Consider the following 288,358-nt stretch of genomic DNA (forward strand, 5'->3'; position numbering starts at 1 on the left):
TTTTAACAATCAGCATAAAAGTGCTATATAAAGCTCTCCTCTCCTCTTTATTATAGTCCTTGTAAGATTTATGGAGCACCAACTACAGGGAGAACATTGTATTAGCAGCTGTCAAAGAGAACAAGAGCTTATCATGTACTAGAAGTTGGACAAAATAAATCTGTAGTTTATATTTAAGAGTGACTACAAAGCAACATCCAAATAAGTGCAAATTCATTCATTTAACAAAAACTCATTGTGTCCATTATGTGCAGACACTTTCCTTGACTCCACAGGGTGTGGTTTATCAGAAGGTGACCTGGGTGAGTTTAAAGGCAGATTTTGAAAGAAAGTAAAAACAGATTACTGAGAGGTTAAGGCACTCTAAGCAAGGATTTAGAGTCACAGAGTTCAGAGAGAGGGTACATAACTTCATTCAACATTCCATAAATATTTATTAAGTGCTTATTGTGTTGTAGACACTGGAAACATAGCAGTAATAGACAAAAATCCCTGCCCTCCTGGAGCTTAATATTCTGGTGGGAGAAAGACAAGAAAGCACAATAAATTAAGTTATATAGCATATTAGAAAATGGTGTTTTGGAAAAAATAAAACAGGAAGAGAGGATTTGGTGGGGGCAGGGGGAGGGATAGATACAGTATCAAAGATGATCCTTTGGGAATAACTCCTTGGAAGGAGAGGTTTCTAAGTCTCCTATAAGATTTGTAAGTGTCAGGAAGATTTATGACTATGTAGTGGACATATGTTCTGTTAGAGGCAGCAAGTGCAAATTCCCCCACAAGAAGCCTGCCTGGCATTTTCAAGAACAGCCAGGAACCTGTGTGTGTGTGTGTGTGTGTTTAAGTGAGGAAAGAGGTAATAGGATAGAGTTCAGAGACAAAAGGGGTGAGGGGTGTTACATAATCTAAGGCCATAGGTCTTGGAGATTTTTGCTTTTTCACTAAGTGGGATGGGAGCCACAGGCAGGATGGGAACCTCTAGAGCTGGGAGCAGAGGAGTGAACATGATCTGACATGGATCCTTCAATTCAGCAGGGTGAACTTGGGCCCAACTTTTCACCTCTCTAAATTTGTTTCCTCATCTGTAAAGTATTGAAAAGTATTCGTCCTAAGGTTGTTGTGATGATTAAATAAGATGATATGTTCAAAAGATTTAGCAACTACTTGACACAGAGTAGGGACATTCTTTTCCCTTCCCTGTCTTCCACTTCCTCTTTTCTGTCTCTTCCACTTGGTACCAGGTGCTAGCAGAGAAAGACCAGAATAAGTCTTGCAGGTGACAGCCCACCTAAGGGGTAGGAAGAAAAGGGTGACCATTGTTTTAGGGACTGTGTTAAGTGACATAGTTCGGATTTAATATAATCGTTTGGGATTTAAATAATAGTTGGGATTATTAGTTGGGATTTAAAATAATCGTTTTATTGTATTTTACCATGTGGACTAGAGACACAGAACCGGAAACACTCAGGTAGCTCTATTAGATGCAGATGCTGGTCTCCCAGGCCTCAACCTTGAAAACACCCAAACAATTTACTTCTCTAGGTAGTTTATCAGACTCTGGGTTATGCTAGCAGTTTTAATTGTTCTGTTGTTAGACGTGTTAACTCCCTGAACGTTAACTGATTAATCTCAGTCTTCTAATTAATGTTTGAGTGATTCTCCTCAGGTCTAAACTATCAAGGGCACTTCTACTTAAACACAGTTTATCTTCCGTTTGTGCCCTCATGGGCAATAGGTACATTTGAGGTCGCTCTTTAGAATGACCTGCGATGACTTCAAAACATCCATAAACACAACAACAAAAAACAACAAGACAGAACTCCTCCCCGTTGAGATTAATGATGAAAGCCTGTGTCGCGGCTGTTTGGGCTTGGGGCTACGTTCCCAGCCCCCAGAGCGTTAAGGCTGGTAATCACCAAGCCGTGGTCAGAAAGCCCCTGGGTGGGGAACTCTCTGCCCGACGTCTCCCTAAGTCACCGAAGTCGCCTCCCACATTTGGTGACTGCTGTTTATTTACTTGCAGTAAATGACAGTAAATGAGCGTGCACGAGTGCAGCGGACCCCGAAGGGCGGCGGATTTCCCGCGGCTTCTCTCAGGAGAGCGGGAGGGGGTGCGGCAGGGTCGCTCCCGGAGTCCCTGGCGTGCGCGCAGCCCAGCGCCCCGCGGCCGGGGTGCGAGTCTGCGGCCGCGGGCTGGGCTCTGCGGCGAGAGTCCGGAGGCGGGCCGCCGCGTGGGTCCCGCGGTCCCTCCTCCCCGCCCCGCCGAGGCGCCGCCCAGACCCTCCCCCCACCGCTCCGCCGGCCCGGCTCCCCCACTCTTCGCCGCCCGCCACCCGGTTCCCCAGCCAGCCCGGCCCCCGCGCCTCCTCCGCTGGCCCAGCCCGGCCCCCTCCTTCTCCCCGGCGGCGCTCGCAGGCTTGCTCTCGTCCCTCTTCCCACACCGCCCTCAGCCGCTCCCTCCCCGCACGCCGGTCTGGAGAATAATCGAGCGCCGCGCGCATCGATAACTCTGCCCTCTGCGGCCGCCCGGCCCCGAACTCATCAGTGTGCTCGGAGCTCGATTTCCCTAGGCGGCGGCCGCGGCGGCGGAGGCACAGCGGCGGCGGCGGTGGCGGCGGCGGCGGTGGCGGCTGCCCGGCCAGTACTCCCGGCCCCCGCCATTTCGGACTGGGAGCGAGCGCGGCGCAGGCACTGAAGGCGGAGGCGGGGGCCAGAGGCTCGGCGGCTCCCAGGTGCGGGAGAGAGGTACGGAGCGGACCACCCCTCCTGGGCCCCTGCCCCGGTCCCGACCCTCCTCGCCGGCGCCGGGCGGGGCCGGCGGCGACTGAATGAATTAGGGGTCCCCGGAGGGGCGGGGAGGGGGTGCGGGCGCTGAGCCCCTGCGGGCGAGCGGACCGGGTGGGGGTGTCTGCAGGGGGAGGCGCGGGGACGCGGCGACGAGGGGAATGAGGAATGGGCGGTGCGGGGCTGAGGAGGGTGAGGCTAGAGGCGGCCGCCGCTTGTGCTGCTTCCTGGACGGGGAACCCCTTCCTTCCTCCTCCCCGAGAGCCTCGGCTGGAGGCGGCCGGGGAGAAACTCGCGGGCTGGGCGGGCTGCCCCTCTGGGCGGTGGGGTGCGGTGGAGGTTACTCCCGATGCGCTCCAATCTCCCCTCCCCCTCGTCGTTCTCTCTCTCTCTCTCTCTCTTTTCTCTCTCTCCCTTCGCTCCCGCACCTCTTCCTCCCTTCCCAGCCCTCGGCTGCCTCGGTTACTGCCTTCTCTGCTGCATCTAGCATCCCTAGGACGAAGGTATAAACTTCTCCCTCGAGCGCGACTGGACGGGTAGTGGTCCTTTTCAGTGTGTAGGGGGGGTATACGAGTAATAGGAGAGGTCACGCTTTGGAAGAGGCTAGGAAAGTGCTTAGAGACCACTGTTTGTGGTTATTGTGTTTGGAAAAAATGCATCTGCAGCCGAGTTCCTGACTGCTCCCCTCCCCCATGTATGGGCTGTGACATTGCTGTGGCCACAAAGGAGGAGGTGGAGGTAGAGATGGTGGTGGAAGAACAGGTGGCCAACACCCTACAACGTAAAGCCTATGACTTAGTGAAAAGGAAAAAGTTAATCCCAGAAGGTCTGTTTTGCTTTGTCAAGTTAAAACACACACGGAAAACCCGCAGAGCCGAAGCAGGGCTTTTTCCTTGCTAGTTGAGTGTAGACAGCAATAGCTAAAATTGTGCTTAAAGTTTAATTTGCCTGTTCCTGTCCTTTCCCCTGTCTCTTGTCTGTTACCTTTATCCTTACAAATTTGACCCTCCTATCCCAAGAGTTATTACAGTACTCCTAAATAGCATTTAAACATTTTTTCAAACTGACTAGCAAGAGGAGTTCATTGTAGCAGTCTTCCAGCCAACTGCTTGAAATACTCCTAAGCATGTGCATGCTTTAGCTGAAGTCCTAAGCTAGCCTTCTTAAATTTTGACATTTATCAAAATAAGGGTTAAAACAGAAAAGCATTTTCTTAAAATATTCATGTTATGTTTGTAATGGAAAAAAATTACAAAGAAATTACAAAGGGAAAAATTCTGTTCACAATCATCATCTCAGAATCAACCATATGAGTGATGTCACTCTTAGGTGACTAAGGTCCAAGATGCTGACTGGACCATGAGATAGACTGTAGACATCAAATATGGTTGATACCATTATTATTTACTTTGATACTGTAGCCATGGACAGGCATACCTGATTTCAAGAGACCATAGATGAGAGGATAATTCAGTTTTACGACAAAAGTGGCTTTCATTTTCCCTTAACGGTATGTTGGGTTCTAGTCCCACTTTACCCCTCCATAGCTATTTTAGCTTTGGGTGAGGGAGCTCTTTCTGGTCTATGATCTTCAGTAAGACTCCTTGGGAACCCAGTTCTCTTCAGTGGATTTAAATATTAGTTGGTTTATAAAATCCAATTCAGGGATTTTTTTTTTTTTCCCCAGAAACAACAGCTGCATAAACAGGTAGACCAGAAGGTGTGTGTGTCTCAGAACTCACACAGTTAAGCTGTAATCTCATATCTGTCCACAGTATCTCTTGGGCTAGCAAACTTTATAGTTGCAAGGACACCTTATACTCTTGAAAATTATTGAAGATCCCTATATGGGATATGTCAGTATGTACCATAATACAAATTAAAACTGAGAATTTAAAAAATTGATTAATTCATTTAAAAATAGAAATAAGCCTATTACTTGATAACATAATAGCGTTTTAATGAAAACTTGTTTTTCAAAACAAAAATTAGTGAGAATAGTGGCTTTGTTTCACATTTTTGCTAATCTCTTTAACTATATTGCTTAATAGAAGACATCTGCATATCTGCTTCTGTGTTCACTCTATTGTGATCACATCTGGAAAACTCTACACTTGTTAACCAATAAGAGTGGAAAGGGTAAATAACATTGCTGTAGTAATGGTATTATTAGTATTATTGATTTTGGCCTCTTGGATCCCCCAAAAGTTTTAGGAATGCTGCTGGATTCCTGGACCATAGTTTGATAACTACTGTTCTAGGCTCCCCAAATTGTTTTAGGGGATGGGATAGGCAGGGAGCCAGAGTACATTTTGGTGTGATTCTCCTCATTGTTCCCCATTTCCTGTGGCCTCTATTTGGAATAAAAGGTGGGAGCAATCAGGATAAGGTACATGCTTGGAGAGACTCCCAAGGTGGCCTGGCAAATAAGGCTAGGTGGCACAGAATAGGCCAGGGGGCTGTAATGTAATAGTCTTTGATAGGACAGTTGTCTAGCCTGTTCTTTGTGAGAAGACTCAGGAATAGTGTAAGGAGATAATGGTTAGTATATTATCGTTTGGAAAACCATATTACCTTTCTTTGGGTCGGGGGGGGATGCTATTTGGATAATTCTTGGTCTTCAGTTAATAGGAAACTGCATGCACTGTAGTGTTTATATTTGCACATTCATTAATTTAGAATAACTTATCCTGTAATTATCATGCACTTACTGCCATTCTTTGTGCAGTTCAGTTCTTATGTTTAGTAATGTGGTTATTGGGGGAAAGAAGGTAAAATTTAAAAAATCACTTTCTTTCAAAACATTTGAAACAGCTGATTAAAAAATATTTTGTCTTGAGCAGTCAACCTTACAAGTTGCCAGTATTTATTGCAGTTGTTGAGAGACTACAAGAAGCAGAGAGTAAGTCACTAAGAAGTATTCAGTTACTGCTTTTCAAAATCCCTCTCATTAAAAGCAGTGCATATCTTTAAATTTTATATAATTATATTTTTTTGGTGCAAAGTGTTTTTTTCAGCACTAACATAGGATTACATAGTGTGACAGATGATGAAATCATCCATACTGAATAGTTCAAAATTCTTAAAATTCTCTTAGTTTTTATACACCTTTATTTTCCCCAGCAGATATTTTACAGATTGAAATGTTATCAAATCTGCTTTGGTGTCTCAATTTTTATTTCCCCACTACATAGTCCAGCTTTATTTGACAGTCTTCTCTTCACCCCCATCTAACTCTTGTTAACTGCAGGAGAACTACTGTGATGATGCTTTTAAAAAGTTTTCTATAGCTTTTGGTTCTGACAAAGGCACTCAGCATATCCACTTGTAACTCTTAGGGGCCAGAGTCAACTAGGAATACTGTAGAGGTAGCTGTCAACAAGTTTTGTGTGGGTGTGTCCACAGGGTATAGACACTTGTACTGAGTGAAGTCATGGCATGTTCCTCTGAGAGCCATTAACTGCTACAGAGCAGCAGACTGGCTGTTTAGATAGAACAACCTGAATATACGATAAAAGAACTTTGTACTCTGAATGCATTTTTCTCAAACGTTGATGGGGGAGTTTGTAAACGAAATGCAGTTCATTACAATACTCATCTGTAGTCAACTGAAGTTTTCATCACTGAATTTTGTGAAGCATTTTGGAGTAATTTTTTTGTGTAAAGGTGAATTTGTGTTAAAAGGTTTTGATAGAGTGGGTTATATTAATTTCATGTTCTAATTTATATTAACCACATGTTCTAATTTAGTCACATTTTCATTATTTTTATTATAAGGCCTGCTGAAAATGACTGAATATAAACTTGTGGTAGTTGGAGCTGGTGGCGTAGGCAAGAGTGCCTTGACGATACAGCTAATTCAGAATCACTTTGTGGATGAGTATGATCCTACAATAGAGGTAAATTTTATTTTAATATTATGCATATTGATTTGTGCAGGCCCATTCTCTGGGTACAAAAAGGTTTCTCTGATCATTTTTTACGACTACTTGTTACAAGCAATTATACTGAAGATGATTTTACTAAGTTCTCTGAAATGTACTTGGGTCCCTTGGCTTTATTCTGAAGTTATATATGCAACTAGAGATACAGATAGCCCTTATTCTCACTAGAGTATTAAGATGTATAACTTCGTTCTGTTAGTATATGTGTTTTTTTATTGTATTTCAGAGTTTTGTGAGAGGGTAAAAATGTAAATTCACATCTTACCTAGACAGTCATTTTAAAAAATGGTCTTATAGTTGTTGCTTGTTTGTTTGTTTGCTATTTTAATGTCACATTCATAAGTTATAGTTGAATTGTACCAGTAAAATGTAACCATTTGGTGGTTGGTTTTTTTTTGTTTGTTTTTTTTTAACATTTAATTAGTTGCATTTTCCTGTTTTCTCTTCACATTGAAGTAGGGGAGAACCTACAGCTACTTGATACATTTTAAAATCTCATTCTTTGTGTATTTTTATCTCTATCTATGTCAGGTGGTATATAACAGTACCACTATCAGTCCTTACCTTTGCTTTGCAGCCCTCTTTTAATTTACTCAAATGTTAGAATTTCTTTTATTACAGATTGATTAATGAATAATTTTTAAACTTTTTTAATTTCATAAAAAATTGCCAAAGTAAAGGCCAGCAGCAAAATGATAGAATAAAGGCCTGCAAGAGACCTTGAGTGGTCACATAATATTTTCTGCTGCCTTCTGGCAGCACTATACTTAAATTATCTCAAGCAGATAAGGATTTATTTAATCCTAAAGACCTGCAGGAGGGGATGGCACATCACTGTCCTTGTTAACTCACTTCTAGAATGTAATTATGAACGTATTTTATACATAATCTGAATATCCATAATAACTGTAACATCAGTGGAGATAGAAATAAATACAGCACCTGTCTTTGAAATAGACTTATGTTGTTAGATTATTTCTTAGACTTCGTTACCCCAGGTTAAGCAGTCCTAATCCCTTAGTTTTTATTTTGGATCTGCAGATCATATCATTTTTTTTAATCAGCTCTGAAAAATTTCCGAGAACTTTCTCTGAGTCTCTCTTTGTGGAATCTAAAACAAGTTAAGATGCCTTGTTAAGGGACAATGCTGTATGATGTTTTCAAGAATACTTTGACTGCATTGAAGTAGATTCTGAGGGCACTGGTGGCCATGGCAAGATATTTATGCAATTAGAACTTTGAGGATTGAGTAAACAGCTTCATAAGGAAATATCAAATATTTTGGTACTGCAGGAAAAAGAAGAAATAACACTTATTTGCAAAGATTTGATTTAAACCTAGCCAGCTTTTATTTGGCATGAGTAAAGGGGAAGAGTCTAACTGAAGTGGACCACCTGTACAATAGTCTTCTATATTTTCTCTTGGCCAGTCAGTTCAGTGCTGTATGATGTTTTTTTTTCCCCTTTGAGGAGGATTAAATAGTTCACCCAATTCAAAAACCAAGGTTACTTGGCATAATCCATTTAAATCAGAAGTAAAAGGAAGTTTTAATAGAATTCAGGTTAAACGCGGAAGTTTTCTTGGGATTTTGGAAGGTGCTTTTAGCAGAAGTGCTCTCCATTTCTTTGAAAGTCCGAGGGATTCCATTACACTCGGTTTCCTGTGTGCTATAGGAGATAATGTGATCAAACATGTTAGGAAGTCTTTCTGTCCAACTTGCTAAAGTACAATGTGGGTCTAAAATAAAGCCAAAAAGTTAATCCTTTATTTTGAGTGAAGGTAGAAAAAGTATAAATTCAAACCCCTAGCTCTGATTATGATTTCTGCCAGACCTGAAGACTTGACTCTGGGGGGAAGCATCGGTTACCTGTGAACTTTGAAACTTTGACATTCCCTCACTAGTGCAGCCATCTGGGAAAAGCTGTCAGAGATCATCTCTTGTCTTCCAAATTATAGTGAGTCTCAGGGAACTGACACATTAAATTCATGGTATAGTTCAACTACAAGAAAGACAAGATAATTTAGTAGCTTATTTTAAATAAACAGTGGTTAAGCAAAAATGTTGACTTGATGTTTTTATAAAGAGTTTAAAAAGGAGATGTGGGGATATCACTACTGCTATTAGGTTTTGATTGGTGAATAATGTAGGTCAGAGAGAAAATGAGGGAGCACATAGGCTGCACATTTGGAATTCTCATCAGTTTTCCTGCACTAAAACAAATGGGAAGGAATTTTTAAAAAAAAATTAAAGAATATCATTTCTAGTGGTTTAGAATTTATAAAGATTTACCCTAGGATATAGATAAGGAAGGTGGTCATTTTTTCTTTCATTTTATGGATAAAAATGGTCTCTGAGAGGTTGTAACTTGCCTGAGGATACTTAGCTAGTAAATAGTGGACTTTTAAGTTTTCTGAGACCAAGTTAAGGGGAATTTCCACCTTGTATATACAACTTTAGAAATGGGAAATTAATCTTTAAGCTAGGAAGATATTTAATAATGGAGGCTGATTCAGATTTATCGATATACCAAAATTTGAACTTATCTTCTTCTGCAGTAGCATCTTAATAGCAGAGATATGATATAAAATTAAACAGTTGTGATGCATAGATGGAGCATGCTTATATTTGAGGCTGTGCACATGATAATCAACTTCTGTTTTGAAACATTTTACTTTTATCTTTTGTGAAGTTCACCAAAGAGTTCCAGAGATAGTGAAGTACGTTGTTCATGGTGCAAGAATATTAAAAAGTCAAAGTAATCTCCAAGCACAATACCAGGCTAGAAATAATATATGCTTTTATAGTTTAGAGATCACTTGTTATTAAAACACATTCTCTGAAATGTGTTTTCCAAGATAAAATTTGGCAGAAGGAGAAAAATCTTGTTTTAAAAAAATACAAATAGTTACAGACATGGAGATCAGAATGGTCATCTGATCGATTAGGAAATAGATATTGTGTATCTACTAGATTTAATATGCTAGTAAAAAGAGATACAGAAAGATGTATTTTTTTTCAGGCTCCAATCCATTGACATTTGCATGCTTCTGTTAATGTGACACTTATAATTCAGTCTAAGTATTATGCCCTTCTTCAGTGAGTTTCCTACTCAGTAAGGATGATGGATTCTTGATTGGATTGATTTGCTCCATCTTTATTGCTCTGAGCTGTGGAGTATTTATTCAAGATTTATCAGTTTCTCTATCTTTTTACTTTTTCATGTTAATTATGGAATTTATTTTACTTCCTGAATAAGGTGTAATAGCTAGAACATTTGTAATATTAAGTCTTAAAGAATGGTGTGAGAAAAGCATTGTATAATGTTGAAAGCCGTTATTTTTCTGGTTTTATGCTTATGTACCAGTAGTTATCAATGAGGGGTCGGTCGCTTTGCTTCCCAGGGGACATTTAGCAATATCTAGAGATATTTTTGGTTGTTACAGCTTGTAAAGGGGGCCTGCTACTGGCATCTGTGGAGGCAGAGATGCTGTTAAACTGCCCGTAGTACACAAGACCGCTTCCACAACCAATGAGATGGCCTCAGATGGCAGTAGTGCTGAGGCTGAGACCCTCCTCTGTGTTATATAAAGCTTTAAACATCTGTCAACTTCAAGTCTCTGAATAAGGCTTATGCCAGATACTCTTAACACAGCACAGATTTAAACTTTACCTTTTCTAAATTAATAGTATGTTGTATGAGCTTATTCTAGCCTTCTGTTAAAACATCGTTTTTAAAATAAGGTACACAGTAATATTGTAAATGCATTTCTCAAGGCTTTGGCCAGCTCCCCCCCCCCTCCTTCAAGTGAGTGCCCTCTACTGGTCACTTTATTTGCTTTTATAATAAATAATGAAATACCAGGTTTGGGTGTTTTCCTATTTAAACTGTGGGTATAATCAATTTATAAATGTGTAAGTTTTATTTAAGTCTGACTTAAATTATATAAATTTTAAAAAATCTAAAGTGTCAGTTTTATTCTCTGCTTATATTAAGATTCCTGTGTGGACTAGTTAGGACTAACTAATTAAATAGGTAGGTGAATATTTTTAACTAAGAAAGGAAATGTGGCAGTGAAGGAGAAAATAGGGTGGTTCGGTTGTTAACCCTGATTGAGATTACTTTGAGGAATAAAAAGTGACACTTTGACTCTGAATTTCTTTACATGTACATAGGAGCTATGCTATAGAGCTCAAAGCCTGATGTGCTACATGGGGTGTTAGGAAAGGGCCTATGGGAAAGTGGCAAATTGTGACAGTTAACATTGTGTAGATTTTTTTATATAGTACTGTAGAAGAGTCGTGAACACCTGATTTTTAGAATAAAGTAACACAAAATTCAGGCCCTGTATTTAGGTCAATCTAAAAGTAAGTATGTACTTAATAATAATAAGTGCTTATTTAGACCTGAATGTTAAAAATTATCCAACATGTTTTAGTCTTACTTGGATTTTTATAAATACAAAGCTTTACAAACATAGAAATGAAAGTTGGTAGCGGAAATAAGTGAAAGGAAAAAATGTTTTTATGATTTAGCATCTCTAAGGATTCTGGGTTTTTTTTTAATACTTTTTTTTTTAAAGATTTTATTTATTTATTTGACAGAGAGAGATCACAAGTAGGCAGAGAGGCAGGCAGAGAGAGAGAGAGAGAGAGAGGAAAGCAGGCTCCCTGCTGAGCAGAAAGCCCGATGCGGGGCTCAATCCCAGGACCCTGAGATCATGACCTGAGCCAAAGGCAGCAGCTTAACCCACTGAGCCACCCAGGCACCCCAAAATTCTGGTTTTAACAACACGACTAATTCCTTAATTCTCTAATAATTAATCGGTGTCCACTCTGTACCATACAGGCTTCCTAGGGGCTGGAGATACATTGAGGAGCAAAAGGGACCAGATTGCACTGCCTTCATGAAGCTTACTGCCCTTAGATGGTTTTTGAAGAGCAGTGCTTTTAGACAATGACCCTAATTCTATTTAATGTAATTTGGAGGCTTTGTGCTTTGGAGGGGGCATTCAATTTCTTGCATCTCCTTTAACTGTCTTGTCACAGAGTGAGTCAGTTTTTTGGAATAGTTACATTATTGTAATCTTAATAAAATTAGAAATGGGTCGTAAAAATAAAATATTTGAGAGAATTAAGTAGGGACACAGTGCTTATCTTAGGTAGTTTTTTAGCTTCTTATTTTGAAAATTTGCAGTCTATGGAAAAGTAGTGAAAAGTAGTACTGTGAATACCTGTTACCCTAAAACAGGTTACATTGATTATTTGGCTAAGGTGATATCTATCACCTTTCTCTTGACGTAAAGATACCTTCTTTTTCTTTAGTACGTACCCGGTGGGGAGATGTTTTGAGACTCTAACTATTCTCTTCTCCCACGTACTTGCACTCAGTGGGATGTAGCATCCACTGATAATTCTTACCAGAATAAATTACTACAATAGTAGTTGCAGAATGGTAGGTCATCTTATAGCCCTGTCATTACTTCCACATGTATTAGTTGATATCTACCATAAATAAGGGCTCTCTTTTCTCTTCTCTCTCCTTATTTGTTTTTTTCTTATTTGTATTAGTGTGGACACATGGATTCTTTTTTTTTTTTTTTTTAACATATCCAAGTCTATTACTGTGGTTTTTTTACTTTTTGATCTCAGATTTTTTTTTTTTTTAAGATTTTATTTGTTTATTTGACAGACAGAGATCACAAGTAGTCAGAGAGGCAGGCAGAGAGAGAGGAGGAAGCAGGCTCCCCACGGAGCAGAGAGCCCGATGCGGGGGTTGATCCCAGGACCCTGGGATCATGACCTGAGCCAAAGGCAGAGGCTTTAACCCACTGAGCCACCCAGGCGCCCCTCAGATTTTTTTTTAAAAGATTTTATGTATTTATTTGACAGAGAGATCACAAGTAGGCAGAGAGGCAGGCAGAGAGGGAGGGGGAAGCAGGCTCCCTGCTAAGCAGAGATTCCCGATGCAGGGCTCGATCCCAGGACCCTGAGATCATGACCTGAGCTGAAGGCAGAGACAACCCACTGAGCCACCCAGGCGCCCCTCAGATTTGTTTTTGATATGGCCAGTGAATCCCTTTCAAACTAGCCTCTGTATCCTTTTGACCTGTCTCCATCAGATTCTGAGCTCTTTCTTATTTTCTGGCACAGTGTGTTCCAGGTTCATATTGTACTTTCCCTATCTTCACCTGGGATTCAGCCATTTGTCCAAGGAGTCTCAGTTCCTTTTAGTGGGGAATGGTATTTAGAAATTAAGACCCAGATATTAGAGGGGTACCTGGCTGCCTCTGTGGGTGTGATTACTTAAAAGAAAAAAAAAGAGACCTAGATGTTAGATATGCTTATTGCTGCTGGGGTGTCCCTGCTTTTAGACCCTTTTCAATGGACAGAACTGAGAAATGTATTTTATTTAAAATTTGTGAGTTTCTTCTTCCTCACCGTCCCCCATTATCTTTTTCTCCCATGGTGGGAACCCTAGTTCTACCTTATATACATTTCATTGTTAAAAATCAGACAGCTGTTGAAATAAAATGATGTCAGTCTTCAGTCCTGGTTCTTGAAGTATTATCTTAAGTAATACAGATTAAGTGAATTAACATTAGGTTAGCTTCCATATTTGTGGAATTGGGATTAAACATTTTTCTCCACTGACAAAAGTGGAGATCCTTTCCATTTTCAAAATATTCGTAAACCACTTAGGAAAACACCTAGGAAAAGATTGAGCTCCTTGGGTACATGACAATTAAGACATTATTAACAAAAATACAGGGAAACTTGGGGAAAGTATTTGTATCATATATCCATCAGGAAGCTCTCATATATAAGTTAGAAAAAAGCAAACATCCAAATGAAATAAAAAAGAGGCTAAGGATATAAATAGACAACCTGTCCATCAAAAATAAATAAAACAAATGACGTACAAACATATAAAAGATACTTCATTAGTACAGAAATGCAAGTTCAAAACAGTAAAGATTTGCACTTAGATACTGGCTAAGATTATAATGATAGGGGTGCTGGCTGGGAAGGGTATGTAGGCAAGTATACTCTTTATGAGGTAGTGGAAGTGTACCTTCTTAGAGAATTTCTGGAGTTCAGTTTGGCAATATGTATCAGAATGTAAACTGCATGTTCTTTGACCAAGTAGTTTTACTTCTAGGAATTTATCCCAAGGATTCCATTGGACAAATGTTTAAGATATGTAATACATAGGAATGTTTCTTGCAGTGTTGTTTATGATTTTTGAAAATGGAAATAATCCACATGGCTACCAGTGGGTAAAGTAAATTATAGTATATCTATACAAATTATATACTTGTCAAAAAGATTAGGTAGATCTATCTGTACTAACATTGAAAAATACCCATTGTGAAGTGAAGCTGCATCATAGTACATTGTGTAGAGTGTGATTCTGTTTATATAAAAACTGTGAATATGTACATAAAATATGTTAGTTTAGTCAGACTCATTCTCTGTAGTTTTTGGTTTTTAAAAATGAGTTTTTTGGTTTAAAAAAAAACAAAAATGAGTTTTTGGTTTTTAAAAAAGTATACGTTTTGGGAGGGAAAAGTAAGTACTCATTTTTGAGGGAGAAAAGTCCCTAACATATTATCTACCATTAGATTGCTTCATATTTACTTTCTTCCTCCTTTTTAAAGCCTCAACAGATTGAACAATGCAGAGGTATCTTGGATAAAGAATTTGGTATTTGGCCAATTAAAGAAGAGCTGAGAGAAATATAATGCAAAACATGAAGATTCTATTGGCATCTGTAATTATTAAGATTGGATCCATACTCGATCCTGCCTCACATTCTGACCTTGGCATCAAGTGATAATTTATGGCAGAATGCCACATGACTTCAGTGGTTACAGATGCATGCTTAGTATATCTTTATTTTCAAAATCTGTTATGCAAATTTTCCTTGAGTTTATTCAGATTTTTGAACCAGTTTTATCTCTTCCAAGTAGTCTTTTTTTTTTTTTTTTTAAGATTTTATTTATTTATTTGACAGAGAGAGAGCGAGCGCGTGCGCGCACAAGCAGGGGGAGCAACAGGCAGAGGGAGAGGGAGAAGCAGGCCCCCTACCGTGCAAGGAGCCAGATGCAGGGCTGATTCCAGGACCATGACCTGAGCTGAAAGCAGATGCTTAACCAACTGAGCCACCCAGGTGCCCCACTTGCAAGTAGTCTTAGGCAGAGATTCAACATTCTCGTAATTTAAAGTATTCTTCATTTAGTAAAGAAATTTAAAAAAATTTTTTTCTTTATTTTTATTATTAATGAATATCTTAATCAAAACTTCTGTCATGAGAACAAGCTCTTTTAACACCCTTGCTGCCTAATTAAAACAGAGATCCTTTGTAATCTTCAGAGCTTTAGCTCTCCTTCCCTGGAGCTTGTCCAGCGCCATTATGTTTATTTTGAAATATGGTGACTGATTTTGCAAAAAGTAGTCCAAGTGTAGTTGTTCAATAATCTTACGAAGACAGGATACTACTGTTGCCATAGAGTTCATAGTAGCCCGTGGCCTGGCTCCTAAACTTTTTGGCCTGTAATGGCATGTGCAATGTAATATATAAAATCATACAGTTAACTTGTTATAGGACTTTTATAAAGGATTTTCATAGTCTTTAATACTAACCTGTAGACAGAATCCTGTCTGGTATTTTTTACCAGCTTTTATCACTGAAGGAACAATGCCTTAGAGTACATGACACATTAAGTAGTTTGCCTGCACTTATACCACAAGTAAGAGGAGTTCTGTGGCTGCCCATAGATTGAAGATTCAGGAGTATATCTTTAGCCTAGATTTCGGTCCTGAGCATGAGATCTGTATAGCAAGCTGCTTCCAGGTCATGGCCACCGGAACAATCCTAAACGTGGAATTCGACATACCCCAAATTGAACTCATCTTTTCCTCTACTCTTCCCCTTCTGTCCCTATGCCCAATCAGTAAACTACCATTAAAAAAACTGAGATATAATTCATATAGCATCAAATTCATCCTTTAAAAATAGACAGTTAATGATTTTTAATATACCCATGAAGTTATACAATCGTAACGTTTTTGTCACCTCGAAAAGAAGCCCCATACCCATAAGCAGTCACTCCCTAGTCCCTTTTGCCAGCTCTTGGTAATGACTGTGTAATGTCTCTGTGGATTTGCCTATTCTGCAAATTTCATATAACTGGAATCCTATAGTCTGTGTCTGGCTTCTTCCATGTAGGATAATGTTTTCAAGGTTCATCCTCGCTATCGCATAGTTCAATGCTTCATTCCTTTTTATGGTTGAATAATATTCTGTCATATGGATAATACCTTACTGAGTTTATCAGTCAGTTCACGGGCATTTAGATTGTCTCGTCTTTTGGGCTATTCTGAATAATGTTGCTGTAAACATTTGTGTATACTTTTTTGTGTGAACATATATTTTCAATTCTCTTGGGTATATACCTAGAAATAGAATTGCTAAGTCATGTGGTATCTTTATGTTTAACTTCTTGAGCAGCTCTCAGACTCTTTCACAGTGTTTGCAATATTTACATTCCCACCAGCAATATATGAGGTAGTTCTGCCAATTTTACCCAATAAGTATTTCTCTAAGCTAATGTTCTCTCCCTGTGTACTGCTGTTGCTGCCTTCAGGATCTGTCATTTCTTGTAATAGCTTCCTAACTCATCTTGCAGCCTCCAGCCTGCTCCCTTTCTGTAATTTTTCATAATACTAACAGTGAATCTGGTAAATCTGATGTTTCCTTCCTACTTAAAAATGTAATTTAGTATAAGATGAAGTTCCAAATTCCTTAATGTGGCATACAAGACCCTCCGTAAGCTGACTTCTGCTTGATTGTCCGGTTTCACTTCTACTTACCTAAAATCCCTCTAAGTTAAAGTTTTACCGAACTTCTTGGTTCCATGTACTCAACATATGCTTCATGTTTTTATGCATTCTTTTTGCTCCTTATTGCCTGGAGTGGCCCTCTCCTTGCTGTGTTTCTGAACTCTTATAAGCAAAGTTGATCTCTCCTTCCTGTTAGCTACCATTGTATTTTGTCCTGCATGTGGTGTTGCATTTATTTCATTATATTTTAATTATTTGTATATGATATCTCTTCTTCCAGACCTAGTTCTTTGAGGTCAAAAACTTTATAACTCTTGGCATAGTATATAACAGCTAGTAGAGGTATAGTAAGTATCCCTAAGATGCAAGGAAGAATGGACTGAGTACGTGGGAATGAACTAATAATAAGCTTGGGTTTAGATCTCCCAAAGTCCGTGTTTCTTTCCTCCTATAATTCTAACATACCTGGCTGTTATACATGATTCTAGCTGTCTTTGAAAACTAGCTGTCTACAATATCCTTTGATGGCTTACAACCAGTAGTGTGGAAGGAACATACCATTCTATGATGGATTCAAATAATTTTTTGGAAGAGTAACAAGATACTTGAGCATTAAGAGAGTAAAAGTTTCTCATTTTTCCCTATAGGTGTTATTTATATTTAGCAGTACAATGAAAAGTACTTTTGGCACTTAATGCGTTAAGAAAACCTAACAAACATCTCAAAAGTAAATCCTCAAATAATACATTAGCGGACATTTTCAGCAGTCCTATTCATATTTACAAGAGTATCTGATGGAATCAGCAGCATGAAGATGGAGATTAAATGGGATGATGCTTGTAATATGCCTATTACAGCATCTGACAAACTATTTTTGTTGTTTACTGTAGTATCTTCCCACATCAGGGTTTCACTGCCTGAGTTGAAAAACTAAATTGAGTGTTAAAAGATGAACATTCTTAAGTAACTTGGTTACTATAAATTGTAATAGAAAATTGACAAAGTGATGTCCTGGTCAACAAGTTTATCTCATCTTGAATGATTTAGTCTTCATTTTCAAATTCTTTAATGCGTCTAGTTAAGTTTCTTCATATAAAACAATACTTAAAGGTGTGGGTTTTTTTTTTTTTTTCAGTTAATTTACTTTTTTAGTAATCTCCAACCTAATGTGAGGCTTGAACTCATGACCCCAAGATCAAGAGTCACATGCTCTTCTGACTGAGCCAACAGGTGCCCCCCCTTAAAGGTGTTTTAATAAAGTGGAAAACACTTTAAAAAGTTATATAGGTCAGTGAAAAGAAGACAAAAATTCCAGGTGGTGGGAATAAATGTGGAAATACAGAAAAAAAAGTAACATTACTAGTCCTCAAAGAAATGGATATTAAAATAATAAGAATTCTTAGCTTAATAAGTTGACAAAATTTAAAGAAAAATAAAAATATAAAATTATTGTTAGTGAGTGGTGACGAAATTGGTACATTAATGTCGTATAGGAAATTAGTATAATGAACATCATGTATGCACCAAACAGCTTTTTCGTATCTTCACATTCTGCCATATTTGGTGTAGATCCTTTTTCTTTTTCCAGATAAAAATTTAATACAGTTGAAAGCCCCTGTGTTCTCTGTAGTCTTACTCTCTTTCTTCCCAAAAATGTTTTTAAAATTTTCTTGTTTTTATATTTCTACATTAAAGGCTTCATATTCTATAAAACTTGCTTGAATACGTTTGTTTAAATACTCAATATATTATCATTTTAAAATTTACATCTTCATTGTTTTAATATCATTTATAATATCTTAAACTTGTGCTTATTTTTGTAAGTCTGTGTTGTACTGTATGCATATATTTATGTTGAATAGGTTCATTCATTTATTCATCAGACAGTACCGGTTGCCTATGGTATTCAGGACTTTACACATAGGGTGTACAGTGAGCAGAGCAGATGTGAGCCCAGCTATCAGGGAGTTCACAGCATAGTAGGGGGTATACGCTTAAACCGTAGGTACAGATTATAATACATTTTGTGAAGGAAATACAGAGGTGCTGAAGAAGACTGGTAAGTTCTTTGGATTTTATTTTTAGAAAGGAAGGGATGTTATTAGAAGACTTAAAGCAAGCAAGTGACATGGTCTAACCAGCGTTTAAAAACAGTCACTAGCTGCTCTGTGGAGAACATATCATAAGAGTAATAATGGGGATCTCTGTTGTAAGCACTTATAAGAAATTGCATGAGACAAAACAGTTGTCATGGATGAGGGTGATGGTGGTGGTGGATGCTTGGATGTGAAGTGTATTTTGAAAACAGATAAATAGCACAAGATTGTGGGTCACTATTAAATGCCTATGTAATTTTTTCTTTGTAAGACATTTTAGGATGCCATGTTTAGTATATCTCTGTTATAACTATCCTTTTAAAAAAAGATAAACCATGTTTCCTCAGCATCGGTTACCAGAAGTAGCATTACAGTGTCTAAGGCTATGAACATTTGTATGGTTCTTGATAAATACTGTGATTGCTTTTCAGAAGGATTATGCCTGTTCATTATATCACCAGAAATGTTTGTGCTCTATCATGATTAAGTTTTGCCAGCATGGTATATTTCTTTTAGAAAAGTTGTTGGGTTTTGTTGTTGTTGTTGTTTTTAACCACTTCAGCAAATTAGAAAACAGCACTTTAGCCAGGAGTAAAGGAAAATACATGGAATAACTTCCCTTCTAATAATGTTATACTGAATTAATTTAAGTGGCTTTAGCCTTTTTTGCAAAGGATGTTAAATAACCTCTGTACCCGATCTAAAAGTTCATTCTGTTTGAAAGGCTGGAGATAATACTAATTAGAAATGAAATGTGTTGGGACTCCTGGCTGGCTCAGTTTGGTAGAACATGGGACTGTTGATCTCAGGGTCCTGAGTTGGAGCCCTACACTGGGCATAGAGCTTACTTTAAGAAAAATAATAATAATGTCTTGACCTTTTCTTGATTCATTCTTACCTAGTTTCATTATAGAATCTATGTGTATTTGAATTGGCTGGGTTTTGATAATCTGTACTTTCTCAAAGTGGTGATTTTTTTTTTAAGTATAAAAAGAATAACGTATTGAGATTACTTCAGATTTGTGAAAAGTTATTAGCTTAGAGCAGGGGCTGCCAAGCTTTTCTGCAGAGGACCACATTTTCTGTAAAGGTCTTCATCACATAATCTTTGCCTTATTTATTTTTTTTTTAATGTTGATTTAAAAGCCCCAAAACTATTTTTAGTTTGTGGGCCATGTAAAAACAGGTGGGCAGGATTTGGCCTGTGGCCAGTAGTTTGCTAAACCTTTATTTAGACTCTAATCCTGGGAAGGAGTCTACATTGTTCTAAATTTTTTCTACTTCCATTTAATTCTTTTTTTTTTTTTTTTAAGATTTTTATTTACTTATTTCACAGAGACAGAGAGAGATCACAAGTAGGCAGAGAGGCAGGCAGAGAGAAAGGGGGAAGCAGGCTCCCTGCTGAGCAGAGAGTCCTATGCGCTACTCGATCCCAGAACCCTGAGATCATGACCTGAGCCGAAGGCAGAGGCTTAACCCACTGAGCCACCTAGGCTCCCCAACTTCATTTACTTCTTTTCTTTCTTTCTTTTTTTTCTATCTACTTCTTTCTTATGGCTAACCAGAAGTTAGAACAAAATCTTTGTATGTCATTTTTGTTGTGCTTGCTTTCTGTTTTGTCACCACACCTGTCCTTTTCAAATTATACTGTGCCATTTAATACATTGTTCTTAAGCTTTTACCAAGTTGCACTGCCTTTTTATGTGGCTCGGTGATTGTACTTCTAAGGATGACTCTAGTTAGAATTCACTTTGGAAATACTGAATTTTTAACCCAAATCTGTTATTTCTAATCAGGATATTCTACTTATTGCTCTTAGGTTTAGATTGCTTTTTTTCAGTAACTGAGTGTGTTACTCAGAACTTTGCTGGCAATTTTTTTTTAGAGTTTAGAAGGGAAAAGATAATGGGAATGTAATGTACTGGTCAATAGGGACTGTTTTCCCAGTTTCTCAGTTCCTTCATGGAAACATGTTATGAAATACACACAAAAAATACTAATATTCCACATTATATACTTTTGAAACACAACGTGGGGATTCATTGAGGTACATCTTGGAGGTATTATATGTGGGTAGATGGTAAGTAATCCCTGGGCTCCAGAAAGAATGGTCTTTAATTTCATTGATGGAAGAAAATCTTAGATGTAAAAACTAAGAAAACTAACAACTATAAGGTTAACTTAAGTTAGCATTGGTAAGTGAAGAATGTGAGGCAACAGCAATAGGTAAAGAAAATCTTTGGTCCATAGCCACACCTGGGTAATGAATGGATTGACTCTAAGACACTGTACTTTGCTCTCAATTCCTGCTCTTTCATCATACTTCAAAAACACTGGTTTTCTTTTCTTTTCTTTTTTTAAGATTTTTATTTATTTGACAGAGATAGACAGCAAGAGAGGGAACATAAGCAGTGGGAGTGGGAGAGGGAGAAGCAGGCCTCCCGTGGAGCAGGGAGCCCAAAGCGTGGCTTTATCCCAGGACCCTGGGATAATGACCTCAGCCGAAGGCAGACACCTAACAACTGACCCTCCCAGGCACCCCTGGTTTTCAATTTATAATATATAGGAGTTCTTTCAAGTAGTTAAGGGAATAGGTTAAAATAATAAAATGCCAATCAAGAACCTAGATGTCCATCAACAGATGAATGGATAAAGAAGATGTGGTATATATATACAGTGGAATACTATCTTGCCGTTTGGGATGATGTGGATGGAACTAGAGGATATTATGCTGAGCAAAATAAGTCAATCAGAGAAAGACAATTATCATATGATCTCCCTGATATGAGGAAGTTGAGAGGCAAAGCGGGGGTTTTGGGGGGTAGGGAAGGAAAAAATGAAACAAGATGGGATCGGGAGGGAGACAAACCATAAGAGACTCAATCTCACAAAACAAAGTGAGGGTTGCTTGGGGGGAGTGGGGTAGGGAGAGGGTGGTTGGGTTATGGATATTGGGGAAGGTATATGCTATGGTGAGTGCTGTGAAGTGTGTAAACCTGGCTATTCACAGACCTGTACCCTTGCGCTTAATAATACATTATATGTTAATAAACAATTAAAAGATGAAATCTTAAAAAAATAAATAAAATGCCAATCAAATGTTCAAATCTTCAGTAGAAAGCTTCTTTTTAGAAAATAAGTAGATATCCTTCTTTTATAGACAGTTTGGGAAATTTAGTTTACTTTAAAAGGTAAGCATGAGATCATAGTCTAATATGGTAGTTTTTCACACTTTTAAAAATTAAAATTCATAGAAAGGAGTATGTTTAATATAGCATCGAGTACCCAAAAAATAAAAAGATAAGCAAGAGATAAGTTACTTACAATTAACTATCTACCAAAAACTTTCCCTTTTAACATTTTGATGTATATACCACCAGTTCTTAAGTATATGTACTGATACATTTGTATAGATACATGTGTATATTTGGGATCATGCTACATATAAATCTTTGTGTTCTGTTGTAAAGATTTTTCAGATATTTTACCAAAAACATCATTTTTTATTTATTTTTAATTTTTAAAAGATATGTATTTATTTGACACAGAGAGACACAGTGAGGGAGGGAACACGAGCAGGGGGAGGGAAAAGCAGGCTTCCCACTGAGCAGGGAGCCCAATACGGGGCTCAATCCCAGGACCCTGGGACGAGCCTGAACCGAAGGCAGATGCCTAATGACTGAGCCACACAGGCACCCCCAAAAACGTGATTTTTAATGGCCATTCTTTTTTCTTAATGATAGAGTGGTCTATACGGTAATTCATGAACTAAGGGCACTTAATACTACAGCCCACATGTAGAACAATAAGGAAGTGTCCTTGGTTTACACTTTATATCCATTTTCAGCCCTGCCTTTTATTCCATGACTTCACATTACACCATCCCTTTTCCTTATTTTTTGAGTCCTATTTTGGCAGAAAGTACATGAAGACTTCTAGGTGTAAGTATTAATTAAACGTCAGAGGAAAATCAGATTTTCATTTTAAGATTCTATAATGTTACCCACTCCGTTTCCTTTTATTCAGTCTTAGAGTTGCACAGTCTGTTTAAGATATCCATCTCTTTCTCCCTTCTTGCTCCCCCTTTTAGAGAGGCCTCATAGAATTTGCAGTTAAAACAATCATGCCCTCTAGAGTTATCATAGTATCTCCCTGGCTGTTAGATATTGTTCCCAGGATTTCAGAAATGGATAAGGACATTAAAATGCTCAGTATCAACCTTTCTCTTACATACTCTTCTGACTGTAAGTAAAATAGATGCATGACAACTATTTGTAAATTGATTTTTCTTGTCATTCTAAATCATCCTGAATAATAGAGTTGCTAGAGCTATCCCATTTTTGGAGTAATTATTTTCTTTCATAGAGCATTTGGGTCTTTTTGTTAATAATATGAGCACTTGCATCATTTTTTTTTTTTTTTGCATAACACTTTCTTGTAAACCTTTTTTTAAATTGTAAGATATATACATTTATCTTATGTATCTTATATATCATTGCAGCCATTCTTAAGTGTATAATTCAGTGGCATTAAGTAAATTCACAATGTTGAACAACCAGTAGCCCTATTTCCAAAACCTTTCCATCATCCCAAACTGAAACCCTGTGTCCATTAAACAATAGCTCGCAGATCCCCTCTCTCCCAGTCCCAGGTAACCTCTATTCTACATTTTTGTCTCCATGATTTTACCTGTTTGAGGTACCTCACATAAGTGGAATTATAGATATTTGGCTTTTTTGTGTTTCTGGCATAACGTTTGGAATGTTCTTCCATGTTATGACACATATAGAATTTCATTCCTTTTTATGGCTGAATAATATTCCACTGTGTATATGTGTGTGTATATATATTATATATGTATAATATATATACATTCTACATTTTGGCTATTCCAAAAAATGCTGCAGTGAACATTTATATATAAGTATCTGACTTCCTGCTTTCAAATCTTTTGGTTATATATGTAGGAACAGAATTGCTGGATTATATGGGAATTCTATATTTAACTTTTCGAGGAACTGCCAAATGGTTGTTTACAATGGCTGTATCATTTTACATTCCTACCAGCAATGTATAAAGTTTCCAGTCTGTCCACATCCTTGCTAACACTTGTCTTCCTTCTTTTTTAATTTTTTTATTTTTAATAATAACAACCATCCTAATGGGTGTGAAATGGTAGCTTCTTGTGGTTTTGATTTGCATTTCCCTAATGATGTGTTGAGCATCTTTTCATGTGTGTAATAGCCATTTGTGTATCTTCTTTGGAGGAATCTGTTCAGGTCCTTTACCCAGTTTTGAATTGGGTTGTCTTTTTGTTGTTGGTTTGCATGTAACACCTTTTTAAAAATAAAAGGTGCACCATAATAATCCCGACTGTTTCTCCCTTCTCAGGATTCCTACAGGAAACAAGTAGTAATTGATGGAGAAACCTGTCTCTTGGATATTCTCGACACAGCAGGTCAAGAGGAGTACAGTGCAATGAGGGACCAGTACATGAGGACTGGGGAGGGCTTTCTTTGTGTATTTGCCATAAATAATACTAAGTCATTTGAAGATATTCACCATTATAGGTGGGTTTAAATTGAATATAATAAAATGACATTGAGGAGTAATTACATCTTTCATTTATTATGTCTTTGCTGACTACCATGCATAAATGATCTAATCTGAATTTTAAAATAATAATGAGGTAGGTAATATATCCCTGTTTTACAAATAAAGTTCTCGAGGATTAGAGCAGTTGAGTAATTTGTTACAGGTAGCATAGATAGTGGTGCTAGAATTGAAATCTAGGCTTGTTTGACTTCAAAACCTGTGCTCTTAACCACTGTACACTAGGGTCACAATGCTTTAAGCTAGAGCCATCATAAAAATGAAAACCATCAACAAAAATATGAAAAGGTAATGGAGGTAGGTACCACTCAGATATCCTTAAAAATAATCGGGTATAGTGTAGAATTTCTTGGAACTGGATAAACATTGGCTTTAGATAGTTAAGAAGAACAATCTCTGAAGTTGTGAAAAAGACTGAAATATTAGAACAGTTACAGTTTGTGAAGAATCAGGCAAATCTGCATAAAATTGACTTTTAAAATCATTAATAGTATTAAATATAATTTTATATTCTATGTCTTTGATGGTTTACAGTTTTCAAAAAAGTGCTATTAAATATCCCATTCATTAGCTATGTTCTATAACAGTGAGTTAGCCTTGTTAAGAGGTGTAATATTCTAATACATTTCTTATAGCCCATTTTCTTTGTAGTCTAGTAATAGAGAAAAAGAAATTTGAATAGGTGACAGTATTCTTGTAGAATAGTAAATCGGTGTCAGTATGTTAAGCTATGAAGTTTTCTTAGCTATTAAGTAGAGAAACTGGGAATTTGGACCAGTTCTGACTCTATTGCCTACCTTTTATTCCATGCTGTATTTTTGAAATTCACCTAAAATTGTGAAATAATATAATTTTACCCCAAATTTAGAGTTTATGCACTTTTTTTTTTTAAGATTTTTATTTATTTATTTGACAGACAGAGATCACAAGTAGACAGAGAGGCAGGCAGAGAGAGAGGAAGGGAAGCAGGCTTCTTGCTGAGCAGAGAGCCGGATGCGGGGCTCGATCCCAGGACCCCGGGATCATGACCTGAGCTGAAGGCAGAGGCTTTAACCCACTGAGCCACCCAGGTGCCCCAGAGTTTATGCACATCTTATTGAAAAAAATCAACATGTAGAAGGACTTTTAACAGAATAAACTATAATAATGTCAGCGTTACCCACCTAGAAATCAGAATCTTCCCACTTGGTGCTCTTTTTTTTAAGAAACATATGAAAATTATGTCAGTGTTGTAATCCATGTTTTTGTAAAAAACATCTTTAATTCTATACATGTACATTTAATAACATAGTATATGTTTCTAAGATTACAGTTTTAAAAATTAGGCACAGCATATTTTTAGCCTAGAATTTTTTCAATATTTCCTGTTTTATCATTGTGACCTACCTGCAGATGGACCTATTATATTGTAGTTTTACCATATTTTTTGGTATTTTATCTTTTAAGAGACATAATAGAAGGAGAAGCAAGGAAAATTTGGTGTGGTTGGAAACTAGGAATTACATTAAATGTCTTCTTACAGCCATATTTTAGAAGACGGAATTATGGACAATTTTTGAAAGATATATTTTGTTAACTAATATCTCTGCTATAACTTTTTCTTTCTCCCCAGAGAACAAATAAAAAGAGTTAAAGACTCTGAAGATGTTCCTATGGTCCTAGTAGGAAATAAATGTGATTTGCCTTCTAGAACAGTAGACACAAAACAGGCTCAGGACTTAGCAAGAAGTTATGGAATTCCTTTTATTGAAACATCAGCAAAGACAAGACAGGTAAGTAAAATTTTAATAAATATGAATCTATTCCCTGTAAACTATATCAGATAATTTAATTATAATTTGCTGACATATATTCTGTTAACATCATTCTGCGGGTTGGAAGGCAAGAACATTCATAAATGTACATACCTGATTGTGTAACTGTTACATCATTTAATGTAACTTAATTTTTCTTTCCGTTATGCTAATATAGAAAATAAAACAATGTTTATTTGGTGAATGTTCTCAAGGATATGAAAGGGCAGCATTTTTTAATCCACTGTCCATGGTATTACTTGGTTTCTTTCCACATTGAATATTTCTCTTCAGCTCAGCACATCTTACATTAAGCATTCCAGAAATGTAGGGATTTTTTTTTAACTGTTATATTTATAAGGTCAAAGAACAGGGGAACAAATACTGATTTCCTATTTTAGAAGTGTTTTGAAGAGTATTACGTCATGTGTTTCTAGATTAAGTTTTATTGTATTTGAAGAATTCTATTTTGGTAGAATTTTTAAAAAAAAATTTTTTATTAACATATATTATTTGTTTCAGGGATATAGGTCTGTGATTCATCAGTCTTAAGACAGTTCACAGCTCTCACCACAACACATATCCTCCCCAGTGTCTGTCACCCAGCCACCCCATCCCCCACCCCCTTTTGGTAGAATTTTTTTAAAGAAAGATACATTTAATTTTGGAGAAAGTTTTCATTAAAGCAAAGGATATTTAGAAAGCAAATAGGAATTCTCAGTTATTCATTTACTGTGTTCTGACAAAAATTAATGCCAGATTAACTCTGAATTTTGTTTAAAAAATTATCTTTATTTTTAAAAGCAACTTTTTTTCTAGGTGAAACAATTTCAGTTGACATTATTTAACCTATTTGTATGAAATGAGAGTTTAACATATAGAAAAAATTCTAAAAAGGAATACATAATGGTATGATAGACTGTAATTTTCATACACTAAGAAATTGATCAATTTATATTCCATACAAGATGAACATTTATTTTGGATTTTGCTAGTTACATGTACCTGTGAATCCAGAAAACCGATTTTGTGGAATTTAACTTATGTAATGCTAGGAGGTAAGAAAATTGATGAACGACTCACTACATGTTTAAACTTATAAAAACAGGTATTCTGTAACTTTCACTGAATTTATAAAGGGCTAAAAATTTTAAAGTAAACCATCATTCAGCTAATGCATATGTCTGTTTCCCCAGTGGAAGATCGTATGCACTGCTTCCTGATTGTACAAATTTGACACACACCAAAAACAATGAATTCTATTTTAAGTCCTTTTGGAGGGATTAAAAGCTGAATTTCTGTAGTTTGATTATAGTACAAGTATCTCATTCTAAAACCTGATTTATAGGTTAAAGAAAGAAGTTGGTATACAGTACTTCATTTTACTTTAGAGGAATTAAGATTTCATTCAAATCCATTCCCAGGTCCAAGAGACTGGGGAAAGTTTGGGTTTTGTCTTCTTTTTGCTTGTCTTGTATAACCAGACTTCTTGATTTCCCTTATAGAAGAGGTACTCAGAAAACATGATTACAATATTTATAACTTTAATATAAAATATAAGGAACGTTATCGAAAACATTTGTCAACATACTGCCTACTACTAAATCATACCAGTAACATTTTATTAATTTGCATTATTTGTAACTTTTAAAAAAAATTAAAAAAAAAAAAAGGAAACAAAACTGAGATTTTGCCTAATGTGGTAAAGGGTTGCAAATGGAACAGGGCTTCTTATACTTAATATGCATATGAATGGACTAGGCTTCTTATTCAAATCCAGATTCTAGTCAGAGGGTTCAGGTTGGGACCTGATCCTGCATTTTTAACAGGCTCTCAGGTGATGCTGATTTTGATACATGGACCATGTTGGGGTAGAAAGACAAAAGAAGACAGTAAAAAGGAGTTGTCTGTTATTCTGACAATGTTGCCCTCTATTTAAGAGCCTGAAATAGCTGTTTCTTCTTTCTTGTATAGTTACTATCTAAGAAGTACTAGTTTATTCAGTGTTTGACATTAATGCTTTAATATACCACAGCATTCATAATAATCAGAAGATTACCTGGATTCCTTTTAAAGTAGATTTTGTAGGTTTTATACAGTTTTGGGGGAGATAGGGAAAGTAAATGTAGTATGTATGATATGGAAGTGGATTAATTTAAAATTGCTTTGTAGACATTTATGTAAATCATCTAATTAAAATATAGAGTAATGTAAAGGAATACTTGTACTTTATTTATTCTAATGCTCAGCTTTTCTTAAAACCTATTTATATCTTTATATAATTTATGTTGCTAAACTATAATTTAGATATTTTAGTTTCTGATCTTTGATTTCTTTTTATTTTATGAACTTGTTGATTTGCCTTTCAAAAGTTTATTCATCTTCTTCTGTTGAAATTAATTTGATATTTGCATGCTTTTGGAAGACTTTAAAGAGCTGTTCCAAGTAATTGTGGAGATTGTGATAAATATAAATTTTCATAATTTTTTTTTTAAAGATTTTGTTTATTTATTTGACAGAGAGAGAGAGATCACAAGTAGACAGAGAAGCAGGCAGAGAGAGAGGGGGAAGCAGGCTCCCCGCTGAGCAGAGAGCCCGATGCGGGGCTCCATCCCAGGACCCTGAGACCTTGAGCTGAAGGCAGAGGCTTAACCCACTGAGCCACCCAGGCACCCCAAATTTTCATAAATTTTACATTTCCAGTTTTTGTGAAAATTTGAAGCCCTCTTTTCTGTAGAGTATTTTGTTACTTATCTGCTATTATTTATTTGGTTTTTGAGCAAAACTAAATATGCATACTCCTGTTGAATTTTATCAGCAGTTACTTGTTTCATACCCTAAGTTTTAGTCTTGAGCATGAACTTAAAAAAACACCAAAAAGAATTATTTTTATATATATTATATTAATTATTTATATTAAGGTTGGTAGGAAAGAAACATTCATTTAGAAGGACCAGACAATAAGTGGTTTATTTTTTTTATTAAGATTTTATTTATTTATTTGATAGCACACAAGTAGGGGGAGCAGAAGGCAGAGGGAGAGGGAGAAGCAGGCTTCCCGCTGAGCAGGGAACTGGATGCGGGACTCAGTCCCATAATGACCTGAGCCTAAGGCAGATGCTTAACTGACTGAGCCCAAACTGGGGACCACAAGTGGTATCTGTTGCAGTTGTTTGTTTGTTTGTTTGTTTTTCTTATAACCCTTTAAAAATGCAAAAATCAGTCTTAGCTTTTGGCCAGTACAAAAAAAAAAGGCTGTGGCTACATTTGGCCTGTGGGCTGTAGTGTGCTGATCCCTGATTCTCTGGGGAACTGTACTGTTTGATTAGATGCTAGAAGTTAGGTCAGACTTTAGACTTAAATTTTACTGGCTAACAGTAGTAATTTTAAAATAAAAGTTACATATTCTATGAAAGGGAAATAGTAGTTTTACTCTAGTACTTTTTAAGATAGGTTTGCAGAATATGTATTTTATGAAATTACTTTGTAATTTTAAAAAGCCCATTATATGGGCTAGAATATAGTGAATTACATATTTTTTACAATATTTTAGTCCACATCTGAAAAGCCAGAGTAATTTTATTTTCTGCTAGTATGCTTTATGTGACCCCTCTGTTCCAAGTATATAAAGACCTTACCTACTTCACATTTATCTGGGTAGTTTAGTAATTGCCAGATTTTTCTGGCCTCATTGGGCAGTGCATGCAGTGTTGACAAAGACTATTGAAACCAAAACATTGACACCATGGTAATCAGCTGTGTGTTTTCCAGTCTGCTAAAATCAGATTGGGGAGGGTTCAGGAAAGTGGATGACAAAAGCAGAATTCTAAGCATATCTGCTACTCCTAATTCAGCTTTTTTATTTTCTGGAGGTCTCAGTTTGAGCATTATGTGAAAATTAGTTTTTACAAATGTAAAAACGTTGAGTGATTAATTTCCTGGTTTTTGTTAATTTCTAGATACTTAAATTAGGTGTTAGAAGACCTCTATTACATTGTTTTGAAGCAAACCAAATAAAAAACCTCCTTATGTGCCATATTTCTGTTGGTTAGTAGTTGAGTTTATGTACAGGAGATAAACATTTTGAACTTTAGCTTTTTTATGAATTAAAAATAAAACAGTAACTGAGCACCTGCTCTGTGCATCAGGCATGACCTCCCAAGTTAGCGGTAGTGCTGCAGTTCAGTGTACCTGACGTGAGCTGTGGTTTAGCAAGGTTTCTTGAGAAATTCATCAATACAGAATTCTTTTAAAGAATGCATTTAGTATCTCCCATTCCTGTCTCCCAAGAAAAGGCTAGTAGTCTTGTATCTGCCTATATTGAGGGTATTCGAAGTGTTACTTCCTTGAAAGTGTTTTCAAGAATTTTTTTTGTAATAAGCTTCTCAGTAGGAACTCGTTTAGAGTGAAATTGTTTAGTGAAAGCATTATAGGTACCAGAATGTAGTATGGTGCTATTTGTTGACCATTTCTTTTCTGGTATGGAATGCCCTATTTCCTTAGTCTCATAAGTGTGTTTTCAGATAATAGCTGAGCTGAAATTATTGTCAGATCTCTTGATTTAAAAACAATTTACACATATGAACTTGTACACTTTTGTTCCTACATATTTTCAGTTCTGAAAATTTAGTAAGTGATGTTTGCAAATGAATATATGTGGCAATAAGCCATATTCTCAAGAATAAATCATTGAGTGCCAGTTAAGAGCTCAGCAGCTGGCTAAGAGGGTATTGAAAATCTGTTTCAGCTATACCTTGTCTTCAAAAATTACCTATACATTTTAGAGTATGAAACCAGTGTTCTTCGGTAGTGCCAGTGGCTTAAGGTGCAAACAAGGATGAATAATGTTCTCTTAATGTCATATGACCTTTAAAGCATATTATCAAGAAATGAGAAGTAATATAAGTCTGAGAAAATATAGTAAATAACCGACTTTTTAAAATCTAATATAATTTCCTCTTAGGAAAAATAAGAAATGACCAGAGTCACTCTGGAAGAACTGTTTCTCGGTGTTAATTATCTTAGCTACTCAGGTCCTAATGCTAAATTCTTGGTGGTGGGTAATAATCGCTTCTTTTTGATTATTGGCCTCCAGTTCTCTCTCTGCATTGCTGGAAACAAAAATCATATATTCTGTACTGGTGATGGGGATGCGCACAACACTTGAAAAGTAGACACATTCAAACTGATTTTAGAAACAAATTACAATCAAAATTTGCTTCTCCTAAATTGGTGGAGGACCAAAACCCTGTCCTCTGCCCCTAGCATGTTTTACTACTTCTCTTAGTGACCTTGTAACTTTTTTAAAAATAGGAATAAGAGTTTACATTCTTAAAAAATATGAGCTTTTACCTGGTTTGTTTTATTTGTGTGTGTGTGTGTGTGTGTGTGTGTGTGTATATATATATTTTTAAATTTCTTGCATTGATTTTTTTTAATTGAAAGAGAGTCATTTATGAAAATATCTTAATATCTTAAATGCCATCTCATACTTTACATCTTACATGTTTCACAGGAGTCATTTAATGCGTTAAATTATTTATCTTATATAATGAGAATTTGTAATATATAATTTTTTAAGGACTTAAAAATAAACCCTTTCCTCTTGAGAATGATAAATACAAAATACTAAAAATTTGTATACAGGCACAAGTGGGTATCTAACTTGAAGTACCAATGTATTTAATAATTTCAGAAAATGGTTAGAAATCCTTATTTTGTAGTTGACTTAGCTAGCTGGCTAGCTAGTTGAGTAAAATGATTCCATTAAAAAAGAGATGTAGATTTTTTGGGGCTATTACGATTTTTTATTAGATAGCCAAATAGAAATATATCACTGGATGGTTATAAATAACTTGAGATGTACATTTTAACATGTAAACAACATACTTAAATGCCTATTAACTGAAACTTAATTTTATGAATTTTAAAGTTTTACTTCAAAGGTAAGCTACTGAACTCTACTGAAGCAGTACTTAGTATATTCTTGAGATTTATAAAAATTAATATGCCCTAAAGAATTGATGTGCTTTTTTTTCCCCTTAACTATTATTAAACACAATGAATATGTGATGAAATTCGACATGCAAAAATTGAACCTTAATAATTGGTTTACTTCAGTTAATACTTAAATGGCCAATTCTCTGTGCCTGATTAAATTTAAAACTACAAATCATATTTTTTATATATATTAGCTTTCCTAGGTACTGGGCCCATTTTGTCACATTTGGTTCATAAAAGGACTGATGTTACCAATCCCAGAGAGTTAAAATATGCCAATTCCCATATTAAGTAATACATTTAAAAAATTAAAAACAGATTAGGCTTAGAATTAAATGTATAATAAAATACACCAGCCTTTCTAAATACTTATATTTTCTTTTAGAAGAATAAACACAATTATTAATCTTTGAAGTTAATCAGTACATGTAGATTAATATTTGTGTGTATTTATCTTTAGATGTAAGCTTCTACTTTTGGTGGTATGTTTTCTTAGACAAACTAGGAGCACAGTTAACTGACTACTACGTCCCCTTTGGCTACTGCTTACTTTTCTGGAATGGAAAAGACATTAAAAACTTCATCTCCATATGGCCATATATGATCGTGTTTGTCATCATAGCTTTCTTACTATGGCATTAAGCAAATGTCCCTTTTCTCCCTTTAGAGTATTTAAATTAGAATAGAAAGTATAAAGCCATTGTAATTGGATCCTGTTCTAAAAATTATTTTTAAGACTTCTTTCAAATAAGAAAACAAAATGCATTACAACTATTTTGTGTGTGCACTTTAAACAATTCATGGTGTTTTCATATTATGATAAATAGCCCTCATGTAGCATTTTTATTTAAATAATATAGCTGTCTACCCACAAAAATCCCTTCCAGTCTCAGCTCCATTTGTGGGCTCTAAAAATTGGCTGGATTGTGTTTTAATTGAATATAGAACTCAAGATTCCAGTCTCTTGACCCAACTTTATTTTGAGGTATTGTGTGTGTGTGTGTGTGTGTGTGAACTTTAAACATCCCTTTTATACCATTTTTCTCCTCATTCCCCAGGTAGGGCAGGGTGGGAGAGGTAGGGCTGCTTATTTTTCCTAAATCAAATAATTTAAATCTAACTTCAGGTTAAGCTTTGATTAATTCCATGATTAACAAACTAAAATGTTTGCATTAATTGATCCACAGATGCTAATATATGTGCTTAGGTTTTTCACGATCTCCCCTAATTGCTAATTAAAATTTTTAAAAAATTCTAATTCCATTATAAGAAATGATTTTAAAGAACAAACCAGGATTCAAGCCCATATTTTAAAGCTTCATCCCCAGTTTTATTCAAACAATCTGATGTCTGTTTTAAAAAGAAATTCTCAAGTAAAGGTCACAATTTCAAACTTCTTACACAAGGCTGTCCCAATAAATTACCATTACCAATGAAACAGACTTTAAAGAAGTTGTGTTTTACAATGCAGAGAGTGGAGGATGCTTTTTATACATTGGTGAGAGAGATCCGACAATACAGATTGAAAAAAATCAACAAAGAAGAAAAGACTCCTGGCTGTGTGAAAATTAAAAAATGCATTGTAATGTAATCTGGTAAGTTCAGCATATTAATTTTGGCAGAAAGCAGATGTCTTTCAAAGGTAACAAAGTAGCAACCACTTTAGAACTACCTAGGTGTGGGTTTCTATATTAAAAGATAAGAAATTGGTAGTTTGTTTCTATAATTAGTTCATTTTTTTTAATCTAATGTGTATTAATTATAATTGATGCAGTTTTGATAGCTGTAGACTACATTTGTCATTGGGTGTAGAAAAAAAAGAAAGGAAACTGCGTAGAGTAGTAAGGTTGAACGGTCCAGAAGGTGGGGAAGGGCCCACTCTTACAATGTATTCTTTCTTTTGGACATTCTGCAAGCAAGTACTCGTTCTGCCTGTGTTCTCTAACTCAGTGGCATCAGCATCATTTTTTTTACCCAAGAAACCTGGAAGTCTTGGGATGACTCTGACTTCCCTCTTTTGCACTCCCATTTGGAAGCAACCACAAATTCCTTTGATGTTATATTTTGACTTTTATCCCATTGTTAGTTCAGGTTCCTATCATCTCTTGCCCGGACTGTTATATCCTCTTATTTGGTTTACCTGTTGCTGCCTTTATTCACAGTGCAGCTGGAGAGATACAATTAAAAGAAATGTCATTCCCTTTTCTTTACGTCCAGTCACTAACTTTCTGTTACCTATGGAATAAAATCTCAAACTTCATAGTATGTTATATATGTCTTTTTTTTAACATCTTCCTACCCTTCTAGACTTTGGTCTTATCCCTAAAAAGTCCTTGAAGTTTTCTTTTGTTGGTGGGTTTGGGTTTTGTTTGGTTTGGTTTGGTTTGGTTCTTACATAAATAAACACCATGTTATTTCTTGCCTTCCCTTGAGTTTTGGCTGTTGCTCTTGGTTGGGATGCCAGTGCCTTTATCCATAGTCTTAATAATTAGCTAACATTTTTTTCATGATTCTTTATTCTCCAAGAACCTTTCTTTATAGCCTTAGACTAGGCATAGTGCCCTTCCTGTGTATTCTCAATATACTGTTCTTAACTGTTATATGCTTGCCTTGTTAAATTGAAATAATCTTTTATGTTTGATTCCTATATAGTAGAATCGTAGCCAGAATCATGTATTTTCAATCTTTGCATGACGATGGCCTAACATGTGCTACCTGGCATATGGTAGCTGCCCATTTGAATTTATTGAGTGGAATTCTCAGTTTCCTTTTTAAGATTTATTTATTTATTTTTTATTTATTTATTTTTTTAAAGGATTTTTATTTTGTTTATTTGACAGACACAGATCACAAGTAGGCAGGGAGGCAGGCAGAGAGAAGGGGGGAAGCAGGCTCCCTGCTAAGCAGAGAGCCCGATGCAGGGCTCAATCCCAGGACCCTGAGATCATGACCTGAGCTGAAGGCAGAGGCTTTAACCCACTGAGCCACCCAGGCGCCCCTAAGATTTATTTATTTTAGAGAGTGTGTGCATTGTACTTTGGTGGGAGAGAGAGACTTTATGCTGAGCATGGAAGCCTGACATGGGGCTCTGTCTCATGACCCTGAGATCATGACCTGAGCTCAAATCAAGAGTTGGACTCTTAACTGACTCTTAACTCTTAACTGACTGAGCCACCCAGGTGCCCCAGTATTCCTTTCTCAACCAACTCATATTAAATTTGGTCTTGCTCAGAAAAGATTTCACTTAGTAGTTTTTATTATGTGGATTTAAGGTCTAAAGTAATCAGTGTATCTCCCAAAAGCATAAAATGTACGGAATAATAGGTTCAGTCCCAAAAGACAGATGCTATACTAATCAGCTAACCTCAGAAGAATAAATAAAGCATGACTGGCATTAATTTTTATTGAGATTTATGAACTCTTAATATTTTTTGTGTATCATTGTATAGAGCAATATCTTAACTTAGAAGTTCTGGTAAAATTTAATATTGCAATACAATTTGAAAAGTTAAACTTTTTTTAATAGTAGCCATGACCAGATTTAGGTGGTGGATTTTTTTTAGTTTTCTCCTCCTATTGTCTTACTAGTAGGTGATTTTAAAAGTACAATATTTAGAATAAAGTAAGTTTTACACTTTAACTTTTTTTAAAAACAAAGGTAGAAGCACATAGTCTTCCAAGATTTCTTATTTGTGACTATGTAGTGTGAATGTCAAATAATTGGTGGGTATGATGAATTGAATCCTTGTTTCTTCACTGGGCATGGATAGCATTTAAATTAAAAAGTGCACTTGGTAATACTTAAAACTTTAAATAAAAGTAGTTTTTCAAAATTATTTTCACAGTAATAAATATATACAAATTAGTTTTTCTTAGTTCTAAAATGGCTGGGTTTCAGCAAAATTACTGGGATAATGTTTTTGTCTTTCATGTGTATATGAAAATGACTATTTCCCATATGGAAAAAGGAATTCAGTGCCCTGTTTTTACTAATTATAACCTATCCCTAATCATTGAAATTGTTTAATTTTTTTTTAAAGATTTTATTTATTTATTTGACAGAGATGACAGGTAGGCAGAGAGGCAGGCAGAGGGAGAGGGGGAAGCAGGCTCCCTGCTGAGCAGAGAGTCTGATGCAGGGCTAGATCCCAGGACCCTGAGATCATGACCTGAACTAAAAAGGCAGAGGCTTAACCCACTGAGCCACCTAGGCTCCCCTGAAATTGTTTAATTTTAATAAGTTACATAAAAAAGAGTTCAGTATTGAGAAAGAATGCAATATTAACCTAAAGTATTTGTCAAAATCTCAGTGAAAGAAGGTAATGTTAACAATTCTGTTTTCATTGTCTCCTAAACACTTTTATCTTGTTTTCACCTTAGAATGTGTCTTCTCTATATCCGTATCATGGTTTTCATTTTATCTGCTTCACTATTTTAATTTTATCTGCTTCACTATTTTAGTGAAGCAGATCAAATGAATTTTATAATAAAGAAAAATGTATAATAAAGAAAAATTTCTTTATTATAAAAACAGTTGAAGTGGAGTAGACTACATAAGCTTGTGTGTGGGATCAAAGGAGATTTGTGAAGGGTGGGGGAGTTGGACTAGATCATCTTTTAAAATTCCATTACCACTCTAAGGATTTTTGATTATAAATTAGTTGGGTTGCTGAACTATAAAATAAGTATTCTTAATTATATCAGTGGAAGTTTCTCCTTTTTATATATTAAAAGGGCTAGCATGAAGGTTTTTCTATATTAAGTCTTGATTGTATTGCTGATAAATTACATTTTATCACTTTTCCTCTCTCCTTCCGGTAAAGGAAAGGCAGGTGTGTGTCAGTAATGAATATCAGAAAGTGGAGAACATCAGTGAGTGCAGGTTGGGTGTTTTATTGGGGACTTTTTTCACTAGACTTCACACAAAAATTCTGGTTTTCATCCTAGAACTATTTATCTACTTATTAAAAGCTTTTATTTTTTTCCAAGATCTATTTTGGTGGGGAGGGGCAGTGGGAGGGAGAGAAATCCTCAGGTGGACTCCCTGCTGAGAGGAGAGCTCAATGTGGGACTCATTTCCGGGACCCCAAGAGATGATGGCCTGAGCTGAAATCAAGAGTAGGATGCTTAACCGACTGAGCCATCCAGGCACCCCTTAGTGAGAGAGAGAGCACATGGGAGCGCAGGGATGTGCTGGGGAAGGGTAGAGGGAGACAATCTCAAGCATACTCTGCTCTCAGCACGGAGCTGGTAATGGGGCTTGATCTTGTGAGCAGAGATCATGACTTGAGCCAGAATCAAGAATTGATTGCTTAACCGACTTAGCCACCTAGCACCCCTACAACTGTTTATTTAAACCTAAGCTAGCATGTCATTCCTACTGTGTGTTTCTTTAGAAATATTGATAATGTTGTTCTGATTTTTAGATCTGTTGTGAAAATTAGTTAAATGTAACTTGAATGAAAATGCCCTGAATTAATTTTATTATATTGAAATATTGTAAATTATCTTAGTAGCACAGTAAAGGAGAAATCCTTTATCACTGTTAAATTTTTAAATTATGTTCAACATAATATAACTTAATGTATTTATATGAATATTTAACAGAAGTGGTTGAAATGTGAAAAAACCCAATTTTCATTGTTCTTTAAGTGGCTTAATCTAGACAGCCTTATTTACTGGGTGTTTGTTCTTAGGACTCCCTCTAGTGTCTCTGTTTGAAAACATCATTAGGTTAACAGGCTTAAGAATAATTACTATTCTGTAGAACAGATTTTAAGATACATAGAGGATCATACTTTTTAAATTTTTTCTTGTTTTCTCCTTTTTTTAAATTTTGCTTTTATATTTAATCTGCTTTTTAATGGGGTCATGACAGGAATTGACTTTTATAATCCTGTATAATTTCAGCATTGCAGGGTTAAAATCTCCTGTTCTGTTACCACTTTCAGAGTGCCATTTTCCACCTGAAAATTTTTAGGTCAAAAATTATTCTGACTTGAAATCACTTTCAGCCATTACTTATTTATATACCTTGCTTTGATCATGAATAGATGTACCAAAATAACCAAATGGAAATTTCTTTGAAGAAATAGCATTTGGCTTTACATGGCAAACTCCTGGATACATACATAATATATTAAACAGAAACTAAAACAATAATAAGTAAAAGAGAATCTACTCCAAATTGGTGACTATACCATCATTTAAATGATTTAGCTCATTTCTCTACAAATCCAAGGTATTATATTTTTCAAACTATGTTGTCTTATCTTGGAGCCACTTGAAGTTTCAGTATGTTAAGTATATGAGTTGAAACTAATGCCTTACTATATATTATTTGAAAACTGAAAGGATATTTGAATACTGTTTACTTCCTGGGGATTATTTACATCTAATGGATTTAAGTAAGTATTGAACCCAGAGCTCAAATATTGTTACTGAATATTTATGAAAGTAATATATACTTGCATGGCTTATATCTAATATCTAGGAACTCTGGGATAATTAAGTGTAAATATATATTTACACATAGAAAAACACACAAATGCATTTGGATTTTGGTGACCAAGTGTGCCAATATGGACAGATGAGTAGCAAAGTAAGTTCTGGGAAAAAGTTATTTGTTCAGCTTATGTAAGATTGTGTACATTGATTGTCCTTGCCTTTTGTGAGAATTAATGTTCCTATTTATGATATTGATGAAATAGGAAGAAGACATTATAAGAATCCTAAAAGTCTGATACATATTCAGTTGCCTAAGGAGAGATGTAAAGTGTCCTTATTCTTTATCAGTATTAGAGTTTCCAGTAGTCATAGTCCTTTCTGTTATCTATATACCTCAACCCATCATATATACCCACATTTTAATACTTGTTATGTGTTTCAGGGTGTTGATGATGCCTTCTATACATTAGTTCGAGAAATTCGAAAACATAAAGAAAAGATGAGCAAAGATGGTAAAAAGAAGAAAAAGAAGTCAAAGACAAAGTGTATAATTATGTAAATACAATTTGTACTTTTTTCTTAAGGCATACTTAAGTAAAAGTGGTAATTTTTGTACATTACACTAAATTATTAGCATTTGTTTTAGCATTACCTAATTTTCTGCTCCATCCAAACTGTTAGCTTTTATCTTGAATGCTTATTTTAAAATGACAGTGGAAACTTTTTTTTCCTCTAAGTGCCAGTATTCCCTGAGTTTTGGTTTTTGAACTAGCAATGCCTGTGAAAAAGAAACTGAATACCTGAGATTTCTGTCTTGGGGTTTTTGGTGCATGCAGTTGATTACTTCCTGTTTTTCTTACCAATTGTGAACTTTGGTGTGAAACAAATTAATGAAGCTTTTGAATCATCCCTATTCTGTGTTTTATCTAGTCACATACATGGATTAGTTACTAATTATAACTTCAGTTGAGATTTCATGATGGGTTTTACTGAAACATTGAGGGAACATGAATTTATGGACTTCTTATAGATTCATCTTACAGGTATAATGTCCTATAGTTTCAGTCACCCTTAATGAATGTAAAGTTACACTGTTCACAAAGGTTTTCTCCATCTTTTCACTGCTATTTGTCATAGTCACACTCCCAAAAATATTATATTTTTTCTATAAAAAGGGAAAAAATGGAAAAAAAATACAAGGCAATGGAAAATATTAAAAGGCATTTACTTTCCATATTAGATAAATTCCTCTAATACTCTGAATAGCTTTTCCTATTAAGGCAGACCCAGTATGTAATGAGGATTATAGCAACCATTTTGGGGCTATATTTACATGCTACTAAATTTTTGTATTAATTGAAAAAATTTTAACATGTATAAAAAATTCTCATAGGAATTAAATATAGTCTCCCTGTGTCAGATTGCTCTTTCTTAGCATAACTTTAAATCTTTTCTTGGTCTTCGGTCTTAGAAAATAGTTTTAATTCTGGTAGTGACATTAAAGATTATTTGGGCCAATTAGCTTTGGTAGATGTTAAAGAGACCAAGGTTGCAAGGCCAGGCCTTGTGTGAACCTTTGAGCTTCATTAAGAGTTTCATGGTATGGACTGCATCCCTGTGGTCCCCAGTGTTGCCGTGCGTTGGGTAGTGAAGAGTGGGGATGAGGAGAGTTTGGATAAGATGCATCCTCACTATGTGGTGGTCCTGCAGACATATTAGGAACATCACTTTTGTTTAAAAAAAAACACAAAAACCCACAATAGAATTTTTTTTAAAGCATTATTTCAAATAAGATTTTGGGGTAGGGGGTGGCAAGACTTTAATTTTTTTAAACAATGATATGAAAAAGTTTCCAAATCTTTAGTATTGGTTAGTTCTCAACACTGGCTAAAGTAATATTTCATACACATTTTACAAGTATGGTCCATATTTAAGAATAACTAATGCTTAAATAATAAATTAATAACAGTGATTCTTTCAGTGCATTTAAAATGTATTTTTAAATATCTGAAGTGAGATGGTGTGTTGAGGTGAAAATATCACTGGACTAGGAGGAAGGTGACAGATTCTAGTTACATGTCTTTACACCTTCAGTTTTGGGCACATCACTTGCTATCCATTTCTTCATGTTAAAATAAGTCATCTCAAAGGCTATAGCTAGCATTACAACTATGTGATTTACATTCAGTTTACATAAGGACATACCTATTTGTCAGTGTCAGCACAATCTATAACTTTTTACCTGTGTTTTACCTGTGTTTCAGCGCCAGTCTTAGACAAAGTTGTGCAAGAGGTGAAGTTTATTTTTGAGTATCTGTTCTCCAGTAGCAGTACTCCTCTCCCATATTAGTGTCATCTTGCCTGCCTACTCTTCTATATGCCCCGTGACTTGATGCTTTTTCTTTTACTTCTAATTCCCCTAACCTCAAGATTTATTGCTGCTTTAGATATCTCCACGAAGGCTTCCCATCAAGTCACATTAGTCAGGCTCAACATAATCTGACAGATACTGTAGTAGGGTTTGACCTAATAGCTAATTTTCAGGTAATTAATTTTCAGCTAATTAAATTGCTATAGCAATTTAATTTTGATCCTTTGAACATCATCTCTTTGCTACCTGGTCCACTAGTGACTAAATAGGAAAAGTAGGAATTTTCATACCTGCTATGAATAGACAGACCTTATCCAGTAGAATTTAATAAATCCATAAATACTGAAGGATTTCCTTAGATAATCTAAAACTAGGACTAGCCCTGGAAACAGTGATACATTCCATTATTTTAGTAAGTAAAATCTTCTTAACAATGAAAAATACTTTAAAACTTAATTCATAAAGCTTACTTTTTAGTGGAATTCATTTGCCCACCCAATATTTGAGTGCCTATTGGATGCCAGGTACTACACAAGGCATTGGGGATATTACGGTATTCCCAATGAGGGACATAATCCCTATCCTTAAGTAGTGCTGATATTTTAGAGAGCAGTCTGTAATATCTTAGTGAGGCATTTAGCACATGACCCAGAGATAATATAATGCGTATATTAGTTTTGCAAAGAAGTGATATGGTCTCTAAGGTTTCTTCCAGTTCTAAAATAATTGTTTTGCTCTGATTCCAATAAAGCTGTTTAATCAAGCTACTTTACATAAATCACTTTACTTCATTATTTTAAAGGAGTAAACTTAACTATAATGTTTTTTATTTGGGATAATTATGTGATTTTCTTGGGACAGTTGCAGTACACATTAAATCATATGTCAGATGATAACGTTAAAATTCGCAAGTGTATAATATTCTAGTTGGTCTCGTTGTATCATAATTAAAATAAACTTAAATATTGAATTCAAAAATAGTTTTATTTATCTGGGTATGAATAAACAGATGCCTGAACTAATTCACAGAAAAGGAAATTTCTGTGTAAAAATCAGTCCAGTTTCTGAAATGCTATGCTAAACTACAGGTTTATGGAACATTATCTAGATAGGGTGTTAAGACTTTATATAGTACTTACTCTTGTCTACACAAGAGAAAGAAATGGCCATACTTCAGGAATTGCAGTGCATAACTGAGGGATTTTTAGGACTCTTCAATTTTTTGATGTAGCTGGGCAGCTTTTTTAGGCAGTGGTAATTATCCTTTATTATGTGAATTTTGAATGGTTTGACAAAAGGTTTGTTTTTGTAGAGATTTTAAAAGGGGAGTGATAATCCTAGAAAGAAATATTATGTAATTATTACGGCCTTAAAGATAAAAACCCTTGGAGTTGAAAAAATTGCTAAATTTTACATAGTCTTAGACATTAACATGTTTGTGGAAGAATGTAGCAGAAGTATGTAGTATAATTTGAGTGAATATTCCCAATTAGGAATTCTAGGCTCTATTTTAACTGAGTCACACTGCATAGGAATTTAGAACCTAACATATAGGTTATCAAAATCTTTGCCACCATTGCACAATTTTGTCCTAATATATATAGATACTTCGTGAGGCATGTTCAGTTGCAGTTTGCACAAGTTCATCTCATTTGTGTTCAGTGACTTTTTTCTTCTAACCATATTTTCCCAAACAATACACATTGTTTTTTGGTAGGCAATAAAAAACTGTCATTTCCATTGTTAAAAAGTAATTTCTTGATAACTGTATTAATGGTTTTTTAAAAAACATCAGTTACTTTAAAACTGAATTTATATTTAATAACTTCTGTGTTAGTATTGGGTAGCATGAAATCTGCATTGAAAAATTGAACAGCATACAACTGGTAGCTGTAAATTCCTTCAGAAAATGAAAATTATTTCTTCCTAAAGATATATTTACATCAATTCTTGAACAATAGTCATAACAAGATTAATAATTGTTTTAGTTTAATAGTTTTAAGTGCCTGTTTGGGATGATGATAGGCAATTTAGATGAATTTAGGAACAAAGTTCCTACTTGCAGAAATGTCCATTACAAAGGGTCCCCCTCCCCATAGTGCTAAATGGGTTATATAATGTTTTATCCAAAAGTTTCCAATTCCACTGTCTTGTGTTTTCATGTTGAAAATACTTTTGCATTTTTCCTTTGAGTGCCAATTTCTTAATAGTACTATTTCTTAATGTAACATGTTTACCTGGAATGTATTTTAACTATTTTTGTATAGTGTAAACTGAAACATGCACATTTTGTACATTGTGCTTTTTTTTGTGGGACATATGCAGTGTGATCCAGTTGTTTTCCATCATTTGGTTGCGCTGACCTAGGAATGTTGGTCATAATCAAACATTAAATTTAAAAATGACCACTCTTTTAATTAAAATTAACTTTTAAATGTTTATAGGAGTATGTGCTGTGAAGTGATCTGAAATTTGTAATATTTTTGTCATGAACTGTACTGCTCCTAATTATTGTAATGTAATAAAAATAGTTATGGTGATTATGATCGTGTGTACTTTTTTTTTTTAAGATTTTATTTATTTATTTGATAGACAGAGATCACAAGTAGGCAGAGAGGCAGGCAGAGAGAGAGGAGGAAGCAGGCTCTCCGCTGAGCAGAGAGCCCGATACGGGGCTCGATCCCAGGACCCTGAGATCATGACCTGAGCCGAAGGCAAAGGCTTTAACCCACTGAGCCACCCAGTTGCCCCTCGTGTGTACTTCTTGACAGAAATTTGAAACATTGCCCCACAGTTGATACGGAAGTTTATAAGCCACACTATATTAGTGAATCTTTTGCAGCTTATGTGTTAGATATATTCTTTATTATTTGTGAAAGATGCTGTGAACATTATTTTACAGGTTTAAGTGTTTGCTTAAAACCATGTTAGATTTAGGTCCGTTACTGTGTTAACTTATTTAGAAGTAGATGTAAAACAGATACAGATCTGCCTTTATGATGAAAGAACAGAATAACATTATTTATTATTTCTTATCAGTAAGGGTAATTGATACACAGGAGGTGATTTGTTTCAAGACTGAAAGGGAGCCAGCAGCAAAATTAGTAATGGAAGTTTTTTTTTTTTTTAAGATTATTTATTTATTTATTTATTTGAGAGAGAGATCACAAGTAGGCAGAGAGAGAGGGGAAAGCAGGCTCCCCGCTGAGCAGAGAGTCTGACATGGGCCTTGATCTCAGGACCCAGAGATCACGACCTGTGCCGAAGGCAGAGGCTTAACCCACTGACCCACCCAGGCGCCACAATAACGGAAGTTATTAAATAGGTATGTATATAATGCCAGTTACTGGCAGCCCACTTCAAGATCAGAAATAATCTTACTCCATACAATTATTTCTATAACTGCACTTAAATCATTACCAGGTGCTATTTGTTTTGCAGTGAACCTTGAATGTGTGCTGTTAATGTACCAAATATGTTCAAAAATAAGGTGGTACTCCTTCAAAAGTTACAGGACATTAATGGGCAAGAAATTATTTTGCTTAGTTAAATGCATTAAATGGCATTCTCTTGTCAGTAAAATGGAGAGAGGGGGCTAAGAGTAATAGGTAAAAAAACTTAGTAAGTTGAAATTAAGTACATTCAAAATTGGGTACTCATTACTTTTTAATTGGTAGTTGGCTATCTTGCTGATTTTGTATAAAAATTAACAAAGGGTTGCTGATATAGCTCTGTGAAAAAGTTGCTTATTTTAGTTCATTAAGGCAGCTCAGGTATTTTTTACATAACGTGTATATCTTGCCATTTTAAGTTGCAGTTACTGTTATCATATCTGGTGTACACAAAGAGCTGGCACTGAATTCCAGTCAAATTATAGTAATATAGATCAGTTAGTTTTGTTGGTATCTGAATAATAGCGTTGTTTCATCGCTCTGTATTTCCTAAGGAAGTATAAGGCTTCTAGCTCTTTCATTACAAATTCACCCCGTCCAATAAGTTCTTTGATCTTCTCTGGGTCCTTCACATCTTTGTTTTTTAGGAAAACATTCTTCAGACGCCTTTTAAAATAGTCTGCTCCTTTTGGATAGTCTCGTCCAAGATACAGCAGCTTAAAAAAGAAAGGTTAATATATTTCTAAACGATCTGTATCTCAGTAACATATGTATAAAACTGGCAACATAATTACTTACATTTTTATACAGATTCAGTACTTCTCCTCTTAAAGAATTGGCCATTTTCATTTATTTTGGAAAGTAGCCACTTTTATACATAACATACCTAAAGAAAAAGAAAAACCTTTGTAAATAACTGCACTGTAGCCCCCAAAAAGAATCAAAGATTTTACACATTGGGAAAAAATAGTAACTTTTTTTTCATTCAATAAATACTTATTGAGCACTTAGGTTCCAAGTACTGGAACATAGCTACTAAATGTCCGATAAAACACCTGCTCTCACAGTACTGACATCTCCTATGGGCGACATAATAAGCAAACAAGAGAATTATGAATTGTGTAAGTCCTATGAAGGAAAAGGGGTAATGAGAGAGAAAATGAATTGACAAAGATAGTTATGTAGGTGTACCTTCTTATACAGAGTGGAGTGAATTAGATTTGAATCCCAGCTGCATAATGTTATACAGGTTACTTAACCTTTATGAGCTTCAGTTTCCTTACTGTTGAAAGGAAGACTGTCCGTGTTGCTCTCAAGGCAAGACCAGACTCATTTGGAGTAAACTGTGAAGAGGCCTAGTCATATCTAGACAGGTGCTATCCTAAGAAAGGCTGAAGAGTAGAAGCTGAGTGTGGGAGTCAGGTCAGTTCACAGCTAATGGTAGATGGGCAATAGGAGTGGTAAAGAGACCAGTGAACAACCCCTAAGCGGGTACATGTGTGACAAGCAGGCAACATCCAGTGGAGTAAATTATGCTTTATGTGTAATTTGTTAGTGCTACTAGGGAAAGGTGGCTCCTTAAAGGCACCATGACAGTCTAAACATAGAAAATAATTCCCATTACTTGTTACGGTTGTGGAGATTAAATCATAAAATTCCTAATACCATAAGGATTTAGTTCATGATAGGCCCAGAGTAAATGTCTCTGTCTTGTATAACCTTCCTTAAAATTCTGTTATTCCCATTTTCCCAATGACCTAAGAAAACTTACACTTTGTCCTTTATTGACAATTATTTTTGAAATTGTTTTGAATTTATTGAAATGTTTTGAAATTATTTTGAAATAATTTCAATCTTGTAGAAAAGTTGCAACATATTTCCTGAACAAGAATTTAAGGAATATACTTAAGAATTTGAGAATTGAGAGTAAGTTGCTAAAATGATAGACAATTAGTGTGAATACTTTGCAGTGCCATCCAACAGAAATATAATACAAGACACCTATGTAATATTACATTTTCTAGTAGCCCATATTAAAAAATAAAACAAAAAAATTTTAATATATTTTGTTCATATCCAAAATATTATTTCAATGTGTCATGTTAGCTACATTTCAAGTGCTTATAGGTATCAGTGGCTTAGGTGCCACCATACTGGGGAGCATAGCTTCAGAGTATAGTTTCTGTGAACAATGACATTTTCCTACAAACAGTACAACCATCAGAATCAGGAAGCTAACACTGCTACATTACTACATCAAATCCACAACCCCTTCATGTTTTGGCAATCATCCCAAAGATGCCCTTTATAGCAGAAAGTTCAATCCAAGATTACACGTTGCATTTAGTTTTTGTGTCTCTTTAGCCTTCGGTCTGAAACAATGCCTCGAGTTTCCTTGACTTTCATGAACTTCATACTTGTGATGATCACAGGCCATTTATTTTGTAGAATAGCTGGAGACTACCACAGATGTTTAAAGTGCTCAGAAATAACAGAGTAGCCTGGGAAGGGAAGCAAGGGACTGGAGAACAGGAAGGGATCAAAAGGCAGGAGGAAATCCTTGGGGATAATGGAGATGTTTATTATTGTGATTGTGATGATAGTTTTATAACTGTAAACACATCTCAAATTTATCAGATCGATTTACACTTTAACCTACTGTGTCAATTATACCTCAGTAAAACTTTTTAAAACTGGTGTAAATGTGCTGGCAAAATGTTAAGAGGAGGGCTGGTAGACCGTGAGGTACGCATGGAAATAGAGATCTAAACCACAGGTTGCTAGTTAGTGATCAGGGTAGGTGGTTCAACCAGCCACCAGTCAAGTTGCATAAAACCGGTATGCCTCTCTGGGGTGGGAACCCTGGTTGTAAACGCTTATTTTAAATTTTTTAAAAATATACTTGGAAGACTCCTGCTTCCAGTATGGCAGCTAAATGAAGTCCTTTTCATTTCTTGCTGAAGTTCGGTAAGTCTGATTCTCTGGCTTCTCTTTCTTAAGGGGGAAAAAATCACATGTGAACAAATATTATTTCCATTTTATTCCTACATAATTCCCCACTTTATAGTAGTTTTAAAGCTAATTCACATAGCAAACATACAATGGAGCAGCACAATTCTTTCTTTTTGAACTTTCTTGCAATTTTGTTTTTCTCCAAATTGCTTTTTCTGCTTTTGTCTGGATTGCTTCGGAGCTTTCTTCCCAGATCTTTTTTTTTTCCATTTTTACAAGTGGAACAGTAAAAAAACAAAAAAAAAAACTTTTTAGAAGATTTGTATACATGGTTGCAACTTAATGGACTCTGAGCTTCAGTTAGGATGATCAGAGTGTACCCTTTGTTGGGGAACATCTGAGGACAAAGTCATTCCTCCTGGGCTGATCAGACTCACCAGAGAATAAACTTCCAGTCTGCTGAGGATTTGCCTATTCAATCTTAAGAAATGGAAGAAAAATGGGGGCCTTACATTCAGCATTACGTACACCAAATTTAATTTCTGTTTTCAGTATGGCTCCCATGTACTTAGTATACCTGAGGACACCCCAGTGCAGAGAACAGTATTATTTGGTCAGAAATATATCTCCATGCTTCTCTGGAGTGAGAGGTACAGTTCCTCTAGAGGTGTTTTTCAAATAGCTTTTACTTAATCTCTTTGATTTACTTCATTCTTCATTTCCAATTCCATTGGCCCTGTTCCAGTGCCTTTTGAGAATTATGCAGTATAAATTGGGCTTTTCTGGTGTGTTGAGTCATACTCATTCATCTGGTTTGCAGCTTCCAAAATTTTACTGTTGTCATCTCTCTTCTCTCACATTTAAAAATTTATTTTTATATTCCTTCACTGACGATCAGTGGAGTTTTGAAAGGGAATGAAATTAGTAGGGTACATTTAATTTATTTTCTATTAATCTAATTTCCATTTTAAAACTTTGTTCTTCTTTGCTGAGAGCCAATTTCCAGCATGGTTTAATCTTATTGAAGAATGGCTCTTAAGAATCACATGCTTTAAAAATGATTCTAAATCTACGCAGACATACTTTCAAATTGCAAGTTATAGCCTGTTTAATCTTATGGCAAACTACACAGCTTTAACTCAAAATTTATAATATGTAAAAGCTTAAATTGTCCTTTTAAGCTATTACTTGTTTTTACAAACCATACGTAATAAAGGATTTGCCCAGCAAAAAATGTAGCTGGTTTGACTAGGGTAAAATTGTCCTGATCTTTGATATGTTAACGTATAGAAATTAAGGCAGTTTATTTTATGTTGACCTTCAGGCATTTAAGTTTTTTTTTTTTTAAGACTTTATTTATTTTTTTGACAGAGAGATAGAGAGGGAACACAAGCAGGGGGAGTGGGAGAGGGAGAAGCAGGCTTCCCACCGAACAGGGAGCCCAATGCAGGGCTCCATCCCGGGACTCTGGGATCATGACCTGAGCAGAAGGTAGATGCTTAACGACCAGCCACCCGGACGCTCCCACGCATTTAAGTTTATTAGCCCTTGGGAGAAAGAGGTCTCCTTGGGCTCACCTGGTGAAATTAAAAGTGCAGAAGGGAGGGGTGCCTGGGTGGCTCAGTGGGTTAAGCCTCTGTCTTTGGCTCAGGTCATGATCTTCAGAGTCCTGGGACAGAGCCTCACATTGGGCTCTCTGCTCAGTGGGGAGCCTGCTCTCCCTGCCCCCGCCTGCCTCTTTGCCTACTTGTTATCTCTGTCAAATAAATAAATAAAATCTTAAAAAAAAAAAAAGTGCAGCAGGGATCTGGGGCTTCTCCTTAACCCTACATGAAGTCATGGAGGTTACTGCTCTTTGTACAGAGCCAAGCTATTATGAACTGAGAGGAGCCCTCTATCATTCTGAAAATGTGTGTGGTGAGCAAGGGGAAGGAGGTAAAATCCCCACTGACACTTTTTTCCAAGGACTATGGGTTGAGGAGTTTAGACTTAACCAACTCCAGTCCTGGGTTAACAAAGAATTGTCATTTTACTGGTGACCAAAGCTGCTGTTACTCAAGTCTTCCTCATGAAGTTCAGATGGCAATAAAAGCTGAAGGAAAATGGTCAAAGAAAGGCAGTGTAATGTTACTATTTATTGGTTTCTGGTAGATTTTTACTTCAAACAGCTGATACACATTTCCCCAAACCAGTTAAGCCTAAAAAGCTTCCCATAAAAAACTCTTAACACCAGTTCCAAAGGATATGTCATCAGAGAGGTAGGTGGCAAAAGACTTTTGCCCCCTGACTGGCATTTGGCTTGATGGAGGCATACCTAGGAGCCAGATTATAGAAGGGAGTTGAAAGGCGCTGGCTATGTCTATGTTCAGAATGCTTGGATACTATGCCTGTCGGAAGGCAAAGAGAGAACAGGAAATCACCCTTACGCTTAGGCAGCTTGCAAGAGAAGTACTAGAGGAGAGCCAAACTCACTGTGTATTTTTACAGCACAGTCTAGTGTGTTCTCACACATCCCTAGCACTTCTCCTCCCTAAGAGGGAGGTGGCATAGAATGAGAACTTCAGCAAGTCTTCTCCCCTAGAGGCCTACCATTTTAAGGTAATTTGGGATTCCCATTAACACCACTGTATGCCCATCAATCCTAACTGGGCTGACTGAGGTCTTACACCATAAACATTATTAGTTTGAAACACTAAAACAAAAAATTTCCATACCAGATGGGTTCAGAACTCTGTATGAAGTCGACATTAAGATTTTTTTTTTCTTGCTACCCAGGATCTGGGGATGGATTACAATCTGGATTTCTATCACAAGACTAACTCCGTAATCCTTACTCACTACTATTTAATACATTTAGTCGGTACAGCTGGGAGAGAGCCTTATAAAATTAGAATTCAGAGATAAGAAATGGTGCCAGTGATTTTAAAGTATTCGATGTTTTGTCAAGCTAAAACAGGAACATTAAATCACAGAATTGAGAATGTGGAAGGAGCTTAATTTCTCAATTGCTTAATTTCTTCTAGTTTTCCTGCTGGTCTAAGTTGCCAGCCTTTCTTCACGTGGGGAGGAGACAAATTCTGAAGGTTGCGCTACCCGGCTAGCCTGTGACCTTGGTCTTAATGAGTCTTCTGGGCCCCAGCGACCTTCAGCTGCAGGAAATCCTGTATCCAGGAATCGTTTCAAGTAAATTCCAGTCCTTGTTTAGAGCTGCTCTTAGGAAAAACGGCACACACATAACTTGCACAGAAAGTAAACCGAACCATGTGCAGAGAGAAGAATCCAGAGCTCATTAATTTCAAAATAACTAACCCTCTTGGAACCACCGCTTTCTCTAAATTGCCCATTGAGCCCCATCCCCAAGCGGGCCTACGCTGTGGCGGCCCAGGCAGCCCCCCCTGGTGTCAGTCACGTCTCCCAATCCCGTAACCGGAGTCTCCCTTCCCTCTGGAAACCCCTCACACACAGATTCGCCCCAACACGCTCCTAGGGAAGACAAACTGTCAACGTCAGAAGACGTTCCGAAACCCTACGACACACCCAGTGGTCCCTGCCCAGACCGTACTTCATCGCCTCCAGACCCCCGGATCTGGAAAAACAGAATAAAACGTCCCAGCGGCTGCACTCACGCACTTTTCGGCATTCCACAGCCGTAAAGGCCTCCGACAGCCTCCACTCCGGGGTCTGTCAACAGCGACGCGGGGCGGGTGTTGGTGCTAGGCAGCCAGTCAGAGGAGGGGGCGGGGCGCCTCACGGAAGAACCCCAGCGCGACTGCGCGGACCGAATGCGAGGATGTACGCTCCTTCGTTAGGCGCAAGTGGGCGGGGCTTGTCGTCCCGACAACCCGGGAGCGTTAGTCCACACACTCCGAGCTCCGATTTGGTGCACCACAGCGGCACTGAGGCTGTGCTGGCTGCAGAATGGTGAGCAGGGCAAGTGGGGGCCCCAGGTGAAGGAGCCAGCAGCGATTCACTCGTGTAAAAATGATGTGTAGGAGCCTGACATATTTTAGAGGGGAGCGGGTGGGTTTACGAAAGAACCCTTACTGCTGTGGGAAATAGGCCGTGGCCTTGCGGTCCGGGATCTCCGGGACAGACGGGAGTCACAAACCGCTTTCTGCAAACGGGGGCTGGCCAGTGCGGTCAAATGGTGTCCTAATCGCGCACTGTTGATAGGTTTAAGAATTGGCCTCAACCTGGTAATTTCCAAGAACGATAGACCTTTCCATTAAATGCCTTTTTTCATTGGCAGGTTGGCGAAAATGTGGTTTTGTGCCTCCTCGGTAGTTAATTAAAAGCTGTTGTAATTTATTCTGCTTTGAAAAGTCATTTTATGTGGTCTTTTCTGGAAATATGAATTGTTTTGTGAGTCAAATTACTCAGCTTGCCTCGAATTTTTTTTAAATATAATAAAGCTGCTTGTTTTGTTTTAATGCACTCTTCAACCCTTTTGTCTTTTTCCGTAACACAGACCAACCTGCCCCATGAGATGATCTCTGTTCCCATTTTCTTTTCTTTTTTTTTTTAAGATTTTATTTATTTAACAGACAGAGATCACAAGTAGGAGAGAGGCAGGCAGGGGTGGGGGGGGTGGTAAGCAGGTTCCCTGCTGAGCAGAGAGCCCGATGCGGGGCTCGAATCCAGGACCCTGGAATTATGACCTGAGCTGAAGGCAGAGGCTTAACCCACTGAGCCACCCAGGCGCCCCTCTGTTCCCATTTTCTTAAATGTGACTTCCATCTTTTGTGGTTAAAACCAAAGGAAGTAGAAAATGTATTTAATTATTTAATTCATTAAGGGGAAATACAGAGTGCATTCTTTGTGTCTGACACTAGGCTAGAAGTCAAGGATCTAAGTGAATATTACACCCTCTCCCTGCTATGGGAGACAGGCTAAACTAATAAGAATACAGATTTTTAACTGTAACAGTTGAAATGTCTACAATGGAGTAAGATTAAGTTGGAAATGATAAAATTGGGGTGGGAAAGGGCACAGAAAGGGAAGAGCAATGCTTTTCAAACTGTATTTTAAAGTATGACTATGAGTTTACCAGAATTGATGGAGAATGTTCATGTCAGGAAGAATAGGAAGTAAATGGACTTTAAGCCAAAAAACTGCTGATAAATTGAGGGAACAATAAGCCTCTATTTATCTTCCACTAAAACATAAATTTCATCTTACGCTTCTAGCAATGTTTCTCAAAATGTCCCTGAACATTTGCTTCTACTACATCTGGAATGCTTGCTAGGTTGCAAATTCTAGGAACAGACTGGACACCAAACAAACCTATGGTATTAGTTTCCTAGGGCTGCCAAGTAACAAAGTAAACTAAGTGGCTTAAACGGTAGAAACTTACTGTTTCACCATTCTAGTGGCTGATAAATCCAAGATCAAGAAGGTGTTTCCAGGGCTCTGCTCCCTCTGCAGGTGCTAGGGAGGGATCTGTTCAGACCTCTTTCCTAGCTTCTGGTAGTTCCTTGGCTTATGGCAACATTCCCCCCTTCTTTATGTGGTGGTCTTTCTGTGTGCATGTCTGTGTCCAAATTTCTCCTTTTTATCAGGACACCAGTTGTATTGGAGTTAGAGGTCATTCTATTCCATTATTATCTCATCTTAATTTAACTAATTACATAAGTAACAACTCTAGTTCCAAATAAGGTAAAATTTGGAGGTACTGGGGGATGGGATGGGGATACAGTTCAATGCTTATATCTACTGAATTGTGGTGGAGGGGAGAAGTGCCACAGGAATATGCATTTTTTTAAACAAGCCCTCTGAACTTTGAGAACTACAGTTGACTCTTGAATAATACTGGTCCACTTTGAACTGTAGGAATCCACTTATAGGCAGTTTTTTGGATAAATACAGTACAGTACTGTTAATGTATTCTTTTTCTTATTTTTCTTAGTATTTCTTTGCTCAAGCTTATTTTATTTCAAGAATACAGTACATAATACATATACAAAAATATGCATTAACTGTTTATGTTATCAGTAAGTCTTCTAGTCAACAATAGGCTATTAATAGTTAAGTTTTGGGGGGAGTCAGAAGTTATGTGGATTTTTGCCTGCATGGGAGTCAGGACCCCAACCCCCACATCGTACAAGGGTCAACTGTACTGTACTACATGATGCTCTTTTTATGTTTTGCAGGAGGGGTTAGGATATGTACTAATCCCAGACCTACTTCACATAAGAAGCACTAGTGAGATAATAATTTGCCTATCTTAAAATATGACTACTTGAGAACAGGAACAATACTGTTTGCATATTCTGTTTTATAGTACTTTTTTCAAGATAGGAGTGTATTAACTATTAATTGATAGTAAATATGATAATAAAAATAGAACCCAACTGTAAAAATTATATGAGAGTGAGGTCTCTACTATTCCTCTTTATATCATCTCCATTGTCCCAGAGCATCCTGTGTGCAAATCGTTAATAAATATTTGCTGAATGAATTAATGAAATATATGTACTTTCAAGAAGATTAAATCTGCTTCATGTCACTTTCAACATTTATACTTAATACAGTGATAATCTTGTAGTTTGAACCAGTAATTTTTCCTGAGAAAGTCTTCAGAGGTGGAATGTGTATAATCTTACATTCACTTGATCTCCTACAGATTCCTTATCAGATATCTAATGGACACATGAGCCTAATCAAGAAATTACTAGTAGTGTTAACTGAAAAACACATGTAATGATAAAGCTAATGGTAAATACTTATTGCAATATTGTGCTTTCCAAATTAATTTCCAAAGAATAGATCTGCTTTAAGATTCATTGCTGAACAAATCTTTTTATCATAGCTTTGCCTGCTTTAAATTAGCTGATTCTTTTTTCTATAAAATCAGCAGTCTAATTTTACAGAAAGATTATTTATTTATGAGCTCATTTCCATACTTTCAAACTTGACATCATTGCCTGTATTTAGTCAATCACTTACTGTTCCTTGGAACGCTTTAAACCAGTATCTCCCTGACTGCTGCTCTGCATAGTGGTAGGTCATTTCATTACACATGGATCACTGAGTGACTGTCATAAGAAAGAGTGTAGGATTTAAAAAATATATAATTTTAAAAAGATGCTTCAGTGGGTGAACTATTTTTTTTCCCTAGATCTGCTTGTAGTTTTGTCTAAATTCCTTTTTAAAAGACTTTATTTTGAGATCATTTTAGATTTACATGAAAGTTGCAAAGATGATACAGAGAGTTTCCTATGGTTTTTACCTGGATACTCCTAATTTTCATATTTTATATAATATTGGTGCTTTTGTTAAAAATATCTGAGTTTTTAAAATTTATCAATCCTCTTGTTTTTCCAACTTTCAGGGTCCCAAAGCAAAAAAGGTAGGTAGAAATTATTTTCTCAAAATAGATAGTTTTATAAGCGCTGACATTGTATGAATAGAACTTCTAAATATTTTTCTAGTTAATTTTATTATAGGTTATAATAGGATTTACTAAGCTTACTTTTTAGATATTAATGCTATTTAAATCATGGGTAATCCTTTACAATACAGGACATACTTCAAATTTGACATAAAAAGATACTTCTGGTTTCACAGTCTTTAATTTTTACTTGTACCTAGATTCAAGGTTTTTTATTGGTGGTTCTCTAGAAAACGTTAGATTAGGAACCCTTTTCTTTATTCTAGACAAACACAAAAATTTAATTACAAAACCTTAAGAGTGGACCCTAAAGTAATACATCTTTAAATAGATTGCATAGTAATGCATACTTGATTTTCTTTTATACTTTGTAGAAATTTGAATTGATTAAAGGCTGTCTAGAATGCCTTCTTCTCTTTTTCACTTAGTAGATTTATACCTTAAAGCAGAGATTATAATCTCTTGACTGGCAAGCCAGGTTTAGTCCTTAACAATATTTTGTTTGACTTGAAAAGTTTTTTCATTAGTTGAGAAATTATTTTCATACAAAAATGTGATTTCCATCTATTCTTAAAAAACGGGAAACCTATGATAATGTTGGGCCTATAGTCCTGTAAGGCAGCAGTTGGCTAGACTGAGTAGCAGCCCCTCCCTTTAGAAATGCATAAACTCTTTTTTCAAATTTGCCATGGTCTTGACTATGACCAGACTCCCTACTTTATTTACCTTCCTAATCCCAATAGGGATTTGGGTTTGGAATGCTGGATTTAAGGCATATTTCATAAGGTCACTTCTCTGTAAAATTTTCTACTACTCTTTCTTCCATAATAAGTTATGCTGTGTTCTCATAGCACATTCATTTGTTCATATCTCAGTTATAACCCTTATATCATTTTAATGTAATAATTTATAAATGTGAGCTGTCTGAGGTCAGGAACATGTCACATTAATTTTTATGTTCATAGCATTTAGCGCAGTGCCTGGCACATAGTAGAAATTCAGTCAATTATTTGTCTAATGAATATGTGAAATCCATTTACCCTGCCAACATTTAAAAACATCTGGGCTCTTGACCATTTAAAGTAAATGCTTGTTTAAATGTGTATGCAATATTTATACAATTAAACATTTCTTTAAGAGATGCTTTTGAGTGCCTTCTGTGTTTGCTTCTGTCAGCCATTTGCACCCACTACCAACCTGGAACTATTTTAAGGGCTATGGATATAACTGAACAAAATTTATGAAGGCTCTGGACACATTCTCATGGAAATATTGTGGAGGATTACAATTATTTGTATGTGGGTCTGTAATTGTTTATTGGTTTGTGTGGATTTTCATTTTTGGTTTTAGATAGTGAAATCTTAGATACATTGTTTTCAGTGTGAAAACTCACTGTTCTAAATGACTTTGGTGCTTAATTGTGTGTGCATGGGTGCTAAATAAATATTCCTGGATTATTTTGTTCAGAGTGTTGTATCCCTGAGAGAATGGTGATAGGAAGCCTCTGAAATTTGAGATCAAACATAAGGAATAAATGACTCACTTTTAATTTATTCCTTTCTTAAAGATTGCGGCTTGGGGATTGAGTCTGTAAGGGAATTTATAATAGAGTTAGAAAAGCATTGAAACATATATTTTATTCTTTCTGATTTGTCACAGATTTTTTCAAGGGAAAAGTAATAAATGCACATAGTACAAAATTAAAATAGCATAAAAATGGAAAATTTCCTGTTATTCGAGACTGGGAGAACTACTGCATGTCTTTTCATAAATTGTTTAAGCATTAAAGAGCACACACACATCCCTTTCCTCCCCACAGACAGGAGCATTCTACACCTTCTATTTATCATTCAGTGATATTGTATTTCATTAATTCTAGGATACTCAGCTTTTTATACTTTAACGTTACTAAAATTGAGATGTGTCTTATAGTCAATATCATCTTACAGTCATCGTCGTCCTGGATTGACATCTATTTCTTCCAGAGAGGATGTTTGCTTCTGTCAGTCACACGGGTTTACTCATATGTGATGCTACTGTAAAGTCTCTGCTTGAGAGTTTTTGACCAGGCTAATGGTATCAGTCAGACTGCAAATCCACATGAGCTGGCTTGTGGATTAAATTTTCAAGACTTTTTTTCTTCTTTCTATTCCTTTTCAGGATTAAGATCTGCAAGTTTTCTTGCTGTATTTTTCTGTGTTATGGGTTCACTTCTCATTAGTCATATATCCAGCTTTATGCAGGCATCTCCTTTAAGACTCCCATCTTGGGCATTCCCTTTCTTGGTAGTAGTAATTTAAAGGTACTTCTTACATCTGATGGCATCATGGATTGAATAGAAGTAGTATGTCTTTGGACCTTTTTGTTTCAGCATGATGAGATCATGTCACTTCTTTTCACAGCTGCATCATGTTTCATTGAAAGTATGTACTATGATTTTTTATGTTGTCCCTCTTTTTTGCTACCACAAACAAGGTAAGAATGAAGATCTTTGTACATAAGTCCTTGCAGATTAAGGGAAGAATACTTATTTCATTGATTTAGCAGTGTTTTAGACATTAAGAGAACAGGAGCAAGATAGAGTCTTGATCTCCTGAAACTTACATTATTTCTTTGTTTATACATATTTCTTTTTTTTTAAAGCATTTTATTTACTTATTTGACAGAGAGAGATCACAAGTAGGCAGAGAGGCAGGCAGAGAGAGAGGAAGGGAAGCAGGCTCCCTGCTGAGCAGAGAGCCCAATGCGGGGCTCCATCCCAGGACCCTGGGATCATGACCTGAGCTGAATGCAGAGGCTTTAACCCACTGAGCCACCCAGGTGCCCCATATACATATTTCTTTATCTTACATTATTTCTTCATTTTTATATTCATTTATATTCATTTTATTTATACATATTTCTTTATCTTACATTATTTTTTCTCCTGAAACCTACATTATTTCTTTATCCACTTTATTGCGATATAATTGACATATAACATTGTATAAGTTTAAGGTATACAGTGTAACAATTTGATGTACTTATATATTATGAAGTGATTACCAAACAAAATGTTAATTACACATCTGTCATCTCACATAATTACCATTGTGTGTGTGTGTGTGTGTGTGTGTGTGGTAAAAACATTGAAGATGAACTAACTTAGTAATTTTCAAGTATACAATACAGTATTGTTAACTGTAGTCAGCATTCTGTACAGTAGATCTTCAGAACTTACTCATCTTGTAAGTGGAAGTTTATGCTCTTTAACAAATATTTGCCCATTTCCCCCTTGCCCTCGCCACTGACAATCATCAGTTTATTCTGTTTCTGTGAGTTTAGCTTTTTTATAGTGTTTGTCTCTGGTTTATTTCACTTAGCATAATGCCCTTAAAGTTCGTCTGTGTTGTCACAAATAGTAAGATTTTCTTCTTTTTTATGGCTGAATAATATTCCATTTATATATATTTATCCATTCATCTATGGATGGACACTTCATTTGTTTCCATGTTTTAACAGTGCACATGAGGGTGCAAATACCTTTTCAGGATTGTGGTTTCATTTTATAAAGCTTACATTCTCTTTGGGGAGGTGAGGTGGGGTATATAATTTCAGAAAGCATTCAAAATACAGAGAACCAAGGAAGGGGTCAGTGAGAAATGTGGGGTTGGAAATGGTGGTGATGCTATGTCATATGGGGTAATTAAGGAAGTAAAGTTTGAGAAGAGACTTAGATGAAGATTTTCTAAAAACACAAAGATTTTCTAAGGATGCCAGGACACAGTTTTGTGGAAATAAATTTCTAGATCATCTACTTCCATATTTCCCCTTTCCTGGGAAAAATCTGTCATGAAGTCCTCCCTTTTCACAATTACTCTCTTGCTTTCCAAAACCAAAGTGGATTTAAATCTTAGTGTTTCATTGCTGCAGGGCCTAGACTATGAAACTAAGGGACAATTCAAATACTATTGTTGGCTAAGCTTTCTCTAATCAAGGTACCAAGGGACTTTTTGTTTTTTGCTCTTTGTAGTGAGATGTGGCATTACAGGTATTAAGATAGTCTGAATTTCTTACATATTGTAGTCTGGAGTTGTGGAACTAGTAATAATTTTTAGTGATGGTACCTCTGAGATTATTGTGCAATGATGTTGCAAAAAACCCTCTCACAGTGTAATTTATTGATAAAACTTTGACTCCAAAAAAATACTAATTTTTTAATGAAGAAAGATTAAGGGTATCACCAAAAATGTAAATAAGCTTAATGTTTTCACTAAAGATGCCTGTGAAACTTTATATAGCTAATTAGTACTCATTGCAAAACCTAGGAAAATTGTACAAGACTACAGAAAAGGTACACTGTTAGATCTGTCACTGTTGGGACACCTGGGTGACTCAGTTAAGCATCTCCCTTTTAGCTCAGGTCATGATCCTGGGGTCTTGGGGTCGAGTTCTGCATTGGCTCCTTATTTAGCAGGGAGCCTGCTACTCCCTCCATCTGCCACGCCCCCTGCTTGTGCTCTTGTGCATGTGCTCGCTCGCTCTCTGTTGTCACTGAGAGAATAAATAAATAAATTTTTTTAAATTTCTATCACTACATTTACAGCAGTATTCTTTTTCAGAAACCATTGTGCTTAATAGAATACATGGAATAGCAGAAGACATTAATTAGATTGTAGGGGAAAAATACCTTATATGTTGATGAATACATAAATGATTCCAGTTGTTCCCAGCTAGTAACTATCACAGTCCTTCCAGTAAAGAAAATGGGATTATTAATGAAATTTTGATATTTGAATTCCTTTAGTAATAACTGTGAAGAGATTTTATAGAACTTAGAATACTTTTCTTTGAATTGACTTTGTTTGAATAGATTAAGAATGGTGCCCAAGTACCTCCCAGCATAGAACTATAAAGAATGGGCAAAGGGGAGAGGGGCCTTATTGTTCATATCTGTACTCTAAATCCTATTTTAATTGTAGAATACTATACATGCTGTCCCCAAATTACAATGGTTCTACTTGTGATTTTTCAAGTTTATGATATGATACATACTCAGTAGAAACCATTCTTTGAATTTGGATTTTTTTTTTTTTAAGATTTTATTTATCTGTTTGACAGACAGATAAAGTAGGCAGAGAGGCAGGCAGAGAGAGGAGAGGAAGCAGGCTCCCTGCTGAGCAGAGAGCCCGATGCGGGGCTCGATCCCAGGACCCTGGGACCATGACCTGAGCTGAAAGCAGAGGCACCCCTGAATTTGGAATTTTGGTCTTTTCCTGCACAGGTAATATGTAGTACAATACTCTGTCATGATACTGGGTGGCAGCAGTGAGCCACAGCTCCCAGCCAGCCCCCTCATCACAAGCTTAAGCCGCCAAAACACTTAGAACCCTTCTGCACCCATACAACCATTCTGTTTTCACTTTCAGACAATATTCATTGCATTACTTGAGATAGTCAATACTTGATTATAAAATAGGCTTTGTGTTAGATGACTTTGTCCAATTGTAGGCCAACGTAAGTATTCTAAGCACTTTTAAGGTAGGGTAGGCTAAACCATGATGTTTGGTAGGCTAGGTGTATTAAATGCATTTTTGACTTACTATAGTTTCAACTTAAAATCGGTTGACTGAGATGTAACCCCCATTACAAGGAAGATCTGTATTCACAGACAAGCTTCGGTTGCCTAAAATTTGAGTCTTGATTTCTATGGAACGTTAAATGTTTACTCTAAATTGTAAATGGTGTTAAGATCAGAACATTAAAATTGCATCTTTTTAAAACAATGTGAAGAAATGGAATCAATTCATACCTGGCTCATTGTAAAATGTAAGGTAGCTCATCATGAGGATGTGTATTAACACATTTAACACATTTAAAATGAAGTCAGGGGCACCTGGGTGGCTCAGATGTTAAGCTTCTGTCTTAGGCTCAGGTCATGATCCCAGAGAACTGGGATTGAGCCCCACCTGGGGGTCCCTTTTCAGAGGGAAGCCTGCTTCTCCCTTTGCCCCTCCCCCTGCTTGTGTTCCCTCTCATTCTCTCTCTCTCGCTCTCTCTCGCTCTCTCTCTCTGTCAAATAAATAAATTAAATCTTTAAAAAAAAATGAAAGCCTGTTTGGCCATCTTAAGATTCCTTGACAGGAGAGGTTTTAATGGAGTAATAGAAATGAAATGAACGCCCGATTAGAGTGGGCCATGCAGAAATTGGGAAAGTAGAAGCAGTAGGTAAGTCTTTTAGGAGATCTGATATAAAGGGTAACAGAATTAGAGCAAAAGATGGAAAGGGATGTGAAATCTAGGGAGGGAGAAATTTATGAATAACTAGAGGTATTAATTACAGGAGCCAGGTCTTATTAAATAGGCGATAAAGGTTAGGATCCAGTATAAAAGTGGTAAGTTCAGCCTTAAATAGCAGAAAGTACATACAGATCATACAGCATAAAAGGGGGGAAGGCAGACAAAGATATGTATATAGGTTCAAAGATTTGGATGTGTAACTGACATTATTCTCAGAGTTTCCAATGGTATGAAAAATAAAGTCAACAGCTGAGAGTAGGAAAGAGGAGAGGATTTTGGAGGTTTGGAAAATGAGGAGCATGAAATACTGGTAGGAATATTGGATGGCACAAAGTCTATTTAAAATTTGTGCTCATAAATTTGAGTTCATGTGTATTTTTCTCTGGCAGGGTTCAGCTGCTCAGAATGCTAGTGCAGAATAAATGGAGAGTTGAGTTGAACTAGAACTGGGAATTTGCCAGCTGAGCTTCTTAGAGGGACAAGAAAATGGGGGAAGTGGAAATATATAAATTAGTGATTATGGTGATGAACTCTGAAACCTAACCTGGGTAAAGAAGTGGAGCAATGAGTGGCTTAATGATCGATGAAGAAATGGTAGGGCTAATGGATTAGAGATTCCAATGGAGCATTCTGCACTGGGTAAGCCAAACAGAGAAGATGGTCATCAGAAGTCTGTATATTCCAAGGATTAACCAATCTACTGATTGCTAAATTGAGATAGTGCTCTTTTCTTTCTATACTTTCCCATAGGGAAAATGGAGAGGAGGTGGTTATCACCAAGATAGTTCTCAAATTTGTATTCCATAGCTCTGATCCTTTGCTAAACCTCCCTCAGTTCTCCAGGTTCGGTGCCTATAAACATTGCCTGGATGCTCTACTCGCACTTCAGATTAATTAGATTTAAACTCCTTTCAGTGGTGTTTCATCCAAATTTACTTGTTCTGGACTACAGTTTTTCTTTTTGACTATTCCCTAACTCATTCTTCTCCTTGCCTCCAATTTTAATCATCAAATTAAATTAGCTTATATAATATGTATTGGATCCATTCTCCTGTGTTTATTACATTGTTATGATTTAGTTTTAGTAAATTCTCTCTTTTTTTAAAAAAATTTTATTTATTTGACAGATCACAAGTAGGCAGAGAGGCAGGCAGAGAAAGGAGGAAGCAGGCTCCCTGCTGAGCAGAGAGCCCAATGTGGGGCTTGATCCCAGGACCCTGGGATCATGACCCGAGCCGAAGGCAGAGGCTTTAACCCACTGAGCCACCCAGGCACCCCTAGTAACTTCTCTTAATAGTCACCCAAATAGTATCCTCCTCATAATCATTTTTTTCCTAATACAAAGTTAGTTTTCAAAATTATATTGTTAATAGCCATAGCCTTTCTTAAAAACTTTTAGGGAGTTTGCACTTTTTAAAAATAATGTCCAACTTCTATAGCATAGGCTCAAGCCTTTTTTTCCATTTTCATTTCTGTTCCTTTTCTTGGAATCTCCCCAGGGCACATGAACTTGTTGGCCTTTCCAGTGCCATCCCATCTTCATATCTTATTGCTTGCATTTCCCTCTTGAGATACCTTCCCCTCATATCTGAATGTTAAAATCTTTTGGGCACAAACTTAAATCCTACCTGCTCTATGAAGTATTTTTAATCATTATAGACATGTAATAATATTAGAACTATTTTTACATATATTTTATATATCTATTTACATCTATTTTACATATATATTATATTTTATTTTAATCCTTAAAAAATAAAAAGAGGTCTTTTTTTAAAAGATTTTACTTATTTATTTGAAAGACAGAGAATATGCATGAGTGAGGGGAGGAAGAGAGAGAGAGAATTTGAAGCAGACCCTGTGCTGAGCACAGAACCCAGTGCAGGGCTCAACTCACAGCCCTGGGATCATGACCTGAGCTGAAATCAAGAGTCAGACATTCAACCGACTGAGCCACCCAGGCACCCCAAAATGAGGTCTTATGTAGCACCATTTTAAAGATGTGGAAACTAGGAATGAGAAAATTATGTAAATTGCATATTAATTGCATAGCATTAATTGTATAGTAATTAAATTGGCACTGTCACTCTTGCCTTTAACAAATTTTATGCTTATTTTCTTACTTGCTTCCATACTTTGTCCTCAGTGCATTGGGTCAAGGCTTTGTACATAATAGAGTCTTACTTGAATGAATGAAAGACTGGATTCATGGAAGCAAAAGTGTTTTTCATAATTACTATTTGAGGGATATGTGTTTAAAAGTAATTTGGATGCATGTTAATAGCTTTTTTTTATGTTGTGACATTTAAGTCTGGCAAGAAGAAGAGGAAAATCACCAAAGCTGAACGATTAAAGCAGCTACAAGAGGAGGAGGAAAGACGGCAAAAAGAGGAAGGTACAAAATACACAGTGTTACTATTTTCATATGCAGGGAATATAACAGTAAGTTGGTATTTCTACATTCCAGTCAATATCTTTTAAAAGAATTTTTAAAATTCTTCAATTTTTCAAATCTCATCAGTTTTTTGGGGTTTTTTTAAAGAATTTATTTATTTATTTGAGAGAGAGAGAGAGAGCATGAGAGGGGAGAAGGTCAGAGGGAGAAGCAGACTCCCCGTGGAGCTGGGAGCCCGATGCAGGCAGGACTCGATCTCGGGACTCCAGGACCATGACCTGAGCCGAAGGCAGTCACTTAACCAACTGAGCCACCTAGGCGCCCAGATCTCATCTGTTTTGTAATAAATTTCTGCTGTTTAAAGGGTACCCAGAAAGTTCTGTTAGTACATACCAGTCACTTTCAGATATATCTTGAAGAGGAGTTGCCAGATAATACAGAATGCCCAGTTAAATTTGAATTTCAGAAAAACAATGGATAATTTGGGATAATTTGCCTCATGCGATATGGAACATGCTTTTTTAAAAAAAAAAGGCAATTCCTTTATCTGAAATTCAAATTCAAATGAGCTTGCTGTATTTTTATTTGCTAACTCTGGCAAACCAATCTTGAAGTCTTTATATTTACTGATGAAATCAGAGGCATTGGTGCTAATTATACAGTAAGAATTCTGATACATTCCTTAAATATGGGAAGTAGACACTAACAAGAGATGTACAGAGCAGCCCAAGTTCTAACAGTTTAATAATGTTTATTTGCGGGGCACCTGGGTGGCTCAGTGGGTTAAAGCCTCTGCCTTCAGCTCAGGTCATGATCCCAGTGACCTGGGATCGAGTCCGACATCGGGTTCTCTGCTCAGCAGGGAACCTGCTTCCTCCTCTCTCTGCCTGCCTTTCTGCCTACTTGTGATCTCTGTCTGTCAAATAAATAAATAAAATCTTTTAAAAAAAAAAGTTTATTTGCCAAATTTTATGAATTTTCATTTGTAAAAAAGAAAGTCAGTAAAAATTCATAAAAATATCAGTTATTTAAAAAATACCAAAAAGTGATTTTAAAAATCTGAATATTTTAAGTGGCTGTAGCTTTTAGCATTGAGAACATGTGTGGATTCAAATTTAGGTTTTAAAAGTTTGTCCTCAGGGGGCGCCTGGGTGGCTCAGTGGGTTAAAGCCTCTGCCTTCGGCTCGGGTCATGATCTCAAGGTCCTGGGATCGAGCCCCACATCGGGCTCTCTGCTCAGCAGGGAGCCTGCTTCCTACTCTCTCTCTCTGCCTGCCTCTCTGCCTACTTGTGATTTCTCTCTGTCGAATAAATAAATAAAATCTTTAAAAAAAAAAAATAAATAAATAAATAAAAGTTTGTCCTCAGGTTCCATGTTGATTTTTTATGTGTAATCATAATAAATCCTTCTTAGGTGGCTCTTGATAAGAGTACATTATCAGAATCTAGATCTTGGGGAAAGTTTTTAAAAATTGGATTAAACTCATATTCTTCAACATATATTTCATATATTTTTAAAAGATTTTATTTATTTATTTGACAGAACACCAGTAGGTAGAGAGGCAGGCAGAGGGAGAGGGAGAAACAGGCTCTCTGCTGAGCAGAGAGCCCAACGTGGGGCTAGATCCCAGGACCCCTGGATCATGACCTGAGCCGAAGGCAGCCGCTCAACCAACCGAGCCACGCAGGCGCCCCTCATATATTTTTTAATAATGAAAGCAAGAGAAGATTAGGGTAGTTGCTTCTAATGATGTAGATGTCACAAACTTATGGAAATCTGAAGGTTTTACCTCTCCTTAATTACCCATGATCAATCTGTCACTTTTTCTTGGTTAAAATTATTATTGGATTTCTGTAAACTTTGGGGGAAAAGAGAAATATAGTTGTATTTTCTTGGCCAGAAAGTTTGAGTCATGTTGTTGTTTTTTTTTAAATCTAGCATTCATCTTATTTCTACCACATGATGTGGTTGTGACTTCTATAAAATATTCCACCACCCTTACATCTTGAAAATATTTTAAGTAATTTTAACGGCTTAAAAATAGAGTGGTTTAATCACTGAGAAAAGATTTTTTTTTTTTTTTTGGTTCTTTAGAGGAAGCCCGTGTGAAATATGAAAAAGAAGAAATGGAAAGGCTTGAAATACAACGGATTGAGAAAGAAAAATGGCATCAACTTGAAGCAAAAGTATATAAACATTAGTAATGTTATTTTTTTAAAGATTTTATTTATTTGTCGGAGAGAGAGAGAGTGCATGAGCAGGGGGAGTGGCAGGCAGAGGGAGAAGCAGGCTCTCCGCTGAGCAAGGAGATGGACGCGGGGCTCAATCCCAAGGCCCTGGGATCATGACCTGAGAGGAAGGCAGATGCTTAAGCAACTGAACCACCCAGGCATCCCTAATAATGTTATGAATGAAGACAAACTATGTGGCTATCAGATGTGTTTGGCCATGTAAAGTCGCTCTCCCCCATACCTACCCCTAATGGTAGTGGTATAGGTTTTAGGCCTATATAAACTCATTTAACTCATTAAATTCTACCAGAAAGTTAGTGAAATTATTACCCACATTTCACAGATAAGGAAATTGAGGAATAAGGAAAGCAAACAGCGGCACCAGGACTTACACATAAATAACCTTGCTTCAGAGCCCTTGCTTGTAAGCCTTAAGTATTTTTCTCAGTCTGTTTTATAGATGATTAAACAGGGACACCCCCCTCCCCCACCCCCCAAACTCAAATTCTACCTCTCCTGTTTTAGTTTTACTTCTCTTTTTCATCAGAATTTTTCAGATCAATAGTTCTGAAATATTTTGATCTGAGGAGAAACCTTATAAGTTAAAAACTGAAGAGTCCCAAGGAGATTTATGTGGGTTTTATCTATCAATATTTACCGTATTAGAAATTTAAACTGAGAAATTGTAAGGCACATTAACAGATTAAATATTGTTAGAAATAAACATTAGTAAAAATAAACATATTAACATTTTTTTAAAAATGCCTATAATTATATATATATTATTGATTTATAATTGATATACAAAATTGTATTAGATTTAAGTGTACAACATAGTGACCCAGTATTTGTATACATTGTGAAAAGATTATTACAAGACTCTAACATCCATCACCACACATTATATATATTTTTTAAATTAGGGAAATAAGTGACATTATTTATATTTTTAATATCTCTTTGATGTCAGACTTAACAAAAGACAGCTGGATTCTCATATCAACTTCAGTTTTCTGTTTCAGTGTGTTGTTTTGAAGAAACATCTGGCCTCACACAGATTCATAGTTGGAAAAAGGAAGAATATTGTTAAAACTTTTCAGTTAATTGTGAATATTCTTTTTGATACTATGCCAAAACTCAGTGTCATAGTTTCTCAATATGGAATCTGAAATCCTATTAATGGAGTTTTCATGCTCTATTACACTAAAACACTGATTTCTCTTATCCTTTAAATAGCTCTTATATCCATGTATGATTTTGCAATATCATGATTGATTGCTTAGAAGAATTTCATTTACTGAATTATTTCCTTCCAAATATTGACACATTTTTATTATTCATTATCAAAAAATCACATGCACTAGTGTCATCTCCAATCAAATCAGGAAGGTTTTTAGGGAGAAAATGTCAAACAGTGGTAGGTACAAGTTTTCTTAAAATTCGAATTTTTTTCCTTAAAGATTCATTTATTTGAGAGAGAGAGCAGGGAGGAAGGGCCAAGAGGGAAGGAAAGAGAGAATCTCAAGCAGACTCTCCACTGAGCACAGAGCCCCACAATGTAGGACCTGATCCCACGACCCGAGATCATGACCTGAGCAGAAACCAAGAGTCAGACGCTCACCTGACTGAGCCACCCTGACACCCCTTTAAATTTTGAATTTTTATTTTTATTTTATTTTATTTTTTTATTTTTAAATTTATTTTTATTTGAAAACTTGAATTTTATCACTGGTAACAAATACTTACAGTTGTTTCCTGGAATTAACATGCTCAATTCATTCATTTTTGAGTGTCTGCCAAAATACTCTAATAATTGCACAAGTATTTATTTCTCAAGACAGTCTTGTCCTTTGATATGTAGCAGAATTGTTTTATGCATACTTCCCATTTTATCACACAGAATAATCAAAAGACATATACTGATGAGTTCAAATGTAATAAAATTAAAAATTTTCACTTTATCACATCATTCTTATGTGAAACTGGCTGTTTCCCACCCCTCTCCCCCAAAGAATGTGACCCCTAGTACAGCTTCTGACTTGATTTGTGCTGAGGCACCAGCAATTTTATACCATTTTGTGCCATTAGTGCGAATGTATACACTACAAAAAAGGCAGTTACTGTTTTAGTAGTATTATGAGGGCAGATTTGACTTCACAGATCCCCAGAGTCTTAGGGACCCACAGAGTCTGCAGATCATTCACAAACCACTGTTTCAGATGAAACCTTTTGGAAATGCCAGTTACACTCAAACTAACTTTAGTGTTCATTTTGAAACTAAATATTTTGTCAGTAAAGTTTAGATGCTACTTATGAAACACAAAGCTAAAATTTAAGAGCTGGCCAATGTATTTATCCCCATGTAATAGGATCTAGAAAGGAGAAATGAAGAACTTGAAGAACTTTGTTTATTAGAAGGGTGTTTTCCTGAAGCAGAGAAATTAAAACGAGATACTAGATTGCTTTCTCAGGTAAGACCAATTTATGTGTGTGAACTAATACTTTTGTACCACAAGAGGGAGTTATAGTCTGATACCCTTTTTAATCTTAGATTAAGATTTAGGGTTTGTCTGTAATACATTCTAATCTGACAAATCTCTCATATCGCATGTGGCAAAGTAAATTCACATAGCTTTGTAGAAAACTATTTGTCAGTAGTAAGACCCTTGAAATTTTTAGATCTTTTGACTCTGGTTTAATTTGGGGGAATCTATACGAGGAAATTATCCTAAATTAAAATAGAAAATTTTGAATTTAAAGGAATCTAGTGTTGCTCAAAAGAGCATAACTTTGGAAGCAGTAAAAATTATTATCCGGAGAAAAAGGAACAACTAATAATATGGTAAAAGATAATGGCGGTATAAATTTAAGCAAAAAACTGTTAAGGATAATATGATTACAAATGCAGAATTTGCATAGACTACAGAATAAATGGAAGAACTCATACTAAAATGCCAATGATTATTAACTAGTAACAATCTGAAAAGTAGAAATTAGCCCGTGTTGGCTTTTCTAAGTATAGAAGTTATATGATTAGAGAGGAAAGCAAAACAAAATCAACTCATAAATACTGTTTTAAAAATGTGATAAATACTAGAATTGCTATTTATTTGAATTATGGAAACTTTTAAATCATTTTGATGAAAAGAATTTTGTTATTTTAGAGATATCTCAAATAAGCAGTTGAAGTCATAATGTTTTTTGCCTAAATTGGAAAAACTAGGTTATGAGAACTGATACTTTGAAAATAGTTATTTAATCTTTGAATTTTCATCATTGTGAACCTTCAGACATTTTTATTTCACAGTGGAAACACTACATTCAATGTGATGGGAGTCCTGATCCTTCAATATCCCCAGAAATTAATACTTTCATTAGCCTGTGGAAAGAAGAAACAAATGAGACTCTTGAGGAAGTGATTGCAAAAAGTAAACTAGTGCTAAATGTAGGTACTGAAATATTATTCTATAACTTTGAATTATTTAAATTACAAATTGTCTGATATTGACTCCAAAATAGGAATAAATTGAATAACCATAGTACCTGCCAATTAATAACACTACTGCTTGCTTGGTTATGGAGAAAATTATTTGCTAATCTTTTCATTTTTTTAAATTTCTACAATTCCTATTTTTACTTTTATTTTGCCACCTTAGATAAGATCATCATGACATAAATGTGAAACATAATGTATGTCTAATCCAAGCAGGAAAAAAAAAAATCAGGTTGCATCCATTTATGTAGGTAACTTGGAGGAAAAGTATATGATTTTATCCTAAGTTGAAATTTTCCACTATTCTATGTTCACTACAGATGTTTTTCAATGTTAACTATGTGCCAGGCACTTACTCTTGAAGGCATGAAAGTATAAAGACGAGTAAGAATATTGTACTTTCTACTTTGGCAAATAGGATGGACAGGCTACCCTGAGGAACTATCACTTTATGGTGCACTTAAAAATGCTAAAAAAAAAATTTTTTTAAGATTTTTTTTTTTAATTTTTTTATTTACTTGACAGAAAGAGATCACAAGTAGGCAGAGAGGGAGGCAGAGAGAGAGGGAAGCAGGCTCCCCGCTGAGCAGAGAGCCCAATGTGGGGCTCGATCCCAGGACCCTGGGATCATGACCTGAGCCGAAGGCAGAGGCCTTAACCCACTGAGCCACCCAAGCGCCCCTAAAAAAATTTTTTTAATGATATTTAAATTAATTGCCTACAAGTGCCTGGGTAGGTTAGTCAGTTAAGTGTCTGACTTGGTTTTGGCTCAGGTCATGATCTTAGGGATCCTAAGATTGAGTCCCATGTCCTCTGCTCTGTGCCCAGTAGGGAGTCTACTTGAAGATTCTCTCCCTCTGTCCCTTTCCCCACTCTAGTGCTCTCTTTCACATGCCGTCTCTCTCTCTCTCTCTCTCTCTCTCTCTCTCTCAAATAAATAAATAAATACTTTTTTTAAGATTTTATTTATTCATTTGAGAGAGAGAGAGAACACAAGCAGGGGGAAAGACAGAGGAAGAGGAAGAAGCAGACTCCCGGCTGAGTTGGGAGCCTGACCTAGGGCTTGATCCCAGGACCTGGAGATCGTGACCTGAGTCGAAGGCAAATCCTTCACCATCTGAGCCACCCAGGCACTCCAATAAATAAATATTTTAAAAAATTCATTGCCAAGTTCAAAACAAAGTAAGGGAAAATCTTGGAGGCCATAAAACAATTCAGAGAAGTAGGCAAGTGTCAAAATTGTTGGCTTCGCAGAGAAGCCACTTCTCCAGAGGCTTTCCTCTCTGTTAAGTCTTGGATTAGCCTTGGTTTAAAGCACGTCAGGAGGCAATGCCTAGAGTATGTGAAAGGTGGCAAGTTGAATCGATGCCTTGTATGACTGGGAGTCTCCAAAAGTTATTGTGGGTAAAAGAGAAAATATCTACTTTGCAAAAGGAAATGATAGGAATTTGTTTGGCTCATCTTTAGCTTACAGAAGGGGAACAAGAAAATGATTCTTAATCACAAATGAATCAGAAGTCGATTGGGAGAATTTACCAGAATATAACAGAGAGATAAAGAGATGGAAAATATGAATGAGCAATTAATAGACATGTATGATAGAGGAAAAGAGGCTAAAATACATTGAAAAGGAGTACCAGAAGTAGATGCAGAAGAATGAGGGAATGACAATAGTCAAAGAGAAAACGGCTGACATTTTTCCAGAGTTGAGAGAAGATACAAACCCTCAGATTCAAGAAACCAACGAATCCCAACTTAGGATGAATAGAAAAATCCACACTAGACACACCTACAAAATAGTTGAAACTGGAAGGAATTCACTGCTCTTGGTCCTTTTATCCTCTAATGCTTTTTGTTACAGTTCCTCACCACCTTTTGTGTTTTTTTTCTCAGTGTGGTTTCCTTCCTACATGTTATTAAAGATGGAGTAACTCCAGATTCTGTTAAGTTCATAACATGCATTGCCTAATTTGATCTGGACACACTTATGAGACCCATTTTACGTAGAAAGAGAGAGAGACTGTGACATGCTTAGAGTCTCCTATGAATCTTCAGATGGGTCTTACTCTGACTTTCCATGGAGCCTCCCTTGCCATTGCACACCCTCTCTGCCATGTTGCCGTGGCATGATGCTGGTCTAGGAACCTGGTGCTCTGCAAGAGCCGGGAGAGAGTGGGAAGTAGCAGAAGTAATAGAGTTCATCAGCGATGAGCTGGAAGTGAAATCTTCCTAATGTGAGAGTGGGTTATAGAAGTGGAAATAACAAATAGTAGGGAAAATGAGAAAAAGATAAGTAACAAAACAGGAGATAGAAGGGGATGCCTGTGTGGCTGTCGGGTAAGTGTCTACCTTCTGCTCAGGTCATGATCCCGGGGTTCTGGGATCGAGTCCTGCATCGGGCTTCTTGTGCAGTGAGGAGCCTGCTTCTCCCTCTGCCAGCTGCTTCCCCTGCTGCACTCTCTCTGTCTCTCTCCCTCTCTCTGATAAATAAATAAATTCTTAAAAAAAAAAAAACCACTTAAAAAAAGCAGGAGACAGAAGAGCATGATCATAGCACTAGGAAACTTAAGCAGGCAGCACATGAAGAACAGAAAAGAATTGGATAGCATTGATGCCACGGTAAACAGCAAATTCCAAATGATCAAATTTATTTATTTGGCAAGCTCTTAAATAATACTATGCCAGGCTTTAGAAATAGTAACTTGCTGAATTCTTATAATAACCCTATGAGGTAGGCACTATTATTCCCATTTCACAAATGAAGAAGGCACAGTGATGCACAGAGGCACGAAGATGTTCTATAATTTCCCCAAGATCACACTGTTAATGAGAAGTGGCTAGGATTGAAGTCCTGCATTCTGGCTTGAGTCCATACTGCCTGAGTATGGGCTCCCTCCCTTAATTTGGAGGGAGCCTGTGCTGCCTCCCTTAATTTGGAATGTATGAGGTGTTTATGATGTGTCAGTGTTCAAAACTAAATCCTGCCACTTACTAGTTGTTCCTTGATCTTGCTGTGCCAAAGTTTCTCCCAACACTATAAATATCTCCGCTCTCTTCTTGCTTGCTTGATTTTTATAAAAGATTTTATTTGACAGAGAGGGAGAGCACAAGCAGGGGGTGTGGCAGGCAGAGGGAAAGGGAGAAGCAGGAAGCTGGATGTGAGGCTTGATCCCAGGTCGTTGAGATCATGATCTGAGCCAAAGGCAAATTTTTACCTGCCTGAGCTACCCAGGCTCCCTACTTGCATGGTTTCTGAGATGTTAAATGCAGTTCTTGATTTTTGTTCCTCTAAAGGTAAGGATTTTCCCCTCTGACTTCTGTGGGGATTTTTTCTTTATCTTTGCTTTTTCTGTAGTTTGGAAATGATATGCCTAAGTGTTGTTTTTTAGGGCATTTATCCTGCTTGGTGTTCTCTGAGCTTCCTGAACCTGTGGTTTAGCATCAGACATTAATTTAGGGAAATTCTCAATTATTATTATGTCAATTATTTCTTCTGTTCCTTTCTCTCTTTTTTTATCCTTCCAGTATCCCCATTATGTGTATGTGACACCCTTTGTAGTTGTCCCACGGTCCCACGATATTTTGTTCTATTTTTTACATTGTTTTTTTAGGTTTTTGTTGTCTTTGCCATTTGGTTTTCAAAGATTCTATTGCTATATCCTCTGGCTCAGAGATTCTTCCCTCAGCTGAGTCCAGTCTACTAATAAGCCCACCAAAGGCATTCTCCATTCCTGTTACAGTATCCTTTGATCTAGCATTTCTTTCTGGTTCTTTCTTACCATTTCCATCTCTCTCCTTTACATTGCCCATCTATTCATGGATGCTGTCTGTTTTATCCAATAGAGCCCTTAGCATATTAATCATTGTTGTTTGAAATTCCTGGTCTGATAATTCCAACTTCCCTGCCATGTGTGGTTCTGATGCTTGCTTTGTCTTTTCAAATTATGGGTTTTGCCTTTTGGTATGACCTGTAATTTTCTCCTGATGGCTCAACATGATGTACTGGGTAAAAGGAGCTACTGTAAACAGGCCTTTAGTAATGTGACTACGAGATAAGGTAGGGAGAGGGGAAGAATCCTACAGTCCTGAAATTAGGTCTCAGTCTTTTTTTTTTTTTTTTAAGATTTTATTTATTTATTTCGCAGACAGAGATCACAAGCAGGCAGAGAGGCAGGCAGAGAGAGGAGGAAGCAGGCTCCCTGCTGAGGAGAGAGCCTGATGTGGGGCTCGATCCCAAGACTCTGGGATCATGACCTGAGCCGAAGGCCGAGGCTCCAACCCACTGAGCCACCCAGGTGCCCCAGGTCTCAGTCTTTCAGTAAAGCCTGTGTCTCTCCATCTCTGCATGGTGAACTTCACAATTGTCTTTAATTTTTTTTATTCCCTTTTAGGTGGGAGGGAATGGCTAGAGCCAGCTGGAGTTGTATATTTTCTTTCCCCCAGGTGAGTTAGGCTCTGATAGAATTCCTGCATATTAGGCTCTAATTAATTTCCCTTGAGATCAGGCCTTGTTAAGAACCGAGTACTCTGGTGTAGTTCAAAAGCATTCCTATTCCCCTCCTCCTGCTAGAAGTAGGAGGGGATTTTGCTCCCATAGTTGTTATGAGAACCTGGTGGAGCCTTTGGAGGTAAGTCTAACAATATTATGGGCCCTCTCCCTTTCATGACTGTGGAGTTTTTGTTGTTGTTGTTGTTTTTAAGATTTTTTATTTATTTATGACAGAGAGAAAGAGTGAGAGAGGGACCACAAGCACCAGGGAGCTGGAGAGGGAGAAACAGGCTCCTCGCTGAGCAGGGAGCCAGATATGGGGAGGGATCCCAGGACTCTGGGATCACGATCTGGGCCAGCCAAAGGCAGACACTTAACGACTGAGCCACCAGGCACCCCTCTTCTGGAGTTTTTAACTTTCAAGAGTTGTCTACACTGAGCTTCCAATAATTTGGCATTTGCAGTTCAGATGTTCTTACTTGGCACTGGTTTCTGCAGTGGCTTTTGCTCCTGAATCTAGGTCTCTTCAGTCTTGAGGGCTGGTGTTTGCCCTGTTTCTTCCCCTCTTGTGGATCAAAGAAGGGTTTTTTTGATTTTTCAGACTGTTGAGCTTTTTAGTTGTTAGGATGGGGTCAGATCCTCCAAACTCCTTACAGGTGAAACTTCGGTTTCCTTATCTATAAAAATAGGCACAATAACAGTATCTAGCTCATAGAGTTATGGTGAAGATAGAATGAATACGTATAAAGACTTAGAACAGTTCCTGGCTCATAGTAAGTGTAGGAGAGGGAAAATTCTTCTACCCTTCAAGGTCTTTCAGCTGGACGAAAATTCAATTCATATGAGACAGGTTAATGGGAGAAAAAAGACAGTTTTATTATGTGCACATGGAGACCCAATAATGAAATTGAGACCCAAAGAAATGACCAAGGCAGGGTGCCTGGTTGGCTCAGTGGGTTAAAGTCTCTGCCTTTGGCTCAGGTCATGATCCCAGGGTCCTGGGATCCAGCCCTGCATCGGCTCTCTGCTCAGCAGGGAGCCTGCTTCCCCCTCTCTCTCTGCCTGCCTCTCTGCCTACTTGTGATCTCTGTCAAATAAATAAATAAATAAAATCTTAAAAAAAAAAAAAAAGAAATGACCAAGGCAGGCACATTTTAGACAAAGAAACAATAGATTTGCGAGGCATTTACAGGATAAGGAAAACAGGTGTTGTGAGCTTGAATTAGTAAGGAATTCTAGGCAGAATTTGGGCTGAGGTAGTAGATTAGTAAAAAAGTAACAAGGTTTATTTCTACAGTTTTCTCTACTTGATAGCCCTTGCCTCTGGTAATAAAGATGCCTTTTCTTAGTACAGGGACGGTATTTTTCATATGGGAGATTTGTTTCCTGCTTTCAGGAGGACAGAAGAGGTCTAAGTGTCTTTGTACCAGTTGACTCTCAAGTAGCTTCAGTTCAAAATGATCAGTGTTGGGCCTTTGTGGTTCATTTGGGGGTAGCCTGCCCTGGACTCCTACATAAACATTCAGCATATATTAGTAACTCTCTTCTTGTCAGCCTCCTCTTCATTGTTGTTATATCATTATTTCTACTGTTCCATAGTCTTAGGTATCCAAGCTGCCTCTGTTCTATTAACTTGCTAATGAAAGCTCTGTTTCGTGTATTTGGGAATTCTTATAATGGAGTTTCTGGAGAAAATATTTTATTTTTCCATGATCTTAAATAACACAATGAATATAAGAAAAGATTTTTATATGTTTTACTGATGATATATGATGTATGCCTCAATTCAAAAGTGATAGAACATTCCCTTTTTACTTTTTCTTTGACCATTTGTCAGAAGATTATTTTTATAGTTAAGTTCTTACTTTGTTTTTATTTTATAGTTAATTGAGAAATTGAAATTAATTTTACTGGAAACACCACCATGTGATTTGGAAGATAAAAATATAAAACAGTACCAAGGATCAATTCTAGAACTCCAGGAGCTCCTTCATCTTAAGTTTAACATAGCCACAGAAATACTTCTCAGAGTAAGTGTGATTTTTTTTTTCTTTTTGCTTATAAATTTCGATTAACTTTTTAGGAGTTAAAATTTTATACTATATGATAAAAAAAATCCAGCATCTTTTTAATTAAAAGGCTATGGAAAAGCCAGTTTAAAAAAATCAATATAGCTAAAGTCCTGTTTTTCTTTAAGATTTATTTATTTGAGAGAGAGAGCACACACAAAGGGAGAGTGAGAGGGAGAAGCAGACTTCTCGCTGAGCAGAGTCCCCAGTGTGGGGCTCAATCCCAGGACCCTGAGATCATGACATGAGCCAAAGGCAGTTGCTTAACCGACTGAGCCACCCAGGTGCCCCATTTTTTCTTATACTTGCTAAGGTTTAGTAGGATCACTATGAAAATAAATTCACAAAACTATATGCTAAATATTCACTACTTTAGATAAATTGACTAAGATCATAATTATTGGTAGTCACTCTGTTTTTCCCAAATATCTTATCATTAGTGATAATATCCATATAACTGCAAAATCATTATTATACCTTGAGAAGTAATAATTCCATAATCTAATGTCCAGTCCCTATTTAAATTTTGGCTTATATCCTATCCCATGAATGTCTTCTATGGCTATTTTTGTTTTATTTTGCTCTTTAAAACAGAAAACAACCTAAAGTCACACATTTTTTGTGTGTGTCTATTTTATCTTTTGGTTTATGTTGGTCTCTGTATAGCCTTGGTAGAATATGTTCTAGTTATGAAAAGAATTGCAAAATTGGCTTAAACTTTACTAAATTTATTATTAGTGGTAATATTTATAATGCAATTTTAGAACTGTTTTATTTATAAGAAAAGCAAAGAAATGTATTATAATTTTTAGTAATCAAGATTATTTTAAGAGAAAAAAGATAAAATATGTAAACTAAGAGATTAGAAAAAATACTGTAATGGGCTTTTTTTAAAGATTTTATTTATTTATTTGACAGACAGAGATCACAAGTAGGCAGAGAGGCAGGCAGAGAGAGAGGGGGAAGCAGGCTTCCTGCTGAGCAGAGAGCCAAATGTGGGGCTCAATCCCAGGACCCTGAGATCATGACCTGAGCCTAAAGGCAGAGGCTTAACCCACTGAGCCACCCAGGCGCCCCAAATATTGTAATGTTTAATTTGAAATGGAAATACTACTATGAACCAGATTTCTTTTTAATCCGTAAAATGGAACCAGGTCTAACTGTGGTGAACAGCTGATTCCAGAACTGGAGCAGGGTAAGTGAAAGATGAGAATGAGCTGTCTTGTGCTAGAAAACAAATAAATGCTCAGAGACTAATGGAATTGTATCCAAAGGGACAGAACTAGCTTAAAGGGGCTCCCTCTGGTCAAATTTGAAATTATTTGAATATCAAAAAGAATAATTACAATTGATTATAGACCATTGAATAAATAAAAATCTGTGAGTCTAAAGTGATACTCCAGAAAAGCAAGTGAGAAAGTGGGATGGAGGGAAAGAACAGTTCTTTGTAGAAGAATGCCATCTGATAAATGGTGAAGGAATTGTCAGTTAGAAAATCACCACTTTTTAAATCCTCAATGTAATAAGTGATAAGGGGCATTTTTTTTTTAAGGGGCATTTTCACTCAAATAATTGGTGAAAAGTAGTTGAGGAGCGCATGATTCTCATGGTGCCAAAGTATTAGACCACAGATTACTTACAGATTGGGGAAAAGTGTACTTCACAACTGGGAGACACTTACATGTTAACCAAGCGATCAGTCCACGTTGTTAACAGTGGGACATCATATGCCTCCCGACAGGATGCAACGTGAAGAGTACAGCGTAACCCACAATGCCTTCTCGCCGAAAATAATTAAACCTACCTAGACCTAACTTTCAAAGAAGTTACAAAAAATAAAGGGGACAGAAGAGTAAGTTAAGCAATACCATGAAGAATCAGATAAATTCACAATGTGGAATAGTTCTCTAAGACTATCCTGAACACTTCAAAAGTTAATGTCACGGGGTCCGGGGAAGCATTCAGGATCAATTACTTTTTAAAAATTAGCAATAAATTCAATCTCCAGTACCTCAAAGTTTTTATATTGTGACAACTAAATACAGAAAATATTGACTTTGTTAAGCCATTTAAAAGAGTTAATATGCATCAAGCTGTATTAGTCCTTATTAAAACATACTTAAGAACTTCCTTAAATTGTGTGTTTCATGTTGGATATCAAGTATTGTACTAGTAAAACTTGACTCATTTGAATTTCATAAACTGGATAGTTTGTTTCCTAAACTTGATAATACTCAGACTAACTTTTGCAGCAGCATGATCTACATTTTAATGTACAAATAAAGAGGCATGTGTATAGTTAAAGTCATGATAAAATTGAAAAGGGTAATATAATAGTAATCCTGGGAATATAGGAGCAACTTTAATCCTTAGACACAGTAAGAGAAACTGAGTGGAAAGGTGAAGCACATTTAATTAAGTAAATACATTTGTATCATTAAGAGAACAGAGTTTTTTTAAAACAATTTTTTGTTATTTGATACTTTTACCTAAATTACTCTTTTAAGTAATGAATCTAATACATAAGTGATGAAATAACTCATCTAAGTTGCATAGTTTATGAGGACTCTCATCTTTTATAATGTTTTCTTTTTTCTCTTATAGCAGGCTAGTACATTAGCAGATCTGGACAGTGGAAATATGGAAAAAGTCATTCAAGATGAAAATGTTACTCTGTATGTGTGGGCAAACCTCAAGAAGAATCCAAGGTATTCCCATGGGTGATACTATAGGTCAGAAGACATTGGGAGTCGCCTCAATATGACCAGGGACATGCCTGTTGCATACTAGCATGGTACACTTGGGAAAAACCTATGTTAGGAGGTCAGCCAGCTGGGGTTTGAATCACAAACCTGCTATTTGTTTACCTTAGGCAAGTTATTTTCAGCTAATCACATCTTTCTGAGAAATGATAGTGATAGTGATAAATCATGATCCCTTCTTCTGTTTAATCTTTAATGTGTCAAAATTAATTGAGTTAGTACGGCAGTGAGTTTTAGGAAAAAATTACCAAAGTAAAAGGAGGCCTAGGTGTTCTGGTCCCAGCTCTAAAAAGACTGGTCATATGACAATGGAAAGATTTGGGGTTTAATTTTGATATTAAGTAACAGGAAGGAACAAAATATTTTCCAAATTATATTTGCTATAAAGTACCCTGTCATTTAAATCTAATGAGACAATATAATAATATAACCTTTTTCATTGTAAAATGTGTTATATATAGAAGAGTAAAAACAATTTGTATACTTTTAAAAGGAAAAAAATGAATAGCCCTGTATTAGCTACCCAGATTTAAGAAGAGAATTAGTTGGTGTCTTTTTACTCAGATAGTGAATAATAGAGGCTGACACAAGTTTTGTTTTATTTGAGAGTGATGGTGAGGGGGGTTGCAGGGATGATGAGTTCAACGTTGGACCTGTTGAATTTGAAGTACTTACGAAATATGAAATACAACTATCTGAAAGGATTGAAAAAAATCCGAGTTGGAGATCTATTTTGAGGAGACATCATATAGATCACTAGTTCTTAACTTTGGGGAATCCTAGACTCTTATGAACTTTATTACATATACTTACCATAGGTAAGGGCATTTTTGGACCTCTTAAAACCTATTTAAGGATGCCTCTTCTCCCCCTAACCCACCCCAGGAAACAGAACTCATGTTGAAAACTCCTGATAACATAAGTTATGATTCACACCATCAAAATAATAATATCCAAGAAGACTATGTAGAGGGAAGAAGAAAGAGGGCCTGGATAGAGAGCAGAGTAATGTTAACATTTAAGGGATGGTTAGGAAGAAGGCCATACAGAGGAAATAGAGAAGGACCTGCCAGAGATGGAAGACAAGAGTATGGGGTCATAGATCCCAAGAGAGTGTTTTGAGAAGGATAACATTAGCAACTGGGTCCAAATGCTGCAGAGCAAGCAGGTATGCATCGGGACTCCAAATTTTGGCAAAATTCAAGTGGAGAGAAATACTGCTTAGGTATAAATTCTCAACAGACTTAGTTTCCTATGGTCTCATCCTTTTTGTTAAAATTATTTACAGGTACAAAAGTGTCAGATTCTCTGAAACACAAATTGGATTTGAAATTCCAAGGATTTTAGCAACAAGTGACATTGCTCTACACCTCCTACATACTCACTATGACCATGTCACACCACTGCGCCCTGTTCCAACATCATTACAAGAATATACTGCCACAGTCAATCACTTTGTCAAGGATGAAGTTAAGTATGAAGAAACAGCAATTGACAAAGAGCTCCAAGAAGAGGGTAAACAACAAGAAAATGAGTCTAACTCTGTTCATGAAGAAGAAACAAAATTTGAGGAACAAAGTGGTAGTGAAGTACAAACGGTAGGACACATTTTTGAAACATATACATATTTTCTTCATGTAATAGGTGTTATTAGATTCCCTTGGAGCATTCTTAAGATTTTTTTCTAAACAACTAGAAGTTGTCTGAAAGCCACTTTCTTGTCAGTAGCTCAATTTTGAATGTGTATATTTTCTTCTTGCCTTCTATTAATAGTCGCTATTCATAGTTGAGCCTGTTGCTTCAGCATCCTAAAGTTCAGCACAGGAGTTGCTCAGTTATATTTTAGGGACATGCCTGAACAACTCAGAAGCAAATTTAATTTTTATATATTGTATTTCAAATTCACTTAAGGGAATTTGCCATTATATGGAAACTTGAGGTAAATACTTTCACAAACTAAAGGACTATCTTACATTACTTTCTTAGGTTTTGTAAGAAATAATTTTATAAAGTAAAACTGATTTTCTTAAAGTACTGTACTACTCTCTGAAGAAGTTGACATCTTTAGAGATAACGTATTTGGGTAATTTAATAATCATATTCCTTTAGTCGTTTTGTGTTCTTTCCTATTTCTGGAATTTCCAAGCTACTTAGTTACTATCTTAGAATTGTCTCTTTAGAATTTTTCAGAACTAAGAAGCCTTTTTGTTTGGCCATAAACAATCTGCATTTGGGGGTGGTTAGGAAGAGAGTGGTTTGGCTATGGACATTGGGGAAGGTATGTGCTGTGGTGAGTGCTGTGAAGTGTGTAAACCTGTCGATTCACAGACCTGAACCCCTGGGGCTAGTAATACATTATATGTTAATAAAAAAATAAAAAATTATTTTAAAAAAACACTAAAATTTTATACCCAGGGCATTCAAAGGAATAAAAGTACAGAAAAATTTAAACATACATACACACACACACACACACACACACACACACAAAGAACAATCCCTGGCAAAGAGTAGATGCCTAATCAATATTTATTAAACACATGAATAAATAAACAAATGCATAAATTAAAAATTTAAAAAAATCTGCATTTTAGGAAGGACCAGAAATAGCAGGTTTCCCTACAAGTGCCTAAGACATGATGTGTGTTGTTTTATTGGTTTATTTTCTTTAAACACAGGGAAGGGTTAAGAATTAGATTGAATGTAAATATGAAATCAGAATAGGAATTACTAAAAATTCTAAGAATATGTGTGGTTGAAAAATTCCATTTTAAATATCACACCAGAATAAAAAATTATAGAGATTCTTTAGCAATATAGAAAATAGATATGACATAATGATCAAGACAAAGAATAGTAATTTAGAATATGATTACGACCATGTAAAAATGAAAAGGAATAGAGGAGGAGAACCCAGAAACCTGTATACAGCTGAAATATTAGAGAGGTGGGAAATAATTTGCTCTTCAAAAATTTGTACTTAGAATATTCTTTGAGCAATCCAATAGCTTTTAAAATTAAAAAAAAAATTTTACCTCTCAGGTAGCATGCTAGCTTCACTAGATAGAGTTAACAATATTTATAGTTCTCCTGCCTTTTCTGAACATATTGGATGATTACTCTCCTCATCCCCCTGAAGTTAGGCATGACTAGGACTTGCTTTAGCTGATAAGATGTGCATGGAAGGGGCATACTGATTTCTAAGGGAGGAGGATAAAGAATGAGTTAATGGGCCCTGAACTTCACAATAATTAAATATGCAGTAAAAAACAAAATGAAAACCCATTAACTTAAAATTTGACAGGATTTATGGTTGAATATTCATGAAAACAGAACAAATTAAAAACAAGGTAACAAAATTATTGTATGAAAAAAGTGTCTATAAATGTTTGGCCTTGATCTGATTCAAAATATTGGATAATTTCTCCCCCTCAAGTTCCTTGATTATAATTAATATTTAATTGAAAACCCATCAACATTTTATTCAAGAATTTCACATTACTTGAAAATTGTGAAATAAAAATTAGAAAACATAATTTGATTACGTGAATTTACATGGCTAACAATTCTTTCATACACGCGTATGTCTGTTAAAATGGCCTTATGCAGTGATGATTTATTATAATTCTGTTAATGTTGGAAATAATTTTATATTAAAAATATAAGCATATGAATTCACTGTAATACCAAATAGCACAATTATAGATTTTCCTCAAGGTCTGTCCTTTGGTACAGTTAAGTTGTTTTCTTTCCTCTCAACTAGGGAGCTCAAAGCTACCAAATTAAGCTTTCCTCAATTCAAATGACTCTTACCAATGTGTGTACATTTGGTTTTTCTATTTTTATTTAATGCTTTATTGAACAGTTTTAACTTATAGTGATAACTAAAGGTATACCAATGGCTAACGTTGATAATGCCACAAAAGTATGCCCAGGAAAATTTTTCTACCCAGTGGTAAAATGCATGTTTCATGGAATATTGAAGCTGTCCTCAAGTAGGTAATCTAGGAAACCCAGAATAAAGATGAGCCGGCAATGAGTGATATGGCAGAAGTTACTTTATTTTATGAAACTTCTCCACAGCCTGGGAAGCTTGACCTACAATTGTGTGGAGGGTAGACAGGGAAACCTGGCTGGAGGGAACTCTATTATCAGGGGATTTCAAAAGAGAAAATGGCCCCCAAATGAGTAACATTAATTCACTTAGCGCCTGTTTTCAGGAACCCAAACTCTTATCACACTGAACAGGCGTGTGTGTATAGATGCTTATGCACGTGTGATCTGTCATCCTTCCAAAACGCCCACAGCATTCTGAGAAAGTTTATATGAATGATGCTAAAGCATGTATGAGTTCCACAGAAGCAGAAGAATCCCACAGTAATGGTTAAGTGTGTGAGGCAGGAGGAAAAGCCATCTGCTGTGCTGAGGGAGGATTGGTGGGGCTGCATCAAGCCTGGGGAACAGTAACCGCTCCGTGTGAAGAATCCCCCAGGCACTTGCTGTGCTATGCTGGGTAGGAAAGGAGAGCGAACAGATTTGAACAGTGGTCACTCTTGCTACGAATTTTGAACAGTGTAAGCCACCTTTTGTAAGTGTGGGTAGCCTGCGGAAGGCAAAAGTCACTGGATATATAAAGAGAATCAGCAGCTCAAAAGGGGAGGTTGAAGATAATTTGGAATTTGGAGGGGGGACATAAAAGAAAGGGTGGAAAGGAGTAAGAGATTGAAAATCTGTATAAAAGAAGTTCCAGAAATTGAGAAGGGAAAGATGGGTTTAATATAATAATTGGCTTGAGATTTAAAATTAGTTTTTATTTGTATTTCATGCTACAGATTAAAAAAATAACATTGAATTTTTAAATATAAAAACAAACTAATCAAAACTCAAAATGATAGAAATATATGAGGAGAACATAGGAAAGTTATTTTATTGTCTTTATAAGAAGATCTTATCAGTGCATCAAAATCAAGACCGTAAAAGGAGATTCACTGGATTCAAACATTTGTATAGCCAAATAAAACTCTCTATGAAGAGAGTTGAAAGATAATGAAATGAGAAACTATTTAAACATACAAAACAAGGGGTTAATATTTTAATATAAAAGAGCTTTTACATATTGGTAAGATAATTTCCTAATGTAAAATTAGACAAAGGACTTGAATAAGCAGATGAGAGGAGAAATGCAACTAGCCAATGAAGGAATGAAAAGATACCAAATCAAGTAAATGATCAAATTAGAAGCAGCATTATATACCCTGTCTTCTCAGGTTGAGCATGAGGGGGAGAAGGCATTTTCAAATACTGTTGTTAGATCTGTAAATTTGTACAAATCTTTCTGAAGGGCAGTTTGGTAATGTGCCCAATAGTGATTTTAATTTTAGTAATTTATTATGAAATAATATGACAAGTAAATAAAAATGTGCTACAATGTTTATTGAGATTTTTATAGTAGCAAATATAGTTCACAGAGTAATTATCAAATAGTCAACAGTCAAATATTAGTAACCATTCAAAATGATGATATAGATTTTATGTACTTCTTTTAAATTCTAAATTTTTATTGAGATAAAATTGACATACCTATTTTCAGGTGTACAACATATCATTTGATATCTTTACTATGAAATAATTACCACAATAAGTCTAGTTAATATCCATCATCACACATAGTTACAAATATTTTCTTCTTGTGATGAGAACTTTTAAGATATCTCTTAGGAACTTTCAAATATATAATATGATATGAATTACAGTCACCGTGCTGTACATTACATTCCCAGGATGCATTTTATACCTAGACTTTTTTTTTTACCTTTTAGCCATCTTTATCCATTTTACTCACCTCCCAATCTCTGGTAAATCTCTGTGTTTGAGTTTGTTTTTGTTTTGTTTAGCTTCCACATATAAGTGAGATCATCCAATATTTGTCTTTCTCTGACTTATTTTACATAATGCCTTCAAGGTTCATCCATGTTGTCACAAATGGCAAGATTTCCTTTTTTATGGCTTAATAACATTCCACTGTGTATATATACCATGTTTTCTTTTTTAAGATTTTATTTATTTATTTGACAGATCACAAGTAGGCAGAGAGACAGGCGGTGGGGTGGGAAGCAGGCTCCCCGCCGAGCAGAGAGCCCAATGCGGGGCTTGATCCCAGGACCCTGGGATCACAACCGGAGCCGAAGGCAGAGGCCCCAACCCACTGAGCCACCCAGGCGCCCCTATACCATGTTTCCTTTATCCATTCATCCATCAGTAGACATTTACATTGCATCTGCGTCTTGACTACGATAAATAATGCTATAGTGAACATGGTGGTGCATGTATCTTTCCAAGTTAGTGTTTTTATTTCCTTTGGATAAATACCCAAGAGTGGAATTACTGGATCATATGGTAGCTCTATTTTTTAATTATTTTGAGGAAGCTCCAGACTATTCTCCATAGTGGCTGCACCAATTTACATTCCCAACAACAGTGCACAAGGGTTCCTTTCTCTGTTTCCTTGCCAACCCTTGTTACTATCTTTTTGAAAATAGTTATCCTAACAGGTAAAATCTCATTGTGGTTTTGATTTGCACAGCCCTGATGATTGGTGATGTTGAGTACCTTTTCATGTACCCACTGGCCTCTTTTATGTACTTAAATGTCTTCTTTGGAAAAATGTCTACTCATTTTTATATTGCATTGTTTTTTACTATTGAGTTATGTAGATTCTATATATTTTGGATATTAACCCCTTATCAAATATATGATTTGCAAATATTTTCTTTCATTTGGTAAGTTGCCTTCTCATGTTGTTGATTCTTTCGTCCCTTCTATAGAAGCTTTTTAGTTTGATATAATCCCACTTATTCATATTTGCTTTTGTTGCTTTTGTTTTTTGGTCACCAAGACTAATGTTAAGGAGTTTACCACCTATGTTTTCTTAAAGGAGTTTTATGGTTTTAGATCTTATGTTCAAGTCTTTAATCCATTTTGAGATAATTTCTGTGTATGATATAAGGTGTTCCAGTTTCATTCTTTTGAATATGTCCATCCAGTTTTCCCAGCACCATTTCCTGAAGAAACTGGTCTTCTCTCATAGCATATTCCCAGGTACTTTTTGTAAATTAATTGACCAGGCATGCATGGGTTTATTTCTGGGCTCTGTATTCTGTTCCATTGATGCATGTGTTTGTTTTATGCCAATATAATACTGTTTTAATTACTATAGGTTTGTAATATAATTTCAGATCAGAATGTGTGATGCCTCAGTTTTGTTTTTCTTTCTCAGTATTGCCTTGGCTATGCAGGGTCTTTTGCGATTCCATACAAATTTTAGGATCATTTGTTCTACTTCTGTAAAAAAATGTCATTGGAACTTTGATAGCCATCACACTGAATCTGCAGAGTGCTTTGGCTAGTATGGATTTGTTAATAATATTAATTCTTTCTCTCCATGAACATAGAATATCTTTCCATTTATTTGTGTTTTTAAATTCTTTTATCAGTGTTTTATAGTTTTCGATATATGGGTCTTTTGTTTCCTTTGTTTAATTTATTCCTGGTATTTTATTCTTTTTGATAAAATTGTAATTGGATTATTTTCTTGACTTCTCTGATAGTTTGTTTTTAGTGTATAGAAACACTGATATACTGATATTTGTATAGAAATATTAAATATTTTAGTGTATAGAAACACTGATATACTGATATTTGTATGTTGAGTTTGTATCCTGCAACTTTACTGAATTTGTTGATAAGTTCTAACAGGTTTTTGGTGTTGTCCTTAGTGTTTTCTGTGTATAATATCATGTCATCTGCAAATAGTGGCATTTTCACTTGTTCTTTTGCTTGACTAATTGCCCTGGCTAGGGCTTCCAATATTATGTTGAATAAAAGTGGTAAGAGTGGGCATCCTTGTCTTGTTCTTGGTCTCATACGAAAAGCTTTTCAGCTTTTCAGTGTTGGGTATGATGGTTGTGAGCTTGTCATATATGGCTTTCATTATGTTAAAGTACATTCCCTCTATACCTACTTTGTTGAAAATTCTTTTCAAAATGGCTGTTGAATTTTATCAAATGATTTTTCAGCATCTACTGAGATAATCATATGATTCTTATCCTTCATTTTGTTAGTGTGCTATATCACATTGACTGACTTATGGATGTGAACCATTCTTGTATCCCTGTAATATCCTACTTAATCATAGTGTATGACCCTTTTAATGTATTATTGAATTCCCTTTGCTAATATTTTGTTGAGGATTTTGCAGCTATGTTTATCAGGAATATTGACGTGTAATTTTCTTGTGGTGTTCTTGTTTGGTTTTGGTATCAGGATAATAGTGACCTTGTAAAATGAGTTTGGAAATATTCCATTTTATTACATTGTTTGAAAGACTTTGAGAAGGATTAGTATTAATTATTCTTTAAATGTTTGGTAGAATTCATCAGCAAAGCCATCTGGTCCTGGATTTTTGTTTGCTAGGAGATTTTTGATTGCTTATTTGAATTCCTTAATATAAATTGATTTGTTCATATTTTCTATTTCTTTAAGATTCAGTCTTGGCAGGTTGTATGTTTCTAGGAACATCCATTTCTTCTGGGTTGTATATTTTGTTAGTGTATAATTATTCAGAGTAGTCTCTTATCCTTTGTATTTCTGTGGTATCAATTATAATGTCTCCTCTTTCATTTCTGATTTTATTTATTTGTTTCTTGGTGAATCCAGCCAAAGTTTTGTTAATTTTGTTTATCTTCTTTAAAAAATAGCTCTTTGAAAAATGCCATTGATATTTTGATCGGGATGGCATTGAAAAGTATAGATTGCTCTGGGCAGCACAGACATGTTAACAATGTTTATTCTAATCCATGAGCATGGAATGCTTTTCCATCTTTTTGTGTCTTCTTCAATTTCTTTCCTAGGTGTTCTGTAGTTTCTAGACTATAGATCTTTTACCTCTTTGATTAGGTTTACTCCTAGGTATCTTATGGTATTTGGTGCTATTGTAAATGGAGTCGATTCCCTGATTTCTCTTTCTACACTTACATTGTTAGTGTATAGAAAAGCAACTGATTTCTGTGCATTGATTTTGTATCCTGCCACATTACTGAATTGCTGTATTAGTTCTAGTAATTTGGTGGTGGAGTCTTTTGGGTTTTTCACGGAAAGTATCATGTCATCTGGGAAGAGAGAGAGTTTGACTTCTTCTTTGCCAATTTGAATACCTTTTATTTCTTTTGTTCTCTGATTGCTGGTGCTAGGACTTCTAGTTCTATGTTGAACAATAGTGGGGAGAGTGGACATCCTTGTGTTCCTGATCTTCTTTTCCCCATTGAGGATCATATTTGCTGTGAATACTGGGTGTTATATGCAAATAATGAAACATGGAACACTACATCAAAAACCAGTGAAGTACTGTATGGTGACTAACATAACATAATAATGATAAAAAAATAAACTAATACATAAATAAATACAGCCAAATAAAATAAATCTAAAAATAAAAAATAACTCTTTCATTGATCTTTTCTAATGTTTTCTTAGTCTCTACTTCATTTATTTCTCTCCTGATCTTCATTATTTACTTCTAATTTTAGGCTTCATTTGTTCCTTTTCTAGTTCTTAGAGGTATAAAGTTAGGTGGTTTATTTGGAATCTTTCTTATTTCTCGGTATAGGCATTTATTGCTATGAACTTTTCTTTTACAACTCTTCTTGTTACATCCCATAGGTTTTGATATGTTGTGTTTCTATTTTTATTTGTCTCCAGGTGTTTTTTAAAAATTTCTCTATGATTTCTTCTTTGACCCATTGGTTGTTTGGTAGCATGTTGTTTAAGCACCACATATTTGTGAATTTTCTAGTTTTCTTCTTGTAATTGATTTCTAGTTTCATACCACTGTGGTTGGAGAAGATGCTTGATATAAAATCAGTTTTCTTATATTTATTAAGACTTATTTTCTGGCCTAATATATGATCCTTGGAGAATAGAGTGTTCCATGTGCTCTTGAGAAGAATGTGTGTTCTGTTGCATTTGGTTAGAATGGCCTGTAAATGTCTGTTAAGTCCACCTGATCTAACATATTATTTAAGGGCAATGTTTCCTTATTGGTTTCTGTCTGAGTGATCTAATAATAGATGAAAGTGGGGTATTAAAGCCTCCTACTATTATGGTATTGCTCTCTATTTCTCCCTTAGATCTGTTAATAATTGCTTTCCATATTTAGGTGTTCCTATGTGGGGACATAAGTATTTATGTCATGTATTCTTGTTAGATTGGCCCCTTTATCATTATGTAATGACCTTTGTCTCTTGTTAGTCTTTATCTTAAAGTCTTTGATGAAATTGCAGCTACCTTGTCTTTCTTTTGGTTTCCCTTTGCATGGAGTATTTCTTTCCATCCCTTCACACAGTGTGTGTGTCCTTCCATGTGAAGTGAATCTCTTTTAGGCAGCCAATACATAGGTCTTCCTTTTTTATGATTTAGTCACTCTATGTCTTTTGACTGGAGAGTTTAGCTGGTTCACATTTGAAGTAGTTATTAATAGGTATTTACTTACTGACGTTCTGTTCATTGTTTTTTAGGTATTTTGTAATTCCTCTGTTCTTTCTTCTTTTCTTGCTCTCTTCCTTTTGATTGATTCCTTGATTTGTAGTGGTATGCTTCGATTCTTTTCTATCTTTTGTGTGTCTCTAATAAGTTCTGTGCTTTGTGGATACTGTGGGGCTTATATAAGACAACATATTTATAACAATCTATTTTAAGTTGATAACAATTTAAGTTTGAACACATTCTAAAACTCTATTTTTACTCCCACCATGTTTGATGGGTTTGATGTCACCATTTACATCTTTTTACTTATGTATTCCTTAGGAAATTATTGTAGTTACAGTTATTTTTACTACTTTTTTATTTTGACCTTTATAGTAGCTTTATGAGAAGTTGACTCACCATCTTTACACCATTAATTATTCTGAATTTTACTATATATTTACCTTTACCAGTGAGACTTATACTTTCATGTGTTTTCCTGTTACTAATTAGTACCCTTTTGTTTCAATCTGAAGAAGTCACTTTAACACTTCTTATGCTGTTCTGGTGGTGATGAACTCTTACCTTTTGCTTGTCTGGAAAGCTCTTTATCTCTCCTCCAGTTCTGAATGATAACTTTGCCAGGTATTCTTAGTTGTCAGGGCTTTTTGGTTTTGGTTTTGGTTTTTTCTTTTAGCCCAATAAATTGGGGCACTCCCGTCTGGACTGCAACCTTTCTGCTGAAAAAAATCTGCTCACTGTTTATGGGGGCTAACTTGTATGTCATGAAATATTTTTTGTTTGCTGCTTTTTAGATTCTTTCCTTGTCTTTTACTTTTGACACTTATAATGTGTCTTGGTGTGGATCTTTTTGCGTTCATCTTTTTTGGAAATTTCTGGGCTTTCTGAATCTAGATGTCTGTTTTCTTCCCCAGGGTAGGGAAGTTTCCAGTCATTATTTCTTCAAATAAGTTTTCTACCCCGTTTTCTTTTCTCCTTCTGGGACCCCTATAATGTGAGTGTTGGTCTATATAATGTCTGTGAGTCTCTAAAGCTATCTCTATACTTTCTCACTCTCTCTTTCTCTACTCTGATTGGGTGAATTCTACTGCCCTGTCTTTGAGTTTATTAATTGTATTTTTCAGTCCATTTATTGTATTCTTTAGCTCTGTGATTTCTATTCCACAGTCTTGTATTTTCTTTGTTGAAAATCTCACTTTGTTCATCCCTTTTTCTTTTGATGCTGGTGAGCATCTTTATGACCTTTGTTTTGAACCTTTATCAGATAAGCCACTTATCTCCAGTTCAGTAAGGTCTTCTCTGAGGTTTTATCTTGTTTTTTCCTTTAGAATGTATCCTTTGTTTCTTCATTTTGCTTGACTCTCTGTGTTGGTTTCTGTGCATTAAACAGCCACCTCTCCTAGTCTTGGAGTAGCTTCATGTAGCAGATAAAATGTATCTTTCAACCCTGCCCTAGCTCTTCATTGTCTTTTAATCTTTTGCGATTGTACAAAGCAGCCTACTTTATTTTTAATGGCTCTCAGTACCTGAGAATGCACCAAGATCTATCAGTTTCCCGAAGCTGAGGGTCTCAATCAGCACCTAGGTTCAGGCTAATTGGAATCCAGGCCTTCAGGCAGAGTTTGCAAATATACATCTTTCTGGGGAGTACTGGAAGAAGAATATTTTTGACTGCTCCCTCTCTGAGCTAAGCCCTGGGCTGATAGTCAATTAAGACTTTCTTTCTTTGCAACTGTTTTTTGTTGAACTCATGAATACAAGCCCATTGGCCACCATCCCCAAGCAATCAAGAGGTGTCCCCTGGGCAGCAGCCACAAAAACCAGGGAACTAGATGCAAAACCCAGGGCACCAAGCATGTGTACTAACTCAGCTCTGCTGGATACTGGTGCTCTGGAGCGAGCAGAGAGACCACCCATTGCAGTCTCTGGACAGGATTACAGTGGGCCCTTAGACGTGTTTTTAATTAGAAGCCTGCCCCTCAGGCTACAGCTGTTTAGATAAGCTTAGTAGGCCTCTTTCACAAAAAGACTAAGCTCCTGGGTCTGTTTCCTCTCTGCTGTGCCCTGGGGACGGTGGCCAGTTAAGAACTCTTTCTCTATTTGTTATAGCCTTATGGGACTCGTGTGTGAGCCCTATTGGTCACCAGAGCCAGGCAATCTAAAGGTGTCCCCTTGGGTGGCAGCTGCAAAAATCAGACACAGAAAAAGGTTACAAGCTCCTTTCTGGGAGATACTGGCATCTGGAGCTAGACAGAGGGAGAATGCCGAGATAGTGCCCAGTGGTGTCTGTTTTTGAAGAGTAATTCAGTAGGCCCCTAGATGTGTGTTAAATTAGATGCCTGGCCCTCAGGCCTGTACTTTAAGATAAGCTAATAAGCCTCTTTCACAGAAAGTCAAGGTGATTTTCAGTCGGCTGCTTCTGCACTAGGCCCTGAGGCTGGTAAGTCTTGGACCGCAACCTTTTAGCTCTTTCTCAGCTTGCTATAGCCTTGTGGGTTTTGTGGACACAAGCCCCATCTGCTGTCAAAGTTAGGTATTTTAGGAGCAGGTCTCTCAATTGCAGGTTTTAAAAGTTAGGGTGCTAGATATGGGGTTCAAATGCTTCAGTCCTCAGAGAAAAGATGATGTTTATGTATTCCCTCCCAATTGCGGGTCACTGCAGGGAGGTGGGATTCATGGCAAGATTGTGTCTCAGCCTTTCCTACCCACTTTGATGTGGGTTTTTTCTCATCCACCCAATGTGTGGGAGTCACTCAGCTAGTTTTGGGCTCCCCCAGCCCTCAGCCCCAGAGGAAACTGTTCCATATGTAGCTGTAGTTTTGATGTGTCTGTGGGAGGAGGTGGTTTCAAGATCCTCCTACATCACCATCTTGAATGGGAACCTATATACTTTTATATGGAAAGATACGGAAAATGTATTGTTAAGATGCTTATTCAAGTTACAAAACCATATTAGCCATAGGATTCTGTTTTGTGAGGGGATTTCTGTTACTTGTTAATGCATAGAGAAAAGTCTGGAAGCCTAGTCACCAAACAGTGGCTGTTTTGGTGGTCAGGTGTGGGGAGTGTGAAAAAAGTGAGATGATTCTATACTATCAGTGATTTTAAAATTTTCTTTACACTTCTGTATTGTTTGAATTTACAATAAGCAAGTACTGAACCCACACACATTTCTTTTTTTTTTCACACATTACTTTTCTAATAGAAAATGAAACAATGTATTTCATTTTTTTATTTTAAAGGGAGAAAGTTCATAAGACTCAGTGATAACCCCGTTTGCTATTTTGTCATTGGGAAATTCTCTTCCACCCATTATCCTCGTCCACTGCACCTAACTTCTCTTTGTCTTTTTTTTTTTTTTTTAAGATTTTGTTTATTTATTTGACAGAGATCACAAGTAAGCAGAGGCAGGTGGGTGGGAGGGGCGGCGGAGGTGGAGGTGGGGGGGAACCAGGCTCCCTGCTGAGCAGAGAGCCTGATGCGGGGCTCCATCCCAGGACCCCGAGACCATGACCGTAGCTGAAGACAGAGGCTTAACCCACTGAGCCACCCAGGCGCCCCTCTCTTTGTCTTTAAAGACTTCCCTTAAATTTTACCTCATAAAGTTTTCTCCTTCAGGCTAAATTAGATGTCTCTACTCCATTCTTATTCTGCTTAATTATCAGAATTCTTAACCTTAAACAATAATTATGATCTTGAGGACAGGCATAGTCTTGACAGAGTTCGTATTTACCATAAGCACAAGGCCTGGTACATGGTAGGGGTTCAGTGGACGTTTATTGAATGGGTGATGAAATAAGTGAATGAATGTATGGTTAAGTGATTAAAAGTAGGCCCTGACTTGAGTCTGATTTGTTGTGAACAACCTACATAAAAAACAGCCACCCATATCAAGGAATCAACTAATAGGGCGCCTGGGTGGCTCAGTGGGTTAAAGCCGCTGCCTTCGGCTCAGGTCATGATCCTGGCGTCCTGGGATCGAGCCCCACATCGGGCTCTCTGCTCAGCAGGGAGCCTGCTTCCTCCCTTCTCTCTCTGCCTGCCTCTCTGCCTACTTGTGATCTGTCAAATAAATAAATAAAATCTTAAAAAAAAAAAAGGAATCAACTAATATCCACATTTAAGTTATTCTGCATTAGAAATGCTTAAGACCCTTTAAATTACAGTTGAGTGGGTGGGAACCACTTAGCTGTGTTTAGGCAATCTTCAGGCTTGTCAGGAGAGATTCTCTGGGACCCTGTCCTCAGCAGTTCTGATCCCTAGTGCTCTGACATAATACAAGTGGTGATAAGGAGGCTCCACTTCCACCACCACGCCTCAGAAAGTGTGCTCCTTGTAGTCCTTTTGGAACTTAGAATGAATTTGAAGCAAAATATATGAAGGACAGTTAGGTTTGTATTCCTTTATAATCACAGCAGTATAGGGACTATCATAACCCTAAGTGTCATTCTCAACACTTTTGTTTGGCAAATGTATTCTTAATTTTTTTAATTGGCATGTAAATTCATGAAATTTAACTTTTATGTATCTGTGTACATGTGTTTAAGTGTGTGTATAAATTAGGAACTACCTGTAACATCAGTAGGAAAACTTAGAATATTTTGGCTTTAGAGGAAGAGATTTCTTTATTTTTACAGCTTTATTTTTTCACTTAGGGTAAACTGCTTACCTTTAAAATTTTAGTTTGGCATATTTTTATATAGATATATCTCCCCTTTTTAATGAATTTGGAGGCTGGTTACAAGACGAATTGTTGGTATAATAATGCAGAAATTAGGGATGCCTGGGTGGCTCAGACGTTTAGGCGTCTGCCTTTGGCTAAGGTCGTGATTCCAGGTCCTGTGATCCAGTGCCATGTTGGGCTCCTTGCTCAGCAGGGAGCCTGCTTCTCCCTCTGCCTGACTCTCCCGTTGCTTGTGCTTGCATGCTCTCTCTCTCTGACAAATAAAATCTTTTTTAAAAATGAAGGAATTACCCAAATACCTGAGTTGTATGTGATACGTGATATGATCACAAATAAAAAGCATTTAGCACCTGTTAAAAAAGTTAATTCTCTTAGAGGATGAGCCAATTCTTTTTTCCCATAGGTCTATTAAGAACTTCACCACTAGAGGGCTCTTAGTACCATATTTTAGTTAATTTAAATTTAATAATAATACAATAAAATTTATAGGTATTGGGTAATATCATCTTCCCAATTTATATATCTTACAAAATTTTTAGAAAGGCCTAATTTAAATATCACACATTTATGAGAAGTTTTTTTAAAAAGATAATAATCACCTTCAGAAATATTGTAGTGATCTAAGGGGCATGCATGATATATGGGCCTTTGAACTTTTCAAAGTTCAAGTTAAAAATAGTCTTGTCTTTAAGATACTCGAAAAAGATACAAGATTTAACATAAATATGAGTAGATATATATAAAACATTACTAAGTACCTTCTATAAGAAACTCAACATGATCTTTATTTTCAATGAACTGACAATCTTATGGAGAACAGTAACAGTTACCGTATATTCTGATATGTGCAACGAGAGAGATTATGGATGCGAGTTAAGAGATCACATTTAATCCAAAAGAAAAACAGAGTGAAGTCTTCTCTGATGAGGTAATATTTGAACTAAATCTTTTGATAGGCATGGAGAAGTTTAGATGAGAAGGAAAGGAAATTTTTCTGGTTATGGGGAAAAGTGTAAAGATGTGAAATATCCTTAGAGATTCAGGTACTTCTTGGCATCATTATGGATAAATTAAAAATCCGTGAGAATGACCCATGTAAAAAATATAGCATTAACATTCAAAGACCTTCAGCTTTCCACAGGTCTGCTTCAGTGACCCATTTCCATGGCCATACCCTGAAACTTGTGCTTATTTCTTTACTCAACAAATTTTTTTTAAAGATTTTATTTATTTATATGACAGAGAGAGAGATCACAAATAGGCAGAGGCAGGCAGAGAGAGAGGAAGGGAAGCAGGCCCCCCGCCAAGCAGAGAGCCCGACGCAGGACTTGATCCCAGGACCCTGAGATCATGACCTGAGCCGAAGGCAGAGGCTTAACCCACTGAGCCACCCAGGTGCCCCTCAACAAATATTTTTTGAACGTCTACCTGTGTATGCGGGTACTGTTCTTCCCTCAAAGGACAGTGATGAAAGGACAAATGAGATTCTTGCTCTCATGATTTATATACAAGTCATAGGAAACCAACAATAAATAAGAAAAACTGGAAAACAGGTAGTAATAAATGTCAAGTACAGAATTAAACAGAATTATGGGAGTGACTGATGGTAACTGGATCGGGTGGTTGGGGAGGGCTTGTATGACAAATTATTATTTAAGCTGAGAATGACTAGGAGGAATCAGCTATGTAATAGGGAAAAATATTCTAGTCCGAGAGTACAATTACTACAAAGATCATGAGACAGAAATGAGTGCCAGGTAAGATGGCCAGTAGCCTGACATATGGTGGAAGAAGGAAAGTGGTGTATGATGACATCAGAGAGGAAAGCAGAAGCCAGAAGAAGCAGGGCTTTGCAGGCCAGAGTAAGAAGTTAAGTTTTTATTGTAAATGCAGTGGGAAGCCATTAGGGGTTTGTAAGTGGGAGGGTGGCATGATGTGATTTATAGCTTTGCAAGGTTATTCTGGCTGCTATGTAGAGAATGGATTGTGCAGGGCTAGAATAGAAGCCCCCAGCATCTGGTTAAATAGCAGTGGGGAGGCATTAGAAGCAGTGGTGCTTGGTCAAAGGTGGTAGTAAGAGACATGGAAAGGTGGATATTTTGGGGACATGTTTTGCAGGTAAAATGAACAATCTTGTGGAGTTTTTATTTTGGGAAACTAAGCAGATGGTGGTACAGTTTACTGAGATGCACAGGAACGGGCTGACCTGGTTGAGAGTGACAGTGAAACAAAACTTTTATTTTGGCATGGTACTTTGGGGACACAAATGGAAATGTCAGGTAAGTTGATGTGAGCCTGGAGCTCTGAGCAGTCAGGCCCAGCTCCATGTCCCTGTGCACATTATGCCCTGCACTTCTAGACTTGAGCGGTACTGAGGGTGGGCGTCCCTAGCGTCGCTAGCATTCATCTGGAAACCACTGGCCTGCTGATGGTATTAAAGCCACAGGAATAGGGGTGCCTGGGTGGCTCAGTAGGTTAAAGCCTCTGCCTTTGGCTCAGGTCATGATCTCAGGGTCCTGGGATCAAGCCCCGCATCAGGCTCTCTGCTCCACAGGGAGCCTGCTTCCTCCTCTCTCTCTGCCTGCCTCTCTGCCTAGTTGTGATTTCTCTCTGTCAAATAAAATATTTAAAAAAAAAAAAAAAGCCACAGGAATAAATAAGACTTCAGCAAACTCAGGATACTCATTCTTAGCTTTTAGATAAAATAAAGCAAATGACACTGGTTTCAAAATTCATTTTAATTCCTTATGAAGAGCCAATTCCAACAATTTGTTCTGAAGCTCTAAATGTAAATCACCTTTTGATGAAAAAAATTGGACTTCAGATCAATGAACTTCCTTTATATAGATGTTCTTTTGATGGACAATAGGATTCTAGACCAATTTGTATTCAGCACTGATGATTTGCAGCTGTGTAATATCAAGATCACCAACTGCACTGGTAATTGTTGATGTCAACATATACTTTCTCATCAACTACTTGCATGAGTTTTGTGACTTTTGGTTGGCTTAGCTATGTTTTTACATTGAAATCTTTTATCCGTCTGGAATTTATTTTAGTGTAAAGTAGGAAGAATCTAAGTTTATTTCAAATCTTAACCAACTGTCTGAAAACACTTATCACATGAATGTAGGTTTTTCTTATTGGTCTAAAATGCCAAATGCTAAACTCCCAAGTGGACCATGAGATCTATTTCTGGAAACTTTATTCTGGTTCCACTGATCTTATTCATGATCCAGGTTGTTTTATATCAAATTCAAATTCTATATATATTAAAATTTTTCCATTTTACAACACCTGCACATTAAGTTACAATGAAAAATACTTTGCTAGTGTACTGTGAAGTTCTTCCCATATTATAAGCCAATTCCTGTATCTACTGAGCCCAGGTCTCATTGAAAAGTTTTAGTTCAGCTCCCTTCTGTTTCATATTCTGTCAATGTTTCCAGGCAGTTTTTAGAACGTATTGTTTTTATAGATTTATTATACATGTTTAAATTTAGCGCAATTCAAGTAAAAATTCCAGTTGGTAATTTTTGAGACTTGATAGAACAGTGCTGAAGTTTATTTGGAGAAGGAAAAAAATCTATGGAAAATAGCCAGTTTTGTAAAAATGGTTATGATGAAACAGGACAAACATGATCATATGAAGAAAAAGCTTTTTTTTTTTTTTTCAGCTTCATAGCCAACTGACACAAGGAACTTCATAATGTATGAAACCAGGAAGGATTATATGGTCGGCAGATGCGGTTTGGAGCTGAAGGCTTTTGCAGGAGTGTGTTCTCCTGGTGCAGCTGCCAGGACAGCCAAGACATTGGGGAGCAGTTAGCAAGATTAAGGAGCTTGCACTACCATGTAAAGTGACACATTGCTTCCGGCATCAAGTGGTCTAGCTTCAGAAAAAAGTCAGTTGAGCTGAACAGTAACATAAAATAGTAAAAATTCTGAATTAGGTGAAGTCAGTGTATTCCATACAAGATTATCCTATCATGTGATAAATTCAAGGCTAATAAATCCTTGTTGTTGCATGCTGTGGTACTGTGGCTACCAAGGGGAGAGTTCCTTGGAGAAATCTAAATTTTTAGATTTCCTGCAAGGCAAGAAACCAGTTTGGTCTAAACTCTAAAGAATTCTCAACTTTTTGAAGATGTGAATTTTGGCCTGATACCTTTGGTATTTTTTTTTTTTAAGATTTTATTTATTTGACAGAGAGATCACAAGTAGGCAGAGAGGCAGGCAGAGAGAGAGGAGGAAGCAGGCTCCCTGCTGAGCAGAGAGCCCGATGCGGGGCTCGATCCCAGGACCCTGGGATCATGACCTGAGCCGCAGGCAGAGGCTTAACCCACTGAGCCCCACCTTTGGTATTTTTAATGATCATAATCCTTCCTGCAAGAAAGAAATGCAACTGGCTTTTTGATGATAATGTCAAAGGCCACCTGGATGTCCATGGGCACCTCAAATTCAGCACATCCACAATTAAATTCATTACTCTTCCCCAAACCTGTCCTTCCTCCTTGTCTTTCCCTGATAACTATCAGCATGCACTTTATCACCTAAACAGACACCTGAAAATCAGCCTTCACCTGTCCCTTATCTTCTGTATCAAGTTACCATCCAAGTTATGTTGATTCTACCTCTGTGTCATCTCCCATATATGCTCCTTCTAATGAACCTGATCGCTTCTACCTTGAGTTAGACCTTGATCCTCTTTGGACTTCTTACTCTCCACTAAGGAATCCATTCGTCAGCTGGCCACCAGAATACTCTTTCCAAATGCAAACTTCTTCACGCCACTTTCCTATTAAGTCCTTTCTAGGCTCCCTTTTACCCATAGGAGAAATTCTAGTCTTTAGAGTGTCATCTAAACTTTACACTATGGCCCCTCTCTCCAGCTTCAGATTTTTACACCTTCTTAGTGTGTCTCACCCCAACCATACCTGAGTACTTCAGGTGCTTGAAACTCTGTTTTGCTTCATGCCTTTCTGCCCTCACTCACACTTGGAATTCTGTCCCATTTTTTTCAGGAAGACTAATTACCTTTCAAGATTTAGTTCAAACTTTACCACTTTTGGGTAGCATTTCCTATTTTTACCCACTCATGCAATATTTTTACCCACAGAATTAACTGTTCTTTATATTCCTGTTATGGACCTCCTGACTTTTTACTACAGTAGCCACAAAACTGTAGTGTAACTATTCCTTTACCTGCTCTCCTTAATAGACTGGGAGCACCTTGAGTCAGGGACCTTGTCGTTTTTTTGTTGTTTATTTCTAGTATCTGGCAATACCTGTACAATTTAGGCACTCTGTGAAAATTCTTTGAATGAATGAGTCAGTAAATGAGAAGTTTCAGAGGTGCCATGGAAGGGGTTGGCAGAGAAGGCAGTAGTGTTAAAAGTGCTCAAGAAGACGACACAGGGCAATACAGTGACAAGAATGATGGAAAAGATAATTTATTATTTTATAAAGATTTTATTTATTTATTTGACAGAGATAACAAGTAGACAGAGAGGCAGGCAGAAGAGACCGGAAAGCAGGCTCCCCGCCGAGCAGGGCGCCCAATGTGGGGCTCGATCCCAGGACCCTGAGATCATGACCCAAGCCAAAGGCAGAGGCTTAACCCACTGAGCCACCCAGGCACTGACTATTGTGATAAATTATTAAGGGAGACTGGGCACTGCATGGTGGTTGAAGATGAGAGACATGATGGGATTAACTAGCTTCTGACTAAAATTCTGGTACAAGACTTTTCTATTGCTCTAGAAGTACAGATAGTATATGGGGTCAAATGAAGTTTGCTGGATATTATCCAGTTTGCAAATATAAGCACACACAAACCAAAGTTTTACAGTGTACACAGCCTTACTATATATAAGATTATTTACTTCTATTATTTTGATTCTTAAAATAGTAATTTCCCTAAGCTTCAGTTTCCTTTTTTTGTAAAATGAAGATATAGCCATCTCTTAGGATTGTTTACAAGATGTGTTATTATGTCTGGCACACAGTTCAGTACCAAATATGTTGTTAGAGCAGAGATTTGAGGCCCAAAATGGTTCGAGGAATTCCTCAAGCTTACAAAAGTAAGTTAGTGGCAGATTTAGATATACATTCTGGATCTTGTGTCCTCCTATTGAAATACTCATTTTACTACTCTACAGTATAGTATCTTGTACCTTATTTGATGCATGGCATCTTTAATTTACTTGAGAGGCTCACCCAAAAGCAGACTTTGGAATTAGTCTATCAGAGAGCTGATTGCCAAAATCGAGGAAAATCTAAGACTTGGCTAAAATCAAAATGCAAACATAAATAACATTTTTATAGCTTGCATTGCTTCCTAGTCGATTTTATACTTGAGGATTGTCATCAGAGAATCTGAGCAGTCTAGCTCCCGCCCTCGTGAGGTTCTGTGGAGATATGCTCTCATTTTCACTGAAATTTAAAATACTGTTTTTGAGTCCACTTTTTCTGCCAGAACAAGTGTCAGTTTGGGGCCCAGAAACTGAGGTCGCAGGCATCTGAAGTGGGAACTGGAGTGGGGAGAGCGTGGAGAGTGAATCTGGGCTGCAGCAGACACTGACAGTCACCCTTCCGTCCTTGTGTTTTCTGTAGAGTTTTGTCCAGGAAGAATCTGAAGCCACCAAATGTGAACTGGAGATGAAATTATTAAGTGAAACAGTCTTATCAGGTATTCTTCTAAATTATGTTATTAGAATTTATTGGGATTTTTCCGGCTTACAACAGAAATGCTGATGTTGCATAAAAAAGTTCAGATGTTGCAGAAATATATGTAAAGTGAGAATTCTTCATAATCCCTCTTCTGAAATAACCAGTATTAGCAAAAATTTCTCCTGTTTGTATTTCTTCTCTCTGTAGCTCTCTTTTGATTTTTAATGAAACCATGAAATAGCATACAAATGTTTGAAAATTCCTTTTTTATCAATAATAATTTGTTATTTTATGTAGCATAGTCTATAGACATACATAGAACATAATGCATATTTTAGTTAAATGAATAATGTTCAACACTGTCCTAAGTCAGAATATATTAATAATCTTTTTAGTTGCTGTATAATTTCATTCCAATAATGGAACATTATTTAAATCTTTATTGATAGTAAGGTTATTTCTAACTTTTTATTATTACAAACAGTGTTGTAATGAATATTCACAAACACATACATAATCGTAAATTTCTCAACCCTTTTGTATTCAATCTTATCTTGGAAAATAACAATTGAAGAGAGTTTAAAAATGTCAAAGTGATAGTGATGTCTAATTTGCATATCTTTTAGTTTGAGATTTATGTACATCACTTCCCAGGAACTTCTAAGGAATCAATTTCTGTAGATTTTTTAGCATATTTTTCATAACATACTTCTTGTCTACTTCTTCACTTTTCCCAACACACTTTTGTTTCAGCAGCCAACTAGATTTATATCTTCAAAACTTTTCTATAGCCCTGAGGAGGTTAATTTTCCTGTTAGAATTAGGATACTAGAGTCAGTTCATGAACTTCTGCCAATAATACTGAGGTTTATCTATATGCTAATCCCCAAATAATATATATGTTAATCCCCTAATCATAAATGTCTGAATTTGGATACAGTATTCTTTTTCTTTCTTTTTAGGTAAATGGATTATTAACTAGATAAATTTGAAATTAAAGTCTGCATTTTATTGAAGGTATACAAGGGAAAAAGCAATTGCTTAACTGGAATTTTATTTGCATATTGTCATTAATTTTCAGTGTCTGCTGTCCATGGGTTAAATTCAGTGGCTTCTCAGTGTGTTTCCTTTCATGGAAGAGGAAAATTAAAATGATAAATAACAAGACTAACACTTCCTAAGTTTTACTGTGTGTGTGACACCAGTTCTAAGCTTTTTACATGTATTAACTACAACTCCCCAAATTCAGTAGGTAGATATTAGTATCTCTTTTGTAGAGGAAGGAGAGAAAAGACATGTTAATTAGCATATCTTGCATAAGGTTACATAGTAAGTAAGGGGTAGAACCTATAAGCAGTCTGATTTCCCTTATCTGTCTACACTGGAAAGACTTTTGGTGACAGGTGGGAATGGTCTTAGTGACATGTGATTTAAAATATTCCCTTGATTGTACACTGAGAATTAAGGAATTATAGAATTTCCTCATAAAATTTCTATATAGAAGGGATTATCCAGTATAGTTCTTCACTTTAAAGCCTCTGCCCCCATTTTTTTTTTTTTTTTTTTTTTTTTTTTTAATGAGCTGGACCTGTTTTTGTTGGGGGAAAAAAAAAAGGTTAGCTTTAATATATGGACGAAAATTTATGTTTTTCACCATTTTACTTTCTTCTTTAAGATTTTTAGCCCCCTAATGTCCAGTTTAAAAACATTAATTTGTCAGGCACCAAACTTTGTGTTAAGCCACTTTTTCTTATTATATAATGAAGGGTAGCAAAATATGCCACCCCAAAATATGCCACTTTGGCATAAGGATATTTTAAGTTAAGAACAATTGTAAAGATGCAGATGCAAGAAAAGCTGTCTACCCTCCCCCTATTTGCCTAAAAACAAGACATAAATTTCAAAGGGTGTCACTCCTCTCTCTACCAAGAGTGACAATGGTTAATGCCCAGATTCAACTTCAGATCTATCAGCCCAGAGAGGGGACCAGAGGAATCTGCATAACAAACTTTACTAACTAGTCCTTTTCTCTACCCTCAGAAACCTGAAACTGGTTTCCTTTGTTTGTCATTTACCCACAAATTTGTTGTTCTTAGTTGAAGATGCTGTAGAAGCCAGAGTTCTGAGCCACCTCTTAAGTTACTCATTTTTCCCTGGGTAATCTCCCATGTTTACATGAGGTATACATATTAATAAATGAATGGTTTCTTCCCTCTTGTTAACCTGTCTTTTATTTTAAAAGTTCAGCTGAGAACTCAGAAGGTAGAGGGAAAATTACTTTGCCTCCTCTTGCGATACAATGTATTTTTGAAGTTATTTTAATTGTAACATGCTTATTGGATACACATTCTTAAAAGTGTTGGTATATAAACTATAAATGGAGCCCTCCCCTTTAGCCTACTATTATACATGCTTATTACTACTTTGAAGGTTAGCTTTGTGAATAGTTTGAATTAACCACTTTTTGATGTTTTAATAGCTAAATAAAAACTTATTTCCAGTATCAGAATTTTTTCCTTTCCCTCCTAATGCCAAATTGTTACAATCTATTTAGAAACTGAATTAATCTCATTAATTTTAGCACAGTTTTTGCTGATAAAGAATGCTAACGAAAAGCCGTATGTCTTTGAAGACAATGAGGTTGATTTATGCCAATTCACAACCCTCGGTGGAGTGTACCACTTGGATATTTTGGAGCTTCCCCCACAGTGTAAACCAATGAAAGGCTGGATGATTGTGGAAGTAGGTTGATTTTTGAGTCAAATTTATGAGTAAAATAATTTCTCACACTTTTATCTTAAATGATCTAACATCTAATGAAAGTTAACCTATTAAGGAAGCATAAAGGGAAAACTAATTTTAAACAGTCTTGAATTTATAAAATTTGAATCTAATATTAAAGGAAAGAACTCTAAAATAATATGAATTTTAAAACTATCATACATGTTAATTGTAAACCTATAGCACTATATTTAGGTTGTGCCAGTTTGCTCTTAATAATGATAGTCTATTTAAGACGCTGACAAACTTTTTCTGTAAAGGGCCAGATGGGGTATATTTTCAGCTTTGTGGGCGTACCAGCTCTGTTGCAACTCTCAGTACAGTAAGACAGCCATATGTAAATGAGAACTTTATTTACAAAAACTGGTGGTGGACCAGATTTTTCAGGGGCCATGGTTTGTGTACCCTGGTCTAGATCTGTGGTTCCTAACATGTGGTCCCTTGACCAACAGCATTAGCATCATCTGGGAATTTTCTAGAAATGCAAATTCAGGGACCCCATTTTAGTTTTACTGAATCAGAAAGTCTAGGGATGAGGTTTGGCAGTCTATGTATTAGCAAAACACACCTTAAAGTTTGAGAACCACTGGTCTGGATCCTTGATGTATAAAGTGTGGTCCATGAGCCAACAGGATCGGCATCACCTAGAAATGCATAATCTGGTGCTTCACCTCAGATCTGCTGAACCTGAGTGTTAAGAAGACTCTCAGGTGATTCATGTGCACATTTAAGTTTGAGAAGCACAGATCCAGGTGATGGCACTATTGCTGATGCATGTTCCACACTCTTAGTAAGGATGTCAATGACAGCAGTTGTTAGATCATTTTTGAAGGACTTCCTCACTCCTGTTTCAGTAAATAGTAACATTTGCCCTGGTATTGACTTGGTTTATTTTAACTTACTTCATGGTAGCTTGTGTCCCAACTATACCCTGCTATATTGTCATAGCCCCTTCCTCCTTCCTTGTTCTCTAGCCTTTCTGAATTCTCCCCACCCCTCTCGTTCGTTCTCCCCCTCCCTGTCTCTCTCTCCTCCAGCATATCATGTACATAGACTGTCAGCCACTTCTCACTCACAGTTCTACCATTAAGAATCTTGGTACTTTCTTGTCATGGAGTGGCATTTCTCAATTTTTATTTTTTTCCCCATTATCACCTAAGGAGCCTTTGTAGACATTTTCTTTCCTAGCCATCCACCCCATGAAATTTTAATACCATAGATATACAATGTATTTGTGTATGTACTAAATATGTAGCTATGCTTTACACCTAAAAGAGTATGATTTTTCTCATGCCCCCCCAAACTAATTTTCACCCCCTTGGGGATGATACTGCTATTCCTTTCCCATTCTCCCCACAAGTGAGAATGTACTTATTAGAGCATGCCTGGGGAAGATAACCTGGTCTGTAGCTACTCTGAACAGTCTATTTGAATCAGCTTTTCCTACCTCTGTGTTGCTTGAAGGACAGTGGGGAGTCCAAGAAAGGCATCCCTTTGGTGAAGGTAGGCCTTCAAAATTCTTTATCCATAGGAAGGGCCCAACCAGGGCTGGGGTTTCTAAGAATTCATTCAAAAGATCTTTTCTTGAATTTTGTTGGTGTCCTGATATCACCATTCCATGTTCTCCACTTGAGCCCAAAGTATCCTCTTTACAGTTGTTTTTCTCTTCTGCAACAAAGAGGTCTTCTTCCTTTTATTCAAGTCTCTTTTCAATAATTTCCCACCTCCTCTAGAATTTTTACCCATCCAGTTTTTCCTCTATTTTTTACGATTCTTAATCTTCCCCACCCTTCCTTCCCTAGATCCTTCTCTGCTATGTTCAAGTAATGGACAGATCTCTTCCATCCCAGAGAAATCTGCTGTTGACTAATTTTCTTTCTCTCTCCAGCTTTATTGAGATATAATTGATATAAATCATTGTATAAGTTTAAGGTGTACCAATGTGATGATTTTTAATTTACTTTCATCCATTCGTTTCTGTACTTCTCAAAAGTATGTTTATACTCCTTTCCCTCTTTACCTACACACCCTAACCAAGGTATTAGAATATGGGATTTAGAGTCCTAGAGCTCTGTTTTTGAGTTGTAATGCCTCCTTGAAGTCATTTTGTAATCTTTGGCAAATTATTTGATTTCTCTAAGTCCCAGTTATCTCTGTTAAATATATGTTTTGTAGGATTACTTGGAGGAATAAAATGATTAGTAAATCCCAGCGTAGAACCTGGACCATAGGAAGAGTCTGTGATTCAGATTTGGTGATTATTTTCCTCCTCAATCATTATCTTTTAGTTTTGTTGTGAAATTTTGTTAGTAATCTTTAGTAAATGAGACCAATCTTCAATACTTATTAAGAACTACATATAGTTTACTCAGCAATATTTACATCTTTAATTGCTACCAGTCAGCATCTAACTTGATATTATTTTGGTCATTTTTAAAAGATACTCAAAGAAGGATTGCAGAAATATATATATCCTCCAGAAACTACGGAAGACATTGAAACAGAAAATGCTTTCCCACCCATAGAGGTGACACTTGAGGTTCAGGAGAATGTACTCTTTTTTGAGGATCCTATGGTTGCAAGGTGGGATGCTGAAGGTACAGCAATACTGTAATCAACTTGATAATTATGTAATGAAAAGAGCTATAACAAATCCTTAAAACAGAAAATACAGTGTGTAAACTCTGCATTTCTAATCTTACACATTTCTATGGCAACTCTAGTGTGTTTATTTTGTTTGCTTTTTTTTTTTAAGGTTTTTATTTATTTATTTGACAGACAGAGATCACAAGTAGGCAGAGAGGCAATGAGAGAGAGAGAAGGAAGCAGGCTCCCTGCTGAGCAGAGAGCCCGATGCGGGACTCGATCCCAGGTCCCTGAGATCATGACCTGAGCCGAAGGCAGCGGCCCAACCCACTGAGCCACCCAGGCGCCCTATTTTGTTTGCTCTTGATGGAAATGAATAGGAATTGGAGTTTATGTATTGAATGTTACAACTGTTAGTTCATGAAGTCTTATATTTGCCATAATCTCTGAACAATTACTTATGTCATTATGTTTTAAAAAAAAAATAGTAAGTTAACAAAAATATCACCATAGTAAGACACATGAATATAAATAAGTGAAAAACCTACTCTCTCCTGAAATGAGTACATAATTCAGATTGGGGTGATTAAAATTTATTTTAATGTTAATAACTTAGAAATTTCAAATCTTATTATAGACAAGTACTGGAGATAGGGAGTGGGCCTTTAGGAAACCCAAGACAGATGAATACTAGCCACTTTCTGCCTCTTTATAACTTTTGATTGTTGAGCCATGGGAAATTATTGGTTATCCAAAATGTGAAATAAATAACAAAATCAGAAGTACCAGCAGAGATACAAGCTAAGGATTTACTAATCATTAACAAATACCTCATTTGGGGTTGGCTGGCTCAACTTTGAGAAGTCTTGGTCTGGTAAATTAATGTATGCAGGTTTGAGGCTGCTAGAAGAAAGAAGTATAGCTTTACTTTTAATGTGAAGCAATTTATATTCATATTTGTGGAAGAATTTACTGAGTTGGTGACGGGTTTGGAACAGATCACAAAGGCACAGAGCTATTACTTAATCCATTTATGTAGTCAAAGGAGCAGAGAATTTAGGAATTTCTCTACCAGAAAAGGTAAGTATATTAATGGCTGCCTGTGGCTAGAGGTGAGAATGGGAGTAATTAACTATAAAATGGACATGAGGGAGCTTATGGAGAGAATAATAATGTTCTAACTGGATCGTGGTAATGGTTGCACAACTGGGTGAATTTACTAAAATATATACTTAACACAGGTGAATTTTAAAGTTTTTTGTTTGTTTGTTTTTGAACAAGATGAGAGATTCTCTAAAGGATTGAGTACTCTAGGAAGAAAGGACTGCGTGTGCAGAGGCTCAGTGGATGATGCTGTTGGGGAAGGGGGAAAAGCATAGCTAAAACCAGGTGTAGGAGGTGCAAGGGATGAAGCCAGAAACACGAGTCTTCATTCTGAAGGCCTTAGATACCATGTTGAGGAGTTCGGATTTGATCCTGTAGCCAGGAAGAACCTCCCAGCAAAAGTGGCTTTTTGTAGAGATTCTCTGCTGAATGTAAAAGATCAATTTATACACCTTTGCAGTTATTTGGGTCATTCCATTCATCTCATTTTTTGTATGGAAAAAAATGAAACTGTTACTGTCTTCCTTATTATGAAGGTAAACATTGGCAAACTGATGGCATCAGCAATGTCTCTTACAAATCAGAAGAAAGACTTATAACATTCAGCCTAGAAACACTTGGCCCTGTTACCTTGATTCAGGATGCTCATATTAACATGCCATTCCAGTCATGGGAACTAACACCACTCGATGTGAATAAAGTACTTTTGACTGTGACTACAGTATTTACTAAGATTCAAATACAAATTAAGGTGAGTCACAGAGAGTAAGTCATATGAAAGAGGTAAACTGCTTGATGACAGTTAAAGTATGTCAAAGTAATCAGTCACTGGGGATTGACATATTGAAATGTTACAAATGTATTTAAAATATACTTTGAGCCATAATTTCTAAATGAAATAGTGATTGGGTAGGTAATAACATACAACAAGCGAGGTGCAAACTTGCACCCTTTAGTAGAAATAGAACAATTAGTGAAGCTACATGCCTGTTGCAGTTTTTGATCCACTCTAAAGAGGCTTCCTCTTTAAAATCAGAAGAGGAGGGTGGCTCTGTCGCACAATGGATAGCACATTGGACTTCTAAAACCAGAAAGGGATGTGATCTCTGTATACCTTCAAATTGCCACTCTGCAAACTTTAAAACTGGGTAACTTTGCATTATTACCTTAAATCTTATATGTGTAAAAAAACTATCCTTAAAAGTTGCAACATGACTAGCTATCAAATAGCTACTGTAATTCAATGTGACCAGTGTTCTTAGATCATAACTCCTACAATGGGAGGAGAACTGAGAGATCTTTCAGTCTCTTGATTGTTCAGATAAAGCCCCCCCAAAAGTTGACCGATGGACTGGTTGAGATAACAGGGAGACTTTATGGCTGACTTCTCCGAGCTGGCCTAAAGCATATCTGTCCTGCATACTTTTTTATACAGAATGATATAGAGCTAAAAAAAAAAAAAAAAGAGAGAGAGGGAGAGAGAGAAGCTAAAGGCTGGAAAAAATGGAATAATGATGTAATATCTTTCTTCTCAAAACTAGGAAAACCTCTGCATGTTAGCATCAATCAAACTAAGTAACAAAAAGCATTTCTCTATTTTGGAAGGAAAATGGATGACTCCTATTTCTTTCATTTGTGCTTTGAAAGAAGCTGGATTGAATATCTTCCCTAGTGAACACTCTCATTTTTATGTTGTTATAAATTATAAGGTAAGACCAAATCTTTCCAAATTTAATGTAAAGGACATTTAGAATAGTAGCCAGTATTCAATGTTATGTAACTCTTCAGGTATGGCTTAGGTTTTCTGTATTCACTTATGCAGAATTGATTGGAAGGAATAAATGGCAAGACCAGAAATCCAGAGTTCTCTCAAGTTTAATAATCTTTCCCAAGAAAGTAAGCCTCTAGTGTGATCTTCATATTGACAAATGGACCATTATTCACACAGCTAGTCAGTTTAGTGCAAAGGTAGTTAGAGCAACTTCAAATTTTCTGTATTGTCTTTCTTCTTCCAGGCTGGATATATATAAGATTTCCTAAAAGATTAAATGACTCAGAAGTTTCCCAAACATAACAAATTTGGTGAAATTAAACGCATGGGGCACCTGGGTGGTTCAGTGGGTTAAGGCCTCTGCCTTCGGCTCAGGTCATGATCCCGGGATTCTGGGATCAAGCCCCGCATCAGGCTCTCTGCTCGGCGGGGAGCCTGCTTCTTCCTCTCTCTCTGCCTGCCTCTCTGCCTACTTGTGATCTCTGTCAAATAAATAAATAAAATCTTAAAAAAAAAACAAACCGCATAAAAGGACCACTGATATAGAGAACCCACTTCCTTCCATTTCTTGGGAGAGGCTCTCTGTCTGCATACTGTTTCACGTTATTCATAAGGCTTTAGTTAAATAAGATCCTTCCATGTCAAACTGTGTGTTCCATGAGGATGAGGACTGTTCTTTCATCATCTATGATTCTAGTATCTAGCATACTCCCTCAATCAGATGTTTAGTAAATATTTATGATATATAAATGAGGCCAAAGTAGGCTCCAATCATGAAAGGTGTTCTTGGCTATAGAACTCTTCTGCACAAAACAGGTTTATAATATACCAGAAAATGACAATATGGGTATATCTGAAAATAACATCATTAACTGTGTACATATGTGTAGGGGGGAAAAACCACCTTAGTTTTAGTAATTCAGCTGCCAGTTACTCTACAAATGCTGAATGTAGTGTACTAGTCATCTCAGGATATTCAAGAATTTTTTTTCTGAACATTTTGTTTTAGATGCTTAAGATCCATTAGTGAATAAAACAAGGTTCCTGCCCTTGTGGAGCTTACCTTCTAGCAAAGGAAGGCAAAAATATACTAGATAATCTTATATTGTATATGAAAAAAAGGGAAGATCAGGAATCATAGGGCAACATACAATATCAAATAGCACTGGAAGAGGGGGCCTTCACTGAGAAGGTAGGATCTGAACAAAACTTGAAGGTGTGGAATTTAGCCAGGTGGAGCTCAGAGAGCAAAAGGAGAAACAAAGAAGGTGATAATGGGGTATATGTGGAGCGGGGGGATGTCTGATCATAGAGGCCCTTGTAGGTCATTGTTAGGACTCTCGCTTCTCTTCTGAAAGGCAGCACCATTGCCCTGTCCTGTCAGAGTCATCATGTCATCTGACTTACATTTTAAGTGGATTTTTCCATGTTGAGAAGTGACTGTAGGAGACCAAAGATGGAAGACTTGTTGAAAGGCTTTATGATCAACTCTGTTTTTATATTGACAGGATCCTTTGACAGAAATGAAAGCTTATCGACAGCTGGCCCTGCTAAGTTCCGCTTTTGCATTTGGTTGGAGCAAGTGGAATATAGTATGTAGTTCAAAAAAAGTTATAGTTAAGGTATAGTATATAAAACCCTATAAAATTACTTTGTCCTTCCAAAGAAGATACTCAAAAGCTAAATGAAGGTAGGCCATGGTTTCTCCTCTTGAAAAGGTTAAAAAAAAAAAAAAGTAACATTCAAATAGTTTTTAAATTTTACTTTTGTTTATTTTGTCAAAAATATAAAACCAAACTATATGAAGGCTATACCTTCACTGTCCATTATGGTATCAAACACTCTGGACTTCAGGGTAGTGTCCTGACAGCTCTTTACATCAAAATGAGAACAGACGGAAGCTTTTTTCCCCTCAGAGACAGGCCTCCAATTGAACTTTCTGGCACATTTACTGCTGCCTGATAAAAAAGATAGCATAAGTGAGCCACCATATTTACTTGTATATTGTGTGTTTCTCCCACTCAAATATAAGCTCCTTGAGGATAGGATTTTATTGTTGCAATTGTTATTAATATGGTATTTTTCTCCGTTGTTGTTGTATCCCCAGCACCTAGAACATTCCCTGGCACATACTAGCTACTCAAGAAATCTCTGTTGAATAAATTAATACATACAAACATGGTTTAAGAGATGAGACACTAAAGAGTGTTTCTTTTACATTAGCAATTTTGGGGACTGAGTTCAAATTATACTCTGCCAAAATACCTATTAGAGGAACTATTAATGGATTTCTCTGATTTTCTTTTCCTGTAGCTGAAGGAACACCTTAGCGAAAAACCTATTCAGAAACCTAATTGGACCCTTTTAATGTTTAGTGGTGACAGAGCACAAAGGCTCAAGATCAATGAAAACAGTGAGACATTCTCTGAAGCCCTTAAAGAAGAAACTGAGTTTCATTCTACTTTATATCACATGGTTAAGGATTTTGCTTCCCAAAAAGCCATAGAAAAAATTAGGAGCTCCAGCTGCCAGTTGATTGACTCCGTGTGCTATATGCTACTCTCGACCAGAGTGCTCAGCTATTCTTAATCCCCACTGACAGATTTTATGCAGTATGAAGAGTCAAGCAACCCGGAGCAAAATCAGGCATTTCTTCAAAAGCAATGTAATCAGTGACTATATTTCAAAAGGTTATTAAAATCTAATAAGCATTTTGTACTCAAATTTTATTTTTTAAAAAGTGGGGTTTTTTTCTTATGAATATTTGGCCCACTGAAACTTTCACTTTTTACTCTATTTGAATAAATTTTAACAAGCAATATGTAATATCTCCTCCTCAAAAAGCTCACTAAAAATCATAGGCAGGCTTCTTCCCCATTGTATTTTAGTCAGAGAGGAACTCACAGAAAGAGGGAATGTAAAATAATCTTGCAGTCCTTCTGAGACCCTCTGGTTCAACGCTATAATTTCCCAGCTAAAAATCACTAATTTACAAAGTTCAGATACTAAAACTTTAAAAATCAAGAGACATACATGAAGATGTGCTGAGTCACACTGGTGGTGGTCCATTGTGTTGGAGTCTGGTGAATGGCCACAAGATTTGCTCTAGAGACATCCAGGAGTCCCCATCTGGTATGGGAGCAGCATCCACAGACTTCTGGAAAAATCGTCCTGTGAGGAAGCTCATCACAGCTGCAAACAGCACAATGAATGCAGCAGAAAGCCAGAGTGCCTTATTCGCCTTTCTGAAGGAAGTCTTGAGGTTTGTTGCCCAGGCAGCTACTGTGTCATAACTGTAAGGAAAATACAAATTCAGAATTTGGTAATAGCAACATTCTGTTAGTAGAACCACTCCTTTTGCCAACAATACCAGTCAAGTCGTCACTCTGCCCTACCTACCACAAACACTGCCTTGTAATAAGCTACGTAATGTGACCTGCTGTCTTGTTTTGGCCCACAATTTGCCCCACTCCCACCCCAATAATTTTTAGAATTAGAGGAAGGATTTAAAGTTAAGAAATGCTGTGGTGATGATCTGAAAATTAGGTGACTTGGGCATTATTTAACTCCTAACAAGAACATTTGAGTATCTCATTATTTCACTCAGATAAGGCAACTAACATTTTTGTGGAGCATGATATGTGTGTATATACACATGCCACTTATTTCTCACAATACCCAGGACTTCTGCTATATTCAAGTGTAAACTATTTTTAGTTTAAGAAATGAGACACAAAGAAAAGCTTATTATAACATCATCTAAGTCTTAGCATTTTGCATGTTCTGCTACTGTCAGCCCTATCTTTTAGGTGAAGAAATTGGTGCTTAAAAATAGATGAACTTGCCTTAGGCCATCTGGCTCCAGAAGCAAGTTCCTAACACTGTGACCTGTCACCAGTTCAGGGATAAGTCCTGTAAACCATGTGAAGTTTGTTTTTTTATCTTAAATTTCACAATTTGACAGGTCTTTTAGTACCTTGACTAAGATTAATACTGTTAACCCTGCCTCATCTTTCCCCATTCCACAGAAGTGGGATCATTAGCAAGCAGACAACTTACAGTGAAGAGCCATCCCATTTTGACGGATTATTTCTCTTTTCAGAAAGACTTGGCTTTCTTGTCCTTTCTGCTATTTCTTCTCCAGGTGGTTCTGAGTCATCTTTAGTTCTATAAATAAGTATTATGTTTAAATGTTTGAAAGTATGGATAATATACCAGATTTATAAAAATGCTGCAAAATTTATTGTATTACTAAAGAGGCTCTCAAGTATTTGTTTTGCTTTAGAAAGATTTGATATATAATTCTAAAATCACATCACTAAATTTTTATTTCTAGGAATTTAATTTTTAAAACTTGCTATATTTAGAAAAATAGGTTGTAGGAAGTTGGGATATTAGCCAAGGGATGAGTAAAAAGGAAACATTTACAAAGAACATGTAGAAGTTCATCAATTATCATCACTAATAATTAACCAGTATTATTAACCTGTGATTTCTTTCTCTGCTTATGTGTAGTAACCATACTTGAAAAAACAAAGGTGAATATTTCTTCCTCTTTTATTCAACATATGGTAAAATTTCTCTCCTTCTACCACATGATATATTAACAGTGGATTTTATGCTAAACTGGAGTAACATCAAGTATCATTGCTTCTTTAAAAATCTTAATTTTAAAAGTGTTTATTCACTGAGCTAGGAAATAGAAACTGGATCAAATATATTTTAAATAAAATCATATTCTAAAGAGTTGTTCGTTTAACCTGAACAGAACTTGTTTCATTATCATGTTTACTGAAGAATTCCTAGTTGAACTTGAATTTTGAAATTCCAAGCTCATAATGCTCTATTACCAAAGGCAACTGTTTCTCCAAGTCATTTTTTTTTTTTTTTTTCTCTTCTTGGACATCTACAGGGAATGTATGTGGCTGGTTTTAGTTTTTAAAGGAGACCTGGCCCAGGGTGCCTGCGTGGCACAGTTGGTTTTAATGTCTCCTCTTGATTTTGGTTCAGGACATGATCTTGGGGTCATGGGATTGAGCCCCACATTGGGCTCCATGCTCAGTGGGAGTCGGCTTTTCCCTCTCCCTCTGTTCCTCTTCCTGCTTGCCTGCTCTCTTAAAAATAAATACATAAAATCTTTAAAAACCCCAAATCCTGAATTCTTGTAAGATTCTCAAGACTTCAGTTTTCTGTTTGCTAAGACTTCTCAGTAGAAATCATGCCATATTAACCAAAAGCAAAAAATAGATTGTAATCTTTTGAAGAAAACCTGATCTTTAACCCAGATCAGAAAAAATCCATTGTTAACTCTAAATCTGAAAAAGGGTTTCAACACGTGTAGTAGGTTCCCAGGATTATTTCATTTTATTTATTTATTTTTTAAGATTTTATTTATTCATTTGCCAGAGTGAGAGTGAGCACAATCAGGGGAACCAGAAGGGAGAACTAGACTCCCTGCTGAGCAGGGAGCCCGATACGGGGCTCGATCCCAGGACCCCAGGATCATGACCCAAGCCGAAGGCAGACGCCTGACTGAACCACCCAGTCGTCCCTCCTAGGATTATTTTAAAAAGAAACATAAAACCTGAGGATAGGCACTACATCTTACTCATCTTTATACCATGAACAGACACTTCTCCAAAAAAGATATACAAATAGCTAACAGACACATGAAAAAATGCTCCACATCACTAGCCACCAGGGAAATACAAGTCAAAACCACAATGAGATACCACCTTATACCAGTTAGAATGGAAAAAATAAAACAGGAACCTACAAATGTTGGCAAGGATGTGGAGAAAGGGGAACTCTCCTACAGTGTTGGTGGGAATGCAAGCTGGAACAGCCACTCTGGAAAACAGTGTGGAGGTTCCTTAATAGGAACCTTAATAGAGCTACCCTACAACCCAGCAATTGCACTACTAGGTATTTACCCCAAAGATGCAGACATAGTGAAAAGAAGGGGCACGTGCACCCCAATGTTCATAGCAGCCATATCCACAATAGCCAAACTGTGGAAGGAGCTAAAATATCCTTCAACAGATGAATGGATAAAGAAAATGTGGTCCATTTATACAATAGAAAATTACTCAGCCATCAGAATGGATGAACACACACACACACACACACCAAGTTTTACCTACTTGAGTTCACATTTTTCTTCTTCAGCATCTGCCCAGGAGTAGGTGCTAATAAATCGATGTAATGAGGGACGATGTTCACTCTGCTTTGACCCCAAAATACGCCTAAGTAAAAATGATTATAGCCACTTGTCAAATTAAATACATCTGTAGCCATTGTCAATTTATTTCCTACTACCTGAGTTATTACAAAAATTATGTTCTATTTTTGGTTGGTACATTCACATATTTTATAGTAAAATTCCATGATTATACACCTATTTTATTTTTTTTTAAAGATTTTATTTATTTGACAGATAGAGATCACAAGTAGGCAGAGAGACAGGCAGAGAGGAAGGAGGAAGCAGGCTCCCCACCGAGCAGAGAGCCCGACATGGGGCTCGATCCCAGGACCCTGGGATCATGACCTGAGCCGAAGGCAGAGGCCTCAACCCCCTGAGCCACCCAGGCGCCCCTACACCTATTTTATAATTACTGTGCAAATACTCTGTGCCCATCAAGTGTCACTTTATTACTTATTGCCAGCATTTACTTCAGACAATTACAAAACAGTAGGGTTCCCAAAGGGTTCCCAGTAGGGTAACCAGAAAATGACACTTACCAGCTGCTTGATCGCCTACTGAATCGGTCATTTTCCATCCCCACCACCTTTAAATTTCAGATGTTAGAGAAATAATGAAATACGAATTTAGTGAAGTTTATGTTTTTGTTATATGAAAATGAATATGCTTTTGATGAAGAACACTTAGGAACTTGCTTACCATTCCTGCATTTCCAATGTTTCTGGGCAAAGAGGCAATGGTCACCCTTCGGAGAGAAGATGGCTACCCAAAGAGGGCAGAAGTACATTAGAAAACTATCGGTATTTTATCATTGGATACAACACTAATGAATATCCTTGTACGTACACATCCCTGCATTTGACCACTGTTGCGTTAACCTGTAGACATAGTTTGTTATGTCCAAATTGCCTTTCAGAAATATTGTGCCAATTAATATCCTACCTTCTTCAACACTGGATGAGCATAATTTTTGCCAAATAAGGTTTCTTATTTAGTTTTCTGGTGACATTGAACACTTTGTTATGCAAATAATCATGTATATATCTGCTCTGGCAACTCTAGGATCTTTGCCCATATTAATTTTACTAATGATAATTCTGGCAGGAGTTTTTCATTGTTAATGCAGCCGAATCTATCTTTCTTTTGCTGTCATTTCTTTTATGCTGTGGTATTCCCAACTCGAGATAAATGTGTACCTATTTTCTAGCTTTTTTTTTTCATGGTTTCATTTTTTGCATTTAAGACATTTAAAGATGAGTGTGATATTTTGATAATGGATATGTTTATCAGCCTCAGATGTGCATGGGAAAATGTTACATACTACTGTGATTCTTAAAGTTTAAGTACAACTTCAGGAAACAAAAAATATATTAAATGTAGGAAATAAGCTGAAGAAGCTTAAGGTGAATCTTTTCCTTAAACCACCATTCCTAATTTCGTAGATTAGCTGAGTATCAAGAATATCAAATACAATCCAAGAAACTTGGGTTCTCACCATGGTTCTGCCACTACATGATCATAACTAATCACTTAACTTCTGGGAAAGTGATTTTCCTCATCTGTGAGAGAGAGGTTTGGATGGAATGATTTTAAAGTCTCTCGCTCAAAAATTCCGTGAAATCCTGATTTTCAACTGACACTGCTGGTTGACTTTCAATATCCCATCCCCCCCTTTTTATTTGGTAAAGAACTCCCTGATTTTCAGTTAGATATAAAACCCAGAATTCAAATGGATATTCTAGTCTCATTTTCAATCAAGGACGATAAGGAAATGTTATTTGGGACTTCTAGGAATTGTCACTAGAAGGAGAGAGAACACTTGTTTTTATGTCTTCCTGTTTCTTACAATGTGACTTGATGTAATGACCAGGACTTGTCCCTCCCTGTACTGATGGAGCCACCTCAGACCATGAAGTGGAAACAGAGGGCCGAGGGTGGTGAAGCAGCGAGTGGAGACTAGGCCCTCGGGATTCTGTGAAACCACACTACCATTTTTGGACTGCCTATTTCCAACTCTAGTTTTACATGAGAGAGAAACTATCTGGCTTTCCTCGTGCTTCCAGACAAATGTAACTGATGTACAAATATAGTAAAAAGTATAAAAGCATACATACATAAACTTAAACACACACATGCAGATCTACATAAATATACATATGATTTACATTTAAAACCGTGTTGTTTCAAGTAATATTTTAAAACCATTTCATCCGAAACATTTGATAGACTGTTAAGTCAACTGGTAATTACCTTGGAGTTTAGAGAAGATGAACGTTTTTTAATTTGGCAGTCATCTGAAAGGAAAAACACATTTGCACATTTGAGGAATTACATAAGCAATTTATTGCAATGGTCTTAATTCTTTAAAAAGAAAAGCAATAGAAATATTTAAGACCCTAGATACTACCAAACGGTAAAAATATCTGGTTATCATTTGGTGATTCATAACAGTTGCCATCTTAACCGATGGAATACTGTCCTCTGTCACTGTCCACGTCCACAATGCTTAGCCAGCACACAGGAGACGCTAAATGAATACATACTGAATAAATGAATCCAAAACTACAGATCAGAAGGTTATCAAATATGATTACTTTTCCTAGAAAAGGGAGTCATTAAAATAGTTCTCCTCAGAAAAGTTCACGTTATTTAAAATAAAACTATTATAAGATTTATATAAACCCTATATTTTAAGGCATTTTCCATGGTCTCAGATGTCTCCTTATTTTCCAGTCCATCTGCCAGCTTACTATGCTGGAGTCATTCCTTCTTCAAGAAATAGAAAATCATTGTTGATGAGAGTGGCTCATTTAACTTACTGTGCTGTGCTTTGTGCGTGGAGAAAGAGCCAATTCTAACATACCCTAAGTAGGAGAACATTAGAGTCAACTCAATGGGTTGGATGAAATATATTCTCATCTCAGCAATCTAATTTAATGAATTTTTGGAGTCATTGCCAAAGAGTCCTCTGTGTGTCCCAACCTGTTTTCTAACTTAACATTTTATTTTACATTTACTTTACTTTCTAGCTTAACATATACTTTGTATAAACAAAAGGAATGAATTATTATTCTAACATAATCTTAAGTGTTTTATACTAACGACATAATAAGAATTAGCAAGAGAGAGAATGAAAGAGGAGAATCTCAGAAAAACAACCGAGTCTATTGAACTTTTATTACCTTCATCTTCCAGAGGGTTAAAAGACCTTTCATTTTGCAAAAGAACCTGTTTCAGTTCTTCTAACTCAGCATGCTCTTTGGCATACATTCTCTTCAGGTTCTCTACATGCTGAATCATCACCTCCACTGCTTTACTAACCCGGCTTTCCTAGTAGGAAAAAAAAAAAAAAGAACAAATCTACATTGAAAATATTATTCTTGATATCTAGTTTAAAAATGATTAGACACATCTATCTTCACTCCATCCCCAAATCTCACTAAAATGACAATGAAGGTTTTTGGCTTGTTTGTTTGTTTAAGACGACACAGGACAAAAAGAACAGAAGAGGGTATAATGAAATTTTGAAGGCCAGTTAGCAGAAGGACTAGTGGAGAATGACCAAGACCTGAAAAAGCTGAACCCTGAGAAAAAGTAGGGAAAACCTACGAGCAACCTGGGCTGCACCACAGAAAACCATTCAGGCTCAGGAATTAGTGGTGCCTCTAGAATTCAGCATGAAGACAGATAGGGGAACAGAAGAAATGGTGGAAAACCTGCAGAAAAAGTGACTAGATCTGCAGATCTCCCTTATTCGGGCCAACTGAGCAACTTTCCTTCCCCACTTTGCTGAAAGACTAAACCCTGAATATCTAGAGAGAGAAAGAGCCTGTGGATTAGGCAGTAACAGCTGATGGTGAACGGATCATACGGAAAACAGATTCAGGCAAAAGTCTGTATACATATTGAATACTGAGACTCCTAGCCCATTTTCTCCTTCCAACTTGCAAACACTGGTAGCCAGGCTTAGACTCAGAAAGCGGGCAGTTGGAAGATTTTCCTCTGAGGACTCTAATGTAGCAAGATAAAAGTCTTCAAACTCCTGACACCAAAAATATCCCAGTGAAACATCTCAGGTTGTGTGAAGCTCAGAGCCAATAAGAACCCTCCTCACCCAACGTGCAGCCCCCATTCCACTATCTAGTGGATCATGACTAGTCAGAGGAAGGCTGCTTCTGTGAAAGAGGAGAATCAACACAGAAAAAAAAAGCAAGGTGGAGGAGATCAACTACAGAAAACCTTCAAGGGAACCAGCAGTATCTTCAGAGAGTTAAGAATAAGTGTTACGTCCATGAAATAACAAGATAAAAAAGCTACATGCTAATAAAAAGAATCTGGGAATTAAAAAATATTAAAAATACATAACTCAATAAAATAGTTTCAAGGTAAGGTTGGGGAAATCTCCCTGAAACTAGGAGCAAAAAAACCCCAAAACACTGAAGGCTAGAAAAGAGATGAAAAAGAACCTGTTCAGGAGATCCAACAGACGACAGGAACTCAAGAAAGCAAAGAAAAGTACACAATATGTGGAAAAGGAGATAATTCAAAACAATCTCTAGAACTCAAGAACGTATTTTGCCAGCTTATATCCATTCAGGGTCTAAAACAGTATATGAATCAAATTTTAGTTAACATATAATGTAATATTGGTTTCAGGAGTAGAATTTAGTGATTCATCACCTAGCATACAACACCTAGTGTTCACACGAGTGCCCTCCTTAATACCCATCATCCATTTACTCCACCCCCCATGAACCTCCCCTCCAGGAACCCTCAGTTTGTTCTCTATAATTAAGAGTCTCCTTTATGGTTTGCCCCCCTCTTTTTTTTTCTTCTATCCTCTATGTTAATCTGCTTTGTTTCTTAAAATCCATGTATCAGTGAAATCATATGGTATTTGCTTCTCACTGACTTATTTTGCTTAGCATAATACACTCTAACTCCATCTACTTTGTTGCAAATGACAAGATTTTAGTCTTTTTTATGGCTGAGTAATATTCCATCACACACACACACACACACACACACCCCCATCTTCTTTACCCATTCATTAGTCAATGGACATTTAGGCTCTTTCCATAATTTAGCTATTGTTGATAATGCTGCTATAAACGTCAGGTGCACGTACCCCTCCAAATCTGTATTTTTGTATCCTTTGGGTAAATAATAGTGCAATTGCTGGGTGATAGGGCAGCTCTATTTTTAACTTCTTGAGGAACCTCCATACTGTTTTCCAGAGTGGCTGCACCAGCCTGCATTCCCACCAACAGTATAAAAAGATTCCCCCTTCTCTATATCTTCCCCAACATCTGTTGTTTCCTGTGTTAATTTTAGCCATTTGGACAGGTGTGGGGGGTCTCTCATTGTAATTTTGATTTTTATTTCCCTGATGATGGGTGATGCTGAGCATCTTTTATCTGTTGGCCAACTGGATGTCTTCTTTGGAAAAAATGTGTCTTCTGCCCATTTCTTACCTGGATTGTTTTTTGGGTATTGAGTTTGATAAAAGTTCATTATAAATTTTGGATACTAACCCTTTATCAGATATGTCATTTGTAAATATTTTTTCCCATTCCAAATGTTACCTTTTACATTTGTTGTTTCTTCACTGATTCAATTTCATTACATCCTTCTGTTCAGATTTTCTATGTCTTCCTGATTAAGTTTTAGAAGACTGTATGTTTCTAGAAATTTATCCATTCGTCTATGTTGTCCAATTTGTTGGAATATAATATTTTATAGCAGTCTTATAGTCCTTTGTATTTTTGTGATGTCAGTTGTTATTTCTTCTCTTCCCTGTGTTTGAGCCTCTCTTTTTATCTTAATAAGTCTAGCGAAAGGCTTACCAATTCTCCTTATCTTTTCAAAGAAACATCTCTTGGTTTCATTGGTATATATATTTTTTGGTCTCTATATCATTTATTTCTGCTCTGATCTTTATTGTTTCCTTCCTTCTACTAATGTTGGGCTTTGCTCTTTTTCTAGTTCCTTTAGGTATAAGATTAGATTGTTTGAGACTTTTCTTGGTTCTTGAGGTAGGCCTGTGTAAACTCTAAAATTTCTTCTTAGACCTGCTTTTTCTACATCCCAAAGATTTTACATGACTGTGTTTTCATTTTCTTCGGCCTTTATAATGTCCTCTTTGATTTCTTTGCCTATTGGTTGGTCAGTAGCATGTTGTTTAGCCTCCCAAGTGTTTGTATCTTTTTAAGTTTTCTCTTGTAATTGATTTCTGGTTTCACATTACTGTGCTTAGAAAAGATGCTTGATGTGATTTCAATCTTATAAATTTATTGACTTTTGGTGGGTTTTTGTTTTTTTTTGTTTGTTTTGTTTTGTTTTTGCCTAACGTGATCTAACCTGATCTAACCTTCCACATGCACTTGGGGAAAGAATGTGCATTCTGCTAGTTTGGGATGGAATATTGTATAAGTCCATCTGATCTAATGTCTCATTCAAAACCACTATTTCCTTGTTGATTTTCTGACTGGGTGATCTATCTGTTGATGTGAGTGGGGTATTAAAAGTCCCCTATTATTATTGTACTACTGTCAGTTTCTCTCTTTATGTCTGTTAATATTTGCTTTATGTATTTAGGTGCTTCCATGTTGGTGCATAGATATTTACAATTTTATATCCTCTTGTTGGACTGATCCCAATGTCATTATGTAATGCTCTTGCCTCTTGTTACAGTTTCTGTTTAAAAGTCTATTTTGTCTGAAAACAAAGCCTATTTTGTCTGATATAGTATTGCTACCCCAACTTTTTTCATTTCCATTCGCATGAAATATTTTTTTTCCATCCCTTCACTTTCAGTCTATATGTGTCTTTAGCTCTGAATTGAGTCTTCTGTAGGCAGCATATAGATGGGTATTGTGTTTTTTTTAGTCATTCAGTCATCCTATGTCTTTTGACTAAAGCATTTAGACTATTTGCATTTAAAATAATTATTGTTACATGTGTACTTACTGCCACTTTGTTAATTGTTTTCTGGTTGTTTTATAGTTCTTCTGTCCTCCTTTCTTCTTCTCTTGCTCTCTTCCCTTGTGATTGATGACTTTCTTTAGTGTTATGATTCCTTTCTCTTTATTTTTTGTGTATCTATTATAGGTTTTTGGTCTGTGTTTACCATGAAAGTCATACATAACATTGTAAGTACATTGGAGTCTATGTTAAGTAGATTGTCATTTACATTTGGACACATTCTAAACAAACTACATTTTTACTCCCATGTTTCATGAACAGAAAGGAGACTAGTCTGGCTGGAATGCAATAATACAGGAAGATTATCATAGGACATAAATTTCATAGGGTAAGAGGGCATGGGAATGGTGTAGATCTTTTTAAGTCATCATAAGGATTTGGGGTTTATTCTAAAAAAAAGTGAGGAAGCCACCAGAGGACTTTAAACAAAAAAAGAAACATGATCTAGCTTACATTTTAGAAGGATTATTCTGGCTGCATTATGGAGAACAAACTATGTTGCAGGGAGTACTGGGTTTGAATGGAAATGGAGACCATTTAGGAAGATATTGTATTAATCTGAAAAAAATAGAATGGTAGCTTAGATCAAGGTGGTAGCAGTGGAGAAGGAAATAAGTGGTTGAATTCTGATGGTGAATAGGATTTATCCTGTTGATAGAGTAATTGCAATTTCCTGCAGGATTAGAGGTAAAGTGTGAGAGAAAATTATTGAAAATTACTCCCAAGGATTTTCAATCTGATCAACTTTGACAGAGATAAGATTATGTGTAGAATGGGTTTTGGAGATACCATAAGCAGTTCACTTTTGTATGTGTTGTTTGATTAGTTTGTCCAATATCCAAGTGGAAATGCTGCACCCATAGTAGTATATTCTATTGTAGAATTCATGGCAAAGGTTTAGGACAAGCATGTGAATTTGGGAGTCATCAACTGACCACACAGAATGGTGTGGGGACTGAAGGAAGATGGACATCACTTGTACAAGGGTGAAACCCTGGGCCCCATTGATATTATAAAGCCAGGGAGAATGGTGGGACCCAAACAGGAGCCTGGAAGGGAGTGACCCATGATGTTGAGAGAAAAAACAAGAGAATACGGGACCTGGAAGCCAAGTGAGGAGTATGTTTCCAGGAGAAGGAAGAGCTCAGACATGCTGAATGTAGCAGATCAGCTAAGGAAAATGAGTAGGTTAAGACCATTTACAGTTTGCAGAGCAACTGGGAAGAGAGAAACTGGAGACAGTGAGTACAATTCTGTTGAGGAAATTTGCTATAAATGGGAGCAGAGAAAGGAGAAAAGGTCAAAGACTATTTTGCTTGTGTTTATGTTATCTTTCCCATCTTAAAAACAGCATATTTGTGTATTCATGGGAATGATTCAATATAGTGGGGAAAAGTGAAGATGGAGGAAAGTAGGGCGAATCTGAGTCTAAGATTCTGAGTAAATTAGGAGGAATGGGTTCTGGTATACAGGTGAGACGGTTAGCCTTAGATAGGATTAAAGACAACTCATATTTTGTACTGGGAAGGAAGGAAAAGTATGAGGGCTCAGATGTTATTAGGTTTGGAACCTGTGGCCATTCCTTCTGAATGACTCAGTGCTTCCACTGAGGCAGGAAGTAGTCATTATTTGACAGAAAAGATGGGAAAGTACATGATGATGGTTTGAAGAGAAAGGAGAAAGTATGAAACTGATATTTGGAAGAGATTATTTGGATGATTGTCACTGGCTAATGCAATTAAGAGAGGGCTTCTTTTTTTCATTTTATTTGCATATTCCACTTTCTCTATGTTAAACACACACATCTTATGTAACAGAAGCATTTTTTTAAAACTTCTTCTTAGAAATGTAATCCATGATTTCAGGGAAAACAAATCCTTCTAGTAATTTCATTGAGCTAAAGAAATGAAGGCAGATTACCTGATTAATGGCCCCCAGCATCTCAGCCTTACTGGCCACTCGTGCAGTGCACTGACTAAGAAGTGTTATACTCTTCTCCAGCTTCTTAACTATTTCCTGGGCATGGTTGTCATCTTCACAAAGGGGTGTTAAAGACTGCACAGAAAGCAAAGTATTAAAATATATCCAACCCAAGTATTCAGCAAGTGATTCCAACAATGACTATGTTGTAAATAGAGATGACAGTCACATCTCAATTATCTTGGTATAAAGTGAAAAGAAGTAACAATGACCAGTAATGAATGATACTGAAATATTAATATCTTTGTTGCCTATCAAGCAGACCTATGCAAATGTTCCCAAAACCTCTTATATCTAATCTCAATATCTTCCTTCCTTACTTCCCAAATTTGTCATTTCTTCATACATACATATATCACTTTCCGTAATTAACAGAATGGGACATACTTAATTGGTGATGGTAAAGAAATTATGCTTATGAATGAGTTGAATGTATTCTATGAAGAGCATGGTTTGAACTTTTAAGTAGTGAAAACATACTAGATGTAGGTATGGCTCTGACTATGCTATGTGCTTGTCCATTGATGACAAAGCATTACTGATCTGGCTAGATGCAGGGTATGCCTTCACTGCCTTATGAATATTTCTTTCAAACCTGTGCCCTTGATCCAAGATGATGGCCTTCCTGGTGGACAACTATCCCTCCCACTAGGGTGGAGACAGAATTAAGAGGACAGCAGTTTCAGAAGCAAACAAGCCACTGCTTATTAGCTGTGTGACCATGAGCAAATTTCTAAGATTTGCCCAAATCTAAAACACCATAAATTTTGTAGCATTTAAAAAAGGAAAAGTAGAGGGCGCCTGGGTGGCACAGTCAATTAAGCATCTGACTCTTGGTTTCAGCTCAGGTTGTGATCTCAGGGCCATGAGATTGCTCAAAGCAGACAAATGCTGTATGATTTTTACTTCTATGAAGTATCTGAAGTCGTCAGATTCATAGAAACAGAAAGTAAAATGGTGACCAAGCAATAAGAGAAGGAGAAAAGGGGAGTTGTTTAATGGGTACAGAGTTTCAGTATGTAAGACGGAAAAGTTCTGGAGATCTGTTTTACAACAATGTGAACATACTTAACACTACCCGAATGGTTCACTTAAGGTGGTTAATATGGTAAATTTGATGTTACATGTTTTTGACAACAATAAAAAAAAAGAATATGGTTTCTCAAGTTTTATTTCTTTCCAAAAATAACCCTCTTAATTTTCCAACCCACCTCTATATTTATGGTGATTTCACAAAATGGAAAAATAGTGGTTGTTATCTGCATACCTAGAGAGGGCTTGCCAATCATCTGACAAAACTAAAATCAATCACCACTGTCTTTTCTCAGTTAATTAAATGGAAATAGACTTTTGATTCTCGTCTTTGAAGCTTAAAATTGACATAATCTCCTATTGCTCAGTTTCCTGCATGATGACTGTTCTGCCTCAAACCTATTTGAACGTCCAGAGAAAGCAGGTGACTCACAATGACTTTAAAAGGCATTGGTTTTACTAGTGAATCATTTATTTTAGCCTGATCCTGAATTCTTACTTCCTATTAATTTACATTTGAGTCAGGCAGGGTTTGGCACCCGTTGTTGGTTTTAGTCACACAAGTAAAGTTGTATCTAATTTTGAAAACATTATTAACAATAGGATCATCACATGTGGAGCTCCCAAATGTTAGGATTCTCACCTCTAAGAGCTTTAAACAGTTAGTGATTTCTTTCTTCAAATTTTCTTCTGCCAAGTCTCGGGATCTTTCTTCAAGCTTCACTCTTTTCTCCAGGGTGAACCAGTCACACTTAAATCCCAAAGATAATCTGAGAAATTCGGCCTGTCATCAAAATAATGTGCGGGTGATGGGGAGAAAACTGGTTGTAGAGAAATATTTCAGTTTAATACCGGATTATGCAGAGTCATTTCTTTTTCCTCCCAGCAACATAACGCTGGCATGCCTCAGCTTTCCCCGCGCTTAGTCACTGCCAAGCCACCCAGACACCAAATACAGCTTGGGTAAAACTACAGAGTGATGATAGACAAGGGGGTCAGAAACACTTTTTTTTTTCTTTTTTTTTTAACTTAAAGGGAAAAAACTCACCTCCACCTCCTTCTCATTAGCAGAAGTGCTGTAGGAAAAGACAAAAAAATGTATTCCAACATAATTCAACAGAAAAGCAAAAACTGTGAACATGCCATGTGAAGAACTTACTTGTCACTTTGTCTGAAGTTAACGGATTTCACAGTGGTTACAGGAAGAGAGGAAACAGCAGTGTCTATTAAAAGATAATAAAATAGTATTGGGTTACAAAGGTTCCTGGCTGAAGTCACATTCAATCAGATGTCCTCTCTCCATGACACAAAGGCATTTCCTTGAAGAATGTCTGAAATAATAGCCAGTTAATAACATAACTTGCTTCAGAGCGCCTGGGTAGCTCAGTCACTTAAGTGTCTGCCCCTGGCTTGGGTCACAATCCCAGGGTCCTGGGCTGGAGCCCTATTGAGAAGGGAGCCTGTTTCTCCTTCTCCCTCTGCTGCTCCCTCTACTTGTCCTGTCTCTCTGGCTCTTTCTCAATACATAAATAAACTTTTTTAAACAAAATAATGCATTTGCTCCAAGATAGTGTTATGCTATGCTACTGGGATCACAAGGACATTAAAATCATTGGCTCACACGTCAGCATGTGAAGAGTCTGAAACCTGAAAATATCTGGGTCCAGGAAGAGCCCAGTTGCGGTCTCTGCATTTGAATGTCTATCTGACTTGATCCCATGGCTAAATGCATACCTTCTTCTGTTACCCTAGTCCTTCTTCAGACCAAGGCTTGAACAGCCACAGCAGGAGGAAGAGTCATTGTAGTAGTAAGAGTAATAGTCGTAGTATAGTATAATAACAGTAACAATGACAGTAACAGTAAGCATGGTATCACCCATTTGTCACAAGTTTACTACACGCCAGTCCCCAAACAGGACTCTATACATATTAATGATACTCTTCATGACAACTTCACAAAGAGGACAATATATTAGTTATTAAGAGTATTAGAGTTTTAAAAAAACTGATATAAGTCCCAGCTTTGACTCTCATAGCTTTGTGACCTGGAACAAGTCACAGCTTCATCAAACCACCTACAAAATAAGGATGATATTATTTTTTTATAGTAGCTTTTAGAGAACTTTGCCAAGCATCTTTTCTAAGTGCTTTATACCTAATTTATTCAATCCTCAGAGCAAACCTGTGTTGGGTACTGTTACCATCTACAGTCCACAGGCTAGGAAACTGAATTGCAATTTACCTTACATAGGTATTTGGGGGAACAAATTAAATTATGTACATAATTTAGGGGGCACCCAGGTGGCTCAGTTGGTTAAATGTCTGCCTTTGGCTCCCGTCATGATCTCAGGGTCCTGGGATCGAGCCCTGCATCGGTGGGGGTTGGGGGAAAGTCCCTGCTCAGCAGGGAGTCTGCTTCTCCCTCTCCTTCTGCCTGCTGCTCCCCATGCTTGTGTTCTCTCTCTGTGTCAAATAAATAAAATCTTTTAAAAAAAGGAATTTAGTCTAGAACTTAGCATATGATATATTCTCAAAAAAGGTTAATTTTTTTTAACTCATCCTTTCCATTTCACAGATGAGGAAGTTGACATTCAGGTTAAATAACCTTTTGAAGTCATACCTAGTCAGAGAGTCACCCAATATAGTCTGGGTGACTTCAAAGTCCCAACTCTATCTACTACTCCATCCTAATGGAGGTGGAATGGGGAGGGAAGCATACTAGCACTTATTCTTTAAATATTATTTACTTTTGGATCAGATAATTTAAAAGATCTCAAAGTAGAGCTTAGAATTTTCTACCAACATTGGCATGGTTCTTTGTTCACAATAACACAGGAGTTATTACAAGTCCTTGGGACTTAATAGTTAATGCAACATAAATGTGGCTTTTCAAAAATGATATAAATTGAATCAAGAATCAATTTTATTGACTGATTTTACCTAGAGATGCATAATTATAGGTACCATATCTTTATTCAGAAAGATTTCACTCATAAAAATACAAGCAGGAACAAAAGTTCTCATGGGGGTTGGGAGAGAACATTCCTTACCTCTTGCAGCACATTCTTTTCTATGCTCATCTATTGTTACTGGTTCCTCTTTTGCTTCCTAAAATCATAAAGAGATTTTATTGCTGTAGGTAGAGTGGAAATCCTTCATAACCAATCATGTTCCAACTTCCTGTCCTCTCCTAACCCTACTCTATCAAAAACACTATGGTATTCAAAGAACTGAACTAGAGGTTAAAGAAGAAAGCAGGACTGGCTCTAAGGGGGTTTCCAATCTGGTTGAGGTGCAAAAGGGAAACATATGAACAGCTATAAATGTGATACAAATTACCATAAGGCAAACTAGGATTGATTGCAAAATAAATGAGATGTGAATAAATAAGGGCTCTACAAAGGGAGGGGAGAGACACCACGACTTGAGAAGCATGGAAAGTCTCTACAGACAAGGAACATGCTGGAGCTTGATGGAGTGGGAGGACTGGCTGGATAAAGAGGTAGGGGTGATCTAGGACAAGCACACCTAGCTCTCTAGATGGGCTCTTGAGGGACTTGTGGCAAAAATTGCAGGTATGTTATGTTAGGCTTTTACTCCATATAAATACATTTTAAGGTCGCTGACCAACTATCCTACAAATTTATCTATACTACAAGAATTATCATAATAAGAGGGTTATACTATACTGCCTGAGATAAATGAGAAAATAAGAGGTATAAAATCATTTTTATGGTGATAATTATTCAACACTCTTAGAAATTTTTCCTGAAAAACAAGTCTAAGACAAATTTCTTTGGTAGAGCCATTGATACTATGTCATGTAATTTTTAGAGGATTGAAGGTACGATTTTTGAAAAATGTAACAAATGCAGTAATACAGGTAAAACACTGCATCATTCTTATCAACATTTAAATATTCTTACTTACTGAATCCCCCCTCAACACCCTGACCTCTTCCATTATATGGCATCTTCTTCCAATCCTATCCTTTATGGCCATGCTTCTTCTGGAAAGAACTGCCCATGGTTGCTGTTTCCAGTTTTTTGGCTTTCTTCTGTCTCTGTACCCAATACTCCAAGAAAAACCTCACTCTCCAGTTATCCATGAACTCTCTATTGCCAAATTCAATGGAAAATTTTCAGACTTTATCTTATTTGACTTCACTGTAGCATGTAAAATGATCTAGAATCCTCTCCTCCTTGAAGATTTTTCTTTCCTTGGTTTTCACCACCTGATGTCCTCCCATCGCTATAGTAGCTCTTTCTGAGTTTCCTCTGCCATTGCCTTCTTTTGTTAGATAATGGAATCAACAAGAGTCCATTATTCCCAGAGCTCTCTTCCTGCCTACCAGCGTCCTTGGGAAATCTCATTCATGTACTTGTTTTTTTGCTGATAGCTCACAAATGTGTGTCTGCTCCTAAAAGTCCTAGGAATGAGTTTATGAATATAGTTATGTAGCTATCTATATAATCTTCCAGAGTGCTGATGTCTCATAGCAACCTGAAACTTAAACTGATCTTATTTTACCCCCAAATTCTACTCTTCTTACTTCCTCCCTATTTTCATGATATTCTATTCATTCTGTAGGATAAGCCATAAAAGCCCAAGTTCTTACATTTTCCCATGCATCCCCAACCCCCATCATAGTTATCAGTTACCATGTACTATAAATTCTGTCCCCTCAATCTCTCCCAAATTATTCTTTTCTCCATCCACGATAAATTCATACTATCTTCATGCCTTGCCTGAATTGTTGTGATAGTATCCTAACCTGTACCCCATCTCCATTACTACATTTTCTAACCCATTATTTTTAAGTTTCTTTATTTCTATCTTGTTTTGAGATGAGAAGAAATTCTTTTTCTCAAAAGACTACCATGAACAATTAGAGGAGCCCAGATAGTCCTCTGTGTTTTATAAGGGGCAACCACTTTCGGCACGCTTACTGGCCAACACAACACTCTATATGCTTGATACTACAAGGAACAATTCCAAATCATATACCCAATCATTCCACTCCATTCAGACTAGAATAGTATAAAATTTTTATCTAACCTATTGCCTCAAATGTATCTATGCCACAACCATCTCTCTTAACTTGAGTTAGCTTTCATGAGTCTCTGTTTCTTAAAACCAAATGTGCCTCAGTAAAGCAATATTTATACACACACAAACCCCAATGATACTGCTACTACTACTTGTACTAATAATAATGATCCCTTTTAACAGAGACGCACTGATACATAAACAAGACCCTGAAGAAACATGGAATTGGATCCATAGTCTACTAGTTACTTCTCAATAATTATAAATTCATACAAGTGACAATGAACCTTCTCTTTAAGGAAAGGAACTTAACTTTTTCTATAAACATTTAAATGTTTAAAGCAGTTTTCCAAGTGCCTGGATAGCATCAATAACATTCACAAAGTACCTCCTCCATGAGACTTGTCTGGGCTCTTACCCCAAACATTTTTCTTTTATATCACTAACCATACTGAGAAATTATATATTACTGAGTAACTATACGTTTCTTCCCTTAATTAGAACGTGTTCTCTTAACTAGAACGTATCTTTAAAGTAAATATCACTGCTTTATTTAACCTTATTTATAAACACCTTTGTTTACTTAAAAGTCCTCTATTGATTGATACCGACCTTGTTTCCAGGAGACCTTTGATGAATAAATGAGTGAATGAGTGAATGAAAAAATAATGTGAAGTCAGGAGGTCCTAGCTTTGACTTTACTGTGTGACCTTGAACATGTCACAAGGACTCTTTGGCACCAACTTTCTTGTCTATAAAACATTAGAGTAATTAAATTCTATTAACTTCATAATATTTTGGGAGGATGAGATAGTGCTTTTAAGAGTATTCTGCAAACTTAAAGGGACAGTTCTACCACTGTAATATATCATTACCTTTACTGTTAACATACGTATATTTCCTTACCAGATTTAACATGGTTTTGTCCTCACTCACAGAGCCTTGCAGGGCAATATTCTCAGGAGATGGACTTTTGCCTATGAGAAAAAGGGAACACACTAAACAGTTATCTGAGCAGTGACAAATAAAAGAGAAGGAAATAGTGAGAGTGACAATATGAACAGACTAGAAAATGTTAAAGACCTTAACATGTGAGACAAATTATGTATTAAAAATTTTTAAATGTGCCCGTGGATTAAAAATCAGGACTAGAGCAGCTAAGGTTTCCAAGGAAGCTAGCCATTTAAGATTTCTTAATAGAAATGAGTATCTGTATAAATAGCCTTCAAGTAATAGTTTTTAAAATCTTTCTTAAGGCTGCTGCTGCTTTTTTAAATCAAACACATTACTAGTATATTTACAGAAACTGGATGAAGGAAGGATGAACAATCAGCTTGCCAAACAGGTTTTTTTTAAATTACAGATGTAAGGCTGATAATCAAGTATGATACCCTTCCAAAGCATGGTATCTTTCTAAAAAAAAGTCATCAAACTAAGAAACATAGGTACTTCTGGTTTATGCCATTCCTCTTTCTAATTTCCCTTTATTTTCGTGTGCTTTTTTTGTACTGCAATGTACTTGATAATGATTTTCCTCTTTACATGATCCATTGTCTTGAATTTAGTTCAGTACAGGCACAAAGGTCAGCAGCTATAAATAGGTTTTGTTTCTTTTTAAGAAAAAGAAATAGTTCAAGTATGTATTATATTTTTAAAATTTATAGGGAATTAAGAACAAAATGGTAATGACTTTCTTCAGAGATAAAACGCCTTTTCCCAATGAAAACCTTAATTTTTTGTTAACTTTTAAGACAGATAGATTCATATGGTCCATCAATTTTAGAGTATAAAATGTTTTATGGTAAAAATTTTCCCTCCCATCCATGCCTGTAAGAAACTTACTTTCCCTCTCCATAAACAATGTTATTTAATTTTTGTCTAGCCTTTCAGAGATACTTTATGCATACATAAAAACCTCTTATCCTTTTTATTTTCCCACAGAATTTTATAGGCAATACATAATGTTTTGCATTTGGGTTTTTTTTAAAGAGACAATAATTCTTTGATATGCTTCTAAGAAAGTTTCCTTATATACATTTTATGGATGTATATTAGTATTCCATTACATGGAGATACCAATATATATTAACTAGGCTTCTTTTGATAATTAATTTGTCTCCAGTATTTTGTTATTATAGAAAATACTGTAGTAAAGAAACTTCTACAAGTCATGTGAGTATTTAGATCTATAGGATAAAGTCCCAGAAACTAAACTGTTTTATCACAGGATATGTATATTTAACATTTTGGTAGATATTGGCAAATTCTCCTCCATATTAATTATAATAATTTACATTTCCTACAGAAATGTATGAGATTTCCTTTTTTGCCCTACAAGCAACCAACAGAGTGTAATCAAAGTTTTGTATCTTTGTCTACATAACTGGTGAAAAATGATATCTTGTGTAGTTCTAATTAAAATTTCTCTTATTCATGGGGCGCCTGGGTGGCTCAGTGGGTTAAAGCCTCTGCCTTCAGCTCTGGTCATGATACCAGGGTCCTGGGATCGAGCCCCGCATGGGGCTCTCTGCTCAGCAGGGAGCCTGCTTCCCCATCTCTCTCTCTGCCTGCCTCTTTGCCTACTTGTGATCTCTGTCTGTCAAACACAGAAAATTTAAAAAATAAATAAAATTTCTCTTATTCAGTCTGAGCTAAAGTATGAAGATATTCTTCAGTTAAAATAAAGAATGGATTCTATTTCTACGATTTTATAACTCCTTTAGTCTAGCATCTGTATCTCAACTTAAGAATGAATTTTCCTTGACTGATTTATTTTATTTTATTTTGTGTGTGGGGGGGGGGGAGGGGAACCTATGCACTTCCCATCAGTATTCACTGTATGATGTCTCACTGGGAATGGCTGAGAGTAATTACCTGTTTTTAGACTCAAGGAGCAAAAAAGGATGTAACGTTTTATCTAGTTAATTCTTTTGCCCCCCAAGGGGACCATCACAAATTGGCCCATTCTTTTAACTAAGCAGATTCTAATTAGGATTCTGAGAATTTGGGGGGGCAGGGGAGAGAAAGCATGCACATGGGCACAAGTGGAAGGGCAGAAAAGCAGAAGAGGTGGGGAAAGGAGAGAGAGAATCTTAAGCAGGCTCCATGCTCAGGGCAGAGCCTGGTGCAGGGTTTGATCTCATGACCCTGAGATCATTACCCAAGCCAAAATCAAGAGTCAGACACTTAACCCACTGAGCCACCCAGGTGCCCCAAGAGTCTGAGAATTTCCTAAGCAAGTGATTCTACATTTATGCCACAGTAGAAACCCAGTTGTAGCCAGTCAATCTTTGTCAGTAGGAAATATTTAAGTCCTATTAAAATATATTGTAATTTTTGTTCTTTCCATAGAATTTGGGAAAAAATGGCAACACTATCATATATGAAGGCCACGATTACCTCTTGGACTTCTTTTCCCCGAGCAGATCTTCAATTTCTTTTTTAAACAAGATGTTACTGAACTATGAAGATAGTTGCTCCAGTAGCTTACAGGTTTACTTACTGCTTTGGAATGGAAACTATATTTGAATACTTCAATAGCTTACCTGTGATCTTTATCATAGCAGAAGCTGATCTTGTATCTTCCTCTTTCTCACAGAGTGATTTATAGTCAAGGTCACCAGAAGCCATATTCAAAATTTCTGACCCAGAATCTATCAACAGGAAGAAACTAACAGCATGAACACTATGCAAAAAAATTATTTGCCTATGTTGTTTTCACTTGCATTCACCTCAGCAGGCCATAGAAACCAAGCTTATAGTTATAATACGAATACTCTATTTTTATATCTTTTCCAAGTTCACTCACCACTTGAAGTTATAGTACTCTCTGTGGACAAAGTATGTCCAGGAGATGACAGTGTGGAATGTTCCCTGTCAAGAGTAGAGGAAATATTTTGGAGTGTCAGGTCCAAAGAGTTCCTTAAAAATTAACCAAATATACCTTCAAATGCACATACACAAACAAGCAAACCTGGACTGTGGCAGGCTCTCAGAATACAAGCGGTCAACACCATTCTCCTAAAAAATAAATAAATAAATAAATAAATAAATAAATAAAAAGGAAAAGGAAAAACAAGTTCAACAATTTGACATTTTCCATTCCAGAAAGGTTGTTTTAAGCAAACATTTTCATACAATTTTAAATGGACCCATATTTACTTTGCTCTTTTAAAGAGGATATGGGAATGGGACGCTATAGGGCAGATTGATAAACATACTTTCTCCAAGTTGTACTTTCAAAAAAAAATCCAATTTTAAATATATTTACAAGTCCAATATTTAAAGAATACCTAATAAATTCTTGGGCAAAACAAATTCTAAACTTAAAGGGCAGATAGAGTTTATTTCATGAATTTAAGTCAAGTTGTCTTTAAACAGAACATTCTATGTGGACATAACACAACATTTCTATTTATGGAATTATTATTCAACCTAAAACTTTTGACCTGGTGATTTAAAAATGGTTTTCAGTTTTCTAGCTAGACAAATAATACCTTTTAAACTTAATCCCATTGGATCTTTGAGATCCTTATCTACATCAGCACCTATTACTTGGTGCTCAAACAGAGCTTAACAAAATTGTGGTCCCAGGCTGCCAGGCCAAGTGTTTGAAAGTCTTATTTGAACTTCTTAATCTTGATCAGAAGTTCCTAATGTAGAGGGAATTTGAGGACGTTAGGGTTGATTAGCGCACTTACTCTCAAATAATACAGTGGGAACATGCATTACTCTTTAGTAGTATGTTTTTCTAATATGTCTATTTTCATCATTGTTTGGTTTATGTAGGAATTAAATTTAATATTGAAAATTGAAACCAACTGAACATATCAAAAATGTGCACAAACAATAAAGAGACGAAGACATTTACATATTCTATAACCCAGGAGAGAACTTATTAACAGCCACAACCCAACAACAGGTTTCAATGGAGGAACACTGTGTATCACACACAGTATTTGGAATCTACCCTAGACTATACAGACTATCGCCACAGAAAAGTACAGGCTTAGTAACAGTTTGCAGAATACATAGTTATGCAATATAATGACAGCACTTCAAATGTACAGAAGCCCTTTTATATAGCATCCCATCTCATTCTCCCAACAACCTTAGAAAGTGGGTTTTAGCAAGAAAATATTTACTTAATTCAGGTAGAGAAAGTAAAACCAGTGAATAAAGTAATTTTCCAGGAGTATTCTGAATAGTGGGATCAGCCTCCAAACCCAGTTCGAACTAATACAGTGTCCTCTCCACTGTGAACAGAACTGTGTCTGAGACCCTGTAACCCAGGCTGTTGGTAAGGCACAGACTTCCCAGTCACGGTCTTACACATCGGTACAGGATTTAAACATAAACATTTAAAATGTTCAGCTCCAATGTTTAGAAGAATCCACAAACGTACAAAGCAAGAATTTATACCTAATCCTACATATCAATGTTAGGCAATCTTCTCTGATTTATTTCATTTTGTCTCTGCTTTAAATGCCTTTGGGTCAGACCATGTGTGCTTGAAGCCCATCACGACATCAGCTTGATTTAATTCATCAGCTTTCATCAAAGCCTCACTTTGTCCCAGGAGCAGTGACAGAGGCCAGCCTCTGTCACACACACAAAACTACAGTCCTTGTCCCAGAGAGGTTTGTAAGCCAGTCAGGAAGACAAATACATAAAATCAAAAATCATAGGCAACATTCCACAGAGGAAAGTAATATGCACAGAACAGAATGGGGTTATATTTGAATTATATTTTGAAGAGAAATTGTACCTTATAACTTACAGGTAAATGATGATAACTTTATCATTAAAGTATTTAAGAGATGCATTAGTAATTATTGCTTATTTAACTATATTCCAATATATATATAAGAAATGAAGCTATAAAAAAGGAAAATATTAAATATCCTTCAGTTTCATTAAGTATCATACGTCATAAAAGTCAACAAGGATTCATTCCTTAATAATAATTTAAAAATCAGGCACACTTAACACCCTATAACATATAAAAATTTGATAATATATGGCTTGAAATGATACTTATTATTGTACTATAGTTAATACATATATAATAATATTGCACTAAAAACCTAATTTTTTTTAAGATTTTTATTTATTTATTTGACAGAGAGAGAGATCAAAAGTAGGCAGAGAAATAGGCAGAGAGAGGGGGAGAAGCAGGCTCCCTGCTGAGTAGAGAGCCCATGTGGGGCTCAATCCCAGGACCCTGAGATCATGACCTGAGCTGAAGGCAGAGGCTTGACCCACTGAGCCCCCCAGGTGCCCCAAAAAGTTAATTTCGTTTGAAAAAAGACTAATTATACCTACTAGGGTTACAGATACCTGTATCCGAACTTAAGAGGTATAAAAGAGAATACAGTCACTTTCTATTTAATTAAACTGACTTCTAATATGGGGAGAAAGGAAACACATCATTTCTATAGCCTTTTTTTTTTTTTTTAAGATTTTATTATTTGATAGAGAGAGATCACAAGTAGGCAGAGAGGCAGGCAGAGAGAGAGAGGAGGAAGCAGGCTTCCTGCCGAGCAGAGAGCCCGATACGGGGCTCGATCCCAGGACCCCGGGATCATGACCTGAGCCGAAGGCAGAGGCTTTAACCCACTGAGCCACCCAGGCGCCCCTCTATAGCCTTTTTTTAAAAAAAAAGTCTCATTTAAAATCAAAATACAGCAGAAATAGAGTTTATTTCCATTATATTATGAATTAGTCTTATTTGCTGTAATATTCTGTATAAGTCTTTTTGTTCAGTACCTTTTATGTGAAATATTTTAGTGAGAAACTTTTCGATAAATATAAAATATAGATTAAGTAATAATTCTGTAATTTTGGAGAATTGTCACATATTTAATAATCATACATTATTGTTCTGAAACAGTTACTAGGTTAGCAATTGGATATTACTTCCAATCCATTAGTCTTTATAAATCTCACTGATCAGAAAAAAAAAACAATATACAACATATCTCAACCCCAGATTTTCATAAATTTGATCTAACAGCATTTTCTCCCTTCTTACAAGTATAACTGGACGAAAGAAGTTTTTTCAAATTTAGAACTATAGTAAATGAAATTGGAAATACAACTCCTCAGGGTGTCTGTGCATATGGAGTGGGGGTGGGAGATAACTTGGCAAATTTTTCCACAACTGTGTTCTTTCTTTTCCAGCATCAAAAGTCACCACTATTCAAACCAGGATCCCAGACTCACAGGAAACCCTAACCCCCACAAAACTATAAAGACCTGGGCAAATCATGAAAAAGATAACCTGCTGGCTATATTTCAAAACCAAGCAAAGCTAAGAAGTTGACTAAAAGCAAGAAAAAGAGAGTTCAGATGACAGACTTACTTACATGTAGAACACTGGCTCATGTCAATGAGTCTAACACATGTCGATAGCACAGAGCAGGAATAATGTTCTTCCTGCGCAAGCCATTCAAATATCAACCTGCATAACATTTACATGAGAATCCATGGTCCAGCCCATTTGCTTTTGACAGCATCTACTGGAGGGTGCGGTAGCCAAGGTGCTCATGGAACAAACTGAGACATTCTCCCATGGGCTGGGTCAGAAAACACAGGCCACACAGGCACATGCACACACGCACGCACACACACATGCACATCAGTATTATTTCAATATTTAGGTAGGAAAAGTTAAAGAATAATAAGAAATAGCTTTTAAGATATTCGTAAGGGTAATTACAGGCTTAGATAATTTCCTGGGGTTACTTCATTTTTGCTCTTTAGATGAAATGTTTCTTCATCTGTAGATTTTATGATTAGAAACTCTTGCACTAATCTACATTCACCTTATCAATGTGATTTTTGCTGATAGGTCTATTGCAGATGATTGGTGCCGCTCAAATAAATTAATAGGATTTTCCGAGAAAGAAACTGCAAGCCCATATGGTCCTATTTCATTCTAACTTTAAAAATGCCCTTGACTTGGGGCACCTGGGTGGCTCAGTGGGTTAAGCCTCTGCCTTCAGCTCAGGTCATGATCTCAGGGTCCTGGGATCCAGCCCCGCATCGGGCTCTCTGTTTGGCGGGGAGCTTGCTTCTCCCTCTCTCTCTGCCCGCTGCTCTGACTACTTGTGATCTTTGTCTGTCAAATAAATGAAATCTTTAAAAAAAAAAATGCCCTTGACTCAGGGCCAGTTTTGGTGTTCTAAAAAGAGAAAGAATGTAAAATTGAATGCCAAAAGATCACAACTACTATAACCTAAACAAAAGTAAAATTCCTCACAAGTTTTTTTTGTTGTTTTTTTTTGTTTTGTTTTTAATTTGTAACTAAAAGGACACCACACCCTCAGATCTACAGGACACACCTACCACTCTGAGGTTCATCTCCAGTGCAGTTATCAGTCAACTTCTACATGTCCCTATTTTGCAACAGGCAATGTTATTTATTCTCCAAGGTTATTAATGCCACACTACACACAGCCTGAGAGAACAAGACAGACATTGGCCAGAAAATCTTCTGAGATATTTCAAAATTGATTCTGTCCTTTGTCTCATAAATCGCCTCCTCCTAGTGATAGTATATCTTAGACAAAAACATGTAATAACATGAGGGACACCTCAATGGGATGGCAATAAACTTCAATTTTTTTTTTTTGAACAGCCAAAATAAAAACAGAGAAATTCATCTTCATATCTTCTGACTGTGATAAGGTATCTTTTTCCTCCTCCCCCTCTTTTTTTTTTTTAAGGTAGGCACCATGCCCAGTGTAGAGCCCAAAATGGGCTTGAACTCACCACCCTGAGATGAAGACCTGGGCTGAGATTAAGAGTTGGATACCCAACCAACTGAGCCACCCAGGCACCCCTCTTTTTTTTTTTTTAATTGATGTGTGGTTGACATGCAATGCTATATTGGTTTCAGGTATACAAGATAGGAATTTGACAGGTCTGCACATTACATAATGCTCATGACAAGGGATCTTCTGAGCTTCACGCTGCTGATCATTCTGATCCTGGAGAACAGTCACAGCTGCTATTTTCTGAGTGTTCACTGGGAACCAGGAACTTTGCATACATACTATAAAGTGTCTTGGTGGGGTCAGATCTGAGACTGAAATAGGTAGACAGAAGAATCAGTTTCGTAATCATAGAATTGTCACGAAGTTCCTTAATTTTTGGAGTTTTGGGGAACTCGCATAGGTACCTAAGCACATGTCTAATTTGGCACTTGGGTTGCTGTTCAGACTCCACGGTGGAAGCAGTGATTAAGGAATAGATGACAGACTGTAAGGAGAGACAGCTGGGCCCTGGAGAGAAACTGCCAAGAGTGAGGAAGAGTTGAGGAAGTCGTGCTAAATGGACCACCAGGCCTAGCTTCTGAAGAGAGCCGCAGTACTGGAGGCAATGGGGGGCTGCTACTTACTGACCACTGTGCCTCCCAGCCTGCTCGATTATTTATGTGCCTTGAAATTCACTGAGAGGGAAATTTTAACAATTCCATTGATGAGGGAGCAGGAGGCTGGCTGAGGACAAAGCAAAAGCTGGCACCTTGCACCCCCTCTCCACCCACTCCCCTCGGTAATATGTATGACATTCCTCAGGCACCCCTGACTGCCATAAACAAGAAACAAATAGTTAACTTGCAGAGATCACAATCCTGTAAGACAGGAGTCTCCCTTGGTTTACCAATGTCCTGGAGATCTACAAACAAAGAAGTTACCTTATCAATTTCCAGAGGCAAATAACTCAGTTCCTCAAGCCCTAAATAAAGTTAAATTTCTTCTAAACCCAAATCTCACTAACAAGGACACTTGACAGGAGAGATGTGAAACTTCATCTCTGGATCTCCAAGATAGTGCCAAGAATCATTCCCAAGCATATGGCCCACTGATATACATCTAAAGGGTCTCATAAGAAGATTTTTACTACTAGTAATAAATAACCTTTCTCCCAACAATAGCTAGCCCCTCAAAGTCCTGGAGACCTTGCTTCCAAAATTCCTTAGAGACTAACATCATCCCCTTTGTTCTCACCTACCCAACTCCTGTGTATATAACCAGCCACTCCTCACATCCCCGGGGAAGCAGCTCTTGCTGCCCACGGGTCCTGTCCCCGTGCTTTAATAAACCACCATTTTGCACCAAAGATGTCCCAAGAATTCTTTCTTGGTCATCAGCTCCGGACCTCAGCCCACCGAACCTCACTTAGGTTCTAGAACTTCATCACCATCACAAGCAATCTACCCAGCACCACAAGAAGACCTGAAGGGAGAACCGATCTCTCTACCAGTCAGGAAGAGAAGATCCCTAGGTGATCAGACACAGAGCTCCAAGGAGGTCAACATGGAGGGCCTGTGGGCAGGAGGGATCATGAACAAAGAAGACTGCAGAGATATGAGTGGTGGAACCAGCTTCTTCTCCCCACAATCTCTGGGGGAGATTACATCTCTTTCCCTGGGACGCCCTACTTGCTGGGGCCTGGAGGACATTAGGAAATATCAGTATATGCCCCTAGAGATTATTGGAAATGTTGAGAAGGGACGCCATGGAGATGAAAGGTCTTCCTATTCAGCAGCAAGTGGGGAAACAGAATTAAGATTTGTTTTCTCTCTAAATATGGCCAACTTGGTTTGTCTTCAGTGGATTGGTTAGGCTAGAACTTAGCCATTGCAGATATGTATATGCATACATGTTTTGTATGTATTGTGTGTTTGAAAACTGAAAAGAACCCTGAAAAGTAGTATATGTTTCACAGGGTACACAGAGAGGTAAATTCAAAGAGGTTAGACTTGTCCAAGTTCACACAGCTAACAAGGAATGGCAACAGTCTTAAATTCAGGCCTGCTTGATTCTAAAACCTATGCTATGTAGCTAAAAATTCTAAGTCATTGGTAGGAAAACTTTTAAATAAAGACAAAAGTAACAGAACAGAATAAGTAACCTTTGTGTACCTATTCTGCAGATTCAGCTATTACTAACCCTGTCTGTCACCCACTAAAACCACCCCCACATGGTTTTGAGGCAAATCCCAGATAGCAAACATTTCAGTCTGAATCTCTAAAAGACAAGGATTGGAATAATTTTCCTTTTTTCTCTCTACATTACAATATGAATTTTCTTGGTCAATAAAGGAACTTTGTATTTCCCAAGAATGTCCCAAACTGAGCCCCCAATATTTTTTTATGAAATGTTCTTCTTGAGACAATAATCTTATGAGAGTCCTTGGCTCACTCAGAAAGATCCTCTTCAGAATATAGATATTCACTTTTACCTCACCCTGTGCTTTCTGAAAAGGATGCTAGAATGCAGCTTCTTCTATGAATACAGGAGATGAATAAAAAATCTCCAGTTCTCAAGAATGCCCATCCAAAGAAAGGAGGCAGAAAACAATGGAGCAAGGTTGTCAACTCAACAATGTGCCTGAGTGCTCAATCTTGATGTTTTAAATAGGCCCTGGAGGGAGCACAAGAATAAGTATGTAAATAGGCGTTCGTGAGTATTAATGGACAGCTACCACACACCAAATTTATGCCAAGTGCCAGACGCATATTGTTAATGGCCAAAGGCACTCTCCACCAGGCTTCTGATCTACTACAGAATAAATACAAGAAAACAAGGAATTACAATGCAACCAGAATATATAGGTGACAACAAGGAGGACAAAGAGTTACTGGGGTCTAAAAGGAGGAGGCAAACTCATTTTTTTCCCTGAGTGGGATAGCTGAGAAGGGGGGAAACAGGCCTGAGAGACAGGACTTCTCCACAGTTACACAGAGGTAGAAACAGGGAAAAACCTCCTCATCTCTCAGCTTCTAATTATTCTGATTTCTACCTCTAGTCCAGAAGGACGGGAGATGCTTCACTGTAAACATTTCTTGCTACCACGACAAGGTTTTATGGAAGAACTAGTTTTAAATGGGCCTCAACAGTCACATAGAATTTGAGAAACGGAGAAGTGCATGTGTTCTGGGCAGAGAGAACAGTATAAGTAGGCTTTTTTGGTATATTCCAATGATAAACGCTACTGTTTCTCTGACCTGCAGGGACGAACATAAAACAATGGGAAAGGATGGAAAGGCAGATTGTGACCAGATCAGAGAGGGGCTCGAAGACCAAGTCAAGCTGCTTCTTATGAAAGGCTATCAAGGGTGACAAAAACCCTATAGTTTGAAGACAAAGACTTAAGAAAATGCTATAATTTATGAGTCACTGGTGTAAGCCACAGATTACGTTTTTTATAATTTTTAGCTCATATTCCATTCTAATTCCCTGCACTTATTAACAAAATACTTAGAAAATGGTTTTCTCAGGAGAACTTTCTATTTGTTTAGAGATGGCTGTGGGGAGTCTGAGGGGGTAGGAAGTGAGGCTCTGTTCAAGGGACAGGCGTGAAAGAGGGACTCATGCAGTGGCCGGGCTGCAGAGCAGACACCTGGGAAGGGAATGGTGAGAAGTGGTGCTTTCAGCCACCAAGTACAGACAACAGACTAGTTCCTGGGAACTCTAGAAGAACGACACAGAAGACAGTGTGAAAACCTCAGAGAGTGCCTACATTGCCCCAGGGAAGGTTGACAGGAATTTCTATAATGGTCTGTTAGCACCTGTTTCTTAATAGTGTCAAGGCCATAGACAGAATCTGTCATATATCCTAATGAGAGTAGATTAGGAGATCCTTTTAGATAGCACATTTCTTAGCCAAAAAACTACTTCCAAGGTAATTATGAGTAATTATTATGATCGAAAGTTCTAAATTCATTGTTCTGAGAGGGGCTGGGAGAAAGGTTTATCCTTTGAAGTGAGACAAATCTGAATTTGAATCCCATGTTTGTTAGTTACCCGTTGAATGATCTTGGATAAGTTATTTAACCTCTCTGAACTTCAGTTGTCTCATCTATAAAAGCAGAGAATACCTACCAAAGTTGTGAAGATTAATAACATGGCATGTGGACATGTTTTCCTACAAAGTGCCGGGTACACAACTGATACCTGTTTCTTCCCCCTTGTTGGTGAAATCAGTGCCAGATGAAAGGGGAATTACTCATAACCAAACATCCTGTAAGCTTCCTAGTCCAGCTTCCTTTATTAAACTTTACAAGAACTGCTAAGTAATAGCAACATAGATTCATTTCCTTTTTCTTTCCTTTTCTTAGCTACTCAATAGGATGGGTATTAAGGAACAGAAAAATGTCAGATACACACACTTGAGAGAAATAATAAAAATAATTCACATAACTCAGTAGTAAAAAAGACGCCATTTTTTAAAATGGGTAAAGATCTGGGTAGACGTAGCTCCAAAGAAGATGTACATGTGGCTGATAAGAACACAAAAAGATGTTCAACATCATTTGTCATTAGGGAAAAATATACCCAAACCATCAAAACTACTTCACACCTGCTAAGATGGCTATAATTTAAAAACAAAAACAAAAACAGGGGTGCCTGGTGCCTCAGTGGGTTAAAGCCTCTGCCTTCGGCTCAGGTCATGATCTCAGGGTCCTGGGATCGAGCCCTGCATCGGGCTCTCTGCTCAGCAGAGAACCTGCTTCCTCCTCTCTCTCTCTCTGCCTGCTTCTCTGCCTCTTATGATCTCTGTCAAATAAATAAATAAATTCCTAAAAATCAAAAACAAAAACAAAAACAAAAAAAAACCCAAAACAGACAAATGTTGACAAGGATTTAGAGAAACTGGAATACTCATACATTGCTTGTGGGAATGTAAAATGGGGTAAGCATTTTGGGAATCTGTTTTGCAGGTCCTCAAAATGGTAGAGTTACCGTATGATGTAGGAATTCTACTCCTAGATATATACCCAAATGAATACCAATATGTGTACACAAAATCTTATACACTAACATTCATAGTAACATCATTCATGCAGCCAAAAAATGTTAACAACCCAAGTGCCCATCAACTGATGGGTGGATACAACAAAATGTGGTATATCCATACACTGGAATACTATTCAGTCATAAAAAGGAATGATGTTCTGATACATGCTACAACATGGGGGAACCTTGAAAACACTATACTAAGTGAATGAAGCCAGTCACAAGAGGTTACATATTATATTATTCCATTTATATGAGATATCCAGACTAGGCAAATGTGTAAGAGATAGAAAGTAGATTAGTGATTGTCTCAGACTGAGGTTGGGAATGGGGGGAATGGGGATAGACTGTCAATGAGCATGAGGCTTCTTTTTAGGATGATCAAAATATTCTAAAATTAATTTTGGTGATGACTGTGTAATTCTGTGAATTTATTTAAAAATATTTAATTGAACCAATTGTTTAGTATGTGAATTATATCTCAATTAAGCAATGAAAGAAAAAGGAAGAATGACAGGTTATTATATCCTGAAACAGAACTGTGGGTTCCATTTGATTGAGAAAATTATGGCCAGGCTCAGGTTGTAGACGAGGGAGGCACTCTACACATACCTCCATAACCTGGAGAGTTTGCCTAAATGATATCTTATTCAGTGTTACTTTTTTTTTTTTTTTTTTTTTTTTTTTTGTGGAGAAGTACGATTAGCACCTGATTGCAACAATGAATACTCTATGGGCATTGCCCTACTTTATGACTTCTTACAAAGTACAAGCACATCAAATATTACCTAGGCTTGGCTTCAGTTCTTAGAGAGAAAATCAGACCTGAGACTTCTTAGAGTCATGAGTTAATTTTAAGTCCCAAACCAGCCTGCCTCTTTAACAAAATCTTCAATGTACTTCACCAAAATCTCCTTTTGGCTTCCTTGAGTTTATACTACAGAAGGGACAGAAAGTCCCCAAATGGCTGAATTTTAATTTCTTGCCATCAAAGGTTGGCATTTCTCATGCATCTGTGTTTTGTGGTGTAAGAGTCATACTTGCTGTAAGAGTGCCCATAATACTTCAAATATACACACACACACATATCCCCCCACAGAAGATGACCAAGATAACAGTAGTACTAAAAATAAAGTAGAAATATAGTCAAATGCTCACTTCCATCCTTAGGTCATCACTCATCCTGATGCAACCGGAAAGATCTGATCCTAGGTAGGGGCCAACTTTAGGGCCTGGGCACCTGACAATAGAAAGCAAAGTTCCTTACTACAGAGAGAAAGACTGAGAATTTTGGCAGATATCAAATGCTTCCCTTCCCTGTCCCAACTTAACCAAATTTCTAATTAAGCTCATGGTTTTAGTAAGATATAAGGAAAGAGAGCACCAACCTCCACCAGACAGAAGTCGCAAACCATAGAAAAGCTAGCCAAAAATGAAAATAAAGAATTTGCAATTCAAAGTCTTGCTTCCTTACCCTTGATACAGAAAGGAAATTTCATGGGAGTGGACAGTGCTCACAAACTCCACTGACATTCTGAAATGTTTTCTAAGGAAGTTCAGTCTGGGTACTCAGAGAGGTGAGCACAGATGAACTTCGGGAGAGGGTGGGTGTGGGGTCAGGGATTTGTAGAGGCTCGTTAACCTTGAGGAAGAAGGAATATGCTCAAAACCAACCGAAGTTAACTTACCAGTATATAGTAGATTCCTAAAAGCTGGGAAACATTCAGCTAGCCTAATTTGTCTTTTACATTTTAGAATGGACATTAGGGGATTCAAAGAACAAGAAGAGTCGCTTCAAGAAAACCATAGAGGTATCTTTGTTTTATAATTGCCAATTTTCAGAAAGTCAGATGTTCCATTGTAAGAACTCGATAATAAAGACATGATGGTCTCAAGATACAAAAGTCTAACTGACTAAATGTCTAGGCAATACCCCTGGGGCAAGTGATACATTATATGTTAATAAAAATAATTTAAAAAAAAAAAAAAGTCTAGGCAATAAAAAGAGGCCACCTGTGAAGAACAGGGTAAGTATATTCTGCTCTTTTAACTTACTTGTGTCTTCTAGTCACATCCAAAGCTCCATCCTCTAATTCTCCATAGTTGGGCCTTTCACATGAAACCTGGATTCTTTTGGCTACACCTGAGAGAAGTGTCAATTCTAGTCTTGGAATTGCTGGGAGACTCTCTACAGGCAAGACATCTGCAGAACAGCCAAGAATAAAACCAAAAATTTCTGGTTTAAACTATATAATAAATACACATATATTTATATTTAATTTTATATATAATAAATATATATGTTAATATATGTAATATATAAATTATATAATATAAATATATATATAAATTATGTGTATATATATGTGTGTGTATATATGTATGTATGTATGTATATATAAAGCAGAAGTCAACTCAATTCTATTAACCCTTCCCCTCCTTGATGCTTAGTTACATGAAGTGAAAAAGCTTTTTTTTTTTTTTTTTAAGCAGAGTGGGGAAAGGGCAGAAAATACTTGCCTAAAAGCAGCTAGAGGGGTCAACAATTTGTAGCCAGAGGGTAAAATACAGCCAGCTGCCTGTTTTTGTAAATAAAGTTTTCCTGTAACACAGACACACCCATTCATTCATTCCATGGCTGCATGTGTGATACCAAGTAGTTGCTGCAGAAATCACACAGCCGCCAGAGCCTGAAGGATTTACTGTCTGCCCCTGACAGAAACAGCTTTACCAACCCCTGAAGAGAAAACGGTCAGACATGATGATGGGGACCCATTAGAAACAAAGGAAATAGGGTAACAGACCGTATGTTTTGGAGGAAACCATCTTAGGTGTTTTTTTCTGCGTATAGGAAAGAGTAATAGGAAAAAACAGAGGCTTGGGAGTCCATCAGAAAGTTTTCGTTCAAATCCCGGTTCTGCCACATACTAGTTGTGTGCTCTTGGATACGTACCTAAACCACTCTGAGCCTCAGCTTACTTGCTTGTGAAGTAACACGTGACCTTAGGCAAATCACTAAGTCAATATTCCTCTGTTTCCTTATCCTTCTTATCTTACATTAGCATCTTCTGGCAGGGATGTGGTGAGGATTAAATGAGGTAATAGTGACATTAAGAGCAGAGGACAGGCATCTGCAGGCACTGTCGGATTGTGATTGTGTTATCATTCCTGGGTTCGTGTGAGTAAAATATCTCTGTAAAGCCGTATGCTATTGATTGATACAAAGTGGCCGTTCCACTAGTCGTGGTAGTAGTTTTCCCCTCTCTCGTTGAAATGATCCACAGATCAGTCTGCTTGCTCTTTATTTCTTCTTAACTTTATCTTGAAAACCATCCCATGTCTTTTGGTCATTTCAGAACCAGCCATTAACTTTTGCTTTCAACTACATCTCGGTTGTGATGAGAGATGTCACTACCATGAGCATTTCCTAAAATGGAATTCATTCTCCCTGACCTGACACTGAGTCATAGCTCACAATTTGACCCACAACCTGCTCCAAACTTACATTCTACTGTATCACAACCAAACTCATTCTAAAAAAGACTTGTCCAGCTTCGATTCTTCCTCAAACACTTGAGGCTTTTGCATTCTTCTGTTTCATTTTTGTCCTCCCCAGCTAAAACTCTTTTTCCATCCTCTTTGCAATTCCAAATGCAACCCATCTTTTAAGGCCTGCTTCAACTCTCATTTCTTCTATGAAGCCTTCTTGGACTTCTCTGGGCCCATTCTAACCTCCCTGATAATCTGTGAGCTATTTTAGGATTTATTCTTTATTATACAGAAATATGGGGCCTTGCACAGAGTAGGTGCTCCAACAGAAGTTGACTGAGAGAATTCAAGGATAAATATTTGAATATTCAACAACTTTTCCTGTACAAATATAATTGTGATTAATAACTTTCCATTTCAAAAAGAACCTCACCCTCAGCCATGCCTGATAAGATGGGTGTAAGGGGGGCAGCTATCCATGCTTACCTAGCGGAGGTGTATACCAGCTCGTATGTATGAAGGTCAGGAGTGTCTGATGTAGTCTTGCTTCTTGACCACTATATTGTTTATGGCAACACTGCTTCTGAACAGAAAATTAAATAGTATTAGCTATCCAAAGGGTAGAACATATTTCATTATCTATTATCTTCATCTTCAAAGGTACAAAGAATATCACTGGTCTAAATAACCCTTTGAGAGAGGTCAAGAAGAAAATAAATGATCCCAAGTAATAAAGCTTTCAACCTTTTGATCGAAAGCTATACCCTATGGGTAAAGTATAATTCTCATTAAAAATTACAGTTTGATAATTTAACAGAATTGTATCAATTTCCAATAATTGACACTGTCATATAAGCAAAAGCCTTGAGGAAAAAGGTATGGGTGACGGGTAAGCTTAGTTATACAATACTTCTTCATGATACCACAATCAAATAATTTAATGTGTCACTGTATCGTAGTATCTACTGGCATTTTGTGCATGTGTGTGACAAGGAAGAAGGATAAGAAGGGACGCCTGGGTGGCTAAGTTGGTTAAGTGGGTTAAGTGTCCAACTCTTGATTTCAGCTCAGGTCATGGTCTCAGGGTCATGAAATCAAGCCCTGTGTTGGGCTTGGATTCTGCTTAGGACTCTCTCACTCTGTCCCCCATCACCTGCTTGTGTTCTCTCTCTCTCAAAAGAAAAAAAAAGTTAAAAAAAAAAAAAAAAGGAGTAGGTATTCATTGTTTCATCTCATAATCTCCCAAAAGTGGTCTGGCTTAGAGTTCTAAGACTACTAATACACACTGGGCTTCGCTTTCCTTTTTGACATAGTAGTGATTCACAACTGGCACTTAACTTGTTTCAAAAAGCTTAAACTTACCAGTTTTTCTTGAAATGGTTGTTGAATTCCATCTGTGCAGGACAAGGAATCACAACGAGGAAATTCCTCATCTAAACAGCTCTGTCATGAGAAAATGGTGGAGCATATTCAAAGGCAGAATGACGACAGCGTCAAGGATACAAAGCATATTACGCTTAAGAGAAGATATGATGCTACCTGAAGAGGGTGGTATCGGCCAGTTCTGTCAAGGGTTTAAGGGAACAGGCTTGTAATGGTAAAGGCTTTATTGCATTTTTCCCCTTGTTCTAGGAATGAAAGTCAAAGTTTGGGGACAGGAAATGCAATGGGTTTGTCACTGAAATCTTCAGGCAGAGGCCAAAGAAGGTTGTCTGGAGACAGGTCTGTGTAGTGAAAATGGTGCCTCTGAGAATCTCACAGCAATCAAATTGTGGCCTTAGTCCAAGAGGTAGAAACATACCTATCACAATTACATTATAGAAAATTGTATCGGTGTTCCTGGTAAGATTAAAGCATATTTAGATGTGGAGGTTTTTTCCACTTCAATTTACTGTAGCGGGCTTTTTAGGCACTCTGCCTGGCCTAATCTCCCACACGCATAATTTTTTTTTTCTCCTTAAACAGATGTGCCTGCATTATGCCTTGGGAACAGATACATACAGATACCACCCTTCTTTCTTCCCTTCTCCAGTCCCCGCCCCCAGTGCCAACCTTACTGTTCCTTATGTTCCTCATTTATGAACAAAAAGGAGAAATTCACCAAGTAGCATAAGTGAAAGAAATACATTGAACCCTACTAGGGATATATTGAGATATCCAGACAGGAAGGAGTTAAAAGTTTAATTCAAATAGGAGGGGCGCCTGAGTGGCTCAGTTGGTTAAGTGTCTACCTTTGGCTCAGGTCATGATCCCAGGGTCAAAGCCTGAGCCAAGCTCCTTGCTCAGCAGGGAGCCTGCTTATCCCTCTCCCTCTCCCACTCCCCCTGCTTGTGTGCTCTCTCTCTCAAATAAATAAAATCTTAAACACACACACACACACACACAAACTAAAAAAATAAATAGGAGAAAAAAGACGCAGGAACCATCCCATCTAACAGTACACATTCAAGAGTATCAGAAAGGATGTGCCTAAGACTAAAACACTGGTCCTTTGCTAATAGGTACAGTAAATTCTGAAACGCTTTCTCTTTGAAAGATGTTATTAGGAGCCATTCACTAATGAGATCCCCGTTCTTTCACAATGCAGAAGAGAACAAAGTCCACCAGAGCATTTTCTTCTAAGTTGGTTATTTAATTTTATGATTAAAATGATTATCTATTATAAATTAGCTTCAGGGGTGCCTGGGTGGCTCAGTGGGTTAAAGCCACTGCCTTCGGCTCAGGTCATGATCCCAGCGTCCTGGGATCGAGCCCCGCATCAGGCTCTCTGCTCAGCAGAGAGCCTGCTTCCTCCCTTCTCTTTCTGCCTGCCTTTCTGCCTACTTGTGATCTGTCTGTCAAATAAATAAATAAAATTTTAAAAAATAAATAAATAAATAAATAAATAAGCCTCAAAACTTTACACAAATTGGACCTCTTCCCCATAGTAAATACATATCACAAGATTTTTTTTTTTTTTACCTGAAATAACAAGCCATGGAGGGATCCTTTAATTAACTTCTTTCTCAGTGACTCAGTTGTTGCTAGAAAGAGAATTCATAACCAGCTTAATAGGACAATTTGTAACCCCATTTTCCCTCATTTCCTCTCATAAACTTTCAAGAGCTTTAAATTTGGGGTCTGAGGAAGGGAGAGAGAAAGCAGTGACTTCTGAGAACGGCGTTCTCAACTCATGTCTGATGGGAATGGAAGAGCAGAGCAAAGGCTAGAGCAGCTAACCATGATCCCTGCTGGGCATTCCAAATTCCCCTTGACAGATGTGAGAGACGTCCTCTAGAAGTAAGTCAGAACGATTCCACCTTAACACAGTAATACACCTCAGAGGTCATTCAGTCCAACTGCCTAGAATATAGAAATCTTCTCTCCCAGAAGCCTCTGCATGAGCTGCGAGTGAGTGATGGCAACCCCTAGAATCAGAGCCTGTGATCCCAGAATCCTAAGGGTAGGTCTGAGATGACAAGAACACTGTTGTCCAGTGGATTTCAATGATAACTGGTTAGTCATGCTGGGATCAGACTCACAGGATGAGGCTCAATTCAGTATACTTTTTCATGAAATTAAAAATGTTTGTCTTTCTACTTCACTGAGATCTGCCTCCCAGTAACTTCCAGTTTTTCATCTCTGGAATAACAGAAATGAGGGAAAAAAAAAAAATAACTTTTTAACTTTTTGAGTTACACAGGTGCATATCACTTACCTGACAATCTATACTCTTTAAAATATAGACAAGAACCAGAAAATAGGCCCAAATTTGTGCACCAAAATAGATGTTGATATTCATGGCCTTTATTCCTGTGGCAATTCCTCACACTTCTACTCGTACAGTAGGCTCTGAATTTATACATGATTCTCAGAAGCTCTGACTGCCTTCTCAACCCACAGATGATTAAAAACAAAAATTACATGAGGGTAGGAAGCTCTGCTAGATGGAGACATATTAATAGCTACCTTTTTTTTTTTTTTTAACACTAACAGCAAGGAAAATTAACAGCAAATACTCTGGTATCCAAAACATACAGTTTTCTATCTCAGTAGACTAAAGAAATTCTGAGCCATTAAAATAATACTAATATATGTGAAAAGTACATAATCTAACAAAATTTTTTTCTAAGAAAAAAGGCTTAAAAAGCTTCAATTATATTGAAAATTACCATGTAAAATTCTATTTTGTAAGAATTTTTTTTGTAAAAATAACTTATTTCACAACTAAACTTCACATAGTGTTACTAAGCCCACTAGGAGGAAAATACTTCTTTAAAAATTTCTAACATATTAAAAAAAAAAAAATTTCTAACATATTTAAGTAATTAATTTTTAATACTTAAAACTCTAGTAAAGATTCAGTTTTAGAAAATTCTCTCTTTAACTGTATTAAATAAATCCTCCTCCCGACCTACATCTAAGCAACAGCAACCAAACCTTTCAGAAATGACCAACATTATGTTTGTGAAGGTTGTGTATCTCCAAGACACTCTCTGTGGATTTCCAAATAGGCTTGTGTTTCAGAAGAAATAATGAGTTAGTATAAGACTATCTAAATTGCCCATCTGCTTTCCCACCAGGCAATCTTGGGTTTTAGGACTAGTCCATCTCAAAACATTTAAATTGTAAACCTTATTTCAACAGATGTTTTGTGCAATGTGTAGCAACTATTTCCATATGTTCCATGAGGCAAAATACATTGCTTTATGAGCCTAATTTGCATTCACCTTTGCATTCTTTTTTATGTGTTTGGAGTTGGACCTGCCATGTCTCTAGGACATTTAGATTTTACATGGAAACAAATGAAACAATGGCCACTATATCCCCTGCTGTTGCCATCTGCGATATAGGATGGGACCGGGTGTCTTGGATACACTGCCTTTGAAGGAAGCTGAGATAAAACAACTGTCCAAATGACTATGCAATGAGACTGTCAGGCAAAGGCCCTACAATTAAATGGCTGTTGATAATTAAAACTTTAGTATCAGTGCAATAATTATGCTATCAATGATGGTTGACATTTATGGAATGTGAACTTTTATAACATAATGGATGTGTTATGTTCTATAAAACTGTGTATTAAAAAAAATTAAAGTTTCACTGAAAATCAGAGACCAGGAGAAAATAATTCACAATACATATATCTGTCAAAGGACTTATATCCAAAATATGTAAAGAAATTGTACAACCAATGACAAAAGGACAAATGGCCCAATTTGAAAGTGGGCAAAAGATTTAGCTATTTCAGGGGAGCCTGGGTGGCTCAGCTGTTAAGCATCTGCCTTCGGCTCAGGTCATGATCCCAGTGTCCTGGGATCGAGTCCCCTATCGGGCTCTCTGTTTAGCGTGGATCCTCCTACTTCCTCTCCAGCTCCCCTGTGCTTGTGTTCTCTCTCTTGCTATCTCTGTCATAAATAAATAAAATCTTTAAAAAAAAAAAAAAAGACTTAACTATTTCACAAAGAAGATTTACAATAGTCAGTCGGCACAACAAGTGAAAATCACAAGAAGATACCCAGAAGAGTGACAAAAATGGAAAAGACTGACACCACCAAGCACTGATGCTGTAGAGAAACCGGAACTCCCACACACTGCTGGTGGGAGTGTGAAATGTTACTGACCCTATGGAAAACTGGCAGTTTCTTAGTTACAGCTGCACTATGCCCTAACAACTCTGCTCATAGATCTTTATCCCAGGTTAGGGAACAACATACGTCCACATAAAGACCCATACGCAGACTTTCATAACAGCTTGCTCCATAACAACCCCAAATTGCAAATAATTTAGATGTCCAATAATAGGAGAAAAGATAACCGAACCGTGGGACCATTCATACAAAGAAATATGACTCTATCATGAAAAAGGCGTGCCACTAATAAGCACAACATATTAAGATAAATATTATGAGGGAAAAAAGACAAAAACACAAAAGTACATATTTTATATCTCAATTCTAGAAGCTAAACTAACCCGTCGGTGATAAAAATCAGATCAGAGGTAAATCCTTATAGTGGTGGAGATGGGGTAATGGCAGTGACTTGAAAGTAACATAAGGGAACTTTGTGGGGTTACAGTTCTGTGTTTCAATGTGCATTTGTAAACAATATACTTCAGGTGGTGCCTGGGTGGCTCAGTTGGTTAGGCCTCTGCCTTCAGCCCAGGTCATGATCCCAGGGTCCCAGAAAAAGCCCTGTGTCAGGCTTCCTACTCAGTGGGGAGCCTGCTTCTCCCTCTCCAGCTCCCCCTGCTTTTGCTTTCTCTAATAAATAAATAAAATCTTAAAAAAATACACTTAAGATCTGAACATTTCATGATATGTTAATTATGCATTAATTTTTTTAAAAGAACAACTTGTTTTTTTTTTTAAATTACAAGAAAAAAAAATAACAGAGTTTATGAGATGAAGTCGGGTTAGGAAGAGACCATCAAAAATATATATGCAACATGTAACCAGAGTACTAACAAACAAAATTATAAATTATTAGTGCCTCAGAAGAGAACTTGGATCACAGAGATGTGCCTCTTAAAATGACCAAAGGCGGCCTCACAGGGTAACAGAAATGCACAATAACAAAAGCTTGGAGATTCTGGTGACATTTAAATGGCACAGCGCTGGTGGGATGCTGAGGAAATGCAGATGGACGTGGAACTCAGGGAGTGGGATTGCTAAAGTGAACGCAGCGGGGAGTACCGTCTGCCACCAGCCAGAGCTCCGCAAGGCTGGGTGGCTCTTATCTGGGGGAGGACGCCCAGGTGCAGACACTTGTTTGTAATTTTAAAATAAAGCTAAAAGAGCTCCTCCTGCTTGTCAGCAGCCAAGCCCAATACTCTCTCCTTCCCTGCTGAAGGTTCTAGTTCTCCCACCAAGCCAGATCCTATTCCTAGAAAAATCGTGAATGAAATGATACAACTTCCATATTGCACTCAGGTCATTACCCATTGGCTAAAGGCGAATGAGAACGCACGCGGCTTAAACGTGCTCTAGCCAAACAGACTCTCCCGAGCACTAGCTATTGTTTCGCATTTGTTGTTTATAAATTAACTACTGCGTTTTCTGGAAGCGGATACTGACACTCAGAGAGGTAAAGAGATTTGCCTAACTTTATCCAGTTTTGCTTTTGACTTAGAATCAGAACATTGGTTATTTTAAGTTCAAATACTACGCTCTTAATCATTACACTATACTGCCTCCTAGATTATGTCATCCATTTTTGCCTCCTACATTTGGGAAAATTTAGGCCCCCATCCCATCAGAGTTGCTGTGCAAGATCTGATTTGGGGTTGTTCCTTTGGTCCTCAATCCAACACCTATCTTTAAGTGCCTCAATCACCTCAACCCCCCTTTCTTGTCTCATTTCCCTCTTGTGTACTGACTGCTCACGACACATGGCCATCTTCAAAGCCCTGAGGCTCTTATCTGTCCCACACCCCAAGTGCTCCATGCTAAGGACAGCAAGTTAGAAGACAGCTCCCAGAGACATCATCTAGGTGAAAGCCTTCTCTAAAGTTGTTACAGATACTAGGTTCAAATAAGGAGTTATGATATACAGGAGCTGCTCAGGCTCTCCTGCCAAGGACATATTTATAGTTTCTAAAGGTAATCAGTTCCCTCCTTGTTTATTAAATCAGGGATTCAATGAAGATTTCATGTTGGACGGGGTAAAAGGAGGATGAACTATAAAGAGGCGATAGTCTATACTAGATCAAGTGGTCGGTGTTTCATTAGATTCACTCTAATATTTTGGGTAAATGCCCTAGATCTAAGAAGACTTTTGGTTTCCTTTTCAAAACAAACATCCATTTATACACCTAGGATTTTCTTTGTTAACAAGATACTTAGGTATATACGTAAGTAAGGAGCAGAAGAAAGAAAATATGTAAGTAACCATTCAAGAAACCCAGCAGTTCTAAGGGCACACGACACAGAGGCTGGCGTGTTCACTTATAAGCTCATACATCAGTCCAATCCTGGCGGCCACTGAAAACTTAGACATTACTTTTTCAACATCAAGTTCAGGTTTTCTAATCAAATGTCATGAACAACTTGCTAGTTCCAGTTCATGAACCCTGTCATTGACCTGAACATTTGGACACAATTACTGAATCCCCACCCAATTTGCTAAGGAACCATTCTTAGATGCGACAAAAAGCCATTGCCTTAAACACTTAATAAAGGTAGTAAGCTAAACAGAAAGTTTCAGAAGAACTGAGTGGATTTAAATATTTTTATTTTCTGACTCAGAATTCAAACGTCTGACTCAGAATTCAAACAGCATGTGGTGACAGTGGTAATGGTGGAATGTGCCAGGATGTGTTTATGTGATAACTGTCCTACCTCACTGACATTTATTCACAGTCTATCTGGAAAATCTGCTCCGCAGAACATTTAAAAAATATGTGCCACCTAAATTTCCCTCTTGTTGCAAAGGTTGATTTTTAAGGGCATTGTTGGAAAAATCCTCATAAGCAAATGGTCTTCAGAACAAAATCCTGATGCGTATGCCTTCTATGGACAGCCAAAGATACAAACAAGTTAAAAAAACAAACAAACAAACAAACAAAAAAACCAGGCAGGTTGTGAGCAACTCAAGACAGAAAGGAGGCATCCACTCTACTTATCCAGCCAGAAAAAAATATATATATGCATACAACCCAGGATAGCTTTCGGTAGTATTTGGACCAATGAAGTAGGAAGACAACAGCAACTTCATTATATCAAGAATGTATATTTTGGGATAAGTTACAAAAGTTGACTCTTCCAAGAAGGTATGGAAAGGAAATCAAAGGTGAGGGTGGGGTGGGGGGAGGAGTAGGAGGAGATAAATTTTTAGTTTTATAAACTATGGGGTATAATGTTGACTTAATCAAAGATAAATATAACTGAACCAAAAAAATTAGTCCTCTAAAAACAACGTCTAAAGCAAACATACCATAAGCCAAATCTGGAATGCCTTATTATTCGTGTCTCAACAAGAACACTTCTGATCACAAGGGAATCTTCTCCAGTGCCCTCTGAGCAATCATAAAATAATGTATAGATTATGTAATTTAAAGCCTTACACTGACAGAGTTAACTGGTACTTAAAATTATTGAATAATTACTATTACATTAGAACTAGCCAAGTCATTTAAACTTTTAAACAGCTTTCTCAGATAGCAGTACAAACAGTACAATAAATCCAAAACAAACCCAGGTCTGAAAATCTCCTTCTCTAGCTTAGCGTAAGCTGATAATTCATTTGTTTGTTACCCAAATCAATAATTTTGTCTAAAAAGATCATCTAGGACAGCTAGAACAAGAAGCTGGCCGAATAAAAGCAATTGCCTGATAAATGGTCAAATAAGCAAGCTTTATTTTGACCAAATTATGTTTCCAGAATAAAATTCACTTCTGAGTAATCTGACATCTGTCATTTGACAATTGTCTTTTCATGCAAATCCTTAGTAAACACTTTCAGGTAATAGAGAAAAACGACCAATATTCCAATTTTTAAAGCAAAATATATATGTAAAGAGCACATTAAAATTTAAAAAGGGTTTTCACATATTTAATATTTTGATACACTGAATTCGTAAGTATTTTGCCCACCCCTAAAATTACTATGTAAAAGAAAATAGAGGGGAAGGTCCTTTTCTACCATACAATGGGTACAAGCTAGCTAATAAAATCGGGGTAGGATAGGTAAGCCATTTGCGAGTTCAAATATCCCACGCATGTAAGATTTTTTCCTTCCTTGTTTACTTTTACATATATTGAGAACTTTAGTTTTTAAAGAAGTAACAGTCATAGACAAATCCAGCTCATAAAAAAAAAAAAAAAAAAAACCTGAAAGGGAAAGTTAGCCGTTAAAGCAGCCTACTTGGACACCAGGCAAGCCTTTCTGGAAGCCCACGATACTGCTTTCTGGAACCATTTTATTGTCATAAATGTGGGTATTAACACAGCAGCTGTCATCGACAAAAATGGCTGTAGTCTTTTTGCCCCACCTCCAAGTGGACTGAATTGGGACATAACACATATTTGCTACTCACTTTTCAGTTTTCTCGTCTTCTGCTCAAGTGTCTGGCAAGTGTTCACCAACTCGGTATTTATAGCCTGGAGATTCCGTTGTTCCAAGATTGCTTCCTCTAATTCATGCAGCAAAGACTTCGCTTTGTCACCGGCTGAGTGGGCTGCCGGATCTCGATCCTCAACCTGGGCACATACGGTTAATACTGGATTTTAGCAGGGTGGCGGGGAAAGAAAGCAATTGAGCGTCCCTGGTATTATGCACACGAAACTGAAAATGTGCTTTTCTTCTCAGGGAAGTGATAAGCCTCTACTGAACTTCTGCAATTCTGTGTTTGCATGGGCTTTGTATACCGGAGCTATCTCTACAGCGGTAAAAGTCCTGATATGTCAAGTTGCCTCTTTCTGCAAAGATGCCTCTTTCCTCAGCAGGCTGTTGACACCGCCTCTTTTACAACTCCCCCTGTACTTCCTCCGCTCACTGCTGGTCGCCGGGGACTGAACTTCACAGTTCCTCTTCGGGGTTGTTGTTTTTTTTTTTTTCTGTTCCTCCTCCATTTTTTACTTCATGGTTTCAAGAACATCTGAGGAAACTTCCCCTTGAATATAAAGTAGTCACAGGCTACCCTACCTGCTCCTCTCTGTCCTCCGGCCATTGGCTGGTTCCTTGGACTTTCTTCCTAACAACAGCTTTCTGGCTGACAGCATCTCCTTGCACTTGTTCAAGCGCTTCTCTTTGATTCTGCCTGGAGTTTAAAAAAAAAAAAAAAAGTCCAAACCACAAGCTGTCAGTGACATTTCAACTGAGAGTCACCCCTGGGAAGTTGTGACAAATTCAAACTTAAAGCACTTCCTCAGAGATCAGAGGAAAAAGTGAAAGTATTTATAAACATATATATGCTTAACAAATAGGGAACTTTAATCAAAGTAATTGTATTGATCTGTTGGCCTGGTACCCTCACTTTACAGACCAGGGCATTTGGTCTCCTCTTTTACACTGGGATATTCAGTTTCCCACTGGCTACATTCATCATAGTAATTAGCATCAGTCACCAAGTGCTTAGAAGATGGTACGGAAATGAGGTCACTATGACAGGTGCAGTATTTACATATCATAGCTAGCTAGCGGTTTCAGAAAAAGAAAGGAAAAGATGAGGGAAAAGAAAAAAAAAAGAAAGGAAATAAGAGTTTTGGGTCATGACCGTGGCCTCTTCTCTTGAAGAGCTGTCAATCATGCTAAATTGTGAGCACAGGAAGGGCTGCCCCAAGCACAGATGGAACACTAGATGTTAGTACTTCTGAAAACGTGACTGAAAACTTGACCCCCCTCCCTTTCTTCTTCACTCCAGATCTCTTAGTGTTGCTATGTTACCTCTCTTTCAAATCCAACTCTAATCCTCCAAAATTTATTAAAATGCACTTGCTCTCAGTTAGCTGATGAGATTATTTAAATCATGCTAGGTATCAATATATCAATGACTATCTGGAAACAACTTGACTTGAATAAGGGTCATATCTGTAGCTCAAAGGGATGATAAACTTCGGGAGCTTCAAAGCAATGAGGAAGACATTGTCAGATTTAGGCCTTGTGCACGTCTCTCAAACATTAACACAGTCAGAATCTCTTGGTATATTGGCATAGATAGCCCTAACTATTAGACGAACCACACAAGAGACAAGGATGGTCATGCAGAATGCTTACCATCATGGTAAACTAGCAAACAAAATCCCAAACAAAAATAAAAAACTACCTAAACAAACAGCCTACGGGGCTCTTACAGTGAGTCTCTTGTTTTAAATATGTTAAGAACATTTAACATGAGGTCTACCCCCTTAATACACGTTTAAGTGTATAATATTGTTAACTCTAGACACAATGTGGTACAGAAGATCTCTAGAATTTACTCATCTTGCATAACTGAAGCTTTATACCCGTTAAACTGCAACTCTCCATTTCCCCCTCTTCTAGTCCCTGGAAACCACCATTCTACTTTCTGCTTCTCTGAGTCTGACTATTGTAGTTACTTCATAGAAGTGGTATCATGACATATTTGTCCTTCTGTAACTGGTTAATTTCACTTAGCATAATATCCTCGATTTATCCATGTTGTCACATGTGACAAAATTTCCTTTTGTAAGGCTGAATAATATTCTATTTCACACACACAATTATATTTTCTCTATTCATTTACCATTGATAAACATTTAGGCTGTGTTTACATCTTGGCTATCGTGAATAATGCTGTAATAAACATGGATGTGTAAATGTCTCTTCAAAATTTTGCTGTGAATTCTTTTGCACATATATCCAGAAGTGGAATTGCTAGATCATATAGCAGTTCCATTTTTAATTTTTGAGGAAATTCCATACTGTTTGCCATAGCAGTTGCTCTGTATTAAATTCCTACCAACAGAGTACAGAGTTTTAATTATTTCTCTACATCAGTGCCAACATTCGGTATCTTTTGGTGGTTATTTTTCTTCCTTTGGTTTTTAATAATAGCTTTCCCTAACAGGTGTGATTCGTTCATCATTGTGAATGACTCACTGTGGGTTTTATTTGCATTTCCTTGATGATGAATGATGTTGAGCATCTTTTCATATACCTGTTGGTCAACTCTATGTCTTCTTTAGAAAAATGTCTATTCAAGTCCTTTGCTATTTTTAAATTGGGTTTTTGTTACTGAGTTGTTATAGGTTTTCATGCATTTTTAATATTAACCTCTTATTGGATATATGGTTTGCAAATATTTTCTTTCATTCCATAATATATCTTTTCTCTATTAATTGCTTTGCTGTTCAGAAACTTTTAAGTCTGATGTAGACCCACTTATCTAACTTTTCTTTTGTTGTTTGTGCTTTTGATATCATAGCCAAGTCCAATGTCATAAAGATATTCCCCCAAGTTTTCCTCTAGGAGTTTTACAGTTTTAGATCTTATATTTAAGTCTTTAATCCATTTTGAGTTGATTTTTGTATATGGTATATAGCAAGGGTTCAACTTCATTCTTTTGCACATGACTATCCAACTTTCCCAACATCATTTGTTGAAAAGACTATCCTTTCTCCATTGTGTATTCTTGGCACCCTTATTTAGAGATCAGCTGGCCATTTATGCATGGGTTTATTTCTGGGCACTATATTCTGTTCCACTGTCCTTAGGCCACTACCGTACTGTTTAATCTACTATAGCTTTGTAATACATTTTGAAATAAAAAAGTGTACTACCTCCAGCTTTGTGTTTCTTTCCCAAGATTGTTTTGGCTATTCAGGATCCTTTGCAGTTCCATGTGAATATTAGAATTATTTCTTTTTCTATTACTTTAAAAAATGCCAGTAGGGGGGCACCTGGGTGGCTCAGTGGGTTAAAGCCTCTGCCTTCGGCTTGGGTCATGATCCCAGGGTCCTGGGATCGAGACCCGCATCAGGCTCTCTGATCGGTGGAGCCTGCTTCCTCCTCTCTCTCTCTGCCTGCGTCTCTGCCTACTGTGATCTCTGTCTGTCAAATAAATAAATAAATCTTAAAAAAAAAAAAATGCCAGTAGGGTTTTGATCAGAATTGCACTGAATCTGTAGATGACTTTGGGTATCATGGACATTTTAACAATATTAAGTCTTCTAATCTAGGAACACAGGATGTCTTCACTAATTTGTATCTTCTTTAATTTCTTTCAGCAATGTTTTACAGTTTTTAATGCACAAGTCTTCACCGCCTTGCTTAAGTTCATTCCTATTTTATTCTTATTGATGGTATTTTAAATGAGGTTGTCTTTCCAATTTCATTTTTGGATAGTCCATTGTTAGTGTACAAAAATGCCTCCGATTTTTGTATGTTAATTTTGTATGTTGCAATTTTGCTGATTTTCTTTATTGGTTCTAACAACTTTTTGTGGAGTCTTTAGAGTTTTCTATATATATAAGATCAAGTCATCTGCAAATACAGATGATTTTACTTCTTCCTTTCCAATGTGGATGCGTTTTATTTCCTTTTTTTGCTTAATTGCTCTGGCTAGGACTTCTTTGTTGCTGAGAAGTGGTGAGAGTGGGCATGCTTGCCTTGGTTCTGATTTAAGAGAAAACACATTCAGTCTTTCATCATTAAGTATGATGGTAGGTTTGATGTTTTTCATATAGGGCCTTTATTATGATGAGGCAATTTCTATTTCTAGTATTTTGAATATTTTTATCATGAAAAAGTGTTAAATCTTGTCAAATGCTTTTCTTCCTCAATTCAGATGATCATGTGATATTTATCTTTCATTCTGTTAATGCGGTCTATCACAATTTGTGTAGGCTGAACCATCCTTCCTGGCAGGGATAAATCTCACATGGTATGATCTTTTCAATACATGCTTCAAGTTGGTTGCTAGTATTTTGTTGAGAATTTTTGCCCCTATACTCATCAGGGATATTGACTTGTAGTTTTCTTTGCTTGTAGTGTCTTTGGTTTTGGTGTCAGGATAGTACGGACCTCATAAAATGAATTGGAAAGTGGTCCCACCTTTATAGTTTTTTGGAAGATTCAAAAGTCTTCAATAATCTCTTACTATTAATCTTCCTTAGATCTTTGGCAAAATTCATCAGTGAAACCACCCAGTCCTGATCTTTTCTTTGTTGGGTTTTTGAATACTGCTTCAATCTCTTTACTATTTTTTGTTCTATTCAGATTTTCTTTTTCTCACTGGTTCAGTCTTGGTAGGTTGTATATTCCTAAATATTTATCCATTTCTTCAAGGTTATCCAATTGTTGGTATATGACTGCTCATAGTGGTCTTTTATGACCCCCTCAACCCCTTCACTGTAGCATCAGTTGTTATTTTTCTTCTTTTGTTTCTGATCTTATTTGAATCTACTTTTTTCCCTAGTCTAGCTAAATGTTTGTCAATTATATCTTTAAAAAAAAAATTCAGGCTTTCAGGAAAGATGGCAGAAGAAGAGGATCCTAGGTTCACCTTGTCCCACAGATACGCCTAGATAACACACACATCACTGTAAATAACTTAGAAAATGACCCAAAGCCTAGCAGAACAGACTCTACACAGTTAAATATAAAAGAAGAGGCCATATTGAAGAGGGTAGTAAGGGTGGAGACATGGTCAGGAACCAAACTGACTCACAGGACTAAGGGAAGGAAGGATGCTGTTGGCACAGAGAGGGGAGAGGAGCATCAGGCACCCCAGGCATGTCGGAACCACACTGAGAAGATGAATCCCTATTGGGCTTTGAAAACCAGAGGGGCCTAATTTCACAAGTTCTTATAATCAGTGGAGCATAACACTTTGAACTTTAAAAACCAAGTAGCTCAGCTCTGGGAGAGCTGGACGGCAATAGGAAACTGAGTCCCCACACTTAAAGAGGCAGCACAACAAACAGTCCCACTGAGGTACAGCATAGAAACACAGTTTGAAAAAAAACCTGGGGTATACGGGAAGGAGATTTATTTACTAATGTCAGAGCAGGTGCTGGAGGGGTAGGGATCTTTGTAAGATTCTACAAGAACAAAAGAGTTGGTGGGCACCATTTTCCTCTTCAAACCCCTCCCTCCCCCCCAGCCCAATCTAGATACACAGACACCTGCAGGAACCAGCACAGAGCAAACACCCTCTGCCTAGTTTAAAAATAGTGCACCCCAACCCGCATTCTCCTGCAGATGCTCCCCCTCTATCCCAGGCTAGGCAGTACACCCCACAGGCCTGTCCCCCCAAAATGTCCGTCGCAGGAGTCCATTCAAAGCAGTGCCACTAGCCTGACAGTGTGCAAGCAGACCTGACAAGGGCCAACACTGCTCCAAACTGACTCCTTCCCTGGAGAGAGGGAAAGATAACCACACACACTAGCCTGACTGTGACACTAGCAGTGGATTGGGGGTAGGTATCTGTCTGACTGCAGTCCTTGCTCACCAATGAAAGCTTCTCATGGCACAACACAGGCAGAACACTCTGAAGTTTGGTGCTACTCCAGCTTTGGCAAAAGCCCGGTCTGACACAAATCAAGCCCAGGGTGGCCTGAGACCGGCCCATTAACAACACAGGAATCAAACTGTGCCCACAACAGGCAAGGAGAGCCACTGCAGATGACTGGACTGAAGGCAAATGTGGCTCAGCCATAATAGCAGTGTACACACAACACACATACAAGACACCCCTGAAAGACCAGGTTCTGGTGTACAGGGGCATGGCACAAAAGAGGTCCACAGGACCTCTTCTTCATAAGGACACTAATTTCAAGAATAAGAGACATAGCTGACTTTCCTAAAACATAGAAATAGACACAGAGAGTTAGACAAAATGAGGAAATCACAGCAAGACAGCTACACAAAACAGAGATAAATAATATACCTGTTAGAAAATTTAAAGTAATGGTAATAAAGATATTCAAGGGACTGAAGAAAAGACTGGAGGATCTCAGTGAGACCCTCAACAAAGAGATAGAAAACATAAAAAAGAACAAATCAGAGATGTATAACTCAATAACTGAAATTTAAAATATAGTAGAGAAAGAATGGATCAGTGACCTGGAGGACAAAGTAGTGGAAAGCAATCTAGCTGAACAGGAGAAAGAAAAAGAAATAATAACAAATTAAAATAGATTAAGGGAAAACAATGACATGATCAAGCATAACAACATTCATGTTATAGGGATCCCAGAAGAAAAAAGAAAGCAGAGGAGGAAAAAAAAAAAAATATATATATATATATATTTTATATATACTTATATATATATATATTTATATATATATATATTTTTTTTATTTATATAGAAATAATAGCTGAAAACTTTTGAAGAAGGAAACACAAATCTAGATCCACCAGGCACAGGAAACCCCAAACAAAATCAACCCAAGCAGATCCACACCAAGACACATAGTAATTAACATGGCAAAAAAATATAAATAAATAAAATCTTTAAAAAAAATGGCAAAAACTAGTGACAAAGAGAGAATTTTAAAAACGGCAAAAGAAACAGTTGCATACAAGGGAAGCCCAATAAGGCTATCAGCTGATGTTTGAGCAGAAAACTTGACAGGCTAGAGGGTGTAGAATGATACGTTCAAAGTGCTGAAAGAAAAAACCTGCAACCAAGAATGTTCTATCCTTCAAGGCTATCACTCAGAATAGAAGGAGAGATAAAGAGTATCCCAGGGGGAAAAAAAAAAAAAGGAACTTATCACCACTAAACCAGCCTGAGAAGAAATGTTAAAGGGCATTCTTTGAGTGGAAAAGAATGACCACAAGCAGGAATAAGAAAAGTAGGATGCACTAAAATTATGTATATCCATAAAAATCAGTCAAGGATTTACAAACACAGGTGTAAAGTATGACATCATATGCATAAATTCTGGGGGGAAAGGAGTAAAAATGTAATGTTTTTAGAATGGGTTCAAACTTAGGCAACCATCGAATTACTTTAGACTGCTATATGCAAAAGACTATATAGATAAACCTAATGGGAACCACAAATCAAAACCTGGTAATAGATATGCAAAAAAAAATAAAGAGAAAGGAATCCAAGCATATCACTAAAGAAAGTCAGCAAACTATGATACAAGAGAACAAAAGAAAGGAACAAAACACTACAAAAACTACCATAAAACAAGTAACAATATGGCAATAAATATATGACTATCAACCAATTACTTTGAATGTAAATGGACTAGAGGCTCCAATGAAAAGATATAGGGAGACAGTATGGGTAGAAAATAAGACGCATCTATATGCTGCCTATAGGGGACTCATTTCAGACCTAAAGACACATGCAGACTGAAAGTGAATGGATGGAAAAGCATTAATCATGCAAATGGAAGTAAAAGAAAACCAGAGGAGCAATACTTAGATCAGACAAAATGGATTTTATTTATTTATTTTTTTTGGATTTTATTATTTTTTTTTTTAATTTATTTAAGAGAGAGAGAAAGAGAGCAAGAACAGGGAGAAGGGCAGGGGTGAGGGAGAAGCAGACTCCCCACTGAGCAGGAAGCCTGACTCAGGGCTTCATCCCAGTACCCCGGGGATCATGACCTGAGCTGAAGACAGTCATTTAACCAACTGAGCCACCTAGACACGCCAGACAAAATGGACTTTAAAACAAAGACTGTAACAAGAGACAAAGACATTATGTAATCATAAAACAATTCAACAAGAAGATACAACAATTGTAGATATATATGTACCCATCTTGGGAGCACCCAAATACATAAAGCAGCTATTAACAGATAGAAAATAAATAACTGAAAGCAGCACAATAGTAAGAGACTTTAATATTCCACTGACATGGAAGGATAGATCATCCAAACAGAAAAATCAATAAGGAAAAATGGCTTTGAGTGACACATTGGACCAGATGGCTTTAACAGATATATTCAGAACATTTCATCCTAAAACAGTGGAATACACATTCAAGTGCACATAGAACATTCTCCAAAATAGGTCACATATTAGGCCACAAAACAAGCCTCAATAAATTTAAAAAAATATATATATAGGACCTCAAGTTATACCATACATTTTTCCAACCATCGCATTATGAAACTAGAAATCAACAAGTAAAAATCTGGAAAGAACACAAATACACAAAAGTTAAATAACATGATACTAAACAATGAGTGGGTCAACAAAGATATCAAAGGGGAAATAAAAATTATATGGAGACAAATGACAATGGAAACTAATGGTCAAAATCCTTGGGACGCAGCAAAAGCTGATCTAAGAGTGAAGTATACAGAATACAGAGCTACCTTAAGGAGCAAGAAAAATCACAAACAACTTCATCATACACTTAAAGGAGCTAGAAAAAGAAGAGCAAATCCAAAAACCAGTAGAAGAAAGCAATAATACAGATTAGAGCAAAATAAATGAAATGGGAAAAACAATAGAACAGATCAATGAAACCAGGAGCTGGTTCTTTGGAAAGATCAACAAAATCGATAAGGCTTTAGCCAGACTCATCAAAAAGAGAGAAAGAGAGAGAAAGAGGATTCAAATACACAAAACAAGAAATGAAAGAGGAGAAATAACAACATAGAAGTATAAAGGATTTTAAGAAAATATTATGAAAAATTATATGCCAACAAATTGGACAAACTAAAATGGATAAATTCCTGGAAATATAAAACCCCCAAAACTGAATCAGAAAGAAATAGAAAATTTGAACATACCAGTTACCAGCAATGCAATTGCATCTATAATCATAATCATAATAAAACTCCCAACAACCAAAAGTCTAGGATCATATGACTTCATAAGTGAATTTTACTGAACATTTAAAGAAGAGTTTAAAGAAGAGTTCTTACTAGGTATTTATTTATCCAAAGTATACAAAAAAGGCACATGAACCCTAACATTTATAGCTGCATTATCAACAATAGCCAAATTATGGAAAGAGACCAAATGTCCATCAACTGATGGATAAAGAAGATGTGGTATATATTTACAATGGAATATTACTCGTCATCAAAAAGAATAACACCTTGCCATGTGCAACAACGTGGATAGAACTAGAATGTATTTTGCTAAGTGAAATAAGTCAGAGAAAGACAAATATATGATTTCACTGATATGTGGAATTTAACACACAAAACAGATGAACATAGGGGAAGGGAAGGGAAAATGAAATAAGATAAAAACGGAGAGGGGGGCAAACCAGAAGAGACTCTTAAATATAGCAAACTGAGGGTTGCTGGAAGGGAAGTGGGTGATAGGAAGTGGGTGATGGGCATTAGGGAGGACACTTGTTCCTATGAGCACTGGGTGTTATATATAAGTGATTAATCACTGAATTCTACTCAATTCTACTCTTGAAACCAACACTACACTATATGTTAACTAATTTAAATTTAAACTAAAAAAACAAAAATAAAGAAGAGTTGATGCCTACCCTTCTCAAACTATTTTTAAAAAAGTAAAAGAGAAAGGAAAGTTTCTTAAATTCATTCTATGTGGCCAGGATTACCTGATACCAAAAACAGATAAAGACACCATCAAAAACAAAACTACAAGCCAATATCTCTGATGAGCATAGATGCAAAAATCCTCAACCAAATACTATCAAACCAACTTCAACAATACGTTAAGTCATTCACCATGATTGAGTCAGATTTATTACTGGGATGCAAGAAAGATTGAATATTCACCAATCAATCAACATGACACATAATGTCAATGAGAGAAAGGATACAAACTATATGATCATTTCAGTAGATGCAGAAAAAGCATTTGACAAAGTACAACATCCATTCACGACACAAACCTTCAACAAAGTAGGTTTAGAGGGAACATATTTCAACTAATAAATGCCATTTTGAAAAGCCCACTGCTAACATCATACTCAATGGTGAAAAACAGAGTTTTCCCCCTAAGATCAGTAATAAGTGAAGGATGTCCACTCTCACCACTTCTATTCAACATAGTACTGGGAGTCCTAGTCACAGCAATCAGGAAAAAAAAAAAAAAAAAGAAAAGAAAAGAAATAAAGGGCATCCAAATTGATAAGAAAGAAATAAAACTATCACTATTTGCAGATGATATGGTACCATATATAAAAAACTCTAGAGACTCCACCAATGAATTCAGTAAAGTTACAGAATATAAAATCAGGGATACCTGGGTGGCTCAGTGGTTTAAAGCCTCTGCCTTCAGCTCAAGACGTGATCCCAGGGTCCTGGGATCGAGCCCTGCATGGGGCTCTCTGCTCAGCAGGGAGCCTGCTTCCCTTCCTCTCTCTCTGCCTGCCTCTCTGCCTACTTGTGATCTCTGTCAAATAAATAAATAAAATCTTTTAAAAAAGAATATAAAATCAATACACAGGAATTGTCTGTGTTTCTATATACTAATAATGTAACAGAAACAGAAATCAAGAAAACAATCTCGGGGCACCTGGATGGCTCAGTGGGTTAAGCCTCTGCCTTTGGCTCAGGTCATGATCTCAGGTCCTGGGATCGAGTAGCACATAGGGCTCTCTGTTCAGCATGGAGCCTGCTCTCCCCCCCGCCCCCGCCTCTGCCTGCCTCTCTGCCTACTCGTGATCTCTCTCTGTGTCAAATGAATAAATAATAATAATAAAAAATCTTTAAAAAAAAAAGAAAAAAGAAAACAATCTCATTTATAATTGCACCAAAAATGACAAAATACCTAAGAATAAACGTAACAAAGGAGGTGAAATAACTGTACATTGAGAACTATAAAACACTATTGAAAGAAACTGAGGACAAAACAAACAGAAAGAAAGCCCACGCTCATGGATTAGGAGAACAAATATTGTTAAAATGTCCATGTTACCCAAAGCAATCTACAGATTTAATAAAATCTCTATCAAAATACCAGTATTTTTCGGGGCGCCTGGGTGGCTCAGTAGGTTGAAGCCTCTGCCTTCGTCTTGGGTCATGGTCTCAGGGTCCTGGGATTGAGCCCCGCATCAGGCTCTCTGCTCAGCGGGGAACCTGCTTCCTCCTCTCTCTCTGCCTGCCTCTCTGCCTACTTGTAATCTCTATCAAATAAATAAAACCTTTAAAAAAAAAAAACCAGTATTTTTCATATAACTAAAACAAATAACCCCAAAGTATATAAGAAACCACAAAAGACCCTAAATAGCGAAAGAAATCCTGAAAAAAAGGAGCAAAATTAGTGGTATCACAATCCCAGATTTCAACATATACTACAAAGCTGTAGTAATCAAAACAGTATGGTGTCAGCACAAAAAGAAAGACACATCAATAGAACAGAATATAGAGCCCAGAAAAAAACCCACGCTTATATGGTCAATTAATCTATGACAAAGGAGGCAAGAATATGCAACAGGAGAACACAGTCTCTTCAACAAATGGTGTTGGAGAACACTGGTGTTAGACAGCTACATGCAAAAGAATGAAACTATGGGGCACCTGGGTGGCTCAGGTGGTTAAGTGACTGACTCTTGATTTTGGCTTAGGTCGTGATCTCAGAGTTGTGGGAACAAGCCCTGCGTTGGGCTCTGTGCTCAGCAAAGAGCCTGCTTGTCCCTCTCCATCTGCTCTCCCCACCACTTGTGCTCTTTCTCATGAATGAATGAATGCATGAAACAAATTGGACCACTTTCTTACACTGCACAAAAATAAACTCGAAATGGATTAAAGACCTAAGTGTGAGACCCAAAACTGTAACCATCCCAGAAGACAGCACAGGAAGCAATTTCTCTGATATCAGCTACAGCAATATTTTTCTAGATCTGTCTCCTGAGGCAAGGGAAATAAAAGCAAAAATAAACTTTTGGGAGTATATCAAAATAAAAACCTGCACAACAAAGAAAAATAATCAACAAAACTAAAAGACAAATTATGGAACCAGAAAGATCTGCAAATGACATATCCAATAAAGGGGTAGTATCCAAAATACATGAGGAACTTACAGTGCTCACTTTGGCAACACATACACAAAATAAAGAACTTATAAAACACTCCAAAAGAAATAATCCAATTAAAAAATGGGCAGAAGACATGAACAAACATCTCTCCAAAGACATACAGATGGCCAACAGATGCATGACAAGATGCTCAACATCATTCATCATGAGAAAGATGTAAATCCAAGCCACAGTGAGATACCACTTCACATCTGTCAAAATGGCTAAAATCAAAAACACAAGAAACAAGAAATGTTGTCAAGAATGTGGAGAAAAAGGAATCTTTGTGCACTGTTGGTAAGAATGCAGCCACTGTGGAAAATAGGATGGAGATTCCACAAAATGTTAAAAATATAATTACTATATGATCCAATAATTCCACTACTGGGTATTTACACAAAGAATACAAGAATGTTAATTTGAAAAGGTACATGCACCCTGGTGTTTATTGTAACATTATTTACAGTAGCCAAGTTAGGAAGCAACCTAACTGATTGATGAATGGATAAAGATGATGTGGGAATAGTATGTGTAAGAGTGCACATGTGTGTGTGTGTCTGATGGAATATTACTTAGCCATAAAAAATAAAATCTTGCCATTTGCAGTAACATGGATGAATCTAGATGGTGTAATGCTAAAGTGATATAAGTCCATCAGAGAAAAACAAATGCCACTTATATATGGAATTTATGAAACAAAACAAATGAACAAAGGAAAAAGAGACAAACACATCCTAAAATATGTTCTTAAATATGGAGAACTAATGATTACCAGGGGTGAGTGGGGGGAATGGGTGAAATAAACAGATTACAAACACACACATCATGGTGAGAACTGATAAATGAATAGAATTATTGAATCACTATATTGTATACCTAAAGCTAATATAATATTGTATGTTAACTATACTGGAATTAAAACTATAAAGATATATAATGGTTAATAATATGTTAAACAAAATTTTCTAATTTAAAAAAACAACTTAATTTTACTGATTTTTTTTAAGTTTTTCTATTCTCTATTTCTCCTTTATTATTTCCTTCTGTGTGCTAATTTTGCAATTTGTTCTTTTTCTGGTTTCTTGAGCTACAATGTTTGTTAATTTGAGATCTTCCCTTTTTTTGATGTAGGCATTTGTCACTGTTAACTTCTCTCTCAGTATTGCTTTTGCTGCATGCCATTGGTTTTGGTATGTTCCTCTCAGTTTTGTCTCAGGATATTTTCTAATTTCCCTTTTAATTTCTTCTCTATGGTTTTTCAGCAGTGTGTTAATTTCTAAGTATTTGTGAATTTTCCAGTTTTCCATCTGCTATTGATTTTTAGTTCTATTCCATTGTGATTAAAAAAAATACTTAGTATGGGGGACGCCTGGGTGGCTCAGTGGGTTAAAGCCTCTGCCTTCGGCTCGGGTCATGATCTCAGGGTTCTGGGATCGAGCCCCACATCGGGCTCTCTGCTCAGCGGGGAGCCTGCTTCCCTTCCTCTCTCTCTCTGCCTGCCTCTCTGTCTACTTGTGATCTTTGTCAAATAAATAAAATCCTTTAAAAAAAAAAAAAAGGAAAAAAAATACTTAGTATGATTTCTATCTTCTTAAATTTGTTAAAACTTGTTTTGTGACCTAACATGATCCTGGAGAATGTTCCATGTGCACTTGAGAAAAATATAATTCTGTAGCTACAAGGTAGAATGTTCTGTATGTGTCTATTAGGTCCATCTGGTCTATAGTATTCCAGTGTTCCAGCGTATTGTTTCCTTATTGACCTTATGTCTCGATGTTCTATCCATTATTGAAAGTCATATACTGAAGTCTCCTACTATTAGATTGTTATTTCTTCCTTCTAGTCTGTCAGTGTACGCTTTATATATTTAGGTACTCTGATATTGAGTGCATATGTATTTATAATCAGATCTTCCTAGTGAACTGGGCCTTTTATCCCTGTATAATGTCCTTTTGCCTCTTGTGACAATTTTTGATTTGAAGTCTATTTTCCTCTGATATAGGTATACCCACCCTGGCTCTCTTTTGGTTAGTATTTGCCTGGAACAGCTTTTTGCCTCCCTTCACTTTCAGTCTATGCATGTCCTTAAATCTGAAGTGAGTCTCTTGTAGACAGCATATAGTTGGTTCTTGTTTTTTAATCCATTGAGCCATTCTATGTCTTTTGATTAGAAAGTTTTATCTATTTACATTTAAAGTAATTGATAGAGAGGGATTTACTCTGGCCATTTTTTTCATTGTTTTCTGTCTGTCCTATTGTCCTTTTGTTTCTCTTTCCACCCTTCTTGTTTTCTTCCATGTTTCTTTTAATTAACATTTTTGACTCATTTTTCTTTTGTGTATCTCTATATGTATTTTCTTCATGGTTACCATGGGGCTTACATAAAACTTAAGTCTATTTTAAAGCTGATAACAATTTAACTTCAATCACATACAATAACTACACTTTTACTTCTCCACTCCTTCCACTTTTTTATTGATGTCACAATTTACAACTTAGTATATAGTGTATCTTAACATGTTTTTAATAACAAACATATAATTTTTAAACTTTTATCCTAAATTAAAAGTGATTTGCCCACCATTTTTTTTTCAATCAATGAATATTTATTATCTCATTTTGTTTCTGGGTTGTCAGGAATCCAGAAGTGACTTGCTGGGAGGTTCTGACCAGGGTCTCTCAAGCCCAACACTCTTATAGTATTACAGTATTCTGTATTTGTTTATATATTTACCTTTACTAGCAAATTTTATACCTTAATATGTTTTCGTACTGTTGTTTAAAACCCTTTTGTTTCAACTTGAACTTCCTTTAGCAATTCTACTAAGGCAGGTCTAGCGGTAGTGAACTCTTTCAGCTTTTGCTTATATGGGAAAGTCTTTATATCACCATGATTTACAGTTTGCTGAAAATAGTGTTCTTGGCTGGTAGTCTTTTGCTTTTAGGACTTTGAATTTATCATCCCACTTTCTCCTGAATTACAAGGTTTCTGCTGAGAAATCCACTGATAGTCTCATGGTCCTTCCCTTGTACACCACAAAATTTCTCTTGCTATTTTCAAAATTCTTCATTTTTTGACTTTATTTTTGTTTTTTTTTTTAAGGTTTTATTTGTTTGAGAGTAAGAAAGCTACAGAGAGAACACAAGCCAGGGGCAAGTGCTCACCTGGACTCAGGTTACACCGGTTCACCTAGGCTATTGAAATAGCTTCAGGATGCCTGGGTGGCTCACTTAGTTAAGGGTTTGCCTTCAGCTCAGGTCACGATCCCAAGGTCCTGGGATTGAACCTCACATCACACAGGGCTCCCTGCTCAATGGGGAGCCTGTTTCTCCCTCTGCCTGCTTCTCCTGCCTGCTACTCCCCCTGCTTGTGCTCTTCTCTCTGTCAAATAAATAAAATCTTAAAAAAAAAAAAGTTTCTAACTCAGTGGCTTTTTTTGACCATGACCCAGCAAATATTTTATATTTCAACCAGGTACACACACACACACACACACACACACACACACAGAGCTGAATATTTTTATGAAATATTACTCTTACTATATGAAATACACTTTGATATTTTATATTTATTTTTTAAAATGATTTGTAACCTGGTAAATTGATTTCAGGATCTCTAATTGGTGATCTGTTATTGAAGAAACTCTTCTCACTGGTGTCATTGTTTGCACTTTCTCCCTCTATAGACAATCCTCTACCAGCAGCTAGAATAATTTTTCAAAATATGTCATGTTACTTCCCTGTTTATAACCCTTTGATTGCTTCCCATCTACTCAGAATAAAATCCCAATCCTGGGCACCTGGGTGGCTCAGTGGGTTAAGCCTCTGCCTTCGGCTCTGGTCATGATCTCAGGGTCCTGGGATCGAGTCCCGATCGGGCTCTCTGCTTCCTCCTTTCTCTCTCTGCCTGCCTCTCTGCCTACTTGTGATCTCTGTCAAATAAATAAAATCAAATCTTCTTAAAAAATAAAATCCCAATCTCTAAGCATGAACTGCGAGGCAGTGACTCTAACACCTACCTATATCTCTAACTTCATCCACTACCACGGCCTAGCACTCACTCCACCCCAGCCACGCTGCCCTCTTGCAGCTGCTCAAGTATACCAAATTGCTTAAAGCCTCAGGGCCTTTGCACTTGCTAATTCCACTGGCTAGAACCCTTCCCAGATCATCTTTTAGCTCACTCTCTCACTTCATTCATAGGCCTTTCCAGGTCATTTTTCCTAAAACTAGCTTTCTGCCCCATCATTCTTGATCTTCTTATCCTCCTTTAATTTTTATATCACTTAACATTCCCTGGCATTATATTATGTACTTATATGTTAATTTGTTTACTATTTATGTCCCTTCATAGATACTAGTTTCATGGATGTGGAGATTTTGGTCTCATTTAATTTTCTAGTCCTAGGAGGAAAAAACTAGCAAAGAGCTGGGACTTGAATGTTGCACGAATGACATTTTTTTCCTCACTGAGACCTTCAAGAGCAGTTTTTTCTTTCACTGCCTCTCCTTGACTTAACTCAATTCTTCCCATTCCTTAGCACTGGAGCCTATTTATCTTGCAACAGAATGAAAGCCTTCTTCTCAGCAAACAGCCCCTAAAAGTTTAATAAATATTTCCTACCTCATCTAAATATAGAATTATTATTCTCATACCCAAAAAATTCCATATATTTAGATACATATAGATATATTTTTTAAGTAGGCTCTATACCAGCATGGAGTCCTACATGCTGAACTACAAGCATGTAGAAGGAACTCTGAAGAAGGAACTCTCAACTCTACACAAGGCTTGAACTCATGACCCTGAGGTCAAGACCTGAGCTGCGATGAAGAGTTGGATACTTAACCCACTGAGGCACCCAGGCACCCCGCTCCACTCATATTCCTATTCCTAGTTAAAACTGATAACTAAATCATTTTGTGTGTAGCCACTAAATGGTTTTGTCTGTCTTAAATTATACCTAAAAGGCAGGGGCTCAACCATCCTTACAGTGATGAGTGGTATTTTGCCCAATGCCAGGTTCCGAGAATATTTTTAATGAATATTTTATTCAGTTTTAACAAGCAGATGGTGGGGGATTAATAGTTGAAAGAACACAGGTTTTGAAGTTGCACAGATCTAGGGCTGCTCCCAGCTGTCACTTAATCTCTCTTGGGTAACCCTGGGTGAGTCACTGAACCTCTCTGGAGATAAAAGTATGTCAAATTTTTAGCACTACCTCCAACACAGTGAGCTCTCAACAAATTGCACCTACTGTTACTTAATTGGGTGCTTGTGTGTCTTGTAGAATACAGAAGATTCACTTGTTCAGAAACGAGTCTAGTGCAGGCTCCCCTCCAAATATTTCCTTGTTGCTAACTAGAAGCATTTCAACGCTCCCTTTTGTGGAGATGGTATCCATAGGAAACGGCATATCCACTTAACCCACACCTTTACCACTATGGGGAAGTCTAGGCTCCCTGCTTCTTAGGGAAAGCTGAAGATCATGTTCTTGAGAGTTCCTTCTGGTATTAACCCGTCTCTGGTATCCAGTTTTCTTATTGGGGGGGGGGTAATAAAATAGTTTCTTCTGGATTTCTTCAAGCAACTTTTGTTTCTAACTACATCTTTAAATTCTTTTTTAAGATTTTATTTATTTACTTGAGAAAGAAAGTGAGAGAGAATGAGAGAACACGAGATGGGGGAAGGGCAGAGGGAGAAACAGATTTTCTGCTGAGCAGGGAGCCTGAAGTGGGACCTGATTCCAGGACTTGACCCTGAGACTCTGGGATCATGACCTGAGCTACAGACACTTAACAGACTGAGCCACCCAGGTGTCCTGATTTTTTTTTTTTTTTTTTTTACTTTAATCAAATTCAATATACACCCATGTTCATTCACTCACCGAAAAAGGATTTCTTAAGTGAATGCTTAGTATGGTCCTAGCAGCTATATAAATAGTGGTCAATAAAAGATAAAATAGCTGTCCTTGTTTAATATGTTGTTTATAGAGTATACAAATTTTAAGAATTTCCCCATAAACATAAGAATTAAGGTTAGAGGAACAGTAAGACAGTAAATTATTTTACATTTAGAATCCTTTATTCTAACTTCTTTTCCTTGAAATTTAATTGACTAGTGCCTAATGCAAGATATTGTATACTGAGGCAGAAAATGAAGCCCAATGGGATAGAAGCCAATAGACTCAGCAAATTCTTCCATTAATAAATCACTTCATATACTTTCCATTAATAACTTTCAGGTCTTGATCAATTCACTTTATATACTTATGCCTCGGGGCACCTGGGTGGCTCAGTGGGTTAAAGCCTCTGCCTTCAGCTCAGGTCATGATCCCAGGGTCCTGAGACTGAGCCCTGCATTGGGCTCTCTGCTCAGCAGGGAGCCTGCTTCCCCCTCTCTCTCTCTCTGCCTGCCTCTCTGCCTACTTGTGATCTCTGTCAAAAAAATGAATAAAAGTCTTTAAAAATAAAAAAAAATTTTATACACTTACGCCTCAGTCCTCTGTAAAATAACAAGATTTTACTAAATGATCTCTAAAGTCCTTTCTGGTTAAAAGAATTCTATATTCTGTAATTCTAACTTCCTTTTTCAGTGAAAGTAACTCATACAGGGTTTCCAGAAATTTTAAAGTTCAGTATTTGCAATTTTGAATATATAAGTCAATTTTACACTATTTCAGAATTCAAAATTATCAGACAAAATGCCTTCTTTGAAAAAGTATCATCTGAAATCAATGTATACAACTTGGAAAAAGTAAACTGAATGCTATATGGTACAATCACAAATGTGTCCTATATATAAAGCATTGGTTTCTTACATATAAATGATCATTACCTGGAAAGAAATTCTTCTCTGAAATAAAAGTATTCCATCCTGAATCTCTTCAAAATCTCTATTAATTTGACAAATTCTTTATCAAGAGATTCTTTGTGGTTTCCCAAGCTGTTCAGCATTGATATGCAAAGATTTAGTTTCTCCTCCATTATATACTTGAATTCCTGCAAGAAAAGTCACAAAAGGAACTCTGCTCTTCCAGTGTTAAATATAAACAAATGACAGGCAAACAAAATGTTATGGTCATCCTGTCTCAATAGTATTCATGGTTAATAAACCCCCAAATTCTAATTGAACAGAAACCAATTCTCAATTGCCCCAAAATTGATTATTCTTTGAACTGATTATCTCATTTTAACAAGTACATATTGGGTACTTATTACTGACTTTTTTTTTTTTTTTAAATATAAGTGGTCCCTGACCATTTATTTCATCAATCATCACAGTTGGTTTAGAATAGGATGAGACAAGGAGGTGCAATAAAAATCAGTATTTGTTTATTAGCATGTTCAAAAGCAACTTTAAAGAAAGGGCTTGTTAAAGGGCTTGATATTAATATTCCAGAGTTCTCAGAGTTTGCTTCTTGCTTTAGCTTAATGTAGGAAGCTGATGGATGTTAGAGGAAGTCAAGAAGTAGAGATAAGTAATGGAAAAATAAAAGAAATTTCTTCATCTACGCTTCCTTTATAACAAAAAAATTACTAAGATCTCATGTTCTGCCAATTTGGGGGATCATAAAATTGTCAGAATTTCAGGAATAACATTCCTTTGCACAATAATCATTTCATCAAATTTAGAAAATTTTAGTAGGTAAAGGAAAAATCCAAGCTTAGACTAACAATTTTCACAGGATTCAAATAAAATACTTTATTAAATCCTTTTTACTGTCTCTTTAATAACACATCACATGTCCTTACTCTCACTTTCTTCCTGACATTCACATACACTTTTACCCTCATATACAACTGCTCTCACCCTCAAGTTCACACACATTATCACGCTCGCCCACACTTATCCTAACCCTCAGTCACATGCACTTACCTTTACCCTCCCCCTTTCATTCTTATTCTAACCCACATGCACACACCCACACGCATCCCCAGACATACCTTCCATAGACATCCACAGACCGAGATAGCAGAAGACTACAATAAAGTCTTAGAAATGGTACTGCATATAGTAAGTGTTACCTATGTTAAGAAAGCAGAATAAAACTGAGGAAAATCACAAAATATGAAACACTTACAGTAAGCTTGTTCTCCCACTTTTCTTTCACAGTTATTTCTGAATCAGTTTCCCACTGTAGAGTGCTACCCATGACGGTTTCAACTGCGGAAACTTCTTCACGCTGAAAAAATTCCACATGTTCAACTAGGAATTCAGGTGAAAGGCATAGGCCATTATATAAGAAGTAATTTAGACCTAAGGTCTATTATATAGACAATGAAGACACCATACAAAATTCCTTTTCATTTATTTTTTTTTAAAGATTTTTTTTTTATTTTATTTATTTGACAGACAGAGATCACAAGTAGGCAGAGAGGCAGGCAGAGAGAGAGGAGGAAGCAGGCTCCCTGTTGAGCAGAGTGCCCGATGCGGGACTCGATCCCAGGACCCTGGGATCATGACCTGAGCCGAAAGCAGAGGCTTTAACCCACTGAGCCACCCAGGTTCCCAAAATTCCTTTTCATTTAATGCCACCCCATGACTCCTTTATCCCAGGATGTCGCCATGTATAAATGCCCATTCTTGTGGCTCCATATACGCTGAATACAGAGAGAATCGTTTTTCAAAACAAAATGTACCCACTTTTATTCCCCTCTCAAATAGTAGGAAACAAGCATTTTTGTGGACTTTGTTTCACTCATTCAACTAAATACTACCTACTGTATGTTAGGCACTGTGAAAAGGACTGGAAATACCAACATGAATATGTTCACTGCATTTTCTGACCATCTTGTTTCCAGTCAAAAGTCAAAATGGAGTAACAGGTACTAGCTTCTAGCCAGAAAGAAATGGTTTACTAGATACCATGTCTTCTCTGATCCTACAGATTAGCCTATAGGAAAAATAAGCCCAAACAATTCATATCTAATGACCAACCTGACTGAGGTTGAACTGACAGAGCCAGAACTAGAAATCAACCTCAAGAAGGTTTTAGAAAAATCTCTTTTCATGGGAGGAGTGATTTGGGTCTCAACAACAGGCCATAGATCAGTTATCTGCAGACATTCCTAGCCAGTGACTCGCCACAGTACATATGTTATACAATTCCAGCTTTTGAAGCATAGCTGTGAATTCTACTCCCTTTTGTTCAAGTTTTCTCAGTAACAGCATTTCTTGGTCCATCATCATATCCAGAGACGACAAACTGATTAAACTGCACTGCCGGGGCGCCTGGGTCGCTCAGTGGGTTAGGCCTCTGCCTTCAGCTCTGGTCATGGTCTCAGGGTCCTGGGATTGAGCCCTGCATCAGGCTCTCTGCTCAGCAGGGAGCCTACTCCCCACCCTCTCTCTGCCTGCCTCTCTGCCTACTTGTCATCTCTGTCAAACAAATACATAAAATCTTTAAAAAATAATAAAAAAATAAACTGCACTGCCACTCAGTTTCATTGTTCTGAAACAATTATTAAAATGTCCACAACTCTGTCATTTAAATAAAGAACAGAATTTTTATTTTACGAAAATGACGCTCATGGGTTAATCTAACTGTCCCCATCGAAGAGTTCTAAGAAGACTTACAAAGTCTTCCTACGTTACCAAACACTGGTTTACATTTTCTCTCTAGGATGGCTGCCACTTAACGTTCATTCTTTTTTTTTTTTTTTTAAGATTTTATTTATTTATTTGACAGACAGAGATCACAAGTAGGCAAAGAGGCAGGCAGAGAGAGAGATGGGGAAGCAGGCTCCTCACTGAGCAGAGAGCCCGATGCAGGGCTCGATCCCAGGACCCTAGGATCATGACCTGAACTGAAGGCAGAGGCTTTAACCCACTGAGCCACTCAGGCACCCCACATTTATTCATTCTTAAGGAAAAACATTTATCCAATAGGTAACATTTACATGTGGTTAGTATAAACTGCTATGGTTTTAATTTTATGAAAATAGGGGAAGATAAAGAAATTCACAGAAAAAAACAACCGTTGGGAAGGTGTTCAATAAATCCCACTGATAATAGATGGTTTCTTTGGTCTCTCCCTTCCTTTCATAAAAGACACTCTCAGATGATGTTTACCAAAGGCGATTTCTTACAGTTCTCTCAAAGCATCCGTCTCCTGTCATACTTTAGATATATGACAACAGCACATTTAACTTCCTTTTTGTTGTCTATTGGAAAACATTTATAGACCTCTTATTTCTAGACTCCAATTAGAAGGCAAACTTCCTAATCCATTAATGGGATAAACCTCAGAGCCAGAACTTCGCCAGCTGCTTAACCCCTGTTTAGAAGTTTAGAACTTCACAGGCTGGCATCTTGACATCATTATTATCTCAGAGGACTGCTGTGGCAGATTTGCCACCATTTCACTGAGTCTGGCAGTTTGGCTTGGTTTCAAAAACACAGTAAGATGATGAGTATTTGAAACAGAATGTCAGGAAAGCACAGCCCTCAGCAGAATGTCCAAGGCTGCCTGAGACAGCTTTAGATGAAGGCAGCATATGTTGACCCAGCATCCTTGGCAGGAGAAATTCAAACAGCATTTGCCCCAAAGACATTTTTCCTCTCCTTTCAAGGTCATATCACAGCTGTCAAGAGGAGGACATTCTGACATATCCATCGTCCACAGACACGGAGAACCCATCAAAATGGTGAAAAGAAAGCAATTTGCTAATAAAGCATTTCCTAACATAACAAGCACAAACTGGGAAGCACAAAGGCATGAAAATGAAAAGGCATGAAAATGAAAAGTATTGGGGGGGATCCCCAACATTTCATTATCACAAAGGCTTTTGATTATTTCCTCCCATGCTGTAAAAAACTGGTTCTACCTAACAAAGATTCAAGTAATAATTCACTTGCATTTTAAAATTAACCAAAACCATGAACATTCTATTTTCTCTTCAGAATGCAATATTCAATGCCGTTACATTGGGCTGCTACAATTACACTTTGGAGCAGAGAGATTTAATGTTATTTCTAAGCATCTTTATTTTTGGCAGATACATTTGCTTTGGAGGTTTAGGAAAATGCTGGAAAATGGTTCATGGAGCTCCATTGTAACCTTTTGGACCCCAGGCTGGGGATCAGCACAGGTACTTTCTCTTAAAATCAAGAATATAAAGATTTCTAAAGTCCAGATTCACTGAACACATGATCTTCAACCTTAGTCTTGATCCTCACTATGGTTTTCAGCCATAACTTGAAAAAGATAAAGGTCTTTCCCCCTCCCCCCCTCCAACCAAAGGCTAAGAGACCTTAGACCTGGATTCTAGAAATAATCAACAGATTCCACAAAATGTCACAGGCACTCTTCAACAAGCTTGGGCCTTCACCTAATAGAGAGCTATTGCATATGGTCTCATTGTTTCAAGCTTTCCATTTGATGATAATTACCTACCTCTGCAGACTGAGCAAGAATGAGTTCACAATGTAAAGATTTTTCTTCTTCAGAGATGATTCTATTACACTCTCCACTAATATTCAACTGGACCCCATTTCTTGAAAAAACAAAAGCAATAGTGTAGTCTGGTTAAATGGGACTCTAAGTCAGCAAAATGGGGTTAATCACTAAACATAGCAGGCCCTCATGTGTGCCAAGGTTTGTAGAAGATACTCAGCAAGAGAGAGAAATGACAGATAGTCTGTCCTCCAGGAGCTACATAGATTAGTGACTGACTCTATGTGATTGCAAACAAGTAGGCCATGCCTTTTTTTTTTTTTTTTTTTTTGAAGACCTGGAGCCAATAATTAAAAATTAAAAAGCTTCACTGAAAATCTAGAGTTCTGGCTTTTCTTTAAAAAATCTTTTCTTTATGGGGCGCCTGGGTGGCTCAGTGGGTTAAAGCCTCTGCCTTCGGCTCAGGTCATGATCCCAGGGTCCTGGGATCGAGCCCCACATCGGGCTCTCTGCTCTGCAGGGAGCCTGCTTCCCCCTCTCTCTCTGCCTGCCTCTCTGCCTACTTGTGATTTCTGTCTGTCAAATAAATAAATTAAAAAATCTTAAAAAAAAAAAAAATAAAAATAAAAATAAAAAATAAAAAAAATAAAATAGTAAAAAAAAAAAAAATAAAAAAAATAAATAAATAAAAAATCTTTTCTTTAAAAAATCTTCTGATTTTTTAAAGAAAAGCCAGAACTCTCTCTCTCTATATATATATATAATATATATATATTTATATATTTATATATATATATTTAAAGGTTTATTTACTTATTTGAGAGAGTGTGAGTGATTGAGCATGCACAAGCAGGGGTGGGGCAGAGGGAGAGGGAAAGAATCTCAAGTAGACTCCCTGCTGAGCTAGAACCCACAACCTCAAGATCATGACCTGATCTGAAATCAAGAGTCACATGCCCAACTGACTGAGCCACCCTGGGCCCCTACACTCTTGATTAGCTGGCCTTCATATGGCTAATTCATTTTTCTCAGTTGTCACTCTCATAAGTATGTGGACTTACCCCAGTGATTTTACTCCCTTTGGGATCTGTGTGGCTTCTGTAGACACCTGGGCTAGCATATTTTGCATATTCAAAACCAAACTATTATAAGGTAATGTGTGTCAAGAGATAGGAACAGCATGTCATGCATGCACTCGAGAGGTTTTCTTAATTTCAAGGTAAGAGAAAAGCAAGGGAGAGTCATAGAAAACTTGAGGAGTTCTATTAGAGAAAAGCAGAGAAAATATCACTTATGAAAGTTCAAAAGAAAAGAATATGGCATGTTCAAAGAATAGTATATAACTCAGCAGGCCAATAATGTGGGATGGAGACACATGAGAGAAGGCTGGTGAGAAGTTGCTCTACTTACATAATAAGTTCCTGTTGCAAATGCTGTAACTCATGAGTCAGTTTGTTTTTATCCCCTCGCAAATTCTGCAATCACATACAGCATTAGGCTATATATTGTACTTAGTGGGGGATTTACATTTCAACAACCCCACCTTGCAAACTTTGAGATTATTATGGTATACCTCTATAATGGTTCCATATTCTATGATGGTTGACTTAAGTTCTTCTATACTTAAATCCTTCTGAAAAGTAGAAGAGAGAATAGCGAATAAATGAGTCTACCAAATCATATTATGTAGACTATTAATCAGGGCCACAGAAGAAGTATAAATGCCCAAAGATGATAAGACCTTCTACCGATATTATTATTTGAAAAGCAAGCCAGTCTGTGTTTATGATTAAAAACACACAGAAAGTATGGGACAGCAAGGCAGCTATACCTAACTTATGCCATTATGCTTGTATTTGTCTGGTTCAATGAAATCAAACTCTGAAGGGTAATTCTTAAGTTCAAGTCAAAATTGTATTTACTACCATGACGCATTTAAGGAAAAAAACTTAGTCTACTTGCAAATGAATTATTAAGACATCCATTTTTATCCAATTCAAGGGATAATCTGTAAAAATCACAGTGTGTAAGTCAATGTCTGACCTATAATTTTATCTCATGACTAGCATGGTACCTGACAAATGGGAAGTGCTCAATCAATACCTTTGAAACGTTGGGCATAAATGCAAAGTGGTGGGGAAACCTGAGTTATGGAGGAGGTGAGCAGCCACCACTACCATAATGTCAATGTATGGAGACAAAGAACATTCACGACAAAGAAAGTTGGTAAAACATTCAGTAACCTCATCAATGTCTACAATTCATATGAATCCTTTGAAACTTGATGACATTCAGAGAAAGGAAAAGAGAAACACGGCTTTTTATTTACTTCCCTGTCTTGGAATGTGGAAGTTCATTAACTTATACTGTGTCCTTCCTATGTCTCTTAAAGCCACCATAACCAGCATCTCTGTAGCCAGAATATTTTGTTATCACATATATAATGATTACAGAATATAAAGATAAGGAGAATGTTATCTATCTACTTACCTACCTATCAAATCAATCAAACTAGGTAGAAAATAATTGGGGAACACATTCTTCTTTTCCCCTAAGATAAATGACTGCACTTATTTGTGTTATTATGACTTAAAACTACATCACCATACCTAGCCAGTAACTGCTAAATTAGCACACTAGTATTTATTATGTAAATGGATGAATACCACCAGAATTTAGAGGTATGGATATGTTAAAACTTATCCAAGGCAGAGAAGTCAGTATTCTTCACTCAGAAGAACAGTTTTGTGAATGTTCTTATATAAAGGAAAGTCTTGCCACAGGATAGTAGGATCAGGTACTTTAATAGGGGTGAAGTTATTCAAATGCATATCCATTATGATTTAGGGAGAGTTAGCAAGTCCCACGGAACTTCATGTGAACGAATGGTACCAACCTCTCGCAAGCTTGCATCTTTATTAAGCAAAGTGTTCTCATATGTATGTAACTGCATCTGAAAAGACACAAATTTAGGGAAGGCCATTGGGACATTGCTTTGGTGAAATATAATACCACGAAATCATTCCAATAGGGAGACATATTTCTCAAGCACCTTTAATGGGCACGCGTTTCCTACTTTATAAACAACTTCCTCATCAGCCTCCCAACAACCCGAGAGGCCAAGGTTGTTGGCCTCACTTTACCAGTGAGGAAATCAAAGCTCAGCACTATTAGGAGACTTGCCCAATGTCACACACAGTAAGGGTCAGACCTGAGGGTAGAATATGAATCTTCAGCTCTAGCCAAGTGCCCGTCCCACGGTTCTACCCTTCATATAACAAGAAGACCAACTGAATCTTTTTTTCTTTTTCCAAAAATGAAAGTGTGATAGGATATGAACACAGAGTCCATGTGAACATATAAGAAGACTCTTCCTCTTGGATAACAAGTACTGTAGAAACCCACAGATTATCTTGCCAAAATCTAATTAGCCAGATTGCAAGGAAAAAAAAATACTCTTCCTCTTTTAAAAACATAGCTTAAGGGGCGCCTGGGTGGCTCAGTGGGTTAAGCCTCTGCCTTCGGCCCAGGTCATGATCTCAGGGTCCTGGGATCGAGCCCCGCATCGGGCTCTCTGCTCAGCGGGGAGCCTGCTTCCCCCTCTCTCTCTGCCTGCCTCTCTGTCTACTTGTCATATCTCTCTCTCAAATAAATAAAAAAAAAAAACATAGCTTAAAAATGTTCAAGATGTGTTTGTTTGTTTTAGCAAAGTAAGTATTAGAATATATCAGTTTATTCAAACCAAAAGCAAGCTTGTTGGCAAAGGCTTCTAAATATTATATATAGGGCGCCTGTGTGGCTCAGTAGTTAAGCGTCTGCCTTTGGCTCAGGTCATGATCCCAGGGTCCTGGGATCGAGTCCCTCATCGGGCTCCCTGCTCAGCGGGGAGCCTGCTTTTCCCACTCCTACTCTCCCTGCTTGTGTTCCTTCTCTCTGTCAAATAAATAAATTAAATCTTTTAAAAAATTACATATATATATAATATATTTATATAGTTGAATTGAAAACCTAGAAAAATAATCAGCATAGTCAGAAGTAGAATCATCATAAAATCATACATATTTGATATCCCTTTATAGTTCTAAAGGTTTTTTCACATAATCATTCCATTTGAGTTTCTACCAATCTTTGGGATTAGGTAGAAAATATCACAGCCATTTAGTAGATGAGATAATTGAGACTTAGAGAGGTTAACTACTTGTTTGAGGTCATAAAGATTTTAAGTAGAGAGGACAGGATTTGAACCCAAGTCTTCTGACTCTTTCTACTACTTGTTCATGGCAGTTGTTTTCCAGAAAGAGTTATTCCTAGAATAAAATTAATTTGAATGTCTAAACTATGAAATATGTATATATGTCCTAATATATGCATATGTATATACACACATACACACCTAGGTATCTGCTAGGAAACTTGAAAACTCCACATACATACATGAAATTTAAGTACATCATTTCACACATACACTACAACAAAAAGTATTACTCAAATAAACTATTAGATAATAAGTATGACAAAAATTCCTAAATTTATTAATATTCTTTAGTTTCCTAATAAGAATGTATGGAATATATAACAAAAATATACACTAAATATAGACTTTTTAGATGCAATATGGTTAAAAAATCATTTTTGTAGGCTATCATCCCTTAATTCAATGAAGGACAAATGTTTTCTTCCCCAAGCTCTCATTTTCTGCATTAAGAAGTCATAACAGCTGAATCTTTGCTGATTAAGGGATTTATAAAACCAGATACTCTTATATTAGAAATTGCCACTGTAATAAAAAATATAAATAGTAACAAGTGTTGGCAAGGATGTAGAGGGATCTGAGCCTTCATGCATAGCTGGTGGAAATGTAAAATGGTACCAGGAGAGAGTGTGGAAGTTCCTAAAAAGGCACCTGGAAGCTCAGTCAGTTAAGCATCCAACTCTTGATTTTGGCTCTGGTCATGGTCTAAGGGTTGTGGGGTCAAGTCCTATGTCAGGCTCCTCATTAAGCATGAAGCCTGCTTAGGATTCTCTGTCCATTTTCCTCTTTCCCTCACCCCACTCACATCTGTACACTCTCTCAAAAAAAAAAAGTCAAACATAGAGCTATCATATGACCCAGTAGTTCCACTCCTAAATATACACTTAAAAGAAAATATAGATTGCCACAAAACCATATATACAAATTTCATAGCAGTATTATTCATAACAATCAAAAAGTAGATACAGCCCTAATGCTCATCAACCGGTGAATGGATAAATAAAATGTGGTGTAGCCATACAATGGCATATTATTCAATAATAAAAGGAAATAAGGTATTGATACATGCTATAACATGAATGAACTTTGAAAAACATTATGCTTAGTGAGAGAAACCAATCACAAAAGACCATATAGTGTATATGATTCCATTTATATACAATGTCCAGAACAAGGAAATCTCTATTATAGAGACAAAAAGTCTCTGGAGTGGTTGTCTAGGGTTGATGGGGAATGGGGAATGACTGCTAAAGGGATTCCTTTTGGGATGATAAAAATGTTTTAAAATTGGGGCACCTGGGTGGCTTAGTGGTTTGGGCCTCTGCCTTCAGCTCGGGTCATGGTCTCAGGGTCCTGGGACCGAGTCCCACATTGGGCTCTCTGCTCAGCAGGGATCCTGCTTCCCCCTCTCTCTCTGCCTGCCTCTCTGCCTGCTTGTGATCTCTATCTGTCAAATAAATAAATAAAATCTTTTTAAAAAGGTTTTAAAATTGGTCTTGGTGATAGTTGCATATAAAACCACTGACTTACATACTTTATGTGGATTAATTCAATGGCATGTGTATTATATATCGGTAAAGCCATTACATTAAAAAAAAAGTGTTTTATACACTGTAATTCTGACATTTTAGGAACACACATTTCAACTTTATAATCAAAGGTTATTTTGTCAATGAGTTACATATACCTTCATAAAGTAATATTGGTTTGACAAAAGAAGATATTTTACCAGTATTTGGGAACTGCTTACTTGATGCTCTGTCTCAGTTTTAGACAATTCCTCAATCTTCTTTTCCAATTTATATATATCCATAATGTTCTTAGTATTCTGACATAAAAGAAAATAATATTCTTAGATTTAGAAAAAAAAATAAAAGAACAAAGTTTTTTTTAGGAAGTGGTATTTTCATCATTAACATCACAATCTATTTTAAACTAAGGAACAAAACTTTAGATTTTATCCAAAAGTAACAAGGTCCTTTTAACATGACCATCCAGGAATACTCTTGGAAGCCCCTTCTTATCCTCCGTGGCCCCTTGGCCATGCACACTGCAGTCACATCTTAACCTTCAAACTTGTCACTCCCAACAAGTGTGACCCTTCCATTATTTTAATTGCGAACATTTCATTCTTCAACCACTTCCTCTTTCCAGATTACTTCTTTGAGAGCCAACAAACCTTCAGGCTCCACTGAAGCCTGCTTTGGTCCTACCACCTTCTCATTATCCTTCCCCCTTCCTGTGAACTCAGTCCCCTCCTTCCTACAGCTTAAATTCTTCCATGGTCAATCATTATAATACCTCTCTTCCACTTCCCCTCCATTCCCTGGCTTCCCCCCTGCCTACCTCTTAGTATTTGCTTAAGTTCCGCTTGCCACCCACTCCATGACAGCATCATTCCAGATAAACATTGTTAAAGAAAAATACAAATGAACCAACAGGCCACACATTCAATTCATAATTTTTAACTTCAATGTTGACTGGTGATCATTTCACACAGTCCTAGTCCATTCATGTGGCCACTGACTTAAATTAGGGAATTGCAAATTACACCAACTTCCCCACCCTACTCCACCCCCACATGTCAACTCTAGCTGACCACCTGCTTTGTAAATAAAGTTTTATTAGAACACAACCATGCCTGATTTTTTCATATTGTCTATGGCTGCTTTAATATGGCAATGGCAGAAGTGAGTGGTTACAACAAAGGCCTTTTAGCCAGGCAAGCCTAAAAATATCGACTATCAGATCCTTTACAGAAACTTTACCAACTCCCAGCCCATTTCATCCCTTCTCTCTCCTGGAACTTCCAATACTTCCTCCAACTTCCTCACGATCAGCTGATGACTTCGCTTTTATCTCACAGAGACCTTAGAAACCATCAGAAGAGTACTTCCATATCACCAGAACATATTATAAATACATTTGGATATGCTATAAAGCATTTGCTGATCTAACACTTCTTTCCACCTCCACACTTACTGTCTCAGTCAGCCCCCGGTAAATTTATGCCTGCATGTTACAAGAGCTCGTAATTGGTCTCTCACTTCTTCCCTTGCCCCACTACAGTTGATTTTAAATGCAGCAGCCAGAGTTATCTTGTCAAAATAAAAATTAGATCACATTTCCCCTCAGCTCAAAACTGTCCAACGGCTCCCATCTCAGTCAGTGGAAACAGCCAGAGTCCATGCACTGTCTAGATGAGATGCTGTCGGTCTGGTTCCCTGAAGCTCTACTTCTTGTGCTTGGCACCTCTGCTCCTGCCACACATGCCTCACTGTCCCTCAGAAAGAGCAGGAAGGCTAAACCTGAGGGCTTACAGCTTAGTTTCCTCTGCCTGGAACACTCCTTCACTGATAAACTTCCTTTTGTTCTGATCAAATGACTAACTTCCTAGGGCTACTTTTCCTAACCACTCTAGTTTAAATTGCACTGTCCCACAATTCTGTTTTCTGTTTTTCTTTCCTCCATAGCACTCATCACCACCTAACATGCTAGTTCCTCATGGGCCTTTCTACGTAAGCTTATATCCTCAATATCTAGAAGAGCGCCTGGCTCACGAAGGTCTCCCAATTGAGTATGTGGTGAACGAATGAATCAATGAATGAAAGAAACTATCCAAGCTATTGTGCTGTTACTCTTCATGGTGCATCAGATCTTAATCCCCTAAAGGAACCTCAGCTATTAGTGATATTTATGTGCTTTTTCTAATGCAAGTTAACAGTTGCAGTGCTCTCATGGTGAAGGGTTCCACATGTTCCTCCTTCTACCTCAGTTCTGTGTAATTTTTTGACACTAGTCAATCATCTTAAATACAAGGAGAAAAATATCTTACACTGAGAGCTTAACTGCAAGGCACTAGTTTGATGAAAACCTGGTCTTGTTGCTACACCACGTTTAACTCTAATGCAGAGTTTCTTGCCAATCTTTTAATTGTTCCTTTCCAACCCACTGTAAGAGTTCTCTAATGTCCAGTTGGCTCATACACTATCACAGACTGTTCATCACAGCTTAATAAATACCCCTGATAGGGACGCCTGGGTGGCTCAGTTGGTTAAGCGGCTGCCTTCGGTTCAGGTCATGATCCCAGCGTCCTGGGATCGAGTCCCACATCGGGCTCCTTGCTCAGCAGGGAGCCTGCATCTCCCTCTGCCTCTGCCTGCCACTCTGCCTGCCTGTGCTTGTTCGCTCTCTCTCCCTCTCTCTCTCTGACAAATAAATAAATAAAATCTTTAAATACCCCTGATAAGCTTATATAAAGCCCAAATTAAAACTACATAAACTTGACATTAAAAAGGTAGTTAGGGGTGCCTGGGTGGCTCAGTGGGTTAAAGCCTGTGCCTTCAGCTCAGGTCATGATCCCAGGGTCCTGGGATCGAGCCCTGTGTCGGGCTCTCTGCTCGGCAGGGAGACTGCTTTCCCCCTCTCTCTCTCTGCCTGCCTCTGCCTACTTATGATCTCTGTCAAATAAATAAATAAAATCTTTTTTAAAAAAATAAATAAATAAAAAATAAAAAGGTACTTAGAATTTTCCTCCAAAATAGTAGCTTACAAGTAGCTCTATTACCTGTTACTTCAATGTTTTAACACTGTTGCCTTAAAAACTTAAGGCACCGAATTATTTTTTTTAGACATTTTACTAATATTTCCTAACGCATATGAAGTACAGTATGATTCACCAAATGGTTTCACATGCATTATCTTAATCTCCAGAGTAACTGTAGGGAATAGGTATTATTAACCCCAAAAAGATAACTGGTTTTTCCAAAGTCAGACTTTCAGACCCTGTGACTGGGTCTTAGACTCAAGACTTTTCCCAGCAGTAGAATAATAATGGAAAATTAATAATGTCTACATTTTCCTTCTTGATTTATATTTATACAGGTTAATTTCACTTTATCTTAAATCTGAATTTCTTAAACCCCATTCTTCCATGGATAATTACAAAGGTAATAATGCACTTCTTTTCAGACATGAAAGTCCTATCCACTCTTCTTCACTTGTAATTTGAAAAAGCAACGTGGTCTTTGGTTCATAGGAGCCTGCATATTCACATGATTTCTAATTAATCCAGAGTCAGAACTCATGCCTGTACGATTTCCATATGTTTATCTGTACCTGTGTTTAACAATTCGAGCATACCTCTTCTTGGAGAATCCGAATCTTAAGAATCAGAGCCCGGTTTTCTGTCTCCTGATTAAGAGGAAGGAATTAAAAAGTATTTAGAAGTTTATGAAAATATCGCATATCTACCTCGAAGGCTACTGACATTCTTTCTCGACTTTAAACGTGGTATTGACATGACACAAGGAAGCTTAGTCTGGAAATATTCTCAGTATGAAGCTAAGCCTTTGGCTTCTAGTTTCTTGGGATTTCTAAGAATTCACTCTTCTCCTTGACTCAATCTGACAGGGAGGGAAAGAGGAAAAACAAAAAAGGAATAGCTTGGCTTCTTTCCCTGCTACTTTCCCACTGTCCACTTACCACGGGTAGTATGAATTCATCTATTACGTGGTTTGCCTAAAGTTACTCAGCCGTCGCAGTCAGGACCCGGATGCCTGCAGTCTGACTCGAAGGAGTGGCTACTCATTCATTTCTCAACATTTCCTCCACAGGCAAGTTCCTCTGTGGTCCCAAATTGAGTCTTCCCTGTACTGCATTCAGAGACATGCAGTCTTCTGACACTTAAGGAGTCTAGTCCCTCCTAGTCTAGCGTGAGTAGCACCTTGTGCTACTGAGGCAAGAGCTAAACTAATCTGTGTTCGTTGTGGGAATGCCTTAGGGCTGGAGTTCCAGTCTCTTGGTCCTTACAGATCTAAGAAAGAACTAGTCTGAATGACTGTCATCTGACCCCACCATTGTTAGCAATGCTAGAATACTGCTGGAATATATCAGGATTTGGAAGATTATTACTAAGGCTCTAGATAAGAGTTTAACATTCTCAATTAAAAAACAACTACTTTTTTGTCAGTAAAGCTTAGTCTAAATAATATTTTGCTCTAAAAATTTCAAGCCTGGGGCGCCTGAGTGGCTCAGTGGGTTAAGCCTCTGCCTTCGGCTCAGGTCATGATTTCAGGGTCCTGGGATCGAGCCCCGCATCAGGCTCTCTGCTCAGAGGGAGCCTGCTTCCTCCTCTCTCTCTGCCTGCCTCTCTGCCTACTTGTGACCTCTGTCAAATAAATAAATAAAATCTTTAAAAAATAATAAAAAATAATAAAAAATAAAAATTTCAAGCCTGTGTTTATTTAGTGTAAGGACTGATTTATAGAGCTCCTTAATAATCTGTAAGTAACAAGATAATGGATTTTTTTTTTTTTTTTAAATTCAAGTGGCTTTTGGTATCAGGTATTTATGAATTCACCTCTCAACTCCAGGAAGCATTCCAGAGATCTTTTAGATCTTCACAAACCACTGTGAATATGACTAATTTGTAAAGAACTTTAATCTTGGCTGAAAAGAAAAAACAGTTTATCCTATTTGCCTTTGCTCTTCTAAGGTATTACCAATTCCTTCATCAGCCCACTGACTTCTGATTTTTGCCTCCAAATAAACCCTCTTGGATTTCAGTTATGTAACCTATGTGCCAAATTCAAAGTACTTGGATGACTTACTAATTGTTTGTTCTGGGCTACAATCATGGTCTTCTGCTCTTCAGAAGCATTCATACCAATTTTCAGTTCCTCCAGCTCTTCTTCTAACAGATTTGTTCTCATAATAGCTTGGTGGGCACTGTGGCAGGAGGCGGGGGTGGGGTGGGGGGCGGGAGAGGGGAGGCAATGAGCAAAACCTCAAATATAACCGTCAAAGATACAAAGTAAAGCCAAGGACTATTTTTGGACCCAAGCTGAAAACCACTAAAGGCTTAAACCAGATGCCAACAATAGTAAAAATATACCCGTGATCTTTCATGGTCCTTAGAAAAGGAAGAGATTTGGGGGAAGTGTGGTGGGGGGAAGAGAGATAGAAGGAAACAAGCATATTCTTGAGGATAAAGATTTGGAGTCTCCCTCTGAAATTCATCATTGGCTTAATCACATGGTTCTCTCCTTCCATTAAGATATAATATTTAGTTAATGTAATTCTATAAATATTATGTAATATTTTTACATAATGTACTGTAATTACATTAATTACATTAGTAATTAATGTAATGTAATTCTACAAATATTAAATAATACCATGTTCCAGGTGCTGTATGCCACAAAGCCTATGATGGTAGCAAGAGACATAATCCTTGCCCTTGTAGGGGTTAAATATTAGTGAAGGAGATGACCACTAAACAAATAAATCATTACAAATAATATCTGTGTATTTTACTTTAGAAGTTTATTATAGCATTGTTTACAATACCAAACAACCTAAATGTCCAACAGCAAAAAACTCTATTAAATGAATTATGGTAATCCATATCATTGAATTGCTTATTTGTATTCCTACTGGAATATAAACTGTTTTCCAAGCAGGAATTCAAAGAAGGTACCATTTTTTTCTTACTCAGGAATTACATTGATCATTCAACAAATGTTCATGGAGCTCCACCTTTGTACCGGGCATTATGTTAGGCCCTGAAGAAGACAAAAGTGAGTCCAATCATGAGAACTCTACCTTCCTAGAATTTATAGACTAGAGGGTAAGCACACCATCATAATTATAATACAGTGTGGTAAGAACCAAGATTAGAGTGAACCCAATTTCTGTAGATACTGTGTAAAAGGCAGGCAGCTCAGATAATGGGAAGGTGCAGAGGAGTGGGGAAAAAGAACAAAGAGAAGCCCACTGAGGGGCTGCAAGCAGTTAGATATTGTGGGAGCCTGGAGTGGAAAATAGGAGTAGAGATAAGCAACAGAAACCCCTCAGGAAGGACTCTGCAAACTGAATTTCATCCTGAAGGTGATAGGGGGTTAATGGAAGTGTTTAAAGCAGGAGCATGATGTGGTCAGACTGGATTTAGGAAGAGCACTCCTGCCCCTGGGACACGAGTTTTGGAAAGGCAGGGAGATGAATCAGGAGGCTGTTGAGGGATCCAGGTGAAAGCTGATGTGTAGTTGAACTAAGTTGTAGATTCATCTAAGACGTAGATATTTTTAAAAATATATTTTAAATATTTTGAATAAATAATAAATAAACCTATTGTGGAATGGAGAAAGGTTAAGGTAAGCAGTTCTTTTTATTTATTTTGAGATAAGCTTGGAGGCTGGACTGGCTGGCCAAAAATTAGGAGGGAAAGAATCCATGGTCAGAATGCTCTGTCTTTGCAGGTTAACTTAGAACTTTTCTGTTCAAAATTTTAGCACCTACATCTGTAACTGCAGGCTTTGTGAGAAACTTGTTGCTTTTTACCTGAAGCTCAGGCATCTCCTCACAATTCATTTTATCAGTACTTGATACTATATGGTATGTCCCCTAGGTCCTTTGTCCTTTTTTATCTTAAGCTAAAGTCCTAACTTTTCTTATCATCTGACATCCTTATCATGTACCCTAAAAGTATATTTTAAACCCAACTTGTCAATGAATCTCTCATAATATAGTTGTCCTTTAAAAAACATGGCATTAGGTGCACCAGCCCGCCCAAAATATCTATGTGTAATTTTTGATTCTCCAAAAACTAAACTACTGATAGCTTATTGTTGACCAGAAGCCTTACCAATAACACAAATAGTTGATTAACACATAGTTCCTATGTTATATGTATTATATACGTATCCTTGCAATAAAGCTAGAGAAAATAAAATGTTATTAAGAAAGTCATAAGAAAAAATGTATTTACAGTACAGTGCTGTATTTATTGAAGAAAATTCACGTGTAAGTGGACCGATACAGATCAAATCTGTTATTCAAGGGTCAATGGTACTTAGCATGGGAATTTGCATAGAGTAAGAGTTCAGCTGAACCCCAGAATTCTTTGGATAGATCCACAGTTGGTCAACAGGCATATTGGTCTTAAATAGGTAGCACTGCTTCGAATGACATAAAGGATATCATTGCTAGAGAAGAACTGACAAACACTGCTGGCGAAAATCTAAAACAGCACATACAGCTGCTTTGGAAACAGTTCGGCCGTTCTTCAGGAGTAAGGCTCTACACAGCAGGTTCACTTCTAGGTAATATACCTAGGAGAACTAAAAGCCTATGTTCACACAAAAACTTGTATACAAATGTTCACAGTAGCAGTATTTATAATAGCCAAAAAATGATAATACCCCCAAATATCCATTCTCTGAAGAATGGGTAGACAAAACTGTACGTCCATACAACAGAACACTATTCAGCCCCAAAAAGGAACGAAGTCGTTCCACATATGCTACATGGAACCTTGACAACATTTTGCTAAGCGAAAGAAACCAGACACAAAGGTCACATATTATATGATCCCATTTCTGTGAAATGGCCAGAACTGGCAAATCCACAGATTAGCGGTTGTCAGGGGCGGAGATGGAGGGAAATGGGGAGTGACTGCTAACAGCTCTGTGTTTCCTTTTTGGAGTGATGAATTAGATCAATGTAACTGGCTGCACAACCTTGTGAATCTACTAAATCTACTAAAAACACTGAATTTTACACCTTAAAAGGGTAAATTTTTATACCATATGGACTATTACCCAATTTAAAAAACAGGCTTTAAAAAAAAAAGAGAGAGAGAGAGAGAGAGAGGAAAGAAGGGAAAGCTCCCAGAATACTCTACCCTTCTCAAAAGTTCACCTTTTTATCTGATGGCGCAATTCAGTACAATCCTTTGATAACTGGCAGTTAGCGTCTTCCAAGGTTTCTAATGCCGATTTAAACTTATTATTTTCCTCCTCCAATTTTTGCTTGTTAGAATGCAGGTCTGCTACATAGCTCATCAAGTCAGACACCTCTCTGTGGGTGAAAGAATGAATGAGAATCATCTCCAACATCTCCAATTCCTCCCTATCAAAATAAGGCATATATCACCGTGCAACTTTCTATTTTATCCCTTTCCATCCTTGTAAGTGTAGTACATTTATACAATAAATATTTATTCAAGTACTGTTACAGTAGCAGAGATTTTTCCAAAATTGCCAAAAATTCAGCATCTGCCAGCTGTGAAGTCAGGTGCCACAGTTTTGTTAACTCTTTTCCACTTTGCTTCTAACACTGGTCTCTGACTACAATGAAGTTTCCATTTCTGCCAGGGTTATGAGAGATTCTGAAATAAATTGACACATTGTTACTCTTTCAGCCAAGGGATCTTGGCAGGTTTTAATAGGCCTTTAACTAGGAAACAATTCCTAGACACTTATGTTTGCAGCCTGTAGTTCACAGTTTAGTATTCATCTTTCCTAATATTTTCTACAGCATGTGAATGTTTATGTTGCTCTCAACCCTGACATTAAATTACAGTCCCTTTGAGAGTCTAGACTGTGTGTTTCACGGAGTCCCAGGCCTTCTCTACTTTTTTGCCATTTTATCCCACAGCTTGGGTCCACATTCCTACCACACCTTTTTGTGTGGACAAACCCAAAGGGGCAAAGAGAAAATAAGGGAGGGACAGAATTGCCTCTTCTTGATACCTAAAACTCATACACATCTAGTGAAAAACATCTTTTCCCATTCATATCTAAAAGTCTATTAAAGAGGTGCTTTAAAAACAATCACCCAAAGTGCTTAAGGTCAGTGTCATAATTCTACCTCAGATGGAACTTGTTTTCCATGGAAAGCACATGAAGTTAATGTGAGAGAAGGATTTTATTAGTGAGGAAATGTTAATTCATATAATACTTGTCTCATATAAATCATGCTCCTGGTGAAATTTGTTCTAATGCAAATTGAGACAGAATAGTTAAATAAAAGACTGGTTAGCCACACACAAGCACACATGCTAAGTGGCTTTATCATAAGTAAGACACGCAGACCTGTGAAATAAATGAGAAAAAGTAATAAGAGGTACTTGAGAAAGCATTACAAATAAGAAGGCTTACAAGACTCCTTTAGACGAATCTCCACTCAAAGCCTCGAAGCTCCGTGACGTAGGTTCTGTTTTATCTGTGGTCATCTTAACTGAAACACACACAAGAGTGTTTTATGAATAATCCATTTCTCTAAACCACAAGAAAGTGGCAGAACAAACAGGAAGAAACATGTACATACTTGCTCTACTTGATTTTATGCTGTCCTGTTCAAAAATGGAATCATCGATCCTGCCACTTGATCCACCTCTAATTCTGTCCCTGTGATCAAAGACACAAAACCACTGAGTCGGGATTCTTCGCCAGCCCAAAGCCCAGCTCATTTTTCAGATGTGCTCTGTAACTTTTCTGTTCAGGTATTTCTTTCTGGATTTTATTTTTTTATTTTTTTAAAAGATTTTATTTATTTATTCGACAGACAGAGATCACAAGTAGGCACAGAGGCAGGCAGAGAGAGAGGGGGAAGCAGGCTCCCCGCTGAGCAGAGAGCTCTATGCAGGGTTCGATCCCAGGATCCTGGGATCATGACCTGAGCCGAAGGCAGAGGCTCTAACCCACTGAGCCACCCAGGTGCCCCTCTTTCTGGATTTTAAAACTCTCTATTCACTCAGCAACTATTTGGAGTTCAACATCGTACTTAGATGGGGTGATAGAAAAGAAACTTAAGGCATTACCTCTATTTTCCATAACGTTTTCATCTAACCTGGAAAAAAAAAAAAAAAAAACGTGCCTGCAGAAGTAGGAGGGTAATGACGTGCAGCAGCTATGGTTGGCAACGGGAGGCCTCAAGGGATTAGGACGGCAACATAGTTTGGAGTAATAAGTGAACATTTGCTGAGATAACAAATTTTAAAAATTTTAAAACTTTAAAATTTAAGTTCTTAAATTTAAAAATCTTAAAAATTGGGAATGAGGGCACCTGGGTATCTCAGTGGGTTAAAGCCTCTGCCTTCGGCTCAGGTCATGATCCCAGGTTCCTGGGATCGAGCCCCATGTCAGGCTCTCTGCTCAAAGGGGAGCCTGCTTCCTCCTTTCTCTCTGCCTGCTTCTCTGCCTACTTGTGATCTCTGCCTGTCAAATATATAAATAAAAATTTTAAAAAAAAATTGGGAGTGAAAAGGCATGAACAACTAATACCTCAGGATATATTCATGGTGTTAATCATTTTTCCTTTCTCATGGAAAACCAAGTTGAACCTAGACAAATTGTACTATGAGCACTGGCTCCGGAAATTTGGGGAAAGCTCTCTATAGTCCACTGTCCAGTACACAAATTCTAGCTCTAACCCTCAAAATAAACAGATTAAAGTTTCAGCCATTTCCTTTTTAAGAGTCTCTATATTATGATGTAAGTTTTACTTAATCTTTCTAAAATGCCAACTACTTAAACTGTTTCTGGAACAGCTACAGAATTCTCTATATCTGTACTAACATCTCATTGCGTTTCAATGTGAGAGGTCTGTCAGAATAAATCACATACCACTTTACTATTGATAGCTCTATATTCATCACCATTTGAGTTTCTGTTCTTCTATTTTGTATTTATACCTCCCGTACGTTTTCTTCACTTTTGTTATAAAAATTGTTTTTTTCTTCTTTTGCCCTCACACCATTTTATAATGGATTGTTTTATTTTACAAACGTAAGTATTACAGAAAAATGGGAAAATGCAGGAGAAAATAACAAAGTTGAAACCATCATGGAAAGATAATCATTTCCAAATTATTCTTCCCAACTTTCTTTATGCATATTTTTCTTGATAAATATGGCTTTATAATACATATATGTATTAATGGTCATATTTGAAATAAATATACATGAATATTTTCTCAGATGTTTATCTAATTATAATTTTGAGTGGTTATTTAGGATTCTAGTGGATGGAAGTATAATTTATTAATCTGACTATATTAAAATTTATAAGTTGCTTATATTTATCACTATCAAAAACACACATATTAGGGATATGATTTCTTACTTTCCTTGAAGTTACATGACTAGCCCAAATACCTCACATAATTTTAATCACACAATTTCCTAAATCATTCTTGAAAAAACTATGCAACTTGCACTACCACCAACAATGTATGAAAGGAGACTTATTTCTCCAGCTACCCTGACAACACGGGGTAGAGTTATTCTTTTAAAATTTTGCTAAGCTGATGGGCAAAACTGGTATGCTGTTTTTATTTGTATTTCTTTGATTACTAGTAAAATCAGATATTTTTATGTATTTATCTTGCTTTCATGATTAACTTGCTCTTGGCAAACAACATTTTGGTCATCTTTTCTTAAGTCATCTAGACATCCTAACCCTACATGAAATCTAGCAAGTTTTGTCACTTTTTAGGCTTGCAATTTTATTTAGGAAAATTTCTAGTATAGAAAAGCTGGTAGATGATGGCTGATTAAAAGCCAGAGAACTTAGGCGTCCTGTGAAAGAATGAAGAATTTCTCCAGGTTCCTCCAGAGAATGATAGCTGTATGGTTATCAGGCATACTCTCCACCTTCTTCATCTCCCCCCCGCCCCCGCAATTCTACTACTTTTTTCCTTTTCCCTTTAGCTTTCCTTTATCCTAGGCTTTCAAATTACATTCACTGCCTAATTATCCCCCACTGACCTTTAAAAGGCACTCACTCTAAGTTTAAATGCATTTGGAGATTTGCCAGTCATTATCAATAATCTGCTTGACTCCTATGTCAGTTCAATTCTTTGTGAGAACATAATAATATGTGCTGCCCTTAATCACAATAAATGAGTGTTACAAGGATTAACATAACTAATATAATACATTCTCAAAGCACGCTCATCCCTGCCATGTGTACACATACGCTCATCAACATCATTACCACTTGGAAATAGGTTAGAAATGCAAATTATCAGGCTTCGCCCCAGACCTACTGAATCATGGTTGGGGGGCAACAATCAGGCATAATAAATAGTTCAGGTGATTCCAGTGCATGCTACTGTGTGAGGAGCACTGGATTATAGTACTTCCATCAACACACAAAAAAAACAGTGATTAGCATTAGCTGTAATCAGTTGTTAAAACAGAACCTGGATATACATTCTGCTGGAACTATGATTATCATTTTTTAAAAGATTTATTTATTTGAGAGAGAGAGAGAGAGAGAGAGATCTTGGGGTGTGAGAACAGTGGGGAGAGGGAGAGATGGAGGGAGTCTCAAGCAAACTCCACAATGAGTGCCAAGCTGGACACGGGCTCATCTCATGACCCTGAGATCATGACCTGAGCTGAAACTAAGAATTGGACACACAACCGACTGTGCCACCCAGGCGCCCCAATGATTACCATTTGATTCTACTGCAAGCCATCCATTCTTTCATGTTGGCACAAAAAATTTCCAGGTCCACATGCAGGTCTCCCTTTTTAGGATCAAGTACGTTCCATAGTTCCTCAAGTCCACTATCTTCATAATTTTGACTACTTCCTTGTCTCAGATAATCTATTATTTCGGCAACTCCTACTGAACCTTAGGAAGAAAGGCAAATTAATTTTGAAAGATGTATTAAGATTATGTTTTACTTTCTCAAGACACTTGAGCCCTGGAAACATGCCACAAAACCTTCACAGTCCTGCTGAGTTGGCATGGTAGAGTGGTGAGAGCACTGGCCTTGGGCTGAAGTCTAACGGACCTGGTGTCAGAGCTTGACGCTGGAATTTACCGGGTGTGTTGATTCAGGAAAATTTCTTAATCTCTTTAAACCTCAGTTTCCTAATCTGAGAGATGGGGATGATAAAATGTAGCATACACAGTTGTTGTGAGGTTTAAATACGCTTGATATATACAATCAATAATCACTTGTGAGAGTAATCAAAAAGTCACCTTATTTCTGTCTCCCATTCTTTCCTTAAAAAGCTTTTAGTGAATACCAACAGCACCTTTCACAGAACTAGAATAATCCTAAAACATGTATGGAACCACAAACAACCCCAAATAGCCAAAGCAACCTTGAAAAAGAAAAAGGCATCACAATTCTAGATTTCAAATATTACAAAGCTGTAGTAATCAAAACAGTATGGTACTGGCACAAAAATAGACACGTAGGTTAATAAAACAGACTACAGAGCTCAGAAATAAACCCATGTTTAAGTGATCAATTAATTAGTGGCACAGGAGGCAAGAATATATAATGGAGAAAAGATAGTCTCTTCAATAAATGCTTCTGGGAAAGCTGGACAGCCACATGTAAAAGAATGAAACTAGACCGCTTTCTTACACCAGAAACAAAAATAAACTCAAAATGGATTAAGGACCAAATTGGTGAGATATAAAACCATAAAACTCGTAGGACATGTGGAGAAGATGGCAGAGTTGGAGGATCCCAAAACTCACCTCATCCCATGGATAGATACACTGAGATAACAGCTACATTAGTGTAAACAATCCAGAAAATAACCTGAACACTGGCAGAACAGACTCTCCACAGTTAACTGTAGGAAAGAGGACACATCAAAAAAGGTAGGAAGGGTAGAGACATGATTAGGAAACAAACTGACTCATAAGACTATCTAAAGGAAGGAGGGACACTAAAGGCACAGAGAAGAGAAAGGAGTACACCCCACACCAGGAATCCCAGGCATGGGGGATCTGCATTGAGAAGACGAATCCCCATAACATTTGGCTTTGAAAACCAGAGGGGCCTAAGTTTGCAAGTTCTTAAAATCAGTGGGGTTTAACACCTGGAACCTTAAAAAGCAGCAGGCATGGCTCTGGGAGAGCAGGAGGGGGATAGGAAATGGAACCCTGCCTTTAAGAAACAGCATAACAACCAACACTGCTGAGATGTGACAGAAGCAGCAATTTGAAAAGCACCTGGGATATATAGGAAGATTTATTTCCTAATTTTAGAATAAGCGCAAAAGGGACAGGGACCAGTGGGAGACTCCTCCAAGAAAAAAAGTGCTGGCAAGCACCATCCTTTCCCCCTGCCCAGCCTAGATATACGGACACCTGCATGAACCTGCACAGTGTGAACACTTTCCACCTAGAATGTTAACAGTGACCCTGCCTCAGCATTCTCCTGTGGACCCACTCAATCCAACACACCCTCGGCAGAAATCCGTCCAAAGCAGTGACCCATGCCTGGGAGTGTGCAAGAGCCCCAGTAGGGACCAGCACCACTCCAAACTGACACCTGCCCCAGGGAGAGGGAAAGGTAACCACATACATCAGTTTGACTGTGACCCCAAAAAAGGGCAGGGAGCAGACATCTGGTCTGACTCTAGGATCCACTCACCAAGAAAGCTTCTCAGGGGATAACACAGGAAAGAGAGCCTTACAGTTCTGTGTGACCACAGCTCTGGCGAACAACCAGTCTGATCCAACTCAAGATAAAGGTGGCTCCAGAGTAGTCCACTAACCACACAGGGACCAAATCCTGCCCAAACAGGCAAGGAGAACCATTGCAGATGACTGGACTGAAGGCAAAGGTGTCTCAGCCACAACAGTAGGGTGCACACAAAACACATAGGAGACACTCCTGAAGTGTCAGGTTCTGCTGAACAAGAAACATCGCACTGCAGGGCCCTATAGGACCTCAGCTTCATGAGGCCACCTCTTTCAAGAATAAGAGATGTAGCTGAGTTTCCTAACACATGGAAACAGACAGAGAAAATCAAACAAAATAAGGTGACAGAGGACTATGTCCCAAATGAAAGAAGAGGGCAAAATCACAGCAAGAGAGATGAATAAAACAGAGGTAAGTGATATGGCAGTTAGAGAATTTAAAGTAATGGTAATAAAGATGCTCAATGGACTTGAGAAATGGTGGAGGATCTCAGTAAGATCCTCAACAAAGAGAAAACAACAACAACAACAAAGAACCAATCAGAGACATGCCTGGGTGGCTCAGTCACTTAAGTATTGGACTCTGACCTCAGGTCAGGTCTTGATCTCAGAGTCATGAGTTCAAGCCTTCAAAGGGTGTGGAGTCTTTAAAAAAAAAAAAAATCAGAGATAAATAATTCAATACTTGGAATTTAAAATGCACTACAGAGAATAAATAGTAGACTAGAGGAAACAGAAGAATGGATCAGTGACCTGGAGAGCAGAGTAGTGGAAAGAGATCTAGTTGAACAGGAGAAAGAGAAAAGAATAATAATGAGTCTAGATTAAGGGAATTCAGTGACACCATCAAGTGTAATAATGTTGACATTAAAGGATCCTAGGAGAAGAGAGAAAAGGAGAAGAAAACTTATTTGAAGAAATAGTAGCTGAAAACTTTCCAACTTTGGGGATGGAAACACAAATTCAGACCCAGGAGGCACATAGAGGGCACAAAAAAATCAACCCAAGCAGGTCTATACCAAGACACATAATTAAAATGGCAAAAAGTAGTGAATAAAGGGAATTTTAAAAGCAGCAAAAGATGGGCACCTTAGCGGCTCAGTTGGATAAGTGTCTGACTCTCGATTTCAGCTCAGATCATGATCCTGGGGCTGGGGAGTGGGGGTGGTGATTCCTGAGACTTGAGTCCTCTATTGGCCACCATGCTCAGCAAGGACTCTGCTTGAGAATTCTCTCTCCCTCTGCCCCTCCTCTTCTTGTGTATGTTTTCTCTCCTTCTTTCTCTCAAATAAATAAATAAATCTTAAAAAAAAAAAAAAATCAGCAAGAGAAAGAAAACAGTTACATACAAGGAAACCCCATAAGGCTCTCAGCTGATGTTTGAGCAGAAACTCTGCAGGCCGGAGAAGAGTGGCATGATATACATTCAAAGTGTCAAAATAAATAATAATAATAATAAAAACTGCAACCAAGAATACTCTATCCAGCGAGGTTATCATTCAGAAAAGAAGAACAGATAATGAGTTTCCCAAACAAAATGTAAAAGGAATTCATGACCAATAACCAGCTTTATAACAAATGTTAAAGGGGATTCTGTGAGTGGGAAGATAAGCAGAGTAAGAAAAGTAGGATGCACAAAAGCACTACGATTAAGTATATCTATAAAAATCAGTGAAAGAATTCACAAAATAAAAGTATGAAACTATATAGCAAAAATACAGGTGGCAGAGAAGTAAAACTTAGTGCTTTAAGACTGGATTCAAACTTAACTGGCCATCAATTTAATATAATGTGCTAAATGCATAAGATGTTATATATAAACCTAATGGTAATCACAAGTCAAAAACCTGTAACAGATATGCAAAAAAATAAAAAGAAAGGAATCCAAGCATATAACCAAAGAAAACCAGTATGGAAGGAGCCCAAATGTCCATCAACTGATGAATGGATAAAGAAGACATGGTGTATATATACACAATGGAATATTATTTAGTCATCAAAAAGAATGAAATCTTGCTATTTGCAATGATGTGGATGGAGCTAGAGTGTATTATGCTAACTAAAATAAGCCAGTCAGAGAAAGACAAGACATGATTTCACTCATACGTGGAATTTAAGAAACAAAACAGAGGAACATAGAAGAAGGGGGAATAAAAAGAAAAGGAAGCAAACCATAAGAGACTTCAATATATAGAACTGAGGACTGATGGAAGGGAGGTGGGAAATAGGTGATGGGTATTAAGAAAAGAACTTCTTGGGTTGAGCACATGATGTTTTATGTAAGTGAGGAATCACTAAATTCTACTCCTGAAACCAGTATTATATGTTAACCAACTAGAATTTAAATAAAAATTGGGGGGGGGGACAAAAAAGGTTAAAAAAAACCAAAAAAGCCCAAAATAAAACACAAACAGAAACAAATGTTATCCTCTTCCAGAGACACCCTCATAGACACACCCATAAATATAGTTTGACCACTATCTGGGCATCCTTTATTCTAATCAAGTTGACACATAAAATTAACCATCACACACTGCTGTAGCCATTAAAAAAAACACTAAAAGTAGCCAATATTTGGGGGAGTCATGGACTTTCTATATCTGAGAAGAAATGCTCCTTTGTAGAATTTTTAAAGATACGTAATAGGTAGGCTCTGAGAGTCACCTTGAAAGGCTTGCCAAACACTTATCAGAAGCATATAGATTTGTGTATATTAAGATTTGTATAGATTAAGATAAATGGGCAAATACTTCTGGAATGTCACAAGAACCAAGTACTCTAAGCTTCCACTTAGATTAATTTATGTTCTTTCTGCCTCAATGTAACATTTATTTGAAGCACAAAGTTTGATTCCTAAGATTCTATCCTATGCTGCAAATCATAATGCATGTCCTTATGGAAAGATAAAGATTGTATGATATGAAGAAAGAAAGAAAGAAAGAAAGAACCAGCAAACCATAAAAGAAGAGGGCAAGAGAAGAAAGGAACAAAGAACTACAAAAACAACTATAATGGTAACAAAGTGGCAATAAGAACATACTTATCAATTACTTTTTAAGATTTTATTTACTTATTTGACAGAGATCATGAGTAGGCAGAGAGGCAGGTGGTGGGGTGGGGGTGGGGGAGAGCAGAGAGCTGAGCAGCTGAGCAGAGAGCCCGATGCGGGGCTCGATCCCAGGACCCTGGGATCATGACCTGAGCCGAAGGCAGAGGCTTTAACCCACTGAGCCACCCAGGTGCTCCATTATCAATTACTCTGAGTGCAAATGGACTAAATGTTCCAATCAAAAAACTAGGGTGACAGAATGGATAAACAAGCAAGAACCATTGATATGTGGCCTGTAAGAGACTCATTTCAGACCCTAAGACACATGCAGATTGAAGGTGAAGAGATGGAAAAGCATGACATGTATATGAAAGTGAAAACAAAGCTAGGGTAGCAGACCTGTATCAGACAAAATAGACTTTAAAACAAAGACTATAACAAGAGACAAGGATACTGCTAGTGATAAAAAGAACAATACAAAAAGATATACCCCATCTACATCAATGGATAGAGCATCTAGACAGAACGTCAAAAATGAAACAGTGGCTTTGAATGACACATTGGACCAGATGGATCTAACAGATATATTCAGAACATTCGATCCAGGGATGCCGGGGTGGCTCAGTTGGTTAAGCCTCTGCCTTCAGCTTGGGTCATGATCTCAGGGTCCTGGGATCGAGACCCATGTTGGGCTCCCCACTCAGTGGCGAGTCCGCTTCTCCCTCTCCATCTCTGCACTGTTCATGCTCTCAATCTCTCTTAAAAAAAAAAAAAAAAAAATTCATCCTAAAACAGAAGAATTAGTACACTTCTCAAGTGCACAAGAAATGTTTTCCAAATAGCTCACATGTTAGGCCACAAAACAAGTCTCTACAAACTAAAAAAAAAAAAAGTCATACCATGCATCTTTTCAGACCACAACACTATGAAACTAGAAATCAAGCATAAGAAAAAAAAAAATCTGAAAAAGGACACAAATTAAAGAGGTTAAATAACAGGCTACTGAACGATGAGTGGTTCAACCAAGAAATCAAAGATAAAATAAAAAATACATGGAGACAAATTAAAAAGGAACCACAATGACCCCAAATCTTTGGAATGTAGCAAAAGCTTTTCTAATAGGGAAGAAAAAGCACAAACAAAATCCAAAACCAGCAGAAAAAGGAAATAATAAAGATTAGAGCAGAAATAAAGAAAATAGAAACTAAAATAACAATTGAAGAGATCAATGAAACCAGGACCTGGTTCTGTGAAAAGATCAGCAAAGTTGATAAATCTTCAGCCAGCTGCAGGGGCACGGGGAGAAGAAAAGATTAAAGAAAAGAGGGAAAGGAAAGGAAAGGGAAAAGGAAGGGAAGGAAGAGAGGAAGGGAAGGAGGGAGGGAAAGAAAGAAAGGAAGGGAGGGAAGAAGGTAGAAAGCAAGGAAGAAAGAAAGAGGGAGAGGGAAAAAAAAGAATCAACACAACAACAACAAAAAAAAACCAAAGAATAAGGATTATAAGAGAATATTATGAAAAGTTATATGCCAACAAACTGGATAAACTAGAAGAAATGGATAAATTCCTAGAAACATACAACCATCAAAACCGAATCAGGAAAAAAAAGTAGAAAATGTGAACATACCAATTACCAACAACGTGATTGCATCTGTAATCAAACAAACAAACAAAAACCTCCCAACAAACAAAAGTTCAGAATCCGATGGCTTCACAGGTGAATTCTACCAAACATTTAAAGAAGAGTTAGTACTTATTCTTCTCAAACTATCCTCCCCTCCCGCCCCAAAAATAGGAGAGAAGGAAAAGCTTCCAAATTCATTCTATGTAGCCAGGATTACCCTGAAACCAAAAACAGATAAAGACACTACCAAAAAAAGAGAACTACTGGCCAATATCTCTGATGACCATACATGCAAAAATTCTAGCAAACCGAATCCAACAATATATTAAAAAGTAAAGATCCTTCTTCATGATCAATTGGGATTTACTCCTGGATGCAAGTGTGGTTCAATATTTGCAAATCAATCAATATGATACATTATATCAACATCTCGTTGTTGGAAGGATAAAAAAACAAGCATTTCAGTAGATGCAGAAGAAGCATTTGACAAAGTACAACATCATTCAGGATTTAAAAAAAAACAAAACCTTCAACAAAGTAGGTTTAGAGGGAGCATACCTCAACATAATAAAGTTCAGATATGAAAAAGCCACAGCTAACATCTTACTTAATGGGGAAAAACTGAAAGCTTTTCCCCTAAAAGCAGGAACTAGGCAAGGATGTCCACTCTCTCCACTTTAATTCTTCATAGTACTAGAAGTCCTGGCCATAGGAATCAGAAAAGAGAAAGGAATAAAAGGCATCCAGATTGGTAAGGAAGAAGTAAAACGTTCACTATTTGCAGAGGACATGAGACTATATGTAGAATACCCAAAGACTCCACCAAAAAGCTAGTAGAGGGGCGCCTGGGTGGCTCAGTGGGTTAAAGCCTCTGCCTTCAGCTCAGGTCATGATCCCAGGGTCCTGGGATCGAGCCCTGCATCGGGCTCTCTGCTCAGCAGGGAGCCTGCTTCCCCCTCTCTCTGTCTGCGTCTCTGCCTACTCATGATCTCTCTCTCTAATAAATAAACAAAATCTTAAAAAAAAAAAAAAAAAGCTAGTAGAACAGATGAATTCAGTGAAGTTGCAGGATACAAAAATCAATATACAGAAATTCATCGCATTTCTATATATTAATAATGAAGCATAGAAAGAGGAATTAGGAAAACAATCTCATTTACAATTGCACCAACACCTAAGAATTAACTTAACCAAGTACTTGAAAGACCTGTACTCTGAAAACTATAAAACACTGTTGAAAGAAACTTAGGATGACACAAATGAATAGAAAGATATTCCATGCTCACGGACTGGGAGAACAAATATTGTTAAAGTGTCCATACTACCCAAAGCAACCTATAAATTTAATACAATCTTTTTCGAAATACCAATTGCATTTTTCATGGAATTAGAACAAATAATCCTAAAATATGTATGGAACCACAAAAGACTACAAATTGTCAAAGCTATCTTGAAAAAGAAAGGACAAAACTGGAGGTATCACAATTCCAGATTTCAAGATATACTACAAAATTGTAGTAGTCCAAACAGTATGGTACTGACACAAAAATAGACAAATACAATAACAGAAAATAAAAGAAAGCCTGGAAATAAACCCACACTTATATGGCCAATTAATCTTTGACAAAGGAGGCAAGAATATGAAACTGAAAAAAGACAGTAGTCTTTAACAAATAGTATCAGGAAAAGCTGGTATTGTACAGCTACATGCAAATAAATGAAACTGGACCACTTTTTTACACCACACACAAAAATAAACTCAAAATAGATTAAAGACCTAAATATGACTTCTCAAACTATTCTAAAAAAATAGAAATGGAAGGAAAACATCTACACTCATTCTACAAGGCCAGCACTACCCTGATTCCAAAAGCAAACAAAGAATCCATGAAAAAAAGGAAACAGGCCAATGTCCCTGATGAACACAAACACAAAAATTCTCAACAAAACACTAGAAAATCGAATCCAACAGTACATGAAAAGAATCATTCACCGCAATCAAGTGGGATTTATTTCTGGGTTGCAAGGGTGGTTCAGTACTTGCAAATTAATCAGTGTGATATACCACATTAATAAAGGATAAGAAGCATATAATCCTCTTAATAGATATAGAAAAGCATTTGGCAAAGTAGAGCAACTATTCTTGAGAAAAATCTCTCAACAAAGTAGGGATAGAGGGAACATACCTCAACATCATAAAGGCCATGTATAAAAACCCACAGCTAATATCACCCTTAATCAGGATAAATTTGAGAGCTTTTCTTTATGGTCAGGAAAAAGATCTACTCTCACCACTGTTATTTCACATAGTACTGGAAGTTCTAGCCTCAGCAATCAGACAACAAAAAGAAATAAAAGTCATCCAAATCAGCAAGGAAGAAGTCAAACTTTCATTATTTGCACACAACATGATACTCTACGTAGAAAATCCAAAAGGCTCTACCAAAAAATTGTTAGAACTGATACATGAAGTTGGTAAAGTCACAGGATGCAAAATCAATGTACAGATATCTGTTGCATTTCTGTACACAGATAATGAAGAAGCAGAAAAAGAAATCAAGGAATTAATCCCATTTATAATTGCACCAAAAACCGTAAGATACCTAGGAATAAACCTAACCAAAGAATAAAAAGATCTGTACTCTGAAAACTATAGAACACTTATGAAAGATAATGAAGATGATACAAAGAAATGGAAAAACATTCCATGCTTCATGGATTGGAAGAACAAATATTGTTAAATTTCTATAGTCTAAAGAAATCTATATATTTAATGCAATCCCCATCAAAATACCACCAACACTTTTCATAGAACTAGAACAAACTATCCTAAAATTTGTATGGAACCATAAAAGACCCCACATAGCCAAAGCAGAAAAGCAGAGCAGAGGTGGAGGTATCACAATTCCAGACTTCAAGTTATAATACAGAGCTGTAGTGATCAAGACAGTATGGTACTGGCACAAAAAGACACATAGGTCAATAATGGAACAGAAACCCAGAAATGGACCCACAGTTGTATGATCAACTAATCTTTGACAAGGCAGAAAACAATATCCAATGGGAAAAAGACAGTCTATTCAACAAATGGTGTTGGGAAAACTGGACAGCAACATGCAAAAGAATGAAACTGGACCACTTCTTTATACCATACAAAAAATAAATTCAAAATGAATGAAAGGCCTAAATGTGAGACAGGAAACCATCAAAATTCGATGAACACAGGCAGTAACCTCTTTGACACTGGCCATAACAACTTATTAGACATGTCTCCTAAGGCAAGGGAAACAAAAGCAAAAATAAACTTTTGGAACTAGATCAAGATAAGAAGTTTTGTGCCCTGAAGGAAACAACAAAACTGAAAGGCAACATTTATAATGGAAGAATATATCCGCAAATGACAGATCTGATAAAGAGTTAGTATCCAAAATCTACAAAGAAGTTGTCCAACTCAACACCCCAAGAACAAATAATCCCATTAACAAATGGGCAGAAGACATCAAAAGACATTTTTCTAAAGAAGACATCCGGATGGCTAGCAGACACATGAAAAGATCCTCAACATTACTCACTATCAGGGAAATACAAATCAAAACAACAATGAGGTATCACCTCACATGTCTCAAAAAGGCTAAAATTAATGACACAGGAAACAACAGATTCCGACAAGGACATAGAGAAAAAGAAACTTTTTTTTTTTAGTTTTAACTGTGACCCGTTACTTTTTAAAAATTTTTTTAATTAACATATAATGTATTTTTAGCCCCAGGGGTACAGGTCTGTGAATTGCCAGGTTTACACACTTCACAGCACTTCACTGCAGCACACACCCTCCACAATGTCCATAAGAGGAACCCTCTGATACTGTTGGTGGAAATGCAGACTGGTACAGCCACTCTGGATGACAGTATGGAGATGCCTCAAAAAATTAAAAATAGAACTACTCTACGATCCAGTAATTGCACTACTAGGTATTTACCCAAAGGTTACAAAAATACTGATTCAAAGGGATACATGGCACCTTGATATTTATATAGCAGCATTATCAACAATAGCCAAATTATGGAAAGAACCCAAATGTCCATCAGGTCATGAGTGGATAGACAAGATGTGGTGTGTACACACACACACACACACATACACACACTGGAATATTAGCCATCATTCAAATGACAAATGAAATTTTGTCATTTTCAAAGACACGGATAGAGCTAGAGAGTATTATGCTAAGTGATATAAACCAGTCAGAGAAAGACAACTACCATTATGATTTCACTCATATGTGGAATTTAAGAAACAAAACAGATGAACATTGTGGGGGGAAAAAAGAGAAAGAGAGACAAACCAAAAATAGACTCTTAACTATAGAGAACAAACTAAGGGTTGCTAGAAGGGAGGTGGGTAGCGGGATGGGTTAAATGAGTGATGGGGATTAAGAAGGGCACTTGTTGTGATGAGCACTGGAGGTTGAATATAAGTGATGAATCAATAAATTCTATACCTGAAAGGAAAAAAAACAAAAACAAAAAAACTGACCATAAAGAAATCCTCAATAAACCTCCAAAAGGAAGCAATATAGATGAAATTTATTTCAATGAAAGAAACTAGAAATTAAGGACAAAATGGAAAAAGAAAAGAAGAGAAAAAAGGAGAAAGAAAAACCAAGACCTATACATGGAATTTAGGGCACAGGGGAGAGAAGAAACAAGATATTTACTGAAATAAGATGATCTTTTACTACTGGAATCACAGATAATAAAAATATTTTAAGTCATAACTCTTGCCTGACATTTGTAGAAAAGACAGGGGAAAAAAACATTGTGTTGGTCTATATTATTTGGTTGCATCATTATATTTCATAAAATGTGTTTGATTTGCTATAAGTCCCATTATGTGTTCATGATTCAAAAATATAATTTTTTGTATAAACAGGTGGATCATTGCAGGACCCTACAATATTGACAAAATATCATTTCTCTGTATAGCAGTCAATATGAAGAGATAGTTCACATAAATGCAAAGACTAAAGGATCAACAGCAGATGTTGTAAATTACTACATAAAATGAAAATAAACATAGGAAATGAATTTGTATTTTTAAAAAAAGACCTAAATATGAGACCTGAAGCCATAAAAATTCTAGAAGAGAACACAAGTAGTAATTTCTCTGACACAAGCTATACCAATATTTTTCTAGGTATTTCTCCTAAGGCAAAGGAAACTAAATCCAAAATAAACCATTGGGATTACATCAAAATGAACAGCTTCTGCACAGTGAAGGAAAAAAATCAAAACTCAAAGCCAAACTTCAAAATGTGAGAAGATATTTGCAAATAACATATCTCATAAAGGGTTAGTATCCAGATTATATGAAAAATGTATACAACTAAACACCAAAAGAAAAAACAACAAATAATCAGTTAAGAAAATGAGCAAAATACCTACACAGATATTTCTCTAGAGAAGACATCCAGATGGCCAACAGATACATAAAAAGATGCTCAACATCATTCATTTTTCAGGGAAATGCAAATCAAAACCACAATGAGATGTCACCTCACACCTGTCAGAATGACTAAAATGAAAAACACAAGAAAAAACAAGTGTTGACAAGGATGTGGAGAAAAAGAAACTGTCATGTATGGTTGGTGGAAATGCTAACTGGTACAGCCATTCTGGAAAACAGTCTAGAGGTTCTTCAAAATGTTAAAAATAGAATTACCATATGATCTAATAATTCCACTACTGGGTACTTAAAGAATACAAAAACACTAATTTGAAAAGATATATGCACCCCTATGTTTACTGCAGCATTATTTACAATAGCCGAGATACAGAAGCAGCCCAAGTATCCACTGACTGTTGAGTGGATAAAGACGTGGTGTGTATATATACGTACACACACACACACACACACACACACCCCACATAGGAATGAGTTTGCATTTTAAAATGCATTATATATACATAATGGATTATTACTCAGAATAAACAGATCTTGCCCTCTGTGACAACACAGAAGGTATTATGCCAAGTGAAGTAAGTCAAACAGACACAAATACCATATGATTTCACTTATATGTAGAACCTAAAACAATAAAACAATAAGTTAACCAACAAAAAGCAGAAACAGATCCATAAATACAAAACAAGTGAAGAGGAGTGGGAGATACAGGCTCTCAGTTATAGAAAAAGTCATGGGGAGGGGTGCCAGACAGTAAAGCATCCAACTCTTGATCTTGGCTCTGGTCATGATCTCAAGGTTGTTGGATTGAGCCCTGTATGGGGCTCTGTGCTCAGCATGGAGTTTGCTGTAGATTCTCTCTCTCCCCCTCTGCCCCTCCCCCTGCTCATTTACTCTCTCTCAAATAAATAAAATCTTAAAGGAAAGTCAGGATAAAATGCACAATATAGGGAGGGGCCCCTGGGTGGCTCAGTGGGTTAAAGCCTCTGCCTTCGGCTCAGGTTGTGATCCCAGGGTCCTGGGATCGAGCCCCGCATCGGACTCTCCGCTCCGTGGAGAGCCTGCTTTCTCCTCTCTCTCTGCCTGCCTCTCCGCCTAATTGTGATCTCTGTCCGTCAAATAAATAAATAAAATCTCTCTAAAAAAAAAAATGCACAATATAGGGAATATAGTCAGTAATATTATAATAATATTGTATGGTGACAGATGGTAGCTACACCTGGGGTGAGCATAGCATAACATATAGACTTGTTGAATCACTATGTTGTACACCTGAAACTAATGTAACAGTTTATTTTTAAAGTACCATTGACATAAAGTTAAAAATTAACTACTGCTTATATTTTTCTCAGGTACAAAAAAAGTGTTATTAGCTAAATATGAAAATGTGGGGGGAAAACAAAGGCATTCAGCAAAGGTAGTTTCCTCTCTACCCGAGATGAAATTTCAGTCTCAAGTGTACTTTGAGTCTTTTTGGGGTACACTGATGTGGAGAGCTCATTCTTAGATACAGTCAGTTCTACTATCCACTCAGAAATTATGTTCGTAATGGACACACCAATCTTATTTAAGCATAAGACATCTCTTTCACTTCTAACTGAAGCCTGCCTTGAGATATATGCTCTGGGGACAGAGCGGAGGCAGGGGTGAAGATTCTTCCTTCAAGGAGATAAATACAGACTATAAGAAAAGAAGTCTAGTTATCAGGGGAAAGAGTAGCCGTAAAGGAGAATGAATAACTTTAAAGAGAGTACAGCTAGTCCTCAACTTACAATGGTTTGATTTTTGAGTTTATAGCAGTCGTAAAGCAATATACATTCGGTAGAAATTGTCCTTCAAATTTTGAATTTTGATCTTTTCCCTGACTAGTGATATGCGATAGGATACCCTCTCATGATGCGAGACAGTAGCAGTGAGCTGCAGCTCCCAGTCAGCCCCCATGAGATCACAAAGGTAAACGACGAATACACGTAAAACAATTCTGTACCCACACAACCATTGGTTTTCACTTTGGGTACAGTAGTCATCACATGAGATATTCAATACTTTATTTGACAGAGAAAGAGAGATCGCAAGTAGGCAGAGAGGCAAGCAGAGGCGGACTGGGGCGGGGGGGGGGGTGGGGGGGGGAGGCAGGCTCCCTGCTGAGCAGAGAGCCAGGTGCGGGGCTCTATCCCAGGTCCCTGAAATCATGACCTGAGCTGAAGGCAGAGGCTTAACCCACTGAGCCACCCAGGTGCCCCTCAATACTTTATTTTAAAATAAACTTTGAATTAAATGATTCTGCCCAACTGTAGGCTAATAAAAGTGTTCTCAACACTTAAGATAGGCTAGACTAAGCCATGATGTTCAGTAGGTTAAGTGTATTAAATACATTTTTATTTTAGGGTACTTTCTATTTATAGTGGATTTGTCAGGGTGTAACCCCATCGTAAGTCGAGGAAGATCTGTATTAATTTTTTAAAAAGATTTTATTTATTCATTTGACAGATCACAAGTAGGCAGAGAGGCAGGCAGAGAGAGAGCAGAGAGCCCGACTTGGGGCTCAATCCCAGGACCCCGAGATCATGACGTGAGCCGAAGGCAGAGGCTTTAACCCACTGAGCCACCCAGGGGCCCTGATCTGTATTAATTTAATGGCAAATGTCATGTGGCAGTATTAGGAGGTACTGAAAAGGGAAAACTTTAATACACTTAGAGAGAGGATTTTAATTCCTTTTATTTGTAGTAGAATTGAAAAGGGATCTGTGACGCCTACAAGAATATCTTTATCTTATTTTCCTCCACTAAAACTCTAAGCCCTCTATTACATACCTCAAACTGAAAAGGCCTCCTGTCATGAATTTTTATGTGTCTACTTAACCGGGCCATGGGACGTCCAAATATTTGGTCAAGTGCTTATTCTGGATGTTTCTGTAAAGGTATTTGTAGATGAAATGAACATTTAAATTGGTAGGCTGTCCTTCCTAATAATGGTGAGCCTGAGTAGAACAAAAAGGTGGGCCTTCCTCTAAGTAACAGAATTCTTCCTGCCTGGCTGCCTTTGAAGTGGTACATCAGCTTCCTTCCTGCTTTTGGACTCAAATGGAACCATCAGCTGTTCTTCAGTCTTGAGGTGGCCTCTGGACAGGAACTATGCCATAAGCTTTCCTGGTTCTCACTGGGGAGAATTTGGAATTAGACTGGCACTAAACCATTAGCTCCTTAGGTCTCTAGCTTGCTGACTTACCAAGCAAATCTTGGGACTTGCCTGCCTCCATGATCATGTCAGCCAATTCTTTTATTATAAATCTATCATCATCTATCTACCCGTGCACACACACACTGTTGCTTTGGTTTCTCTGAAGAACCCTGATTAGTATCTCCTTTCAGCGGAGCTTATCTTCTTCAGGGAAATAGTTCCTTAAATCCTAAGCAGAGAAGCTTTCTGGAAATAAATAAGCGCCAGTCATCCTACAATAAAATTAGGGGTGCATGGAAATATTTCGTTGCAAGAATATTCATAATGATGCTGCTTATAATCATAGAGGAAAACATAGTATCAAGAGAAAAAGTAATATCCAACTGAGACAGACTGATTAAGTAAAATATGATACATCTCCCAAAAGGCACAGTATATAATGAAAATTTGTGGACACACATGAGCACTCAAAATTACTAAGTGAGAAAAAGCAGATTATAAGAACAAGTCTGGAAATATTCCCATACACACTTAGGTAACATGTTGCACATATCTTAAGAAAAAAAGAATGACCCAAAAAATCTTAAACCATTTGCAGCATACTGTGGTACTGAGGGACACAGAATCCAGGATGTCCCTTTTGACCCCTGCCTCCTGATGTTTACACCTTTGTGTAGTTCCCTCCCCTTGAGAATGGGCATGACCTGTGTCTTGCTTCTAACCAACAGACCATCACAAAGGTGATGGAATATACATGTATGTGATTATATGATTAAGGTACATAAGATCACAGGTCTTGACACTTGGCTGGAGTCACTCACTCTCCTGCTGGCTTTGAAGAAGCAAGACGCCATGTTATAGGCTTCTTATGCTAAGAGGCCTGTACCCGAGGCAAGTACCTGAGGGAAACCTCTATCTGACAGCAAGAATCTGAAACCCTCGGTCCTAGAACCACAAACAACTAAGTTTTGCTGCCCAAAGCAGGTCAGTCCCCTGTTGAGCCACAGATAACACAGCTGCCCTAGCCAACACCTTGGCTACAACTTTATGAGTTCCTTAGCTGAGAACCCAGATAAGATGTGTGTGGACTCTTGGTTCACAGAAGGTATGGGGTTATAAATGTGCATTGTTTGAAGCCACCAAGTTTGTGGTAATTCAGCAAAGAGAAATAATACAAGGAGTTTGAGCATTATTATTCTACAAGTCTTGTGTATATATTGAAGAATAAAACAAATGAGCATTCATGTTGGTGTCACTGAAGACCAGGATTTTCTATGGGTGAGAAAGGAAATACAGATGCAGAAAGAGATAAGTAAAACCCTATAGTACTAAATTTGCATCAGACAAAGTTGTTGAGCTTGTAATGGATTTTATCTTCAAAAAAATGTACTCCCTAGATCTGACTACAGAAAAGGCCCATAATTCACAATCCCTTGCCTCCTGATTGTGGTCTCTATTATTTCTCATGAAAAAGAGGTATGGATACTTGAAGAAATAAATGATTCCAAGGTTGGGGCAGGAACTGTACAAGAGAGGCCTAGAGAGCTTTATAATACCAGGGAAAATAAACTATTAAAAACAATGAGGATGGGGCGCCTGGGTGGCTCAGTGGGTTAAAGCCTCTGCATTCGGCTCAGGTCATGATCTCAGGGTCCTGGGATCGAGCCCCACATTGGGCTCTCTGCTCAGCAGGGAGCCTGTTTCCTCCTGTCTCTCTGCCTGCCTCTCTGCCTGCTTGTGGTCTCTGTCTGTCAAATAAATAAATAAAATCTTAAAAAAAAATTAAAAAAAAAAAGAAACAATGAGGACATGTCAAAAGTATTAGTACCTGGGACAACTGGTTGTTACCAGGAAGTAGTGAAATGTTCAAAGAAAGATTGGAACATACCAAAAAGATACAGGAACCACCTTAAAGGATATCTTGCTAACCAACTCTGGGACAATTTGAGCTTCACAACAAATAATGATAATAACACATTATAAACCACTGGATATAAGAAGAATCCAGACCCTGGGGCTAATAATACATCATATGTTTATAAAAAAATAAAATTATTTAAAAAGATAAGTAATAGAATAAAGAAAAATTAAAGAGGGATATGTAATTCACAAACTATAAATATAACATGAATATATGTTACATGTTATAATAATATCTAATATGACATATGTAATATAATAGGTATATATATATACACAATGTAAAGAAAAATTATCAAGGGCCTATTTATTTTTGAAATTTCAGACAGGTTTAAAATTCTCTCACATATACCTTGCAAAAATTGCCAAATATTGTCACTATGTAACATACAAATCTTTGGAAAATGAACAGAAAACATTTTCTGTGTTTAAAAAAAAAAAAAAGAAGAAGAAGAATCCAGAACTCATAGGGATATGAACTTATCAGTCAAGAGGAAGGTAAAACCCTTACAATAGATTGACAAGTGAGGAATATAGAAAGAATGATGGAGCTAAAAAAAATATTCTACTTGGCAGTAATTGGTTAAGGCAAGAAATATCAATGGATGCCATGTTTCTAATTACAAATTCCAACATGCAGATTCCCGCCCACCACATAACACACACACACACATTCAAGCAATTCTTGGATACAATATCTTAGATACAACATTCTTGGATATTCTTGGATATCCAGTTCTTGAATACCAGCTGGGTGTCTTACAATTCAACTCAATTTAGACCACTCTCTGTCTGGTGATGGTATCAGATCCCATAGGACCCACCCCTACAACCTTCAGATGCCAATCCTAATTCCAGGATATCACCTGTGCTTCTTACTGACCTTCCATAGATTGGATGTTCCCACGATCCCCTCCTTGAGTTTCCTAGAGTGGCTCACAAAACTCAGAGAAACATTGTGCTTACCAGATTCCCAGTTAATTATAAAAGGATATAACTTAAAGGGCACAGAGCTTCCAGACTCTCCCTGGCACACCACTCTCTCCAAATCTTGACATGTTCAACAACTTGGATGCTCTCCAAACCCTCTCCTTTTGGGTTTTTATGGGGTGTTATATAGCAAGTTTGGTTAAATCATTGGCCATTGATGATAGAACTCAAAATCCAGTCCCTCCCCCATCCTGAGGTCAAGGAAGAATGGCTTAAAGTTTCAACCTTTTAATCCTGCAGTTGTCTCCTCTAGCAACCAGCCCCCTGTCCTTAGGTACAGCCCAAAACTCACCTCATTAACATAACAAAAAACAGCTTTATTACCCTCATCACTTAGGAAATTCCTAATGTTTTAGGAGCTCAGGGCCAGAAATGGGACAAAGATGTATTTCTTATTATAAAGCACAATATCATAGATGCTAAAACTAGTAAATGAAAGTCTGATGAGGAATGGGATATCTACATAGATTCGAAGTATCTTCCCATTAACTATTAATTATCAATTAACTTTGAAATGGGGAAATTTGGCAGACACTCCACTAATCAAGTGATCAGGTTTTAAAATCCTGATATATTATACTGAGAAGACTACAACATCAATTCTGTAGTGTGTCTACGAAAATGTATAACTTGAATAAGAGAAAATATTCGACAGTCTACAAAGTAACTGGCTTATATTCTTCAACAATTTCAAGGTCATTAAAGACAAGAAAGTGAGACACTCCAGATGTAAGGAAACGGAAGAGCTGTGACAACTAGATACGAGGTGGGAACTGAACTGGAACCTGGACCAGAAAGCAAAAAAGCTGTAAAGTGTATGATTGGGACAACGGAGACTACACGAACACAGAACTTTCAATGAAATCATAGTATTGCAATAATGCTAAACATCCCGATTTTGATCATTGTTCTTTAGTCTGGCAATCATATGTCCTTGTTTATAGGAAATATGCGCTAATGTACGTAGGGGTAAGAAGGCAATATCTACAACCTCCTCTTGAGCGACTAGAAACACAATCAGGCTTTTATCCTGCTTCTCCTTCGGGAAAGAAGACAGAAGACAGCTGGATAGTTGATGAAGCAGGGTGGAGTTTCTTTTTATCAATTATTCCAGCTGATTAATTAAGAAGGAATGATAGACTATCACCATTTGGAACCCCCAATGAAAGAAGAGGTAGGCCTTATTAAAAAGAAAACCACAGGCCCAAACTGGTGTCCCTTAGGCTAAGTCCAAAACCAGAGCTCAATATGTAAGCCAATCGCTGTTTCAATCTCCCCAGGAATGTAGTCTCAATAGGTCAATGGGGAATTTTCTGATCAATCTGCCTCATGGGCCCTCTCCATCCCCTAAAGGAAGAATGGGTATAATCCACATTTTAAGACTCCACTAGCCTCCACCCCAATCCCTCCTAAATCCTCCCCACTCTTCCCAAGGGAAAAATCATCTTGCCTGGAAAAATCTTTTTCTTCTGCTAGTAATGTTCTTGCCCCACTCTCCTTATAAAAATCTTCTATTTTGTACATCTCTGAATTCTTTCCTACTTGCTAGGTGGGATGCAGCCTGATTCATAAATCATTTAATAAAGCCAATTAGACCTTCAAATTTCCTCAGTTGAATTTTGTCTTTTAACGGATTTGGTGGCAGTATAAGGATCCAAAGTGAACTTGTAGCAGCATTTGGGGATGAGAAGACAGACACACATGGTAGCCGGGAACCCTCTGAATTTGCTGTTTTTCTTGTCATTTCCAAGGGCTGGAGGTAAATTCCTCTCAGGTCTCAGTTGTGCTCTATTGTATTGGAGCTCTCAATCTAATTGGCTTTTCTTTATAGGGCAGGTCAGCTTGTACGGGCACACAGTGATACCCCAAGTTCAACTGACCTGGCTTATTTGCCCAGAGCCCCAGAAGCTCTGCCCAGAGCTTCATTGAGTTGGTGGTTCTGCCCAAAGCCCAACGGAGCTGGCAGAAGGGTCTACCCAGAGCCAAGCCCCTACACTTTCAGACCACAATTCCCATAATGGAAAACCAAGTTTCCACAGGAATTGGTGGTGGTGCACCCAGGGCTTTCTTGTGGCCTCCAGGCCACAGGAACATCTCTAGGTTACTACATATACATTAAGGTGGACGTGTTTATTTGCTTTATTGTGTATATAAAGGAGCAGGGATCTCAGAGGCCAAAAAGTTGCAAAAATTGGTAGGCATGATATCATTCTTAATGGGGGAAAAACAGAGAGCTTCTCCCCTATGGTCAGGAACACAGCAGGGCTGTCCACTATCACTACTGCTATTCAACATAGTACTAGAAGTCCTAGCCTCGGCAATCAAACAACAAAAAGAAATAAAAGGCATCCGAATCAGCAAAGTAGTCAAACTCTCACTCTTTGCAGATGATAGGATACTTTATGTGGAAAATCCAAAGACTCCACTCCAAAACTGCTAGGACTCATACAGGAATTCAGTAAATGGTCAGAATATAAAGTCAATGCACAGAAATCAGTTGCATTTCTATACATCAACAGCAACACAGAAGAAAGAGAAATTAAGGAGTCAATCCCATTTACAATTGCACCCAAAACCATAAGATATCTAGAAATAAAACCTAACCAAAGAGGCAAAGATTCTGTACTCAGAAAACTATAAAGTATTCATGAAAGAAATTGAGGAAGACCCAAAGAAATGGAAAAATGTTCCATGCTCTTGGATTGGGAGAACAAATATTGTGAAAATGTCTATGCTACCTAAAGCAATCTACACATTTAATGCAATCCCTATAAAAAAACCAACTTTTTTTTTTCAAAGAAATGAAACAAATAATCCTAAAATTTACATGGAACCAGAAAAGACCCTGAATAGCCAGAGAATGTTGAAAAACAACCAAAGTTGGCAGCATCACAATTCTAGACTTCAAGCTCTATTACAAAGCTGTCATCATCAAGAGACACACAGACCAATGGAAGAGAATAGAGAGCCCAGAAATAGACCCTCAACTCTACGGTCAACTACTCCTCAACAAAGCAAAAAAGAACGTCCAATGGAAAAAAGACAGTCTCTTCAACAAATGGTGTTGGGAAAATTGGATAGCCACATACAGAATAATGAAACTGGACCATTTCCTTACACCACACACAAAAATAGACTCAAAATGGATCAAAGACCTCAGTGTGAGACAGGAATCCATGAGAATCCTTGAGGCACCAACTTCTTCGACCTCAGCTGCAGCAACTGCTTTCTAGAAACATCGCCAAAGGCAAGGGAAGCAAGGACAAAAATGAACTATTGGGATTTCATCAAGATAAAAAGCTTTCGCACAGCAAAGGAAATAGCCAACAAAACCAAAAGACAACCAACAGGATGGGAGAAGATATTTGCAAATGACATATCAGATAAAAGGCTAGTATCCAGAATCTGTAAAGAACTTATCAAGGTCAACACCCAAAGAACAAATAATCCAATCAAGAAATGAGCAGAAGACATGAACAGACATTTATGCAAAGAAAACAACCAAATGGCCAACAGACACGTGAAAAAGTGCTCAACATCACTCGGCATCAGGGAAATACAAATCTAAACCACAGTGAAATACCATCTCACACCAGTCAGAATGGCTAAAATTAACAAGTCAGGAAACAACAGATGTTGGCGAGGATGTGGAGAAAGGGGAACCCTCCTACACTGTTGGTGGGAATGCAAGCTGGTGCAGCCACTCTGGAAAACAGTATGGAGGTTCCACAAAAAGTTGAAAATAGAACTATCCTATGACCCAGCAATTGCACTACTAGGAATTTACCTTAAAGATACAAATGTAGTGATCCGAAGGGGCACATGCACCCAAATGTTTATAGCAGCAATGTCCACAATAGCCAAACTATGGAAAGAACCTAGATGTCCATCAACAGATGAATGGATAAAGGATACACAATGGAATACTATGCAGTCATTGAAGGAAAAAACCCGAAATCTTGCCGTTTGCAATGAGGTGGATAGAACTAGAGAGTATTATGCTAAGCGAAATAAGTCAAGGACAATTATCATATGATCTCTCTGATATGAGGAATTTGAGAGGCAGGTGGGGGGGTCTTTGGGGGAAGAGAGGGAAAAAATGAAACAAGATAGCACCAGGGAAGAAGACAAACCATAAGAGACTCTTAATTCTCAGGAAACAAATTGAGGGTTGCTGGGAGTGGGGGAGGAGGGATAGAGTGGCTGGGTGATACACACTGGGGAGGGTATGTGCTATGGTGAGTGTTGTAAAATGTGTAAGCCTCATGATTCACAGACCTGTACCCCTGAAGCAAATAATACATTATATGCTAATAAAAAAAAGATTGGTAGGCATAGGTTGAGCATTTAAAGGCTGTTAGAGAACTAGTTACATCAAGAAGAATCCCATGACAAGATAAATTGGTCACAGAATGGGTTAGATTGACATTAGGTCGCCCACGAACCACAAGGAAATTTCCGTGCAACAAGGTACACTATAAAACACAAAGCCCAACCCTGTGGCACATCTTTTTAAGGTACAGTCTGGCTCTGATAAACCCACAGTCTTAGGTAATGGTATTTTTTTTTTTTAGTATCCTTGCAGTTAGCTAATGGAATTCTTAAATGCTAGAGTCATGCATGCCACCCTCCTGCACACCTGCTTATTTTGTGTCAAAGAACTATAGTTCCAGAAATCTCAGTTATCTAGCAAAAACAGCAAAATGTCACTAAGCTTGTCTTGGGTCTTCTGGAACTCAGCTTGGTAACTGTCAGGTTGGGGGCTTCAAAATAAGGCCAGACAGAAATTGAGTTTCACTTCCTTTGCAAGTAGATATGGCTGAACAGAAAAGTGGGTTAACTCCATTTGCATCTAGGGTTCTACCAAACTCCTCCCAGCCCTCAAGGGTATTACAGCCTAGAAATAGAATGGCCAGTATGGGGAACCGTTCCAATTAGATAAGATCATTTTAAAAATGCCCTTGAAAGCAAGGGTTCCCAAATTAAACAGAATGGGATACCTGTTTTAATTGGCATGCAAAAGCCTCCAAAAGGTTTCAGAATTCCAAAGTAGTTCCACTAAAAGATTCATTACAAAAAGCTAATGAAAAAGAGACAATGTAGCTCAACTAAGACTATAAAACTGATGTAACTCAGGGCGCCTGGGTGGCTCAGTGGGTTGAGCCTCGGCTTTCAGCTCAGGTCATGATCTCAGGGTCCTGGGATTGAGTCCTGCATTGGGCTCTCTGCTCAGCAGGAGCCTGCTTCCTCCTTTCTCTCTCTCTCTCTGCCTGCCTCTCTGCCTACTTGTGATCTCTGTCGAAAAAATAAATAAAATCTTAAAAAAAAAAAAAAAACTGATGTAATTCCTACCGCTCCCCTCTACCTTTGAGCATTCACCCTAGTTATCCTCTGTCTAAACTGTCTTTCCACTCTTAAGAGACTATTAAATAGTAACATTTAAAACTAAGACCATTCAAGGGCACCTGCTGGCTCGGTCATTTGGTTAAGCCACTGCCTTCGGCTCAGGTCATGATCCCAGTGTCCTGGGATCTAGCCCCGCACTGGACTGCCTGCTCAGCGGGGAGCCTGCTTCTCCCTCTGCTGCTCCTCCTGCTTGTGTTCTCTCCTTCTCCCTTTCTCAAATAAATTAATAAAATCTTTAAAAATAAGACCATTCAAGACTACTGGAGATCCTCATCAGGCATCTTTCACTCCTCGGTCAAAGTCTGAACTAAGGGTCTTGGTTAAAGAATTTCCTAAACCCAGAGAAGATCCTCAAGACTCTTTGTAAATAGATCTGTTCCTCAGCCCAGTCAAAAGATGGAAATAAAAATTCCCTTCACTCCTTCCTTCCCAAATCCAGACCGATTGGTTATTGATCCTTTATCTCCTAGAGGTAACTATTTCCTTCTTGCTTGTATCATTTTATGCCCTAATGAAGTAGGAAAGTTGAAGGGACTCCATTTTAGAAAGGTTCCGTCTCAGCTGTTTTTCCATTAGGCCCTATTCACTCATGTTCCGTGTTTTGCCTCCGAACAAGCCAAAGAAGCCGTCTTCCCATTTCAAGGGGTGATGAGGGATAGAAGCAGAAAGATGTTCACCTTCAGCCCGGAAGGCTGACTATAGCTTGCATCGTCCTGATAAGGACCAAATGCAGGCTGGTTGCTACATTCGTAAGGGGTCCCATGACTGCCTGTACTTCTCAACAATAGTGAATATCGACCTCAATGATGAGCACCAGAGAAATCCTGCAAAAGTAGTTTTATGAGTAGAAACGGAAAGAAAACATTTATGATCAAAAACCCCCTTCATGTCCTCTCTCCTTTAAGCATTAAGCATATAAACAACCATCAGCTTCATAAAGTAAAAGTGCTGCTCTTTCTGCCCACGGGTCCTATACCTTAAATAAACTTACTAAAAGTTGCTCCGTAAAGTGTCTCAGGAATTCTTTCTTGATTGTTGCCTCAATGACCCCGCAATAGGCAGAGCCCAGAAAGTTAATCACTGAATTTTGTCCTAGGCCCCAAACACCTGAAAACACTTAAGAGCCAGAGCAGGGGCACCTGGGTGGTGCAGCTGTTAAGTGTCTGTCTTCAGCTCAGGTCATGATCCCAGAGTCCTGGGATCCAGCCCAGCATGGGGCTTCTTGCTCAGCGGGAGCCTGCTTCTCCCTCTTCCACTTCCCTGACTTGTGTTCCCTCTGACTGCATCTCTGTCAAATAAATAAAATTTTTAAGGAAAGAAGGAAGAAGGAAGGTAGGAAGGGAGGGAGGAAGGAAGGTGGGAGGAGGGAGAAAGGAAGAAGGAGGAAGGAGGATGGAGGAAGAAAGAGCCAGATCCTAAACATGTCCCAGGACATTAGCTCCAAATAAACCTCAGCTGACGCTGGCATCAATACCTTGTCTTCGGTACTTTATGGAATAACACCTACTGTTCACCTGACACGTGCCTTTGCCTGGGCCCTACCCTGGGTTCCTGGGAGGAACATGCACCCTAGACTCTACTAATACAAACCCCTAACAATAATGAGACTTGTTCTTCTCTCCTTCCTGAGTCTCCCAGACTCTGTCTGCTATTATCTGTCGCACTCTTCAGTAAGCTCCGTTTTCAGTTTCTCTGGCTCACATTTGATTTCTGTTCTGCATAAAGCCAAGGAATGGTCCCGGCTGGTCCATTTAGACCCTCCCTGGGTCCTGGGACTCAGCCTGCCTGCATCACTAAGAATGTGGCTTGGCAGGAAAGAATGTCCAATGGAAAAAAGACAGCCTCTTCAAGAAATGGTGTTGGGAAAATTGGACAGCTACATGCAGAAAAATGAAAGTGGACCATTTCCTTACACCACACATGAAAATAGACTCAAAATGGATGAAGGACCTCAATGTGAGAAAGGAATCCATCAGAATCCTTGAGAACACAGGCAGCAACCTCTTCGACCTCAGCCACAGCAACTTCTTCCTAGGAACATCGCCAAAGGCAACAGAAGCAAGGGCAAAAATGAACTATTGGGATTTCATCAAGATCAAAAGCTTGTGCACAGCAAAGGAAACAGTTAACAAAACCAAAAGACAACTGACAGAATGAGAGAAGATATCTGCAAATGACAAATCAGATAAAGGGCTAGTATCCAAAATCTATAAAGAACTTAACAAACTCAACACCCAAAAAACAAATAATACAATCAAGAAATGGGCAGAGGACATGAACAGACATTTATGCAAAGAAGACATCCAGATAGCCAACAGACACATGAAAAAGTGCTCAGCATCACTCGGCATCAGGGAAATACAAATCAAAACCATAATGAGATACCACCTCACACCAGTCAGAATGGCTAAAATTAACAAGTCAGGGAATGACAGATACTGGCGAGGATGTGGAGAAAGGGGAACCCTCCTACACTGCTGGTGGGAATGCAAGCTGGTGCAGCCACTCTGGAAAACAGTATGGCAGTTCCTCAAAAAGTTGAAAATAGAGCTACCCTATGACCCAGCAATTGCACTACTGGGTATTTACCCTAAAGATACAAATGTAGTGATCCGAAGGGGCACATGCACCCGAATGTTTATAGCAGCAACGTCTACAATAGCCAAACTATGGAAAGAACCTAGATGTCCATCAACAGATGAATGGATAAAGAAGATGTGGTATATATAAACAATGGAATACTATGCAGCCATACAAAAGAAATGAAATCTTGCCATTTGCGACAACGTGGATGGAACTAGAGGGTATCATGCTTAGTGAAATAAGTCAATCAGAGAAAGACAACTATCACATGATCTCCCTGATATGAGGAAGTGGAGATGCTACTTGGGGGGTTAGGGGGTCAGGAGAAGAATAAATGAAACAAGATGGGATTGGGAGGGAGATAAACCATAAGTGACTCTTAATCTCACAAAACAAACTGAGGGTTGCTGGGGGGAGGGGGGTCGGGAGAGGGGGTTGCGGTTATGGACATTGGGGAAGGTATGTGCTATGGTGAGTGCTGTGAAGTGTGTAAACCTGGCGATTCACAGACCTGTACCCCTGGGGATAAAAATACATTATATGTTTATTAAAAAATAATAATAAATTTTAAAATTAATTAAAAAAATGTGGCTTGGCTTTCTGCCTGCCTGGGACATGCAGGTTGTCAGTTCTTTCATTGCTTATGTTTGGGAGTGACTTTAAATCTTGTTAGTAACCTTTACATACTCTAAAGTTAACAATTTTGAGCTAAATTTATATATAAATTTGAGGTATGTATTTCTAGCGAGGGATCACTGATTACACTGTAAGAAGTTCCAATGATTGCAGCTGGTAAATCAGTTGATAAGTTAAAAAAAAAAATCATGCAAGACACTGGTAAAATGTGCAAAATAGGTATAAAATTCTAAAGAAAGAAAAATAACCAACACCTAAACAGCCATCCTTATTCCCACATCAGGCTGTATCCATCACACATGTAAACACAACTACACAGAACACCACACATAAACCATTTCCCTTTTGCTCACAATAGAAAGTACAATGACTTGATGAGTACCACCAAACATTTCAGCAGATAATTTTCAACTTTACCTCTGCATTCGGTGTCACATGCATAAAAAATACTCTAAGTTAATGCTTCACAGGTGCTGCTAGTGCTCTAGGTTACATCTTCCTTAACATTGTTTCCTAGCTTCCATCCTAGCAGAAGAAAGTTTGCATATCCAGGCGTTTTCTGTGCTATAATTGATTACTTTAATTTTTACAAAACAGATATTTCAATAGCGGCCCCCAAGACTGGTTACTCGATTTGAAAAGACCAAGCAAAAAACTGGTCTTGAAAATCTATTACTCATTTTTCCTTTTAATTTATAAGTTTTGTTAAAGGAGAATAGATTACAGAGAAGGCAAGCAGTTTTTGCGCTTTATTAAAAGCATTCTATGAGAAAGTAACTAGTACAACACAAATAGAAATATTTTAAAGAAAAATAGAGGGAGTGGAAAAACTAGCTATGCAGAAAACTTGTCATCTTATATTGTTTTGCTTTTCAGTGCCCATCATGTACGGGATTCTGTGATCAATCCCCAAAATAGAGTTCGCAAAATCTGAGTTAAAATTGGTCTGCAAAATACATTCTCCCCTGGCCTACCTTATTGGTTCTACAACGGAGCCTATACTTTCTTACATGTTTTACACCTGCGCATGGACACGTGCCCACACGCACGCGTGCGCGCGCACACACACACAGTTAAAATGGTAGTTTTTAGGAAGGCATCTGGGAACCATATGAATTTTAACTCCCTTGCATCTATGTATTTCCATTGTAATGTTCTAATATGCCCTAGAGAAAGTCTGTTTTCAGATCTGTGAAGAAGTATCAATGATTATGATTATAAATACAGCCCGGAATTTCTATCAGGTTTTTAACTAAAGGTATAGAAAATGCACTGCACATGTAAGATTTTCTTTTAAGACCAAAAAAAAAAAAAAATAAAAGGTGAGTCTTGCTAGAAGGTGGCAGAGTAGGATCCTGAACTCACTTCCTCCCACAGACTCACCAAGGCAACAATTACAGTTGACCCTTGAACAACATGGGTTTGAACTGCATGGGTCTACTTCTGTGGTTTTTTAAAAATAGATGTGGTACAATACCATGTCTCTTTCTTGTGATATCCTTAATAATATTTTTTTCTCTAGGTTATTTTATTGAAAGACTACAGTATATGATACATATAACCTACAAAATATGCATTAATCATCTATTTACATTATTGCTAATGACCTGATACTGGCAGAGATCTTCCATAGCTAAAAGCATAAAGAGGCCACATTAAGAAAGAGAGGAGAGACACAGTCGACAACCAAACCTTTGGTGTGGGAACCCATATGGTGAAAGCAAGCCCCTGTCATCTGGCTTTGAAAATCATCAGAACTTAACTCTGAGGATCACAGAGGGCTACAGGAAACCAAATCTCTGCTCTTAAAGGGCCAGTGCACTGCATCAGTTGGCCTAAGGCTCATCAGTTTGAAAAGTGTTTGGGATATACATGAAAGAGAGTACTAATTTTAGGACATGTGTCAATGGGTCAGGGACCTACAGGAGCTTTCTCTGGGATGAGGTGCATCCTTTCAGCTTAGCTAGTCTGACGCTTGCAGATACCAGTTCTGGCACTCTCCATCTACATTGCTAGCTCCACTTGCCCCATGCAAGTATTCTCCTGCAGAACTGCCCCAGCAGGTGCCTCCCCAAATCAGCTCTGGACCCACCACACTGGAGGTGGGCGGGGCAGCCTCAGTTCGAACCTGTCTCTCCCCAGAGCCACTACTGCCCCACCATACCGAGCAGGACTAGAGCCCCTCCAGAGCTACTTCTGGTCCCAAGAGTGGGGGAGCTAGCTCCATCTACCAGCATACTGACAGTAAGTATAGCTAGGCCTACCACTCAACTTTGCCAGAAGCTAGCCCAATCCACTAGTGCAACCTCAATAGCTGCAATGAACACCCCATTCAGCTGCACCAGGAGCTAAACACACCCACCAGCATTCCTACAGCGACTGTAGCTAGGCCTCTCAGTCTGTTGTACCACAGGCAAAAAATGCTCACCAATGCACCTGCAGCAGTCAAAGTTGGACACTATAGACAGCCAGCCTGAGGACTAACTGTGCCCACGAGCACACATGCAGCAGCTGCAGCCAGGCCATCCATTCAGCTGGGCTGGGAGGAAGCCCTGAAGTCATGCTTTGCAGACAGCTGGGCTAAGGACTGGCCCTTCCCACCAGAGGACCAGTAGCAGTCATGACCCAGTCACAAGAAGAATGCATATAGTCCACACAAGGGGCGCCTCTGGAACACTTTGCAGACTAGTGGTGGGATTGCTACTGGGCCTTACAGGACATGTTCTACATAAGACCCCTACTTTCAAGACTAGAAGATAGCTGACCTACCTAATACATAGTAATGAATAGAGTGAGGCAAAATGAAGGGACAGAGGAGTATGAACCATACGAAAGCAAACAAACCCCCAGAAAAAGAGCTAAATGAATTGGAAATAACCAATTTACTTGATAAAGAGTTCAAAGTAACAGTCATTAGATGCTCACCAGACTTAATTCAGTGCGAACTTCAACAAAGAGATAGAAAATATAAAAAAGAACTAGTAAGAGCTTAAGAATATAATAACATATGAAAAATACACTAGAGCCTGGGTGGCTCAGTGGGTTAAAGCCTCTGCCTTCGGCTCGGGTCATGATCCCAGGGTCCTGGGATTGAGCCCCACATCAGGCTGTCTGCTCAGCAGGGAGCCTGCTTCCTCCTCTCTCTCTGCCTGCTTCTCTGCCCACTTGTGAACTCTGTCAAATAAATAAAATCTTTTTTAAAAAATTAAAAAAAATACACTAGAAGGAATCAACAGCAGATTTGATGATGCAAAAGAGATCAGTGATCTGGAAGACAAGGTAGTGAAAAGCAACTAAGCTGAACAGAAAAAAGAACTTCAAAAAATGAGGACAGGTTAAGGAAGTTCTTAGAAAACAGCAAGCATAACATACATTAATGGGATCCCAGAAGGAGAAGAGAGAAGGGGGCAGAAAACATATTAGAGGAAATAATAGTTGGACATTTCTGTCTTCTAAGGAAGGACACAAACATCCACGTTCAGGAAGCACAGAGAGCACCAAACAAGAAGCCCAAGAAGACTGACAAGACACATAATAATTAAAATAGCAAAAATTAGAGATAAAGAGAAAATCTGAAAAGCTGCAAGAGAAGATCTAACAAGTACAAGGGAAAACCCATGGGGCTATCAGCTGATTTTTCAGCAGAAACATTACAGGCCAAAAGAGAGTGGCACCATATAATCAAAGTGCTGAAAGGGGTTAAAAATACAGCCAAGAATACTCTACATGGCAAGGTTATCATTCAGAATTGAAAGAGAGTTTCCAGACAAACAAAAGTTAAAGGAGTTCCTCACTACTAAGCCTATCTTTATAAGAAATGTTAAAGGGACTTCAAGTGAAAAGAGAAAAGGTCATAACTAGATATGAATTATAGAAGGAAAAATTTCACTGGTAAAAGCAAATACAGAGTGAAGATACTAGATCATTTATAAAGCTAATAGAAAGGTTAAAAGAGAAAAGTGGTAAAATCAGTTATACCTACAAAAATTAGTGAAGAAATACCCAATATAATGAGATGTAAAATATGACCTCATATATATAAAATGTGGGAGGAAGGGGAGTAAAACTGTGGTTCTTTTAGAATGTGTTTGAACTTCAGTGACCATCAACTTAACAGACGACTATATACATAGAGATTATAGATGAATCTCATGGTAACCACAAACCAAAAACCTGTAATAGATACACAAAAATAAAGAGAAAGAAATCCAAGCACACTAAAGAAATTCTCTTCCCTGTGAAAGATGACTAAGGGGAAAGGAACAGAGAATAACTACAAAAACCGTCAGAAAATGATAAACACAATGGCAATAAGTACATACCTATCAATAATTACTTTAAAAGTAAATGGATTAAATGCTCCAATCAAAAGACATAGGGTGAGTGAATAGATAAAAAACAAGACTCGGGGCGCCTGAGTGGCTCAGTGGGTTAAAGTCTCTGCCTTCAGTTCAGGTCATGATCCCAGGGTCCTGGGATTGAGCTCCACATCGGGCTCTCTGCTCCGCAGGGAGCCTGCTTCCTCCTCTCTCTCTGCCTACCTGTGATCTTTGTCTGTCAAATAAATAAAAACAAAACAAAACAAAACAAAACCCAAGACTCATCTATATGCTGTCTACAAGATACCCTAAACTAAAATGATAAAGACTCAAGTGAAAGGGTAGAAATAGGTATTTCATGCAAATAGAAAAAAAACAAAACAAAAACAAAACAAAACCCTGGGGTAGCAATACTTAGACAAAATACACTTTAAAACAGATTGAAACAAAAAATAATCAAGGCCATTTACATAATGATAAAGGGATCAATTTAACAAGAGGATACAACAATTTTAAATATCTATGCACCCAATACAGGGCACCTAAATACAAAAAGCAACTATTAACAAACATCAAGAGAGAAATGGGACAGTAATACAATAACAGTAGGAGACTTTAGCACACATCAATAGAAAGATCATCCAGACAGAAAATTAATAAGGAAACAGTGACTTTAAATGACACATTATATCAGATGGACTTAACAGATACAGAATATTCCATTCAAAGACAAAATACACATTCAAGTGCACATGGAATATTTTCCAAAATAGATGTCATTAGGTCACAAAATAAGTACCAGTAAATTTAAGAAGACTATATATCATACCAAACATCTTTTTCAACTGTAGTACTATGAAACTGTAAATCAATTATAAGAAAAAAAAACTGGAAAAAACACAAAACACTTGGAGGCTAAACAGCATACTAGCATACAACTTAAGGGTCACTGAGGAAGTCAAAGAAGAAATCAAGGAATACTTGGAGAAAAATGAAATTGGAAAACACAAAATTTTTGTTCAAAATCTTTGAGAGTTAGCAAAAACAGTTTTAAGAAGGAAGTTTATAGCAATATGGGCTTACTTCAAGAAACAAGAAAAATATTGAATAAACAATCTAACTTTACACCTAACGGAATTAGAAGCAAAAAAAGCATAAGTCCAAAGATTTCAGAAAAAAGGAAATAGAAGTAGAGGAACAGGAAAAATAAATGAAATAGCAACTGGAAAAAAAAAATAGAAAAGATCAATGAAACTAAGAGCTGGTTCTTTGAAAAACAAAACTGATAAACTTTTAGCCAGACTTATTAAAAAAAAAAAAAAAAAAGCCAAGACTCAGATCAGAAATGAAACAGAAGTTACAACTAATACCACAGAAATACAAAGAATTATAAAAGACTACAAGATGTTGTTTACCAACAAATTAGATAAAGAAAATAAAAATTAAAAAAAAAAAAACAGATAAATTCCTAGAAACACACAATTTCCCAAAACTGAATCAGGAAGAAACAGAAAATCTGAACAGACCAATTACTAGTAATGAAATTGAACCAGTAATAATAAACTCCCAACAAACAGAAGTCCAGGAGCAGATGGCTTCACAGTTGAATTCTATCAAACATTTAAAGAGTTAATACCTATTCTTCTCAAATTATTCCAAAGAATATAAGAGAAAGGAAAGCTTCCAGTTCATTCTATGAGGACTGCATTACCCTAACACCAAAATCAGACAGACACTACATAAAAGGAAACCACAGACTAATATTTCTGATGAACATAAATGCAAAAATCCTCAACAACATATTACCAAATTGATCTCAATAGTACATTATAAGGATCATTCACATGATCAAGCGGGATTTAGTTCATTGATGCAAGGGTGATTCTATACACATCAATCAATCCATGTGATAGACCACATTAACAAAATTAAGGATTAAAACCATATGATTATCTCAATAGATACAGGAAAAGCATTTGACAAAGTACATTATTCATGATAAAAAAAAAAGTCTCAACAAAGTAGGTTTAGAGGGAGCATATCTCAATATAATGAAGGCCTTCTGTGAAAAACCCAAAGTTATCATAGGCAATGGTGAAAAACTGAGAGCTTTTCCTCTAAGATCAGGAACAAGACAAGGGTGTCCACTCTCATCACTTTTATTCAATATAGAACTGGAAGTCCTAGCCACAGTCATCAGATAAGAAATAAAAGTCAGCCAGATTGGTAAGGAGGAGGTAAAACTGTCACTATTTCTAGAGGACATCATACTATATATAGAAAACCCTAAAGACTACAGCAAAAACTCTTAGAAATATAAATGAATTCAGGAAAGTCTCAGGATACAAAATCAATATACAGAAAACTGTTGCATTTCTACACACCAATAACAAAATAACAGAGAAATTAAGAAAACAATCCAATTTACAAATGTATGAAAAAGAATAATTTCCCTAGGAATAAAATTAAAGAGGTAGCATACCTGCAGTCTGAAAACTATAAGACATTGAGGAAAGAAATTAAAAACAATACCAAAAAAGGGAAAGATATACCATCCACATGGGTTTTAAGAGTTATTGTTAAAATATCCATACTATTCAATGCAATCTATAAACTTAGAGCAATCTCTATCAAGATACTACTACTTGTAAGGATAGCTAAAATTAACAACACAAGAAACAACAGGTGTGGTGAGGATGCAAAGAAAGGTGAACCTCTTGCACTGTTAGTGGGAATGTCAACAGCTGCAGCCACTCTGGAGAATAGAATGGAGGTTCCTCAAATTGTTAAAAAATAGAACTACTCTACGACCCAGGAATTGCATCACTAGGTATTTACCCAAGGGATACAAAAATACAGATTCGAAAGGATACATGCATCCTGATGTTTATGGCAGCATAGCAATAACAGTCAAACTACAAAGAGCCCAAATGTCCATCAACTATTGAATGGATAGAGGACAGGGGGTATATTAATATGCAACGCAATTATTCAGCCATCAAAAAGAATGAGCTCTTGCCATTTGCACCAACATAGATGGAGCTAGAGTATATTATGCTAAGTGAAGTAAGCCAGACAGAGAAAGACAAATACGATATGCTCTCACTCGCAGGTGGAATTTAAGAAAGAAAACAGATGATCATATAGGAAGGGGAAAAAATAAGGAGAGAGAGAAATAAGCCATAAGAGATTCTTAGCTATAGAGAACAAACTGAGGGTTGATGGGGGAAGGTGTGTAGGCGGTGGGCTAGATGGGTGATGAGTATTAAGGAGGGCACCTGTTACAAGGAGCACTGGGTGTTGTAAGTGAGGAATCACTGAATTCTACTCCAGAAACCATACGACACTATATGTTACCTACCTAAAATCTTTGAGAAGTATTTTTTTCAAATAACTAGAACAAATACTAAAATTTATATGGAACCACAAAAGATCTCAAGTAGTAGCCAATGTTATCTTGAAAAAGAAGAACAAAACTGAAGATATCACAATCTCAGATTTCAAGTTATATTACAAAGCTGTAGTAATCAAAACAGTATGGTACTGGCACAAAAACAGACACATAAATCAAAAGAAGAATAGAAAGCCCAGAAATAAACCCACACTTACATTGTCAATTAGTCTATGACAAAGGAGACATGAATGTATAATAGGGAAAAGATAATCTATTCAATAAATAATACTGGGGAAACTGGACAACTACATGGAAAAGAATGGAACTAGGTGAACTCCTTATATCATACACAAAATTAAACTTAAAATGGATTAAATATCAAAACTTAAAGGCTAAAACATAAAACTCCTGAAAGAAAACACAGGCAGTAAACTCTTGGAAATTGACCTTAGCAATATTTTTCTGAATCATTCTCCTCAGGATACGGAAACAAAGGAAAAAAAGTATTGGGACCGTATCAAACTAAAAAGCTTTTGCACAGCTTAGAAAACTATCAATAAAATGAAAAGGCAATGAACTGAATGGGAGAAGATATTTGTAAGTGATATATCCAGTAAGAAGATAATATCCAAAATATATAAATAACAAACAACTCAACTCTAAAAAACCAAATAACCCAATTAAAAAATTGGGAGATGAACTGAATAGACATTTTCCCCAAAGACATACTGATGGTCAACAGACACATGAAAAGATGCCTGACATCACTAACCATCAGGGATACATAAATCAGAACCACCATGAAATATCACCTCACACCAGTCAGTATTGAAAAGTCAAGAACAACCGCTGGTAAGGATATGGAGAAAAGGGAGCCCTTATAAACTATTGGTGAGATAGTAAACTGATCTAAATGTCTACTGATAAATGGGTAAAGGAGAATTGGCATATGTACCCAGTGGAATATTACTCAACCATAAAAAAGAATAAAATCTTGCCATTCCGGATAACATGGATAAACCTAGAGGGCATTATGCTAAGTGAAATAAACCAGACAGAGAAAGATAACATACTTTTTGGGTGGAATCTAAGAAACAAAATAAAACAAAAAGAAATTTGACTAAAAAAGTACAGAGAACAAATTGATGATTGCCAGAGGGGAGGTAGGTGACAGGATAGGTGAAGTTGATTAAGAGGTACAAACTTTCAGTTATAAAATAAATAAGTCTTGAGGATGGTAAGTACAACATAGGGAATATAGTCAATAATATTGTAATAACTTTGCATGGTGACAGACATTAACTACATTTACCATGGTGAGAACTTAATAAAGTATATAACTGTTGAATCATTATATTGTACACCTGAAATTAACAGGTCAACTATACATCTATTAAAAATTTTAAAAAATAATTTAAAAAAATAAAATTTTTGAAAGAGAGAAAGAAGCATACTTAAAAGGGGAAAGATGGATGCTTTCATCCAAATTTTAATCATGTGGATTGGGTTTTTTTTTTTTTTTTAACTTGGGTATTCAGGAAGTGATATGCTTATTCCTTTATTGGAAGAACAAACATTAAAAGATTAATATTTACCAGCTTCATTTAGAGATAATTTTTTCACCACTGATTCCTGAGGAGTAAAACATTCAGAGTTTTTATCAGAGGTTGAATCAAAGTCAAGTGTTAAGGCATTAAAATGATTTTCACAATGATTATTCAAATCCTTGGTAGAGAAGTGCTCCCCCTTCCTGGTCTGTGACGCCCAGGATGTAGAATTCTGACAGCTCTCAGATCTTGGCCTTGAGAGGTGTTCAGAACTTGTGAGAGGAACAGGATATGTGGCATTCTCGGGAGAGTGGAGCTGAGAAATGGATGGGGTTCTTGGAGACCTTATTTGAGGAGATGTAATGATGGCATCGTCTCTCGCCGTACTTGAGAAAAAAGTGTTGGGCGAGGGAATAGGAGTGGTCACCATGTTCTTCAGTACCTCTTCAGTATCTTTCTTGGTGTTAATCTGTGGACTATCAAAACTGCTCGACTGGTATTTGAGAATCTGTCGAACTGGATCTGAAATGTCTTCTCTCTTTTGGATGGCTCTGATTTTTCTACAGATGCTTTCCACTGGGTTATGCCGCTTGTCAGTGACCTTCCTCACAGAGGCCATTGTTGATCTTCCTCCAATCATGCAGGTGAAGTGGCTAAAGTGCAGGCAGAAGTAGACATGTTGTTGTTTTTCTTTAAGTTAGCATTGTCCTGACAATACTCTAGCAATGCTATTTAGTCCTAAATCGGCTGTGGAGGGATTAAGAGGTCTTTAAACAATTGGTTTAAACAACTTTCCACGTGTTTAATTGGCACTCAAATTTCCTGAAAATAACCACAGCTAACACACGCAAAGTATGTGCCATGTGCCAGGCATGGTACTATATTCTTTATATGTATCAACTCATTTCATTCTCAAAACAATCCTATGAAGTAGACATTACTATTACCTCCATTTCCAGGTAAAGAGAAAATAAGACACACCCAAAGTCACCCCAGATAAGTGCTGGAGCCAGATTTGATCCCAGGCAGTCCCACTCCACAGGCTGGACTCCTAACCATATTGCTTTTCATTTATAATAATATGTCACATATGATGGTGATGGTGAAGTTGCTTACAGTTCCTGTTTGAGTATTGCTCTGGTTCTCATCTAATGAGAACTTACTATATATGGCCTGTGGAAAGAAGTCCAAAATTTTGCCTAGGCAAAGAATTACAGTAGTTTGAATAGTTACAAATAGCTAGAGAGTTAGAGTTTGAAAGTGATGATTTTTAGGACCTTAAGATTTCTATTCATAGCTCTTTCTTTAAAAATCCCCTCATAAAAAATGAACAAAAGGAAGAGAAATGTTAGAAGAACTATAATTGGAAGGGGTATTTGGAAAGACTGGTATTTAGAAGAAGACATTCAAAAATCCTCACAATCTGGCTTCAATTTACTTCAAGAGGACAGCTCCAGTCAATGAAGCTCCTACCAGCAGAATCCTTTACTAATCAGTCATGACTATAACCTTTGTGTTGCCACTTGACAATACCCTCCTTTCCATATACTCAGGGGTTATTTTTCAACGCCAAGCCTAAAACACATTCCTCTATGGCAATTCTGGAATTGGTGTATACTCGTTGGAATCTATTCTTTCTGTTCCCTCCTAGGCTTTATAACTGCACTGCATGTTTGCCATTTAAACTTTGACTTCTATCCTTTGATTGTTTAAACTGTGTATGCATGTTGTATCCTCAAAAACAATTTTAATTCTTGTATTCAAAAACCATGATGTGATTTTTTTTTTCTAGGTACACAACACATTGTTACAAGCATCACTGGTAATCCACAGTCATATATAATATACACAAATACCAGGCTTGTAGACGTTTCCCCCAGCTCCTGCGAGTTTGGACCCTCAACTCCTCACAGCTACCACCTTTTCTGGAGAATTTCCCCTGGCCACATGGGAGCTGTTCTTCATCTCTCCACTGGGAGGTAGGAAGTGATGTAGAGGGAATGACAGAAGAGAGCAAAAAGTCTTATAAGACTGATTAGGTATCTACAAATGTTCTCAATATGAAAGAACTGGTTTTCCTTTCAAGAGTCAGAGAATGGAAGTACAGGTTGGGCATGAGGCTAATAGAAACCCTAAAACTGGAACTTCAAACTCTCAGATCCTGTCTGCCCTCCTTCTTGGATACTAAGGTGAGAGGCTGTTCAAGCCCCAGGGAAAGGCTTTGTCTTGTGGGCATTTGTGACTGAGCCACATTAATGTTTCTAGCATAGAAGACACGCATTTTTTTTTTTTAAAGATTTTATTTATTTAGTTGACAGACAGAGATTACTAATAGGCAGAGAGGCAGGCAGAGAGAGAAGAAGGGAACCAGGCTCCCCGCTGACCAGAGAGCCCAATGAGGAGCTGGATCCCAGGACCCTGGGATCATGACCTGAGTAGAAGGCAGAGGCTTTAACCCACTGAGCCACCCAGGCGCCCCAAGACACCCATTTCTATTTGTAGTATGTAAGACATGCATTTCTATTTGATTTTCCAAGGCATTTTTCTCCTTTTATCATCTGTTTGCAAAACTTCCATGACTCACCTAAGTGACCTTCACTCCATGGTTTATGAACTAAAGAGTACACTTAAGACCCTGGCTCTTCATGAGCTAATGAACATTCTCAAAATTGATTTGTTTGCTTTTTCTAATACAAAGCAGAACATCGGAGCTCAAAAAGATGTGATAAGGATTTCGAAATTTGGGCCACCTCCTCTATACATGGCCTGGAAAACTCTCCCGTCTGTCCCATCCAAACCTCTTTTTCAGTTTTAGATCTCAATAGAAGAGATCAGCTGCAATCTGCCATAACATTTAAAAACACAAGTCGAACTTGCGCAATAACAATCTTTGAAAAAGTACTAACTGCAAATTAAAAACTGGAAGTTAATTACATTTGCAGGGTCAGCTGCTTGGAATCTCTTTCTTTCATTTTTTTTTTTTTTTTTTTAAGATTTATTTGAGAGAGAGGGCACACGAGTAAAAGGCAGAGGCAGAAGCAGACTCCCTGCTGAGCAGGGAGGCAGATGTGGGGCTCCATCCCAGGACCCGGAGATCATGACCTGAGCCGAAGGCAGATGCTTAACTGACTGAGCCACCCAGGCATCATTGGAGTCTCTTTTAAATGGATTTTCCTCTTTATTTCCCTCAGTTGATTGACTATTTACAGTGTAAAGATGGCACACTTGTAGAAATCCCAAAGGGAAGTGTTCATTTTTTAAGTTTATTATTTTTAGTAACCTCTACACCCAACGTGGGGCTCTAACTCACAACCCAGAGATCCAGAGTCACATGCTTTTCCGACTGAGTCAGCCAGATGTTTCAAGAAATGCTTTTTTAAAAATTCTCTGAACCTCAGTTGTACTCCATATCACTCAGCCCTTTAGGCACTCAACCAATATTTATTAAGTACTTAGAAAGTGCTAATACTGCTGCTCCAGAGAGTATCTATTCTCCTAAGTCCTGTAATCTGCAGGAGTTTCAGATACACATTAAATCCAGGATGCCCAAGAAAATCTGAATTTCAGGGGTGCCTGAGTGGCTCAGTGGGTTAAGCCTCTGCCTTCAGCTCATGATTCCAGGGTCCTGGGATCAAGCCCCACATCAGGCTCCTTACTCAGTGGGGAGCCTGCTTATCCCTCTCCCTGCCTGCCACTCCCCTTGCTTGTGCGGTCAAATAAAATCTTTTTTAAAAAATCTGAATTTCAGATCAAGGGCTGATTTTTTTAATATAAGTATGTCACAAAAGTTGCACAGGAAAAACTTATACTGGAAAATCATTTGTTTATCTGAAATTCAAATTTCACTGAGACTCTTGTATTTTTATTAGATAAATCTAGCAACCCTAAAGCCCAGAGATAACACTATCATTACACACTGGGAAAGAAAAGTGCCAGGGGCTCTGGGAGCATATAATAAGGGGTTATCCTAGTTTGGGATTGAGGATGGAAAAATTAAGGGCCTCTCTTTTGCATCACACACTATGCATAATGCTATATTTTTTGCTAAGTCCGTGGTTATAAACAGAACCCTGGGACTGCAAATCTGGGAATTTCCATTTAGATTCACATTAGCTGAATGTAAAATAATGTTAGAGATTATCTAAACCAATTATTTCATGTGTTTTATTTCTCACTGATTGAACTACGCCTCATTGTTCTTATTTCTAGAACCTGAGTCTCGTTATTGTTATTGCCTGAATTGCTTTAATATATACAGTAAACCTCTTCAGTCAACACTTTTTAACCACCTCCCTGATCCAAGGCAATGATTAAAAGCTTCTGAGGCCTGGAAACATCTATAAAACAATGTGATTTGGGGGTGGGGGGGGGGCTGAGTGGCTCAGTTGGTTAAGTGTGTGCCTTTGGCTCGGGTCATGATCTCCAGGTCCCAGGATGGAAGCCTGAGGCCTGGGTCAGGCTCCCTGCTCAGCAGGGAGTCTGCTTCTTCCTCTCCCTCTGCCCCTTCCCCCTGCTTGTGCTCTCGCTCTTAAATGGATAAAATCTTTAAAAAAATTTTTTTTTAAATGTGATTTCTTACCTAAAGTAAGTTTACTCATTATATATTTAATTTTCACCAGTGATGTAACTGCAGAGTTCAATATTAACCTCTAGGCATTTATACTCTGAGATTTAATGAAATCTTCTACATTTGTTCTGACTTCCTAAAGGAGTCAGAATAAATTCACTATGTACAGTATAGAGAATATTTCATATTTTTTAGGAATAGACAAACATAAGGGCATAATTTGTATTTTTCAATATCCATATTCTTCAATCACTAAGAAATAGTTAGATTTCTTTCCAAAAAATATAGAGATACAAACGTAACATCCTTGAAAAAAGATTTGAGTTTAACTCAAAAGCTCTTTAGAAAGCCTCCTGAATCAAACTCTAATTCAAAAGATTATGTTGACAGGGGCACCTGGGTGGTTCAGTGGGTTAAAGCCTCTGCCTTCAGCTCAGGTCATGATCTCAGGGTCCTGGGATCGAGCCCTGCATCAGGATCTCCGCTCAGCAGGGAGCCTGCTTCCCCCTCTCTCTCTGCCTGCCTCTCTGCCTACTTGTGATCTCTGTCTGTCAAATAAATAAATAAAATCTTAAAAAAAAAAAAAAAGATTATGTTGACAATGTAATTATCTTACCTTTACTAACCATTTTTTTCTCCCTTTACTAACAATTATTTCTTGAACATTAAACTTCCAAACTTTAGATGAGGTAGACATATCTTAATAATCATCCAATACTTAATTATGAAATTTAGGCAAATATTTCACCCAAGTCCCAGTTGGAAATTTAAGGCAAAACTCTTAAGTAAGGGATGTAAAAAAAATTTTACAAATATCTGTGTATGTATGTAGATAAACAAATACCTTTTGCCAAAAGAGGCCTTCACGAACAGATGGCAGTAAACTCTTCATGGAGACAGGAGAAACAGTCACTGAGATGTTCCCAGGAAAGTCATCTTTAGTGAGCCTAGTGCAAGGGCAGAACATGATTTAACCAGTAAATTTTATATTTGCCAAATTATACTGTTTTTAGTCTCTTTGTGACTAATATGTAGTGTGAAAAAATAACACTTACTTTTTCTTGTCCTAAGATAGGTGACGGCAGCTATTAGTCAAGATGATTTGCAAACCACAAGTCCCAGATTTAGTAATTGCTCAGCGAGTCTCATCAGCAAACCTGTTTGATTACTAATAAATGCAAGCTGGCACAGAACGGGACTCTCCCCTCCCACCATTTACTTAACCTTGTTATATTAAGCTCCTTGGCTGGGTCACACCAAACTTATTATAAACATCTCATACTGGAACAATTCCTGAAATAGCATAGTCACACACACACTTCTGAAAACTCACTGGGCTCTTCTGTTTCACTTATCATATGAAGTCTGGTTTTCCTCTCAGAGACTAGGAGAGGACCTGAAATCTCTAAATGCAAGAATTCAGGTGATCCTCGGGGAGTGAGACAAACCACAAGAGACTCTTAATCTTAGGAAACAAACTGAGGGTTGCTGGGCGGTGGGGGGAAGGGATGGGTGGCTGGGTGATGGACTTTGGGGAGGGTATGTGCTATGGTGAGTGCTGTGAAGTGTAAGACTGAGGATTCACAGACCTGTACTCCTGAAGCAAATAATACAATATGTGTTAATAAAAATATTTTTAAAAAAAGAACTCAGGTGGTCCTATGTTCTTGGGGGTCTACAAAACCCTGTAACTGCTTTCCACTAACACACATGCCCAATGACTAAGGCTGGAAATGACAGTTCAGGAACTTAGGTATCTAAAAGGCCCCTCTGAAAACAATTCTAGGACTGGCTTGTGGTGAAAGCAGCATCTTGGGGGGGGGGGCGGGTAACCTAGCTTTATCACCACAAGCATAGGGAGTTTGGGGCTGGGGGTGAGGAGAAGACGGAGGCTACCCCTGGGATGGCTTTTCCCTGCTTAGAAAAGGACTTTCTTGACCTTAAACGACTAAAGGGCAGCATCTGCCAAAGTTTAGCTGTTTAGTTGGGGGAAAACTCACCACCTTATTTTCACTTTACCAGCACCCCAAGAACCGTCTTCTGAAAACAGACCGCAGAGCCGAGGCCCGCAGGATCAGGCGAGGGGCTGGCGCTAACTCCCGCCCGGCTTTATGGAGCAAGTGGAGAGACGAGCTTCAGCTGGAGAAGAGCGAAGCCTGCGATCAGCGGATCAGCGGCACCTGCCGTGCTGGTCCACGCTGAGATCTTGGGAGCGGGAGGGGGAGGAGAGACCGAGAGGAAGGAGGACGCTTGCTTGGGCCGGAGCGAGGCCATTTTGGTGTGCTCCCCGCCGCGGTCATAACAAAATAAACATCACCCAGTACATACTGTCTGTAATCAGGATGGAAAAAAGTCACTTTCTACCTTAAATTCCATACGTTTCTGTTGGGCCAAGTGCTGGACGGTTTCTAAAAACACTAAAGACATCCTCCGTGACCTCTCTTAAGGGACGGTCTTCGGTTGGGCAGACCCAGTATGTCGACTGCGCAAAGTGCAATAATTAAGCAAAGAAGTGCCCGAGCGGTACGTTCAACCCCGCGGAGGGCAGCACAGGGAGAGGCCAGCGGGAGCGAAGTGTTTTCCAAGTAGGTGGACTCCGCGAATTGCCCGGCAGCCCTGGGTAAACAGAACCGCGAGGCAGGTGGGAGATTGCAGAAGACTCAAGTGTCAAGTCCGCTTAGGGAAGACGCAGGCAGATTCAGACATGCAGGACATTTCTTTGTAATGCCATTGCCCCTCCAAAGGGGAGGACAGACATCTTAAAAACAAACAAACAAGCAAGCAAACCAGCTTCAGGGTTCTCCACATACAACATGAAACATCCTAACTGGAACATTTTGTTCTCAAGCTGTCCGCTTTGCTTACTGCCCCCCTGGGCTTCTCTAGCCAGACCCTGCTGTCCCTAATCCCATGCTTCACAGCCTGGAGCACGGGTGATTTCCTACTTCTCTTCTATTTTCTCTCTTCCTCACCCCGCCTGGGGGGCTCTGAAAATCGATTTTTGTGATATCTAGATTTTTATATTTGCTCCTGTTCCTGTGGGTTATCGTTTCTGTCCGCAGAGAAGAGGGAGACGTGTAGTAGTTCAGAGTTGGGGCTCTGGATTCAGATACCCTGAGTTCAAATCCCAGCTCTGCCCAATTGGTTTTGGGACCTCCGACAAATTACTGAACTCCGTGTTTCAGTTTATTTGCAAAATCAACACGATGAATGACCTAGATTTGCTGCAGGGATGAAATGAGATAGCACATGTATGATGCACCTTCTGAAACTCCTTTAACGTATTCAGATATTAAACGTACTCTTGGGATGCCTGGGTGGCTCAGTCGGTTGGGCGCTTGCCTTCAGCTCAGGTCATGATCCCAGGGTCTTGGGATGGAGCCCCACATCAGGCTCCTTACTCAGCAGGGAGCCTGCTTCTCCCTCTGCCTGTTGCTCCCCCTGCTTGTGCTTTCTTTCTCAAATAAATAAAGTCTTTTTTAAAAAATGTACTCTTAAAGCACAAGAGTACCCAGAAAGAAATAACCAATTAACCCATTCCTCTCACTGACTTGCTCTAATTTCCCATAAAATGAACTATCGTAACATCTATGCTTGTGACCGTCTTATCAATCCACAGATACCGAAACTAGCAACACCCAGAGAGATTTCCCTCCTAGTCATAAAGGAAGCCAGTGGTGGAGCCAAAAATAATATTAAAATTCTTTTTTTTTTTTTTTTAAAGACTCTTTTTTTTTTTTTAAAGATTTTATTTATTTATTTGACAGAGAGATCACAAGTAGGCAGAGAGGCAGGCAGAGAGAGAAGGGAGGAAGCAGGCTCCCTGCTGAGCAGAGAGCCCGATGTGGGGCTCGATCCCTGGACCCTGGGATCATGACCTGAGCCAAAGGCAGAGGCTTTAACCCACTGAGCCACCCAGGCGCCCCTAAATAATATTAAAATTCTGAATCCACTAGACCATATCACCTGTCTGGCAAACTGTACTCTTACTTCCTGCTCCCAGAAGTGTATTACACCTGATGTTTCTCAAAGTAGTGAAAGGAAGAGCCTGAACAATAAATTCCAATGGGTGTGCAATGAATTAGATGAACATATTGTTCCATTATTTATTTACTGTTTGCCTCATAGGATTCTAACAGAATGTGCTCATACCATGATCTCTGCCATGGACGGCACAAACTGGTGATGCCTGTGCCTGCCCCAAGACAGCAAGAAACATGCAGTCTCCACCAAAACAGCTTCTCCCACCCAAACATGTGCTTTGTGAACAGAGGAGAGAGTAGAAAGGGGCAAAATGCAGACTCAACAACAACAAAAATCAACAAAACAAAACCAAGACTGGGCTACGGGTTTTAAATACTCTAGAGAGAGTTGATGACAGCATGGTGTTTAGTTGCCAAGTCATTTCCCCTTAAGGCACGCTGACCAGGCTGGGCCCCTGATGTTGCCAGACCTTAAAGTAACTGCCTGTCTTGTATCTGAGAATCATTGAGGGACACTGCAAGGAAATGCAATCTTATTTACGTACATGAGAAAAAAAGAAAAGAAGAAAAAAATTTTCAAATAATGCATATCCCTTTCTTCTTCTTCTTTTTCTTCTTCTTTTTAAATTTATGAGAGAGACAGAGAACACAAGCAGGGGGGAGGGGCAGATGGAGAGGGAGAAGCAGGCTCCCCACTGAACAAGGAGCTGGATGTGGGACTTGATCCTAGTCCCTTAACCGACTGAGCCACCCAGGCGCCCCACATATCCCTTTTTAACTCAGTCTTTAATGTTGCTAGACATTAGCCAGAAGCTCGGTCTCTGAGATGAACTCTGCTTAATCCAAGCGACTCACTTTGTCCAACCAAAAGTAGATTGGAGGTGGTGGAAGAAGGGGGGGCACTATTAGAAGAAAGGAAACTGTATAATAGAATACTCCTTCAGTATAGCCAAATATAACATGCATTTTATTTTTCAAAGCCCACTCTATGTAAAATGCACTATGTCTTATAATGTGCTCTGTAACACTCTTATATTCTAGGTGTCATCATCTTTAAATTTCTTTTAATTAAACTTTAGTAAACAAAAGCAATGTCTTCAGGAAGCCAACTTTCGTAAAGATACTATCCCAGAAAGAAAAGGATTGGAAAGTAAGTGATCTATAGGTCCCGTTCTGAAGTGAACATTTTGAAAAAAAAAAAATATGGTGATTCCTTTTTGGAGGGAAGTAGAAACAAAGCAAGGCCCTGAAGATACTACCAAGATACATACTAGCTGAATGAAAATCATCTGCTACCTTTCCACATCTATCCAGACTTAGAGCAGGAATAACAATCCTTGCTTGGCTCTGTACCTCTGCCTTCCATTGGCTCATGCTGGGGATGGTAATGGCTTCCTAAAGCCATCATGCCAACACCAGGGGGTGCTCCCTTCTTCCTACTGTTTGTCTTAACCCTGCCCACACCTTCATGGATGAAAATCCCCTTCAGCCTCCCCTTTTAAGAAGAAAGTGCCGTCTGTTTGCTAAGGGACTTTGACTGATATACATGAAGAGATAATTTTGGTTTTCATATAAATTTCCAAAGCCCAAAATGGTTGTTATCCACATTACACAAAAGACACTTCTCTTGTTTTTTTATTTTTTTAAGATGTTATTTGTTTATTTGAGATATATTTGCTGCGTAGCGGCAGGGGGAGAAGGAGAAGAACAAGCAGACTCTGCTGTGCGGGGAGCCCGGTATAGGGCTCCATCCCAGGACCCTAGGATCATGACCTGAGCTGAAGGCAGAAGCTTAACTGACTGAGCCACCCAGGGGCTCCCATAGTACCTCTCTTAAAATATTTCGGTTTTGTTTTTAAACTCTGTGTAGCCTTTGCTTTTGGTTGTGTACATATAGATAATTGAAAGAAGGAGATTTGACTAAAAGGAAAAAAAAAACTTCTTCAACCTTCTTTTTGAAAATTTTGGTAGCTATTGCCAAATCGGTTTCCATAGAGATTATATCAATTTATCATCTCGCCAACAATCTGTGCGCCTGCTTTGTTCCCTACACTCTCATCACACACAATGTGTTGATCTTTGCCAATCTTATAGGTGAAATATGGCATCACGCCATTTTAATTTGCATTTCTCTACTTATGACAGTTTCATGTGTTAAAAGCCATTTATATTTCTATATTCTGTTTGTTTGTATTCCTTGGCCATTTGTCAATAGGGGCTTGATTTTATAAATTTACAGAAGTTCTTTATATATTAAGAAATTCATTTCTTTTTAACATGCATTAGCAATTTATTTGTACAATTGTCATTTCTATATTTGGTTTTTGCTATTTTTTGCCATGCAGACTTTTTTTTTTTTAAATACAGTCAAATTTCAACTTTTCTATGTGAATTCTGAGTTTGTATTAACCTTAGGAAGGCCTTCCTGACTCCAAAATCACACACAAAAAAATTTCCCATTTTTTTCATAGTAATTTCATGATTGAATACATTTGAATTTATTATGGTATTTAGGGAAATAGGATTTCACCTTCATTACTTTTCAAAGGGCTACCAGATTTTTCTAGGAATTTAACCTACAGATATATGTGCACATATTTACAAATATAAATATAAGACTGTATTTATTATAATATTTTGTTTGGAATGGTAAAATATTGAAAACAATCTTTTCATCCTTCAAAAAGATACTAGTTATATAAATCACAGTTCCTTCACACATTAGAATAAAATACAGATTTTTAAAAGAAAGATATTTTATAAGTGCTAATATGGAATCCCAAAATTATGTAGTCAAGCTATAAATTGATTCTAAGATAAAGGACAGTACTTACATCATTTTTTATTTTGATTAAATCATTTTGATTAAACACAAAACAAAACAAACATACACATAAATACAGAAGAAACTAGAGACAATGATAACCTTGGAAAGGAAAATTGGCAGTTTAAGGAAGGGGTAGAAGAGAGATTTAATTATTTATACCATATCTATGTAAAATATCATCATTTTAAATAAATACTAAAAAAAGAATAAAACAACAGACTTTTAAAACTCAAGTCATTGTTTTTGGGTGGTTGATCCATTACCTTTTCACGTAGATTTGTAAGATATTGTCATTTACAGTGCTGAAACCTGCTGATTTTTTTTTAAGATTTTATTTATTTATTTGACAGAGATCACAAGCAGGCAGAGAGGCAGGCAGAGAGAGAGAGAGGTGGAAGCAAGCTCCCTGCTGGGCAGAGAGTCCGATGCGGGGCTCGATTCCAGGACCCTGGGATCATGACCTTAGCCGAACACAGAGGCTTTAACCCACTGAGCCACCCAGGTGCCCCAGAAACCTGCTGATTTTAAAATCAGCAAAAAAGTTTTTTTTAACACGTGTATGAAAATGTGGATCAGTAGCACCCTCTGCTGGTAATGAGTTGAAACTCAAGACCCAGATCATTAATAAACCTACCTAAGATTTCTCTTGTGCTCTACTTTGTGATTATTTTCGAGTGCTCAAATAGTATGTCATAAGAATGATAACATTTTATATCACAATTTTAAAAAATCACTGTCAGAATTTGCTAAAGTTAAAAAAAATCACACATTTTTGTAGTGGTCCATAATTCTAATGTTTTAAGTGTTGTGAGTGCAGAACTCCACTTTTCATATGGGAATATTGAGAATAAAATAAAAACTACTTTTAATAATATTTTTCACCAATTTGTATAAAAGTGAGCATGACTGTGTATGTTTGTCTTGTCAGTCTGTATATTTTCCTCATGTTTTCAGCATTATAATTAATTCATTTGACAAATATTGACGACTTTGTTTTCCAAGCATGTCTTAGTTCTGAGGACACACAACGAACAAAAAAGACAAACATCTTGCTTCATGGAACTTGCTTCCTACCAAAGGAGACATAAAGTTAACATAACTGACACAAATATAGAGTATGTTACACTCTGATAAATACTGAACAAAGAAAAATAAATAAATAAAATAAAGGGAATATGATGAATGAGTTTGGAGAAAGGCTTGCAATTGTAGATGGTGAGCCACGAAGAGCTCACCAGAAGGTTGACTTGAATAAAGACCTTTAGAAAGTGAAGGAGCTAGTCAGAGGAAATGCATCCAGGCAGAAGAGCAAGTACAAAGGTCCTGAGGCATAAATTTGCCTGGCATATTTGAGAAACAGCAAGGAGGCCAGTGTGACTAAAGTGAAAAGAATAGAAAAGAATAGTAGGAAATGAGGTTAGAGCATCAGTGGAAGAGAAAAATTATGTAGGACCTTAGGATTATAGAAGGACATTAACTTCTACTGAGTGAGATGGGAAGCCATTGGAAAGATTTTAAGGAGAGAGATAAGTGCTCTGAATAAATGTGTAAATTGTAAAGGGTGAAGGGTAGAAAGGGTGAGATTAATTAGATGTTTATAACAATAATCCAGGCAGAGAAATGACAATAAGGAATCATAGGTAGGTTTGAGTTTCTAAAATGGTGGAGGAATAGGAGACCATAAGTTTTGTCTGGTCTCAGAAATTCAGCTAGATAGCTATCAAATCATTCCGAACACCTATGAACTCTATCAGAGATCTAAGAAAAGAATTTCTGCAATTCCACAAATAGAAAGTCAACCACTTTCTGCAAGGTAGGTGTGGAGAAGTGAATCCAAGGCAAAATATTGGAAGATAAACTGCAGGGAGCGGGAATGTCTGGAAGCCAGCTATTGGAAAATGATAAGGCAGCAGAGTGCAAAATCAGATCTTTCAGAAATCTGCTGTAATGAGAGGTGTCCTGTCTGAAAGGCACTCAGGTGGCAAAGTGGGGCAGAATCCCAGATGGGACAGTGTGGTCTCAGGATCTCCGAGGTCACAGGAAGACCGGGGGTGCCTGAGAGTGATGGAGTTTTCAGGCATTGGAGTGGGGAAGCTGGCTGCAATCAGTGAGCCTAGGAATGGGCTCTCAGTTTAGGGTTGCCATGTACCCCCCACTGCAGCATGGTTGGGCAACTGCTCTCCAAGCAAGGGTCCAACAAGTGGAAGAACTGGTGAGACAACCCCTGCTCTGCCAGGAGGAGTGATGCGGGTGTGCACCACAGGAGTGTGCAGGGTTTGGAGACCCAAAGTGGGTCCCATGCCTGAGATAGAAACACTGGGTCACTAGGCTGGGAGAGCATGCAGTGCTGATGGAGACCAGGGAGACACAGGGTCATGAACTGCTTTTCCTTCATTGACTGCTTTTCCCCTATGGAGCACTGAGGAGTGGTGGGTGTGAAATTTTGACTCTAGGGCCAGAGATCGGGAGGCTCCCATTTTCATTCTCATCCTCTAAAGTGGCACAGAAAGCCTTCAGGGACCAAAAGCCACACAGAGCAATCCTGAGCCACTTACACTGAGCCAGGCCCCCTGGCAAGGGCAGTGCAGTTCCACCTGGGGCAAAGATACCTGAGAATCAACACAACAGGCCCCTCCCCCAGAAGATCAACAAGAGCTTACAATTAAAACCAAGTTTACTGACCACACAGAACTGCAAAACTCCAGGGCTAAAGGAAAATAGTATATAGAATTCATGGTTTTGTTCTCATAATTCTTTAGTCTTTCAGTTTTAATTTTTTTCTCTTTCCTTTTCAACCAATTTCTTATTTTGTCAACTGTTTTTTAAGAGTCTTTTTAAATTTTCACTTTTACAGTTACATTCTATCCTTTCATTGTACGTAATTTTGTTTTTGTATATATATAGAAGTTTTTCTTTCTTTATAATTTTGGAATGCAATTTCTTCTAACAGACAAAAGTATACCCAGAATCTAGTGTATTGCTCTGTTCTCATCAACGATCTGATTATATCTCTATTCTTTAAAGTCTTTCTTAATTTTTATCTTTATAGTTACATTCTATCCTTTCATTGTGTTTAATTTTACTTTTGCACACATAAATTATTCTTTCTTTACAATTTTGGGATCCAGTTTTCTAACAAACACCAAAATACACACAGGATCCAGTGTACTGCTCTGTCCTGTTCACCTGTCTGATTATATTCTCTCTCTCTTTTTTAAAATTTTTGCTTATTTATTTATTTGGTTTGGGGTCTCTTCTGATTTGTTTAGTAGGGGTTGTTGTTGCCATTTCAGTATTCTGTTCTCTCGTTCATCCATTCTTCTCTGGACAGAATGACAAGATGGAAAAACTCACCTCAAAAAAGAGAACAAGTGGCAGTACTGACTGCCAGGGACCTAATCAGTATGGACATAAGTAAGACATTAGAACTAGAGTTCAGAATAACAATAATAAAAATACTAGCTAGACTTGAAAAAAGCATAAGATGACACTAAAGAAGCCCTTTCTGGAGAAATAAAAGAACTAAAATCCAATCAAGTTGATATTAAAAAGGCTAATAATGAGGTACAATAAAAAATGGAGGCTCTAACATCTAGGATAAGTGAGGTAGAAGAGAGAAGTAGTGATATAGAAGACAAAATGATGGAGAATAAAGAGGCTGAGGAAAAGAGAGCTAAACGACTAGTGGATCATGAAGAGAGAATTCAAGAGATAAGTGATACTATAAAGAGAAACAATATCAGAATAATTGGGATCCCAGAAGAAGACAAAAGAGAGTGTGCAGAACGTATATTGAAGCAAATTATAGCAAAGAACTTCCCTAATCTGAGGAAGGAAACAGGCATTTAAGTCCAGGAGGCACAGAGAAAACCCCTCAAAAAAAAAAAAAATAGGCCAGCACATTGACATATAACAGTCAAGCTTGCAATCTCAGAGACAAAGTGAAGACCCTGAAAGCACCTCGGGACAAGAGGTCCATAACCTACAAAGATAGAAACATTAGACTGGCAGCAGACTTATCCACAGAGACCTGGCAGGCCAGGAAGGATTGGCATGATATATTCAGGGTACCAAATGAGAAAAATATGCAGCCAAGAATACTTTATCCAGCAAGGTTGCCATTCAAAATAGGAGAGATAAAAAGCTACCAGGACAAAACAAAAAAAACAAAACTAGAAGAATCTGATCACTAAACCAGCCTTGCAAAAAATATTAAAGGGAATCCTTTAAGTGAAGAAAGAGAACAAAAGTAACATAGGCCAGAAAGGAACAGAGATGATATACAGAAAACAGTGACTTTATAGGTAATACGACATCACTAAATTCTTATCTTTTGACAGTTACTCTGAATGTAAATGGACTAAATCCCCAATCAAAAGACACAGGATATCAGATTGGATAAAAAAGCAAGACCAAAACTCATAAGATACCTAGAAATAAAACCTAACCAAAGAGGCAAAGATTCTGTACTCAGAAAACTATAGAACACCCATGAAAGAAATTGAGGAAGACAGAAAGAAATGGAAAAAAGTTCCATGCTCATGGATTGGAAGAACAAATATTATTAAAATGTCTATGCTACCTAAAGCAATCTACACATTCAATGCAATCCCTATCAAAATACCATCAACTTTTTTCACAGGGCTGGAAAAAATAATCTTAAAATTTGTATGGAACCAGAAAAGATCCCGAATAGCCAAAAAAATCTTGAAAAAGAAAACCAAAGTGGTGCATCATGATTCTGGACTTCAAGCTCTATTACAAAGCTGTAATCATCAAGACAGTATGGTGCTGGCACAAAAACAGACACACAGATCAATGGAACAGAATAGAGAACCCAGAAATGGACCCTCAACTCTGCTCAACTAATCTTCAATGAAGCAGGAAAGAATATCCAATGGAAAAAAAGACACTCTTCAACAAATGGTGTTGGAAAAAGTGGATAACCACATGCAGAAGAATAAAACTGGACCAATTTCTTGTAGCATACACAAAAATAAACAAATGGATGAAAGACCTAAATGTTAGACAGGAATCCATGAAAATCCTAGCATACACAAAAATAAACAAATGGATGAAAGACCTAAATGTTAGACAGGAATCCATGAAAATCCTAGAGAACACAGGCAGCAACCTCTTTTGGCCTCAGCTGCAGCAACTTCTTGCTAAACATGTCTCCAAAGGCAAGGGAAACAAAGGCAAAAATAAACTTTTGGGACTTTGTCAAGATAAAAATGTTTTGCACAGCAAAGGAAACAGTTGACAAAACCAAAAGACAACTGACTGAATTAGAGAAGATATTTGCAAATGTCTTATCAGATAAAGAAGGGCTAGTATCCAAAATCTATAAAAACTTATCAAACTATAAAATCTATAAAAAACTTATTAAACTCAACATCCAAAGAACAAATAATCCAATCAAGAAATGGGCAGAAGGGGGGAGGAGTCAAGATGGCGGAGAAGTAGCAGGCTGAGACGACATCGGGTAGCAGGAGATCAGCTAGATAGCTTATCTAACCATTGTGAACACCTACAAATCCAACGGGAAATCAAAGAGAAGAAGAGCAACAATCCCAGAAACAGAAAATCGATCACTTTCTGAAAGGTAGGACCTGCGGAGAAGTGAATCCAAAGCGACGGGAAGATAGACCCCGGGGGGAGGGGCCGGCACCCGGCAAGCAGCAGAGCGACGGAGCACAAAATCGGGACTTTTGAAAGTCGGCTCCAGTGGGAGACATCGCTCCAGAGGCTAAACTGGGGGGAAACCCAGGCGGGGTCAGCATAACCCCAGGACCCGCAGGGTCACAGAAGGACTGGGGGTGTCTGAGTGCCGCAGAGCTCGCAGGTATTGGAGCGGGGAAGCCGGCTATAGCGACAAAGCCGAGGAGTGAGCTCTAAGCCCAGGGTTACCTTGTGCCGGTCGCAGGCTGGGTGGGCTCGGAGCGCGGCCGGAGGCCACAGAGACAAAAGCGACCCGGCGCTTTTCTCCAGCTCCAACAATTGACTGCTTTCCTCGAGGCGCGACCGCAAGCCAGGGAGGCGGGACTGTTGGGCGCTTTTCTCTGAGAGCGCACTGAGGAGCGGAACCCCAAGCTCTCGGCTCCTCCGGGCCGAGAGATTGGGAGGCCGCCATCTTCATTCCCGTCCTCCGGAACTCTACGGAAAGCGCTCAGGGAACAAAAGCTCCCGAAAGCAAACCCGAGCGGATTCCTTAGCCCGGCCCCTGGCAAGGGCGGTGCAATTCCGCCTGCGGCAAGGACACTTGACAATCACTACAACAGGCCCCTCCCCCAGAAGATCAACAAGAAACCGATCCAAAACCAACTTCAGTCACCAAGAACAGCGGAATTCCACAGCAGGAGAAAGCAAATCCTACCTGGACAAAATGACAAGGCGGAAAAACTCACCTCAAAAAAAAGAACAAGAGGCCGTACCGAAGGCTGGAGACCTAATCAATACAGACATAGGTAGCATGACAGATCTAGAGTTCAGAATGACAATTCTCAAGGTTCTAGCCGGGCTCGAAAAAGGCATAGAAGATATTAGAGAAACCCTCTCCGGAGAGATAAAAGCCCTTTCTGGAGAAATAAAAGAACTAAAATCTAACCAAGTTGAAATCAAAAAAGCTATTCATGAGGTGCAATCAAAAATGGAAGCTCTCACTGCCAGGATAAATGAGGCAGAAGAAAGAATTAGTGACATAGAAGACCAAATGACAGAGAATAAAGAAGCTGAGCAAAAGAGAGACAAACAACTACTGGAACACGAGGAGAGGATTCGAGAGATAAGTGACACCATAAGACGACACAACATTAGAATAATTGGGATTCCAGAAGAAGAAGAAAGAGAGAGGGGAGCAGAAGGTATATTGGAGACAATTATTGGAGAGAATTTCCCTAATATGGCAAAGGGAACAAACATCAAAATCCAGGAGATGCTAAGAACGCCCCTCAAAATCAATAAAAATAGGTCCACACCTCGTCACCTGATAGTAAAATTTACAAGTCTTAGCGACAAAGAGAAAATCCTGAAAGCAGCCCGGGAAAAGAAGTCTGTAACATACAAGGGTAAAAACATTAGATTGGCAGCGGACCTATCCACAGAGACCTGGCAGGCCAGAAAGAACTGGCATGACATATTCAGAGCACTAAACGAGAAAAACATGCAGCCAAGAATACTATATCCGGCTAGGCTATCATTGAAAATAGAAGGAGAGATAAAGAGCTTCCAGGACAAACAAAAGCTGAAAGAATTTGCAAACACCAAACCAGCTCTACAGGAAATATTGAAAGGGGTCCTCTAAGCAAAGAGAGACCCTAAAAGTAGTAGATCAGAAAGAAGCAGAAACAATATACAGTAACAATCACCTTACAGGCAATACAATGGCACTAAATTCATATCTCTCAATAGTTACCCTGAATGTTAATGGGCTAAATGCCCCAATCAAAAGACACAGGGTATCAGAATGGATAAAAAAACAAAACCCATCAATATGCTGCCTACAAGAAACTCATTTTAGACCCGAAGACACCTCCAGATTTAAAGTGAGGGGGTGGAAAACAATGTACCATGCTAATGGACATCAGAAGAAAGCTGGGGTGGCAATCCTTATATCAGATCAATTAGATTTTAAGCCAAAGACTATAATAAGAGATGAGGAAGGACATTATATCATACTCAAAGGGTCTGTCCAACAAGAAGATCTAACAATCTTAAATATCTATGCCCCTAACATGGGAGCAGCCAACTATATAAACCAATTAATAACAAAATCAAAGAAATACATCAACAGTAATACAATAATAGCAGGGGACTTTAACACTCCCCTCACTGAAATGGACAGATCATCTAAGCAAAAGATCAACAAGGAAATAAAGGCCTTAAATGACACACTGGACCAGATGGACATCACAGATATATTCAGAACATTCCATCCCAAAGCAACAGAATATACATTCTTCTCTAGTGCACATGGAACATTCTCCAGAATAGACCACATCCTGGGTCATAAATCAGGTCTCAATCGGTACCAAAAGATCGAGATCATTCCCTGCATATTTTCAGACCACAATGCTCTGAAGCTCGAACTCAATCACAAGAGGAAATTTGGAAAGAACGCAAATACATGGAGACTAAACAGCATCCTTCTAAAAAATGAATGGGTCAACCAGGAAATTAAAGAAGAATTGAAAAAATTCATGGAAACAAATGATAATGAAAACACAACAGTTCAAAATCTGTGGGATACAACAAAGGCAGTCCTGAGAGGAAAATATATAGCAGTGCAAGCCTTTCTCAAGAAACAAGAAAGGTCTCAAATACACAACCTAACCCTACACCTAAAGGAGCTGGAGAGAGAACAACAAAGAAAGCCTAAACCCAGCAGGAGAAGAGAAATCATAAAGATCAGAGCAGAAATCAATGAAATAGAAACTAAAAAAACAATAGAACAAATCAACAAAACTAGGAGCTGGTTCTTTGAAAGAATTAATAAGATTGATAAGCCCCTGGCCAGACTTATCAAAAAGAAAAGAGAAAGGACGCAAATAAATAAAATCATGAATGAAAGAGGAGAGATCACAACCAACACCAAAGAAATACAAACAATTATAAGAACATACTACGAGCAACTCTATGGCAACAAATTTGACAACCTGGAAGAAATGGATACATTTCTAGAGATGTATAAACTACCACAACTGAACCAGGAAGAAATAGATAACCTGAACAGACCCATAACCAGTAAGGAGATTGAAACAGTCATCAAAAATCTTCAAACAAACAAAAGTCCAGGACCAGACGGCTTCCCAGGGGAATTCTACCAAACATTTAAAGAAGAATTAATTCCTATTCTCCTGAAACTGTTCCAAAAAATAGAAATGGAAGGAAAACTTCCAAACTCATTCTATGAGGCCAGCATCACCTTGATCCCAAAACCAGACAAGGATCCCACCAAAAAAGAGAATTACAGACCAATATCCTTGATGAACACAGATGCGAAAATTCTCACCAAAATACTGGCCAATAGGATCCAACAGTACATTAAAAGGATTATTCACCACGACCAAGTGGGATTTATTCCAGGGCTGCAAGGTTGGTTCAACATCCGCAAATCCATCAATGTGATACAATACATTAATAAAAGAAAGAGTAAGAACCATATGATACTCTCAATAGATGCTGAAAAAGCGTTTGACAAAGTGCAGCATCCCTTCCTGATTAAAACTCTTCAAAGTGTAGGGATAGAAGGCACATACCTCAATATTATCAAAGCCATCTATGAAAAACCCACCGCAAATATCATTCTCAATGGAGAAAAACTGAAAGCTTTTCCGCTAAGGTCAGGAACACGGCAGGGATGTCCGTTATCACCACTGCTGTTCAATATAGTACTAGAAGTCCTAGCCTCAGCAATCAGAAAACAAAAAGAAATTAAAGGCATCCAAATCGGCAAAGAAGAAGTCAAACTATCACTCTTTGCAGATGATATGATACTATATGTGGAAAACCCAAAAGGCTCCACTCCAAAACTGCTAGAACTTATACAGGAATTCAGTAAAGTGTCAGGATATAAAGTCAATGCACAGAAATCAGTCGCATTTCTTTACACTAACAACAAGACAGAAGAAAGAGAAATTGAGGAGTCAGTCCCATTTACAATCGTACCCAAAACCATAAGATACCTAGGAATAAATCTAACCAAAGAGGCAAAGAATCTATACTCAGAAAACTATAAAGTACTCATGAAAGAAATTGAGGAAGACACAAAGAAATGGAAAAATATTCCATGCTCATGGATTGGAAGAACAAATATTGTGAAAATGTCTATTCTACCTAAAGCAATCTACACATTTAATGCAATCCCTATCAAAATCCCATCCATTTTTTTTAAAGAAATAGAACAAATAATCCTAAAATTTATATGGAACCAGAAAAGACCTCGAATAGCCAAAGGAATATTGAAAAAGAAAGCCAAAGTCGGTGGCATCACAATTCCAGACTTCAAGCTCTATTACAAAGCTGTCATCATCAAGACAGTATGGTACTGGCACAAAAACAGACATATAGATCAATGGAACAGAATAGAGAGCCCAGAAATAGACCCTCAACTCTATGGTCAACTAATCTTCGACAAAGCAGGAAAGAATATCCAATGGAAAAAAGACAGCCTCTTCAACAAATGGTGCTGGGAAAATTGGACAGCCACATGCAGAAAAATGAAATTGGACTATTTCCTTACACCACACACGAAAATAGACTCAAAGTGGATGAAGGACCTCAATGTGCGAAAGGAATCTATCAAAATCCTTGAGGACAATGCAGGCAGCAACCTCTTTGACCTCAACCGCAGCAACTTCTTCCTAGGAACATCGCCAAAGGCAACAGAAGCAAGGGCAAAAATGAACTATTGGGATTTCATCAAGATCAAAAGCTTTTGCACAGCAAAGGAAACAGTAAACAAAACCAAAAGACAACTGACAGAATGGGAGAAGATATTTGCAAACGACCTATCAGATAAAGGGCTCGTATCCAAAATCTATAAAGAGCTTATCAAACTCAATACCCAAAGAACAAATAATCCAGTCAAGAAATGGGCAGAGGACATGAACAGACATTTCTGCAAGGAAGACATCCAGATGGCCAACAGACACATGAAAAAATGCTCCACATCACTCGGCATCAGGGAAATACAAATCAAAACCACAATGAGATACCACCTCACACCAGTCAGAATGGCTAAAATTAACAAGTCAAGAAATGACAGATGCTGGCGAGGATGCGGAGAGAGGGGAACCCTCCTACACTGTTGGTGGGAATGCAAGCTGGTGCAACCACTCTGGAAAACAGTGTGGAGGTTCCTCAAAAAACTGAAAATAGAGCTACCCTACGACCCAGCAATTGCACTCCTGGGTATATATCCTAAAGATACAAACGTGGTGCTCCGAAGGGGCACGTGCACCCGAATGTTTATAGCAGCAATGTCCACAATAGCCAAACTGTGGAAAGCGCCTAGATGTCCATCAACAGATGAATGGATAAAGAAGATGTGGTATATATACACAATGGAATACTATGCAGCCATCAAAAGACATGAAATCTTGCCATTTGCGACGACGTGGATGGAACTAGAGGGTATCATGCTTAGCGAAATAAGTCAATCGGAGAAATATAACTATCATATGATCTCTTTGATATGAGGAAGGGGAGATGCAAGGTGGGGGGGTTTGGGGGGAGGTAGGAAAAGAAAAAATGAAAAGATGGGATTGGGAGGGAGACAAACCATAAAAGACTCAATCTCAAGAAACAGACTGAGGGTTGCGGGGGGGAAGGGGGACGGGAGAGGGTGGTGGGGAAATGGACATTGGGGAGGGTATGTGCTATGATGAGTGCTGTGAAATGTGTAAACCAGATGATTCACAGACCTGTACCCCTGGGGATAAAAATACATTATATGTTTATTAAAATAAAAAATTAAAAAAAAAAAAAAAAAAGAATTGGACACTTAAAAAAAAAAAAAAAAAAAAAAAGAAATGGGCAGAAGACATGAACAGACATTTCTCCAAAGAAGACATACAAATGGCCAACAGACGTATGAAAAAGTGCTCCACATCACTCAGCACCAGGGAAATACAAATCAAAACCACAATGAGATACCTGCAAACACTGGTCAGAATGGTCAAAATTAATAAGTGAGGAAACGAGAGATGTTGACAAGAAAGGAGAATGCTCTTATACTGTCTGTTGGTGGGAATGCAAGCTAGTGCAGCCACACTGGAAAACAGTATGGAGGTTCCTCAAAAAGTTGAAAATAGAGCTACCCTATGACCCAGCAATTGCACTGCTAGGAATTTACCCCAAAGATACAAATGTAGTGATCCAAAAGGGCACCTGCACCCCAATGTTTATAGCAGCAATGTCCACTATAGCCAAACTATGGAAAGAGCCCATCAACAGATGAATGGATAAAGAAGATGTGGAATATATATACAATGGAATATTACTCAGCCATCAAAAAATGAAATCTTGCCATTTGCAACAACGTGGATGGAACTAGAGAGTATTTTGCTAAGTGAAATAAGTTAATCAGAGAAAGACAATTATCATATGATCTCACTGATAAGTGGAATTTAAGAAACAAAACAGAGGATCATATGGGAAGGGAGGGGAAAAATAGAACATGATGGTATCAGAGAGGGACAAACTGTAAGAGACTCTTAATCATAGGAAACAACCTGAGGGTTGCTGGAGAGGACGGGGGTAGAGGAATGGGGTAACTGGGTAATGGGCATTAAGGAGGGCACGTGATATAATGAGCACTGGGTATTATATAAGACTGAAGAATCACTGAACTTCACGTCTGATAATACACTCTACGTTAATTAATTGAATTTAAATAAAAAACTAAACACAAAAAAATTGTTGAATAATCTGTGAAAGAAAAGAAATCATACATAGATAGATAGATAGACGATAGATAGAGTTATGTGCTGCTAAAAAAAAACACGATATACTGGTCGACCCAGACCTACTGTGGGGTACAAGAGTATCAGAAGAGTGAATGAAGAATGACTTCAGGATTTTGGACTGAGCAACGGGAGGACTGTAGCTGTCACTAACTGAGATGGTTTAGAAGGAGGAAGGAATCTCAGAGGCTCAATTTCAGAATGTGGAGCTTGAGGTGTTACTAAGTATTCAACTGGGGGCTGTCAAATAGGTGGTGGGTGTATGGTCTGGATTATGGGGAGATCAATTACAGATTACGGCTCACAGGTATAAATATGGGCATCCTTAGTATCAATGCGGCATGGAAATCTTCGGGTTCCATTGAGATAGCCGGCCAGTGAAGGTAAGTAGAAGGGAGAAGTCTGATGCCTGAGCCTCAACACGTGTCAACTTTTAACAGCCAGGGCGATGAGAGGAGGTAGAGCCAACAGAAGAGACGGAAAAGGAGCACGGGAAAGGTGGAAGGCAGAGAATGAAAAATCCAGTGAGTGCAGTGTCCTGGAAGTGAAGTGGGGAAAGGATTTCACGGAAGAGAAATGGCTAGGAAATGACCTTCGATTAACCATAAGGGAGGAAGATATTGGTGACTTGACAAGAGAAATTTCATTATGATGTGTTCCAAAGTAAATGGTAGGAGAAAAATTAGAGTGTCTGAATACGGCCACTGCTTTTTTTTTTTTTTTCTTTTAAAGACTTTATTTATTTGAGAGAGAGAGCGAGAGAGCAGAAGCAGGGGGAGGGACCGGGGGGAGGAGAAGCAGACTCCCCACTGAGCAGGGAGCTGATGTGGGACTGGGATCATGACCTGAGATGAAGGCAGAGGCTTAACTGACTGAGCCACCCAGGCATAACTGGACACTGCCTTTTAAGCATTTGTTGTGACTTCTATACAACATTGTGTCTATAGTTAACGAGATGGTGCTGCGTGCTTAAAAATACAGGAGGCTACCCTTGCCTGCGCCTGCCCCAGCCAGAGGTTCTCCACTCACCTGCATCCAGTGAGATGCACCATGCACGGAGGTGGGCGTGGGCAGAGAATTGGTGACCAGCCTTGGACTGGGGCTGCTGTGCCTAACGCTGCTCCTTCCCATGCAGATCTATTCAAACCAACACCTGCTGTAACACTTTCAGGGAACTCCTCCCAGAATACCTTGACTGTCATAAATCCAGCTAATGCCACCACCATGGCAACTGGGGGTGCTCTGCTGTCAACAGCCAGTCTCTCTGTGATCTCCTTCTTCCTTCTACATCTCTCTGTGAAGAGACTCAGACCAAGAAACATCTATACTTCTCCATCTTCTAAAGACAATCCAGTGTTGTCTAGACAACCTGTGACAAGGGAAAAACAGGTCTTCGTCGAATCTGCTAATTCTATACCTTATTGTATTGACACAGAAAATAGGGAGGATCCCAAATCTGATTGGTTTGAAGAATATGTGAAGTGTCTACTGTCTAGGTGATGTCTTTTAAATCTACTGGAGTTTCATGTATAAGATGAAGAGACAACATCCAAGATTGGTTAAGAGATGATTTCTTTAAATGTCACTTAAGAAGTATGGACATATAAAATTCTACCTTGAAAATTAGAATAGATTTTATCTTAGCTAGATATAAAGGATGGGATGTGAATAGTTCCTGTTTTCATGTGGTTCATTAAATCTTTAAGGCCAGGAAACAGGTAATACAAAAAGCTTCCATGATTCTATTTATATGTAAACTAGAGGAAATTTCCAGGTGTGCTGTAAATCCTCAATGCATTGCTTTAGCTGTCCCAATTTAATGCATATGTATGCCAGATAAAGTTCTACATTGTTAAAAAATAATAATAAAATAAAATAAAAGTTTTACATTGTTAAGCTGTCACTGTTTCTTGGGAACTGAACTCTTTTCTCTGAGAATTGCATTTTTTAAAAAATATTTACTTATTTATTTGACAGAGATCACAAGTAGGCAGAGAGGCAGGCAGAGAGAGGAGGAAACAGGCTCCCCGTGGAGCAGAGCCCGATGTGGGGCTCAATCCCAGGACCCTGGGATCATGACCTGAGCCGAAGACAGAGGCTTTAACCCACTGAGCCACCCAGGAGCCCCACTGAGAATGCATTTAATTTTTCCTATAGTAACTGACATGTGCCAGGGCAATGATTGATTGGAATCTACCCCCGACTGAAGTATAATAAATATATTTTACTTGTATACTGATCACTTACTGCTATTCAACAAGAGGGCCAGATTCATTTAGCTGAACTGATTCCAAAGATTCGAAGTACACTGACCTCAAGGAATTTCAAAATGCTGTCTTTATTTCTGCAGATGTTGAATACTTTTTACAATTAAAAAAATGATCTTTTACAAAGGTAAAATTGACAAATCTTGAAATTATAAAGGCAAAACATGTGCAGGAATAAAATCTTAAATCAAGTATTCTGGAGGTGAAGACTGGAAGCTTGCTTACATTAAATTCCAAAAACTTTTATGCTCTTTCTGTAAATATATGCTTTTTAAAACTCTGAATCAGAATAGCCACATTTGGAACACTTTTTGTTAGTTAATATTTTTAGATAGATTCTGGTCCTAAGTCTAAAGTTTGTTTGATTCTGGAAAGTAAATCTTTTCACAACTGCCTCGATGCACGGAAAGCTTTTTAAAAAAACACTGAAAAGACTTTTGTTTGCATAGTCATGTCCTGATGCTTAGATGTTCCAATCTCTTAATACAGCCACAATAGTCTTGATAAGCGAAGTCCTTTTTTCCCATGTTTAGGAACCTACACCAGAACAACCATATCCAACAGATGTCAAGTTATTGTGTGTATGAATGAACATTCTGTTTTGTTTCACAACTGAATGCTGTACATCTATTTTGGATTATATATTGTGTTTGTGTAATTATGTTTTGATTCATAGTAACAATTATAGAATTGCTCTGCATTGAACATAAACTGTAAATAAAAAGAAATTTCTGAAAGAGCAAAAAAAAAAAAAAGAAAACTGGAGGGTAGACTTCATGTAAGTACTCTGATGACCCCCCCCCAAAAAAAGGAGGGACACCTGGTGGCTCAGTCGGTTAAGCCTTCAACTCTTGACCTCAGGGTTGTGAGTTTGAGCCCCACATTGGATGTTAAAAATAAAATCTTTGAGGGGCACCTGAATGGTGCATTTGGTTAAGCATCTGCCTTTGGCTCGGGTCATGATCCCAGGGTCCTGGGATGGAGTCCTGCGTCAGGCTCCTTGCTCAGAGGGTCTGCCCACAGAGCCCCCTGCCCCCCATTCCTTCTCTCTCTCTCTTTCTCAAATAAAACCTTTAAAAAAAATAAAGAAAAGGGATATAAGGAAACTTTTGGAGGTCATATATATGTTTATTATCTTGATTATGGTGGTGGTATCAGAGGTACATTCATATGTCCAAACTCATCAAATTGTAAATATTAAATATGTGAAGTGTTTGTATATTCACTATACATCAATAAAATGGCAAAAAAAAAAAAAAAGGAAAAGAAAGGAGTTTGCTGTAAAAGGAAGAAAAGAAATGGACACCACCAGCAGGAGAAGCAGAGTCAAGGGAGCTTTGGGCTTTGGTGTTTTTTATAGGGGAGAGAAATAATGGCATATCTGCACATTTATGGGAATGATCCAGTCCAGAGGGGAAAAATGGGGCTTCAGAAGAGAGAGCTGGAATGGCATATCTGTCTCTTAGCCTCTGTCAGGGGGTAAGACGTAGGTCCTGGGGGCTCGGGCTTAGCTGGCTGCAGAGGCAGCCCATCCACAGGCCAAGGGAAGGCACCCCATATGGGCACAGACACAGACAGGCAGATACAGGGGAGAGATGGTGAATGTTCTCTTCTGATTGCTTCAGTGATCTCAGCAAAGTCAGAAAGGAGGGAGTGTCTCCTCTTTGAGGAGAGAGGAGAGACTATAAAACAGCCTAGGAGAGAGAGCGAAAAACTGCATTCGGGAAGCACAGTGTGATTGTTGGACCGCGTAAGAGACAGTATGAAGATCCGTGGTCCCCGGTTTCACAAGAGACCAGCGAGGGTGGTTGTGTGTTGTTCCGTTGCCCAGGGGCTGGCCTAGAGTAGGTGGAACATTGGAGTTAACGAGGGTTGTGACTTACCTAACAAGTACCACATCAGATGTGAGAAAGAGTGAGCCGAGTGGAGAGGGCTGTAAATCAGTGACTCAACAATGAACTAGGTAGGAAGACTGAACTAGGTAGGGCGAAAACACAGGGACCTAAGGGTGGGCATGAGGGACAAGGCAGCTGGAGTAGGATCCAGCGGGTAGATCAGAGAATGGTGAAGGTGGGGACTGGAAGGGGTGAGCTCGAAAGTTAGAAGATGACACTCAAGTACAGAATCCGGAGCCTGAGATATGACAGGGCTGCGGTGACTGGTAATGACAAGGCCAAGGGTACGGCCATGGCAGTCAGGGGCTGTGGGAGAGTGTTCTGGTAACTATGTAAGCCCAGAGTCTATTTTCTTTTTCCAAAGGGAGGGCTCAGATGGCATTTAGTGACTTAGGTGCTCTGTGTATCTGCCTTGTGTATCCTTCCAAAAAAAAGCCCTTGAGTGGTTCAGGTTTCCAGATTATACACTAGAAAACCAGAGAACACACAGAAGACCTTTTTAAATGGAAGAAACTCTTTCATTCCTCCCAAATGTGCAATCATAAATACTTGAACTAGAGCCCTATTTTGTTTGCAGGGCAAACATGTTTTTATTTCTCCTGCCTAGCAGGTAAGAATTAATGTTAGGTTTGTGTTACATAAATATTGCACTCACTTTCTTGTTTTTATGTTATACAAAATGGAATCACTTATTCACCATGACTTTCCCCCCAATAAAATGACTCATGAAGTAACTAGCACACAGAGTTGAATAATAAATTAAACACTCAATGTAAAACCTGGGCATGTTCTGCTTACCTAAATCAACAGATTGGGCTTTGACATGTTACAGGAAAAATACCATTTCTCAGACAGGAGCTTCTGCTCTTGAAAATCAGGGAGCAGGTATGAAACTGTTACAAAGGTAGAATGATCCTGACCGCTCCAATATACGCCAGCTCTAAACAGGTCATAAGAGGAAGACATCACTACTGATGTTTTTATTAAACTTCTTTCCTCCCTTTGTTTATCCATAGTCTACCGCATCTTGCTGGGACAAAACTGGGCTAAATTTCCTGACACTCAATAAGGTGCTTTTTTTTTTTTTCTTTTTTAAATCAGCAATGACCACAGAGTGCTGAGATTTATTCTTTTCACCAATCAGGTCAGAAGGTGCTCACAGGGGTGCCTGGGTGGCTCAGTGGTTATGTGTCTGTCTTCAGCTCAGGTCATGATCCCAGAGTCCTGGGATCCACCCCCACAGTGGGCTCCCTGCTTGGCGGGAAGCTTGCTTCTCCCTCGCCTTCTCCCCCTGTTTGTGTTCCCTCTCTCGTTGTATCTATTTCTGTCAAATAAATAAATAAAATCTTTAAAAAAAAAAATCAAAGAAAGGTGCTCACAAGGCACACAGAGATTCCTTGGCGTTTCTGCCAGGACAAGATGAGCCCGAAGTGTGTCTGAGGCTCTGTGGACACCTGCAGGCGCCTGCTCACCTTATGTTATGCTAAATGCCAAACACAGGTGCGGAGAGGGCACTGTGGAAAAGGAAGAAAAAGAAAGCAAAATACCCTGTGACTTTATCACCGTTTGTGAAAAATCACAGTAATATATTCTGTTTTATCTTGGAGGGAGCCTCTTTGGGTCAATCTGTTGATAAATTCTTTGCTTCTGAGTGAATCAGCTGGGATGGAAACGTTCATTTATTTGAACAAAGACAGGATCACAAAGAAACACTGGTGACCCTCTCTATCGTATCTACGACTTGGGCTTTCTTCCTCTCTTGAGAAACGCCCCTCCTGCCCAAAGAGGCCGATTTCCTCAGAGTCTGCTGGTTGCTTTTAGTGGGAGTGGGGTGGGTAATTTCATTCCTGTAGATTATGCTTAATAAAGTCAAATTAAGCCTTTCGTGAGCATTTTCAGCTTCTCGTTTTGCTCATGTTCTCACCATCCTGCCCATGAGGGTTCTCTGACTGCACTTGGCTCGCTCTTCCGCTCTCAGTAAACCCCAAGACCGGCAATGCAGCACAGCCCTATGGAGCAGGGACTCCGCACCTGGATTGCGGGGGCCTTCTCGAAAGTCTGCCTCTTGGACAAGTGACTTAACCTCTCTATGACAGTTTCCTTATCTGAGAATTGATCATACAACAGTACCAATAAATAGGAAAATACACAGAAGACTGCCTCGCTCCTAGGAGGCATTCTGAAACTTAGTTATCTTATTGCCAAAAATATATCAGACACAATAGTAGTTCTCCTTAGTTTCTCTAGGTCTTAAACATTTTTATCAGTTATCTAGGGCTGGGAAGCAAATCACTCAGGGTTTAGAGGCCCAGATCGATAAGCATTGATTATCTCATAGTTTCTGCGAGTCAGGAATCTGGGACCTTTAAACTAGGTAGTTTTACTTCCAAGACCACTCACCTGATTACTGGCAGGCCTCAATCCCTCTCCACATGGGCCTCTGAATGGGGTTGACTCATAGCGTGGCAGTCGCCATCCCCCAGGGTGAGCAATCCAAGAGAAAGAGAATCCCACACATGCATCCTGAGAGGAAGAGAGAGAGGCCAAAAACAGCATTAGTCTTTTAAACCTAATTTTGGAAGTGATGGTCCGTCTCTTCCATCTCTATTCATTATCACCAAGTCACTAAATCGAGCCCGCACTTAGGATAAGAGATTACATAAAGGCAAGAACCCCCGGGGATGGCCTACCATACCGCCGACTGTATACTGACTAAGAAAGTGTCCCTAAAACCCACATAAGGTATCCAATAAGCTAATTTGCCGAGACCTGGTTGATGGAGGAGAGAGGATAGCACAGAACCTGGCCTTTTGCAGACAGGGCTGATGACCACTGTGGGGTACCCAGAAAACAGCACGTCAACTGATCACCCCTGGAGATACAACTTAAACAAATTGACATGTATATAATATTACGCCAACTACACTTAAGTTTTATTTTGTTCTGTTTTGTTTTGATTTTGGGGGGAGGGGATGGGGCAGAGGGAGCGGAAGAGAGAGAATCCCAAGTAGCCTCCACACGCAGCATGGAGCCCAACACAGGGCTCACACGGTGAGATCAGGACCTGAGCTGAAATCAAAAGTCGGATGCTTAATTGACTGAGCCACCCAGGTGCCCCTGCCCTGGAAGTTTTTTTAAAATAAATTATAGACTTTATAATGCCCTCCTGTAAGATTTTCTGCAAGTCCTACCAAAGTCCTACATCTACAAAAACCCCTAATTTTAAAAAATATGGCAATAAATAAAAGCATAAGGGAAAAAATCAAAAGCAAATGGTAGAGCTTACATATTTTTCTAACTTACGTGAGTCTCAAAATGGAAAATCCAGACAAGTGGAATGTCTGTGTTGAATCTCACTCACAAGCAGCTCAAAGCTGGAAGTATTTTGTTGACTTAATAAAGCTCCCTTTGGCAGTTTGGAAAGCTGGGGTGGCATTTCTGCTTCAGAGAGTTCTGAGGAGTTGGCCTTCCATCAGCTCTCAAATACAACTGAGGAAAAGGGAGGCATCCAAAACTGATAAAATGGGAGTAGCATGAAAATTTTCTATAAGTTTAAAAACAAGGTTTTAAGTAAACAAAAGCATATTATACAGGCTCTAATCACAAATATATGAAGAGAAAAGGCGGAGTAATAAAGTTTTGCTTTTCTTCAATTTCTATTATTTCCAAAACAAAACTAAAATTGGTTGTATTATCATTGCTGTTTTACCAATGATGATGCTGAAGCACAGAGAGGTTAAGCAACTTGCCCAGGGTCACACAGCTAGGATTTGAAACCAGGCAGTCTAGCTCCAGTGTCAGCCCTTTTAGGCTCCCTCCTCTGCTGCCAAGGAAGAGAGTAACAGAAGGAAATGAAATCAGGGAATTCTACATGGAAGAGGTGGTCTTTAAACTATTTCCACAAGAACAGAATCCTGTGTAAGAGAGCTATTTCTTTTTTCCAAAATGGTGGGAAAATGTCTGCATCAAGAGAAGGCCCACATCATTAGTGTTTTCTACTAATGTCACTACTGAGAGGGTTTATGGGAAATATGAAAAGTCAGTAAAGAGCAAGATAACAGATTACAGCCATTTACCATTATTGTTCTGGACATTATCTTCTTCTGGAAGGCAATCCCAATGTCTTTTTTTTTTTTTAATTTATTTTTTTAATTTTCAGCGTAACAGTATTCATTGTTTTTTCACCACACCCAGTGCTCCATGCAATCTGTACCCTCCTTAATACCCACCACCTGGTTCCCCCAACCTCCCACCCAATCCCAATGTCTTAATCAACACAAATTCCTATTTGTATTCTCAGTTTCAGGAGATAAAAATAACTTTCATATTATATACACATCTGTGTCAGAAAGTAAGTAGACAGATTTTCTGATACCAAGCATCCTTTTTGTAATCAAATGCCACACTGCCAAAGAGAACTTTCTGTGATGGTGAAATGTTCTGCATTTTGCTCTGTTCAAGACAGTTGCCACCAGCCACATGTGGTCATGAGACCCTTGAAATGTGGATCGTGGGACTGAAGAGCTGATTTTTTAATCTTATTTTAATTAACTTAAATTTAAATTTCAACAGCCACATAGGGGCTGCATAGATAGTAATATGAATTCGAATTCTTCCTAAACCTCTGGGGTAGCCTCAGGAAATGGGTAGTGTATAGACGGGTCTGTTGAGCTCTGAAGAACTGCAGCTTTGTGGGCTAATCTAACAGACAAGATTTGTTTCCAGACTGGAAATGGCTTTCCATAGCCATTTCCTCTAGTTCAGGAAATATAAAGTTGGAAGATAACTGAATTCCAACTTTCGAGCTTTCTAGAGTGAATTTTATTTATTTATTTGTTTTATTAACACATAATGCATTATTTGCCCTAGGGGCACAGGTCTGTGATTCATCAGTCTTACACAATTCACAGCACTCACCATAGCACATACCTCCCCACTGTCCATAACCCAACAACCCCATCCCTACCCCCCCACTCCCCAGGAGCCCTCAGTTTGTTTCGTGAGATTAAGAGTCTCTTATGGTTTGTCTCCCTCCTGATCCCATCTTGTTTCATTTCTAGAGCGAATTTTAACTGCCCATTGACACTGAAAGTCCAACGTGGAAAAGCTCTATTGAGGGGCACCTGGGTGGCTCAGTTGATTAAGTATCTGACTCTTGATTTTGGCTCAGGTCATAATCTCAGGGTCCTAAGATCAAGTCCCAGGTCAGGCCCAGTACTCGGTGAGGAGTCTGCTTGAGATTCTCAGCCTCCCTCTCCCTCTGCCCCTCCCGCTGTTCTCGCTCTCTCAAATAAATAAATTATATCTATATACACACACACACACACACACACGTGCGCGCGCACATACATATATATGATTATATATATAATTATAAATATTATATATATTTAAAATTATATGTAGCTTTTTTAAAAAACTCTATTTAGGAGCACACGGGTGGCTTACTCGGTTAAGCAGCTGCTTTCAGCTTGGGTCATGATCCCAGGCTCCCGGGATGGAGTCCCGTTTTGGGCTCCCTGCTCAGCGAGGAGCCTGCTTCTTCCTCTCCCTTTGCCCCTCTGCTCCCCACCTGTGCTCTCTCTCTCTCTCTCAAATAAATGAATAAACCTTTAAAAAAAAAAAAAAAAACCTCTATTTAAAGCATGTGTGTGTGTGTGTGTGTGTGTGTGCCTGCAGGCACACACACACACACACGTAGTTTAATAAATAATTTTTTGAAATGCGATAGCCATGTAAAATAGAGGACAAGTTGTACCTTTATTTTGAACTTTGGAGTTTGGAGGAGGTGTTTATTGTTGTGAAAAATGCATCATTTAAAGGTAACACGCTTGGTTCTGAGTGATCAGTCCACAGCTCAGGATCGATCTGTGCTTGAAGCTGTCCTACTCGTGCTGAAACCATATGCAGGTGTGAGCGTCTGGCTCCACTGTGCCTTTCCGAAGAGTCATGTCTGTGCATTTACATATGGGAACACTGATTTTATTATAAATTACTTTTCCTTCGGCTTTCCTTTATCATGTGTGTTTGTTTAAATTATGTGTGTAGGTAGATCACCACATGTATGGGTTTCATTTTAGGACAGTAGAGGGAGCATCATTAAATATTTGCAATAAAAAGGATACCTTGGGTTTCAAGTCTCGAGAGCCTTTGTGCTGGCGTGTGGTGGCTTGCTGCTGGTTTTGGTGGTTCTTGTGTCACCACTTCAAGCACACTGTCATCTTTGGAAGCCCTCACTGTCAGACGGTCACCGCCCCCTTAGGAGTTTTCATTCACATGGAGCTGTTGGTCAGTTTAGACCCTTTGTTTCCGCTCAGGGTATAGGCTCTTGGGATGTGTGGGCATTTTGTAATAATATATGTATTCCCCACGACCCCCTAACTTTTCTGAAGGTCATCTTGTAGCCAGAGGAGATAAGAAATTTCATTGCCCACATTCAAGTACATATTTATGATCCAATTAGTCCAGGATTCATCTGAGGTGACAATGTTTAAGTTTTAATATCATATTCCTAAAGCTCATGTATTCTATGAGCTCGAAGTTTGATAAACACTGGTCTTTCCAAATTTGACTGTAATCTTGATCACTGTTAATAAAAGAGATCTACATAACAGAGACCAGATAAATCTGTGAAGAAAAATAACTATGACTTGATTTTCGTTTATTATATCCCAATCAATATTCACATCATTTTAAACTATTTTTTTCTTTCTTCCTCCTTCCTTCCTTCCTTCTCTCCCTCCTTTCTTTCTCTCTCTTTCCTTCTTCTCCTCCTCTTCCCCTTCACCCTCCTCCTCCTCCACTCCTCCTCCTTCTTCTTCCACCTCCTTCTCCTTCCTCTTATTATTTTGATCTATGTCAGAATGGATATTTTCCTTCTTTCCTTTCCCAGAGTCCAGTTTGTAGTGAACTTGTCCATTGCAGTTCTGCATGCCATCTTCCACTGACTACAAAATACTTCGGTCTCTCCTATACTTCTTTGAATCAGTTTATTCTCATGTTGGCTCTCTCATTCATGAATTAAATCAGTTTTTTGATTCATGCTTATTCTATATTTGTGCAGGAGTCATGTTATTAGCTTTTGCAATCTATACTTGGAAAGTTTGGGAGGTCATGGAGACTTCCAAGTGGAGTCACTTGCTGGGACTAATTAAACTGCCTTAGAATTGCACCACATGGGTTGCTTAAACGCAGTCATGTGTCCGTGGAATTCTCCTCTGCTGACTCTCTTCATCTGTTTCCTTTTCTTTTCATTCTGTATATTTGTTTTTTGTTTCTTTTCTTGGCCAAATCTGTTAATCTGTCCACATCTTGTCTAACTGGCATTTGGGGCCATTTCTCTTCATTACTGGGTCCAGGAACTAGTGGGTAAAGGACAATTGTATGTTGGAAAATTTTTAACAACTGGTTCTTTGAGGTGGCATATGCTGATTTTCCAGTGTCTACTGATTCCTGTGGTACAAATGCTTCCAATATGGCCAATGATAAGCTAGCAATGTGATGTCACCAAATGCCAAGTTAGGAAGAGCTAAGCACAATCTTGTAAGCCAGTGCAGCTAGCTGCAGTACAAATCTGGTTATATTCCTGAGTATATTCCCAAGTCATTAGGAAATAGTGGTTGGGCCACCTTCTAGCCTGCAATATGGTCCAGGAAGTAGTGCGTAATGGACTTCAAAGCTGGTCAAGAGAGCACCCTGTGTATATGAGTCTGTGACACACATGGCTGATGATTTACTCCTCATTACTGGCAGTAATTATTGTAATGAGAGTCTGGTTTTATCACCTGCTCCTTTGGTAATATCTCTCATGAAGATGAGGATCAATGTCCTGCTGGGTGAAATGCGACAGAAAGAGAATATGGTCTGTTAGCCTGCTTTGTTTCTCTGTTCATCTATTTGTGGGCACAAATCAATTAAGAAAGTATTTTACATCCACTGGGAAGGAGAATAGCTCTTTGAGATCTGACCAGGGAGTTTTGTGTTTCTGTGTTGGCTTTTCACTTCTACCTGTGAATGAGAACTGAAAGTACAAATTCTCAGATGCCTGTGTGTCTATCATTGAGAATAGTCTACCTCTTTTTGATGAAAGCTGAAATATTAATAAATTTGATTATAAAGCCTTAATAAATTAGAATATATGTCCTTAAAAATAGGATCTGGAGCAATTTCTTAAAAGATTCAATCTGCCAAAACTCAATTAGAAGAAATAATGATATGAATAGGCCTATAACTATTTTTTGAAAACTGAATAAATAATTAATAACCTTCCTACAGGTCCAGATGGGTTCACTGGTAAATTCTAACAAATATTTAAGGAATAAATTATACTAATTTTCTACAATCTCTTTTGGAGGATAGAAACAGAGGGAGTACTTCCTAACTCATTCTATAAGGCCAGAATTACCCTACTACCAAAACCAAAGACATTACAAGAAAACTACAAACCAATATCTCTTATGAAATAGATGCAAAAATCCTCAAAAAAATCAAATCAAATCCCAAAAAAGCCTAAAAAGAATCACATGCCACAACCAAGTGGTATTTATCCCAAGTATGTCAGGCTGGTACAATATTTGAAAATCAACTGACATAACCCATCATATCGACAGACGAAACAAGAAAAACCCATGATCATGTCAATAGAAGCATGAAAAATATTTGACAAAATCCAATTCCCATTCATAATAATAATAATAAAATCCTCTCAGGAAACTAGGAATAGAGGGCAACTTTCTCACCTTGATAAAGATCATCCTACAGATAATATTATACTTAATGGTGAGAAAATTAAAGACTTCTCAGCACAAGCAGGTACGAAGCAAGGATGTTGTCTCTCGCTATTCCTTTTCAACACTGTACTGAAAGACCTTGATAATACAGTAAGAAAAGAAAAAAAGTTATACAGATTGAGAAAGAAGATAAAATTGTCTTTGTTCACAGACGACATGATCATTTATGTAGAAAATCCAAAAGCATCTACAAAAAAGTCCTGAAACTAAGTGATTATAAGCAAGGCTTCAGGATACAAGGTTAATATTAAAAAGTCAATTGCTTTGAACCAAGGTATACCAGCGATGAACAAGTGGAATTTGAAATTTTAAAATGTAATGCCATTTATATTAGCAGCCCAAAATGAAGTACTAAGGTATAAAATTAACAAAATGTATACGAGATCTACATAAGGAAAACTGCAAAACTCTGATGCATAAAATCAAAGAAGAACTAAAAGCAGTGGTCCCCTCTTACCCACAGGGAATGCATTCCAAGGCCCCCACAGTGGATGTCTCAGACCACAGATAGGACCAAACCCTACATATACATTTTTATTATATAATTATAACAATATGCTATAACAAAAGTTATGTGAATGTACACTCTCTCAAAATACCTTATTGTATTTTACTCACCTTTCTTCTTGTGATGACGTCAGATGATAACATGCCTATATGATGGGATAAGTAAGATGAATATGAGGCATTGTAATGTAACATTAGGCCTCTGTTAACCTTGTTTTATTTTTTAAACATTTTTTTATTATGTTCAATTAGCCAACATATAGTATATAATTAGTTTTTGATGTTATTAACCTTGTTTTAATCAAAATTTTCGAGGTGTAGTAGCTCTGGGAGACAAGAAAGTCTAGTTCAGTTGTGTCAAAGGGCAGTATGCATATAGTGGCGCAGGCACTTACTGAAACGCAAATGTTGCTGCCTTAGCCCTACACTTCCCTCCCAGCAGTTCTGACTCAGCAGATCTGGGATGCAGCCTGGGGTAACCATCTTTATAAAGAGTCAAGAGTCTAACTATGTACATGAATGGCTTCCTTAGAGTAAATAAATATTATCCAGATCTTAGGGTGTTAGTGCTCACTTGAAGACCTAAGGAAATGACAAGATCTTAGGAGAGAAACTTGTGAACCATATTAGGAGGTCTTCAGGTGTTTTGAAATGGAGGGTCTGAGCAGGTGGTAAATGATAGAGTTGAGAAGCCGTATAGGAAAGTGACTTGGACCTAACTTGATTCAGGACTACCAATAAATTGGTTTGACTAAAGCAGAGAATATTTGGGCAGGGGTGATTTAGTGAAAAGTTGTTTTAGGTTATAGAAAACATCCTACAGAATAAAAAAACAAAACAAACATTAGATGGGAGAAATTGAAGGCAATAATAATAGCTAATGTTTACTGAACACTCACTATGTGTTAGGAACACTCTAATTACTTTACGTGTATTAGCTCTTTTGGTCCTCATGACAGCTGTAGGGTTTTTAATCCCCATTTCACAGGTAAAGAAAATAAGATCAAGACAGGTTAATATGTCCAGATGTCACACAGACACCAGTTAATATGCTAATGTCCAGCCAGGAGATGAGGGTTCAAAGTAAGGCATTCTAATGAGTGTTAGGAGCAAAAGACAAATTTGAGAAGTAGTAAAGAAAAAAAATTACAGAAATTATAAATGATGAAATTGGTGGAGCGTGAAGGAAAGATAGGATCTGAAGTTGACTGGTAATTATTTGGGCTAATAGTTAGAGTACTGTTACTAAGAAAGATAGGAAATGCAAGAAGAGTCTATGAAGCATGCAACATATGGTAGGCCTATGTGTCTGTGTTTGTAGAGAAAAGGATTTGAGAGTAAATGTAAGTTAATTATACATAAGATAAAAATTTCCTACTGAGTTGGAAATGCCTCTGGATCAAACACATGGGAATGTACATGGGAAATATGAGTAAAGAGTTCTTTAAGCAAGTGGCACTGCAGTACAGGTGTTGAACATAAGGAATGCTTTCAGTGGTAGTAATAAAGTACCTGACCAATAGGGACAAGACAGTAAAGACACTGAATTATATCATAAAGCAGAAGTTTTGAAGGTGGGCGATTCTGGATTTGGCAATGGGGCTCAACAGCCCAGGCTCCCTCTCTGCTTTGCCATCTTCAATATATTGGTTTTTGATCTTGGGTTTGTCACTCATGGTTGCAGGATGGCTGTTGGCAGATCCCTGAAACATACATGTATAAACAAAATTTAAAATTGGAGAAGGGAATGGAACCAGCATGCTCTCCTTGCCTGATTTTTTTGTTGTTTTCTGATTAGAAGGTACAATCATTCTTAGAAGCATTTAGATACTTCCCCTTAGGTCTTATTGATTAGAACTTGATTCCTTGATCCTCCCTAGCTCAAGAGAGTATGGGAAAACAGGTATATTGAAAAGTAAAATGAGATTGTCATTGCTGCTTTAGGTTAGTAATTATTCATCCCCCAGGACTAAGCATATTCTGTGCCCCCACCCTAGGGGAAAAAATCAGGGTTTTGTTAGAAGAAAGTTGGGGGAGGGAGGGGGAATAAGGTCTTTGGATAGTTAAATAACACTATCAGCTGAAGAGCAGATGAACTCACCTATGGAGAACGTTTAAAATCAATGAGAAAAAAGTTGAGGACAAAGGATGAAATCCTGGGGAGAACAATATTGAAAGAGTTATTAAGAGGTAGAAGAGGACACAATGGGATTGAAAAGGCATAGTGTGAAAATGTCTACTCTCAGTTGAGAACCCAGGGTCTCTACAGCAAGTCTTCAGGAAAGCCTGTAAGAGGACAATAGTACTTGAAATGGATCTTGAAGATTAGATATCATTGAGGCAAGCAAGCTGGGGGGAAGGAAATTCCAAGTAGTATTATGTAAAAGCAATGATGGAAGATTTCTGGTGTGTCTAGGCACACAACATGCGCTCCAGTCTGGCTCATGTGAAGGCAAATGAGTGCAAGTCACCATCTTTTTTTTTTTTTTTTTAAGATTTTATTTATGTATTTATTTGACAGAGAGAGAGATCACAAGTAGGCAAAGAGGCAGGCAGGGTACGGGGGAAGCAGGCTCCCCAATGAGCAGAGAGCCCGATGAGGGACTCGATCCCAGGACCGTGAGACCATGACCTGAGACAAAGGCAGAGGCTTAACCCACTGAGCCACCCAGGCACTCCTACATTCTTTTGAGTAGGGGAAAATCAATCAGAATTGAGGACTAGGAAGATTGCTGGTCACCTGTGTTGTGTGGATTGGGGCAAGGAGAAATTGAAGGCTGTTGGAGAGGGTTAACAGTAATTTAGGGGGAAGGCATAACAAAATGACTAAAGTAGGGCATGAGAGCGGGGACAGAACGGGAAGACTAGGAGAGTATGTGGAGAGAGAATTGGGAAATCTTGGTGATAGTTGGGTGTGGGAGGCTCATAGCTTTCTCTCCTACTTTAAGTGCTATTCATGAAGACATGAACTGTATTAAAGTTTGGAGCCTGGATGATTGGGAGGATGTTGATGGCATCAGCAGAAATAAGGAAGACAAGAGGATGGGCAGGCTGAAGAGGGAAGATTATGTGCTTGAACTTGGACCAGTTGGGCTTGAAGTAACAGTGATGAACCACATATGGGCTTTTGGAAATAAAGTTCTGGAGATCAGGAAAAACATTAGAATTAGAGGCTTTGTTTTGTAAAATTAAAAATTTTACAAAATTTCAACTGTCACATCCGTTGTCACATCAGACTAGATGTGACAGTTGAAATCACCTAGGGACAGAGCATAAATCAAGGAGATTTCAAGTCAGATACAGGTGGGATCACTATCTTGCCTGGAGCTAGAAGGCATAAGAAAAAAAAAAAAAAAAGAGTTGGGATTATAATTAAGGAAAAAGGACCTGCTAGACAGACTGGAGAAATTCAGAATAGCACAGTATCATGGAAGGTAAGATTTCAAGGAGAGAGTGGCCAGATTTATGAATTAGTTTGGAAGGTACCCTGAGAAGCCATAGAGAACTAGCGGGAAGATTTACAACATCCTTTCAACATAGATGGAAACTAACTTCTTTTTAAAGGATCTGGAAGAGGTGTGCCTGCTGACTCAGTTGGAAGAGCATGCAACTCTCAATCTTGGGGTTGTAAGTTTGAGCCCCATATTGGGTATAAGTATTATTTTAAAAAGTATTATAAAAAAATAAAAATCTTTAAAAAACAATCTGAAAGAAAGGTTCCATAAATTCTCCTGAGATTTTTTTTTGTTTTTAATTTTTTCAATTTTAAGTAAATTCAGTGTCACATGTGGGCTTTGAACTCATGATTACAAGATCAAGAGTCATACACTCCACCAAGCAAGCCAGCTAGACACCCCAGAATTTTTTCTTGGTTAATAAATGATGCAGTTTCAATATTCTAGAGTATGTTTTGTTGTATCTTCACTTTATATCCTTATTACTCACAGAAAATGAACAGCTGATATTTGTTCTATGGTGACTGGGATTGAAGGATTTATAGGAGATATGTGGGGTGTACAAAGGAAGCCTCTAATGCTGGGCACTATACATGTATTAACTCGTGTCTCTCTCTTTTTTTTTTTTTTTAAGATTTTTTTATTTATTTAACAGACAGAGATCACAAGTAGGCAGAGAGTCAGGCAGAGAGGATGAAGCAGGCTCCCCACTGAGCAGAGAGCCCGATGCAGGGCTCAATCCCAAGACCCTGGGACCATGACCTGAGCCGAAAGCAGAGGCTTTAACCCACTTAGCCACCCAGGTGCCCCTTAACTCGTGTCTCTTAAAACATACTTCAAATTAGCTATTCCTTTCCTTATATTAATAATTTTTTTAAAAACTCAATCTGTATTTCAGAGAGATTAAATAACTTGCTAAAGTTTGTACATTACAAATCAGTGCAACTGGGGATACAAATTTATGTCTGGATCTAAAGCCTGTGTTTTCCCCTAATCTGTCATTTGTTTGAAGATCATTTATTAAATAGCTCCTTGATCTTCTCTTAACTTAGTTTGGAGATTGCTTTAGGACTGGGCTTGGATCTGATTTAAAACACTAAAAACAATGTGTGAAAGAGTTGTAAAAACATTAATCTTTTTTTCCTCTTTAGCCAGAAATAGTTTACCGAAAGATTATTAAGTAACTTAGTGGCAGTTACTTAGTGGAAATGACCACTTCTTCCATGGTCACTGGGAAGTCTTTGGGTTTTTATCCTTTCCCTCCTGGGCTACCACCATTCCTGGGCATATGGAATCACCCAACTTGATTTTCTCCTATTTTCAATGGGGGTAGCCAACTCTCTCTGATATAGTGAGTCTAATTTTACATGGGGATTAAGTTCTAGAAGATGTACAATAGGCTAAAAATAAGTCCAATGGGTCTAAAACATCCTGGAAAACCCTATATTTCCCATAAAATACAGTATAAATGATTTTTTTAATATTGAAGTTGGAGTGTTTATGTGTATATATGTGTACATATATTTCGTGTGCATATGAAATATAAAAAAGATAAATTTTGCAATATTTTTCATTTTGAGAAATAGAGGAATGATGTGTCCCCCTAAATTTGTAAAGCAGAATTTTAGAGTAGAGCTCCCTCTACGCTTTATGAGAGAAAGCATCATTACCTTCTGTTCATTCTTTTTCCCAAGTCCAAGGAACTAAGAACATTTGTGTTTCCCTTCCTCTAGATAAGATTTAATAAGATTCAGAAGAGAAATTCTGCAAGTAGTTGTTATATAATTTTCATAATGATTACAATAGACCTTGTTCATAACAATTACAAAATGGAGCTCTGGCGTGCTGAAGTCAATCTCAAAGTCAGTGTCTCTGGGGACTGTTAAGATTCTGTCTTCAAATGCAGTCACAGGCACTGCCTACTGGTAAAGATATGGGATACTTCAAGTTTTGAGAATTCAGCTGCCTTTAATATCTTTTAACTGTGACTTTCTTGAAGTGTAGTACTGCTGGCAGGTTACCAATCTTGGCTGAGGGGCACATGGGAGGCTCAGTCGGTTGGGTGTCTGCCTTTGACTTGGGTCATGATCTCAGAATCCTGGGATGGAGCCCTGCATTGAGCTCTCTGCTCAGTGAGGAGTCTGCTGCTTCTTCTCTCCCTCCCCTCTGTTCATGCTTGTTCACTCTCTCTCTCTCTGCCTCCTTCTTTTTGGCTCTCAAATAAATAAATAAGTTTTAAAAAAACAAAAAAGAGCCCCCCAAAATCTTGGTTGATGATGACCTTCTTCGTTTGAAAAAAAAGGATTTTTGGTGTCTCAGAGGGAGGCTTTAGGAGTTTACATGTATCAATGAGGAAGAATGTGGGACCCTCCTCTCAACATTGGAGGGAAATGGGAGGGCAGACATAGCCAGATCATTCTTATATCCTGCGGATGTTAATTCCCTAATTCCTCTTTCACTTTTAGTTTCTCTTAATGCTCTTTATACCCTCTTCCTCCCTCTGTTGCTAACATTGAGTAAGGGACAGGCAGAGCTAGGTAGGGAGAGACAGGTAGGGGGCTACGTGCTCAGGCTCATAGAAATCTCAGAAATGCTGAGGCCTAATGAAACCAGAGATAAAGCAACATAACCAGACCACCTGGTTTGTCTTATTAAATATCAGAGATATGATATTCGAAGGAGAAGTAATCATGGTGTTATCAGTGGTGACATCAAGATCTAAATTCCCTGGTCAATTTTCTATAAAAGCCTCACCGTAAAATCCCTCTGTGGCAACCCACTCATGACCCTTCTCCATCTAGAAAACTGTCTTTCTGTTCTCACCTTCCCTTAATAAACTAACACTTCACCCTTTTCTGTCTGTGACATTCATTTTTCAGCCTCACAAGACAAGAAAACTGATAAAACATGGAGCACCTCTTGGCCATGTAAGAGCGACCTGCTCAGCCATTGGTCTTAAAGACTCAAGTGACAGGCTTCTGGGAACTACTCGGTCAAATCCCCCTTCTTTGTAGGAAGGGAGTGTTGGCCACATCCTAACCAGCTCACTTATTCTCTGATCTTATATACTTTTTTTCTCAAATGGTTTCTCCTTTTCTCTGGGGATTCTGTGTTTGTACTTGGGCCTCATCTACTGATGGGTCATCAAGTATTTAGGAGAAAGGAAGCTTGGGGAATTTATTGCCAAAAATAAGCCAAACATTTAATTGGGCTTTTGCTTACCAGAGCCTTGGTGTGGACAAAATGAATGAGGGTTCCCTATGAGAACACCCACCAGTTTGCACCCTTGACTATGGTTGAACTACCTAACATATTTCACTCAGTGCTAGTCCAGAGGAAGGGGGTTGCCGGGTGCAGGTCAGAGTGGCTATTCCTGCCAGCCAGACTTTCCAGTGTCGTGGGGTGTTAGGCCACTCTCTCACTTGAGGTCAGATCACCAAAGGACACGTTGGCTAAGGGACAGAGAGCTGATGTGCAGGGATGCCTTCATAGTCACCGCTCTGTAACAGGTGCGAGGTAGTACCAGAATTGTGAGATGGGAAAGAGGCTCTCCCCTTCACAGGGACTCCTCTGGACTCTGTACAGCAAAATTGGGTAATTTCCCCTTGTAAAAATTTTCTATCATCTTCCATGGGTTAAAAATGGCAGGTTCTTCAAGGCAAGGTAAAATAAGGCGTGACCTTGGTGGCACGACCTCCAAGGCAGGTCTCTTCTTCAGTTCCTAAGGACTCTCCCTTTGGGATGATTTTAATCCACTGGAAACAATTTGGATTGCAAAATTTAGGAAAGGACTGAGCTCTGGAAACACTACGTGGCCTCAGTGAAATTGATCAGTTAAATCTCTTCTGCAGAAGAGGGTTTTGCATCAGGACACTGCCCAAATGTGTCTGGCTAAAAATGGCCTCCTGACATATTAGGTGATAATTGCCCAAATAGACTCCTCAGAATAAACCCAGATTGCTGCAGGAAACACAGACCCTCCCTAACTAGGGGGGAACTGACTCTCTCTTTCTCACTGTTCCTCCTAAAGGATGTGGGGGTTTCTCCCTCATTCATTTCCTGGGTTAATGGCTATAATTGGAACCAACTGTCTCTGATTAGTCTACCTCAGGATGGAGACATTACAGAATATTCCCAGGCAGCTGCCGAAATTCCCTTTGTTTTGGGGCACGTATTCTGTTTTCTCCGGCTGGACATATACTGCCTAATTCCACTTGTTGTTGGAAAAACAAACCAACAAAAATCTGCATCTGCTCATTTGTCTGCAGTGACAGGCTTTTGGGACCAGGAACATTCTCTCTCTGCCTCTGGCAGCCCTCTGCTTCTTCTGCCTTCCCCTCCCCATTTCTGCAACACCCTGGATGCACCTGCCTACACCACCCACCTCAGACTCCCCCACGAGGGGTCTCAGGTAAAAATGAACAATGGGGAACAAAATGACTTTTAACAGAGGATCCAGGTGGAATATAATTTGGTATTTAAGCTAACTTAAGTTCATTGGTTTAATGAAGAAAGCTATGTCTTTAAAGTTATCAGTATTAAATGTGAAACTTTTATTCTACCAAGATTTACTGAAGGTCACATAAGCTCGTGTTATCTCTGTTGCAGTTTGTTAGCAAAAAGATGACTTAAAATCATGGTTAATTGTCTGTCTTTAAGTTTTCATAGGTAATTGTTATGGTAGCTTTCAAAGTCTTTGGTAACCTGGACCTTTAAAATAAAGTTTTGCTTGGGGAACCTGGGTGGCTCAGTGGGTTAAAGCCTCTGCTTTCAGCTCAGGTCATGATCCCAGGGTCTTAGGATCGAGTCCCGCATCGGGCTCTCTGCTCCTCCTCTCTCTCTGCCTGTCTCTCTGCCTACTTGTGATCTCTGTCTGTCAAATAAATAAATAAAATTTAAAAAAATAATAAAATAAAGTTTTGCTTGGATGATAAGTAGGATTAAATTCACTGGACATTTAGATCTTTTCCAAATAGGATAAAGTGCTAAAGCATTGATTACTGGACATAGGTTTGTGCTTTTGACTTATTATTGCAAAGACACTAAGGATATTTGGGACTGTTGGTAAACCTGCTTTTGTGCTTAACTAGTTCGTAAATTTGCCACCTATAGAGTTCAGGTGTAACAGTTCACAGTTGGTTACTACTTAGTTTTCACTGGAGACTTAAGTTTCTAAGAGTTAAAATTCTGCTAAATGGAATTAAGGCTGATGGAAATAAGGGAAGCAACTATGTATGGAGAAAAGTAGGAGATATGTAAGAAAGATATAAGGAATGGGAGCGCATTTTTGTTGAAGGTAAAAGAAGGTAATTTTGTCCTAACTGCAATAGTTGTCTGGAAAGAAATGGCTTGGGATGAATGCAAATCTGAGTGCAAAGGAAATTTGTAGAAGGTTTGTGAAGGGAATCTTTGGAAAGGAATTTTAGGTGTGATCAGGATGGACGAAGATTGAAGTAAATGGATTTTTAAAAGCACATTGCTATAAGACTGAAAGTCTGCTTTCTCTCGATTAAAAAGACAAAGTTTTCCTGAACTGTCGGTCTGTTCTTGATAAGAAAATGTAAAAAAAGTTGTTTTCCTCTTTTCTTTGTCCAGAAAACTCAGTTTCTATATTTTGCCTTTATTATGTCTTTAATAATCCCTAATCCTATTTAGGCATGTCCTTTAAAACTTTCTAAGGTTTGGGGTGCCTGGGTGGCTCAGTCTATTGGTTGAGTGTGTCTGTCTTTGACTCAGGTAATGGTGTTAAAGAATTTCGTTTCCTTTAGTGCCCATGGTTCTTGGTCACAGCACTTCGAACAATGAAGGGGTAGAGCAGATGAAGAGTGGTGGGGTGGACAGCAAAGCAAAGTTTACTGATGATACATTAGCCACCAGGGAAATTCAAATCAAAACCACATTGAGATACCACCTCACACCAGTTAGAATGGCCAAAATTAACAAGGCAAGAAACAACAAATGTTGGAGAGGATGTGGAGAAAGGGGAACCCTCTTACACTGTTGGTGGGAATGCAACTTGGTGCAGCCAAGTTTGGAAAACAGTGTGGAGATTCCTCAAGAAATTAAAAATATAGCTGCCCTATGACCCAGCAATTGCACTACTGGTTATTTATCCCAAAGATACAGATGTAGAGAAAAAAAGGGCCATATGTACACCAATGTTCATAGCAGCAATGGCCACAATCGCCAAATTGTGGGAAGAGCAGAGATACCCTGCAACAGACGAATGGATAAAGGTGTGGTCCATATATGGAATGGAATATTTCATCCAAAATGATGAATACCCAATTTTTACATCAACATGATTGGACTGGAGGAGATTATGCTGAGTGAAATAAGTCAAGCAGAGAGAATCAATTATTATATGGTTTCACTTACGTGTGGAACATAAGGAATAACATGGAGAACATTAGGAGAAGGAAAGGAAAAGTGAAGGGGGGAAACTGGAGGGGGAGACGAATATGAGAGACTGTGGACTCTGAGAAACAAACTGAGGGTTTTAGAGGGGAGGGGGGTAGGCGGATGGGCGAGCTTGGTGATGGGTATTAAGGAGGGCACGGATTGCCTGGAGCCCTGGGTGTTATATGCAAACAATGAATCTTGCAACACTACATCAAAAACTAATGATGTAGTGTACGGTGACTAACATAACACAATGAAAAAAAATTTTTTTGTTGATTTAAATAAAAGCTTACTGATGATAGACATCGAGGAGGGCACAAGATGTAATGAGCACTGTGTATTGTATAAGACTGATGAATCACTGACCTCTACCTCAGAAACCAATAATACATTATATGCTAATTGAATTTAAATTAAAAAGAAAAAGGAATTTACCAAAAAAAAAAAAAAAAAAAGTTAAGTTTATTGAGTGAAGTACAAAGCTCCCAAAGAAGAAGGAGACCTGAGAGGGGTGCTGATTTTCTATTAAATCCAGGGTTTTTATGGGCTCTTTGCCATGGGCTGCTTTAATCTGATTAATCCCCATGTGCCTGTCACCCAATCAGGTTTTTGTCTACGTGGGTATGGGTGGAGGGCTCCTTTCCAGGATGGAGTAAGATCCCCTTAAGGGTGGTTTCCTCTTGGTCGTGCAGGGGGGCTTGTCTCTGCCTGCCTTTCTTCAGATTGGCCTTCACTCCTGGAATTGAGCTGGGCCTCGGGCTCCCTGTTCAGTAGGGAGTTGGCTTCCCCTCTCCCATCGCCTCCCCCATGCGCATGCCTGCCCATGAATGCATGCTCTCTCTCTCTCAAAGAAATAAATAAAATCTTAAAAAAAAAGCTTTCTAAAGTTTTAACAAACTTCCCCAAGATTTAAATTATAAATGAAGTCTTGTTGACTAATTAGGCTTGTTTTATGTTGCCTTCTGGTATAAGGTCATCATCTCTCAATATTTTGATTATTGAAGTGTTCTGTGTCATAGAACTAACTGAATTTCCTTGTCAATTGTATCATAATGACCTCAGATACAAAGTCCATTTCTGAGTTCTTGTCATTTATAATTGTTCTTACTCCCTTGCAAAATCTCCTCTTCAAGGAGATGACTGAAAGGAATTTTAGGAAAAATATAGGGATTCAATATCTTTAAGATCATAAAACTAAATTGCATAAGAATTTCCAGAACTAAAAGCTGCATTCAAAAGGAACGAGAATTAGTAACATGGGACTAAATGAACTAAAAAGATGATTATAGTTTTGTGACTCTTGCTTGAAACACTGCTGAATCTTTAATGTTCACTCTTCCAGATTAAGGAAACTTTCTCTTAAGATATCTATGACTTGGGGCACCTGGGCGGCTCAGTGGGTTAAAGCCTCTGCCTTCGGCTCAGGTGATGATCTCAGGGTCCTGGGATCGAGCACCAAGTCGGGCTCTCTGCTCAGCCAGGACCCTGCTTCCCTTCCTCTCTCTGTGCCTGACTCTCTGCCTACTTGTGATCTCTGTCTGTGAAATAAATAAAATCTTTAAGGAAAAAAAAAGATATCTTTGACTTGTAGAAATACGATAAAGTATTCCTTTGTGAACAAATTCAAGCATTTAACTTTTCTCTCTACATGAACCCTCTGAAATTTAAAAAGTCTCAGTAAGTATTCTTTCTTCCATGGCAATCATAGTCATTTACATAAGTTCAATAATAATCTGTTCTCCCTGTAACAGGTCACCCTTGTAAATATTGGTTATTTTACCAAGGCTTTGACTGAAATGTCATATTTGAGAGAGACATGAATAGATTCAGATATGACCAGACAGCTTTAGGGAACTAAGGTTGACTTTATGAAACATAGAGCCATAAATCCCCCTAGAAATGTCAGCCTGATCCCTTGCCTACAGGGCTCCCAATAGCCTCACCAGGTGAGCAAAGAATGTCACTACCTGGCAGATGCAGGAACATCAGGATATATTGGGGACTTTGTGAAGAATTCCCTCAAACCTACAGGTATTGCAGGCATGTCTGATGGCAAGTACTTGGCTTGGCTTCTGGCCTAAAGACTCTACTAAAAGTTCAATCTAGATTCCTTATAAAAGTTCCAGCAGGGAGGAGTCAAGATGGAGGAGAAGTAGCAGGCTGAGATGATATCAGGTAGCAGGAGATCAGCTAGATAGCTTATCTGACCACTGTGAACACCTACAAATCCAACAGGAAATCGAAGAGAAGAGCAACAAATCCAGAAACAGAAAATTGATCACTTTCTGAAAGGTAGGACCTGCGGAGAAGTGAATCAAAAGCAACGGGAAGACAGACCGCGGGGGGAGGGGCCGGCTCCCGGCAAGCGGTGGAGCAACGGAGCACAAAATCGGGACTTTTAAAAGTCTACTCCACGGAGGGACATCGCTCCAGAGGCTAAACCGGGGGGAAGCCCAGGCGGGGTCAGTGTAACCCCAGGTCCCGTGGGGTCACAGAGGGACCGGGGGTGTCTGAGTGTCGCAGAGCTCGCAGGTATTAGAGCGGGGAAGCCGGCTACAGCGACAAAGCCGAGGACTGAGCTCTCAGCCCGGGGTTACCTTGTGCCAGTCGCAGGCTGGGTGGGATTGGAGCGCGGCCTGAGGCCACAGAGACGGAAGCGACCGGGCGCTTTTCTCCAAGTGCCAGCAATTGACTGCTTTCCTCCAGGGGCGACCGCAGGCCAGGGAGGCGGGGCAGTTGGGCGCTTTTCTCTGAGGGCGCACTGAGGAGCAGGACGCCAAGCTCTTGGCTCCTCCGGGCCAGAGACTGGGAGGCCGCAATCTTCATTCCCGTCCTCCAGAACTCTACAGAAAGCACTCAGGGAACAAAAGCTCCTGAAAGCGAACCCGAGCGGATTACTTAGCCTGGCCCCTGGCAAGGGCGGTGCAATTACACCTGCGGCAAAGACACTTGAGAATCACTACAACAGGCTTCTCCCACAGAAGATCAACAAGAAACCCAGTCAAGACCAACTTCACTCACCAAGAACTGCGGATTCCAGAGGAGGAGAAAACAAATCTTATCTGGACAAAACGACAAGGCAGAAAAACTCACCGCAGAAAAAAGAACAAGAGGCAGTACCAAAGGCTGGGGACCTAATCAATACGGACATCGGTAATATAACAGATTTAGAGTTCAGAATGACGATTCTCAAGGTTCTAACCAGGCTCGAAAAAGGCATAGAAGATATTAGAGAAACCCTCTCCGGAGAGATAAAAGCCCTTTCTGGAGAAATAAAAGAAATAAAATCTAAACAAGTTGAAATCAAAAAAGCTATTAATGAGGTGCAATCAAAAATGGAAGCTCTCACTGCTAGGATAAATGAGGCAGAAGAAAGAATTAGTGACATAGAAGACCAAATGACAGAGAATAAAGAAGCTGAGCAAGAGAGACAAACAATTACTGGACCACGAGGAGAGAATTCGAGAGATGAGCGACACCATAAGACGACACAACATTAGAATAATTGGGATTCCAGAAGAAGAAGAAAGAGAGAGGGGAGCAGAAGGTATATTGGAGACAATTATTGGAGAGAATTTCCCTAATACGGCAAAGGGAACAAACATCAAAATCCAGGAGATGCTAAGAACGCCCCTCAAAATCAATAAAAATAGGTCCACACCTCGTCACCTGATAGTAAAATTTACAAGTCTGAGCGACAAAGAGAAAATCCTGAAAGCAGCCCGGGAAAAGAAGTCTGTAACATACAAGGGTAAAAACATTAGATTGGCAGCGGACCTATCCACAGAGACCTGGCAGGCCAGAAGAACTGGCATGATATATTCAGAGCACTAAACGAGAAAAACATGCAGCCAAGAAAACTATATCCGGCTAGGCTATCATTGAAAATAGAAGGAGAGATAAAAAGCTTCCAGGACAAACAAAAGCTGAAAGAATTTGCAAACATCAAACCAGCTCTACAGGAAAAATTGAAAGGGGTCCTCTAAGCAAAGAGAGACCCTAAAAGTAGTAGATCAGAAAGAAACAGAGACAATATACAGTAACAGTCACCTTACAGGCAATACAATGGCAAAAAAATTCATATCTCTCAATAGTTAAATGTTAATGGGCTAAACGCCCCAATCAAAAGACAACAGGGTATCAGAATGGATAAAAAAACAAAAGCCATCAATATGCTGCCTACAAGAAACTCATTTGAGACCCGAAGACACCTCCAGATTTAAAGTGAGGGGGTGGAAAACAATGTACCATGCTAATGGACATCAGAAGAAAGCTGGGGTGGCAATCCTTATATCAGATCAATTAGATTTTAAGCCAAAGACTATAATAAGAGATGAGGAAGGACACTATATCATACTCAAAGGGTCTGCCCAACAAGAAGACCTAACAATCTTAAATATATATGCCCCTAACATGGGAGCAGCCAACTATATAAACCAATTAATAACAAAATCAAAGAAACACATCGACAGTAATACAATAATAGCAGGGGACTTTAACACTCCCCTCACTGAAATGGACAGATCATCTAAGCAAAAGATCAACAAGGAAATAAAGGCCTTAAATGAAACACTGGACCACATGGACATCACACATATATTCAGAACATTCCATCCCAAAGCAACAGAATATACATTCTTCTCCAGTGCACATGGAACATTCTCCAGAATAGACCACATCCTGGGTCATAAATCAGGTCTCAACTGGTATCAAAAGACTGAGATCATTCCCTGCATATTTACAGACCACAATGCTCTGAAGCTAGAATTCAATCACAAGAGGAAATTTGGAAAGAACGCAAATACATGGAGACTAAATAGCATCCTTCTAAAAAATGAATGGATCAACCAAGAAATTAAAGAAGAATTGAAAAAAATCATGGAAACAAATGATAATGAAAACACAACAGTTCAAAACTTGTGGGACACAACAAAGGCAGTCCTGAGAGGGGAATATATAGCGGTACAAGCCTTTCTCAAGAAACAAGAAAGGTCTTGGGGCGCCTGGGTGGCTTAGTGGGTTAAAGCCTCTGCCTTTGGCTCAGGTCATGATCTCAGGGTCCTGGGATCGAGTCCCGCATCGGGCTCTCTGCTCAGCGGAGAGCCTGCTTCCTCCTCTCTCTCGCTACCTGCCTCTCTGCCTAGTTGTGAATCTCTGTCTGTCAAATAAATAAAATCTTTAAAAAAAAAAAAAAGAAACAAGAAAGGTCTCAAATACACAACCTAACCCTACACCTAAAGGAGCTGGAGAGAGAACAACAAAGAAAGCCTAAACCCAGCAGAAGAGAAATCATAAAGATCAGAGCAGAAATCAATGAAATAGAAACTAAAAAAACAATAGAACAAATCAACGAAATTAGGAGCTGGTACCTTGAAAGAATTAATAAGATTGACAAACCCCTGGCCAGACTTATCAAAAAGAAAAGAGAAAGGACCCAAATAAATAAAATCATGAATGAAAGAGGAGAGATCACAACCAACACCAAAGAAATGCAAACAATTATAAGAACATACTATGAGCAACTCTACGCAAACAAATTTGACAATCTGGAAGAAATTGATACATTTCTAGAGACATATAAACTACCACAACTGAACCAGGAAGAAATAGAAAACCTGAACAGACCCATAACCAGTAAGGAGATTGAAACAGTCATCAAAAATCTCCAAACAAACAAAAGTCCAGGACCAGACGGCTTCCCAGGGAAATTCTACCAAACATTTAAAGAAGAATTAATTCCTATTCTCCTGAAACGGTTCCAAAAAATAGAAACGGAAGGAAAACTTCCAAACTCATTTTATGAGGTCA

At 37.8% G+C, this 288,358-nt stretch overlaps 4 protein-coding genes across 8 annotated transcripts; 2 read left to right on the forward strand and 2 right to left on the reverse strand.

Moving 5' to 3' along the window:
* The first annotated feature begins 2,574 nt into the window (after positions 1-2,574).
* On the forward strand, positions 2,575-39,690 carry KRAS (KRAS proto-oncogene, GTPase). 2 transcript variants are annotated; one of them, XM_080810696.1, is made up of 6 exons: positions 2,575-2,745; positions 6,562-6,683; positions 24,060-24,238; positions 25,894-26,053; positions 33,546-33,669; positions 38,964-39,690. In XM_080810696.1, exons 2-5 carry the CDS (start codon positions 6,573-6,575, stop codon positions 33,663-33,665), a joined length of 570 nt encoding a protein of 189 aa, XP_080666822.1. In that variant the 5' UTR covers positions 2,575-2,745; positions 6,562-6,572; the 3' UTR covers positions 33,666-33,669; positions 38,964-39,690. The 2 variants fall into 2 exon arrangements, with proteins under 2 accessions (XP_080666822.1, XP_080666821.1); XM_080810695.1 differs by lacking the exon at positions 33,546-33,669 and having other exon boundaries at positions 2,582-2,641; positions 2,715-2,745.
* Positions 39,691-43,483: 3,793 nt separating this feature from the next.
* ETFRF1 (electron transfer flavoprotein regulatory factor 1) lies at positions 43,484-50,967 on the reverse strand. 4 transcript variants are annotated; one of them, XM_080810699.1, is made up of 4 exons: positions 50,863-50,890; positions 50,330-50,448; positions 45,083-45,170; positions 43,484-45,000 (listed from the first exon to the last, which is right to left on the reverse strand). In XM_080810699.1, exons 3-4 carry the CDS (start codon positions 45,131-45,133, stop codon positions 44,779-44,781), a joined length of 273 nt encoding a protein of 90 aa, XP_080666825.1. In that variant the 5' UTR covers positions 45,134-45,170; positions 50,330-50,448; positions 50,863-50,890; the 3' UTR covers positions 43,484-44,778. The 4 variants fall into 4 exon arrangements, with proteins under 4 accessions (XP_080666825.1, XP_080666823.1, XP_080666824.1 ...); XM_080810697.1 differs by lacking the exon at positions 50,330-50,448 and having other exon boundaries at positions 50,867-50,967; XM_080810698.1 differs by lacking the exon at positions 50,330-50,448 and having other exon boundaries at positions 50,799-50,884.
* A 12,229-nt stretch (positions 50,968-63,196) lies between these two features.
* Positions 63,197-111,071, forward strand: DNAI7 (dynein axonemal intermediate chain 7; the record flags this gene model as incomplete). Its single annotated transcript, XM_080810701.1, has 14 exons — positions 63,197-63,300; positions 65,396-65,487; positions 67,902-68,003; positions 68,840-68,977; positions 75,398-75,544; positions 78,188-78,291; positions 79,634-79,943; positions 100,184-100,259; positions 102,822-102,982; positions 105,462-105,618; positions 107,248-107,462; positions 108,253-108,420; positions 109,991-110,104; positions 110,796-111,071. The coding sequence occupies exons 2-14, from the start codon at positions 65,428-65,430 to the stop codon at positions 111,069-111,071; spliced, it is 2,028 nt and encodes a 675-aa protein (XP_080666827.1). The 5' UTR covers positions 63,197-63,300; positions 65,396-65,427.
* Positions 110,260-236,013, reverse strand: IRAG2 (inositol 1,4,5-triphosphate receptor associated 2; the record flags this gene model as incomplete). Its single annotated transcript, XM_080810239.1, has 37 exons — positions 110,260-110,440; positions 111,516-111,775; positions 112,542-112,649; positions 114,626-114,727; positions 115,224-115,270; positions 115,384-115,446; positions 116,935-116,978; positions 117,867-118,014; positions 123,589-123,723; positions 125,324-125,464; positions 125,729-125,756; positions 125,840-125,903; positions 127,731-127,788; positions 130,636-130,706; positions 133,275-133,382; positions 133,538-133,602; positions 133,703-133,749; positions 144,696-144,777; positions 145,593-145,740; positions 147,513-147,609; positions 148,389-148,469; positions 149,988-150,049; positions 157,042-157,204; positions 157,650-157,764; positions 176,232-176,395; positions 177,478-177,579; positions 180,793-180,892; positions 182,203-182,267; positions 182,366-182,425; positions 183,689-183,745; positions 190,187-190,237; positions 191,656-191,773; positions 194,744-194,953; positions 195,985-196,063; positions 196,154-196,233; positions 199,287-199,467; positions 235,443-236,013. 36 exons carry the CDS (start codon positions 236,011-236,013, stop codon positions 111,532-111,534), a joined length of 4,059 nt encoding a protein of 1,352 aa, XP_080666365.1. The 3' UTR covers positions 110,260-110,440; positions 111,516-111,531.
* Between the last annotated feature and the right edge of the window lie 52,345 nt (positions 236,014-288,358).

Source organism: Martes martes (genome assembly GCF_963455335.1).
Source record: "Martes martes genome assembly, chromosome: 8".
NCBI lineage: Eukaryota > Metazoa > Chordata > Mammalia > Carnivora > Mustelidae > Martes > Martes martes.

What these genes read in the sequence shown, in the direction of transcription:
- ETFRF1 (XM_080810697.1), bottom strand. Translation starts at nt 45,133, where the DNA reads ATGAAAATGGCCAATTCTTTAAGAGGAGAAGTACTGAATCTGTATAAA. An exon ending in TACTGAATCTGTATAAAAAT is followed by an intron (nt 45,001 to 45,082) that starts GTAAGTAATTAT and finishes TTCTTTTTTAAG; the next exon opens with CTGCTGTATCTTGGACGAGA.
- KRAS (XM_080810696.1), top strand. Translation starts at nt 6,573, where the DNA reads ATGACTGAATATAAACTTGTGGTAGTTGGAGCTGGTGGCGTAGGCAAG. An exon ending in GAAGATATTCACCATTATAG is followed by an intron (nt 24,239 to 25,893) that starts GTGGGTTTAAAT and finishes CTTTCTCCCCAG; the next exon opens with AGAACAAATAAAAAGAGTTA. An exon ending in CATCAGCAAAGACAAGACAG is followed by an intron (nt 26,054 to 33,545) that starts GTAAGTAAAATT and finishes TTTACAATGCAG; the next exon opens with AGAGTGGAGGATGCTTTTTA.